The sequence below is a fragment of the Argopecten irradians genome, chromosome 2 (assembly GCF_041381155.1).
Source record: "Argopecten irradians isolate NY chromosome 2, Ai_NY, whole genome shotgun sequence".
Taxonomy (NCBI): Eukaryota; Metazoa; Mollusca; class Bivalvia; order Pectinida; family Pectinidae; genus Argopecten; species Argopecten irradians.
Genome location: NC_091135.1, coordinates 46,381,714 through 46,591,906, shown reverse-complemented (window position 1 = coordinate 46,591,906; position 210,193 = coordinate 46,381,714). Strand labels below are relative to the sequence as shown.

At 36.3% G+C, this 210,193-nt stretch overlaps 8 protein-coding genes across 9 annotated transcripts; 3 read left to right on the top strand and 5 right to left on the bottom strand.

Moving 5' to 3' along the window:
- Positions 1-1,501: 1,501 nt before the first annotated feature.
- Positions 1,502-19,344, bottom strand: LOC138315692 (transcription initiation factor TFIID subunit 4-like). Its single transcript, XM_069256909.1, has 14 exons — positions 18,037-19,344; positions 16,265-16,429; positions 15,484-15,721; positions 14,936-15,078; positions 14,552-14,641; positions 13,355-13,504; positions 12,587-12,816; positions 12,142-12,311; positions 11,390-11,520; positions 8,642-8,767; positions 7,359-7,415; positions 6,392-6,502; positions 5,788-5,844; positions 1,502-5,507 (listed from the first exon to the last, which is right to left on the bottom strand). Exons 1-14 carry the CDS (start codon positions 19,330-19,332, stop codon positions 5,397-5,399), a joined length of 3,075 nt encoding a protein of 1,024 aa, XP_069113010.1. The 5' UTR covers positions 19,333-19,344; the 3' UTR covers positions 1,502-5,396.
- A 61-nt stretch (positions 19,345-19,405) lies between these two features.
- Positions 19,406-42,388, top strand: LOC138315695 (protein LSM14 homolog B-like). The gene is given in 11 exon segments (XM_069256911.1): positions 19,406-19,651; positions 21,253-21,434; positions 22,690-22,855; positions 29,585-29,689; positions 32,179-32,454; positions 32,663-32,829; positions 32,831-32,879; positions 33,133-33,304; positions 33,458-33,624; positions 40,046-40,173; positions 40,339-42,388. Coding segments are annotated over 11 exon segments (1,554 nt in total). The 5' UTR covers positions 19,406-19,530; the 3' UTR covers positions 40,360-42,388.
- Positions 42,389-45,482: 3,094 nt separating this feature from the next.
- Positions 45,483-50,543, bottom strand: LOC138315698 (uncharacterized). Its single transcript, XM_069256917.1, has 5 exons — positions 50,105-50,543; positions 49,604-49,714; positions 48,748-48,897; positions 46,592-46,647; positions 45,483-45,964 (listed from the first exon to the last, which is right to left on the bottom strand). Exons 1-5 carry the CDS (start codon positions 50,250-50,252, stop codon positions 45,881-45,883), a joined length of 549 nt encoding a protein of 182 aa, XP_069113018.1. The 5' UTR covers positions 50,253-50,543; the 3' UTR covers positions 45,483-45,880.
- Positions 50,544-50,925: 382 nt separating this feature from the next.
- Positions 50,926-53,122, top strand: LOC138315697 (DNA replication complex GINS protein PSF3-like). The gene is made up of 3 exons (XM_069256916.1): positions 50,926-51,175; positions 51,927-52,201; positions 52,532-53,122. Exons 1-3 carry the CDS (start codon positions 51,079-51,081, stop codon positions 52,763-52,765), a joined length of 606 nt encoding a protein of 201 aa, XP_069113017.1. The 5' UTR covers positions 50,926-51,078; the 3' UTR covers positions 52,766-53,122.
- LOC138315699 (DNA replication complex GINS protein PSF3-like) lies at positions 53,116-57,372 on the top strand. The gene is made up of 2 exons (XM_069256918.1): positions 53,116-53,356; positions 53,687-57,372. The coding sequence occupies exons 1-2, from the start codon at positions 53,132-53,134 to the stop codon at positions 53,918-53,920; spliced, it is 459 nt and encodes a 152-aa protein (XP_069113019.1). The 5' UTR covers positions 53,116-53,131; the 3' UTR covers positions 53,921-57,372.
- A 7,815-nt stretch (positions 57,373-65,187) lies between these two features.
- On the bottom strand, positions 65,188-128,436 carry LOC138315691 (suppressor of tumorigenicity 14 protein homolog). 2 transcript variants are annotated; one of them, XM_069256908.1, is made up of 13 exons: positions 128,240-128,436; positions 81,077-81,142; positions 79,871-80,114; positions 78,922-79,106; positions 75,813-76,015; positions 73,362-73,530; positions 72,059-72,088; positions 71,640-71,804; positions 70,295-70,501; positions 68,921-69,052; positions 68,597-68,638; positions 68,161-68,286; positions 65,188-67,348 (listed from the first exon to the last, which is right to left on the bottom strand). In XM_069256908.1, the coding sequence occupies exons 1-13, from the start codon at positions 128,256-128,258 to the stop codon at positions 67,239-67,241; spliced, it is 1,698 nt and encodes a 565-aa protein (XP_069113009.1). In that variant the 5' UTR covers positions 128,259-128,436; the 3' UTR covers positions 65,188-67,238. The 2 variants fall into 2 exon arrangements, with proteins under 2 accessions (XP_069113009.1, XP_069113008.1); XM_069256907.1 differs by lacking the exon at positions 128,240-128,436 and adding an exon at positions 94,137-94,584.
- Positions 128,437-134,397: 5,961 nt separating this feature from the next.
- On the bottom strand, positions 134,398-162,597 carry LOC138315689 (protein-glutamine gamma-glutamyltransferase K-like). The gene is made up of 15 exons (XM_069256905.1): positions 162,257-162,597; positions 154,207-154,425; positions 153,365-153,640; positions 152,844-152,962; positions 152,366-152,473; positions 151,118-151,292; positions 150,281-150,419; positions 149,250-149,353; positions 148,353-148,515; positions 140,834-140,928; positions 139,102-139,193; positions 138,696-138,894; positions 136,752-136,912; positions 136,249-136,391; positions 134,398-134,806 (listed from the first exon to the last, which is right to left on the bottom strand). Exons 1-15 carry the CDS (start codon positions 162,360-162,362, stop codon positions 134,668-134,670), a joined length of 2,238 nt encoding a protein of 745 aa, XP_069113006.1. The 5' UTR covers positions 162,363-162,597; the 3' UTR covers positions 134,398-134,667.
- A 2,114-nt stretch (positions 162,598-164,711) lies between these two features.
- LOC138315690 (hemocyte protein-glutamine gamma-glutamyltransferase-like) lies at positions 164,712-199,728 on the bottom strand. The gene is made up of 14 exons (XM_069256906.1): positions 199,486-199,728; positions 185,296-185,553; positions 182,960-183,078; positions 181,491-181,616; positions 177,607-177,781; positions 176,296-176,434; positions 174,720-174,826; positions 173,301-173,463; positions 171,202-171,305; positions 170,453-170,541; positions 169,884-170,082; positions 169,359-169,519; positions 168,763-168,899; positions 164,712-168,074 (listed from the first exon to the last, which is right to left on the bottom strand). The coding sequence occupies exons 1-14, from the start codon at positions 199,580-199,582 to the stop codon at positions 167,930-167,932; spliced, it is 2,019 nt and encodes a 672-aa protein (XP_069113007.1). The 5' UTR covers positions 199,583-199,728; the 3' UTR covers positions 164,712-167,929.
- Positions 199,729-210,193: the final 10,465 nt, after the last annotated feature.

Genomic DNA, 210,193 nt, shown 5'->3' with positions numbered 1-210,193 from the left:
ATGTGTTCCATACCTATGTAGTAGCTCTGTTGCTTACTAAGTAACATGTGTTCCATACCTATGTAGTAGCTCTGTTGCTTACTAAGTAACAGGTGCCCCATACATGTGATCATGAACTGTAAACCAGGTCAAAAATTGGCCCAGGCATGGAAGATACTGCTACATCTCATTTAATGATATAGCATATTAATTTTGACTTCAGATATACACTGCTTTGATATTTAAATTAAAACTTTTGCCAGAGTAGCTAGCTAGAGAACACATTATTCTATCACAATTTAAAATTGTATACCCCCGCACCCTTTTGAATTAGGCCCATGGGCCTTAACGGTCACCCGATATTTGATAAAAATTAGTTATGTCATTTACTAGCCAACTGATGTCTTTTGTTCATGAAATAGGGACATAGATCTAATAGGTCTACATATAAAGTTTCATTAAGATTGGTGCATATTAACTCACATTATCGTGTTCACAAGGTTCAATTATTATTGCAAAGGGCAATAACTCTGCAAGTTACGATCGAATTAAGCTGATTTTCGAACTTGTCAGAGATCTTTCCAATGTTAGTCTACATACAAAGTTTCATTAAGCACGGTTTATATTTACTTAAGTTATTGTGTTGTCCAATAATAATTATTAGTGAAAAGGGCAATAACTCCTTAAATTACCTTCGAATCAAGCTGATTTTTCAAAGTTGTCAGAGATATTCCCAATGTTAGACTGCATACAAAGTTCCATTAAGCTCAGTTTGTATTTACTCAAGTTATCGAACTTACTCAAGTTATCGTGTTCACAATGTCTAATAATAATTATTAGAGTAAAGGGCAATAACTCTGTAAATTACTATCGAATCATGCTGATTTTCAAAGTCGTCCGAGATCTTTCCAATGTTAGTCTACATACAAAGTTTCTTTAAGCACAGTTTATATTTACTCAAGTTATCGCGTTCACAAGGAAATGTTAACGGTCAGGTGACCTAAAAACTATCAACTTACAACAAAGGTATTCTATAGCAATGTCTATTTGAATCTTCATTTGAATTCTCACATGATTACTATTATACAAATACATGTATGTGTACCCTATATAAAATTTTAAAGAAACGCTTACGTACTGGTTGTTTTCAAATGTGTTTGGATAAATATAGTACCTGAATTAAACACTGTTAGGTTAATAACACATAAACATGATTAAATCGAACCATACTTGTTAAGTATTTGAAATTTCATATACATATATATATGTATGAAAATAATATTTTCAAGAAGTTAAAAATTTGAACATAATATTTACCATACAAGAATACAAAATCTATGAAATGAAGCGGAAGATATTTGCATATGTACTACCTAAAAACTGAGGTAGTTATATACCAATATGTGAAGCCAAGGAATAGAGCCATGTACAGGCCAGATATACAGAGACTTGCTAGCAGTCTTATAAAAATATTCCAATTAAAGCACTGATGAGATTCAAAGTCAAGTGCTAAACACTGACAACAGCTGATGGGATTAAAGACAACCCATTTCATGAGGATGAATGTTTGGCGTTCGATGGACTGCACGGTTTTGTGGCATTTGAACAATACAGCTATATAAAAGAAATAACACATTTGTTAAGTTAGAATGATTCAACATGTGATAGTTGTGGGAGAGATTTGAACACAATTACATAATTTCATAGGATACTTACAGAAGGAAATCAATTTCTCAATAATTAAAAAATACAAGTTTTCATTAACTGAACATCACTACAAGAACAAATTAAGTTTTCTCTTGGAACTTTTACTTAAAGTTTTGTACCTTTATGATTCCCTGATACTAACCATAATCTCCATCTCACACATTAGGCATAATAATAAGATTTTCACATTAATCATGTCAATGATTACATAGAAGTTTTGAGATCATTGTGGAAATTCCTTTCAAATATATATACATATGCACTATGGTTGTTATATTAATCATCTCTGCAAATTATCTTTAGACCAAATTCTAATGTTGAAATAACTTATATATTAAAACTTTTTTGCAAAAATACCGTAGTTGGATTTAAAATCCTATTCAGGAAAATACTATAAATGGGTAATCATTGGCTGAGATGGGAGATTTACAGGTGGAAAAAGAGAAAAAAAAGAGGAAAAACACTTACAAATTGATACAAAAACCCATAATGAAAGATACAGTGTTTCATTTTCAAAGAGATCAGTTGTAATTTATGTTTTGATAGTTTGCAACAAAGACAACAAAATGTAGTATGAAGGGAAAACTTCTGAATTCACTTGACATACAAAAATTTGTATGTCTGTTTGCAGATGCATCAATTAACCACATATTCATAAGAGTCAGAAAACTTAATTTTTTTTATGAAAAATAAAGCCTTCAGCATAGATGCACATGTATCTAAATTAACAGAAGCAGTGTTATGAGGCTAACATTGCAGGTTCCTATGATCAAACATATTTGTAGATATTTCTCTATGACACCTGTACTCAGTGAGAACCTAGCTTCTGAACACAATCACATTGATGGCTATCAATCTCCGGGAAGTTACAATGAGAAACTCAAGAGTTCAAATGAGTAAGGTAATAAAAATGTCATGATGATTTTGGTTATATGGTAACAGCTAGTATGATAATTATGTAAAGCAAAGTCAGCAACAAATACTTAAATTTGTGATGACCAAGATGCATACCTCAGTCTAATATGATAAAACAATGTTAAACAAAAAAATGTTTGACATGATGTGTAGGTTTAAAGGTCAAACCAAGGCCATATGGTGTTAATTAGGTCACCAAAGGTCATGGTTGACTGCTGCCTTGCAGGGATTGGCACTGCCCTTTCCTGCTAATATTAGTCGACAAAATTGTGACACATATATATACTTTCACTATTATATCGCTGCTAGTGATATACATGATTTAACATTCAGCTTTCTTTTTGTAATTGTTGAGAGAGATTCAGATGAATCTCTTGTGTAACAATAAACTTCATTGCATTTCTGTTCCACTCGCACCAAATGAGGTATTTTTTCATTGCCCTAGATCTGCTTTTAAATATATGGGGTCAGAACTACACACATTTTCCCTTATCTGGCCAATTGAAATTTCACATTACATACCAAATGCATAAATTACAATATGATATATTGCTTCTGACGCTAGAATTGTTCTGCTTCTGAAAGTTCGAATTGGCACAAAATGGATTTTCTGTACAAATTTCAAAGCTCTGCTTATATTATCTGTTTAAAATACTTTTGCAAATTTCCAGAAATATAATTTTGGGAAATATGACCCCAACACAGAAAGCACTTTGACCTTGCTCTTTATATCAGTCTGGGTATTCAAGTCTATATATATATAGCAGACCATACATATATGTTTATACCTAGAAAACCGTACACTTATAACGCTTCTTTAATTCAGTCTGAAAAAATATTATTCACAAGATTAATAAATATCTCTTGAAAATAACAAAACTTATTGTTTTATTCTTTATACAAATATTTGTATTATTATTTACATGTTTGAGCAAGGTCTGAGTATATATTTATACTGAATAATTATATTACCTAATACAATTAAGTTTTTTCTTTGTTTCAGATAATGGAATGGTAGCTAGATATAGTTCTCACTCACACGCACACACATGATCATATGGCAATGAAGGATCACACCACACTAGCCACCAACAAAGCCATCACATATCAATAAATGACCAACAACCAACATATAGTAGCACTAACTGACCCCAATAATTAACTAGATCCGCTAACAAACCTTTAACCTTTTACAGTGAATCCTCAAGTCCATAACTCACTATTTCAATAATAGTCTTTCATTTTCCTGCAATAGCTTCTGCTTGCAGAATCAATTCCTGTATGTAAAATCTAGAATCTTTCAAAATTCAAAACACAAGCGTTTTGGAAACAAGATCTCTCGGAACTTCAGCATATTGCTCAATTGTCACAATCTTTATCACAACATTCAGTGTTCATTCTGTACTTCAAGCCAGATTTTCTTCAGTTCATTCCAGCAAAGAAGTTGTTTCATAACAGCAAGCTGTAGTACTGACGTTCTACCTCAGCAATGTTGTTCTGTGTAATTAGCCCATGTTAACATTTGGCAATTCCCTATGACATCAATATGTCACATTGTCTATAATTATATAAGTTTCTGTCCAGAGGAGATGGGTCATCCATACCATCCATCACAACAGCATGTGACCATCACCTTCTCTCCCTCATCACAGTCTTTGGTTAACAGAAAACCTGAAGCACTGCCTCCTATAATGCTGAATGCTTCTGACACGTACACCCGCTACACTTATCACAAGTTCAGCTTTTACTAGATAAATACAGTACATCACAGTTATCACACAAAGCTCCTTATCTGAGCCAGGTTCTTCATCCCTGAAGCTGTGCTACTCAAATCAGCCATCCATTTTCAATAGGATTCAACGTCCCTTTGCCTCATTCAATTTAATGTTAGTTCCAATGTACATGTGTAACAGTCCAGTTTACATCAGCAATCCATTAAAAGTATCAGCTCTGATTAGTACAAGTTCCTGTCTGTTTATGCCTCAGTATGAGTTCCTTCTAATACCATTGAAGTCATCTCAGTGATTTCACTCTATGCTCCATCAATCTTATCTGTTACAACAGTCTCATTCTTGGAGCTCTCCTTCATCACATAGTGGCACATATTAAAATATTTTCATATACCTTCCAATGTTGACTTCAATCTCTTGGTTGGAGCTGGTTGGCTACATCAACATTTCACTCTAGGTATTCTAATACCAATCATTCTTCCAGAAGAAATTAGAGGTTTCTTATTCTGTGTATGCAGCCTTCACATTTCTTTTTTTCCCTCTTTTTCCCAGAGAGGAAATCTACCCAATATATCTGACAAGAGTTGCCTCCTCCTTCCCATGTAACAGCTTAAAACTGGCTGGGACTACCCTGACGATCATTGATGCACTCAAGAATGCTTTTACTCAGCACAATGATGTAAAAACATCTGTGTTAAGTCATCTTGGCGACGACTGTTTTTGCGTCTTTGACAGACACATCAGATCTAGGAATACGAGTTCCTGATGCCAAATGGATCTTGTCCAATCAGAATATATTTCTGAGCAATCGACGAAGGAAACATGGCAGTGTTCCTTACTGTATCTCTTGTCCCGGCTGATGGCTGTAGAGGTGATACTGTGTAGAGACACAGTGTGGTGACATGGATGTACACCCTGTCTGAGACATCTCTGTAGCACTCTCGTGTAAGCAGCACATTATACCGTGTATAATATAGCACTTTATAAAGCTTCACACACTCCGCCTCACAGAGACGGATAAAACTATTCCATTGGTTATAACCAGGTCCTAACTACAGCATATCCTCATTTTAGGAATGTCTTATAGAGAACCTTTGACTTGCACAAAGATCGTTCTTGTTCCATAAAGAAGAGGACATCTCTTAAAGTAACCCTTTTAATCCGTGGTCGAGATGTCTGCAAAAACAAAAGTAAAGCTTTAGTTTTATAAACACATGTGTCATCTTTTTATAACTGTTGAATATTCCTTGTGATATTATTTTAATAGAATTATTTCCAAACAAAAATAAGCTAGAACAGATTTAACACATCATATGAGGAAGTAAGGTATTAACATTCAAAATCTCAACTTATTATATCAATTTTAACTTTTCAGTTATAAAATCGATGAAAAATTTACAAATACTAATTCTTTTAGAATTATTTTTCAGTACAGTGAAAGAGTTGATCTACTTACAGATCTTGATGATGATGATCCCAAACCATTGGACAGATTCAACCCTCCTGAGCTTCCCTGTGGACGGCAACATGAAAACATTAATATTTCATCCAACACTAGCACTCATGGAAGGAAACCAACCCATCATTGGAATGAATTGGTTTACTAAATCCTGGGCTATACAAATGTCAATATTTTAATAAAACAGTCATAATTCTGAACCTCAAATATGTGGTAATACATTTGTAAATTTCAGATGAAACATACTGAAATAGATTGGAGTATTGTAACAGAAATGAAAATGAATTATGGAGATCGGTCTTTTAATTTAGAGTCTTGGATTTAATTTTTTTAAACTAAAATAAGCTCTCAAGGAATTCCAATATTATGTGTAAAACTTATTATTTCAAACAGAACTGTGACCTTCAAATAATGTAAGATGGATATTGTTTGAATGTGTAATTAGTGATCATGCTTATTCTTTTCACATTGGTTCACAAAATACACTTTTTTATCTTAATTTCAGATAGATGTGCCAAGCCTTGTGATCAAGATGGAAGAAATCCAGGATTTCAGCTTTGATATGATGAAACGTGTACCAATAATTAAGTTTGCTGTTTACCTGACTGGACTCCCCGAAATCCGTTTTGCGTTTCTTCCGAGGTCCTATTGCTGCTAATGCTGTTAAGTTTGCCTCCTCTTGCCTCATTCGCTCTATCTCAGCTTGTTGTAACTATGTACAAGAACAAACAGTAAAGTAAATTATTTACAATCTTAAGGTTGCTAAAGTTTTAAAGATCACAAGAGGCCCATGGGCCTTAATGGTTATCTGACTACTAGCACAATACAACGTAGTCGTTTAAAGATTTTAGCATATTTGACCCCTGTGATCTTGAATGAAGATCAAGGTCATTCATTTGAACAAACTTGGTAACCCTTCATCCCAGCATGCTACAGGCCGAATATCAGGTCTCTAGGCCTCCTAGTTATTACCAAGAAGTCGTTTAAAGATCTTAACCTATTTGAGCCCATGTGACATTGAATGAAGGTCAAGGTCATTCATTTGTACAAACTTGGTAGCCCTTCATCCCAGCATGCTGCAGGCCCAAAATCAGTACCCTGGGCCTTCTGGTTCTTGAGAAGAAGTTGTTTAAAGATTTTAGCCTTTTTGACCCCTGTGACCTTGAATGAAGATCAAGGTCATTCATTTAAACAAACTTGATAGCCCTTCATCCATGCACGTTACAGGCCCAATATCAGGTCTCTAGGCCTCTTAGTTATTCACAAGAAGTTGGTTAAAGGATTTTTAGCCTATTTGACCCCTGTGACCTTAAATGAAGGTCAAGGTCATTCATTTGAACAAACTTGGTAGCCCTTCATCTCAGCATGCTACAAGCCAAATATCAGTACCCTGGGCCTTTCGGTTATTAAGAAGAAGTCATTTGAATGTAAAGTTATATAGGAAATGCTTTCTTCAAACCTAAACTGTAGCAATGGTTAGTTATAAAGTTTGTTGACATTATCCAAATGAACACAAAAAATCTGGTGATAGAACAATCAAACCAAAAAATATTCAAAGTAAGACTTACCTCTTTGGCCTTTTGTTTAATTTTTTGCTGTTCTGGGTCTTCATGTTTTGATCGGCTCTGCCAACAAATTAACTCATATAATTGTATGCATATATCAAAGATAATTAATGAATTCAACTTCAAACAATGTACAATATCAAAATGTACCCAATTAAAGGAATCTTGAACCAAGCCAAAGTTTCTACATATTTACAATGTAAGGAATATTTCTCAACATCTATACCTCAATCTTTGATGCTAATTGGCCTAGATAGAAGTACCCAAGGGGTTTAACTAAGAAGGGTACGTAGGCTAGCTTAAAGATGCTCCACCGCCGACAGAGCATAAATGATATTCATCATTTGAACAAGAATTGGTGTTTAATCGTGTGTATTTATGTCTAACTAACACAAAAATAATATAAAATAATCAAATTCACCTTTGGTGCATGCCCAATCAGTACTTCATTCCATATAGGATATAGTGCCACGGAATTTTTTCGGGATGCAATTAAATATTTTTCATACTTTTAACTCGAAGTAAAATTAGAATCTCAAACTTTTGAATGGTGGTAATGATGTAAAGTAAGTAACTTTTGTAACTGAAGAAAAATACTAAATCATCTGCTCCTGCTTTTGATAGTGCAAAAATTCTATTTGTCAGCGGTGGAGCATCTTTAAGAGCAATATAGGTTGTTAGACTGAAAACCTACTAAGCTTTCCATGTAAAAAACAAGAAATTTAACACCATGGGTGAAAAATAAATGTACATTTTTGTTTCACTACTAACCCATATACAAATTTTTGTTTCACTACTAACCCATATACAAATTTTTGTTTCACTACTAACCCATATACAAATTTTTGTTTCACTACTAACCCATATACAAATTTCTGTTTCACTACCAACCCATATACAAATTTTTGTTTCACTACTAACCCATATACAAATTTTTGTTTCACTACCAACCCATATACAAATTTTTGTTTCACTACTAACCCATATACAAATTTTTGTTTCACTACTAACCCATAAACAAATTTTTGTTTCACTACTTACCCATATACAAATTTTTGTTTCACTACCAACCCATATACAAATTTTTGTTTCAATACCAACCCATATACAAATTTTTGTTTAAATACCAACCCATATACAAATTTTTGTTTAAATACCAACCCATATACAAATAGCTTAGCTGTGTACATGCATCTGACAGTAACTCTACACAAATTACATGTGGATATCATTTATCACATATGTTGTACCCCGTATATGGATAAACTTTAGGACTATATTTATACCTTGGCTGCCTTCATTATTTTTTCCCACTCCTGTTCCTCGTGTCGTTTCTTTTCTAATTTGTCTAGTTCTTCTATAAATTTTAACTGAGACTTAACATCCTTTGTGACTTCAAACCTATCATTCATCTGAAAGAAATTAGGTACAGAGATTAAAATCAAACCTATCATTCATCTAAAAGAAATTAGGTACAGAGATTAAAATCAAACCTATCATTCATCTGAAAGAAATTAGGTACAGAGATTAAAATCAAACCTATCATTCATCTGAAAGAAATTAGGTACAGAGATTAAAATCAAACCTATCATTCATTTGAAAGAAATAAGGTACAGAGATTAAAATCAAACCTATCATTCATCTGAAAGAAATTAGGTACAGAGATTAAAATCAAACCTATCATTCATCTGAAAGAAATAAGGTACAGAGATTAAAATCAAACCTATCATTCATCTGAAAGAAATTAGGTACAGAGATTAAAATCAAACCTATCATTCATCTGAAAGAAATTAGGTACAGAGATTAAAATCAAACCTATCATTCATCTGAAAGAAATAAGGTACAGAGATTAAAATCAAACCTATCATTCATCTGAAAGAAATTAGGTACAGAGATTAAAATCAAACCTATCATTCATCTGAAAGAAATTAGGTACAGAGATTAAAATCAAACCTATCATTCATCTGAAAGAAATTAGGTACAGAGATTAAAATCAAACCTATCATTCATCTGAAAGAAATAAGGTACAGAGATTAAAATCAAACCTATCATTCATCTGAAAGAAATAAGGTACAGAGATTAAAATCAAACCTATCATTCATCTGAAAGAAATTAGGTACAGAGATTAAAATCAAACCTATCATTCATCTGAAAGAAATTAGGTACAGAGATTAAAATCAAACCTATCATTCATCTGAAAGAAATTAGGTACAGAGATTAAAATCAAACCTATCATTCATCTGAAAGAAATTAGGTACAGAGATTAAAATCAAACCTATCATTCATCTGAAAGAAATTAGGTACAGAGATTAAAATCAAACCTACCATTCATCTGAAAGAAATTAGGTACAGAGATTAAAATCAAACCTTTCATTCATCTAAAAGAAATTACGTACAGACACTAAATGATCAAAAAAAGAAAGTTTTAGCTACAACTTCTAAAGCTCCTAATGAAAACATTTTAGAATCATTATTAAAGTACATTCTCATTGACATTAAATTTGATTTCAGAATCTCTTGCTATATCCAGCTATTAGAAAGGTTTGTGACATTAAATATCAAACTATTCCATGTACCGTAAAAACTTGTATTATGTGCGCACCAGTGTAATTTGCGCAGGTACTTTTTAAAGCTGAAAATGCTGAAAAAAATCTACTATCAGTATATTTTGCGCATCAAATTTTTTTTGGGAAAAACAATGTCCAGGGAGTCCCAAAATCGATGTATGAAGGTGACAATTTCAATGCAAAATATTCCCTAGAAATGCTTGAAAACTTGCACAAAGAAGTGTTGTATTATGAAGAAATAACATATATTAAAACCACATTGTGTTTGTTTTCTTTTATTGGCCACCGTAACCTGAAACTAAAATATCTTGCAGATGTCCAAAACATCGGCGGTCCGGTTCGCCGTACGCCTTGCACATGTCAATGTTTTGAGATATTACACATGAATAGTAAACAGGAATATTCAAAAAGATTAGAATCTATTTGTTTAAAATTGTCACAATAAGTAATTAGTGTGTTTGAGATCATTAACAATCAACAGCAATCGGCTAGCAGATACGTTAGCTTGCAACAATCACATTGTGAGTAAACTCACTACCTGTACGGTACCAGATCCAAGCTGATGGCTAATTATATTTATCAATACGATTGAATATGTCACTAACCTTGTAGCTTGTTAATTCTGCAGTAATAAAATTGCAAACCACTTATTGAAAGTCCTAAATATAGGTCAGTTTAGGCATCTTATAAATCCCACGTGTGTTTTGACTTTTTGCACACGGCCTGCAGTCGGGCCCTACGGAGTTTCATGTGCAAAGCTAAAGGCTAATTATATACACCAAAACGGTTGAAAATGTCACTAATCTTGTAGCTTGTTAATTCTGCAGTAATGCAATTGCAAACCAATTATTGAAAGTCCTAAATATAGGTCAGTTTAGGCATCTTATAAATCCCACGTGTGTTTTGACTTTTTTGCACACGGCCTGCAGCCGGGGTAAACATGTTTGTGTATACACACACACACTCTCTACAGACTCTCTCTATAGCCTCTCTCCCCTAAAAAAATACAGGTAAACTACATTGACCCGGCCAAAGCCACTGATTGTGGCTGTCCCATTACACTACGAGGTGTACAGGGTATACATCTCTTGCTGTCAGTAGAAGCCATGCTCTCAGTCAGTCGCCATTGAAATTCTCGGGCAAATTATAAACAAGACATCGTGGTCATAACTTAACACTTTAATTAGCCATAGATAACCCACTATAATAGGTGAGGCATTGTTTTTACAATCATTGTTACCTTTTATTATATAAAATGGCTACTATACACAGAGCGGTACCGCAACATTCATAGATCGCCAGCCCCTCAGAATGGACAGATTTTTTCCCCGTAAATTTTTTAAAACTACTCTATCAATGTAATTTGCGCACCCCCAACTTCAAATTTTATTTTTGTACAGAAAAAAAGTTTTTACGGTAACACAATAACTCTACAAATCTGCTATATATTACATTGTTAATACTTACTTTATAAATTTCTATTCTATGTTCTGCTATTGTTGCTAACTTTTCTAAAACATCTCGCATCCGTTCCTGAGCAGCGTGAGATACTAGATTGATGACGTCTGAGGACACTTCATCTACACCATGTTTCTTGGCTATGAACACAAAAGAACACAATCATAACTGGTGATTTTCGTGGTTTCATGGAACATTTATTATTGTATAAATTTCATCAACAAAATATTGAGAAATGGTTGAATCATGTATATATAGCAAGCTCACAAAAATTTGAAGCTGTTCAAATCTAAATTTCTCATTTATTTTGACGTATTTGAATAACTGACTGTAAGGTAGATAATAATGTAACAACCTAAATAAACAGCGTCATGCATCAAAGATAGGAAGCCTACAGAAATATCCTATATAGTAAAATCATGTATCAAAGATAGGAAGCCTACAGAAATATCCTATATAGTAAAATCATGTATCAAAGATAGAAAGCCTACAGAAATATCCTATATAGTAAAATCATGTATCAAAGATAGAAAGCCTACAGAAATATCCTATATAGTAAAATCATGTATCAAAGATAGAAAGCCTACAGAAATATCCTATATAGTAAATAATAGAAAGTTTTGCGAAATTAGTGTATGGCTTGTAGGTATGCCGGAATTAAGCTTTTTTGTTTTTGCTGCAAAAGAATTTACCAGTCATTTTTCTAAATCTGCTGCAAAATATTGAACATTGTGTCCTAGCTATTGATGGTTTATGATTACCTATAGCACTGATCCGACTTTGTAAGGTTGAATGGTGGAGAAACGCTTCATCTTTACAAGATCGTATCTGTGTTCCAATGAAGTCTGCATTTGTGGCCAGGATATTTTTGGTTTCTTCTGATAGGTTCACACCACCCATAGTTGCCACATCATTGATGTCATCATCATCTCTATAAAAAAGAAAAGGACAGCATGCATTTAATACATTGAACCTTAAAACGATTGGTTGTCATACTTTTGAAAAAACATGAGATATATAATAATACACATATTCCCTTACAGGTAAATTTTTTGTAGTATTTTGGAGCATAGAAGATGGGCCCTAATTACTGCTTAATCAATTTCGAAAGAAATAAAAGTTAGCATCTAGGAATCAGGAAAGTTTCAAAAAGACTATATGAAAGAGCATTTAAATTTTTTTGTAAATCTAATTCAATATACTAACTTGAGGGAGTCATATTTGGGTTTTTCGCGGTGGCCCGCTGTGCTGCCATGTGATTTTGTTTGTCCTGGTACTGTACTGACTGTAGGAATGCCCTGTACCCCGTGGTGAGCCCCTGGGCCACGCCCTGCCACGGTCACCGTCTTTGGTATGCTGCCCCTATGGTGAGCTACACTTTTTTGTATCTGCTGCACCTGTATCATCCCTTGTTGACTTTTGGCTGTATTCAAAAGCTAAAGAATACATACAATAATGTTTTCAAAAAAACTACAAGACTTCCTTTTAAATACAAAATTTATCAATTTATTTCAAAACGCATTTTCTACTTTCACCACAGATTTTTTTTTACAGTTTTTGATTATTTGTCCAAGAATACAAGGCTCCTGATCCTTCTTGTAAAATGAAATATTTTAATGTTCAAAAGCATACATCTATTATATCTCATATAGTGGTGGAATATGCATGTCTTATAAATGCTTTCTAGAACTGTATATAATTTCAGCTTATTAAAAGTTGTGACAGCCATATCGGATGTTTTATGTATGCAAATTTAATACCTTTTCCATTCAAAGGTATTAAAATTTATAAAGTAAAATGAACAAAAATCAATGGTTGAGGCATAAAATGAACAAAGAAACTCATTTACTTATAATTTTCAGGAAAGCATTGCAGAAGTTAAGGAACTTACTATAACTTCTCTAATGTTTCTCAAATGTCTATGGGGAATTTTTTTTAAAGTTAAGAAATGTTTGTTAAACTGGAAGGACTTACATGAGGGATCTGGTTTGGTATTTGTCCCATCGATGTTGCTGCTGTAGGAATTATCACATTTTGCTGCAGGACAGACAATGGAGGTGCCCTTACTCCTTCTATAGACATCTTGTTCTGTATTAGCGACTTCCGCAACAGAGGCAGACTTTTCTGAAATCACATAACATGTATACCTATACTAACAGTAATGCTTTATCACAAACAAGGTAATTTGAAATACTCCATAGCTATGTAGAACTTTCAATTGACATTTAGTTAGACTTATACATACAGTTCAGGGGAATGGTATCAATGGCATAATAATTAGATAAAAAATAAAAGAATCCCAAAATAATTAGCATTCAGGGATGAGATTACCTTAAAGGAAGGATAAGGATATAAGCATTCTGGGATTTGGGACAAGGTATGGCTGTTAGCATTCAGGGATGGGGACTAGGTATGGCTGTTAAAATAATTTTACATTCACGGATGGGGACTATGTATGGCTGTTAGCATTCAGGGATGGGGACTAGGTATGGTTGTTTACATATTATAATTTACATTCAGGGATGGGGACTATGTATGGCTGTTAGTGTTCGGGGATGGGGACTAGGAATGGTTGTTAACATATTATAATTTATATTCAGGGATGGGGACTATGTATGGCTGTTAGTGTTCAGGGATGGGGACTAGGTATGGTTGTTAACATTATGGGATAAGGATTAGGTATGGCTGTTAGCATTCAGGGATGGGGACAATGTATGGCTGTTAACTTTCAGGGGTGGGGACTATGTATAACTGTAAGTGTTCAGGGATGGGGACTAGGTATGGTTATTAACATTATGGGATAAGGATTAGGTATGGCTGTTAGCATTCGGGGATGGGGACAAGGTATGGCTGTTAACATTCAGGGATGGGGACTTTGTATGACTATACGTGTTCAGGGATGGGGACTAGGTATGGCTGTTAGCATTCAGGGATGGGGACTTTGTATGACTATACGTGTTCAGGGATGGGGACTAGGTATGGCTGTTAGCATTCAGAGATGGGTGACAAGGTATGGTTGTTAGTGTTCAGGGATGGGGACAAGGTATGGATGTTTGCTTTCAGGAATGGGGACAGGTATGGATACTAGCATTCAGAGATGGGGACATTCGGGGAAGGGAACAAGGTATCGCTGTTGATATTATTTAAGCTAGCACTTTGGGATGAAGTTACCTTTAAGAAGGGGACTAGGTATGGCTGCGGTGATGATTTAAGTTCTGCCTGTAGTCTTTCCGTGAAAGCCTCAGGCTCTACTTTTCCATCCTGTTAAAGTACAAAATATTCAAAGTTATTCCTGTTCATTTAATGACATACATTTTTTTAAAACCATGAATGTATATCTTATAATAATAGAATCTGTAATCTCATTTCAGGAATAGTACATAATGTAAACAAAGTTCAAGGATTGTATAATATAAGCTTGAAATTTAAATATTTCCTATTCTATTGCTCAAGATGTACCCAACTGTTCTTTGATAAATGTAATAATTCAATAAATGCAGTTATACTATAGAAATTGCATTTCAAATAAAAAGGCAATTTTCAAAATGATCTTACAATAAGACCCTGGATGAGCTCTCGGACATTCTTTACGGTTTCTTTGGGCTGTCCGGATGCCAGCTTCAGCAGTGTTGAGAGGAAGTTTTTACATTTTTTCACATTATCTAAAGGCTGTTGATGGCCTTGACCAGAACTTTGGTCTGAAAACAAAAACAAAAAAACACCCAAAAAATGAGAAATTACATCAAATTCATCTTTACTGCATTATGTCATCAATATGAAAAACCTTTAACTGTAATCAAACTAATTTTTGAGGCGATTAAATTAAGCATTATCATCTCCAACAACATTTTCTCACTATTAATTTATCTCTTTGAGAAGGAGTCATAATCAAATGGTAATATAAATAACATAGTCTATGGTAACGATCACTCCTATTTCAATCCAGGGGGTTCAGTAAATTTGATGGTTTGGTAAAGTCTCTAAACTGTTTCAGTCAAGTAAAAGTTCAAACATAGTTCAAACATCAGTACTAAAACTCATAATGATATGACAGGTTTATGCCTTCATAAACAAAATAAATAAAGATATTCTACCCCACTTACTTGTACCAGGGCCTGTTGAGGTGTTTGGTGCCATTGTCGGGGTGGTAGTCCGGACAACAGTTTGCACAACCTGACTTGAGGCTGTAGTCACGAGTGCAGGGGCTCCAGAGGACGGGATGGTCTGACGAAGTACTGTCTGAGGTTGGCCTGCTATTGAGGTACCAGATGGATGTTGGATGGTGACTATTTGGCTGTGGGTGGTGGGAGGCCGTGCATGTGTCTGGACTGTGGTCGGGGGCTACAATGTGAATGTTAACATAGTCATATTAAAATACAGAAATACAGCAATCAAATTTGGAAATATGATGTATTCTGTTTTGAGCAGTAGAAACTCAAACGACAAGAAAATAAAAGCGAGAAAGTAACATCAGACAAACCTTTTTAATAAATCTAGTAGATATCAATCTTTTAATACAAGGAATTGCTTACATCATGGAAATTGCCAATCTGAGTGTCTGAATCTTCCTGCTCTTATCTTATTGTTCAAATTGAGAAACTGATTATCACAACATTAGAAGAATTCATCAACTAATTAATAAAGGTGTATGATATTAAATAGCATTAAAGTGGCAGCTTGAAATTTCTTTAAAGGATTTCATTTGTTAATTCAATGGAATATAAAAATAATTTTGAATCTCCAAAATGATATTGCACTTTGATATTTAAGCAAATGTTTTACATACACATACCACTTTGACTCATCTTTGGCCGTCACGATTTCTGATAAATAATATTTTTATTTCTAAAGTTGCTGAAGCTGGTAGGCCTGCATTATACATACCCTGACATACTGTATGCGATGCCCTGTTGTAGAACTGACCATTGTCGTGGACACAGCCTGCTGTACACCTCCCTGGTTTGCGGTGACAATGACAAACTGGCCTTGTTCATTCTTCACCAACATCCCACCAGGCGGCAGCATCCCCGTAGGCAGGGTAATAGTTCCCTGTAATTATAATACAATATCATTACCATGGTAGATACAGTTAGGTATCTTTTAAACTAACTCCTAGTCTCTTACCAATTTCATTATAATTATGATCCAGGATTTCATGTGCACCTCCAGTTTAATTTTACTTAAGATCTAAACTGGGGATGGATTCTTTCAAATTTAAATACATTTTTTTAATTCTATGTGACTAAATGTCATTTTATAATTTGACACTCGATTGATTTGAGAAATTTCCTTTCATAAGTTATGATGTCAATAATAAAAACTTTTTGTCACTTTCAGTCTGAGATGCAGAAAACCTACATCAGGGTATATTCATGTATATATATATATTGACCAGCTGCAGGCAGGCTACATAAATAGCTATAGTCAGTTTAACATCATTTATATTGTATAACTGTTGCGAAATGTACTATACCTGTACACTCTAAATCTGGTCATGACAAAAATATGGCGATAAATAGGATCTTATATCTGTGGCAAAATAGCTAATATGACACATCATTGGACACCACTATGACAGTTTAATACTAATAACTAATATGGGTCTCCGGCATCAACAATGAATATGATAAAGCTTCATATATCCTAAATGGAATATTGGTTAAACGTGCAAACCATCACAGCTCTTCAAAATAATTTACTGGTTTCACACGATATACTCTGTGATTCCTTTTAGTATTCATCTTCACTTGTCCTCATTTGACCCCATGACCTAGTTAGTTTGAGGTCAATGGACAACATTTGAAATCTGCAAAAGTATTTCATATATTCTTGACAGATGCAATTTATAATTCAAATAATAACTGCAGCCTAATAACTGTACCATTTCAAGCTTACCATTATATCCATGGTGACTGGAAACTATGACCTATTTATGATAAATCCCAACTATTGCCACAGATAACTGATATTGGATACAAAATCTGTTTTCTCAAAATATCTCTAATTTAGAGCTGTCATTGATATAAACTTTATGTATCAATATATCGAAAAGAAAATATAACAATTTGGAGTATATAGGGAAACAATAGTGTTGTTGAGAAAAAGATGAAATCTGGAATGGTTATTTTGTGTATTACACATTGGGTTTATGAACGAAAACAATGCATGTCATTCGGAACTATTGCTGAGTATTTGATATATATTTCATGGTAAATGTGAAAAATTCACTGAGTTAAAATGATCAGGAACCTTACAAAATATATACAGTTGGTTAACTGTAAAAAAAAAATTACATTATTTGTCGGCATTTGAATTCCAACATTACTAGTTCATAGGTAGTCAAAAAGTACAATTTCGGTTTGTATCGATTTTGGAAAATAGGATTCTATATCTATATCTATATCGTATCGAAGATGAAAATCGTTAATACATCGATATCATTTGTAACGATCTAATTACATATGTTTAAAGTCAAAACTATAAAGATCAAACTATAACTATAAAACATAAGATTAAATATATCATAAATATTGACAATCCAAATGTAAAATTTAGCTACCAATTAAATGAATTCATTTTTCATAGACAGTATTGCAACCTTAAAAGAAAAATTGTCACAAGTTGCAACATGATTGTTACTTTCATAGTTTTCTTACCGCTGTCGTTCCTGGTCGGGGTGCAATGTTGATTTGCTGCTGCCGTACAGGAGAAGCTGTTGTTGCGACCCGTGCTACTGCTCCCTTACTGTTCGTGAATCTTGGCACCACATTTGAACCACTGACACTAACCACGTGCATAGGCACGCCACTTGATTGTGGCGTTTGTTGACGCATCACTACTTGACCAGACTGTGATTGTCCAGGAGTTCTAACTGTAATAACACTTGGGTTCCCTGCTACACCACCTTTAATTGGTGCATTTACTATATGAACATTAGTTGCCTGTGTTATTTGACTCCCAGCCACAGTAGGTGCAGATCCCGTTTGTATATGTTGTGCTCCATGAACTGTCTGTATAGTCTGAATTGTTGGTGTGCCTTCATGTTTCACATTTGAAATTGGACTTCTCGTCGTTTGTTGTTCGTTTTTTATTAAAAACTGGTTATGCTGTTGCGAGCTCATAGAGCCTTCTTGTTTGATAGTTGTTATACGTTCTTGTTTTAGAGCATTTATATTCCCAGCATTAGCTTGGTCATGTTTCAAAATAATTTGTCCTGGTTTTAACACTACATCCTGCTGACTAGAAAATTGTTGTGGAATCGTGATCCCTCCAGCACTTGATGTAACATGCGGTATTATCACAGATTTCTGATCAACTACTGTTTCACCTGGTTTTGAAATAACAATTCTTGCATTCACATTGGGAGAATGGGTAGTCCTATTTAGATCTATTTGTGGTGAATTTGCACTCTGAACGTGGTTTGTAGTAACTAAACTATTGGAATTGACAACTGCTTGTGGCAATGGGGAACTTCTTGAATTCACCAGTGGTTGAGAGTTCGGCACTATTCTTACAGCATGCTGGTTGTTTACAACTCTGCTCGAGTTTGGAACAGGGGATTCCCTATTATTTTGAGTATTGTTATTGGATGCTGCAACATTGTTTGAGTTTATTATAGAATTAATGCCAATGATCTGGGGGTCTGATTGGGTCAGTTTCACCAATGGACTCGTGACAGAGTTCACAGTCACACTATTTGGTAAAGACAAACCTTTTAGTCCCTGTGTTACATTGGTGGTCTGTACAATGTTGAAAGATGATGCAGTGCAAGCTACCGGAGTGCTTGCTGTAGTGATATGATTATTATTTATAGAAGATTCTGATATCGACTGTGAGTTATCCTTGTGTGTAGGGGAAGCCAACTGTCCTTCTAATGCACCAACTAAGGCACTAACGGCACTTTCATCAATCTCAGAGGTAATCAAGTCGTCGATAAAATTGGCGGTCGCCATTTCCCCGCACAACACATTTCAGACTGAAGTCCGCATGCGCAGAACCGAGGTGTATGGGTATGAATTTTGAACTTTAGCGCCCTCTGTCGGACTACAGATGATTTCGCCATCTTGATCAGTTCGTACCAGTCTTGAGTTGGCAACTAACTCAATCCATCGTCATCTTCCACAATTTGATTCCCTGTGGCACACGCAGCCATGAGTGGGGGAATACCATACTTAGGGAGTAAAATAAGCCTCATTTCGAAGGCTGGCATTCGATATGAAGGCATATTATATACAATCGATCCTAATGAATCGACTGTTGCATTGGCCAAAGGTATGTTTACAATATAAAAGCACCGGTTTCTTGAACTAACATAGCGTCATATTCACAAGTTACCCTCACATAACTTAACAATATGTCTGAAAATTACCTTTATTGATATATGCACTTACAACTATGTCCAATGTCAATGTGAAAGTAGCGACTCCAGTGGTCGAACTTGACATTCCGTCTAAATGCATTGTCATTATAATGGTCATGTATGCAATGATAATCGATGTTCAAATAGAACACAGGACCCCAAACAAACCATAGAGGTGACTTGTGCGACTAAATGCTTGCTGTTGACCCGTAACCTGTGCCACTGTTGTATCTTTGTCATTTCTATGTCTGGTTGTGTTTTGTAAAGAATTAATAATCGCTGATGTCCAGTATTTTCAGCTGACAAAGCTAAATTCAATTGGATATCGAGATTATATAACTATATTTGACTGTAGTTACTTGTTCATGAAGTATCAGAATCAACACACATGACATTTTTTTTACCACGAAGACTGACAACTTAAATTACAAGACCTGATGCAATTTTGTATAAAATGTCTGGTATAATAATAAGCATAAAGCATCCGGACTTTAGATACTATTGAGACCTAATCACACTTTCTGCCTTCATTGACAGCATTACAAATTTAAAAAATTTGCCTCCTAACCGAACCATATTATCAAAAGTGCACTTTGTAAATATTTTATGTCATAACTTATCTCAAATTATCTCCCTTGACAGTTGCCACAGACTGCTTATGAGTTTACTGGTGTTTGGTAAATAAGGCTCTTGTAATTTAAAAACTTTAAAACCCTAGAAAATTTAAGAAACTTACTGCAGAGTAGATGTTTGTCTTTTCTTATTTCTGACTTGCATAAAATTTGGCAATATGCATTAAAGGGCACCTTGCATATAAACAAGGCTGCAGAAATTTTAATTTCAAGCACACTTGCATGCCTGTAGAGTACAAATATTGTACAATAGTCATGACCTAGTCATGCTATCTAACGTCTATTTCTAAATTGGTTTTCATTTTTTGTGTCCATGGTAACTTGACAACCAAGAATTCACTTTTTGCATTGTTCATGGAAATTCCCAGCATGTAATGTAGAAATAGAATTATAAATAAAGCAGTGGCCGAGTCTTAGAGTGGTTGAGATGTTCCTATATAATATGTTACCACACTGCAAGCCCTCCACATTTGGATTTCAAGCTTGGATCTTATGTGGGGTAGTTGCCAGGTACTGATTGCTGGTCAGTGGTTTTTCTGTGGTATTTTCTTCAGTATTTCAAAAGACATAACAATTTTGTACCAACAATCTATTTGATTTGTTAAATTGACTAACGGCAGGTGACCAATTCTCACCAAGTACCCATTCTTGCCATCACATATGTATTTAGATGGTTACATGCTAATTTTCTTCAATAAATTCATCTTCTGATAGAAGACACTACCAAATCTGAATGTAATCATACAAATACACAATGGCGAGAATGGGTACTTGGCGAGAATTTGTGGGACCAGTAAAAAACAATATTAAAATGGACAATAAGTAGGTAATCTGTTGTGTGTTGTGCCATTTTGATCATTTAAACCATGAATTTCTTCCAGTAAGGTCATTTGGTACAGAGGACAGACCGACTGACAGGCCTGTGGCTCCACGAGATGAGATCTTCGAGTATATCATATTTAGAGGAAGCGACATCAAGGATTTGCATGTGTGCGAACCTCCAAAAGCAGCTCAACAGCAGCAGCAGCAACACCAACCACCACAAGACCCTGCCATAGTCAAGGTATAGTGTTGATATTCTAGTTCTGAAAACTTGTACTGAGACAAGTCCTACTGCATATAAATATCAGTTTCTTTATATTTCAAATACAGAGGATTCTGCTTATTTGAATAGGGTATTTCCCCCCCCCCCATTTTCCCCCCCCCCCCCCCCCACACACACACACACACACACACACACACACACACATACACACACACATGCATATGAACAGGCAAACAGATATTGTTTCCTTCACTTGATAAATATGTAAATTATTTATACTTAAAACGAACAACAAGTTATTATTTTCAAAGTTATAAATCGATTTTAATTGTTTGATACTTTGATAGCATAAAAATGTCCAATGTGAGCTTGTTTACATTAGATCAACATGTCAATCTGAGAAAAATCTAGACGATTGATACCAAATGCAATAACTAAACATGATTGTGTGCAAATTGAGCTTATGATAATGATTAAAATTCAGAGGGCAACTTGCACTGTTGTTTTGACACATGTGTATGAATTAGAAAATGGCGGCAGGTGATGAAGCCATCTGTTCACTAGGCCTAAGTGTGTTCTTCCGATATTGTTGATCAATGCAGCGAACTAGTTTGATAATATTTCAGAAATTAATGCATATTCAAGCAGCAATTTTATCAACACAGCAAGTATTTTTTGTATCCATATTACATATGAAACTTACGGTAGTCATTGCATCCCGACTTTACATGCTTCTATATCTTGTTCAACAAGACGCTTGATACCCACATGTCTGGCATAGACAACAAGAGTCTGGTTGAACGAGACTACCCATGAATGCTGATGCAAATTGTATCAGCGTCGAATACCTTTGCAGATTCATGGATAAAATAAAAAGCCATGCGATAAGTAAATCTGTCACCATGCAGATTTCAAGTAAAAGCGAAGTATCTTGAAACATATATTGGCGAATTTCGCTGAATATACATTGCAAAATTGAAAAATATTCTATTTTATTTTTAGAATTTCCCATAAATTTTATTTGAATAACCGGAGGTCATGTAAAAAGTTGATGCAAATACACAGAGTTGAAAAGATAAAGAAGGAAAAAAATTGGGACCGCAGAATTTTAAACAAATAACGGAAATATTCAATTAAGTAGAGTCCTCTGTAGATAAAAATATAACTTTACAAAAGTGATCATTGCGAAAAGAGACTTAAGTGCAATTTTCATGGAATAAGAATAGGTAGTTTATCTGGAACTTGTCTGTTCATTGTGTGCTCTTTTGTTCAGTCCTCTCAGCCTGTGGCTCCTCCCTCCTTTCAACAGCAACCAGCAGTAGCCCCAGGTTTTGCAGGACCCTCTTACCAGCCATTTGGAGGCCCTCCACTTTACAGTCAATATGGTCAGGCACCAGGAAATGCTCCCCAGCCCTTCTCCACACAACATCATGGACATGGTTCGTTTATTATATTTGTTAATACTGTTTACATTTTACCTCATTATTGACTTGCAACTTATATAGTTCAATGTTAGATGTAATAACAGTTAGAGCTGAAACGATTCATCGCGATACACATATAATTGCAATATATGTATGTCGATACAATTGTACAATACAACCTTGCAGTTTCGGTTCGATACGATGCAGTCACGAATCGATGTGTATTTAGTCACTCACACTTGAAGCAATAAATCTAAGCCATATATATAGATTATCCAACTCTGGGATCAGACCCTAAAGAGGTGTAAACACTCTCTGACAATCAGAGTTAGCAGTCTGGGCCTATCAGGCCTCAAAGTTGAGAGAAATTTACTCGCATATGCGAGTAAATATTCCCAAAGGCGAGTTAAAATTAACAATGTATCGCCAAACGGCGAGTAAAAAATTCCTTAATATTTCCGGATTTATTTTATGTGTTCGGTTCTTTTAATAGTTACACATATCTAATCTGTGTAAGAAAAGCGCTTAAAAGCATAATCACTGCCTGCTGTAAAGCGTCTTGATGACCCTACCTCATGTATCAGTAGCAATATGGCGGCAAAAAGGCCGGGGCAAATCCCCCTGACTTGTTTTGGCTTTAAAAAGTCAAAACAAACAGAGAACAATGGCAGTTTTGACTCTGGATTCATGTGAAAAAAGGGACGAGTACTGAAGCCAATACATCAACAGGAAGCAAACGCTTCGACATGGCTGAACGAATGTTGTGGCCAAGACATGACGAAGGTACGATGTTCTGAAAGATGTGTAAACAGGTTATTAATTGACCAATGGCCGGCAAAACAGACTTTGTGTCCAACTACTGATTGTTACGAAAGAGACAGACGCTTGTGTGACACAGAAAGACAGTAAGACATTCATGATATTGTTATCGCTTCAAGTTCAAACGAAAGTACAGTCGGACACAACTTTCAAACAACGCAAACAATGTGTTGCAAAAACATTGCAAGATATGCACATAAAGTTCGTCAATGCATACATTTATAGAATCGCCAAGCCACAACTAAATTCCAAGCCGCTGGTAGACATATGCAACGAAAAACGGACTCTTGGAAGCTTGTACATTACTGCCTGAGATTTTAGGCCCAATTTATTCAATTTTAAATAAAATATAATAACCCTAATCGGCGCGATATGAATTAGTAACTGAATAAATTTGAGATATATTGATAATTACTATACATTTATATATAAATTACTTATATTACCGTATATAAAATTTAAACAGATTGAAAAATGGTTTAAAACAAAAAGGAAGCTAAAGTACAGAGGCTGTTTAGTGGGACATTGCAGTTGTTGAATAAAAAGAGTTTTGACCAACACAAAATTATGTTTTTCATGTTTTTAATACTTGTACATGTGTATCTGCTTGCTCAATAGTGTAAGGTGTCTCAATAAAGCTCTTAACACATCAAATCAATATATGAATCTTATAAATTTCTCTTGACAACATTTGGCGAGTAAAGTTTAGAGGTCACTCGCCAATTGGCTAGTCATTCCCAAGTGCTACTTTGAGGCCTGCCTATTAAGCCTGTTAGAGAGGTGGTGTCACTGTTCACTTGTGTCGGTCGAATACTGGCATACTGGCACTGCTATGACTACAGCTAGTAAGCATTACATCAAAAGCAAACACTTTTTACAGTGAATTGTTAATGGTTTACTCACATTTTCAGGGTTATTTTGTACAGAAATGATTTTAACATACACATTAAAAAATATATTTTTAATTTTTAGCTCACCTGGTCCAATCAACAATCGACTTCTTCTCCATAACCGCTGGCCGGAATTTAACAAAATTTGACTGGTAGCACCCTTATGGGCTGCTAACTGAAAATTGTACAAATGGTCAGGCTGAAGGGCGGGGCCAAAAGGGGTCAAATTAGCTATTTTCATGTAAACGACTTATCTGAAACTAAGCATGGGATAGCACTCATAATGCAATGGTAGCATCCTTGTAGGGTGGGGATTCAAATTGTGCAAATGGTCGGGCTGACATCCCGGGGGCCAGAGGGGCAGGGCCTAAAGGGTCAATTTGACTATTTTAATATAAACAACTTCTTCTCGGAAATTTAGCACTGACTAACACTAAGTCATATAATATTGATAGCACCATTAATATATGGTTGGGATTCAAAATTAAACTAATCATCTGGTCAATTTGGCTATTTTTAATTGTAAGAGTTTTTGTGATAATTAAAATATCCAGGTGAGCAGGGCCTCTCGGTTTTTTATGGCCTACAGTAGTTGTCATGAGAATAAGTCCATTATATGATTATAATTATTTACAATTTTGAACACTGTTCAATTAATTTAAATTAAATAAGTTCATTATTGCTTTAATATACAAATATGAATTCTAGTTATATATATTTTTTGTTACTTATTTGCAATTTAAGTTATTGATGATTTTGTGGCCATCAAACAAACAAAAAATGCTCACCTTTTTAATTTGCCTCTTTTAATTATGGTTTAATTGCATTAGTTGTATATTTTAAAATCTAGATATAATAAAAAAAACTCTTGGAAAAGCAAGATGACAGAAAACAAAAGTATCATATCGAAAATTGAATCGAGAGGCATGTATCAAGAATTCATGATATGTATTGTATCAGAGTACTGGTGTATCGTTGCAGCCCTAATAACAGTATATTCATTTATATAATAGTTCAATTTGTAAATCTTTCTCAAATTGCTTTGTTTAAAACATGGTTCATACAGGCATGAAATTCTTCAACATCATTCCATAAATGGCAAGATTTATATTAAAAGTATTTTGTTTTGATCAGACTCTAGAGAGAGAAAAATATGAAATTATGTGTTACTGCATACAGATGAAATTGCTTTGTATTTTAACTCTTTTGAAATGTGAAATTATCTGCAACTTTACCAAGAAATATTTGATCCCTGAATGTTGAAATTGAATATCAGAATCTGGCTGAACCATGAAGAATTGAACCATTAAGTCTCAATATCATTGTCTGGTTAAAGGACCAATTTTATTGTTTCTGTTCAATGTTTATTGACTATCAGACATGTAAAACACATTTTATTTGAAGGTTTCACAATAATACAATTAAATTATGTTTTGATATTCTGAAAAAGGTATAATAAAAATAAATGCACGAAAACTAAACTAGTATGCAATACTTTCCTCACTTTTTGTTCTATTATACCATATTCACCGTAATTTGTGTCCTTCATCCCCTTTTCTTGAGAAAGAGTTGAATTCCGGTATTACAAGAAATTTATATTATGGCATGTATAAACTTTAAAAAGAGTCTTTTACATATGTGAATCACAAGACCACATCGTACAGTCAAACCTGGTCTTAAAAGTGTCTTAAAGAAATAATATCAACTGGATTAAAGGTGAATATAATTACGTACCAGAAGCATGATCAAAATGCTTTAATTCACAGAAAATCGGCCAACTGAAGCATAAATGTATACGATGGCAACAAATGCCAGACTATTTGGCTTCAGATTTCTGCGGGTTTGTTAAAGTGAACAGTCGGGCAAGGATGGCTAAAGTCGGTAAAAATGGTGTGAATGTATCCAGTATAATTTCTTATGAAATAGAAAAATAAAAATCTCTCACCAAAATCTGTCTGCGTACGAAGAAATTAATTTAAAGTATAGTAATCCTAAAACGTCCTCCCGGCTGACTATGTCCGTGGTTACATTTCCATGCAGCCTCGCTTTCAATGCTTTCAATTTTCCTTTACTTAATGGTCAGAACTGGGAAACGTAAGCAGAACTTGGCCGTGGTATTAAAATGTGAGAACTTTTGGAAGGCCAATGAACGCATTTAGACTGGTTTTCTTTGCCCGACTATTCACTTTAACAAGAAAAAAGTTATCAAACCATCAAAAATGACAAAATATCAATACAGTTTATTTTTTTATTATTTAGATATCATGTCTATTTAATAAATGTCTGCAGGCAGTGAAAAAACAATATGAATGTTTATGAATGTTGGCAAACAGGTTATTTCCTGGATTCTATCAAATAATTTTGCTGTTTTTCTCAATGAAATAATTGACGTATGAATTATGTGTTACTGCATACAGATGAAATTGCTTTGTATTTTAACTCTTTTGAAATGTGAAATTATCTGCAACTTTACCAAGAAATATTTGATCCCTGAATGTTGAAATTGAATATCAGAATCTGGCTGAACCATGAAGAATTGAACCATTAAGTCTCAATATCATTGTCTGGTTAAAGGACCAATTTTATTGTTTCTGTTCAATGTTTATTGACTATCAGACATGTAAAACACATTTTATTTGAAGGTTTCACAATAATACAATTAAATTATGTTTTGATATTCTGAAAAAGGTATAATAAAAATAAATGCACGAAAACTAAACTAGTATATCGCAATACTTTCCTCACTTTTTGTTCTATTATACCATATTCACCGTAATTTGTGTCCTTCATCCCCTTTTCTTGAGAAAGAGTTGAATTCCGGTATTACAAGAAATTTATATTATGGCATGTATAAACTTTAAAAAGAGTCTTTTACATATGTGAATCACAAGACCACATCGTACAGTCAAACCTGGTCTTAAAAGTGTCTTAAAGAAATAATATCAACTGGATTAAAGGTGAATATAATTACGTACCAGAAGCATGATCAAAATGCTTTAATTCACAGAAAATCAGCCAACTGAAGCATAAATGTATACGATGGCAACAAATGCCAGACTATTTGGCTTCAGATTTCTGCGGGTTTGTTAAAGTGAACAGTCGGGCAAGGATGGCTAAAGTCGGTAAAAATGGTGTGAATGTATCCAGTATAATTTCTTATGAAATAGAAAAATAAAAATCTCTCACCAAAATCTGTCTGCGTACGAAGAAATTAATTTAAAGTATAGTAATCCTAAAACGTCCTCCCGGCTGACTATGTCCGTGGTTACATTTCCATGCAGCCTCGCTTTCAATGCTTTCAATTTTCCTTTACTTAATGGTCAGAACTGGGAAACGTAAGCAGAACTTGGCCGTGGTATTAAAATGTGAGAACTTTTGGAAGGCCAATGAACGCATTTAGACTGGTTTTCTTTGCCCGACTATTCACTTTAACAAGAAAAAAGTTATCAAACCATCAAAAATGACAAAATATCAATACAGTTTATTTTTTTATTATTTAGATATCATGTCTATTTAATAAATGTCTGCAGGCAGTGAAAAAAACAATATGAATGTTTATGAATGTTGGCAAACAGGTTATTTCCTGGATTCTATTAAATAATTTTGCTGTTTTTCTCAATGAAATAATTGACTATCAAGTTTATACACATACATTTCAGGTAATAAAGGATACAATAGCGATGATATATCATCACTCTGTCGTTAAACATTGCCTAATCGATCTCTGCAGAGGTACATTTGCTCAGTGCAGTCAAATACTTGTCGAATACGCTTGGCGCAATGCATTCAAGTGTTTGATTGACTAAAACAACTAAAACAATGTTCACATTGTTCATTCCAAAACATCCGATTTCAGTTTCATAATAGTTTCTTGAGACCAGTTATGAACACATTATGATGTGAATTTTTATGGTCGTTAGTGGTGTTAGGCAGATGATCGTTGAATATTGGTCATTTATATAGTAAATATCAATGTGAGGAATAATTAAGGTTGCATATACGTAAGACAGGAAGTCGCTGAATGCAAGGGGTGTTAAGACAGGTTTGACTGTGGATAATTCGTCTTAAAGGAAAGAAGGCATATGCATGTTTACTATGACAGAATAATGTGCCATGAATATGAAAGAGCTAAAGATGGCTGAATTTTTAAAGGAGTTTTTCGTCCACAACTTCAGTTTTGTTCCCTATTAAATTAGTACCCATCTTTGTAATATATTTCTAAGCGTTATTAGCGCTAATTACGGCAAATATGGTATATGTTTTGCAAACCATTGTCAATTCAAAATGGAAAATAGAATTTGATAGAGTATGTTTTAAATGTCTGATTATGTTCATTTGTTCGTTTGCTTGATGTATAATCACCCATAGAATGTCATTTTGAAAACTGCATGTTGTATATCTAAATTTAATGTCAACCACATTTCCTGTTCCTGATGTTGAATATTGGTGACACTTCATGATCTTTTCAGCAGATATTTGCATTGAAATGAATTCTCATAGTAGAAATCCCATCTATTTACTGTATTCTGATGGTGTGCTCTTTTTAATTCTCTCTAAAGTAAAGATGGTTTTATTGCTGAAAATGACTATTTTAAAAAGGTAATATTAAATAATGATGATATTTTTTGGTTTAATTTCTTAAGATAATATCTGTCCATATAAGTTTGACTGGAAAAGGTGGTAAAGTTTCCTCTCAACGGCTGTCGTTTCCAAAGAACAGATTCAGCTAATACTTTGTATAAACCTATATTTCCCCTGGTACTATGTAGAACATGAAGAACACACTGTCCAAAACAAAAGTGAAAATATTAGTGATAGTCCTCCTGGTAGCACTGTTAGTATCAATATAACATCTGAAATAATACAGTAAGCTTACGGAAACTTAGAAGGTAAAATGTTGGGGTTTTACACACTTTATCTGCATACTAATCTGGATTGCTAAAGAGTTTGTACTTTCACATGAAGATCTGATATTATATTAGGTATTTTGGAACATTCACAGAACTTTCCTCAATATTCTTGATCTTGCTACTAGGTTCTCGGGGTCCATCTCCCACTCTTAATCGGGTATCTCCTACCATGGACCAAGGTATACAGGTTGGTTCCCAGGCAGCTGCTATAGGCGCTATCAGGAGACCTGGTGGGTAGTACTCAAATATCAATGCTTCACTTATTTACCTCTTTGGCTGCTGCTTTTGGTATCCCTGAAGAAATATTTTGCTGAAAACTTGCGAAATGCAAAAAGCATGTTTGAACCAACAGTAACCCGTCCTTAAGCTACATGTCTGGACTAGCATCATATGCCTACCGCTTTTATACCAGTATGCACATGTGCACTGTTGACAAGTTTGTGGTGGTGGTATTTCTTAGTTTATCTAATAAATTTCTGTATTTGTCATTTGCAGCAACTTTAATGTGGGGGTTTTGAGTTCCCAAAACAAAGTAGGTGAAGTACAATATACTGTCGCTTAGTCCCACCATGCGGTGATTTTGACGTCATTATTTGACATTAGTTTCGTGACGTCATAATCACCAGAATGTGGGACTATCTACAGTAAATTGTACTTTACCCACATTGTTTTGGGATCTCGGAACCCCTTTATTTATATGCTCATAGCAACTTTATTTTAAAATGAACAGTCAGACAAAGAAGGGCAAAAATAGAGCTGATATATCCAATAAAAAAAAAAATCTTCTGAAATTGAGAGAAAAAATCTTTCCATCAAAATTTGCTCTGCCTGCAAAGAAATTAATTTATACTGTAGGAATCCTTAAAGATGCTCCACCGCTGACAAATGGTATTTTTTCACTATCAAAAACAGGAGCAGACGATTTAGTATTTTTCATCAATTACAAAAGTTACTTACTTTACACCATTACCACCATTGAAAAGTTTGAGCTTATAATTTTACTTCAAGTTAAAAATATGAAAAATATTTAATTGCATCCCGAAAAAATTCCGTGTCACTATATCCTATATGGAAGGAAGTACTGATTGTGCATGTAGCAAAGGCGAAATAAATTATTTTATATTATTTTTTGTGTTAATTAGACATATATATACATGATCAAACACCAATTATTGTTCAACTGATGAATATCATTTATGCTTTGTCGGCGGTGGAGCATCTTTAAAGTTGTCCTGGCTGGCTATGTCCGTGTTGACATTCCCACACAAGCCTCGCTTTCAAAATTTATTTTCAGAACTGCAAAATTTACACAGAGTTCTCTATTCCGAATTTGCATATTAGAGAGTAATCTGCACTTGCCGCAAGTTGCGGGTAGGTATTGATTGCGACATCATTTGGTTGGGAGCGTAATGTCATGTTTCAGAGAAAACGAAGTGAATTGCACTCACAAAATAATGACGATCGAGACCTACCGGAAGGGAGCTAACTCTGTAATATGCAAAGACGGAATAGTTTCAATGGTGAAAGCTGGACAATGTAAGCAGAACTTGATCGTCATTTTGATATATAAGGACTTTTGGAAGGTCAACAAATTTATTTAGATAGACTGATTCCATTGCCCGACTATTCACTTTAAAGATACTGTGGTGTAAACCCTTAGCAGATGTTACTTATTGTTGATGTGTTAAAGTTACAAGGCTGTGTGGAATCCTTACAAAACTTCAAATTCTATAAAGTTTAAATTTGTATTGTCAGCTTGGTAAAATAGCTAACATTACTTTTACATAAGTAATGTACTAGTGGTCATATATAGTCCCATTAATAGTTTTGACTGCAAATATACTAACATCACCTCATTGTTATTAATGATAATTATATCCAAATAGAACTGATCAATATGTTTGCCTAAAATACCCATGAACAAAGTAGATAATCTTTCAGGATGCATGTTTTGGATATCACTAAAACTAGCATTTACTAACTCATTGTTTTTGGCAATATAAATGTAAGGACCCATAAAAATTTCTGCATTTTGATATGATTAGTGATGCAAATCTGCAATATGCTTTTTATGAGCATCAAAGTACCTAACTTTTATTTTTAAAAGTTATTTGTTTTACGAACACTTCTCAAGCATGCTTGAATTATTTGAAATGGAAGTTTTATTCTTAATGTTCAATTTATTTACAATGTAGACTAATTTTCTCCGATTATTTTCATAATCACATTGAATGATATTTTCAGAATTACAATAAATTATGTTAAGGATGAACCTTGAAACAACCATTCCACTCCAGGATTATTCAAAAGACATTAAATATAAAGCACCTTGAAAATTATTCCTGCTCTATTCCTAGTCCTTGACTTTTCATTGAGACTTAAAGCACAAATATTGATTTTCCGAAATATATGCAAGCTATTTTTATTTAAAGTATTTTCTATATTTTTCCAAAAAGAAAAAAGAAATAGTAATATTGTGTCTGTATTGAATACTGTATATTAACACGAAACATTTGTGGATATTTGACAAAAAATATTTCGTGTAATTCCAATAAATTAAATTTCAAATTCTGTTTATTAAAATTTATGGTATAACAAGAACAATGAAAGCAACAGTATGGTTTTCTACACTATACATAGCAATTATTTAATTAGTGTTATTTAATGTGAATGAAGCTTTAAACAAGAAGCATCATAGTGAGTGTAAAATTATGTACAGGGTCCCGAGGTCCAACCCCTCCACTGCCAAACAGGAAGTCTCCAACACTAGACCAAAGTACCCAGCATCCAAGTTCTAGTCCAGATAAGTCTGAAAGGCAACAGCAGCAATCGCATCAGCATCAACAACAGCAAGGCTTTAATCAGGGAATACCAGAACGGCGAGAACAACGAAGAGGTGCACCAAATCAGAGGCCTCCATCAGCGTCTTACTCGCGGGGAAGGGGACAGAGCCGTGGCAAAAGTGTGCCTGGGGGAGCTGCTGCTGCAGAAAGAGGTACAACATTCCTGTCTTAATGAACACTTCAATCTATAGAAAAAGTATTTTGTCAGAGTTGGTATCGATATTTTTTTTGGGAGTTGTATCCCTTGGTTCAAGAATCTGCCTTTTGTTACAATGTAAAATGGATATATTGTAATTTGTTTAGTTGTACTTTTTGCCATGTTTGATAAATCTGTGGTTTGTCATTCCCATTTCATTACAGGTGGTTTCACTGATCGGGGTGGACGGGAACCAAGAGGAGTTGGCCCAAGAGGACCAAGAGGAGGCAGTAGGCCTCCACGAGGTGGTGGTAGACCTCAATCAGGACGCCCAACAGAATCTCCACTCAAGTTTGAAGGAGAATTTGATTTTGAAAGTTCAAATGCTCAGTTTTGATAAAGAAGAAATTGAACGAGAACTAAAACAAAAATTAACAATTTGTGAGTAAAAAAAAATACTGTTTTGTATAATATAGATTCTTCTGTGAATACTTAGCAGAGATAACAGTTAACAGATGAATAAACATAAGTTGTTAAGCTAAAATACATGTTTATCTCGGGGTCTGTTTATTTTGACCTTTGATCAACATTTAAGTAAAATATTGTTGACTTTTTATCCTCAGCATAAATATTTTGAAGACTTTCCTGGATAATGTCATGATCTTAGCCTAATGTTACTAAACTTGTTTTTCAGCTGATAAAGTACCTACCACAAATGGGGAAAAAGAAGGAAGCATAGAGAATGGTGGCGACAACTCAACAAGTACTAACAACCCTCCAGAGGAGGAGGAAGATGATTTGTTTTACGACAAAGCAAAATCTTTCTTCGATAATATTAGTTGTGAAGCAACTGAAAGAGCAAAAGGGTATGTTAACCAATGTTATGTTTGTCTGGTAAATAAAGAGGGACCAGAGCTTCGTTTAGCACATCTATGTTGAATTTTACCTGCTTATCACAATAGATTGTTATTAATTGGTTGTTGTATCTAGAAAATCAATGGTTGTTTGTCAATTTACAGGTCAACAAGGACAAGTTGGCGAGAAGAGAGGAAACTTAATGTTGAAACCTTTGGTGTGTCTGATTTTCCAAGGAGGAACTTCAGGGGTGGCCGAGGGTATGGAAACCGTGGATACCGTGGAGGTCGTGGCGGTTATTACAGGGGTCCACCAAGAGGAGGTCCAAGAGGTAATTGGTTAATGAACAAAAAGTTTTATTTTCTTTTTAGCCCACCATCATCAGATGGTGGGCTATTCAAATCGCCTTTCGTCCGTGGTCCGTCGTCCGTCCGTCCTTCCGTCCGTCCGTCCGTTAACAATTCTTGTTACCGCTATTTCTCTAAAAGTACTGAAGGGATCTTTCTCAAATTTCATATGTAGGTTCCCCTAGGACCCTAGTTGTGCATATTGTATTTTGGGACTGATCGGTCAACAAGATGGCCGCCAGGCAGCCATCTTGGATTTTGATAGTTAAAGTTTGTTACCGCTATTTCTCAGAAAGTACTGAAGGGATCTTTCTCAAATTTCATATGTAGGTTCCCCTAGGACCCTAGTTGTGCATATTGCATTTTGGGACTGATCGGTCAACAAGATGGCCGACCAGCCGCCATCTTGGATTTTGATAGTTAAAGTTTGTTACGGCTAATTCTCAGAAAGTACTGAAGGGATCTTTCTCAAATTTCATATGTAGGTTCCCCTAGGACCCTAGTAGTGCATATTGCATTTTGGGACTGATCGGTCAACAAGATGGCCGCCAGGTAGCCATCTTGGATTTTGATAGTTAAAGTTTGTTACCGCTATTTCTCAGAAAGCACTGAAGGGATCTTTCTCAAATTTCATATGTAGGTTCCCCTAGGACCCTAGTTGTGCATATTGCATTTTGGGACTGATCGGTCAACAAGATGGCCGACCAGCCGCCATCTTGGATTTTGATAGTTAAAGTTTGTTACGGCTAATTCTCAGAAAGTACTGAAGGGATCTTTCTCAAATTTCATATGTAGGTTCCCCTAGGACCCTAGTAGTGCATATTGCATTTTGGGACTGATCGGTCAACAAGATGGCCGCCAGGTAGCCATCTTGGATTTTGATAGTTAAAGTTTGTTACCGCTATTTCTCAGAAAGCACTGAAGGGATCTTTCTCAAATTTCATATGTAGGTTCCCCTAGGACCCTAGTTGTGCATATTGTATTTTGGGACTGATCGGTCAACAAGATGGCCACCAGGCAGCCATCTTGGATATTGATAGTTAAAGTTTGTTACCGCTATTTCTCATAAAGTATTGAAGGGATCTTTCTCAAATTTCATATGTAGGTTCCCCTAGGACCCTAGTTGTGCATATTGCATTTTGGGACTGATCGGTCAACAAGATGGCCGACCAGCCGCCATCTTGGATTTTGATAGTTAAAGTTTGTTACCGCTAATTCTCAGAAAGTACTGAAGGGATCTTTCTCAAATTTCATATGTAGGTTCCCCTAGGACCCCAGTTGTGCATATTGCATTTTGGGACTGATCGGTCAACAAGATGGCCGACCGGTGGCCATCTTGGATTTTGATAGTTAAAGTTTGTTACGGCTAATTCTCAGAAAGTACTGAAGGGATCTTTCTCAAATTTCATATGTAGGTTCCCCTAGGACCCTAGTAGTGCATATTGCATTTTGGGACTGATCGGTCAACAAGATGGCCGCCAGGTAGCCATCTTGGATTTTGATAGTTAAAGTTTGTTACCGCTATTTCTCAGAAAGCACTGAAGGGATCTTTCTCAAATTTCATATGTAGGTTCCCCTAGGACCCTAGTTGTGCATATTGCATTTTGGGACTGATCGGTCAACAAGATGGCCGACCAGCCGCCATCTTGGATTTTGATAGTTAAAGTTTGTTACGGCTAATTCTCAGAAAGTACTGAAGGGATCTTTCTCAAATTTCATATGTAGGTTCCCCTAGGACCCTAGTAGTGCATATTGCATTTTGGGACTGATCGGTCAACAAGATGGCCGCCAGGTAGCCATCTTGGATTTTGATAGTTAAAGTTTGTTACCGCTATTTCTCAGAAAGCACTGAAGGGATCTTTCTCAAATTTCATATGTAGGTTCCCCTAGGACCCTAGTTGTGCATATTGTATTTTGGGACTGATCGGTCAACAAGATGGCCACCAGGCAGCCATCTTGGATTTTGATAGTTAAAGTTTGTTACCGCTATTTCTCATAAAGTATTGAAGGGATCTTTCTCAAATTTCATATGTAGGTTCCCGTAGGACCCTAGTTGTGCATATTGCATTTTGGGACTGATCGGTCAACAAGATGGCCGACCAGCCGCCATCTTGGATTTTGATAGTTAAAGTTTGTTACCGCTAATTCTCAGAAAGTACTGAAGGGATCTTTCTCAAATTTCATATGTAGGTTCCCCTAGGACCCCAGTTGTGCATATTGCATTTTGGGACTGATCGGTCAACAAGATGGCCGACCGGTGGCCATCTTGGATTTTGATAGTTAAAGTTTGTTACCGCTATTTCTCAGAAAGTATTGAAGGGATTGTTCTCAAATTTCATATGTAGGTTCCTCTTGGACCCTAGTTCTGCATATTACATTTTGGGACTGATCGGTCAACAAGATGGCCGACAAGCAGCCATCTTGGATTTTGATAGTTAAAGTTTGTTACGGCTATTTCTCAGAAATTATTGAAGGGATTGTTCTCAAATTTCATATGTAGGTTCCCCTAGGACCCTAGTAGTGCATAATGCATTTTGGGACTGATCAGTCAACAAGATGGCCGCCAGGTAGCCATCTTGGATTTTGATAGTTAAAGTTTGTTACCGCTATTTCTCAAAAAGCACTAAAGGGATCTTTCTCAAATTTCATATGTAGGTTCCCCTAGGACCCCAGTTGTGCATATTGCATTTTGGGACTGATCGGTCAACAAGATGGCCGCCAGGTAGCCACCTTGGATTTTGATAGTTAAAGTTTGTTACCGCTATTTCTCAGAAAGCACTGAAGGGATCTTTCTCAAATTTCATATGTAGGTTCCCCTAGGACCCCAGTTGTGCATATTGCATTTTGGGACTGATCGGTCAACAAGATGGCCGACCGGTGGCCATCTTGGATTTTGATAGTTAAAGTTTGTTACCGCTATTTCTCAGAAAGTATTGAAGGGATTGTTCTCAAATATCATATGTAGGTTCCTCTAGGACCCTAGTTCTGCCTATTGCATTTTGCGACCACCATCTTGGATTTTGATAGTTTAAAGTTTGAAAAGCAGAGAAAAGATCCCTCTTTCATTTGTCAGACATAGATCAATCTTTGGTGGGCGCCAAGATCCCTCTGGGATCTCTTGTTCACCTCATTTAGGCCATTCCAGTTTGATTTCTTGTTCTTCGGATTTTGGGATTTTAAAATAGGAGCGAGCAAGCGAAATTTTTTTAATTCTAAAAATATTTTGAAGGCGGGGGAAATCGGAGCGAGCGAATATTTTCACAATATTTTTTTATTAGACTTTAATGTTTATTTCTTGAAATAACAGTTACTAGTAATAACCGAGTTTTTATGTTAAAATTTGAGTTTTGCTGTTTTCTTCAGTGTTTTCAACATTCATAACTGTATCAAAGATGTTAAAACAAGGAAGTCTAATGTTAAGGTATTTGTGCAGCTATTGAACATATGCTATTACACAAAATGCTTTTAATGCATGATATACATGTATTTCAATTTTAACCCTTAGACTGCTACGCGCGACTATATACGCGTTGGTTTAAATGGCCCTCAGTGCTACACGCGTAAAAAGACGTTTTTTGACTCCGAGTTTTCAACCGGCGGTCCGATCGTCAAATCTCCCTCCTGTTGCTAAAATTATGACTGAAAATGAAAGTAGAATGCTTCCGATTGGTTCTAGTGTAATTACATTCGATATTCTCGGGATTATACTCTAAAAATAAGCACAGGTGTGGAGGAATTCGAATGGTATACTGACTCGTCAAAATGGCCGCTCCGATAGATCGAAGTGATGAAGAACGTGTACAACAGTTCTTTGCTAGCGATGTGTCAGAAGTTGAAAGTAAATTTGAAGGGTCAGATACTTTAGATTGGGATCCAATAGAAGGCAAAATTAGTTTAATTTCTCCTATAAATAAGTGTGTGCCCGATGCCAACACAGAACATGAGGCAGCCCCCCACGCGGCCGGCTGCCGTGTTGACAGACGACAAGATTGACTTTCACAGGCGAGTTGAAATTAGTGCATAACATGAATAAATGTAAGCTAGTTGTTTTTAAAAGCATTTTTGGATGATTACAGTATAGATATTATAGTTGTTCACACAAATTTGTTTATATTATCTACACGAAGTTTACCGTCAATGACCGGCACGTTGAAAGAAAACATGAACGAAAAATGACACTGGGATTACGTTTTATGAGATGCAGGTGTTTCTTTTACGTTGATAACGGCTATGGGTTTTATCCAGATTAAGTGATTTACACCACTGTTGGTCAAGTCATGATGCATTTGAAAAACAATTTTTCAGAAATTGTTTAGGATCGTTTTCTAGTTATATTGTCTAATTAACTTTCACCTGACTGAAAATGACTTACCTGGACTCACCTGAGCTATAACAATACTTTTAACGGTAACTTGGTCTAAGATAGAGATAATATGTGGTGCATAATGCAAATGCATACACTATGTGATGATAGACCAGAAATTAAACAGGAAACTAGCTTCTTTCCTTCATGAACAATTATCAAGATTTTGTTTGTGAATATTAATTAGTTTTAGAAGTTTTTACCTGGATTTTTTCAAAGACTTAATAACCAAATGAAGTCATATGCTTCTTAATACTAAGGTTGCTCTATTAAATTGGTTTTATTTCATAATTTTAATTGAGTTTTCTTATTATTATTTGATACAACCTAATATTTTTACCTTTAGTCACCTGTATTGTTACCTGTATGCTTAACGAGAAGTATATTTGCGGAATAAACAACATCAATATAAACTACAGGCAATAACAAACAATTTTCATATAACTTTTATTCACATAATGCAAATAGTTTTCAAGATATAATCATTTATAATTAAGTTATCATTTCCCTGGATTTTACAAAATTAATGCAGCACTGAGAGCCATTACTATACAAACCATTGCAGCAGCCTAAGGGTTAAGACAAATTTTGACAATTTTAACATTGAATAGCAATGTTTAATACTTAAAAGGAAATAGTCAAGAAAGTTTAACTTCTTGTCAATAATTTCAATAATTAATTTGCTGTTGACAGAGCTATCAGCAAAAACCAGCAAACTAATAGAAACAATCAGGGATTAGCATTAATGGAAAATATTTAAACCAATATAACCTCACCTGACATGTACATTCTTTCTTAGTTGTCACATAATATTGTATGGAACTGATTTTTTTTGTTTAGCAAGTTTCTAACTTAGCTGCTCATACTTTGAATGAGATTATGCATATGTTTATAAAATTAAATGTATAACTACAACAGTATAAACAACAACATAATTCATTTTAATCACATTAATTCATTGTCTCTAAAAAGTATATTTTTAAAAAAAAATATGGACAGTATGGCTCAAAAGTTTTACATGTATATCAGCATTCATATCATATAAGAAATATTTTAAATTGATTATTTATGATTTTCTCATGAAACGCTTTGAGTAAATCAAACGCAAATATTCATTTAACCTATCAACACAAAAATGAAGGCAAATGTATGTTATATTGTCGTAGAAAGTAACACTAAAGTAACAATAGGTTTGGATCTCAGTAAAATGTGTAATTTACTACCGATGTTAATATGACCAAATAGCAGACGAATCGTCACCTAGCTAGTTGTTACTAAGTCATGCAATCAAAACATGTTTGCAAATGCAAACTATGTTGGCCACGTGTCAAAATTCACATTGACCAGGTCTTAAGATATAAGGTAACTGAGGTGTTAATTAATTAGCGATTGCCTTCAAATAATGGACATGCTTGATTACCATTATTCGTTCGTACGTCGGCCAGTCAAATCACCTGTCATGGTCACCATTTTTAAAGTGAGATCGAACACAAAGTCTTTTAAAAGAGTTGCAGACATCGGCAAAAACAGACTGAAATCGGGACACGTCCTATTAAAAAGTATGCGTCCCTCAGTCTCTACCTCGCAGTACCACTCTGTCTGCACATGGTGGCGGAAAAACTTGACATTTCTGTTATAAAGGTTTGCAAGACGCTTGCGGGTTTGAAGACACAATGTACGAATAATTCAAACATCTGAGTGACCAGAAAATGGTGACTAGTAAAAATGAACCCTATGAAAATTTGCCTGGGTTCGTCAGATTCCCAGACAAAAAAATAAGGAGTGGTAAAAAAAATATTTTATTTTTATTTCATTTTCGGAAAATAGGAGCAAGAAATCCGACGAACTAGAAATCAAATTGGAATGGCCTTAGTGAAAATACCAATTTGAAGACTAGAACACCATATAAATAAAGGATGTGATTGGAATGCTATACGTGAATCACTTGTTAATAAAAAGAAAATCATAATTAAAAAATAAAAAACAGACAAACAGACTGTATATGTTCTTAAGATGATTAATCCTTGATTTCCTGTGTTCAGGAGGAGGACGATGGAATAATGGCCCACAAAGGGGAGGAGGAAGAAATAGAAGCCAGGGCTGGGTGGATTATAACTACGATTTTGAGGCAGCTGGTGTCAACCGGCCAAGAGATGGATCAGCAAAACAGGTAACTGTTCTTCCTCTGATATATGTTTTTCCAGTTAACCATTGTCTAGGACAAGCTTGAGTGTTTGATATGATGATTATCCTTGTCAGATTGTAACTTCATGAACAATTAATCAGTTACCCTTGTATTGATTGATGGGTAAATTGAAATATTTTATCATTTCAGAAAGTGCCAGCTCAGGCGTAGATTAATGAACTGGTCAAGTGTTACAAACGCCAAACACGCAATCCTGCCAAGTAAGTGAGTGATATCAGTCAGATGAGACAATTCCACACTGATGTGCCACCTAACTACAGACGTGGACCTCTTAAAATCATAGTGCTTGTTGAAGTGATGGCAGCTTTGTTGAACGGCAGTAAAAATGGAAGAAGATGCGAACAAATATTTCTTGGTTTACTAGTCTGAATCACACAGCACTATGTGTTGAAAGCATCTGTAGATTCGTCCCAATCTTATTTTGTTTGTCCAGTTTGTCCTTAATTTATAATTTTGCCACCTGAATAAGGTTTTAGTAAGTGTGGCGAAGTTGCCAAAGTGATGCGTGTTATTAGGTGGACATAGCAATGGTGATTGCAGATTAGTGAACCTCGTTGAATCGGGTTCTTTGGATAATGTCTAGAAAGAAACTTTGTGATCAGTAACCAGTCACAGGACAGAAAGGTCTGTGGTCAGGGTCTTGTCTAGCTGTGTATTTAAAATGTGTTCATCATCAATTTGAGTTGTACGTCATTGTGATATCATTTATTAATTCACCTGTCCAAAGGGCAAGTGAGCTTGTGCCATGGTTCGCCGTCCGTCAAACATAAGCTCTTCCCTGTGTTAACAACTTGCTATCAAGTTTGTTCCAATTAATGACCTTGACCTTCGTTCAAAGTCACACGAGTCCAAAAGGCTAAAATCTTCTTCTTCTTTTTTTTTTTTTTTTTATTTCTTGTCAATAACTAAGTGGTCTAGGGACTTGATATTAGGCCTGTAGCATGCTTGAATAAAGAGTTACCAAGTTTGTTTAATCGAGTGAGATGGACCACTTATATTTGGAAACTTGTCAAGCATGAAAAAATCCCATACCAGGTAGCAGATTGGGCCCATGTCAGAATTTCACCCCAGAATAATAATGGCCACGTACAATTTCTGCAGTTGAAGAGGTTATGTATGTCCCAGTGTTCTGTAGAATGAGGTGAGGATGATGTCACTTGTCTGTTTAATAGACTTTTATTGTGTACATGTAAAAAGTCGACATTGACTTCTCTATGTTAATCAAGTTGAACTTGACATTGACAGGGAGTTTGTTTGCGCTCTTGTTTCTATATGTTTACATGGATAAAAGAAACTTTCAATAATATGATCATTTGAAGAAGAAAAAGATTTCTATTGAGATAAGCTTAAAAATTCAGAAGATACTATTTCTGTTTTATTTGGGTATTAAACTTTCCTATTAGTTGACCATTTTCAGAAAAACAGTTCAGACTTGTACATTTGTTAAATTTTACATTTAATCCATCAATTTGGAGATAACCATTTCAAGGTTGAATTTAAAAATAAAAAATTGTTTACATTCAATATAATCTATCTGGTGTCATTCACATTTACTCTCATGTATTTTTCTGTTGTGTTTATATTGTGTCAAATCACTTTCCTAATTGAAACCATACCCAAGTAAGTCACAGTGCTTGACCATCAATCTCAAAATTAGTTTGTGAAATAATGCAATCTTGTTTAGTCCCTACAACGTATTTTAGTCATTAATGTCCTGTGGAAGTTTATATGTATATATTGGACAAAGTGATATTATGACATCTCAGCTTGTCTATATAAATAATCAATTGGAGGAGTGATCACTTTACACAGAAATTCTCATTGATTCAGACACTATATCATTTAACATTTAGCTTTCACTAATTTTGACATTAAACCATGACAAATTAAGAAACAAAATAACTTTGTCTTAGATGAGAAGTGGTTTCATTTGATCAAAACTGATCCTCAATTTCATGTGCTATCATACTTTAATAAAATCCATTTGTCAAGATGGAGTATCAAATCTTTACAACCACACACTAGTATTTGAAATTACGTAAAAAGTGCTATTGTCTTGTGACTGGTACCAGTTAAGGTCTACAGCCAGTTCTTTGCTTTCTATGGCTGTTATGCAATATTAGATTCTAACCACAAAAGGTACATCAGTGATCAATAGTAATAAAAAGATGCAAAACAACTACTGCGTTATGTTATATTTATGCATTGGATGATATATGACATTGATATACTAAGAAAATATCTTTATAATATAAGGCTCATGCCCGCCGTTATTATGCAGTATACTTAATTATCCCCCGCCCAACGAAGTTGGCTGGGGATATACAAATGGGTTCCAGAGCATAACTCTAAAACCAGTAGAGATATTTCCACGAAACTTCATACACACATTGGTCTTATGGTCTAGTAGTGCCTTTGGTCCTATTCATTGCCTTATAATTCATGTGTGTATGATAATACAGTAAATAGACTGTTGATAGCGAAATTATGTGGGGTCCCTGTGTACCAGCTGTCTCCAAATTCCAATTTTACATTTTTTTATGTTTGTGTCATACATGTATTCTTATTTTGCATAGATTTTAAACTTTAACAATACAATTGTAATGCAATATGACTTCTTTTCTGGCTTCATGGTGTATCTTATACCACTGTTTGTGATATATCAATCAAAGATCATTATCCCCCGTTCAACGAAGTTGGCATTCTTTTTATGGTCTAGTAGTACCTTTTGCTATTTTTAGGTTTTCATTTTTTGCACTCTTTCCGTTACCATGGAAACATTGCTGAAAATATCATGGTAAATTGTAATTTTTTGTACCAGGTTCGTTTCCGCAGCATAACTGGAAAACCGGTTGAGATATATGCACGGAACTCCATAGGCACATTAGTCTTATGGTCTAGTAGTGCCTTTTGCTATTTTAAGGTTTTCACTTTTTGTACTTTTTTCTGTAACCATGGAAACATTGCTGAAAATGGCAGATTTTTGTGTAAGAATCGTTTCCGGAGCACAACTCTAAAACCAGCAGAGATATTTCCATGAAACTTCATAGACACATTGTTCTTATGGTCTAGTAGTACCTTTTGCTATTTTTAGGTTTTCATTTTTTGCACTTTTTCCGTTACCATGGAAACATTGCTGAAAATATCATGGTAAATGGAAAATGTTACTTTGCAAAACTCCACCCATCTTTGTGTATATAGTCTAATATAAATGTCAAGGCTGTATACCTGATTCAACAATTGCAGCCCCGCTCTACTTGATTATAGTACTCCATCTTTCTTTAGCTCAATTTCCTTTTTCCTATTTTTTTTCATACACATAAGTCTCCACAATCAAACTTACTTCAGCTTTGATATCTCCATTGGTGGGGGATCTGAATGACTATGTCCTTGTTGTTTACTATTTATTTATCTTCGCAGCATAATGTTTGTTTGTACATCTAGTGTGTTGCTCCCTGCTTGGAATGTGAACTTTTGATGATAGATTCATATAGATCTACTATAAATCTATCAATTTCCTCCATGATTACATTAAATTAATTGGCACAGGCAAGCATACATATCAATATCAAAATTATAGCAGACACAAGGAGCCGAGAATGGGACTATCAACCTTGATATTAATAGACGTAACGCGCGATGTTGGTGACATATTTCGTAACACATAAATGACGTCGTTTTGACGGTGCTTTTCTGATGTGTTATCATTATAATTCATGTATTACCGTTATCCAAAATGATACACTATTATAAATAACGAACATGTACAGGCTAGGCTATGCATATACATGTAGTAGTGAATTTCAATTTCCTCATGACTATGTTCACTATTTTTATTGAGGCTTACTGGAACTAACGCAGCCACGATGACCGAGTGGTTAAGGTGTACCGATCGGGACATACCTGTAATATCATCGCGTCGTCGTCGCGGATTTGACTATAAATATTAAAGCACTTATGACCGATATTGATAATTTTCTTTCAATTTTATTGCAGATCGATTTCTAATCACGCTTTTTAAATGGCGTGCCTGAAGTTATGAATCGCAGGGGTCTGAGAAACAGTACAGTGTACAATGTATATCAATTTGGACCTAACAGAGTGTCCATATATCATTTATCTAGATAAAAATCGGTAAAATTCGTATTCTACATGTACACTGTACTCGTATAATACACCACGAAGAGAATGAAATTTCCTGATTTTTATCTATACTCCTACACATCTAAAAAGGGAGTGTGGACACTCTGGTGTGTCTAAATATATGTATGTAATAACTGTAACTATATCTCAGATCCCTGTGTTATGCATTGGACGCTAAAATATACTCTTTTTGTTCGCAGTCTTTCTCTAGAGTTTAACACATTTCTAGTTTTCAACTCCAGACTCTCAGGTTTATCTTCTTCTTCAAGGCCACTTACATTCGGATAATCAAAAATAATTTTTACGTTAAATTGAATAAATGTTCACTGGCAAACTACACCGTTAGGTCGCACCAGATAATATTATGCAGTCACAAGGACGTTTTCCAACATGCATCACGCGCGTGGCAATTTTGTATACATTCTAGATCTCTTTACAAGTGAAATGATTGTGTATAGAAGAAACATGTACCTGTATAACAACGCATATTTTTTCTATAAATCTAATAGTAGAAGTGAGTTTTCAAATGTTGAGTAATTGTTTTTATGAAATCCGATTTTAGCTAGACCTAGATGTAATTTGACATGTTTCAAACTGACGTTACGTAACGCGTCGTCGTGACGTTTGGTCTTACGTCGTTTTATAAGTGGACAATTTACGGAATTTTTAAAATACGCAATTATTTTTTATTATTGATCGCACAATCAAACTAAAAAGTGTTATACAATTTTCAGTTGGGACACATTGCGAATTTGATTTTATATCTATATTCAATATTTCCTAATATGCTGATAAATGCCCCTAAAATCGCTATATTTGCAAAAAGTAATAGAAAATCACTTGGTGGACAAATTACGGAATTTTTCATTTTCTCTGTTTTAAGTGAAAGCGTCATTATAGCTGAGCTATATCATATGTGTGATAAATTCAATAAAAACACATATAGTATATTATTTCAAATACTTGAAATTACTTACAGTTTTCTCTCAATATTACTATGAAATTGAATATCGTTTTCTCTGGGTTAAGCGTTACATTTCCGTAAAGGCGAATAATGACGGTTTTACCACATCGTAATTATCTAGTCAACACTTGATTAAAAAAAAAAAACTTAAAAAAAAATGAACAAGTTTTGCACAGAAATCGTTTTAATCATTTCCCAATACTGCTTCATTAGGTCCTTTAACTTCGAAGTATCTCTAGAAATCTATAGATGTATCGTGTATGAACAACCACAAAAATGACACCTGTATTCTTTATTTCGAAGTGGATTCTACTCGTGATGTATCGGAGTTGCAACATGGGTCCCGATTATGATGTTACACGGTCATAATTCTATAATGAAGCATACTAATGACTACACACTAATGACCCATGTACAATGAGAGTTGAACTTTCTGTCGAGTAGGGTATGCCGGTATACATTTCTCTTAATTTTCAGTCAAATCTAACATTTCGAATAGGTGGATCCGAAAAACAGACATGTTGAATTTCCATATGCAAGTTTTCCCGGTTTCTTGCTTCCATGTCATCCTAGAATGGAGATAAATGTCGTACAGCACACTCCTTCCCCGTCTATATTCTTCAATCTTATCTCGACTTCATAGTCCCCCTACAACATGTTGAAAATTGAATTTCAAAAAAATAATCTATTCTAAATGCTTTATGGTATATTGGGAATAAGGAAATTTCCAAGACCCCATTAACCTGCGAGTTATGACATTAATCATGTGAACGACAACTTACTATGAGCCTGACCTTGGAACTACTACCATACATGGACTGACTATAGGCCGTTGTTTCAAATGTTGCGATACTGCTAAATGATTTGTTGAAAATTCACTCTGTATAACTACCTATCAAAAGCTGCGCCCTCCCTTTGCTATAACGCACAGGCAAATAGGAGGTTATAGTGATATACCTAGTTCCGAACTAGACTTTTGCAGACTCAAAGATAATATGACAGCATGTCTTGGTAATGATATAATATCAGAGAATATTACTAAGACATCTTTAATAAAATCTTTATTAAAACAAAAAATGTGTGCGCCTGTGTACAAACATTATTCTAAATCGACATATATATTTTAAAATGATACATGTACATGTTTGAAATCATACTAGTGATACCAAATTCTCTTAACAATATTTTCTGATGTTGGTATTATCTGGCATTTTGCAGATTATTTTTGGACTGAAAAGTATGAACACTCTTACTCAGTATTCCCATAATACTTACCGGATATGCTTTCAACCCAAGGATATCAGTGAATGTGTACACAAATTCTATGTTAGCTGGAAAAGAATAAATGAGTCGGTTACACTGTAAACGCAAAATATACTTCACCTCTAATCCCGCTTAGTTAAAATAACTGAACAATTTCTTGGCGGGCTAATAATGTTGTAATATATAATTATACGTGGTGTATATATATTTGCGATGGGGGAATAATCATTGTAATTTTACAAAACTCCTGCAAGTGATTTAAAGGACGAAAATGAGTGGCTATGTATGCATCATTAAACGTATCGAAGTAAATATGAAATAGTAGATGTGTCTTTAGGTGCTGATCTCTTACTTTAACCGTCACCGCCATGTTCGTTTGTTCTTCGGAACGCTTCTCGAGTTTACTCACATGCACGACACTACATAATTTGCATAATGTAGTCACTATATGTAAAGTCGAGAAGCGTTCCGAGAGAAAAATGAACATGGCGTGACGGTTAAGGTTCATGTAAAGGCTTTAACCAGTGATATTATGCACGCCTATAACTCATTACTGTGCTGCAATTGAACAAAACTAACTTCATTAATTGTTAGTATGTACCCTGGCTAACTGTCAGTCTTACTGTGGATATGTAATTTGTGAAGCTGCTTGTAAATTTCTGTAAAATAAGAGAAAAAATGTATATTTCTGGAGAAGAAATAGAACTCGTGTGAATAATGCATTGATGGCACCAAATAAGCATGCTATCGTGTTCAGTAGTGACTATGCCAGGTACTCCAACGGTTTGTTTGGCAAAATCGGACCAGCGAATAGCGCAGGAGCCTATTGTTGTAAAGATCACAAATATAGCATATAAGAAGACATTTTAATTTAAGGTACTCTGAACATGACAAGAAGACTATTTACGAAAAAATAGTTAAAATGTGGACTTTGGGGCTCTTTCCGGAAATTTGCATTTTTCGCCCCAAACAGATCGGTTGAACTATTTTTTTCGTGAAGAGTCTTCTTGTCATTTTCAGAGTACCTTATGGTGAATATAAGAACATTTGTATCAATTGAGATCGCTTCTTATATGCGATATTTGTGATCTGCCATTTATAGCAGCCATTTGCATTTACTACAATAGGCTCCTGTGCTATTTGCTGATCCGATTTTGCCAAACAAACTGTTGGAGTACCTGGCATATTCACAACTGAACACGATGGCATAATTATTTGGTTCCATCAATGCAATGCACACGAGTTCTATGTCTTCTCCAGAAATATACATTTTTCTCATATTTTACTGAATTTAACAAGCAGCTTCACAATTACACATCAACAGTAAGACTGACAGTTAGCCAGGGTATATACCAACAATTAATGAAATTAGTTCTGTTCAATTGCAGCACAGTAATGAGTTTTAGGCTTGCAAAATATCACTGTTTAAAGCCTTTACATGAACCTTAAAGTAAGTGAGCTACACGATGTTTAAATAGAGTTTCTACAAAGTACGGGTCATGACACCTCCAAAGGAGATTGTGGATGAACACAGTTGTGTGTACTGTTTACCACCACAAGCGCAGATTTTGTGATTTTGGCTTGGTTTTTGAGGTACCCATTAGAGCCGAGACGACATTTCGACCGGACAGGGAAATGTCTACCGAGCATATTTGTCGTAAATTTCCCGATTCATCAAGCCATAACTTCGTCAATACTTGGCCAATTTTGTTCATCAAGCACTCAATGGAAAGATAAATTATTTCTCTTTAAGTTGAGATATCCGTCAATGTTGTATAGAACCCATTTATTAAAATAATAACGGTTTTAAAAAAAATTGGTCCGTTTTTCTCGACCGCTGAGTTCATACCCTTGATACTGTAATATATATACTATTGGTTAAAAATTTTCGTGCCAGGTCCCTGTGGTGCTGATGTACATCTTTTTAGAGTTAAATAAAATCAGTCATAAAAATACAAATGAGGTACAAATAAAAAATCAAATAATGGTATCCTGAGTATTGGAAAAGATATCCGTCAAAGTAAAACTACTGTGACAAACATATTTTCTAATACTCTTCAAAAGTACTCTATGTAAACGACTGTGCACTGTGTTTTAAAGTGTTCATACAAAAGAGTACTGTTCACATAAAGTAAATTAAGAATTTGAAGGGGGAATAGAACACCTACTGTTCAAAAGAATTGGGCACTGACTTAGTACAGGCACATAGTCGTTGGCTGCGATCAGCATATCGCACGTGAAATCCAGGCGATCCTCATAGATGGGCTGCCCTTCGACCTTCAGAACTACCATGGCACTTCCCATGTCAAGATCAAAAGCTATCAACACAACAAATGTGAAACTGGCAGAATTAGCAATAGCAGTCAAAATGGCATTATTAACATAATTTTTTAAAAATCTGAAATTTCATCACCGGACGCAATTTTTTTTCTATCAGATTATGATAACAGTCAGATTGTGTACTTCATGACAAAACATAAATTTGTGAAATATTCAATATACATGTAGTTTTAACATTTAAAAGTTTTCAGTATGTAAAAGTTACATCATACATCACATCAGCACACAAGTCATTCATCATCATACATGTACATATATCCACCCAATATACAACGTCATTCAGTAATCATCATATCCAACAGTAGCAAATTATATATCATCACCATCATCACTATAGCTACAGTTATGCACATCATCATCATCATCGATGTTATAATATCATCTGGACTATGTAGAGTATGATTTTTACCGATTTTCTTATCTAGACCTCTAAAACGTCTAAAAATGGTCTTAGGGCACTCTGGTGGGTCCATAATTATATAATCTTACTAAATTTCACATTCCCGCGTTTTAAATCACTGCCTCGGTAATTAGATACTGCACCCGAAACTGTTCAAACTTCTTTGGTGTTAAGTTCAAATGATCGAATTAGATGTTCCCGTATGTAAATGTGTTTATATCATGATTTGTTCAGTCACTTAGATTTTAAAAAAAACTCCTTGTAAATTTAATTACTAAACTCACGCATACTGAAATGGGCTCCAAGTCGGATCTCCTTCCTGGGGTCAATTTGTGTCCCCGGGCTCCAGTAGATGTTGGGACACACATGAGAAAACTCGTATTCAATTAGGTCATCTGTCAATTAAATGCTTTAATATATACCTCAGAGGGAGAGAGGGAGGTGCACGCGAATTAGAATTATTTCGAAATTTCATATAAACATATTTTCAATTTATGAAAAAATCATTTCTTTCAAGTTACCATTTCCTATCCATACGTACTATAGATATTTATTTATTAAAGATACATACGAAAGATAAAAATTGTGTCTTAAACATTTAAATTTCAAATTATATCCAGTATTTGGCTTTGTTAGCACGATCATGTAGTGACACTTTCAGATTCAACGGTGTTATTTTTTTTACATAATTAAATGTAAAAATATTTATCAAATTTTATCATCGGCAATACAGCAGTAATCGTTCATTTTTGCCCCTCCTCTACATACATGTACCTAACACTTACCAGGACATGGCTGTAACACCCCCATATCTACACGGGAAGGAATCTCGAATCCCTTTCTCTGTGCGGAGGATCCCTTTCCCAGTGTGTCGTTTGTGTAACCGTGGATAGCAGCCATTACCGTGGCCATGTAAATAAATATGCTCTTCATGACATGCAGGTTATGTGTTAATGTCAAGAATGATCTGCCGACATTAACGCACCTATAAAGTATAGGATCCCAACATTATCACAAAAAAGCAGTTTCTATTATTGTTATTCGTAATGATTGCAAATTACACCAGCTGCAGTTCCCTACCGTTTGGTTCCTGTGTATTGTATACATTCAGACTTCAATTACAGCTCAAACTTGAATCACATGGCACATTTTATCTTCCGTCTTCGACCATTATTTACGAAATAGTGTACAATGTATTACCAAACCAGGAAGAAGAATGTTCTTTGAAATCTTAGGTGTATTTAAAAATAAGACTTATATTGCATTGTTAGCTTAAAATAATGTGATGTCTGTCATGATAATAGAGTATGCATATATTCTGAACCCGGCGGATTTGCATTAGTTCGCCGATATCGATACATTTGTTTTTTCGCCGTTAATTGTATTGTTTATTAATGGAAGATTTATTTCGCCTGAAATTTATCGATTATGTGCTGTTATCAATTTCAAGTTGACCTACAGGCGATAATCCCGTCTTAGGGAACACCTGGCTTACTTATATTACTTCCTTGTTCATTTAATTCATATAACATATAGTTTAGTTATTGAATTCCGTCTGTATTATGACAACAGTGCTTGTAGAATTAAAATATATAATGTGAAAATACGTTTTGAGCGGCCATTGTTTAACGCATGACAATTGTAATTAACACACGTTGTTTCTGCAGAGAAAACGAAAGTAGAATGTAAACAGGAAGTGACGATCAAATTAGAATTTCTGCAACATCCGGTTTGGCGGGTTGTTCAACAAGAGAGAACGATGTCGGAGGGTACAGAAAATTATTTCAGTATTGACGACATTCTTTCAACACAAGAACGTTTACCATGTACCGTAGAAATGACAATATACCGAATGGGTAAGAAACAGACAAAACACTTAATGGTATCCATAGAAGTGTAGGCGATTTATGATGGATGCGATTTTCATGAACGGGGAAAATTATTTCTTTAGGGGAAATTTACGGATAAACGGTAAAAAAACAAAGCTGGATTAGACCATGAACTCTCCTAAATATTTTGAACTGATTAGAATATCATGGTATATTTTGTTAATTGTGATCAGGAACAGTATGCAGTATGTTTCTGACGTAGATCTAGTTTCATTAATTGCCCAAATTCTGAATGATATTGGCCTAACTGATCTATGTTCTTACCATCCGCGATACTCTATTGGGTACCAACAGTTATATGACTGTTGTTTTGGCACCCTGGCTTAGAATATGTCATAGCAAAACTGAAGGTGGTTCAGGCGGGAAAAAAAATGACAAATCACTCATAATCACTGGCCTGCAGATACATTCTTTGGAGTCATACTATGTACTGTTATTCATTTATTTTTGATGCACATCAAAGGACCAAACTACCTGCAGCTACTCATCTGTTGTCAAACTTAAAGCCTTCAGTTTTCTGAAGACATATTCCAGAGCTGGATATTATGACAGTGATAGTCACTACTTGAGTACCAAGGATATGTCCTCACATGAAATGGATGAGGATACAATACATTGTCGTTGTATACTCTGCTCATACATGCTTATTATGTATATATTTGAGCTGAGGCATTGATATCTTAGACATTTCTAATTAACCACAAATTTGTGCCTTCAGGTTATATGGATTCAAGCTCTGAAAGTGAAGATCTTCTCCCCGGTACAAAGATGGAAATGCCGTTCTGGATGGCTCGAGCATTGTGTAGTCGCAAGCGCCACATTGTCAGTGTTGAGATCCCAAAACAATACAAGGAGAGTTATCGTGAGATATTGACTGCAGATGCTACTGTTGTAGACCTCCATAAATTAGGTCCATTCTACTACAACTATGGATGTCAGCTTCTAAGATTTGAACTTCCTGATAGTGGAGACATTTCAAAATGTCTTCTAAAGGTATTATTCATTATTAGCTAAGTCTCCCATAATTATTTGATCTACATAGTAATGTTGTCATAAATGAGCCATTTAAAATAAAACCACAAATATTTACTTCAAAAACATTTTATCAGACTGTGTAGTTAACCGCTTTCTTATGTAACTTATTACAAAAATTACTGAAGCTTATTATAGTCATCATTACTTATATAATCATTGTATAGTGAGTGTAATGGGTGAAGTATGACTGCATAGATAAACATCTAAACAGTTTTCACAAACAAGTTAATACTTATGAAAATAAATTCAAATTATAGAAACATTTTAGAGGATATGGATTTTTTCCAGACTTTCCAGACACGTTTAAGGAGAATCATGGACTCCTCACAGAATGCTTTAAATGAAGACACAACAAGACTAACAGAAAAGTTAGATGAATCCGAGAGACTGCTATTTAAAGCTGGACAACAGGGTCTAAATGACTTCTATAAATGGGAAACAAGGCAAATAGAGAAACTCACAACATCAGAAATGGTGAGACATCATAGGAAACGAAAACGAGGAGCATTAGAGGATGCTTGAACACACTACAGTCATAGTTAATATATAACAAAATGAAATCTTGTCTCTACAGTATATGTTAGCTTGATCAGTGAAGGCACCTTTAATGAATCTTTAATTTTACTTACGATCAGGTCGCTCTTAAGTTCTTGCTCTCTTTGTCTTAGAGATTTAAGTAAATAAACTCTTTGTTTATCTATGAAGATGCAGCTAGGCAGCTATCAATTTAGAATTAGTGATTTTATAAATCACTGGAGGAAGCTGTAAATACCTTTACAAATTTTAGAAAAGCTTTATCTTCATATTACCCAACAGGTAGCTACAGATTCATCAGTACTAATTACTGATTCAGCATGGAAAAACTATGATGTTAAGTCCGGTACAAAGATGGAAATGCCGTTCTGGATGGCTCGAGCATTGTGTAGTCGCAAGCGCCACATTGTCAGTGTTGAGATCCCAAAACAATACAAGGAGAGTTATCGTGAGATATTGACTGCAGATGCTACTGTTGTAGACCTCCATAAATTAGGTCCATTCTACTACAACTATGGATGTCAGCTTCTAAGATTTGAACTTCCTGATAGTGGAGACATTTCAAAATGTCTTCTAAAGGTATTATTCATTATTAGCTAAGTCTCCCATAATTATTTGATCTACATAGTAATGTTGTCATAAATGAGCCATTTAAAATAAAACCACAAATATTTACTTCAAAAACATTTTATCAGACTGTGTAGTTAACCGCTTTCTTATGTAACTTATTACAAAAATTACTGAAGCTTATTATAGTCATCATTACTTATATAATCATTGTATAGTGAGTGTAATGGGTGAAGTATGACTGCATAGATAAACATCTAAACAGTTTTCACAAACAAGTTAATACTTATGAAAATAAATTCAAATTATAGAAACATTTTAGAGGATATGGATTTTTTCCAGACTTTCCAGACACGTTTAAGGAGAATCATGGACTCCTCACAGAATGCTTTAAATGAAGACACAACAAGACTAACAGAAAAGTTAGATGAATCCGAGAGACTGCTATTTAAAGCTGGACAACAGGGTCTAAATGACTTCTATAAATGGGAAACAAGGCAAATAGAGAAACTCACAACATCAGAAATGGTGAGACATCATAGGAAACGAAAACGAGGAGCATTAGAGGATGCTTGAACACACTACAGTCATAGTTAATATATAACAAAATGAAATCTTGTCTCTACAGTATATGTTAGCTTGATCAGTGAAGGCACCTTTAATGAATCTTTAATTTTACTTACGATCAGGTCGCTCTTAAGTTCTTGCTCTCTTTGTCTTAGAGATTTAAGTAAATAAACTCTTTGTTTATCTATGAAGATGCAGCTAGGCAGCTATCAATTTAGAATTAGTGATTTTATAAATCACTGGAGGAAGCTGTAAATACCTTTACAAATTTTAGAAAAGCTTTATCTTCATATTACCCAACAGGTAGCTACAGATTCATCAGTACTAATTACTGATTCAGCATGGAAAAACTATGATGTTAAGTTCAGCACTATTCCTGGTATACCATATCATATTATCATTTGTTTTTATACATGAGTAAGTTTTCATAATTTACGCTAATATTGCCACAGATTTAAATTGTATTTAAAATATTATGTATAGCAATATTTTTAATATGAATTTATTACAAGAGTTTGATGATATCTTTTGCAAGAGTTGCTGCCCTTTGTCTATTCAAAATTTTGTTTATATTGTGCTAAGGTCTAACGTTTGAATTGAATCCTTAAAAAATCACTAGAACAGCATTTGATTTGACTCTTCAAATACAAATGTAGTATACAAATGTGTAACTTGCATTTAAAGTCCTAGCATTTGATTTGACTCTTCAAATACAAATGTAGTATACAAAATGTGTAACTAGCATATAAAGTCCTTTCTCTCAGTGCCTATTTTTCACTTTGAGGACAGTTATGGTATGAACTGATATGGCATTTTGATTACACCCTTGATATTTCATTTCTATTTATGCATTCACTTAGAAATGTACATGGGTTTTCATTATGAAATGCCCTCCTCCTTTGTGGTATTTTGGTTAAATGTTATGTAACCCTTGTATATTGTGGCTAGTATTGACATTTCATAAAACAGAGTACATGTATGTTTAATATGAAATGACTGTAAATAAGAATATATGCTATGACACAAGGAAAAAGCATTTGCATGTATTTGAGATATCAATTGAATTTATTTGGAATTTTTCCTCCTTTCAAAGTAATAGCTTTGAAAGAATTACAGTACTTGCCAACTTGGGTTGATAAACTGATGGAGAGAGCACTGTATTCCACATAGTGCTGTACACAATGTTTATTTATTTGTTGTTATTTCTGTGGCGTGTATTATTCTTCCTGAATCTTATTGTACAGTATATCATTTTGAAACAGTCACTGTTTTGAAAATAACAAAGAAAGTGAAAATAAACTATAATCTGAAAATCAGAATTATCCTGTTTCAGAATTTATTTTGGAAATATGTAAACAGCTTATTCAAATGTAACATTTTGTTAAATGCATTTTGTATTAACTTTATGAGTTGGCTCCCCTTAGATGTAAATGGTTGAAGATAACAGCGCTCTGGCCTAAATATTCTTCATTTGTGTAAATCAGATAAACAATTAAAATGTCCTAATCCATAATCAAAGTATAACCGTGTACCAGACTCCTGAAAGGTACAAAGAGAATAGAAATAATGAAACCATTTCCAATGCTTGGCCCATTACAATCCGTGCATGAAGGCCAAGAAGTTCTGGGTAATTCTGACCGTCTATCATTACAGGTATAAAGATGTTTTGATGATAATATATTGCCTATATAACTTACCTCAGTCTGTCTCTCCTGCTGTTGACTGTTTCCATGGACCCTCATTTGTACATCAGTCATGAACTCAAACAGTATAGTTAGCAAATATCTCTAGTTAAGTCTTTCATTTTCTCAAAGAAAAGAAAGATCCTACCAATGGTAAACGAAAGCATTCCTTAAGTTCTGGAATGAAAATACATTGAGTTGAAAATCATGCTTTTTGATGGAAGAAGATATAGTGCAGATACTCAGAATTATCATAATCCATTGAAGTAAACTACATCCACAAAGGGTGGCTTCCCTGACTTAATGAATGGAGAGCTTTTTTGACCAGTAAACCAATAAAACATGACGGATTCGCATTTTTTCACTGTCGTGGTTTCTACACGCTTCTAACACCCAGAGGGATATAATAGGATCTTGTTGAATACCATGTCCTGATTGCCAAACAAATTTATAGCAATTCCGTTAAACGAGAGGAAGTTGATACTGAACGGTAGATGCTCTTTTGCGCCAATAGTCCAGACCTCTACTAGGGTCTATCCTAGACTGTGGTCAAGGAGCAAAACATTAAAAACTGACAATACCATGAGAAGAGAGGCGTTCGCAAGCAAAGAAAAGAAAGCGTACGAAGACGTGTTGGTAGGGTGTCGAGAACTGGGATGAAAGTCCTAGAACTTAATTTCTTGCTTTATTTGTTTTGGAGATTGTTCGACAGACTTGGGACCACTTGTAGGTTTAGGGAATAGACGAACAGTACATATGCTTCTCAGGAACGTAACTGCAACTAGTCGTGATATAGAGAGAGGACGGTAATTGTAAGCCAACCAATGATTAAAGTCTATCAACACTGTGGACTTCGCATCATTAGTGTTCCCAGCTAAGGGTTAAACCATAGGGGTTTAGCACGTTGGTAAGTCAAAAACCCACTATAGACTTATATATATATATATATTTACACTTGCTATGCTTGGTCACTATACGCTAATAGGCCTACTAGCCGATTTTGTTTACCATAACTGCATGGTAACATTGAACTTTGAACTTGCGTAAGAAAATGTTCTATGCAACGTAAAAGGACTACTTTTTTTAAACAAACACATGGCTTTGTTTACATTTTGATGCAACATTACGTGTATATTGTTGTTTTTCATAGAATTTTGGAAAAATGTAAACAATTAATACATGTTTTATATTTATATATGATTCAAACAATTTTTAAATTAACAATTGTATAAAGAAACGGAAAAATATCCCGACCGGGGCGACGTGCTTTCATTTTTGTTAAAAATGTAAACATTACCTCTGTGTCTGTGTTCGTCATACGATCGAGTCTTTTGGGTGGACGGGCGTGAGGACCTTCTGATAGAGGTCAGTTATAAACATATCCTCTTATCTTTGTTCTTTGAGAATTTAATCATGTGTATTATAAAACATGCACCGCTAGTAATCCACGTGTTGACAGTTACGCGTCACCACAAATACATTGTATCCATCGAACACAAGTGAAGTTGTTCCATCTATAGCCTAGATGGCGATGGATATAAGCGTAGATTATATAATCACATGGCTCCGAAGGATGTAATATCGTCAAGTCAGACGACAATCTCAAACAAATTTAGCTACTTGAACACTGGTGTTTTGACAACTTCGGAAAACTCCACTGTGTAAGCGTGCGTCAGCCTCGCCTCGCTGCACAATAACGGTCACCGAGTTCACACATGTGGCCGAGAACAAATACTTTATGTTATTACGCTATATATGAACTTTTTGCAAAATTTAATACCTACTTAAAGTTTCATGCGGAAAACATTGTAGACTGTACGAGAAAAAAAAATTCGGGATTTCGTTTTGGTTGTCAGCCGAGCACGCGCTGAACATGCGCAATGAGTGATTTTACGGACTTTGATTTTATTTGTAAACACAAGTACACGTGTAGTTTTACGATGGTGACGATTCGAATGAAGGATATATGACAGAAATAATGAAAACGTGGCAATATCCATCCACTGGCTTATTGAAATTGGATCATTATTCAGTTTGTCAGGTAAATATTGCTCAACAGAGGAAAATTTTTGGCATGGAAAAGACAGCGAATCGGTGTTCACATGTGCTGGCCATGGTCCAAACATTATCGAAGATCACATTGAGGCCAAAGTTCCTTTCAAACGTCCTAGAATTGTTTTTTAAATATTTAAAATGCTACAAAAACAGTTAAGATGAGTTCAAGATGTAAAATTGAGTTGGGTTTTTTTTCTTTCTTAGACTGGGTTTCACCCCCGAACCCCCGTCAAAGGGTGATTCAAAATGGCGACAAAACATGATCCGTTAGCAAACTATGCGCACGTGATTATTATGTTTCTAAACTTCCGGGGTCCGCTATACTAGACAAAGCTCCTCCCACTTTTGACCGACTGAGAAGAGAGGCGTTCGCAAGCAAAGAAAAAAAACGAAAAAAGAGAGAAGAGAGAGAAAAGGTAAGGCATTCCTCTGGGATGAAGTCCTAGAACTTATTTCTTGCTTTATTTGTTTTGGAGATTGTTCGACAGACTTGGGACCACTTGTAAAGGGAATAGACGAACAGTACATATGCTTCTCAGGAACGTAACTGCAACTTCGTGATATAGAGAGAGGACGGTAATTGTAAGCCAACCAATGATTAAAGGTATCAACACTTTCGCATCCTTATTTCCCAGCTAAGGGTAAACCATAAGCACGTTGGTAAGTCAAAAACCCACTATAGACTTATATTATAAATATATAAGAGAGAGAAAGGTAAGGCATGAAGCAAAATTGGGTAATTTTGTTCGAAGTGCCGTAAAAAATATGCAGACCAGATATCTCAACAACTTTGGTCTTAATTAAAAGTTTTACATGTTCAACTTCAATATGATAACAAGAAGTCATACTGTACTGGTCTACTTTTTTCACAAACAGCCTCGAAACTTGAAAAAATGACGAATTTCCCTTAGTCGGACACGATCGAGAACATTTTTTTTTGTAAACCAGAAAGTCTATTCGCTACACTGAAAATACAATAACAGACTTCATCAAATGTAGTAAAATTTTGTTAAGTGCATTTTGTATTAACTTTGAGTTGCCTCCCCTTTTATGTAAATGGTTGAAATAACAGCGCACTAGCCTAAATATCATTTATTTATGTAAATCATATACAATTAAAATGTCCTAATCCATAATCAAAGTATAACCGTGTACCAGACTCCTGAAAGGTACAAAGAGAATAGAAATAATGATACCATTTCCAATGCTTGGCCCATTACACTCTATGCATGTAGGCCAAGAAGTTCTGGGTAATTCTGACCGTCTATCATTACAGGTACAATGATGTTTTGATGATAATATATGGCCTATATAACTAACCTCAGTCTGTCTCTCCTGCTGCTGACTGTTTCCATGCACCGTTTCCAATGGAGGATGACGGTATTAAGGAAAGCTTTCATATCTAGTAGACATGTATTTGATGTAAGCTTAGTCAAAGAACTAAGATTAACAACATTGATAACATTTGTTTCAGAATCGCCTGAAGAATCTGCTCTGGTGAAAAGTGAAACTTTTCCGATGACTAACTTTTTTTCTTATATAGATTTTTGGAAATAAAAATTAATGTAACGAAAACTATGATGGTTTGCTTGATTTTGAGCTTTTATGAATCAAAGATTTGACATTAATTGTGATTTTAGCGGAATTTCATACATACTCACGAAAAATAAAGCAATAGTTTGCAAATTAGTTGTCTCATAAGTATGAATATTTTGAGACTTCACAGAAAATAATAACATCACACAGTCAACCCATTATTTATGCCAGAACGGCTGTATATGTTACCCCTACCCCCTAAGTTTTGAAGATGAAAACAACATGGTTTTTTTTACCTTTTTTTGGCAGATTCAACGCTTCACAGAAAAAAGTTCTGATCACTAACTTTTTCTTAAATTTTGTAATTCAAAAGAAAAAAAGTTACTGTTTTTTAAAACCATTATAAAAATAGGGGGTCAGTGAGCTTAATTTTTTGCCCCAATATATAAAATTGGTTTTGGTTATTTTTTAACTTGTTAAATTCAAATAACTTTATCACTATATTAAATAAATGTAAAAATTAAAAACCAATAGGTCAGGATTCTAACCTTAAATGCTTATCATTTTCATCTCAGTGAACCTAAAAAAGAGTAACAGCAATAACTAACTTGATATTGCTAAACATGTTGCACGGGCGAGTTAGTAAAAATATTGAAGCAAAAAAGGGTAAAATTTCACCTTTCTACAAGGTGTTAAAATGCAGCTTTCCAAAATGGCCGCAAATGATAATTTCTTAAAATTTGTGTTTAAAAAAATTCTACAAGTAATAGAAGTCTATTTTTTTTAACATTTTCTATATGGCAACTTTCTACAAATTGGGACAATTACTTTTTGAAAATCTCAATAACTCTTCAATAAATGTTGAAACGGGACTTCAACGAGACTGAAACCTCACAGGCTTGATTTTTTTTATCGCAATCAACCTTTTAAAATTATATCTAAAATCCATTTCATTCCGTGCTTAATTAACGATAATTTTTAATCACCGGGAGACACTCAATGTCTATTATTTTTAACTGATGATAATAACTTGTTTCCAGCTTTCATATCTAGTAGACATGTATTTGATGTAAGCTTAGTCAAAGAATTAAGATTAACAACATTGATAACATTTGTTTCAGAATCGCCTGAAGAATCTGCTCTGGTGAAAAGTGAAACTTTTCCGATGACTAACTTTTTTTCTTATATAGCTTTTTGGAAATAAAAATTAATGTAACGAAAACTATGATGGTTTGCTTGATTTTGAGCTTTTATGAATCAAAGATTTGACATTAATTGTGATTTTAGCGGAATTTCATACATACTCACGAAAAATAAAGCAATAGTTTGCAAATTAGTTGTCTCATAAGTATGAATATTTTGAGACTTCACAGAAAATAATAACATCACACAGTCAACCCATTATTTATGCCCAGAACGGCTGTATATGTTACCCCTACCCCCTAAATTTTGAAGATGAAAACATGCGTTTTTTACTTTTTTTTTGGCAGATTCAACGCTTCACATAAAAAAGTTCTGATCACTAACTTTTTCTTAAATTTTGTAATTCAAAAGAAAAAAGTTACTGTTTTTAAACCATCATAAAAATAGGGGGTCAGTGAGCTTGATTTTTTGCCCCAATATAAAATTGGTTTTGGTTATTTTTTAGCATTTCTTGTTACAAATTCAAATAACTTTATCACTATATTAAATAAATGTAAAAATTAAAAACCAATAGGTCAGGATTCTAACCTTAAATGCTTATCATTTTCATCTCAGTGAACCTAAAAAAGAGTAACAGCAATAACTAACTTGATATTGCTAAACATGTTGCACGGGCGAGTTAGTAAAAATATTGAAGCAAAAAAGTGTAAAATTTCACCTCTCTACAAGGTGTTAAAATGCAGCTTTCCAAAATGGCCGCAAAATTGGTAATTTCTTAAAATTTGTGTTTAAAAAAATTCTACAAGTAATAGATTTTCTATATGGCAACTTTCTACAAATTGGGAAATTAGAAGCTGTTTTCAATGGTGTTAATGTTGTAAAGTAAGTAACTTTTGTAACTGAAGAAAAATACTAAATCGTCTGCTCCTGTTTTTGATGGTGAAAAAATACCATTTGTCAGCGATGGAGCATCTTTAACTTCAGCTAATTCTTCACAATATTTTCAACTGTAAATAACTATTTCTTAAGCTGTGCAGGGACACATCCACTTATGTGGAATTCTTGTTTGTTGCAGTATTATTCTACTAATCTATACTCTACAAAGCAAATTGTACCTTCTGTCCCTATTGCATGATCGTAAAAGGCGACTAAAGTTAGGATCTTATCTTTTCTCTTCTTCCTAACTGACTTTATCTTTCCTAATGCCTCCCTTGGCACGGCCTCATTTTTGGCCTTGAATTGAGCGTTCGCCCCTGTGAGGAAGGCTCTGGGTTCTGTCCCCTGGCCGAGACACACCAAAGTCTATGAAAGTGGTAGTTTCTGCTCCTGCTTAGCGCTCAGCATACAGGGAGTGGGACGACTGGTTCGCCCGTTGTCAGTATAAAGTGACCAGATGGGGTGTGTTGCTTGGTGTCTTCGGCGGCAAGCTTCAGTGGTACAGCACTATAACAAGGACAACAGTTCCACTATACACTGTATGACATAATACGAATATACCACAGTCTCCCAAAACACGCACCTCGCACAACATACACGCAACACATCGCATACAGGAAAGGTCGTCCTTACATGACCATAGCTGTTAATAGGACGTTTATTAATCAAACAAACAAACAAGACTCAGGAAATGCAACCACTAGTTACATGTATTACAATAATGGTTACTGTTGTCATTTTCCGAAGGATATAATGCCAATTCAATACGATAGTAGATATATTAAAAATGATGTGATCTGGTGGGATGTCCTTCGAGGTTTCATTATTGTTATATAATTCATGCTTTTTCTGGTTTATTCTTTATTGTTCAATACCGGTATTCCTTAGATATTTAATTTTACATATTATCTGAATTTGTCACTTCTGTGTGCGTACTGCCGTCTGTTTCCATGTTTCCTGGAAAGTGAAGTCCCCGTGGTTAGTCGATTTTTGGTCACCTTTAAGATACCGTCATATTGTCAACGAAATGAACCACGCCAGGGACTCATTTTCAGTCGATTTAATTTGTTTTTGCTCTTCACTTTGCAGCTGTAAAGTTCCTTTTCATTTCACGACTGTATGAACACTTCCTACCTCAGTTGTTTTATGTATTCATGTGTTTTTATTAAAGTTTACAATTTTAAAGACTTAAATTCGTGGAGATCTTTCAGTCTTTAACTCGGAAAATACGTAAAAATAATATTGAAAAAACAATATTTGAAAACGAGCTAAGTCATACTACAAAAAGGGACTGAGATTAAGAGTCGGGATTTAGTTATATTTATTCATTAGAGAACAATGTAACTATGCCTATGATGGGAGGTATGTGACCCTATAACTTCTACCTGCATCAGGCCTTGATACATACAGTTTATATAGATACAATGTAATGTTATATGTAACACAAATTAATATGCCATGATTAGAATGGCGAGCGGTAGGGGATCGCCCAATCACTCTTGCACTCGCCCATAATTTTTTATTGGATGCTTTTCTTAACTCCGTAATCATATCTTATTAGCCAAATAAGACCAGATCTATCATTGGCCACATTGTATAAAATGTGACATAAAAATGAAATAAAAGAACGACGAAAAGCACTATTATGAAAAGAGATAAAAGACAGAAAAGCAAACATATTTCTGTATAGCGTTACTAAGTTGTTTTTAAGCATGGACATGGAAGTATGTTTAAGTAATAGTAGGTAATTTGTGTTACCAATTATACATACATTGCAAGAATTGGATATGAAGGAGAGAGAGAAAACGTGAGTGAAAGTGAAAAAAGAGAATATTAAAAAGAAGAATATTTGTATGACGTAATTGCTGACGAATGGGATGAAGTGGAAAGAAAAACAATATTAGTGAAAGGAAGAATATTTGATTTATGTAGTTGCTGATACCAACAAGAGGCCCATGGGCCCTAACAGTCACCTGATATTTGATACAAATAAGTTATGTATTTACTAGCCAACAGATGTCTTGTTCACGAATTAGGAACATAGATCTAATAGGTCTACAGACAAAGTTTCATTAAGCTCAGTTTACATTTACTCAAGTTATCGTGTTCACAAGGTGCGATAATTATTATTGCAAATGGCAATAACTCCGTAAATTACTGTCGAATCAAGCTGATTTTCGAACTCGTTCGAGATCTTTCCAATGTTAGTCTACAAACAAAGATTCATTAAGCTCGGTTCATATTTATTCCAGTTGTCGTGTTCACAAGGTACAATAATAATTATCAGTGCAAAGGGCCATAACTCCGTAAATTACTGTCGAATCAAGCTGATGTTCGAACTCGTCCGAGATCTTTCCAATGTAACTCTCAATGTTACTTTACATAGACAGTTTTATTAAGCTCGGTTTATATTTACTCAAGTTATCGCGTTCACAAGGAAATGTTAACCCACGACGCACGACGACGGACAAAAGACTATCGCAATAGGTCGCCATGATCAAAACAATGTTAAAAAATAACTTCAAAATAATATTAGAAAAAAATATTTCAATTCCAATGTACTGTACTTGTTACTAATTTCAAGTTTTGTCCTGTACAGCCGCCATACTAACCAATCCCGTTCCCACTTATCACAGTGTCGGTGAATTGTGCGGGATAGAGTTTTAGAGTATTCTTCCCAAACCATATTATCAGTAGTGTCACTAATCTGCAATCAATTGGTTGAAATGACCTTCCTTTACTTATTTAATGCTATTTACCCTAAGCATAAGAAAGGTGCAGCTTTCAAAGATGCCCGGATGTACATTAATTTATGTATCGTAGAGAAATCAGAACGCCTCTTCATCTGTGGTTATAAAGGAAAGACGTCTGTCCTAGATCAACTGGTCTTGGTCACCTTTTAGGATAGAGCCAATACATGCATCTCGAAAATAATTTAGTTATAAATGTCTGCAAATCCATTCCAGATATATTCACCTGATGTATATATTAGTGAAGATAGTTGTTCTTGTGCTTACATTTTTTTCTATTGAGGCACTGTCATTCACAAAACGCTGTAATGCATGCCAGTCTTATATTAATTTAAATTGTGTTACGGATTATTTCATTGTAGTGACCATTTTTGTTTCTTAAAATTGTGATACTATTGACCTGTCTATCCTTTAGATAATATAAAATGTTTGTGGGTACATTCTTAATGTTTCGTTAACATATGTGTTAGTGATTGATGATCACGATTACTCTATTATGTAAAACACTATCCATAAGTAACATTGAACACATCCCATTAAGTAAGTAACCTTGAACACATCCCATTAAATAAGTAACCTTGAACACATCCCATTAAGTAAGTAACCTTGAACACATCCCATTAAGTAAGTAACCTTGAACACATCCCATTAAGTAAGTAACCTTGAACACATCCCATTAAGTAAGTAACCTTGAACACATCCCATTAAGTAAGTAACCTTGAACACATCCCATTAAATAAGTAACCTTGAACACATCCCATTAAAGAAGTAACCTTGAACACATCCCATTAAATAAGTAACCTTGAACACATCCCATTAAATAAGTAACCTTGAACACATCCCATTAAATAAGTAACCTTGAACACATCCCATTAAATAAGTAACCTTGAACACATCCCATTAAGTAAGTAACCTTGAACACATCCCATTAAGTAAGTAACCTTGAACACATCCCATTACAGTTTCTATGCAATGAACATGTTATGTTATACTGTAGAAAACATTTTAAATGCCGGTGATTTTAGTGTCCTAAAATAAACTAGATTTCAAACTAGGGATGTGTTATAATGCATATAGATTGCAAAATTATGTTTTGATAGTTAAGATGTTATCATATATAATGTTTGTGCATTTATCAAGTGCAGCAGTGTAATATAAAACGCAGACACGTCTGTTTATTTATTTATTTTTTTAATTTTTATTCTCAGTGAGAGGCATGATGCACTCCTGCAAAGTCGTATTGGAATGAAAACAAATTTAATAGAAAAATAAAGACCAAATGTTGTAATATACTTTTTTTTTAAAACAACACCAATAATTTAAAACAATTTCTATATAGACAACGATAAAAGACAAGGCACCACTAGTTATATACAAATTAACACAATGATAAAACTCTCAACCCCTATAAACTCTATATCACATGGCTCCCTATTAAAGGTGCTAATGAAAGGCCGTAACAACAGTGTTATCTCCCTTTAATAGCTGTATGACTGTACTGTTTGTACTGTTATATGTGTGAGACTGAGTTCGCCAAACCTTTTTTTTAACCTGTAACTGCCCCACGTACTGACGGATAACTTCTGTCGTATAAACTTGTGATTTATCCGTCAATGCGAAATGCTTTATCCGTCAATACAATCACATAACGTGACGGAACTTTTTTCTGACTTGACCGAAAACTTAAACCTTCCGGTTCATGACACATCATTCAGTCCCGCTAAAAAGTAACGTTACATTCACCGGAATGACACCATTTTTACGATATGGAAAATCTCGTATGGCGGTGTCGTCTTTTCCTCGGCATCAAAGAAGCGTCTCGCTTCGAGCGAAACTAAGCAAATTAGTGGCAATTTACTTTCGTTTTGAATGTCATAATGGTTGCAGGATGAACAGAATACACGGTTAGTATCTTACAATAAAAGTTTTATGTTGGTGCTCGACACGGAAAGCCGATATGACTCGGACTAAAATTAACCATGTATTGTAAGATACTAACAGTGTTTTCTCGATATTTTCTCAATTATGTATAACAGAAATACTGAATCTATTTTAATGATTTTCCTATTGTAACCACATCTACTGTAAGAATAGATACGTAGTGTACTAGCAACCGTCTAGAATGACAACCTGTCTATAAAGGACACTTGTCTACAAAGGAAAGAGTGAGGAGACTTAAGACCACTGGGACTGGGTTCGTGCCATAAATAAGAAAACATTACAAGATCCTTTCCTAGAGCATGCAGTAATTGTCTTCTTTTCTAGGATATTACGATTCATAAGACACATATATGCAATGTATGAACAGACAAAGTTTTCCATTACTAGCAAATTCAGTGCTTTTAATCACAAACAAAAATAGTAATAGGTATTCATGAAATCTCTTGCATAGATAATTTCTTACAAAAATCTTAGAAAGACAAACACTTTAAAATGACATTCTTAATCTTATACAGGAGATATTGTATGAAAAAACAAAGGAGTTAAATGAACAATATCTTCAAAAGCTTGAATGAAAATATCTAAGCTGGAATTTGCTGATAAATACAAAACCAAGCAGGCGACGTAGACGTGGAACCTTTACAATCACCATTCTAAATAGTATCAGGATTGATCTTTAAAATATTTCGACAGAATAAGTATAAATAATTATCGCCAAAATTACATTGCTCACATCTTGTTCGTGTTTCAATAACCATCTCGATGAAAATAAGTCATGTCTGATAGCTATTTTAAGCTAGGAAAATTCCTGATAAGTATAAAAATCAATTTAAGTTTTGCGAAATAAAAAATAAAAAAAAGTCTTTACACGTCACGAAATACACAATAGCTTAATTTAAACACTAGATTGCAGCAGCAAAAGTAATTCTATAACTGACATCTACATGTATGTTTTCAAAGGCTCTAGTCCTGTTAAATCTAGTAATATTTTGAAAACCTATGAATAAATCACTTCCTTGGAGTACAGCCAAGTTGATAAAAATATTAAAAAAATAGTTTATTATCAAATAAAATAGAATCAAAATAATACTGCTGTTAAGGTTGTAAAAATAGGGCTTTTTGTTCTATAAATGTGGAGTTTTGAGAAGCTTGAATTGTACGTACTAAACTTTAGCTCCATAAACTATCCAAGATCAGAAAAATAACGACATTGCATTAAATAAACATGAAACATAATCACAATAGAAATAGGGCACAATAAAATTATTACAAGTAAGCTTTGTATCATAATAGTTTCGTGTAAATAATTTGTAACATTAGTATTAACATAACTAAACTATTTGTATACATTTGAACTTGTACTCCGTTCTGTGCCTGTGCTTCCTTATAGTATGCTGAAATATATGAAAAAAATACACTTTAAAGATTAATGTTTAGAATGACTGATATGAAAATAATGACTAACAAATACTTATGTTTTTCTATGTTAACGTAAATAAAATGTATCATTCACCTATGATAAAGTGGGTTGATTTTTGTCTAAATGTACTTTTACTTCACGCTGGGCTAGGTCTGTTCTGTTTCATAGCCATCACGTGACCCACAATTTTACGGGATATCAGATACATTTATCAGATAAATGGTAAATCTTATAAAACCGTATATAAATGTGACAAGACGTCACTGGGGGATCGGGCACGTGCTTAACATGTGGAATATCATGCAGTTTTATTTGTTTATTCAATTATATCATTTATCTATTGATAAGATCATTATAGAAAAAATATAATAAAATGGAGATAACTTCAACTTTTGCATCAAGCATTGTCGTACTTTAGCAGTGGCATACCAATGCAGTACACACGATAACGTTATCCAAGCAAAACTTTAAATATTTATAAATATTGTACACTAAATAGTGCACATGTATGTTTTTAAAACTTGATCCCCTACATCTGCAGCTATCCTCTTGGGTGGGACGTAAGTATTGTTCATTTTATCTCAATTGTATGAACTATTAAAATTAAATTTGGACATTCTTTCCTGCATCTTCTTTCCCAGTTGTTTTCTCACTTAAATAATGAGGATCTGAATTAAACAAAGTCTGTAAGTTGCTATTGTGAAGATAATCGTTGTTAATTTAAATCTACCTCGCTATACTTCTACTTAATGTAATGAGTGACTACAGTTTAGTTTTAAAACTTACCACAGTAAATTTCATCCGAGCGATCATCACAGTCGTACACCCCATCACAAATATTAGATATCGGGATACACAGGTAGTTATTCCGGCAATGAAAGCCACCGCTACACGGGTCTAATGTTGTGGATGCTGAAATGGGGGAAACAAATGAAGAAAGAGATAAGTAGTGTTAAGTACATAAAGAGTTTTTTTTTAAAAGATAGTCAAATTCACATAGCTCTTACTTGTTAAAGTTCTTTAAGCTGAAGTTTGATTACGCTTTTTCACTAAGTAAATTTTTCGCGTAATTTCGCTAGATAGCTTGAACGCGAATTAAAATGTCAGGAAAAATGGTATTAAACGATATGTCTGATATAAAATTAAAGTATACTGGTATTGAAAGTATATTGAATTATGGTACATGTATATGGTACATATTGAGCATATATTGTATACTTACGTTGTGGTGGCAAGGACCAGCCTAACTCTATTTTCCACAATTCTGTTTATAAAGAAATAAAAACATAAGTTAGCGGAATGCAACAAAAGACATTTCAGATTAAACTCCCGAGTGACTGATCAGCCAGATTTTAGATGTTTGTTGATACATTACACTGCTGGATCCAAGCAAGCTATCATTATAATAAATATAAATTTATAAGCATTTAATTTGCAATTGGCATTTTACATACAGTAAACGTGGGTTAATGAAATACATATACGCCGAAACCACAGGGGTTACTAAGAAAGACCGAAAAAAACTTATATAAAATCTAGTACATACTTGATATAGAACACATAGGCTCTGGACTCTCGTCCGAATTATCTCCACAGTGATCAACGCCATCACAGGTGAGGTGGCGATCTATACACCACAGGTTACTACACAGGTAGTCAGCTTTCTTAGGACAACCGTCTGTAACAAATAATATTAGGTCTGTAACAAATGATATTAGGTCTGTAACAAATAATATTAACAAATAATATCAGGTCTGTAACAAATAATATTAGGTCTGTAACAAATAATATTAGGTCTGTAACAAATAATAATATTAGGTCTGTAACAAATAATATTAGGTCTGTAACAAATAATAATATCAGGTCTGTAACAAATAATATTAGGCCTGTAACAAATAATATTAGGTCTGTAACAAATAATATTAGGTCTGTAACAAATAATAATATTAGGTCTGTAACAAATAATATTAGGTCTGTAACAAATAATATTAGGTCTGTAACAAATAATAATATTAGGTCTGTAACAAATAATATTAGGTCTGTAACAAATAATAATATTAGGTCTGTAACACATAACATTAGGTATGTAACAAACAACATTACGTCTGTAACAAATAATATTAAGACAATTGTCTGTATAGAATGATATAAGGACAACCGCCTATAACAAATAATATTACGACAAACGTATGTATCAAATATTATGACAACATTCTGTAGCAAATAATATTACGACAACCGCCTATAACAAATATTATTACGACAACCTTCTGTAGCAAATATTATGACAACCGCCAGTAGCAAATAATATGACGACAACCGTCAAGACATAATGTTAGGACAACTGTCTGTGACAAATGATAGATCATCTCGTTAAATATTGAAAATAAATCATATACCTAATGACGTCATAATAAATATGACGTAGTTATGAGCAAACCAAAGCCCGTATTTTTTTTTTAATTTAGCTAAGTCTAGTCTAGTTTTATTCGCTGTTGTGGTTTTATGCGGATTTCATAGTAAGCTTTAATTATTTACATTTTTATATCTTCCTTTTCAAATTAGTCTTTATCACAGAAGTAAAGTTAAAGAATATTCTTATATTAATGTAGGTAATTGCAAATGTATGTCCGCTTTCCACATCTGATAGACTTAACGACCATTACTCTATAGGGATTGCCAGTGAGACAATTCAGACGCTAAGTTAACTGAATTACTTATTCAGGTTCGTTTCATTACGAACTGTTACAACATTAGCACAAGAGAAAACCCAAAAAATAGGTGTGAATCATTCAAGGTTATTTTAAAACAAAAACATAGTTAAGTGCTTGCGTATTACCAACTGTCACTAGTTAAATTGATTTACTAAAACGATTGTAAGTATGCTACTATAAATATTGATGAAAAATAAATTAATTACCATCAGTGACATTATCCACAGCTGTGTAAACGAAAGTGAGACCATCTTCCGGGTAAAACGTTCCTCTGATCCGGATGTAGAATCCTTCCTTATTTGACAACCATGACCCCATTGTCAGGTTCGTGGACACAAATCGCGAGATTCGATGATCGACTGATGTCAGCCCATCATGGATATCCAAAGTGTTGCTTCCAACGTCCAACCAACCTGGGTTACAAAAAAGATGATAATAAGGTATTAGGAAAATCTTACTAAATAACAACCCAAATCCATGCTAATTAGCAAACTAATTAAAGACTTTGTTTCAAACAAGCATTGGAATGGCGGCGAGTTGATAAGTAAAGTCTAACTGATAATAATAAGACTTCGTTTTGCTATGTATCTATGGAAGTGCCTGGTATTTGTGGTGAAAAACGTTGATCTAACATCAGCTGAAGAACATTGCCTCAAATGGGATTATAGAAGACAGTCTGTCTCTGTAGACAGCGACTAAACCCACGAAAGATCTAAGGAGGGAAAATTTGACAAAACTCAATATTAGTGTAGTTTATACGTTGCATACAGATGCAGAGAATAATCCATACATCAGCTACTATATTCATCATGTTATCGAACAGAGATTAAGGTATGTGCACATTTGATAATGAGCTTATTTAAGACCGTATCATTAGGATAAATCTTGTATGTTTTATCATTATAAACTGGGATTGGCGTCTTTATCGTCCACTTCCCACAGGTGCTTAGTAAATGTTAATAATGACAAGTACAATGTAAGGGATTCCAAGGTCAATTTGAACTGAAATGTAAAGTCGTCAAGTTTATTTTGAATAAGCTTCCCACAACAGCAGCTGTGCGACAGACGAAGAGGATTACAACCAGACAAGCTGACACATAACAAACTAAGTACATATTGCATTTGTACAACAATACCAGAAACATGTTCTACCACCCAGGCAAAAATGTCGGAACGTGTCATGTCCGACTGACACAGGAATTCACATTGATACTGTCCATAACATCATTCTCTGTATTTGTAAACATAAACATTTCAACAATGCATCTTACTCATCCTCATCACAATTACAAATGAATTTTATCTCCTTTCAGTGTAACTGTATACGGGATACAATTATTATGTATGTTCTGACATAAACACAAACGTCTTAATACGTCTTAATACTGACTAGGGCATATTACGTATCTCTGAATTAGCCTAGCTAACTATGAGAATATGCCAACATTGCTGGACCGGAAATGGAAATACGCTTGCTTTCCTGTTGATCCCAGAAACACGGGTCATATTTTAGAAAAGAATATGTAAGTGGGTGTAAGATAACATAGTTACCATTTCCAAGAGAGTAGTCCGTCAGTCTCAGTAACAGCCCCTGCATGTGCTTACTGGTCGGTCTCCGTATGATCCAAATACAATCGTACACCCCCGGGAGGGAGGGGAAGGCGTGGCCAATCTCTAATTTACCCCCGGTCTTGGCAGGAATAAAGGAACTGCAATCTGGAAGGAATTAAAACGTTGATAAACGTATTTACCCATTTATGTTATTTTAATACTGTTAGAATTTAGAAAATATATAAAGTCAAAAGTGTCATATTTATGTATCTATTTATATTGTTGCTGAATCAAATACTTATAGCAAATGTAATTTACAACCTAAATCCACTTAACAGGCATTTATCGTAACTACAAGACTAGCTGATACACACATACGAGTTATAAAAAATATTATAGAATACTAGTATTTTACTTACTGGTACTTGGCATTTTGTCCCATCGTTTTTCTGTAAACAACAATATCAAGTATAAGTTGCATAAAAACAAATTATCATGATACATTTTAATATAAGAACAATTCATTCTTTATTGACTCTTTGGTTGCGCGCTACATAAAATTGGAAACAATGCTGCACCACTACAAACTAATCAACTCATCTTTCATAGTGTTGTATTGATACACCTTTGTCTAGTGTAGAAAACAAGGTCGGGCAATAACCTGTATAGGAATTTTATGACTAAGTTAGCACAGGGGTACATGTACTCAGGAAAAAAAATGGCGAACACTTCCTCTATGGATTATGGCGGAGAGAACATTTCGACTACATTTTATGTTACAGTGTTTTAAACACGCTGAAACCAAATGCCAACCAGTACTTCAGGAAAACTTCACAATAGAAAACCAACCAAAACCATGGTAACAGAGACAAAACTGACATAAATTATGCACTTTTGATAGACAAGTGAAAAGTACAATTGGACAGTGCCTATCAGAGAAATTCTGAGTTTCTGACGTTCTACAACAACATGACAGGTTTATCATTTTACAACACTTATTACGTCTGTTTGCATTTCAGATATCTCCTGATATTTTGGACACGCTGATTGCCAGTAGCTAAAGAGTTTGAAAAGCTGACCTAAGACCAATACGTGCACCTAAATCAACATCTTTTGAAATATACACTTTTTACCGGGAGATATCAAAACGTTAACCGGAATCATATCCAAAGGATTAGTCATTGTCACAAATGACAAAATATCAGACCAAGACCTGTTACAATATCAAAAAGCAAACAGCCCTGATAATCAAGAGCAAAGAACTTGACTAGTGAAAAACATAACGAGTCACCCCGACCCAACGAAAACTAAGCGAAATTGTACAAAATGACACTCTCGAGAGCAGTAAAATTTATATTCAAACGATCATTGTATGATTCAACCGATAATTTATTCTCTCAAAGGATAATTTATGCGTATTTATATGGCTTGCTAAAAGTTTTTAATCCTTCAATACTTATTGAACAGTTTTTAATCATTTCCCTTTATATTATTGCCTGAAGATCATAACTAGAGTTTCTCATTCCGTAAATACAAATTATGGAACGTACGAAACACATTTTACTTCTATATTTACATTATTTCCTTGTATGCTTTTATAATTTTGAAATTTGGATGAGAGAGCTCGTGGACACACTAATGAATGTGAGAAGCAATGTAGATCCTCCTGTAGATGACTCGGTCAAAGACTGTCTGGTATCAAGATCTTGACTGGTATTTTACCTGAGACAAACTGGTACGTGGCTTTGAAGCCAATATGCTGACAACACCGATGTGTAGATTTGCCAGTGTTAAACACGATTATAACGGTGTTGGACTCTGACACCAGAAGGGGGCGCTGTTGCTTGCCGAACACCATGGATGGTGATGACGTATGCAGGCCATCGTATATCTAAAACACAAAAGCTAAGTATGGAATTCGGTCGTGACATGATTCTGACACAGATAGGTAAATAGAAAGAGTACTATGATATTTTTTTAGGGAGGCAAATGAAAAAGTACCATGCAAAGAGTTTAGGAAGGGCAATGAGTATCATGCTAAGAGTCTAGGGAGGCATATGCAATGCAAGTGATGCTGAAGTTGAATGAAATGGACAGAAAAGTCAATAGAATGACAGCGTGAAATTATTTAAAAATGTGTATATTACAACAATAAGGTAGTTCTGTTACAGTTAAATATCAGATTTTGCACACGAAATTGCTAATATATTCGTCAGTATTATAATAGGAGTAAATATATTTTTGGACACACTTAATATTCAAATGTAACCAGATTCACGGAAAAGACAAGACAAGATCTAAACGATGTAAAAAAGGGGATCTTAATAATATGTATTTACACAACGAATAAAGCTTAAGGTATGTTTATTGACATTAAATTGATTTGAAACAAAAAAAGATTAGACAATTTCAACAGCAAGCAACTGGCAACCTCGATGTATCTGTGTACGAATACTAAACAACTGCCAACCTCTATGTACGAATACTAAACAACTGCCAACCTCTATGTACGAATACTAAACAACTGCCAACCTCTATGTACGAATACTAAACAACTGCCAACCTCTATGTACGAATACTAAACAACTGCCAACCTCTATGTACGAATACTAAACAACTGCCAACCTCTATGTACGAATACTAAACAACTGCCAACCTCTATGTACGAATACTAAACAACTGTCAAACTCTATATACGAATACTAAACAACTGCCAACCTCTATATATACGAATACTAAACAACTGCCAACCTCTATATACGAATACTAAACAACTGCCAACCTCTTTGTACTAATACTAAACAATTCGAATAGTTTTACAAAGTCCATGCTGTAATTCCACCGCCTATTCTACCTAAAACCCTTCTATAATGGTTATATATTAGTTTAAGTGCTGTAATTCCACCGCCTATTCTAAAACCCTTCTATAATGAATTGTTTATGCTACGTACGAAAGTTCGAAATTCAATTCCCTTGACCACCCAAAGACATTCCAGAGTGTGACTCATATTTGTGTATGAGGAAACTCGGCCGACCACCAAACGGGGGTTGCAGCACCCATAAAACGAGAAATGTGGAGTTTTTATAGGAATTTCAATTCAAATATCATTTCAGTTTGATGTAGGATAAACTTTAAATGTCTGTTCTTCACTGATAAATGCTGCACTTAGTCAGAAACACTGACAGGTGTTTCAAACGAAATATTAATTAAATGGGGAAAACTTTGCACAACAGTCCTATCTGCGGTGCAGCCGTCTCTATATAATAACTCTCAGTAATGGCCATGCTCATTGTCTAATAGGCTCCCCTTTCACAAAAAGTCGGACAATTTCAAACGAAGATGGACAGTGATAGGTTGGGGTTTTATTTCCCTTTGATTAAGATATATTTGATGGTTTATAGAGAAATTACCCCGAAACTCCATACATTACTGGAACCTCCCGATCCTTCGTACTCGTAACAGAATCAAAGCCAGAAAGGCGAGGTAGTCGTATCTTTTGCTTGGGAACATATCTCTGGTATGTCAAAACACTTGTGATTCCACGCCGATATAGGCAGTAGAGCCTCTCACCGAAATTACGGGATAACTTTTCACTGATATAAAGCTACAGAACATCACAGCCAAATTATGGCGTAATTTCAACATTACAGATAAGACTGCGGAGACAGGTCGGATTCACACGAGGAAACAGAAGTGGAACATGTATTAACAGACTGGGGAGTACAATTAAACTGTAATCGTTCCATGGAGAATTCGCTTGTAAAAAGACAGCATGTAGGAGGGCAATATGTGCACTTATAACGAAGGGAAACGTGATATTTCTAACCATATAATCAATGATTTAATGATATTGCTAAAGAAAACAAGCGATAACAGATTTGTATTTAGAAAAATATATTGTGTATGGAAAGGGTTTAGTATTCTAAATTAGTATCTTACAGAATTATCTTCTCTTTCAGGTAGGAAGTATTGATGTTCGTCCTGTGTTTAAGAGTATTGCATAATCGGGAGCAAATAACTATGCAGATATGCAAAGACGGAATAAGGCAAAATTGATAAGGTTATAAAATGGGATATTGTTAAAGCAATGGGGGTTTAAAACCACGGATCAAAGTCATTGATCTTTTAATGGTCAAATTTAAAGCATATATGACAGCTTTTGTTTGTCCTACCTGTATCTGACTAACGCTTGCAATATGCCAATCATCAAACGTGAGCCGGATGTGACCGTAAGGGTCTAGGTTGTGTATGGTATAGGTGAAGGTCTCTTCGTTTAGAGCATAGCCATTGGGAAAATTTGGTGACGTAATGTGTCCTCCGTCAACCGGATCTGACGACACTGATGACACAGAGCCGGTCCTCATCTCCCGCTTCTCTGTAAGCAGACGACAAATTAAAACAATTAAATGATGCCCGTGTATTCAAAAAGGAAGGCGAAAATAGCTTGCTAATAAAAATTTTAACATGTTAAAATCTTGGCTCTCAAATTACCTGCGTTTTAATAATAGGCAGCAGATATTCCTTTGTTCGTTTAGCACCGAGTTCCTACCTCGACCTGTATGTAACCCCGTGTACGACATTAATCCCACCTTATGATAGACTCTCTAATAACCATAACTATGAATATTTGTGTACGTCAACATCAGGATGTGTTTCTAATAACGGCAACCATCCTCATAATGCTCTGGTATAAACTGTCATTGTCTGTAATATGAATATATTATACCGATTTGTCAATCGATCTCAGAGCTAATAAGATCCTATTCGTCAGGGTTGAATCAGATGAGTTTATCCGTATATTGAACCCTGTCGTAATTATCGGAGAGTAATTTGCAGTTAGTACGTTTAGGTTGTGGCTTATTTGCTGGATATGAACAGTGAATAGTGACTTGTCTCTGTATGGAGCTTTTCTATAACAAAATGTCAATGGGAAGCACACTATCGTAATGTGGTGTAATGCGTCGCATATGGGTTATATATATATATAGAGAGAGAGAGGTTCCCCAATAAGGGATTGTTGCTAATATCTAGTAAGTAATTTTTCAAGTTTTGAAAAGACGTGAGCTTAAGCGATTGTTTATTTTAAAATTTCAAAATTAACTAACGTGAATTTAGATAGGTATGAAAATTAACATACCTAACTTCAACTCTATATTTATACCACGGTGAGCAGTTGTTAATCGTCCAATTCAGAGAAGCTTACCGCATCAAAATATCTCAGTATATCCCAAAAATCTTCCTTGTACAAGACGATTAAAGGCGACTAGACCGCTGAGGCTACATCCATACAGACAGTGATAATACAACGTTCATTAAGTTTTAAATACTTTCAAGTGTATAGGTTATTTATATGTCAACAGCTTTTTATTCTACATAAAATGCCGTTACTTATTTAAAGAAAAAACCAATGCCCTCATTTACACGACTATGAATAGATTGTTCTTGTGAAGGTCTTCCGATATTTAAAAGATTTGGGAAGGTTCCTGCGAACTTTGAGAACTTTCAATGATAAAAGGAGTTTAGACCATGGGATGAAGGAATATCCTGGCAATGGTTTCCCTATCCTGGCATCGTGGCTTCCCCATCTCATCACATCTCCATAACTTCAATTCCAGGCGAAATTGAAAGTTGGGGTGATTAAGACGGAACGATATTTATTACTTCAATTAAACTGATAAGAGAAAGAAATAGAATTAAATTTACACGTGAAGTAAGCACGTGGTACATATAGTTAATGGACAATGTCATGTTTTGAAGTGATTTTTATAATAAACATTTTGTGATCTGGCAAGAAGAAGGTGTTGATGAAGCATTGATCTGTACAAACGACTGTGAGCCATTACCGAAATATACCACAGCCACGTCAATAGCGAGACGTTATCGACAAGGGTATTAGTCAGCGAATACCGACACAATTCAAAATTGGCCAATTCCACACACTTTCCAGGTGGGTGTTTGAATTGTTTGTTGATAAAAGATTTTGTTTTTCGTTTGATGTCAATCTACGGAACGAGAAAATAAAATGAATGTCTGGCCAGCACTAAAGTGATGTTTCGTTAATGACTTGAGCGCCATCTACCGAAGACTTAAACGGTCTCTGGCTCCTTGCTGATTAAATACGTTTTGGTTTCAAAGGCAGACTGTTAGTAGTGTATGGTAGCTATGGACGGGTAGGGAGAGTCGGGTCTAGGGCTGTTCCATGTCTGTTTATATCTGAATTGTCATGTCCTTTATAAATTAATTACATCTTCTTAGATAATACTTGACGAACACAACCGATAGTGTCATCTGTGTAGAAAACATGTCGTTAACGTCCAACATCAACGGCTCAATGCAGGCATTAGAAACAGAAACATGGACACTCCGTGTACTCCCGACAAATTACACATGACTCGAACAGTAAACTCACTAAACTTATATAATTTAATCTTTACACACAAGGTTGCGCTCCCTATCGTAACCTAGGCTTGAGTAGATTGCACGTGAAAACCTTATATTGTAGGATCTCTGTTCCCTGTCACGTCCTACAAGCACAGTGAAGGGGTTGAACATCCCGTCAAGAGTGTGATTTTATACGTGTGAGTGATCGAAATAGCATCTGAAGTATGCAAAGCCATGCTAAATTAAACCTGATCATGTTATTGGCATGAAATAACGCGTAGTTTAAGCAATTAGCCATTTATAACATTCATTTAATGCGATGTTCAAGACACACTTAGAATTGCTTGATATATAAACGAACTGAATTCTTTCTTATCTTTTTATTCGCATTTGAACCCCTTTTCCTAGAGTTGACAAACATATATAACACTATGACGATGTCAACAGTAATATCCAATTGCCAAAGCCTTCCGCTCCCATTAAACTCAGACAATTGAGTTATCATTGTGGAATCCGATATTGGGAACGATGGTACCTAGTTTAGGTGCGGGTACCATATGTATACTTTGGTAGGAATGGTAACATTATGTCACATTTGAATTATCAAACTACTTCAGATCTATGTGTATCACAGCATCATATTGTTATGATATCTTTGCCATTACAACATTTAAAGCAGGGTAATCCTCACATTTCTAGACAGATTCGGTAGCAAAACATTTGGACATCACCAGAAACCTGAGAAGCTACTTTGTTAGACTACCATGGTAGTAATTTTGGCTTAAGCTTTTCCAATATGTACTTGGAGATGTATATTCATGTTTACAATGTGATGACTTTGGTATCGATGACACGACCAAATTATGTATAAAACTAGGGAATGATATTGTATACACGTACCAATTACCTGGTATTTGATCCGGAACCTCTTGCCCGTCTCCCCTGTTCCATTAGACATGCAATGCCGTATCCGGACACTAGAGGATATTGACTCATAGGTGGCGTTCGTATCGTCACTGTGGTAGTTCCGCCGATAGAGGCCGTTGTAGGGTTTGTCGACCTCGTGTATCTGTACATGGTCACAGCTGAAAGCATAGAAAGCAAATTAACAAAAATTAATTTAAATACTGAATCGTTCAAATAGGTTCATACATATGGTAATATAATAATTTCTGATATATCAGGGTTTTTTTTTAATTCATATCAAGTAACAGTAAATACGAAGAAAGCAAAATACAAATAAACAGTACAGCAAAAGATGCGAAAATATCACAATGGAAAAGTTCAATGAGGCAACTATTTTACGTCATAGAACAAAAGTTCAGATCATCGAAGGAAGAGTAAAGTGTAATCAACAGAGAGGATAAAAATAAATGGAAGATAATGGAGACTTATACTATTATAGGATCGTTTAAGTTAGTGTAGGAAGACAAAATGAGATTAAAGCACCTGGATGTTTGTAACAATAGCCAACGCATCTTATGTACATTAAATTGCTTCTAATGAAAAACCAGCAGTTTGAAATGTAGTCGGTGAATTAAATGAAAATAGAGGCAAGTAGTCTTACAAATTTGGTAATACGCCACTGCGTTTCAAACTAACAAAATCATCTGAAAGATGTCGGTCAATTTTTTTTATTATTGTTTTTTTTTTAACTGGAAAAAAAGAGGACAATTCTAAACTTTTTATTATAAATATCTTTTTTTTTTTAATTTCAGACACTCTTTTGATTTAGTTTAATTTTTATTTCATGCATTTTGATATTGAAAAAAAAATCAAATTATATTCCATTTATTAAAATAACAAGATTGATCCTTAATTGTGAAAAATATTACGTATTCGAACTCACCCAGGTAAACACAGATTCCGGTGCCGTGTCTTCCTGTGTGAAGGGCACTCTGGGAAGTGGACGTCGACGAGTTCGAGGCGGAGTCTACACGTAGAACACGCCCTGATTTCTACGTTACAGTTGTGTCCATGGTAATGATTGACAGTATAGTTATCAGGGTAGTCAAAGGATGAAATGTAACCGAAGTCTCCCTTCTCCACCGCTATCTTCACACTGTCGTGTATTTTAAAACATGATGTCGTCCCTTTAGAAAAAAAAATGAATGTGTATTACAAAACATATGACAATCTATGGCTATCAGTAACGTCATCGTGTAACGTTATCCGATATTTGAAATGGCGCCAGGGCTTGAACGTCAAGGTTGGAGGTCTGCTTTCTATACGCGAAAAAAATCGACAATATGAATTGCAAATAAAGGGTGACAGTAACCTCACCCAAACAATCCAAGTACACAAAAAAGTAGAACTAGATTAACTGTCAATTTGAATTCTTTCTTTATTTCCTGATAAGGCTACCAAAGTCATGGATTTCGAAATCGTGCTCTGACCAATGACTTTGAAGGACTGCTTCAATATACTGAACCCAAACCCTATTAGTCTAAACTATGTTTCGAGCGTTTACATAAATGTAGATACATGCTATGTGAATTTTTCCTGTAGTACTTACTAACATTGCACAATGGTAAGTGAATAGAGTTTTTGATGTAATGAAACGATTTTCTTACCAAGTAATTAGAATTGCTTCCCCATTAGGCTATTTTGCATGATCGTAAAAGTCGACTTATCTTTTTTCGATTACTTCTAACAGAAAATTCCTTCATACACATTTTGTAAACAAATGATTTGAACATAATTATGTAGTTCTTAACTTATTGTCGTTCGACTTAATCAAATCCCTGATCAGACTTACATTCCGCCTCGACAATAGATACAACGCAACAGAACAAATAAACAGCTAATAAAGACTTGAATGTTTGCTATTCCATAGGCACTTTCAGGATATAAAGAGGTAAACGACCGAATCACTAGTAAACATCAATGTATAATGTGACTGGGTTGTGAGCCTACGGTATATTTCAGCCAGAAAGCATTATACAAGTAGGCATTTTATCATACCACAGAATTGCAACACCCTGACACCGCGGCAGTCAATGACACTTTTTTTTCTTTTCCAGGAAGCTATGTAATATTGATACGGATGACCTACCTCTGTCTATACCTGTGACCAGGGCCGTCGCTGATCCAATCTCCCATAACCACATAGACATTACACCTGTAAGTACAGTAGAAACAATTGTTAGGAGTTTTAGATTAAACGCAGCGTTGTCGAACAGTATAAAAGGCGAAGCTCGTGATGTTTTATATCGGTTTTATAGTCTCCATCTTGAAACATACGCTTTTATGGGTTCGGCCTCAACACAACTCGAAGTCATCATGGATTTATTGCATATCAAAATATCTCTTGTACATTGCTCATATTGCTGTTTAATCAAAGTACAATGTATTGATATCATATTAAAGTATCCTTTATTGGAAACACGTCTGGATCTGTGTCAAGTACAATGACAGTATATTGTGTCTGTTTTAATATCTAAAGCAGAATAAAACATGCCAATGTTTGTCAGTCTACACAACATTTATATGCGTCTCCGTGTTTATAACCCTATCAGTTATACCTCAAGCATTCATACGGATTATGTTCCAGGCGGCAAAGCTAGCTAATTAAATTGAAATGGAGCCAAGCTTATTTTGTTGTCTTCGTGCTCTGTTTACAACTAATCCAATAAACATATCATATTCTTACAGTGGTTGAAACTGTAAAGTCTCGGCTCAATAACAATGCAAGTTCCTATAACTTTTCATATGAAGGTCATTATGCCCCTCCAGTGCTCTATATATGGTACCGAAGGGTAGTCAGTGTTACAGGTGTCTGATGGTCAGTTTTTACACGGACAGGACATGGTTTATTATGTCCTCAGACATCACAACAATTCACGCCGTGATTGATCACAATCTCTGACCAATAACACACACAAACGACTTAAACGGACATCCAACTCCGCGCTGACCTTTTGATATATTTGTTTATTAAGGTATGACCCGTGCTTGGTATCCTTAACCTTATCGAACCTTTTATCGTCTAGATACTAGTCCACTATATCACAACAAAATAGCTCACAACTCAGACTGAATGATGATTATTAAAGACAGTAGAAATCGATCATCGTTACTTAGAAAGCAATTGATAAGCGCGATGTAAAGGCCGATAACACTAATATATAGGCATATATGATAGGTATGCGTATTTTCAAGATTGAACTTACTGGTTCTAGTTGGAAGTTTTGGTACACTTTTATATTTAACGTACAAGCTGCAGCATTTAGAGAGAACATCTAAAAATTCCTTTACGTATATATTTGGAAGGTAGAAAGATGATATCAATTACATTGCCCTCGCTATCAGAAATTACTTGACTAGATACGTCATAAACCTGATCTACTGTCACAAACTTTTTTGTCTGAAATTAAAAGTAGTTAAGGATAAAGTAGTTCCTGAGAGAAAAGAGTTTCTGCACTTTTGCGGATATTTCTCCGTCTAAAACTCCGGGGGTTATAATCACTTCATCTACTTCCGGAAGGCGCTTACGTTTTTAACGATTATATATCTGCACCTTTCCAATATGGCGGCTGATTATTGGAAGAAGTAGCTATAATTCTGTTCCAATGTATCGTTGTAATTTGTAATTTCACAATCTTAACAGCAATTTTACTGCCAAATTCCCTTGGTACGATATGTTTGATTAGATAGTGTCTTTGGTAGTCCTATAATATGTATTTTGCCCATTGTATCGCCACATGTTTAACCTTGCCAAGACTGATAAAAAACGGCAATTCAGGATTAAAATCCTGATTAGACCTACTAAACTAAATCTTTCTTTCGATACTGACTTAAAAACTGCATTTCAAATGCCATAATATCAAGGTGTATTGCATGATAATGGACAAGACATCAAATAATCTATATTTAGGTCGTTTTAGGAGTAAACACACAAATATACCGTATAAGAATAATGTTTTTTCAATGCTTCTTTTCGTTAAACTAACTTATCTAAAACCAATTAAACGACGTTAAATAACGAAAACAATCGCGCCAGCAACTTTTATTGTGTATAGAAACATGTCAATGACCTCTTCGGTAATAACAACCTACATTGTAGATCAGTGAATAAAAAGGGTGCACGTTTGACGGCGATCAGTCTGCAGGTAGATGGAGATATCAATTAGTGGTATACTATAGCTATCATCCATCTCTCAGTATATACGGTAAGGAGCCAGTATGTATCTATCGACATGAATCCATCCTGCTACAGAGAGCCTTGTTATCGGACCTCCGATCGCCTCGTTATCCGTCAGTAAGACTAACATCCAGGCAGCTCCCTGGACTCCACAATCTACCCGTGATGGCACTTTTATAGACATGTCAACCAGGATTTCTATACATTATAACTGATTTCATCAAATCTCCACCCATCTTGAAGAGTTAACTAAAAGATATGTTAATAACATAAAAATTAGTTTTTATGTATTTTAAAATGTAGACCGATGATAAACCATATGAGTAAATGGTGGAGTTTGAGAGATAGAGTGAGTGTTTGATAATACGAGTCTATATACCAGATACACATCCTAATGCATTAATGAGATGGTAATGTCTCCCTTTAGATAGAAAACAAGCATCCATGTCTGACACGGGCCTAGATCTACAGATAGTGACGTCAGTCACGGCTGGTGGGTGTACAAGCGAGGGCGGATTTCGTTGACCAACACATCTTACTTCGGGCCTTATTTACCTGTTTGTGTAACTAATTTTGGATAAACGTTGTAGGGGCGAACGCTAGGATTGTATGACAGATATGATACGACTGTACGCATTCCATATCTAGTTACTTTATATATAGGTCTAAATCCCGGTAGAATTATTTTGGAATTTTATCTTGATCAGCAAGATCGCATGATCAGCCTCTAGTTTCAAAATAAAACAAATCAGGCGCAAACCTGCAGCGACATGGGGTGGGAGGAAGGCAGATGGTGTAGAATGAGGGCGTATCAAGCGGATGGTATACACTCTGACGGGAACAAGGAGGGTACTGGTGAAAATCATAATACAACTATTGTTATTATTGTTATTGAAGGGTCCTCCTAGAACACTCGTTAAGGACCTGCCTGAATGATTAAACAATGATTACACAAGCTCATTATATACTCATAATAACTACATTAATATTATCGTCTGATTATACAGACTCATTATATATACATTGGTATTAACCTGTTACATGCGCGACATGTCGCCATAATTGGTTGAAGCCGTTCCTTACGACCGCGCTCTCTCCTTAACAACACGAAGGCTTGTAAACGACGTACGTTAAGGTAACGACGTCGGCGCGTGCAGCGTCTCCGGGGGTCCTACAAAGGTTAACGATGCTGTGTAAAAACAGACAGTTTCCCACTTAGGGACGAGAGGCCTATTAAACAAAAATACGCAGCTAATTATCTCAGCGATGAGACTTGATTAGACAGAGCTACTCACAATAGTACGTCCCTAAAGTGCAAGACGCAACAACATCGATAAGCTTAAATATTTCACGCGGCGAGTACTTCACCAATACCCCAATTTCGCGAATATCTATTAAAAATTGATGATGACAAAAAGAAACGCTGGTTAGAGATATTATACGTTGTTACTAAAGCGACGCATGATTTGCGTTTACGCCGTCTTCATACACTTTGATGTGCGTAAATAAAAGCTTCCCGCGCTGTTACATGTTAGCTCACCAGTTATCATGAAGTTTAAAAGGCTTTCATAATAAATGAGCATTTTCAAAATACTTCAATTGACTGATACGATGTTCAATAACCCCACCACCCCTCCAGACCACCAGAGGAGAAACAACCAAGGTCATTCAAAGCTATTTTCGTAAAAGACCAATAAAAGTCTGCCAGATGGTAACCAATGGCATGTTGCAATCGACAGATATAGAGAACGGTCCGGTTATTTTATTAGAATGGGTCTGCTGAGCGTATTATGGGTATTGGGTTGTAAGTTGATTGCCGTATCTCTGTGTACAGTCGTTCTCTCGTGATAGATGTCGATATATCGGGGGAGGAATAAGAACAGGGACAGATTACCCCCGGGATCTTCTGACACTAGTTTATGACTGGTTATATCCCGTTGATGTAACAGAGATAACTATGACTGTATGAGTTAATGCATTTCGTGGCTGTTATTTAAATAAATGTTTCAAATGTATCCCGTAATGCGTTCATCACGGGGTATATATCGGATAGCTGCGTCTATCCGACAAATCACAATCGCTTAAGGCATGTCGACCTCTGAATTATCTCAAACAAAGACCTCTTCGTTCTGAAATGTAGAATAGCATTCATATGTAATCGTGATTTATCTTGCTTCATGGCTGTCGGTTATTGCATCCCTTGACGCGTGCAATCTTTTATCAGCTTCCGTTTTAACATACGTCACTTCCTGTCAGTACACCATTGCCGATTCCATTTCTTCACGTAGTTGATCAGAACGATATCGTAAAATCAATTAATGCATTTCCAGCGCGTATTGCGTAGATGCACTGGGCCCGAAAGAGAACACCAAGGCTGCACTTGAAATTTCCCCCTGGTACTCCAATCGTTTAATGCGTTGGTGAAGACTTCGTGACATCGGTTGCTTTACAACACGTGTACTGTTTCAGTTAAATGAAGAACACTTCACACTTGAAAATGTGAATGTCATCATAAGTTTTATTTTAACCAAACACTTGTAATGTTTAGGAAGATGTACTTGGACATCCATTTAATTTTTGAAGGTTCCGTTTTTATCTAAATTGATCCCATACTCGGTCCAGAATCATAACCATAATTCCTAGCTCACATCTCGGCATCAAATACATTCCATCTTTCGTCTGCGGCTAGAATTTATCAATGTGATGACTTCATTGTGTTTTAAGTCGCTTTGCCCGCGATAAACCAGTCCGTTAATCGCCATGGACGTGTAAATGTTGACGTTTATTTGGAGAAGGTTTTATGGCAGGACAAGTGGCTTTCGTTGTGAGATCGTGGCACACGCCGAGCAGACGAGTATTACACGCGCGCGCGTGGTAGGATGGAATGATGGACGTTGTGGTTACATGATCCGAAGAGAAAAGTTTTGAAAGTCTATTTTAGAGGAAATTCACTTGTATTTTACTGACAGCTCCTCATCAGTTGTTGGTCAGCTGAAGTGTTATTGTTGCGTGCCTCCTCGACTGTAATACACAACTCATTTCGTCTATATACCAATATAGGTTACATGTGCTGCTCTCAGAGAGCAATTGCACCTTGTAAAACGACCTATTAAACTATTTTTACATAAACACATCTACCACAAAGAATATGACATCGTTATTGAGGCTTAGGTTGTTCTGTCTTTCTTGTTTAGTCATTGTACGATGATCTTATTTTCCCGTGTTGATTTACATTCTAGACAGTGGTCATGGCAGACGACGTATAATGAACGGGTAATGAACAGTAAATAACGAGCAATGATGCGACGATCAATTGTAGATATGCAGTATACATACTATTTGATACAGTCTCCATACTTACGGATGTCATGTTTTGGATAAATTTAAAAAGTGATAATATCAATTAATTTGCTGATAATTAGAAATCACACAGATAACTTATCTTTTAATCGCAAATCCAGGACCGTTTTCGTTTATTCGGGACAACTGGTTGTTTAAGTCATTATTTCAAGTATAAATCCTGGCGGACCTGTAGTTTTTTTCTACAGGCCTGTGAGGGCTTCGTCATGGCTCGTCTGGAAACAATATAAAATCACCAGGTCCGTGTATAATTTATAAACGAATATCTACATCGTAGGTCCAACCAGTCAAACCGTATAATCGAAAACGGCCCAGTTCTGTAAATCACTTTTATTTCCGTGTAACCAATATTTTGCGTCATTGTTATTTTCATAATACTCGCGGGTTCTTATTGACAATCGTGTACGTGAAATATTTCAATTCGCGTTTGAGCTGCCACGCGATATAACGTGAAAGTTTGAATCTCGTGAAGAACAAAGTGGTTGGTGGTATTCTGTTGTAAACATACGATATAGATTAATTTTCCGGACAACGATAAGAAAGTTTACAATTTTTGCTAAAAGTTTCGACTGGAATGACCATTGATTTGCGGACCAGAGAGCTCCTTATAACCTGAGATAGGACTAGATACTGTTGGTCTACGTTTGTAGATAAATCTGATACGGTAATTATCTCCCCTTCCTTCTCACAATAACAAACATGGCGTACATACGATACTAACACAGAGGTTAACAGTCTGTATAAACACCATAGTTGTATTAGAGATGGTTTCCAGTCGTGTTACACTAATACTGAAACTTCTTTGAACTCGAGTTGATTAGTCCAAGAAAGGCATCGCCAAAAGTTTGGACAAAAGCTAAGACGGAACATATCTTTCTGCATTCCTGATATTTATGGGAGTTTCATTTTTATCATTATTTTCGGATAGTTATGAATTATCGGCGATTGCGTCTGCACGTATATCAGGTATACTATCACCATTATTACAACACCGGGTCTGTTACATTCTAATAGACTTTGCCTGATGTCAAGATAATTTATTTAAGCAATTAAATATGTTGAAATAAAACCAACAATAATATCAACATATTTTACGAATAAAAGAAATCTGCCAATAGGCTGATTTGCTATTTAACCATTGTGTCTGATGCACAGGGATACAGTAACGTGGGCGGCTTACAGGGGATAAGGATATACTAACAACTCATATAGGACGGTGATTTATGTTAACAACATCTGTGTATATTGGCCATGCATTTCTATTGAGATTTCGCCTCCGACATCTATCTTCCCCTGAAGGACGTGTAGAACATCTATAGATCTCGTCAGTATGACAGACACGGCTAATGTACGAGAGTTCCGTACCTGCCCGTCTGCCTTTTCGGGGCATACCCGGTCGGACCGTGATCTATGGAATCAGCTGTCCCGTCCCTCCCCGATCCTAAGATCCCTACTCCGTCACAGTCAGCCTGGGATGCCGCCCAGGCGGGAGGAGAATGGGAGACAGACACCACAGTTGCTGTAATTGGCATGCAATCTTTAAAACGTTAATTGCCCGCCATAGCGTTCCTAATTGGCTTTTTGTATGTAGCACGTGTAAGTACGTTACCAAGTATACAATTGGTAGCCCGCTGGTCACGAGCTCACTTTTAAAAGGCTACAAGTGGTGCTAAGTCTTCTGACATATTGGAGCGACACCAGGCGGCAAAAAAACAAGTCGGAAAACTATTGGTAATCGAATATATCTCTGTCAGACAGAGGCTCAATTTACTTTCCTTTGTCACAAAGACAAAAACACTCACACGATCTTGATTAAACCATGTAATTTTTTGAAATTTTACCGGCGTTAGGAAATGTTTAGGAGATAAAAACAGCTGTACCCTGCCGGCATCGCTGTCCTGTTATCGATCTCAGGGACTGATGTATGTGTCTGTACGTAATATGGCGTCGTGCGGCAGAAATTGTTTCCACTTATCAGTTAATGACACATCTAAAGAAGTTACCGTAAAAACGCGAAACCTCAACTCAGCAAAATCGACAGTTAACTGTACAGTTAAACAATTCTGAGCATATATCTGTAGACATAAAAGTTACGTTTACACAAACAAAACACGCCAACCTGACACAAATGACGGAACACAGACCCGACCGTTACCGTGCCAAGACGTACGAACGCGATCCCTATGCGTAGCGTGTAAATGCCCGTCCATGGCCCAATCTCGCCGAACAGTAGTGAAAATTAGCAATTGATGAGCAGGAAATTACGAGCGGACCAAAAGCAAAGTAAGGAATATGTCGTCTGGGTAAAGAACTGGATCCTCTGCGAAATTATCACAAAACAATTACAGGGACTACACCCCTTTATCTACTGGTAATCAAGACAGGGCGAGGATTTGGTCATATTTCACGATAGAATAATTGTGCAGAGGTTTCGGCTGATTGATTACATGTCTACCGATTTGTATTTTATGACGTCATAAGCGGAAGATGATATACACAGAGTAATTACGAAGAGTACTCGGAAATGAACAAGCACTCGCGAAGTGCCTGACATGCTCCTAACAGAGATTTAAGTAAGGAAACGTCGACTCTAGTTAGAAATTTAGGAAATTGCCGCGATTCCGAAAGTCAGTGTTCAATAACCACATTATGACAAATGTTTTATCCAGCCTTAAAAGTCACATTTATAGCAAAGTATAAATCTCGCATTATATAATATACTATTTCGTAATGAAGATGTTTAAGTACGCGACATGGGGCGTGGTAATCACCAGACGCGTGCACAGGACAGCTATCATTCTTGACTTTTTCTAGGTCGCTGAACTATTTCAATACATGAACTAAACGACATACACTCGTGAAGATCAAAAAGCGATTAACTTTACGGATTCTGACAAGCTTTTGGTCACTTAATGGTCAGCTGAGATCCCACAGTAATCCAGACTCTGGCCACAAGGCGCCACCGCGGATTAGCCTCAGAGGACGGTAATTTTAGGCGGTACAGGAAGTGATTAAAACGTGAGATAGCACTGAGGCGAGGAAAAGTCATGGCACCTGTTGATGCTAATGAGCACGGGCTGCTGGACAGGTAACTATTGGTCATTGTGTTCCCAAGCGGGGTGGAATTCCACCGGTCAATTACCCTAACAATGGCCACAGAGCCTTGCGGTGATGATGAGCAGTGTAGAGGTCTAGGGGACAGAAGTCCAACATGCAACAGCTTGTCATCGTGAACTTCGACTGTCTTTATGCTGCGGGACGGAAAAATGTGCTTGTCTCTCATTTTCACATCCTTTACTTTCAATTACTTTATAGTGGAACTTCGAAAAAACACCAAACAAAACACAGATGACAACAACGAGACAAGGAAGTAGCCACACTGTATTAATTAGATATAGCTGGTATAAAGCAATCTTTTCCCCAAAGATTTTAAGATCATATAATCAATATGAAGGAAAAGTACTCATTTGTCTAGCAGATGAAAGCGACCCTGATGACGCGCATTTCTAAAAATGCACGAGAGAACATGGAAATTTGTTTTTCTCATAAAATTTGGGACTAACCCTGTTTTGAACTGCACCACAATTACGGATAATTGGGCTTGTGTTTTAGACTGCTTATGATGCGTTTGCCATCCCCTTGTAAATTAGAATAACCGAGGCCTTACTTTTTTGTTTGGCTGTGTATAAACATGTATGTCTATTTGAAGGGGCCCTTTAGGGAAGGACAAGGTGACACTCAGAAGGGGCCATATACAAGGTCAAAGGCGAGGACAGCCATCAAGGGTCAAGGTCGGGATTCCATAGACTTGACAACTGACCACAAACAGAGAGCTCAATCGTATCTGTCAATGCGAGTCAAAAGCAATTTCTTACTGATCCTGTACATACACGTGTTGTCAGCTGGCTTCCGTGTTCCTTTTATGTTTTTTCTCCGCGTGCGGTTATTTGGTTTTTCTGTCTGATTTTTATTATTCTGTCACTCAGATCAGCTGTGAACGGTTAAAGTGTTTACAGAATACGTCAGTAACTGTCACCGTCGACTGGTACAGTTCTGTCTGCAAGAGGGAGCACTTCCGCCGCTCAGCGGGTGGACACACGTGCGAAATGATGTACGCGCATTCTTAAAGGCTTTTAAAAGGAAGAGGATGCATTGTTTTAGCGATCTAGATTAGAAGAAAATGTTCTTTTAAAACATAATTGAGCAGATAACAGTAGGAACGAAACATTAAGAAAACTTGACAGATTGTAAAATTTCGTAACAGAAGAAAATGTTACACACCTGGAACCAAGCAGGCGTTACGTGTTCACGCTTATTGCGGAAGTTGTTAACATTTTTTTCCAAATACTTGCCACGGAACAAATTGCAAATGCGAAAGTCAAAAAATGTAAATCAAAATTATTTACACAATGATTTCATTTTCTGATGGTTAGCAATTATTTTCAGATTGATAATATTATGCCGAGATTGGTATTGGTTTTATCAAACAATCTCTCTACTATAATAAAGCATATCACAAAGAGACATTTCTGTATTAGTATAATAAGGCCGGTTTTGTGTGTTCGGTGTCTTTGGGGACATACACCAGTGAGATAGCGCTATAAAAAGGAGCAAGAATCACACTATTATAAAGAGACAGAACACGATATACCACAGCCTCCCACATCATTAAACACAGGGAAGGTTAAATGACAAGTTACACCTAGAAACCAAAGCCTTAGCGTTCCATCTATGTAATGTTTGTTTTGTTTCTAGAGCAATCCTACTAATATCAGACTAATCTAGACAAAGTAAGAGATATGCAGATTATGAAATATATTTTAAATCATCCAAAGATCAAAGTCAGACTTTATTCCATATCTCGGTTTATTAAATTTGTTTTACATTGTTTAACATAATCATTATCATTTCAGGATTGCGTGTATTGGAGAATACCCATTTGATATCCACTATTTCGCTTTATTTCGAAATTACTGTTAATTTTATTTTTGATATTACAGCTGATATACTGTATTTTTTCCAGTTATAATGATGAAACAGTGTAATCTATCCGACAGTTTATGATTTATTTTTCTTGAGATGTTTTACTCCTTGTGCGTAAAATGACCAACGATGAAATTGATTGAATTGTTAGTTTAATTACTTTTCAAATGTTTAATTAATAATTTCACATAAATATTAACTGAAATATTTGCAAAAATTCCGTCATTTTGTGTAGTATGACTATCTTATACTAAATTTTAAACCGGTTTGATTAAATCTAAAACTATCGACCAGAAATATCCCGCGTCCCTTTACATTTCTAAATCTATCTACACCCATACATCAGAGATACCATACAGAAAATGAAATATGACAAGTACCCGTGAAATATTTCTGGTGACTGTCTGTGATAATTTCCATCGAAAACACTTTTTTTCTTAATGTTAACATATATCATATCTCACTATTTATCAAAGTCACATTCAATAAGTTGGTCAGATGTCATAAATGTGTAGTTCCCGGGGGGTGATGACACAAGGCCTTGTCGCATCGCCTATTAAAGCGTGACAACCCATTATTTACCTATCTGTGACATGCTGATAAGATCACCTGCCCGTGAGAAACATGGTCAATGGTTGTTCAACATTTTTATTGTTACACAATAAGGTAAATATTATCAGCGACATGATCATACATTAAAACTGACATATTGGGAACAGACCAGTTTTCTATGATAGAAAAGGTTTACGAATGTTTTTCGGAGGAAAGCTCCCTGGTTCTGTAGAAAGCAGAGATGGGTATCAATTACCATAATCATTAACTACCATCGCCCCTTACTAGTGAGGGTATGACTTAACACATAAGTCAGGGCGTTATCACGTCGAGTGTTGGGATAGACCGATAACGCAGTCTAAAGAAATATGAAAATATATATTGGCTGTACCAGTGATAGACACAATTTGTCCAGAGTGGCCAGGAACGTTTATTTAGCTGTCAATAACAGTGACGCGCTGCACGTACTCTTGGACACGACTGTCCAGACAGACATTGTAATTGATCGTGGTTGGACGCTAGCTGTACCATTTCTTTCCCCAACACAAATATATACATATATATGTATGTATGAATATGAAAATATTCCAGAACAACTATTGTGACTGGACTTGGTGTACATAATCAGGACCAAGGTTATAGATAACCGACTATTTATGGAAAGGTGGTAATTATTGAGGTATTTTCTTAGATCTGTCACGACTGATCTACTGATAAGATGACAAATCCATCCCAGACTAATCTCACATGTTGTTATTAGTGGATTATCTATAAATATTTTCTGTTCATATTTACAGAAAAATAAATATATTTTTATACTTATAAAAACAAAAGATGCGTATATCTGTACTATATGAGTCAAAGTAAATGAAATTTACATGGCAGCCACACATGTCGAAAACGAATTTGCAATGAAAATGTTATACAGAAAAAAATAAATATAGGTTCAGTAAATCGATTATGAGGTTAATCAGAAATAAAGATGGATTTAGTAATTCGGTCATAAGGACCGAATTTTACGTAAATATGGCATACAAGTTCAAATCAATTCTTTATGAAAGGATTACTCAGAACAATAAATATAGAGATATGAATTTTATGATATGCAAATAAGCATCGATATCCATCCTTTCCGATGAAAGTAATCCGTAACATCTCAGTAAATAGTTTTCTGACCCTGAGATTTTTAAAACAAACTTTAAAAAAAATATTTTACGCAAAGAGATCATACACGTAATTAAAAAAAATTCTCAATATTGGTCTAACATCAAACAATGAGTTCAGTAAGTTTTTCTTGCACGATAAAAACCATGACAATTCCGTGAGTACATATAGGTCCTGCGTACATGTATTTTCAATTGTTTCTCCGAAAACTGAGTAACATTTTATCGTTTATCAAGTGTTTAAAAAACTGACATCTTATCTTTTTAAAAGACGTTTAATTCAGGAACGTCCAAGTGGGTCGCACAGACATAAAGTAAGAACCATTGGAGAGTTTAGTGTTCCTTTTGAGTTCGGAGGGCCAGAGTTTGAATCGATTTACTGTCTGAACCTCGTCGCCCTCGTGTAATTAGTCTAACTTAACGCCAATTACAAACAGAGTCTCTATATACGGTCACTAACCAGTATCTTAGGGATAAATTATTAATAAAACGCTTTATACAGAAACTTGTATCTCCCGGCGTTACCTTAACTTTCCAGAAAAAACCCATATATTTGAACTTTAAATTCTGTAATAATAAATATAGTTCTGCACATTTTACGTACGACTTAGCGTGATGAAGTTTGCGTAGTGTATAATAGTTGGCCTATATGCTGCAGCACGTTCCGGTTAGGTCAGGTGTAAATAGTTCCCCAGGTGTATTTTAATCATCAATTATTTAAAACTTAATCGAAAAGTGCTGGAGGATGCAGCGCTAGTTTGACAAACACGTACATTGAATATCAATTCGATTTCTGTCTCAGTGGGTTTAAAGATGTAGTAATTGCTGTGTTATTCAAATTGTGTACGTTAATTAGATAAAGGAATCGTTAGTTTTTGTCAGAATTAATTTGACATAAATATAAGTGTACGTACCGAGTGCCAGATAGACATACTGTCCCTCCATATCGGTGTTGTAAAATATCCACGGTGTGCACTGTTCAGCCGACCCAGACCAAATCAGCGTATCCCACTCTGGGGCTGGCTCTATAGTAGGGTGGCAGTCACCACTGCGTTAACGAGACATAGTAACACTTCATCATATTGGAATCATGTCAATACGCTCGTATTTAGAATAATAGACGTTATCATAGAGCTTTATCTTAATTGCAGATTTATCTTTAGGCTGTATTTATCGGTCAGCCTAGTGGTCAGTATGTTCCGCCCCGGGTCCAACTTCACGCTCCGATTAACGGTTCCACACTCATCATTATTTCCCATTGGTGTATAATTTTCCGAAACTCAAAATCGTGGAAACTTTGGCATTTTCCAGATTTCCTTATTGAGTATCTGTATCCCGAAGTGAACACCTGTGTACCTATGGTTAACTGTGACACCGATCCATGCGATTTAGATAGACTTGTGTTTGGTGACAGCAGGCAGACTGCCTAGGTTTACAGATACACTGACAGGGAGGAATATCAATAGGCTATCCCCCATTATATAACACGACAGGAGCGGTTATTTAGCTCGGCGAGATACCAGTGGCAGCTATAGGGGCAACTTATCCCCAAGGTCGGTCCCAATAGGCCTTAAATCATACTGTTTATTGTTACTTTAACAAACATAATTGATGATCATAACCCTCCAACATAAGCATATAAACTTGTATGTAACCAACAAGCTACAGGGAAATGCTATCCTAAACATTAAATGACTAGCACACTCAGATACCCCACTGCTAGATAGCATGTATATATGTACGGACACAGAACGGAACATTGGGAATCTTGGTTTTATTTGAATCAAGTAGAACTGACAACCTTGATACACATGAAATGAAAATAATGGAATAACATAATAAAACTGTTTAATGAATAGTTTGTAATGCGCGCTTATAAGATAATCTCTATAATGACGCGCCGTCAACACATATTAACTACAAAAACCGTCTTGAATTAACATTAAACATTTCAATAAAAAAAGGATAATGTCAAATAATTAAAAATCAAAGTGAAAACATATGAAACACCGCGCCCACAACTTTAAAAGTGTAATCAGATATGTATAGCTAGTAAACTAATAGAGAAGTGAAAGCGTCAAGCCATATTTGCTGAAACTATTTTTAATTATGACTAAACATCCTTTCGAATGGTGCATAATCATCTTAAAAAAACCCACAAAAACTAACAAACAAACAAAAAATAAAAACATAACAAACAAAACAAAACAAAATAAAACCAAACAACCAAACCCCGAACGAATACAGGTTTGTAAGATGTTGAGGGACTTAAAGTTCCTGTTACTTCATTGATGTTAGATGCGATAACGTAGCTCTATACGACGGACGGCCAAGACAGGGTATGATAATGCACAATGAACCCGACAGCTCAAATAAGATATTTAAAGATGCTCCACCGCCGACAGAGCATAAATGATTTTCATCATTTGAACAATAATTGGAGTTCAATTGTGTATATATATGTCTAATTTACACAAAAATAATATAAAATAATATATTTTGCCTCTGGTGCATGCGCAATCAGTTCTTCATTCCATATCGGACATAGTGTTACGGAATTTATTCGGGATGTAATTAATAATTTTTTATATCTTTAACTTGAAGTAAAATTAGAAGCTCAAACTTTTCTATGGTGGTAATGGTGTAAAGTAAGTAACTTTTGTAACCGAAGAAAAATACCTAATCGCCTGTTGCTGTTTTTGATAATGAAACAAACCATTTGTCAGCGGTGGGGCATTTTTAAATGGAACAAAATAAAGGATATGTTTTCTCGTTCTTCAATTCAATTCATTTTATTCCGTGGACCTTACGGTCCATAAGTACAAATTACATCATGTAAAATATACAATTGATATAACAAATGAGATGGAGAGTGATTTATATAATAGATAATAAATTTCCAGCCAAATGTCTCAACTTTTTAACTTTTCGGACCTTTTCTTAATAGCAAAATGAATAAATTTACCAGTATTTTGTAATTCTTTAACGTTGTTAACGCTTAATAATTTAACTAATTTAAAAACACTTGGTCTTCTGTAATAATATTTCTTAATATACTTTTGGCGTAAATCAACATAAAATGGACATTGTAATAGAAAGTGATATTCATCTTCAAGTTCATTTAAATCACAACATGTACACAATCTATTCTCTCGTGGGATATTTTGTTTTCTACCCTTTTCAATATTCAGATTGTGTGCCGAAATTCTTATTTTGGTTAAACATTTTTTATATACAGTGTCAATAGGCTTTCTTAAATAAAATTGTAAACAAAAATTATCATATAAATGTTTATACAGTATACCTCGTGATGTATTACTTATATTGTTGATAACCTCTTGTCTATATACCTCATTAATTCTATTTTCAATAATATTAAATGTATAACAGTCAACGTATCTATCATTCCAGAGGTATGCTAATCCAATTTTTGCTAGTTCATTTTTAATGTTAATTGACCATTCATCATTAGTTTCAATTCTAGTATCTAAACATTCTTTTAAAATACAGTTGGAAGTACCTTTTATGTTTTCTCGTTCTTAATACATTTCCTTTATGTTCAGTTTTAGTTATCGACGTCTTCAAAGACCACAGTAATGGTATGACACACAGCACATCCTGTAATACTAGGCAATTCACATGTCATTTATTACCATATTCAATTTTCATAGACACGGAAAAGCGCAATAACCGAGTGTTTAAGTGATAAAGGAAGCTAACGGATTTATCTATAAAACAAACAGGAATATATATATATCAGTGTTACCTCAATTTAATTGTGGATCCAAAAAATAAAGGAATCAAATTATAATAGACGGACCTGTGGGAATGATATCTTTCCCTCTGAAAGTTGATTTTCTGGATCTCTGGTTCTGTTGAGTAATGGACAGAATGCCATATTCTAAAATGATTGTCAGTACACTTCCACAGTTTCGCCTTGGATAAAGAGATAGCTATCTTAATGTCTATTTAAATGACATTATTCCACCCTTGGCTAACTGTCAGAACCCCTCGGTACAATCAGACAGCTGCCTAGGGCGATATATATTACAAGGATGGAATGACAGAGTGTTATCACACACAATGTAGACTAAAAACTTTGGTATTAACTGAGCAACCTCCGTAACATAGAGATTTACAGTACTTAACTCTCTTAGACTCAGTATCAGTCGCTAGAATAGGACCACTGTACCATTATCTGAAGAATTGGAATTTATGTTTTTGTTCTTTACGAGATGTCCAATTTTAAGCTTCAAAATGTAGGGAAATATTCTAATATAATAAAAAAATGACCGGTTCCTAGTCGAGACATAAATCGGATGTGCAGTGTCACTAAGAAGCAGGCAAGACCTTTAAGATCAAATGTCAACCAACTGTATTTTTCCAATGATTCTATCTGGCCTGTTACTGCTGAAACTTTTTGATATGCACAGTAACAACCTTGGACATACATAAACGACGTGTAGTAAACTCTAATAAGGTTATTTAAGACATGGCCGAAAAAATGGGGTCAATAACAAGAGGTTTACGCCAAGGTGACGACATTGGTCCCGTACTTTTAACCCTTTAAAGGCGAGTCATTAAACATGTTGTTTAGATTCACAGCTTGCCAAATTGTCATTTCACTATATATAGACTGGACACTAGATGTTTTTTTTCCTTCAAGAATTGTCAACTAAATTATGATAACATACGAGGAGATTTAAAGGTCGAATAAGCTATTTCACGGAGACCATGTTCTATTCTATTAGTAGTTCTAATATTCTAGAGCCTGAAGGTCAGTATAATCGATATTAACATCATCTAATTATCTGATATATGTTCTTAAAATAGTAACAGCTTAAGGCTCTGTATCTCGAAGACTAAATAATTCGCAGTGAACTGTTTTTGTCGTGAAATGGTTTTCGAAGCAATTTAAATAGATTCTTTTATCACAGACTCCTTATCATTGTGCACGTGTTAATATTTTTGTTGAGGTGTAAACTTGAGAATAGATTATACTAATCCAATCAGGTACCATCGTACGTGATCATGTGATTAGGGAGAGGTTGTCGTAATCCAATCGGGTAACAATGGATCGATCGCGGAGTGTTCGATAATATTCGCAGATCTCCGTGTGAACGTTATATTCTCGCCTGAGATGATTTTATAGTGATAGTATATGTTGTTTCTGGTATATCTGTGATTATTCCCCATACATATGTTGATATTTTATGGTAAATATTTACTTATCTGAAATGCTGACTCATTTATTTATTTTTACGAGTTGTGTCTTTCGTCTGAGCGGAGTTTTATCAATTTTTCAGTTTGATGTTTATTTATGTATCTCGGAAAATTCTTTAGAATTGCTCAAAACCTGTCCATAATTACGTTTCGTTCATCGGTTGATAAACAAAACGTAGGGTGATGAAACACATTTTGCTAATTTTCGCCGCGACCAGCCAATCAAGTGTCTGTATAATATGCGGGCCGATGACGGAAAGCCGCTTAGTCCGTCATCACTTCGCGAATATAGCCATCCACACCGTAAACTAACACGTACTCAGCGTGCGGACAGAAACGCTATATCTTCTTTAAACAGTTCACGCCGCACCAGAATATCCAGCATTTTGATGAAATATATGACAACACGCGCTACTGCATGTGTAGTAAGTTAAAGGTAGGTTTCGTCCAATGAAATATAATGACAACGAAATCAAATTTTATCACTATAAGCGAGATGTGATTTCGTTTCGTAATAAACTAAAGGATGTTTGACTTACAAGTCTTTCCTATTTATTGAAATGCGTATTTTATACAATTGTACATAAGCCATAACTATACAAACATACAGTAGTTATGTGTAAAATGTGTGTGATCACTTGGAATGCTTATGAACCATGTTGGGCTAAACCGTCTTACCAACTTTGAGTAACTTGAATATGATAAACGCCATCTTCGGTAGACCAGAGGTTACTATGTATTACCCCACATACTCACAATAGCGAAAGTAATAGTAATCCATGAAATATCAAGGTAAGATCAACGAATCGGCTGTTGGGAAATGATTTAATTTCAATTGTTACATTCATTATCATTGGTTAAAAGTTTGAGGTTATTTTCGCATAGTCTGAAAGACATGGACGTCGATCATTATAAAGACTTTGTCGCCGTTCAGCTGCACAACCGATATTTAGATAAACCCACCTCCACAGTTAGATCATGTAAACGTATGCATTTAACAAGTCCACCCAGACACATTTAAGAGACTTCAGTCGAACGGCTTAGATTCATTTCCGGTCAGCGACTGTCACGTTGACAGAACAGCGGAAGTAGCTGTTTGCTGTATGACGTGTGCAATTGGCCTAGGATATAGCCAATGACAGGCGGTTATTATACGTGGCGACTCACATCCGGTGTGTAGGATTCGTTGAAGACTATTTATATTTACCTTTTAATCATAATAGAATATCCGAACATGATAAAACATACCATCGAAGGAATAAAATGTAAATTCGTAAGTGAGTCATTTTGCTGAACAAGCCCACTTTGTACGGGTTCGATTACGAAAGTATCATACTGGCAAAGCCACTTGTTATACATGTACCAAATTCGAAAGAATTGACCTTGAAGAAGAGGGTCTGATTTAACTTGGCTAAAAAGTTTCAGTTTTGCCCCGTTTGTTGTAAGGTACTAGAAACATATGTTTGATTACAAGTGCATGGTTAAAAACTCCATTCGGAAGAATGCTACTAGGTACACTCGGTGCACCTCTAATGGAGTAAAAACTCGCAATATCAAAGCGAGTCTGTCTTTGGTGACGACGAGCCGTGACGCAGAGTAGTGAGGCACTTCAGGAATAGCCTCCAAAGGCGGTCACGGAATAGCACCGTGTTTTTGTTGTAAATAGTGGAGTTTTCGGTAACACAACTAATAATCAGACATGTACACATCGTGTCCGCCATCATCGACGGCTTCTCATCCTTTAAATAGGAGAAATTTCCGTCAGACGAACTGATAGCCTTAACATATGATAGAGGGTAAAAACGCTGGCGAGTGATGCGCGTGTTTATCACACGACGACCTACAGCGGCACGACCCCTTAATTGACTGGCAAATTGTTAGAGTGCCACAATGTTGTCAGTAATGTTTTAAAGAGGAAAGAGGTAATAGAACGGCCCGTGTTTATAATGAAGGAGCGAGGCATGTTTAAAACTCAATAAGTAGGTTATGTGTTTTGGGGATGTTTGTGGCTCATTGTGGGTTATTAATATAACGGCGAGTTATGCCTTGATCCTGCTGATACTATCGGTTTAACAACATGTTTGTAGCTGTGACGGACACAAATCAGGCAATATACATTCGTTTTTATTTATCTTATGACAGGAGGTCTCGCGTACAACGATACACAGGTATAAAATGCTCGCCACAAATACCTCTTCCGGTACAGCTGATGCGTCCCTTATAATCTTTGACATTGAACTGTGTTGCGATATGGTTACCGTAAGTTTAGCAGATCACTTAAACATTAAGATTCTCTGCAATATTTCGGTAATAAGAAATTAAACACATTGACTTTAAATGTCCTTTAATACGTCTTCTTACTTGCAAACTAAACAATTATTACATGTAGCTTCTAAAATGCCAAAGCTTTCTTTTAAAAGATGACTAAGAACAGCGATTGGATTTCAACTTTTTAGCAGATGAACTAGAAATAAAACGTAAACATTTAATTCAGTTCATTGATAGTAAAACTGTGATACCAGCAAATTAATGACGACTGTTACTGACAGTTAACACCAACAGACACTGAAAACATGGCCAGCACGTTAGACTCCTATTCATTTCAATATCATTCATTTGCTTGATGGCTAAACAACGACAAATAAGCTACAAATAATATAAAAAAGTCAACTCCGGTCTCTTTTTAAAGGCATTTTTCTGAGTTTGTGTCATTATTTTAAGCGACCTGGCGTGTAAACAGACGAGCAAAGCATCAGACACAGAACTCATCGAGTCGTTTTAATACAAGATACCAAATTAAATGTTTGGCACTGATTCACCCACAACGATCTACGGGTAAAACTGTAACAGGAATAATGACGCACTGATTCGGCTGAATAAGATTATCTATGGTGAAGGGCTTTGATACAGTTTCGTGATGTCTGATAGCTACAATGTTTAAATAACGATGCAATATGAACACTTTTATGTTTTTTCTTTGCAATAAAATGATAAAAAATGAAGTTTTTGCCAATTCTGATGCCAACAACGATCGTGTAACATTACCTGTATACCTTTGTGTACGTAAGTGCACGGCTTGGCGATGACACCATCAAGACAAAAAAAAACAACGAATGCGTCTTTCCGGAGATATTTGGACACCATGACGATGGACATGGTAAACATGACCAACAACAATCTATACAGACGTTTGTGTGTATCAGAAAACAAGGGCAGCAATGGGAAATGACGTTTAACAGAGTTAGCATGTTTACAGAATGACTTAAGGAGCCATGAGAGAAACGTCCCTACAAAGTGATACTTTCTGACAAACTAAACACTGAGACAGACCAGCACTTAGATCCGGATAATGACAGATCTCGGCCAGATGAGGAGTTTCGATTTAACGGAAATGCATATATCATCAACTGACTTTTCTTCATAAGAAATTTTAAGCATACTTCGCAATATACATGTACAAAATTACTGGTTAAGTACATCATAAACAAACAAGTTGACGTAAAGACTTCCAGATACAATGTATAACCGAACATCTTTACTTTTTAACAACGTAATATACGTAGAAAGGTAGACTAGCCACCAGTCTCTAGAATACTGGAAAACAAAACTAAAATCAATTTGATTATTTTTGTCCCACTATATGTCTGATTCTATATTCCTAAGTTTCAGACTAAAGGAAGATAATCTAATAAAGAACTCTGCTGTGAAACTTTATCAACAACTTAGGGTCTTGCGATGTCTTTTCATTTCTGTGTATTAGCCTCTCTTTGGCAAATTCGGGAAGTTAAACATGTCGAGCCTATTACGTAATCGGTGACAAAAACATCGGAAAAAACAAATTTTGATAATCAACGGAAATAGAATCAGGAAATCTCACTTCCGGTACTTCACATGTGTATCCAGGGAACCATTACACTGTACTAACCACCACAACAACCAGTGGTTCCTGTTTTTTAAACTTAATAATGGCAATGCAGAACTTTTATTGAGGCGTTCAATCTATAATTAAATTGAGTAATTAAACAAATGATAAACTGAAGAAAAAGTAAAACATACGTAATACAGCTATCGATATATGGATTTTACCACATGTGTTGAGTTCTCGTTATGAAAACGTGTCCTGTTTTTACAGGTGTTCGTTACCACATTTTTTGTTTCTAAGGAAAAAAACTCCAAACAAATGACTTAATTCTCATAAATAGATGACGTAGCAATCAACGTCTACTTCTAAGAGGAGATAAACCTACAGAAAGATACCACACGAGGAAGACCGATGGCGATAATCCTGTTGATATAGTATCAGAGAGCTGTCAGATTGTATTGAGATTTTGGCGACCTTATACATAACAGTTACACTGGCCTTATCATTGTCCAGACATAATACATACCTATACACACAGTGATGGTTTGTGTATGATATTTATATAGCTAGTCTGGCCGGACCCTTGGCCAGAATCTGATCGTTCGTCATTGGCAATCAACAATGGGATACCTATTGGTGTGTTAGATGGCTTTACAAAGTGAACAACGGTTACAAGACAAGAATAGTACAATGATTATGTACAAGGTTCAGATGATAGTTTCGAATACAATAGTCAGCGAGAAGATAGATCATTCATACCGCGTGTCGGTTACGTGCCAGTTTTGCATAATGTCATTGTATAGTATTTTCATCGTCGCTCATCATACGGTATTTGTAATACATTTGCCTTCAGAAAGGGCATTGCGTTATAGGGGAAGAATGTTAGCAATGCGCTTTAAGCAAATCACCAATGTTACAAAGCAATTGCGGCATGCGCAGACATGATGATTTTCACGAAGAATTACTTGTATATATATATATATATTCTGTCCCTTTGTGACTTATTTCGATATACTTTTTCTCCTTCTAAATGAGTTTCATTTTCCTTGACTTCGGCACACTATTTGCCTCGGGTTCAGCGTTCTACTCTTTGAAGTCTATGAGTTCTATTATCTAGTCGAAACGGTCTAAAAATGGCAGTTTCTACTTCTGCTTAGCACTCAGCATAACATGAAGTGGGACGCTCAACTATTCCTATTTCTGTTCATGGGGTTATATTAGGTGTCTTTTCGCTGCACATTTCAGAGAAACAATACCACGGAATTTCCGGTATATGGAAACCTGAACACAACGACAGTTCATTGACATTACAATTATGTCTATTTTTTTAAAACTCATTTTCTTCGTATGGTGTACTCGACATTTGACGACCATGAAGAGATTTCCGTATAATCTTATAGTTTTAGCGTTAGAAACCGGACACATTTTGTATGTCCGCTTTCATAAAACAATTATGGTAAATGTGAAAATAAATCATGGACCTAACCTCCTTCAGTAAGCGTTAAAATTTTATGGTGCCAAAATAAGAACGTTTTATACTTTGTCAAACCCATTCGGTATTTGTTAATGTGACGGGTGTTTTATGTGTTATTGGACAATGTAATAACAAATTTAAAGCTAAAAGTTACAAGCATTTTTATTACGTAGCATTGTGTAAAATATGTTTTCTCGCTGGGGCCGTCTGCTACTTCTCTGGTAGTAACTGTGATTGGTCAAGTCGTTTACTGCCATTCCAACCGATAACTTCCTCCCCAATTTAGGTCCGCTTTTTACAGACACTTATCTGGAATTGGCTGGTTCTGTTTATTGTAATGTGGGTGCTCCGCATTGATCGTCGGGACATGATGGGCCTCCCCCGACCCCTGGACTGTTTGTAACCTTGTCTGACATTTATGGGATGGGTTAGAGGTTATATAGTGAGTAAAGCGGGAACACCCATGTGTCGATACATAGGATGAAGACTTGACTAGCAAGGACAACTTAACGTTACTACCGTTTCATAATAAAATGTTGCATTTGCTGCTGATTTTGATTGAATTATGCATTCGTCGGGACTTTTTGAATAGCGTATATACATTAAATAGTTGTCAAGATAGAGGGTAATGTTCAGCTTCTTCGTCTTGGGCCTATATCACCCCAATTAAAAGCTTCAACGCTGAAACAGATTAAATCAATAGCAACGCCATAAAGCAATCTATGTTTGAAAAGTTACAATTTACACAGAAAATAATTACTTATTAAAGTCGCAAATCTTAGAAACAATTTAATGTTGATGCCGGTATAATTTTTGTCCAAAATTACTCCGTAACTTTTATACGATGTAAACCCTAAAGTAGACATACGTGATTTCTTTCCTGAAAAAAAGAAATCGAGACAATTCCGCTTGTAAAATGTCCTGTTTTAGTGCTTCTAGTGACTAGAGGACTCAAATGACGTTGAAGGCATGTCATTTGGGACTGAGTTTTGCCTTAGGGTTGGCAGAAAGTTCTTTTTAAATGGCGTAGTGGCTGTGAGAATTTTGTTTTTGGAAGAACTTCCTGTGAAAAATATAGCAACGATGCTTGCCAGACACTTCCGGTTAGATGATGTAGTGCTAGCAGGGTTTGTATATACTTCATGTAAAGTGGCGCAAGGATATGGTGTTTAGACATCAGAAACACTTCCGGTGAGAGGGTATAGCAGAAGTGGACTCGGTAGGAACATCCGGTAAGAGGGCGTAGCTGTTATAGGGTTTGGAGGCACTTCCGGCATAATGACCGAGACATGTCGTGGGACAGGGTGTTAATTTCTGTGGTTGAAATAAGATATAATTTACTGAGTGATTGATTATTCGTCTGAGTCGACAGACGCGCGACAGTATCGTCCGGGACAGTCTCGTCCAGACGATAATGAAAGGTAGACTTGTAAAAAAAACCCACATCAATGCAGTCTAGGTGATACCACTTTTAACCGACATTGCGGTATTCCACATGTAAATTCTAAGTTTTTCTGTAATCAAACTATCTTTACCTTTATCGTCGAGTCCCCCGCCGTATTTATAGCAGTAAAGTTGCCTTAATGACCCCACAGGGACGATAACACCGCCTTCATAGTGCTGCAGTACTAATGGAACCTTTCTAAACGTTTTGCAGTAATTGCCTTGAAATAAGGAAAAAATGGTTACACAATTTGTTCACACGTTATCCCTATCATCGACACGTTTTTCACGTGTTAAACACGACTTTCAAAGGCATTCTCGTGTCCGCGTTCCATGTAGCCCTATCTGATGGCCATGATTCGCTGATCAAAGTTCCTCGTGCTTTTGAATATCAGAAAAAGCGCCTAAAAGATTCCTTCGGTAACTAAAAACTATGACTGAAGTTACTTTATTTACTGGAGTGCACTTAGCATACGAATATTCCAGAGGGAGTCCGAGATCCCTGTCGTGACGGGTAAATTACAAGTAACGACGCTCACTCTCTCTTGATTTACCGTATTACACTGGCGTCACGAAACATGGTAGTTATAGTGTCATGTTCGATGAGTTCTAAAGTGTTGAGACACAATCAAGTGTCGTGTTAGCGATCAAGGCGTTAATCAAACCTTTTTATTGCTATTGTGATCAATTTTAAATCATTATTTGTATCAATTGTTGGCCAATATAATGTCAAATTAAAGGAAATGTTAACAGTTCCACAATATGTTCCTTTGGGCTTTTAGGTGAAAAGACCTATTGTTTTGGTTCTGTTGTTTTGATTCTTTTTCTGCATTCAAAGTTTTATACAAAGGATCTGGTTAGAGAAACACCGTATAGCATGAGTTGAAGGTGTGGCAGCAACGTTTTTATGTTGGTCAAAAATCCATTAGTCATCACCACCATGACCTCCACTTCCGGTTTTAAACTTATGTCAATATATCATTAAGGTTGTTTGATGAATTTCTTTCATTTTTAGTTATGTTATTTAGACTAAAAATGAAACAAACAAAAAAAATAGAAACATTTCCGTAAAACGTTAACTTCCGAATGGAAATAAGTGTCAAAGTTCAATAGTTCCAAATAAATCAAGAAAAAAATGTTCTTCTCAAATTCTGGAAGGCCTCAAGACCTGTTATTGGACATGTAGCATGTTGAGATAAGTGAATAGCAAGTTTGTTAATGTAAATGACCTTGACTGAAGGTCACTTGGGACAAAAAACTAAAATCTCCAAACGACTTCTTGCGACGTTTTGAAAGATCCAGAGACATATATAATGTAATATTGGATAATGATATGCTGAGACAAGTTTTAGTTTTTTTTAATATGGATGACCATGACCTTTATTCAAGGTCACAGGGGTCAAAAACCTAAATCTTTATACAACTTCTCCTCATACATGTTCTGGAAAGTCTAAGAGACCAATTATTGGGTTTGTAACATGCTGAGACAAAGAGATACCAAGTTTATTAACATGAATAACCTTGACCTTCATTTAAGGTCATATTAGGCAAAATATCATCTAACATCTTTAAACGATTTCATATAAAGTTTTTGAAGACTCATAGACCTGATATTGGACCTGTAGCATGCTGAGATAAAGGACTATTAATTTTGTTAATATGAATGACATTGATCATAATTCCATGTCGGTGAAAAGCCTGTCAAAATTTCCAATGATAATTTCTTTTTGCTATCTTCGTTGGCCAAACGAATGCTGGCAAGTCAAGATTTACCACTGTAGTGTCATAAATGAAAACTCGCCAATGCTACAGAGTACACATATTGTAATGATACTGAAGTAAGCAGTATTCGAGTAGGGTTTCAAACTCTAAGTTGGTCACTGGTAATAGATCAGTTGTCCGTTGCGTGTTTATAAGACGAGAAGACAAGATCTGGCTCCATTATAAGTTAACCTATGGGGGAATGGGTCTATATGGATGTCCGGTGTATATTTTGGCTTGTTCCCTGGAGCAATTCAAAAATGGCAAAAACATTCCCAAAATATGGTAATAATTATCGACGTCCATTATAGTCCTTTTTTTATGGTAAACAACATTATCGAGCAAAATCAGAGTAGGGAAGTATCTTAAGAATCTGTTCAGTATCATAAAGCATTGGTAGTATTGAAACCATTAATATTTGACCCCAGTCATTGTGTCCATCACTTGTTTTGTAACTATAGTACACATTCTTTGGTCTAAAACTATAATGAAATTTATATCTGTCGTGTAGTAACTATGGTATCCAATCCGTCTGTTTTTAGCTCTAGCTCCTAAGCTTTGTAATAATTCCATAGTGACCACATCCCTGCTAATGACCATTGCTGTGCTATGTAGATTGTATCTACCATACATTGTAGTTACCATCGCCTTATACTAAGTCTGTTTGTGTGTACTATTGTTCTATAGCCATAGTGACCTGCACAAACATGCCTTGCTCTGGCTTTATAGTTATAATTTTTCCTATTTGGTAACCAAAGCCGTAACACGAATATTCCGTAGCCACCCTAGTGGCCATTCCACAATTCTGTAACCATGGCGACCACAAGACTGCTATAAGTAAGGTTTGATGACCTTAAAAACGGTAGTCTTTGAACAACAAGGCATAAGTTGTGCAGTAGTTGCCTTCGTACAAATGTTGCAGTAAATATGATTGGTAAAACATTTTAATGACCGTACGTTTTTAGCAGTTAGTGCCGGAAGTAAGACGTTTCAAAACATATACAGTAAGTGCTGGGTTCATATGGTTGTCATTAAAGTCACGTTGGTCACGTGATAGTTCAGCCGTCCGGGGGCCTAGGCTAACATTTTCATCAATTTTGTTTATTCGACTTTGTAAAGATAAAATCGTTGAAATGGATACGTTCATTACTATTCCTTGTAGAGAAATTTTAAATTCAATGGTCTGCCAATGTGTTTGGTCAGACAAGAGTCTGTGTACTGATTCAACATCTTTGGAAAAAAGTTCCGGGCAAATATCGAGGTAAGGTGTGAGCCAATCTGTTTGCTTGATGCAACCACGCAATTGCATGCAAAAGTGTCATTTCGAAACGGAAGAACCGGATGTTGAAGCAGAAGTGAATGTAAATTACATACATGTCGATGTAAGAGTGGGCAGGATCTGTATCGGGTCACCACATTGGCTACTATATTAGCCATCACCTGTCATCTTAGACACCTTCCAAAGATAAGTACATAGTTCACTCTCTAACGAGCGCGTATTAGCGTTCACGGCTCGCCTCCCGCGATAAGGCTGCGAAACAGGCATGGAGTTACTGAAGATATCTGTCCGTATTGACTCTTGAAATGTAATTAGTTTTCTTGTATTGCCGTGTATCTTGGACACCTGGCGCTCTGTCTGCCGAGGACGCGATAACCGCTGTATATGGCTAATATGTCAACGTGTTAATAACGCACAAAAACGCCACTACACGGACATAAACAATCGCTAAAATTTTACACACGAGACCTGATCCGAGGAAGGATGCGTGTTTGTACAACTCTTGGCGAGATAACAGTAGTCTTGTTGTCAGCGTAATCTAACAACTTGACGTCTTACGCGTATTTACAAACTATATCGGGGGTAATTTTAAATGCTCGTTTAATTGGCACAGAACACGGAACTGCAGTCGTAACTCAGTGTATCGACACAGTCGTAATTATAGAGCGATTCAGACAGACAGTTTGAAGTTGGATGCAGAGAAGTGCTGAGAGGCCGATTACAACAGATGTACGGCGTCCGTTTTGACTAGCGGTATGGGAAGGATCAAATTGTCATAATACAACCACTACATAAATATAACCATTCAAATAAGCCAGTTAGTGTCATACTGACGTTATCAGAAAGTTTAATTCTAAACTAATCATTTTAACAAGTTGGTCCTTACGCATGAGTCGAAAGTCTAGATACAGCACAATGTCATTTTATTTCACACGCTGTCTCATTGGCAGCAAGGAATTCATAAATTGAATTAGGCAAATCAAACAACATGCCAAAATATTTTTTTTGTTTTTGATAAAAATATAATCACTTCCAAACACCAATCTATCTGATTGTATCATAGAGCTTTGTGTCACACAAACATGTGTATGTTGTCGAGTTTTAGTGCTGGTATCAAGTAATAAAACAGATAATGATGTATTCTACACCACTTTATATACAGTTAGCAAAACATACAAACATTTCTACCGGTAACAACATACACATGGAAACTGCTTACATATATCTTTGTTGTATAATTAGGTTAATTGGCCCACATTGACCCACAAGGACATGGCACGATTTTTTTAAACTAACAGTATACATATATGTATACTATTGGTTAAAAATTTTCGTGCCAGGTCCCTGTGCATTGACCATTATTATTCTCTTTATTTCCTCCAATTTGAAGATTACATAAATAGAATAATATACATGCAATATCATATTCAACATGGCTTAATTTGTACAAAGAATAATGTAAGTGATGTGACAACTAGTTGAGTAAATGTACATACATACACAATGAACCCAATCAATTTACTACATATACAAGTAGTAAAAATAGTCATAATTAGACGTGATAACTATATGAAAAAAATATTTTGCATTTTTGAAACATATCTGATAGAAACGTGGCGAAATTCTATTATATCTATACTGTTCAAAACATTCATAATTTTACCACCTATAAGTATATGAAATAATTGGAAGTCTGAATGGGAATGTAAATATACGTTGAAACCGATTCCATCTGTACTTAAAAGCTCAAACCATAACCGATCTCGCACCTCTTCCGTAAATCCACACTGTAAAATAATATGGGCATATATAGCATTATACATTTTCCCACACCTATGACATAAATCTAATTATCCGCCTCTGGACTTTTTAAATCAACAACTAATGACACCATATTGTAGACTGATGTTCTAATTTGCGGATGTTTTATCAATAATCTCCAAAATGTATGAGGAAACAAATTATCATGGACCAAAATAAATCTATTAAAATCACAATCACTACGCATCCTTTCTCTCCATGCTCTTTCTTCATATAAATGTAGATTATACTTTACTTTCGCTTTCTACGAACTCTTCACTGGAAACACCATTTGATAAATAATCTTGTAAGAACTTGTATAAATTGTATTTCTTAAGAATAATTAATAGATCACTTGTAAAACCATAACTGTACATATCTGATCCCATGTCTGACATAAAAATACGAGTGGAACATATGTGATATGACATACAGTTTTTATCGAGGTTACATAATCTACCAAAAAACATCAGTCTCTTCATGTCTATATATGCCTCTATACTGAACCATCCAAGAGTCCCGTACACATATCCTTACGAGTTCTTGTATGAAACCCTTGAATTGATTTTAAGATAAACCTCGGAGCTCTTTCTAGCAATACAAGTTCACATTTTGGAAGGCACCACAATTCACAGCCATACAGGGCAGAAGCATATATACTTTTGATATATATACTTTTAAGGCACACGGATGAGCACCGCTTCTTATTAAACTCATGACACCACTTTTAAGCTTATTACAAGCACGCACTGTGCGTTCCATACTGTTACAATTATTGTTTAATATCACACCAACGTGTGTGATGTCCTTAACTACAGGAAGAATTTGCTCATATAGATACAGATTTCTAACAACACAGTTTCGCTTCTTTGTTCTTGTGAAACGCATTATTTTACTTTTAATTGCAGAAAAAGTGAAGCGCCACCTTCTACTGTATAAATCACATATATCAAGCATATTTTGTAAACTTTTACGTTTTGTACTAACTAGACATATATCATCAGCTTGTGTTGGTACGTTGATTCTTAAATCCACAACAAGCGCACCATACTTTTCAATCTTGTATAATAAATCATTTATAAACACTAAGTACATTTTGGCAGACAACGCACTCCTTTGTAAAATCCCTATCTCCATCCGTATCCATCTTGAATTCAAACCATTCAACATAACAGAACTTGTTATATCCGTATATATTGATTTTAAAATATGCCATGATTTTGACGTTATACCTATCTCATTTAGTTTATATAGTAACTAATCGTGCCATACCGTATCAAATGCCTTATTGCTATCTATGAAGGCTACATAAACATCTTCCTCTCTTTCCAGGTTATAATTAATACATTCCTGTAAGTTAAATGAAGTTATCAGATTACATATGCCTTTTTGATATGCTGATTGATGTCTATCCGGAAAATTATTAGAATTAAGAGCTGGTTCCAATCTCTTGGCTAGAATAATTTTAAAAACTTTAAAAATGACCGGTAAAAGAGTATATCCCCTATAACTATTAGGATCATCTTTAGGTTTACCGCTTCCCTTATACAATGTTATTATTGTGCCCATTTTCCATTTTGCTGGTTTGTAACGACACTAAACTACAGCATCAAATAAATTTGATACATGAGTATACAACACCACATTCCCAAATTTCAGATGTTCATAAACAAGACTATCTTGAACCCCTGACTTATTGATCTGTAACTTATTACAAATGTTCCTCACCTCAGATATAGAAATGGGTTCCTCTAAAAACGTGTCAGCTTCACAAGGTTTACTTTCAATTTCCCTTACTTTACCTGATATATTATCTTTAAAACTGTCATCAAAAGGATTAGTGTAATCATTCTTAAACATATTTTCAAAATGTGATGCCCATTTATCAACAATGATTTTAGGGTCTCTAAATGTTTCCCCATTACATGTAAACTCTGTTTGACAATTTCGTCGTTTTTTGTTTGTTTATTCCTAAAAAGATACCAAAACAATTTGTGATTATTTCATTTGATTTATCAATCTGTGATAACTGATTAGACATATAGGTTTCAAACGCTTTCTTCAGCGCTTTCCTGAATTCTTTCTTCATAAATTTGTACTTTTCGAGTTCATATCTCTCGGTTTTCCCTCATTTATCCATATTTGCCTAGTACATTTCATATTCTGATGAAAAACAGATAACTGGTCATTCCAGTATGGTTTTAAATAAGATTTATACATTTTAATTGGAATACTTTCTTCAGAAGATTTAAATATTGCATATACTATCTTATCATAATATTTCTCTATGCATTCGTAACTCGAACAACACCCTGGTTCGATATCGTCAATATCTATACTACTAACACACGACAAATTCTTATGTAAAACTGCTTTGTAAACTCTATGGTCGACCGTCTTCCAATTGAATGGTCAATAAGTGTTGAATTTCCAGTCTGAGGGAAGAAAGTACTATTTGGTCCTATACACTTAGCTTGTACATTCACTGGTAGTAGATTACATCTGTTTAAAAAATCTTGAAAAATGTTGGACCTTTCATTTTCAACAAAATTACACTTAGGACCCTGGATTTTAACATTCATATCTCCCATAAAAATAACCTTGCCTCTTTCAGAGTATACTGAATATAAACATTCTAGAAGCTCAACGTGTTCAATGAACAACTCATTACTTCTCGAAGAAGCTGGCATATAAGCAACAAAACAATAAAATCATCAGATATAGTTATCTCAGCCCCTACTATCCGTGGACTATCCACCTCAATGGCTTGAACAACAAAAGAGGATTCTTCATACAAAAGAGCAACACCCCCTCTGATATTACATTTGTACTTAAAATGATCTAAATCAAAAACAGGTTTGGCAATAACTCCATACCCAATAGATTTGAAAGTATCCATAAAGGACATGTGAAAATCACGTAACCAATGTTCAGATATACCACATAAATTAATTTCATATTTCTGAAGGCAATCTATAAGATATGGTGTTCCTGACATAATACCTTCAATGTTCCAACATAATGCATTAATGTGCTCACCCATATCTGTGTTCATTTAAGAAAACCTCACGCGGCTGCCATTCCCTCATTCCGATTTCCTCAGGCCAGAATGATTCGTCACATATAATGTTCGCGTCCTCAGCGACTACATTCAACAATTCAATTTGTTTATTTCCGTTAGCCTTGCGGCTTATAAGACACAAAGTACAATTTTAATACATATTGAATAATTTAAACATATACAGGAGAGTGATTGTATACAATAAAACACAAACATTAGCACACAATTATTATACATCAGATACTATACAGTTACGGTGTGTTAAGAGACTGAGAACGTTTCTGGAATGCAAGTTTTAAGAAATTTCCGAGATTATTTAAAACTTTAACATTATTTACACTGATTAATTGAACAAGTTTGAACACACTTGGATGATAAAAATAATAAGGTTTCAGATATCTAACTCGTAGTTGGGTAGAAAAAGGACATTTAAGGATGAAGTGAAACTCATCTTCTATATCATTTGTATTACAAACTGTACAGATTCTATTAGGTCGTGCTACAACTACCACTCTCTATATTTAACTAATGACTACTTAATCGTATACTTGTAATACTGTTTTTATACTTTTGATCAATGAGCTTCTTTAAATAATATTGTAAACCAAAATTGTCTACTAGATGTTGATATAAAATTCCTTTTGAGGAATTCTGTATAGAATTTCTTGAGTACATACATCATAAATTTTTTGTTCAATTAGTTTATATACAATATTACTCTCATACGTACTATTCCACAAATACCCCAATCCTAGCTTATTCAGTTCGGCTTGTACATTCATGATCCAATCATCATTATCTAATATTCTTTGCTCATAACATGCTTTTACGGTAATATCTAATTATTGCTTTCTTTCAGTTTTACCCAGTATTTCAATATTTTCATTTTCCGGATAATATGCATAGGTAATCTACCTAACTCATAGTATACAAGATCGTTACAAGTGTTTTTACCGACGCCTAATAGTCTTTTAAAAAACTAACATGTACTTTTTCAACCTCTAGTGCTCTATGAAAACCCCATACTTCACAAGCATATACGTAATACACTAATTACGTAAGTGTCAAATACTGAACATAATGTTTCGGTGTTAAAACTATGACTTTTCAATTTATTTGATAATGCAGAATATGCTTCTCTGCCCTTTTCAGCTACATGTTGTTAAGTTTTGTTAAATTTACCATTATAATAAAAAAACAAACCTAGATAGTTAAAATCATCTACCACGTCTACTTCTTTATGGTCGTAAAACCATTTTTCTTCTTGTCTTACCATACCACCATTTCTAAAAACTTCAATTTAGGTTTTTTTCTACATTAACTGTAAGCGTCCATTCATTCTTGTACAAAAGCATTGCATCCAACATAGTTTGTAAAGCATGCGGACTTTCTGCAATAAGCACTGTATCGTCCGCGTACATAAGTAAAACAGGGATATCATACCAATTTCAACCGGTTGACAACTTTCTTTTATAAAATTCATTTCACAATCATTCACAAAAAGACTGTATAAAATTGGTGAGAGAACTTCGCCTTGGAAGAGACCGATTTTTGTCTGATATATGACCATTGTATTTCACACATGATTTTACATTTTCATATAGAGACTTAATAATTTTTAAAAAATTTCCTTGAACTCCGTGTTTTATAAGTTTACACCAAAGTTTCCCTCTACCAATAAGATCACATGCCTTTTCATAATCAATGAAACATCAGTACAAACGTTTTTTTATTAAGAGTTCTATTAATAACTGATTGAAGGACAAATATTGCATCTACTGTTGAGTGACCAGCTTTAAAACCAAATTGAGCATCAGTTATAACAGAATTTTCCTTCTTATATCCCACTTAATCAGCCTTCTGTTTAACACTGCGGTAAATAGCTTTCCCATACAACTGACTAAAGTTATACCTCTATAATTATTGACATTATTTATATCACCTTTTTATGTACTGGGACAATGGAGCCACGTGACCACACTTCTAGAAAGAACCCGAATTCAAAAATTCTACTAAAGAGTTTTGATATACAAGGTATCAAGATATCTTCACAATCTAAGAATAATTCGTTTAAAATTAGATCTTCACTACAACTTTTATCTCTTTTCAGATTACGAATTACAAAATGTATCTCCTCTTCAGAAAATGGTTCATCTAATTCATGAAATATTGTTGAATCTATATCGTTGGTTGGGATACATGATTTTAACGCTTAATTCTTTAAAATATTTTTTAGAATTTCTTGGGGTTATTCTTTCTGAGAAACTCGACCATATCGCCTTCTTGTCGTTTGTATTGCCGCTTAAGTCTATATTCCAACTTTTTGTAAGTTTGTTTTTTATTTATAAGAACCGCAAGATTATCATGTGTCCTGTTAACATTAACATTAAATAATGCACGTTTATACTCATTATATCCGTTTTTACATTCATCAGTAAACCATGGTTTGTCCTCTTTATCACCTTTATACTGTTGAGTGTATTGATTCTTATTACTTGTATTTTTAACATTACAGTTTGGTAAAACAACATGATTTATATCACCACAAAATTTGGTTACACATTCATCATTTTTTCTTAAGAATTTAACGACATATCACATATATTAAGAAGGTCATAAACTATTCCTTGAAGGTCATTGCATATTCTATCGACATTGTCTTTGTACCATCTAAGAGTGGTCAGATATAGTATTGAACTCGCACGTGCCAAATTTTAAAACATTAGAAATATAATCACAATCAACTAATAGATAATCAATTAGGCTCATTCCGTTATTATTACAAAAGGTATAATTTCCATTTTCATCGCCTGTATGAGTACCATTAACTATTCGCATACTTGTAGATTTACACAATGTAAGCAATTTTCTACCATATGTATTTACATGTTTATCCATATTACTACGAGGACAACTAGTTGAATCGTTATTATAAAACATATCGTCAAACAATTCATCGTCAAGCCCATCATTTACAATATAATCTGGCCTAGTTCCTGTTCGAGTATTTAAGTCACCGGCTACATACACATTTCCATTTGTTTTGTAACGGCTTATTGACTCCTCTAGACTCATGAATATATCAATATCACAACTATTATAAAAAGATACTATTTTCCGGAAGAAAAATAACAAAAACACAAAAAATTAACTTATTACCAGAGTAAATCCTTACCCAAAATATACATTCAACGATATTTTCAACTATAGAAAACATCTTTTTAAATGGTTTTTATGCATCCTCTTTTCCAGTATGTCTGGGGAAAACATATGTACAAAATCCTTTCAACTCAACTACGTCATTACTCGTTATCCAACATTCAGTCAGACATATGACATCATATTTATATAATATTTCTAAAAAATCTCCGTCGGTGAGCCCTTTACCATTGCTTCTCGAAGTATCTTAACAAGGTAACACGCACATTTGCCTCCTCAAGATAGCACCGCATCGCAGCTTCTGAGGATATTTGACGGTTTATCCCATGCACATAAAATCGCTTGATTTTCTTCCTATGGTGCTGCTGAAATCCAACGAATCTTTTTGCTATCGAATTACAGACAGACGACGGGAAATGGACGTTTCATTAGAAGAGTAGGTGCCAATAGGACGCTTCTCCTTCGGGGATTTCGATCTTACAGTGTCGCTCCAAGCGATGCGATGAGTATCGTAAGCAGGATAACACTCATCATTGTTACGATCTCTTCCAGGTTTTTGAGAATATGTGGCGTGTTCCTGGATCGGTACACTCTCGGTGATACTTCCAAGTTTTTCAACACTAAGCACATCAAACCTATTGGAAGTCTTTACTGTTGGTTCAGTGATATTATCAGTTAATTTGTCGCATGTAGGCGTAGTGTCTTGTCTTGTCACACTGCGCTGATTCTTCTTCTGTATGTCTTTCTTCAGTTTGTCTATATGTTTCTTTAGCCCAACTACAGAAACCGAACACGACTTTATTGAATCCCTTGTTTCACTGAGATCGTATTCATAGCATTTCGTACAGTTAGTCATACGATCTGACATCAGTTTCATCGTCTTTTTCACTCTTTCCACGCCATCAAATTTCTGTTCTTGATATCTGTTGTAGCCTCTGTCATTTCTTTAACGTCAACTTTTACTTTCGTCACATGTTTCTTTATATGTTCTATTTCTCTATTAGTCTTTTGCTGTTCGTCCTCAATATACTTAATCGTTGTAGAACCTTCCTTTCGAATCTTTTTATTATCAGTTTTCACTGAGTTTATTTCCGTTCGATCTTCATTTTGCTTTAGTTCTAATTCAGTGACTTTTGCAGCGTTTCATAAACAGTTTTACAATCTGTTACGTAAGATTGTAGCTGCTTTAAGTCTTCTTTATACTTGAGAGCTCTAGTTTTAGCACTTTCCTTCTCTTTCAGAAGACCTTCAAGTTTCAATGATAGTGCTTCTATTTTCTGTTCGTATGTACTCTTAATAAGATGGATGTCACGCTTTAAGACATCAAGTGATTCTTGTAGCACTCCGATCCTTACGGTTCCGTTGGTATCACGATTTCTAACTGACGCGGACAAAGATTGATCTCGTCTCTGCTTTGTAGGTATTACTTCGGATAAGTCTTCAACTAATTCGCATTCGCAAGCTCGAATTAACACGAAACAGTCTCGGGACAACTTTGCCTGCAACGTTGGGGGAATTTGGTGTCCTCGTCTCTTTGCGTTTCCTGAGGTACCCTTCCTTATACGGAAGCGTGTATATTATATCGCGTGTTCTTGCCTTGGCAAATGACGCATCGCGTAAAATTTCAATGTCCGTGATACTATCATGCGTTAACTGCCGAATTTCCTCCACAAGTATTGTTTTTGGGCGATCCTTTACCTGCTTCAGGTGCTCCATATGTGATCCCAGATCTGAAGAGTACGTGGCGTGACCCTCCATCGATAACTGGTATTCATCGCAAGTATCCATTACTATTTGGTTACGCACAGATACAGATTAAAGTATAAAACTCTCATTATGCTCAACGTGGCTATCATGAAAGTTTACTTGTCCGTTTTGTCATGGGGATTGCATGTATTCTTGATCAACTGGTAAGAGATCCGTTTATGACGGCGTCTGATCCATGCAATCAACGTTCTCGTTATTATCACTCATGATTCAGTTACATATATAGACACTGACGTGGATGAATATCACACACGCGCACTAATAACGTACATTCTGATAAGCCCCATGCGTTGTCTTTCATGATAAACGGAACACAAAATATTCCTGTAAAGTTTATTTCAACACTTCCGTATTCAGAACCATACACTCATACAATGCAATCGTCCGTTTGTTTACAAGTCATTAGCGCGTCAGTAGAGCGTGACAGACAATCGGCAATACGTGTGTACAGGTAAAGCGTGTAGTGAAAACACACGTACATAAGCACATGGGATATGTTGTGTCATTATTCATATGTACAAATCACTAGCAAAGATGAATAGTCAGATGTTGAGATATTTACATCAATTGTTGTTCTGGGATATCTGAGATACGGCTACATTGATAGTTTGTTTTACAAATGCACATGTCCTTAGCATTCCTTCCCACCGTACGTGCTCAATACAGGTGAGCGTAGGGTCAAAGTTCAATACAGGTGAATTCTATACCAATGCCTTAGACCACTTCAAACGTTCATAACCATATAATTATACAACTATTGGGTCAAACTGCTAGACAATGGCTTCATCGCAGCTTGACCCCATCTGTCTGCGAAATCCCAACACGAAAAGAACACTGAAAATTCACTCAATCGTCAATTAATTTCAGAGCTCACCGCAACCGATCCGCATAGGCGCAGCTATCTTGAAATCCCCGTGAAGACTTACCATTCGTAATTGTCCAAATACGGCCTTTGCTTTTATATATTCAAGGATGAAGCCTGGCTAGCATTGGCAGTGAGTATGTCAACGATTCAAATGCGAAACTTGGTTAGCATTAATAATTAGCACTCACAGTATGTTAACCTTCAAAGGCGAAACTTGAATAATTAATCAATCAAAACAATAATTTAGCCACTCAGATGCGAAACTTGGTGAATTTGACAAAAATTCAACCATTGAACGGATAAAATTGGCAAGCATTGACAATAATTTAACCATTCAAAGGTTAAAATTGGTAAGCATTGACAATAATTTAACCATTCAAAGGTGAAACTTGGTGAACTTGACAATAATTTAACAATTCAAAGGTGAAACTTGGTAAGCATTGACAATAATTAAACCATTCAAAGGTGAAACTTGGTGAACTTGACAATAATTTAACCATTCAAAGGTGAAACTTGGTAAGCATTGACAATAATTTAACAATAATTAACCATTCAAAGGTGAAACTTGGTAAGCATTGACAATAATTTAACATTCAAAGGTAAAACTTGGTAAGCATTGACAATAATTAACCATTCAAAGGTGAAACTTGGTAGCATTGACAATAATTTAACCATTCAAAGGTGAAACTTGGTAAGCATTGAGACAATAATTTAACCATTCAAAGGTGAAACTTGGTAAGCATTGACAATAATTTAACCATTCAAAGGTTAAACTTGGTAAGCATTGACAATAATTTAACCATTCAAAGGTGAAACTTGGTAAGCATTGACAATAATTTAACCATTCAAAGGTAAACTAAGCATTGACAATAATTTAACCATTCAAAGGTAAATTGGTAGCATTGACAATAATTTAACCATTCAAAGGTGAAATTGAAGCATTGACAATAATTTAACCATTCAAAGTGAAACTTGGTAAGCATTGACAATAATTTACCATTCAAAGGTTAAAAATTGGCAAGCATTGACAATAATTTAACCATTCAAAGGTTAAAATTGGTAAGCATTGACAATAATTTAACCATTCAAAGGTTAAAATTGGTAAGCATTGACAATAATTTAACCATTCAAAGGTATTGGAAGCATTGACAATAATTTAACCATTCAAAGGTAGAAACTTGGAAGCATTGACAATAATTTAACCATTCAAATGTGAAACTTGTAGCATTGACAATAATTAACCATTCAAAGGTAAATTGGTAAGCATTGACAATAATTTAACCATTCAAAGGTGAAACTTGGTAGCATTGACAATAATTTAACCATTCAAAGGTGAAACTTGGTAAGCATTGACAATAATTTAACCATTCAAAGTGTTGAAACTTGGTAAGCATTGACAATAATTTAACCATTCAAAGGTAAAATTGAAACATTGACAATAATTTTAACCATTCAAAGGTGAAAACTTGGTTAGCATTGACAATAATTTAACCATTCAAAGGTGAAAATTGGTAAGCATTGACAATAATTTTAACCATTCAAAGGTGAAACTTGGTAAGCATTGACAATAATTTAACCATTTAACCATTCAAGGTGAAAATTGGTAAGCATTGACAATAATTTAACCATTCAAAGGTGAAACTTGGTAAGCATTGACAATAATTTAACCATTCAAAGGTGAAAATTGGTAAGCATTGACAATAATTTAACCATTCAAAGGTGAAACTTGGTAAGCATTGACAATAATTTAACCATTCAAAGGTGAAATTGGTAAGCATTGACAATAATTTAACCATTCAAAGGTGAAACTTGGTAAGCATTGACAATAATTTAACCATTCAAAGGTGAAACTTGGTAAGCATTGACAATAATTTAACCATTCAAAGGTGAAACTTGGTAAGCATTGACAATAATTTAACCATTCAAAGGTGAAACTTGGTTAGCATTGACAATAATTTAACCATTCAAAGGTGAAACTTGGCAAGCATTGACAATAATTTAACCATTCAAAGGTGAAACTTGGTAAGCATTGACAATAATTTAACCATTCAAAGGCTAAAATTGGCAAGCATTGACAATAATTTAACCATTCAAAGGTGAAACTTGGTAAGCATTGACAATAATTTAACCATTCAAAGGTGAAACTTGGTAAGCATTGACAATAATTTAACCATTCAAAGGTGAAACTTGGTAAGCATTGACAATAATTTAACCATTCAAAGGTGAAACTTGGTAAGCATTGACAATAATTTAACCATTCAAAGGTGAAACTTGGTAAGCATTGACAATAATTTAACCATTCAAAGGTGAAACTTGGTAAGCATTGACAATAATTTAACCATTCAAAGGTGAAACTTGGTAAGCATTGACAATAATTTAACCATTCAAAGGTGAAACTTGGTAAGCATTGACAATAATTTAACCATTCAAAGGTGAAAACTTGGTTAGCATTGACAATAATTTAACCATTCAAAGGTGAAAATTGGTTAGCATTGACAATAATTTAACCATTCAAAGGTGAAACTTGGTAAGCATTGACAATAATTTAACCATTCAAAGGTGAAACTTGGTAAGCATTGACAATAATTTAACCATTCAAAGGTGAAACTTGGTTAGCATTGACAATAATTTAACCATTCAAAGGTGAAATTGGCAAGCATTGACAATAATTTAACCATTCAAAGGTGAAACTTGGTAAGCATTGACAATAATTTAACCATTCAAAGGTGAAACTTGGTTAGCATTGACAATAATTTAACCATTCAAAGGTGAAACTTGGTAAGCATTGACAATAATTTAACCATTCAAAGGTGAAACTTGGTTAAGCATTGACAATAATTTAACCATTCAAAGGTGAAACTTGGTTAGCATTGACAATAATTTAACCATTCAAAGGTGAAACTTGGTTAGCATTGACAATAATTTAACCATTCAAAGGTGAAAATTGGTAAGCATTGACAATAATTTAACCATTCAAAGGTTAAAATTGGTAAGCATTGACAATAATTTAACCATTCAAAGGTTAAAATTGGTAAGCATTGACAATAATTTAACCATTCAAAGGTGAAACTTGGTTAGCATTGACAATAATTTAACCATTCAAAGGTGAAACTTGGTAAGCATTGACAATAATTTAACCATTCAAAGGTGAAACTTGGTGAAACTTGGTGAGCATTGACAATAATTTAACCATTCAAAGGTGAAACTTGGTTAGCATTGACAATAATTTAACCATTCAAAGGTGAAACTTGGTTAGCATTGACAATAATTTAACCATTCAAAGGTGAAACTTGGTTAGCATTGACAATAATTTAACCATTCAAAGGTGAAACTTGGTAGCATTGACAATAATTTAACCATTCAAGGTGAAACTTGGTAAGCATTGACAATAATTTAACCATTCAAAGGTGAAAATTGGTAAGCATTGACAATAATTTAACCATTCAAAGGTGAAACTTGGTAAGCATTGACAATAATTTAACCATTCAAAGGTGAAACTTGGTAAGCATTGACAATAATTTAACCATTCAAAGGTGAAACTTGGTAAGCATTGACAATAATTTAACCATTCAAAGGTGAAAATTGGTAAGCATTGACAATAATTTAACCATTCAAAGGTGAAACTTGGTAAGCATTGACAATAATTTAACCATTCAAAGGTGAAACTTGGTAAGCATTGACAATAATTTAACCATTCAAAGGTGAAACTTGGTTAACTTGACAATAATTTAACCATTCAAAGGTGAAACTTGGTAAGCATTGACAATAATTTTAACCATTCAAAGGTGAAACTTGGTAAGCATTGACAATAATTTAACCATTCAAAGGTAAATTGAAAGCATTGACAATAATTTAACCATTCAAAGGTGAAACTTGGTTAGCATTGACAATAATTTAACCATTCAAAGGTGAAACTTGGTAAGCATTGACAATAATTTTAACCATTCAAAGGTGAAACTTGGTTAGCATTGACAATAATTTAACCATTCAAAGGTGAAACTTGGTAAGCATTGACAATAATTTAACCATTCAAAGGTGAAACTTGGTAAGCATTGACAATAATTTAACCATTCAAAGGTGAAACTTGGTTAGCATTGGCAATAATTTAACCATTCAAAGGTTAAACTTGGTAAGCATTGACAATAATTTAACCATTCAAAGGTTAAAATTGGTTAGCATTGACAATAATTTAACCATTCAAAGGTGAAACTTGGTAAGCATTGACAATAATTTAACCATTCAAAGGCTAAAATTGGCAAGCATTGACAATAATTTAACCATTCAAAGGTGAAACTTGGTAAGCATTGACAATAATTTAACCATTCAAAGGTGAAACTTGGTAAGCATTGACAATAATTTAACCATTCAAAGGTGAAACTTGGACAAGCATTGACAATAATTTTAACCATTCAAAGGTAAAATGGTAAGCATTGACAATAATTTAACCATTCAAAGGTGAAACTTGGTAAGCATTGACAATAATTTAACCATTCAAAGGTGAAACTTGGTAAGCATTGACAATAATTTAACCATTCAAAGGTGAAAAAATTGGTAAGCATTGACAATAATTTAACCATTCAAAGAGTGAAACTTGGTTAGCATTGACATAATTAAACCATTCAAAGGTGAAACTTGGTAAGCATTGACAATAATTTTAACCATTCAAAGGTGAAACTTGGTAAGCATTGACAATAATTTAACCATTCAAAGGTGAAACTTGGTTAGCATTGACAATAATTTAACCATTCAAAGGTTAAACTTGGTAAGCATTGACAATAATTTTAACCATTCAAAGGTGAAACTTGGTTGGCATTGACAATAATTTACCATTCAAAAGGTGAAAATTGGTTAAGCATTGACAATAATTTAACCATTCAAAGGTGAAACTTGGTAAGCATTGACAATAATTTAACCATTCAAAGGTGAAACTTGGTAAGCATTGACAATAATTTAACCATTCAAAGGTGAAACTTGGTAAGCATTGACAATAATTTAACCATTCAAAGGTGAAACTTGGTTAGCATTGACAATAATTTAACCATTCAAAGGTGAAACTTGGTAAGCATTGACAATAATTTAACCATTCAAAGGTTGAAAATTGGTGAAGCATTGACAATAATATTTAAACCATTCAATAGGTGAAAACTTGGTAAAGCATTGACAATAATTTAACCATTCAAAGGTGAAACTTGGTAAGCATTGACAATAATTTAACCATTCAAAGGTTAAAATTGGTTAGCATTGACAATAATTTAACCATTCAAAGGTGAAACTTGGTAAGCATTGACAATAATTTAACCATTCAAAGGTGAAACTTGGTAAGCATTGACAATAAATTAACCATTCAAAGGTGAAAATTGGTTAGCATTGACAATAATTTAACCATTCAAAGGTTAAAACTTTGCAAGCATTGACAATAATTTAACCATTCAAAGGTGAAACTTGGTAAGCATTGACAATAATTTAACCATTCAAAGGTTAAATTGGTAAGCATTGACAATAATTTAACCATTCAAAGGTGAAACTTGGTAAGCATTGACAATAATTTAACCATTCAAAAGGTGAAACTTGGTGAAGCATTGACAATAATTTAACCATTCAAAGGTGAAACTTGGTTAGCATTGACAATAATTTAACCATTCAAAGGTGAAAATTGGTAAGCATTGACAATAATTTAACCATTCAAAGGTGAAACTTGGTAAGCATTGACAATAATTTAACCATTCAAAGGTGAAAATTGGTAAGCATTGACAATAATTTAACCATTCAAAGGTGAAAAACTTGGAAAGCATTGACAATAATTTAAACCATTCAAAGGTTAAAATTGGTAAGCATTGACAATAATTTAACCATTCAAAGGTGAAACTTGGTAAGCATTGACAATAATTTAACCATTCAAAGGTGAAACTTGGCAAGCATTGACAATAATTTAACCATTCAAAGGTGAAACTTGGTTAGCATTGACAATAATTTAACCATTCAAAGGTGAAACTTGGTAAGCATTGACAATAATTTAACCATTCAAAGGTGAAACTTGGTAAGCATTGACAATAATTTAACCATTCAAAGGTGAAACTTGGTTAGCATTGACAATAATTTAACCATTCAAAGGTGAAACTTGGTTAGCATTGACAATAATTTAACCATTCAAATGTGAAACTTGGTTAGCATTGACAATAATTTAACCATTCAAAGGTTAAAATTGGTAAGCATTGACAATAATTTAACCATTCAAAGGTGAAACTTGGTTAGCATTGACAATAATTTAACCATTCAAAGGTTAAAATTGGTAAGCATTGACAATAATTTAACCATTCAAAGGTTAAACTTGGTAAGCATTGACAATAATTTAACCATTCAAAGGTGAAACTTGGTGAACTTGACAATAATTTAACCATTCAAAGGTTAAAATTGGTTAGCATTGACAATAATTTAACCATTCAAAGGTTAAAATTGGTAAGCATTGACAATAATTTAACCATTCAAAGGTGAAACTTGGTAAGCATTGACAATAATTTAACCATTCAAAGGTGAAACTTGGTAAGCATTGACAATAATTTAACCATTCAAAGGCTAAAATTGGTAAGCATTGACAATAATTTAACCATTCAAAGGTGAAAACTTGGTAAGCATTGACAATAATTTAACCATTCAAAGGTGAAACTTGGTAAGCATTGACAATAATTTAACCATTCAAAGGTGAAACTTGGTAAGCATTGACAATAATTTAACCATTCAAAGGTTAAAATTGGTTAGCATTGACAATAATTTAACCATTCAAAGGTGAAACTTGGTTAGCATTGACAATAATTTAACCATTCAAAGGTTAAAATTGGTAAGCATTGACAATAATTTAACCATTCAAAGGTGAAACTTGGTAAGCATTGACAATAATTTAACCATTCAAAGGTGAAACTTGGTAAGCATTGACAATAATTTAACCATTCAAAGGTGAAACTTGGTAAGCATTGACAATAATTTAACCATTCAAAGGTGAAACTTGGTAAGCATTGACAATAATTTAACCATTCAAAGGTAAACTGGGTTTTAACCATTCAAAGGTGAAATGGTAACAATTGCAATTTAACCATTCAAAGGTGAAACTTGGTTAGCATTGACAATAATTTAACCATTCAAAGGTGAAACTTGGTAAGCATTGACAATAATTTAACCATTCAAAGGTTAAACTTGGTTAGCATTGACAATAATTTAACCATTCAAAGGTGAAACTTGGTAAGCATTGACAATAATTTAACCATTCAAAGGTGAAAATTGGTTAGCATTGACAATAATTTAACCATTCAAAGGTGAAACTTGGTTAAGCATTGACAATAATTTAACCATTCAAAGGTGAAACTTGGTTAGCATTGACAATAATTTAACCATTCAAAGGTGAAACTTGGTAAGCATTGACAATAATTTAACCATTCAAAGGTGAAACTTGGTAAGCATTGACAATAATTTAACCATTCAAAGGTGAAACTTGGTAAGCATTGACAATAATTTAACCATTCAAAGGTGAAACTTGGTTAGCATTGACAATAATTTAACCATTCAAAGGTGAAACTTGGTAAGCATTGACAATAATTTAACCATTCAAAGGTGAAACTTGGTGAGCATTGACAATAATTTAACAATTCAAAGGTGAAACTTGGTAAGCATTGACAATAATTTAACCATTCAAAGGTGAAACTTGGTAAGCATTGACAATAATCATTAACCATTCAAAGGTGAAATTGGTAAGCATTGACAATAATTTAACCATTCAAAGGTGAAACTTGGTAAGCATTGACAATAATTTAACCATTCAAAGGTTAAAATTGGTAAGCATTGACAATAATTTAACCATTCAAAGGTGAAACTTGGTAAGCATTGACAATAATTTAACCATTCAAAGGTGAAACTTGGTAAGCATTGACAATAATTTAACCATTCAAAGGTGAAACTTGGTTAGCATTGACAATAATTTAACCATTCAAAGGTGAAACTTGGTTAGCATTGACAATGATTTAACCATTCAAAGGTGAAACTTGGTTAGCATTGACAATAATTTAACCATTGAAAGGTGAAACTTGGTTAGCATTGACAATAATTTAACCATTCAAATGTGAAACTTGGTTAGCATTGACAATAATCTAACCATTCAAAGGTTACAATTGGTAAGCATTGACAATAATTTAACCTTTCAAAGGTGAAACTTGGTAAGCATTGACAATAATTTAACCATTCAAAGGTTAAAATTGGCAAGCATTGCCAATAATTTAACCACTCAAAGACTAGCATTATTGATGCGTTTCTGACGCTTCGAAGAACATTGACCGCATCGACAATTCGGCTCGATTTGACAATAAATTTGTCACGCGCAGGTAACAACGCCGTCTACATGAAATCTACTCACATTGACGGCATTGTTTTCATGATTCAGTGGAGACTCGACAGCAGTATTCAAATTACGGAGGTTTTTTTTCCTTTTTAGTTTTCTTATCCAATTATGTAATTAGTGAAGTCTGGAAATAAAACTAGATTCAGCAGAAATAAACGCGATGTAAAAAGTTTTAAATTCCAACTTCATACATAACTAAGACTTGGCTGTGAGCCCTGATTGGGTTTTTGCGTGCAGATTCTTGTCTTGTTTACAACGAGTAAGATATAGGTTTAAATAAATGATGCATTTACTTACCGATTGGTACGTATTCTGCACGCTCTCACGTGGGAACAGACGATTCATTGATCGGGAGATAAAGTACAACTAGGGACGTACTGTTAGGCCTAACTCTTGCTTATGGACATTAATTAATTAATTAATTTTGCACTGGAGACACAACTCCATTTGTCTTACATAGTCAACTTGTGGTTATATGAAAATTACCCTTAATTTCGTGATCCGGACTTCAGAATTATATATTGAACAATAATTTATACGAAAACATTACTTTATAGTATATATGAAGTTATAAATGCATTTAAGTATAATGAAGTGACATGGGGATGAACTATACAGATATGCGTTAGAGAACCTTCAGTTACAGTCGACATATGTAATGTTACTGTAAACATGGATATTTTCGCGAGTGCTTTATTCCGCGATTCGCAAACAAAAAACTTTCACGATCTTGTTATTTTCACGATCGCTACACACACACACATTACATAATAGTCCGCGTTGGGTGAATTTTCGCGATCAAACGACATTTGCGTAATTAGCGGAAATCTCCCGTCGTTTACAGTACACCCGCGGTACTTTATATCAGGATAAATCAAAATACTATATATAATAATAATATCAGAACAATATATCACATCATAAAGGAAAAATAACTTACCTGTGAAGATGGTAATCATGCTGTCCTATATTCCACCCACACAACACCTCGGCCACATGCTACATCAACCACCATACCTGTCAGAGACAGCATGTTCCGCATGTGTCTGTGTAGGTGTACTCTTAGCCTCTGTAGCCGCCAGTGGTAGCGGTCACACAATCCCTGTTATTCGCCGATGGACAATGGTGAATTGGTGATAACAACGCTAAACGAGGAAGTACAAAGAGCTGGATTGAACATATCCATTACATATTCAAGTATATATATATATAGATGTTTTCATCCAATATATGGACATACAGAATAACCGGATCAGATTAGCATCATAGTAGTTGCATCCTTGGTTAATAAAGAGACATGTGGGGCGCGTAAATAAGTCAATGATGGGGTATGGAAGAGAGAGAAGGGATGGCGAAAGAGATAAGAAAGTGGAAGAGAGGGAAATGGTAGTGAGAGCTCGACAGGAATAAATTGAAAGGGGGGAGGGGGCGATAGAGAAAGGGAAAATAATGGGAGGGGATCGAGAGACGGGGTTACAATAGGGATATGAAAGAAATGAACTAGGGAAGAAAGAAAAGAGATGGTGATCATGGTATTACAGTCTAGGGTAGGACAGAGGAAGAATCGGGACGGAACAGGGGAGGGGGAGCAGTGGAGGGATGGGGAGGAGAGAGGAGGGAGGATGACAAAAATAGGACAGTGATGGGGTGGGGAGGGAAGATAACAAAGATAGGTAGTAAAATGATGGGGTGGTAAGGGATTAGAACAGTGGTGTGACGCTTGGAAGATAGAAACTGGGCAAGAAAGAAAGACCAGAGAGTGACAACTTTAGGATTGTATCGGAGTGGGAAGGAGAGTGAAAAGGACGACATTTTATTATATGGGATATAGAAGTTAAGGACTAATGAAGGCGAGGAAAATTGAGTGTGGGAATCTGGGGCACAGAAGGGAAAATAGAAGGTGTTACTGGAAAGATAAAATTATAAATACAATCGGATACCGAACTGTGTGTATTTATATACTAAACCCACATTTTACACTATGGGTGGAGTTACTTATTTGCGAGTGGATTTGAGAAATAGACCAAATTGAAGTGTACGAGACGTTACGGAATGCATTACTAAAGTAAAGCCCTCCACATCATCAAAAAGATGAAACGATGGAAATAAAATAAAGGAGATAAACCATCAACTGGAAAGGGGGGGTTGAATAGGCGATGACACCAGAGATAGCGACAGGGATCCATGCACGTGTAACTCAGGGCACGTGCGTAACTGAGGGCACATGCATGCTGTGGAAGATAGTATCCAAGGATATTCCGGGTACGCTGAATTTCTGTCGTTAGTAAAGTGTTTCTTTTATAATGTCGCACCCCCTTTCTAATATAACGCGAACCGGTCCTTGCTAATATACAGACCCCATTTGGCGGGGCTACCTTGGGAATCACCCATGGTGTCAAGTAAGGTATATTGGTTTAAAGCAGACAGCATTCTGATTGAAAGTCGTATACAACATTTTAAAATATCGAATTCGTCTGAACTGTAATAACGTGTAGGTTTAATAGAGAAGTCTGTGTAATGTAACACGTAGCGGTTACAGATCGGTATGTAAGTGTCTGTGGTATTGTCATGTATCCTACAGACGGAGGTCACCATTCGTAACCCTACAGATCTACACAGGTCTAAATTACAGGAAGGAAGGATGAAAGAGCTATTTACTACAGAAACGGATACATGTTCGCCATATTTGTTTACATTCTGCTCGCTTGATCATATTCGCCGGTTTCCTACCATTCCGAAAAGGTCTCCGCCTCCAAAAGTAGAGTTAACCTCCGGGCTGTGTTCTGTTCACGTCACAAAACATGGTTATCATGCTCCAATTATTACTTCCTTTTGTTTCATTCCATACTTAGCGTTCAGCTAAAATGAAGTGGGACGACTGATGTGTCCGTCTTCTGAACAATAGCACTATGAAAGGGACAAAAGTTCCATCATTACAAGCAACACCCAGCAACGAATGCTGCTAATTTACCAATATACTGGTTAGTGGTACACGGTTGGTGGCATGTGTTCAATGGTAAACGCTTGGGATTGTGCCGTGGTTGTTGGTATGTGTGTTCAATGGTAGACGTTTGCGATTGTGCCGTGGTTGTTGGTATGTGTGTTCAATGGTAGACGTTTGCGATTGTGCCGTGGTTGTTGGTATATGTGTTCAATGGTAGACGTTTGCGGTTGTGCCGTGGTTGTTGGTATGCGTGTTCAATGATAGACGTTTGCTATTGTGCCGTGGTTGTTGGTATATGTGTTCAATGGTAAACGCTTGCGATTGTGCCGTGGTTGTTGGTATGCGTGTTCAATGGTAGACGTTTGCGATTGTGCCGTGGTTGTTGGTATATGTGTCAATGGTAAACGCTTGCGATTGTGCTGGTGTTGGTTTGTGGTAAGTACGTTTGCGATTGTGCCGTGGTTGTTGGTATTGTGTTCAATGGTAACGTTGGGATTGTGCCGTGGTTGTTGGTATGGTGTTCAATGGTAGACGTTTGCGATTGTGCCGTGGTTGTTGGTATATAGTTTGCAATGGTTCAGAAACGTTTGCGATTGTGCCGTGGTTGTTGGTATGCGTGTTCAATGGTAGACGTTTGCGATTGTGCCGTGGTTGTTGGTATATGTGTCAATGTAGTGCGATGGTCAATGGTAACGTTGGATTGTGCCGTGGTTGTTGGTATGTGTGTTCAATGTAGACGTTTGCGATTGTGCCGTGGTTGTTGGTATGTGTGTTCAATGGTAGACGTTTGCGATTGTGCCGTGGTTGTTGGTATATGTGTTCAATGGTAACGTTTGCGATTGTGCCGTGGTTGTTGGTATTGTTCAATGGTAGACGTTGCGATTGTGCCGTGGTTGTTGGTATATGTGTTCAATGGTAGACGTTTGCGATTGTGCCGTGGTTGTTGGTATATGCGTGTTCAATGGTAAACGCTTGCGATTGTGCCGTGGTTGTTGGTATATGTGTTCAATGGTAACGTTGCGTTTGCCGTTTGCGATTGTGCCGTGGTTGTTGGTATATGTGTTCAATGGTAACTTGCGATGTGCCGTGGTTGTTGGTATGTGTTCAATGGTAGACGTTGCGATTGTGCCGTGGTTGTTGGTATATGTGTTCAATGGTAGACGTTTGCGATTGTGCCGTGGTTGTTGGTATAGTGTTCAATGGTAGACGTTGCGATTGTGCAATGGTAACGTGTTGTGCGTGTTGTTGGTATATGGTAACGTTGCGATTGTGCCGTGGTTGTTGGTATGTGTTCAATGGTAGACGTTTGCGATTGTGGTTCGTTGCGTTGTGCCGTGGTTGTTGGTATATGTGTTCAATGGTAAACGCTTGCGATTGTGCCGTGGTTGTTGGTATATGTGTTCAATGGTAGACGTTTGCGATTGTGCCGTGGTTGTTGGTATATGTGTTCAATGGTAAACGCTTGCGATTGTGCCGTGGTTGTTGGTATGCGTGTTCAATGGTAGACGTTTGCGATTGTGCCGTGGTTGTTGGTATATGTGTTCAATGGTAGACGTTTGCGATTGTGCCGTGGTTGTTGGTATATGTGTTCAATGGTAGACGTTTGCGATTGTGCCGTGGTTGTATTTAAAAACTCACTCAAATTTGGCTTGATCATTTTTGTCTCTACTAAATGCCCAAGTTTTAAACTAGGGGGAGATACATTGTACTTAGGTTCTGGTGGCGAGTCTATTGGTATATTTAGACATTTGCGATTGTGTCGTGGTTGTTGGTATATGTGTTCAACTGTTGCGTTAGTGCTGTAGCTTTTGTTTAAGATACGTTTAACCACATAAACTATTTCTGTACATCCTTTACCAGTCGTTTAGTATACAAAAGATTAGTTGCCGGGAGTTCTTATCACTAAATTAGATTCCTATTAATTATGCCATCTTTTTTCAGTTAATAGTTTTTTATGTCTGTTACCATTTCAAAAGAATTCCTTCCCCACCAAAGGTGGACGTCTAAATTACCGGCTACCATCCGTATAACTCATATTAATGAAGCAAGTGTGTCCCTATGTTGCTTGGTGGTGGAGTGACCTATGTCTCTATGGCAGCCATCTGTAACCCATGACCCGTATGTTGATGGGTGCTGTTCGTTATTGGACTTGTCGTATTTACGTTTTCTATCAGTTTTTCTATCTCTTTGATCGGTGATAATGTACTGGCCAAACCACAAAGGCATTCGTGTCATACAATCAATACAACTTCTGCGAAATATTAAATAAATACATGTACATAGATATATAATCAAGTTGTTTAAATTTGATTTGTTTAGTCAACAGCAGTAAGAGTTTAAACCAAACAAGAGATCTCAGAGAGATCTGTGTCTGACAATGGAAAGAGTGGTATTTTCTCTGCTTTTCAAATTTTTACTATCAAAATCCAAGATGGCTGCCTGTCGGCCCAAAAATGTCATATGCACAATTCGGACCTTTATGTGGAGCCTTTACATATGAAATGTGAGAAAGTTCTGAGAAATAGCGGTAACAAACATAAGCTATCACTGCAAATTCAAGATGACGGGCTGCCGGCCATATTGTTGACCGAACGGTCACAAAGTGCAATGTGCATTAAACTAGAGCCTCAGGACAACCTACATATGCAATTGAGACAGATCCATACTTCCTGAGAAATAGCGTTAACAAACTGAAACTATCAAAATCTAAGATGGGGCCTATTGGAAATCTTGTTGACCGATCGGTCCCAAAATGCAATATGCACAACTAGAACCTATGTGGAGCTAATAATATGATATTTGAAATAAATCTCTTCAGTACTTTCTGAATAGCGGTAACAAACTTCAAGTACCAAAATCAAAGGTGGCTGCCAGCCAGCCAGCCATCTTGTTTGACGATAGGTCCGAATATGCAATATGCAAAAGTAGGGTCCTAGGGGAACATACATATGAAACCTTCAGTACTTTCTGAGAAATAGCGAATTGTTAACGGACGGACGACGGACGAAAGGCGATTTGAAATGGCTAAAAACATATACATGTATAAGAGAGATTGGCAATGCCCATGTTTGTGCCGAAGGCTTTTCAAAAACATGAGAGTAATTTTGATATGTTATAAAAGTGTAGTAATTTTAAGACAGTGTTGGCACATTTTTGAGAGAAAAAAACGCGTTTTGGCGCGCTTTGACGATGTATTACCAGTTATCGGGCTCGAACTTCTTTCAGTTCTTTGCTACTTTGAACAAGTAAACAGGAAACACTATTGAGAGTGGCGATGTGTTCCTTTTTAAAGATCCCATGTGTTGCTTATTAAATTTTTCTTTTTTCAAAAAGATCAGACATTCTAGCAGCTCTGGATATGAGATATTTTGTCCAAACCTTAAATACTAAATATTGTTTCAAGTTAGAAAGTATCGTTTATGTAATGATGTTTGTCTGATAAATGTGGCAGCTACACTTACTACTAGTCGCCAAAATTGGTTGTGTAACAATAGAAATGAATAAGAGAACAATTTGTTTGTTTTTTATTGAGTATATTTTATTGTACAATGTGATCAAGTATTACCAGCATACTGTTATAATTTGCATAATTTATTACCATAGCGTGCTGTACTCCTTACAGTTGTGGTAAAATAATGCCATATTTAAAATAAAAAAAACCCGTTATCACATACAATTGAGTATATTAGTATAATATCAAAGCAGTGGAGATCGAGATTAATCAGTAAACAAAATACTGAAACAACAATATAAAAAAGATGTACAATATATGGCACTAAGTATTGCAATAAGACAAATCAAACCTTTTTTGTCGTATTCCAGTTCACAATCTGATTCACGTTATACAACCCAGCACTCAAGGCATTAAGGGGTCAAATACCGTAACTGGTTCAGTAGTGAACAGCAGTATTGGATTGAAACAGTTTCACACGAGTTGTCCCCCTTGCATCTTTAACAGATTTATGATGTTTCAAGAATTATCTCTCTTGCTATGCAATACTGTTTTACTCTAAAACTGATATTGGACGGATGATTATACATAAAATTGGTTAATATCACAGATAAACATGTCAAAAATATGTTAAAATGTTTTAAAACATAGAAGTAAGTTGTAAATATAAAGTAAGCTTTCCATTGTTTGAAATTATTATACCAAAAAAAAAAAAAAAAAAAAATTAAATGGATTGACTTTTGACACAGAAACCACTCTGTCAACACTACCTCAAAAACAGTTGAAATGTGGTTGACAGTTCTTATATGTAGTGCAAAGATGATCAATCAAATGGGATAAAAGTATATGTTCCGAGTACAATAATTAATGTAATCCTCTATAGTAACAACATATAGTAAGTACATCACAGAATCAGTGTATAAGTGTGTGGTCTAGTGTCAAGGCCAAGATAGATCTGAAAGTCACAAGGTCATCAAGCTTTGACTTCAATCTCAACAGATCCACTGATGTTTTCTAAATCCTTGGAGTTGAAGACGACATTGACAGTACGTGTGCCAACCTTGGTCGGAGTTACATCAAAGGACTTTTTAAACAGCTCTGAGGCTCCCACACTGAAATAGAACACAGAACCTAGATTAGTGAGTGGGGATACCCTAATCCTCCATGATAACTCTAGTATCCAAGTTCCTCTTTCTGTGTCATAATGCTTTCCTAGGTGCATATCATACCTTCCATAGTGATTTCTCCTGCTAACTAAATATATCCTCACATTTCTGCAGTAGTTATCTCCCCTTCCAAGGAAGTTATTTCACCTTCTGTTGGAATTGACTCCCCTTCCGAGGTTTCACCTTCTGATGCGATTGTCTTCCCTTTCAAGGTCACAACTTCACTTGTCTTTAAGATAACCTCCCCTTTTCCAGTGACTTTCCTAAAAGGTTTTGTTTTGTAATTCCTTAAATATCATCCCTCCGTTGTTAGTTATCTCCCCTCACTTTGTATATATTGCTGCCATTTGCAATGCCATAAACTCTCCTTTCACATAAATGAATTTGTCTTCTTAGTAAATTATTGCTACTTTCTCTGAATAACATCTATTAAAGTCATAAGATCCTTTTCCATAGGTAACTTACACCTTCCCCGGTAATTACCTCCCCTTCCCAGGTGATATTTCTTCAGTTAGAAGTTCTACTACCATATATTGTGGAAGAAATATTTGCTGCAATCTTCTCGCAAACAGACCTGTTTGCAAGAGAGTTGCAGCTAGCCGCTACACAGTTTATTGCCAGAAAATACTAAGTTGGATGTTCTTGCAAACTTGCTGCAACTTTTCTCTGAAAGACATAATTGCTGCAATCTTCTCGCAAACAGATCTGTTTGCAAGAAAGCTGCAAGAAAGTTGCAAGAAAGTTGCAGCTAGCTGTGAACTGCTGCAAACTTTTCTTGCAAATGGATTTGATTGCGGCAAGTTTACTGCAAGCTTGCGGCAGGCTTGCCGCAAACATTTCATTTCTGTAAGGGATGTAACTCTGCCATTTTGTTCCTGTACTTTAGTTATTTTCTCTCTTCCTAGATAACCACTTCCTCTCTTTCCAAGGTGGGTTCAGATATGATACATGGTTGTTTTTTATTATAAATCTACCATATTAAAGGCTTACTATCTCTTGAAACATCTTTTGATTTTTAAAATGAGAATGTAAAAAAAGATTGATGATTTTGTAGAATCAAAAAAGTTATTAGCTTAACATTATTACTATACTTTTCATCACCTTCTGAACAATTTAATTGAAATTGAATATTGTAATTAATATTATGTTTCCTGCTATTGCCCTAATTACCATGCGTTAGTCGACTTTCACTGTGCCAGACAGCAAAACAGCGAAATGAATTTTCACTGTTAAATAGATTACGCAGGGGAACTTTCATTTGTTTGATGGTAGTACATCATCTTAGGCAATTGATATTAATTTTTTTTTATTGTTTTTTAGAAACTTAGACTTTTTTGTTTCGGAAAGGAAGTGGGCCTTTAATGATCTAACAAAGACTAGGTACTTACCTTTCAGTGAGTGTAATGGTGCGTGGTTTCTGTATCTTGCCACCCTCTATATCCAGTGTACAGTTAGTCAGTGTAATGGGTAGTGAGTTGGTGAAGGACACCTCTATGGTCACTGATTCACCTACTCCACAGGATTTAGGCCCCTAGAGACAAAACATAATATTTATTAATGTTATTTTTGAAATAGTGCTGCAGTGGCTGAGGGGTCAAGGTGATCCGACATATTAACACTAGCCCACCACGTCTGGGTTATGGGTTTGACGTTAACGTGAGCAGAGCTTCCAGGCACTTATGAGGAAATCATATCCTGCTTTTATTTTCCTTTACTGTTGATACAATCAGTCAAAATAATAGCTCTATACACATTCTGTTGTTTAGGTGGGTTTTTTTTCTCAATCTGTCAAGAACTTGTTGAATGGATTTGAATTCCTATGATTTGTCTCAAGTTCTTCAAAAATCTACATGTATGTAAAAATGAGGGAAGATTTTAGATATAGTTTTACCTTGACATCCAAGTCAGGCTTGTCCATAATGAAGCTGTCCTCGTCTACGAATAAATGATTCGTCTCCTTCACCTTACAGCTACACTCAACCTTAAAGTTACAGAACTGTAGAGTGTCCTTCTGATAGACATCAAATGGCACGGTCATCTTACAGCGATTCTCTGTAACATGAAGCAATACAAGAGGCCAATGGGCCTTAACAGTCATCTGACTATTGGCACAATACAACACTCAAGGAATATAGTAGTGGCAAACAAATTAAGGCAATTCAAAGAACTCTTTTAATAGAAGAAGTTCAGGTTCTGATATATTTGATGAATTAGACCGTGAATGAAGGTCCTTTGATCCCCACCATGCTACAAGTCCAATATCCAGTCTCAAGGCCTCTTATTATTCACAACAGGTTGTTTAAAGATTTTAGCCTATTTGACCTCTGTGACCTTGAATGAAAATCAAGGTGATTCATTTGAACAAACTCGGTAGCCCTTCATCCCAGCATGTCACAGGCCTAATATCAGGTCTCTACCCCTCTTAGTTATTCAAAAGAAGTCGTTTAAAGATTTAAGCCTATTTGACCCCTGTGACCTTGAATGAAAATCAAGGTCGTTCATTTAAACAAACTTAGTAGCCCTTTATCCGAGCATGCTACATGCCCAATGTCAGTACCCTGGGCCTTCTGGTTCTTCAGAAGAAGTTGTTTAAAGATTTTAGCCTTTTTGACCCCTGTGACCTTGAATGAAAGTCAAAGTCATTCATTTGAATGCACTTGGCAGCCCTTCATTCAAAAATTCATCAGGCTCGATATCAGGTCACCAGAGCTCTTAGTAATTCACAAGAAGTTGATTAAAGATTTTAGCCTATTTTTCCCCTGTGACCTTTAATGAAGGTCAAGGTTATTTATTTAAACAGACTTGGTAGGCCTTCATCCAAATACGCTAGAGACCTAATATCAGTACCCTGGGCCTTCTGGTTCTTGAGAAGAAGTCATTTTAAAGATTTTAGCCTATTTGACACCTGTGACCTTTAATGAAGATCAAGGTCATTTATTTGAACCAATTGGTAGCCCTTTATCGAAGCATGCTACAGACCCAATATCAGTCCCCTGGGCTTTCTAGTTTTTGAGAAGAAGTCATTTAAAGATTTTAACCTATTTTACCACTGTGAACTTGAATGAAGATCAAGGTCATTCATTTGAACAAACTTGATAGCCCTTCATCCTAGCATACTACAGGCCCAATATCATGTATCTAGGCCTCTTAGTTATTCAAAAGAAGTTGTTTAAAGGATTTTAGCCTATATTGGACCCTTGTGACCTTGAATGAAGGTCAAGGTCCAATCGATTGAACAAACTTGGTAGCTCTTCACCCCAGCATGCTGCAGGCCCAATATCGGTTCCCTGAGCCTTTTTGTTCTTGAGAAGAAAGATTTTGACCCCTGTGACCTTGAATGAAAATCAAAGTCATTCATTTGAATAAGCTTGGTAGCCCTTCATCCCAGCATGCTACAGGCGAAATATCAGTACCCTGGGCCTTTCGGTTATTGAGAAGAAGTCATTTGAATGAAAAGTTAACGCACAGCGCATGACGATGGGTGGTGCATGATGACAATTTTGTCATCTGTCTGTCCCCACAACTTTTCACAAATAGCGATTTATTAAACAGATACCTAGACATGACATCTGTTAAGCTTGACCTATGATCAAAAATGGTAAATATTTGATTGTAAGTGAGTACCATGTATTTATTTTTCTCTGTTCCATTATAAAGTCTCATAATTGTCTTAAAAACAACAATTCAAAAACATTTCTGCCTAGCACAGTCAATGAAAACTGCTTCAAATCATATAACAGTTTAGCCATTTCCAAAAAATACCACATTGGTAAAGAACAAGCAGAGTATATTTAAGAAAGGTTTTACATATATATATAGGTAAAACTATACATACTGTCTCCTCCTTGAAGTACAATGCTTTCTGTCTGTTTTTTAATTGTGCTCCCTTCATGACTATCTGGGGTCAAACTTGTCAACATGATGGTGACCAGTACATTTCGAGTATCACCAGACTTGTTTTCCATACCAACTTCTACATTATAGGCCTGTCCATATGGTATATCATCCTGCTGCTTCAACTCAAATTGTACATCCTTAAAAACACAAGTCAGCAACAAACATGTTATTCCATCTTGGCATATTAATGAGTTATCTCCCTTGCGGGTAGCTATCCATTGTAGTCATTACTTTTTGAATTCACATCATTTTTCTCTTGTAGCTTTTCTGATACTAACAAAACAAACCTAAATCAAGTTAATTATAAGCTTAGACTCAAGCCAGACAAAGTTTCTGTGACAGACCTGTGAATGATTGTCAGTGTGGCCGTAGATCTTCCCTGGAAGGGTGCTGGCTCTGTTGGCATTGTTCAGGGCAGCCTTCTCCTCACTTGAACCTCAAACCATCAAGCAACAAAAAATGTAAAAACATAAATACATTTTCCAGAATGAGTAAAGCCTCAAAGATGTAGCCATTTATGCTCCCCTTGTAAAATATGTCACAGTAATATGTTACAGTTATGTATCTTTGTTTCCAAATGCATCTGCTTGGTAAGTAGGAAGAGTGTTGTATGGCAATTAAGCAATTACTATCAACTATCATTGATTTTGTACAAATACCCTAAAGAGATGCTACCGATGCAATATGACTGGTTTCTAATGCTTACAGTTTCAAAATGTTTATATAATTAGTTTGACCCCTTTTGATCCCATCCCTCGGGCGTATATTGAGTCACCATTTATACAAAACCTGTTTCCCTTATTCTCCCAAAGATGTTTCTGACCAAATATGATGATCACTGAGTACCATTTGACTAGTTGCATTTTAATAAAGGAGAAGGTACGTTAAGACTCAAATATGGCCGCAAAATTAATTCTCCAGTAAAGAACAACATATTTTGCCATATAACAGTTGAATACATTTGCTAACACATTACATCCCGAAAATATCCAGCATGTGCCAATTATGTTCACTATGATGTCATCAACATGTAGTTTCCCGCCATTTTTTTACAAAAATCCTTGAAAAATCATACTTTTTGAGTGGTTTTCTCTAATAATGAATGTGGCCGCCTTCATGGAGCAGAAAGAGATTTTCACATGTTGTATATCGCGTATTTACGCATATCCATGCAAAATATAAACTTGCTCCAAGGTAGCGGCCAAATCCATTTCAAGCCTTTTCTAACGTAAAGATGATGAATTTCGCGCAAAATTTGGTGAGAAGAGGAAAATCATCAATTTGATGACGTCATAGGTGGAGCACATCGTGTACATGGTTATAAAAAGTTATGTTTTGATGAATGGCAAGTATGAGAGTATTTATTGATGTGAAATTGATGTGGATCAGAGTTAATATTTTTCGGCCTGAAAAATTAAAGTGAACAGTCGGGCAAGGATGGCTAAAATCGGTAAAAATGGTGTGAATGTATCCAGTATAATTTCTTATGAAATAGAAATAGAATATCTCTCGTCAAAATCTGTCTGCGTACGAAGATATTAATTTTAAGTATAGGAATCCTAAAACGTCCTCCCGGCTGACTATATCAGTGGTTACATTTCCACGCAGCCTCGCTTTCAATGCTTCAACTTTTATTTATTTCAATGGTCAGAACTTGGAAATGTAAGCAGAACTTGACCGTCGTATTAATATGTGAGAACTTTTGGAAAGCCAATGAACGCATTTAGACTGATTTTCTTTGCCCGACTATTCACTTTAAGGCCAAATACTGGCCCAATCATATCTACTCCTTTTTAAAACCGAACATTGAACATCGCACCATGACATAGGCTCACTGGCCTTTAGGCTTTCTGGTAGTCAAGTGAAAATATTCCTGAATGAATGATCAAATTCTGCTCAATGGGGAATGAGTAAGATAATTACTTTTCATTAAAAACGTCTTAAAATCATTTGATTTATTTTCAAAATTGAGATTACAGACTGTAAGCCAACGTTCTATGCGTATGATTTACTTTGCGAATTTCACGAATAATTAACTTGGAGAAAGTTTATCTCCTATTAAATGATTGTATCCACCTTCTGAATGTTTGTATTCTGACGTCACATCTTCTCGTTGCTGACTTGCACTCCCTTTACACTTCGGTAGGTGTGTACTTATGGCAAAGCCAATACTACAAGAGATTAATAACATACATTACTCATTATTTAAAACAAAGCAAAAGTGTCTTCAAATGTTTTTTTCTTGTCAAATGCTATTTCACAAAATAAGATAAAAGCCTTATGTGTAGTGTCATTCAATTATTGTTAAGTTTCCAATAAGCTTTAAAAGTATACCTGTGTTATCAGTTAACTATAGACCTACTGTTGTAGTATTTAACTTACCATATTTGACCCAATTAGCACCCAGGGTGCATAAAAAATGGAAAAATAAGGGGGTACTTGATAGATCCAAATTTGGACTAGCCTTTGATAAAAATATTACACAAAATGTACTATAAAATAATATGCAAAAGAAATCAAATTAAGAAACCACATGGTTTTCATATTTTCACTCTGCATTTAAAGGGACGAATTAATGAGGTTTATTCTGTTACATAACCATAACTGTAAGAGCAATTTGAGTAGTTCTAGACAAAAATTCTTTACTACACTGGCAAGGGCCAGGGTTCCGCATACAAGACGTCCCACCACAATGTGTAATGGTGGACAGCAAGCAAGTTTGAATATTTATCTTACATTTCACTACAGTGGGCTTTTCTGGCATATCACTGTGACAGTAAAACCAGCTAAACCAATTCCATTACAACTGCTTTGTTTACAATTATATACAAATTTAAATGTACCCTTAAACTGTGTTGTTGGGGTGTGTACTGGGTCAAATAGAAAGGTCACTTAGAGGGATGGGGTGTGTACTGGGTCAAAAAGAAAGGTCACTTAGAGGGATGGGATGTGTATTGGGTCAAAAAGAAAAGTCACTTAGTGGGATGGTGTGTGTACTGGGTCAATTAGAAAGGTCACTTAGAGGGATGGGGTGCATACTGGGTCAAATAGAAAGGTCACTTAGAGGGATGGGGTGTGTATTGGGTCAAATAGAAAGGTCACTTAGAGGGATGGGGTGTGTACTGGGTCAAATAGAAAGGTCACTTAGAGGGATGGGGTGTGTATTGGGTAAAAAAGAAAGGTCACTTAGAGGGATGGGGTGTGTACTGGGTCAAAAATAGAAAGGTCACTTAGAGGGATGGGGTGTGTACTGGGTCAAAAAGAAAGGTCACTTAGAGGGATGGGGTGTGTACTGGGTCAAATAGAAAGGTCACTTAGAGGGATGGGGTGTGTACTGGGTCAAATAGAAAGGTCACTTAGAGGGATGGGGTGTGTACTGGGTCAAATAGAAAGGTCACTTAGAGGGATGGATGTGTACTGGGTCAAATAGAAAGGTCACTTAGAGGGATGGGGTGTGTACTGGGTCAAATAGAAAGGTCACTTAGAGGGATGGGGTGTGTACTGGGTCAAATAGAAAGGTCACTTAGAGGGATGGGGTGTGTACTGGGTCAAATAGAAAGGTCACTTAGAGGGATGGGGTGTGTACTGGGTCAAATAGAAAGGTCACTTAGAGGGATGGTGTGTATGGGTGGGTCACTTAGGGGGGTGAAAAATAGAAAGGTCACTTAGAGGGATGGGTACTGGGTCAAATAGAAAGGTCACTTAGAGGGATGGGGTGTGTACTTGGTCAAATAGAAAGGTCACTTAGAGGGATGGGGTGTGTACTGGGTCAAATAGAAAGGTCACTTAGAGGGATGGGGTGTGTACTGGGTCAAATAGAAAGGTCACTTAGAGGGATGGGGTGTGTACTGGGTCAAATAGAAAGGTCACTTAGAGGGATAGAAGGTCACTTAGAGGATGGGTGTGTACTGGGTCAAATAGAAAGGTCACTTAGAGGGATGGGGTGTGTACTGGGTAAAAAATAGAAAGGTCACTTAGAGGGATGGGGTGTGTACTGGGTCAAATAGAAAGGTCACTTAGAGGGATGGGGTGTGTACTGGGTCAAATAGAAAGGTCACTTAGAGGGATGGGGTGCGTACTGGGTCAAATAGAAAGGTCACTTAGAGGGATGGGGTGTGTACTGGGTCAAATAGAAAGGTCACTTAGAGGGATGGGGTGGTACTGGGTCCATGGGTAATAGAAAGGTCACTTAGAGGGATGGGGTGTGTACTTGGTCAAATAGAAAGGTCACTTAGAGGGATGGGGTGTGTACTTGGTCAAATAGAAAGGTCACTTAGAGGGATGGGGTGTGTACTTGGTCAAATAGAAAGGTCACTTAGAGGGATGGGGTGTGTACTGGGTCAAATAGAAAGGTCACTTAGAGGGATGGGTGTGTACTGGGTCAAATAGAAAGGTCACTTAGAGGGATGGGTATGTGTACTGGGTCAAATAGAAAGGTCACTTAGAGGGATGGGGTGTGTACTGGGTCAAATAGAAAGGTCACTTAGAGGGATGGGGTGTGTACTGGGTCAAATAGAAAGGTCACTTAGAGGGATGGGGTGTGTACTGGGTCAAATAGAAAGGTCACTTAGAGGGATGGGGTGTGTACTGGGTCAAATAGAAAGGTCACTTAGAGGGATGGGGTGTGTACTGGGTCAAATAGAAAGGTCACTTAGAGGGATGGGTGTGTACTGGGTCAAATAGAAAGGTCACTTAGAGGGATGGGGTGTGTACTGGGTCAAATAGAAAGGTCACTTAGAGGGATTGGATGTGTACTGGGTCAAATAGAAAGGTCACTTAGAGGGATGGGGTGTGTACTGGGTCAAATAGAAAGGTCACTTAGAGGGATGGGGTGTGTACTGGGTCAAATAGAAAGGTCACTTAGAGGGATGGGGTGTGTACTGGGTCAAATAGAAAGGTCACTTAGAGGGATGGGGTGTGTACTGGGTCAAAAATAGAAAGGTCACTTAGAGGGATGGGGTGTGTACTGGGTAAAAATAGAAAGGTCACTTAGAGGGATGGGGTGTGTACTGGGTCAAATAGAAAGGTCACTTAGAGGGATGGGGTGCATACTGGGTCAAATAGAAAGGTCACTTAGAGGGATGGGGTGTGTACTGGGTCAAATAGAAAGGTCACTTAGAGGGATTGGGTGTGTACTGGGTCAAATAGAAAGGTCACTTAGAGGGATGGGGTGTGTACTGGGTCAAATAGAAAGGTCACTTAGAGGGATGGGGTGTGTACTGGGTCAAATAGAAAGGTCACTTAGAGGGATGGGGTGTGTACTGGGTCAAAAAGAAAGGTCACTTAGAGGGATGGGGTGTGTACTGGGTCAAATAGAAAGGTCACTTAGAGGGATGGGGTGTGTACTGGGTCAAATAGAAAGGTCACTTAGAGGGATGGGGTGTGTACTGGGTCAAATAGAAAGGTCACTTAGAGGGATGGGGTGTGTACTGGGTCAAATAGAAAGGTCACTTAGAGGGATGGGGTGTGTACTGGGTCAAATAGAAAGGTCACTTAGAGGGATGGTGTGTACTGGGTCAAATAGAAAGGTCACTTAGAGGGATGGGTGTGTACTGGGTCAAATAGAAAGGTCACTTAGAGGGGGTGTTACTGGGTCAAATAGAAAGGTCACTTAGAGGGATGGGGTGTGTACTGGGTCAAATAGAAAGGTCACTTAGAGGGATGGGGTGTGTACTGGGTCAAATAGAAAGGTCACTTAGAGGGATGGGGTGTGTACTGGGTCAAATAGAAAGGTCACTTAGAGGGATGGGGTGTGTACTGGGTCAAATAGAAAGGTCACTTAGAGGGATGGGGTGTGTACTGGGTCAAATAGAAAGGTCACTTAGAGGGATGGGGTGCTTACTGGGTCAAATAGAAAGGTCACTTAGAGGGATGGGGTGTGTACTGGGTCAAATAGAAAGGTCACTTAGAGGGATGGGGTGTGTACTGGGTCAAATAGAAAGGTCACTTAGAGGGATGGGGTGTGTACTGGGTCAAATAGAAAGGTCACTTAGAGGGATGGGGTGATACTGGGTCAAATAGAAAGGTCACTTAGAGGATGGGGTGTACTGGGTCAAATAGAAAGGTCACTTAGAGGGATGGGGTGTGTACTGGGTCAAATAGAAAGGTCACTTAGAGGGATGGGGTGTGTACTGGGTCAAATAGAAAGGTCACTTAGAGGGATGGGGTGTGTACTGGGTCAAATAGAAAGGTCACTTAGAGGGATGGGGTGTGTACTGGGTCAAATAGAAAGGTCACTTAGAGGGATGGGGTGTGTACTGGGTCAAATAGAAAGGTCACTTAGAGGGATGGGGTGTGTACTGGGTCAAATAGAAAGGTCACTTAGAGGGATGGGGTGTGTACTGGGTCAAATAGAAAGGTCACTTAGAGGGATGGGGTGTGTACTGGGTCAAATAGAAAGGTCACTTAGAGGGATGGGGTGTGTACTGGGTCAAATAGAAAGGTCACTTAGAGGGATGGGGTGTGTACTGGGTCAAATAGAAAGGTCACTTAGAGGGATGGGGTGTGTACTGGGTCAAATAGAAAGGTCACTTAGAGGGATGGGTGTGTACTGGGTCAAATAGAAAGGTCCCTTAGAGGGATGGGGTGCGTACTGGGTCAAATAGAAAGGTCACTTAGAGGGATGGGGTGCATACTGGGTCAAAAAGAAAGGTCACTTAGAGGGATGGGGTGTGTACTGGGTCAAATAGAAAGGTCACTTAGAGGGATGGGGTGTGTACTGGTCAAATAGAAAGGTCACTTAGAGGGATGGGGTGCTATTGGGTCAAATAGAAAGGTCACTTAGAGGGATGGGTGTGTACTGGGTCAAATAGAAAGGTCACTTAGAGGGATGGGTGTGTACTGGGTCAAATAGAAAGGTCACTTAGAGGGATGGGGTGTGTACTGGGTCAAATAGAAAGGTCACTTATGAGAGGGATGGGGTGTGTACTGGGTCAAATAGAAAGGTCACTTAGAGGGATGGGGTGTGTATGGGGTGTGTACTGGGTCAAATAGAAAGGTCACTTAGAGGGATGGGGTGCGTATTGGGTCAAATAGAAAGGTCACTTAGAGGGATGGGGTGTGTACTGGGTCAAATAGAAAGGTCACTTAGAGGGATGGGGTGTCTGGGTCAAATAGAAAGGTACTTGGGTCAATGTGTACTGGGTCAAATAGAAGGTCACTATAGGGATGGGGTGTGTACTGGGTCAAATAGAAAGGTCACAAGAGGGATAGAGTGTCATGGTCAAATAGCCAAGGTCACTTCGTACTGGGGGTGTATGGGATTCAACAGAAGTCAACATGTCAGGATCCTTTCATGCAAGTTTCAGCCAAATCGCACTGGTAGACTTGAGAAGAAGTTCAAAATGTGTTTTCAAGATGGCGGCTGTGGCGGCCATCTTTGATTTCGGATCGACCCGAAAAATAACAACACTTTGTCGGACCATGTCAGGATCATTTCATGCAAGTCTCAGCCAAATCGCACTGGTAGAACTTGAGAAGAAGTTCAAAATGTGTTTTCAAGATGGCGGCTGTGGCGGCCATCTTTGATTTCGGATCGACCCGAAAAATAACAACACTTTGTCGGAACCATGTCAGGATCATTTCATGCAAGTTTCAGCCAAATCGCACTGGTAGAACTTGAGAAGAAGTTCAAAATGTGTTTTCAAGATGGCGGCTGTGGCGGCCATCTTTGATTTCGGATCGACCCGAAAAATAACAACACTTTGTCGGGACCATGTCAGGATCATTTCATGCAAGTTTCAGCCAAATCGCACTGGTAGCACTTGAGAAGAAGTTCAAAATGTGTTTTCAAGATGGCGGCTGTGGCGGCCATCTTGGATTTCGGATCGACCCGAAAAATAACAACACTTTGTCGGGACCATGTCAGGATCATTTCATGCAAGTCTCAGCCAAATCGCACTGGTAGAACTTGAGAAGAAGTTCAAAATGTGTTTTCAAGATGGCGGCTGTGGCAGCCATCTTTGATTTCGTATCGACCCGACAAATAACAACACTTTGTCGGAACCATGTCAGGATCATTTCATGCAAGTCTCAGCCAAATCACACCGGTAGAACTTGAGAAGAAGTTCAAAATGTGTTTTCAAGATGGCGGCTGTGGCGGCCATCTTTGATTTCGGATCGACCCGAAAAATAACAACACTTTGTCGGAACCATGTCAGGATCATTTCATGCAAGTTTCAGCCAAATCGCACTGGTAGAACTTGAGAAGAAGTTCAAAATGTGTTTTCAAGATGGCGGCTGTGGCGGCCATCTTTGATTTCGGATCGACCCGAAAAATAACAACACTTTGTCGGGACCATGTCAGGATCATTTCATGCAAGTTTCAGCCAAATCGCACCGGTAGCACTTGAGAAGAAGCTCAAAATGTGTTTTCAAGATGGCGGCTGTGGCGGCCATCTTGGATTTCGGATCGACCCGAAAAATAACAACACTTTGTCGGGACCATGTCAGGATCATTTCATGCAAGTCTCAGCCAAATCGCACTGGTAGAACTTGAGAAGAAGTTCAAAATGTGTTTTCAAGATGGCGGCTGTGGCGGCCATCTTGGATTTCGGATCGACCCGAAAAATAACAACACTTTGTCGGAACCATGTCAGGATCATTTCATGCAAGTTTCAGCCAAATTGCACTGGTAGAACTTGAGAAGAAGTTCAAAATGGGTTTTCAAAATGGCGGCTGTGGCGGCCATCTTGGATTTCGGATCGACCCGAAAAATAACAACACTTTGTCGGAACCATGTCATGATCATTTCATGCAAGTCTCAGCCAAATTGCACTGGTCAAACTTGAGAAGAAGATTGAAATGTGAAAAGTTTACGGACGGCGGACGGCGCACGGCGGACGGCGGACGGCGCACGACGACGGACGAAGCATGATGACTATAGGTCATCCTGACCCTTCAGGTCAAATGACCTAAAAAGGTCACTTAGAGGGATGGGGTGTGTACTGGGTCAAAAAGAAAGGTCACTTAGAGGGATGTGATGTGTGATTTGGTCAAATAGAAAGGTCACTTAGAGGGATGTGGTGTGTACTGGGTCAAATAGAAAGGTCACTTAGAGGGATGCGGTGAGTACTGGGTCCATTAGAAAGGTCACTTAGAGGGATGGGGTGCGTACTTGGTCAAATAGAAAGGTCACTTAGAGGGATGGGATGTGTACTGGGTCAAATAGAAAGGTCACTTAGAGGGATGGGGTGTGTACTGGGTCAAATAGAAAGGTCACTTAGAGGGATGGGGTGGGTATTGGGTAAAAATAGAAAGGTCACTTAGAGGGATGGGGTGTGTACTTGGTCAAAGAGAAAGGTCACTTAGAGGGATCAGGTGTGTACTTGGTCAAATAAAAAGGTCACTTAGAGGGATTGGGTGTGTACTTGGTCAAATAGAAAGGTCACTTAGAGGGATGGGATGTGTACTGGGTCAAATAAAAAGGTCACTTAGAGGGATGGGGTGTGTACTGGGTCCAATAGAAAGGTCACTTAGAGGGATGGTGTGTGTACTGGGTCAAATAGAGAGAATAAAATTGGGTCATGTTCATTTCTCAAGATACTGGCAAAAGTTTTCTTTAGAAGCTAACCAGTGGTACAGGAGATTTTCTAACCTGTTTGGGGTCACTTTGTTGACTTCAAACTCGCCATCTTCATTCCGTATCCATTCAACTCTATCAGCGTTCATCTCGGCAAAGATAAACTGGCCGTCATATGGTAAACTGACATCACCTGCCTTTAGAGCTTTCAGAGGACAAGGTCCACAGCAAAACACACCTGAGAATTGATTTAACATTCTGTATTTGTACATTACAGAGTTATCTGCCCTTGTGGGTTGATACTGTTTGTTATTATGTCTTTTCTTTTAATAAAAAACAACATAATAAATTCTTATAAAGTCACAATTTCTATCTATCTTCAAGTACGGCAACTCTGTAATATTTAAAGATGGAATACAGTAAGTACAGGATCATGCAGTATTCTATGTTAACATTTAACAAATTCCTACAATGTAGAAGCTCTACTATCACCATATAGCCTTTATAAACTGGTTATATTGATCAGAAAATATATTTATTGATAAGAGGTTGTTAACAACAATGGTTTTACTTAATTAATGCTTGGCTACAAGTCCCACATGTACCATCAAACCCCTATGACATTTTATCTTGATATCAGGGTTTCAAATAATGTGGTAAATTGGTTTAAAATCAATATAACAAGAAGACCAAAAAAAAAGTGTAAATGTATACTCTGTGTCTGTATTTAATGTAGCAAAGGGGCAATGATTAGAGAAAGCATGGTATTGTATACTGTCATATGTACCACACACCGACTTTCCAGGGAAAAAGTAGCGGCTTATAATCTGGAAAATATGGTAGATTTTGTTGGATATAAAGTCTGAGATAGCTATACAGTTCCTTTTTTGTCCGAGTCTGAGATTAGATACCAATGTCCATATTCTGGGATGTTGTGCCTCTATCCCTACTGATCAAGTGAGAGATAGTTACCATCACTCTTTTCCTGAGGTGTGGCATCACAAGCCTGCCAACCTCCATAGTCTCCCTTTATGTCTGGCCGAGTCATCCAAACGTCATTCCAAACATGGAAGTTCCTGAAACCCAGAGATCATTATCAGAGTTTAATTCTTTCATCGTGAAGAAATATGATGATTATATCTTAAAAGTACTTGGACCGTAGTAGGCCACTCCCATATAAACAATTGTTGAGTTTATATGATAAATGTTTTACGTTCGATTGAACATTAACTGATCATCAGGTGTAATATAACCACGCCTCAACGCACATGTTTCTATTTAATATCGGAGCAATCATCGTAGCATACACAATACAAAATGCAAAGTCACGTGCGGTTTGATTGACTGCTTGCAATCCCTCAATTGTGAATTAGAACATAATATAAACTGTTTGATTCTTTCATCATGAAGAGATATGGTAATTATCTCTCTTATGAACAACTATTGACTGTTTATGAATTTAGAGTTATATAATTGTTAACTGGAAAATAATGTCATAATCAATTTCTAAAAGAATTAACTACTTCAAGGGACAATACTAAAAAAATACATATAACTATCAGAGCAATTTAAATATGACAACTTAGTGAAATTATTTTTAAAGATGCTCCACCGCTGACAAATGATATTTTTTTCACTATTAAAAATAGGAATAGACGATTAAGTATTTTTCTTCAGTTACAAAAGTTACTAACTTTACACCATTACCACCATTGAAAAATTTGAGTTTCTAATTTTACTTCAAGTTAATAATATGAAAAATAATTAATTACATCCCAAAAAAAATCTGTGTCACTATATCCTATATGGAAGGAAGTACTGATTGCGCATGCACCCAAGGCGAAATAAATTATTTTATATTATTTTTGTTTGTAAATTAGACATATATACATGTATATACACGATTAAATTCCAATTATTGTTCAAATGATGAGTATCATTTATGCTCTGTCGACAGTGGAGCATCTTTAAAACAACAAAGTTAATAAAGATATCATATTTACCAAACGGAGTCATCATTTAAAAATTTTAAGGCGTTGCCGTCCTGATCAACATGTTTGTCGATTGTGATACTACCATCCGTATCATGGGCAGATGCAAAGTTTGTCACGCTCCTAGCAGGTATACCCAATGTACGGCAACCTAACATCATAGAACAATGAAAAAAACATGTCAACAGAAGTACACGGTAGACATTATCATCAAACAAAAAATAATGTACAGCACACAAACTAACACAGTATAACTTGTCTAAACTAGACCAGTGTATTTGTTCGGTTTATGCTGGTATCCAGTTTATAGTGCATAGAACATTACCGTGGCATGTGCACAAGAAGAGAAAGGTCTTTTTACAGCACAAACATTTATTTTCATTATTTAAAAAGGTGGAAAATCAATGAATTGATAACAATACAAGTCTATTTAACATTGATGAAGCATGCAGAATAATACTTTGTTTTTCTAGGGTTTTTTTTGAGCATGAGTAGATTGTTCTTTAACTAAAATTTAAAATCTTAATGTGTTCTACAAGAGCAAAAGAAGAATGCTCGGCTTCAGCTGAAAGACAGAGATTGTATTTAATACGATATTTTTCAGAGTAGTCAGGTTCCTCATTATAAGGTTTTAGGAACTATAATTTCGTAAGACCACACAATTTAATCGGTATGGACAAGTTTCCAGGTTGTACAGGGTCAAGTTTAGACAAGTTATACAATACACGTACATCCAAAAATTAAAAAAAACAAAAACAAAAAAACAATAAATGAATGGCCATTCAGGTGAGGTGAAAACATTTGATACATTACTCAGGATATTTCTATTCCAAAGGTTATTATACTTACAGGTGGTCAACACAGCAGAGAAAACCCAGCACTGGCCGTACTTGACCGGTTGCTTTGTCTGGTAGTATTGCTCTAGAATGGCAACACTCCCGGACCATACGGTAGGCGACTTTCCATCACCATACTTTCCTGACCAGTTTCCAACCAGGATGCCACCATCACCAATGTTATTGACCTGCATGTAAAGATTTACTGATTGTACATGTCTTACAACAATAGACCTGCATATTTCTGAGCTTTTTCTTATTTCTTCAGACTGGAAAGTATGATATATACAGAGGGTCTTAAGTATGATATATACAGAGGGTCTTACACTCGTGATAATGTGATATGCCACGACCTTTAGGCGAGTGGCATGTCAAAATATTTAACAAGTTTGCTAAATTTCATATTACATAGTCATGATTATAAGATTCTGTTTATCAAATAACTTTTATTAATAGAAATATAAGCAAAACTTTCGTCTCAATATAAAAACAGTGGAAATCCGGCTTGGATGTGATGTTTCCGTCTACTGAAACAATCATACAACTTCATACAGATATTATGACGTCAAATCTATATGTGACGTCACAATAGTGTTATTACACATGTGTCTTACGATACTTATGACATGGCCGTATGACATGGCTGGACAGGCCAGTAATGTGATAAAAACCTGTATGAATATATTTTATATGGCTTAAAACTATTGATTGAGTATAAATATTGTCTATGGTTTACAACAGTCGTGTAAGGTGGTTTATACAATGTATTCTCTTATACCTACATGTATAATACTGGCTGGTCTAGGGCAATACAATATATCATGTCGTCACAGCGTTAACAAAGTCACTATTTTTTGGGTAGAATTTTAACAATTACTTTGAGAAACTAGGCTGGATCTGGATACAAACAACGGGAATTGAGTTGAACATATCACGCAATTTTCATGTATGGAGAATTGAGCCTCGGGTTTAACAACATTTTGTGAACCTGCTTGAGTGATGATAATAAACAATAATAAGCATTTTCACCATTAGATTTACAAATGGCCCCATAGGAATTTGGGTTCCTTAATCAGAATGATTTGAAAACAGTTAATCTGCACCAGTATTTCTAAACAATAACAAATACCACAGTCAAGAGGGATTTGGGTGATAATGGAACCTTCTATATGTGCATGTACATTTGCTTGGATTATAAGAAAAGTCTTTCATGATGGGCTGAACTTACTAAAAGTATCTAGATTGTAAGGATGTGACTTACCAAAGCAGTTAGCTTGCGTACCACAAATATTGAGCTCGCTCTGGCCTGAATTTCCATGTTGTTCTCCCCCAAAAGGTCAAGGACACAGTCAAGAACGATGCCATCAAACTACAGAGTAGTTAAAACAAAATTACAGTTCATATACTATTTCTTTATTGATGTTGAAGATGATGTGATACAATTTTAGCCAAATGTTTTATTATTTTATTTGAAATTAATCTTCAACAAAATGACATGAATGCATGAATTGCTGTCACACTGATTATACTCAAAATCTATTAATAAATGTGGAATTGTTTCCACTTTGTTAATACTCCGATATAAAATATACCAACATCTTGACTTTTTTTTATTCTAAAGTTGGAACATCATGTATTAATATTTCAGAAATTACTCTTTGTTAGTATGTAGTCATAAGTGTTACATTGCTTGGCCAGACATTTGTATTGAAACTAAAGCCATGTTTTAGCCTAATTACCTGTCCAAAGTTCCAAGGGCGACCCGATATTCTCCGTTTACTGCCATAGTAGACTTTGCCAGATTCATTGATTATGTACTCATTCTTAAGCCCTTCATCATCTAGGAACACTGTGTCTTCTACAATAAATTTAACTCAATTAATCATTCTACTCTTTATTCTCCCACCATTTACTGATTTGTTACCAAGTTTTGACAAGCAGTTGACAGAACCATGTCCATGTTGAGATGAAAATGTTTTTTAATGGCTATTATTTCATCTTTTTCATTTGTATATGAGAGAAAAAGAATCATTCCCTACCTATGAGGGTTTGACAACAAAATTACAAGTCTCTGAATTCATGACTGTCCAACCATCGACAAGCCTCATGTTGCAATGGGATGTTAATGAATGACCCCCTCGGATTGTTTTTTCGTTGTCATATCCTCTGGTAGAGAAAGATTCTATTAATTAATTGGCTTTAATGAAATTAAGGCTCTCATTTATAAATACATTGGAGATTAAGAAGATGAAGAACCAACCTTTACACCACGGGTTAAACAGGATGTAGATCTTGTGTTCCTGTGTGTAGATTTTGTAAGCATATTCTGCTCCCTTTTCTCTGCTGTTTAAGTTGGATACCCTGATATGAACGCCCCAGCGTCCAATGATACAAGTAGCAGAAGGCGTGACACTAATTATCAGCTTGGCGGTCTTCTCTGAATTCTCAATTATGCTAGCGTTCCAGTTGTTTTTTTCTTTATTTCCATCCAAATCCACCTTGATAAGAGTTTGTTTTGTTTGTGATGGTCTACTCCCTGTGAAAGAAATAACATTCAATATGAATGTTTGAAGCTCAGTCAAAAGCAGTGGTGATTTGTGTATGGCATCCCCTGTCTTGTTTATGGAATAGGTGTAGTAAAATAGGTTTTCCTTTGTGTCCATGTGTTAACATAGAAATTCCAAACTCACCATAGCATACCTCACTGAAGCAATGGACACACAACACAAGAGTCATGATGACATTTCAATTTGAGAACAGTCTGAGCTTATAAACATGAAACAGGTTAAAATCCTTTATAGTGTTTTTAATATGATCCAGGACCTTTTACAAATAGACAAAAACCTGACCTTATGCTAAACTTATTACTTTGAATTCAGCAAAGTACCCCAAAAATATTCCAGGAAATAATTGCATCATATTAATAATTTTCTTCTAAAAATGAAGTAAAAGAGAATCCTTCCAAATTAAGAGAGAAAAATCTTGGTATTTCAAGAGAGAGTCAAACCTTGGTATGTAGTTAACGGTGCAGTACCAATGGAACAGAGCCACAATAGTTTATCAGGCAAAATTTTTAGATGTACACTCTATTGTCCAACTTACCTATATCGAATTCAAGCGAAATTTTGTCCTTGGCCGGGTTGTAGGAGCGGTCAAGTTCCACCTGCATCCTGAATGACTGACCACGCCGGACGACCAATTTTGGTGAAGTTGCATGTTCAGTGATGTCATACTCGTCTGTGTGATGATCAAAACAATTCTCCAGGATGAGGAAACTAACACTCTTCACCTGGATAAGGGATGCTTTCTCTGCCTCAGAACCTGTGTAACACACAAAACAGTTTACACAAATCATTCCTCTTCTCCTAGATAAGGGACCCTCTCTCTGCCTCAGGACCTGTGTAACACAAAACAATATACACAAATCATTCCTCTTCACCTAGATAAGGGACCCTCTCTCTGCCTCAGGACCTGTGTAACACACAAAACAATATACACAAATCATTCCTATTCACCTGGATAAGGGACCCTCTCTCTGCCTCAGGACCTGTGTAACACACACAAAACAATATACACAAATCATTCCTATTCACCTGATAAGGGACCCTCTCTCTGCCTCAGGACCTGTGTAACACACAAAACAATATACACAAATCATTCCTATTCACCTGGATAAGGGACCCTCTCTCTGCCTCAGGACCTGTGTGTAACACACAAAACAATATACACAAATCATTCCTCTTCACCTTGATAAGGGACCCTCTCTCTGCCTCAGGACCTGTGTAACACACAAAACAATATACACAAATCATTCCTCTTCACCTAGATAAGGGACCCTCTCTCTGCCTCAGGACCTGTGTAACACACAAAACAATATACACAAATCATTCCTCTTCACCTAGATAAGGGACCCTCTCTCTGCCTCAGGACCTGTGTAACACACAAAACATGTGTAAGGGACCCTCTCTCTGCCTCAGGACCTGTGTAACACACAAAACAATATACACAAATCATTCCTCTTCACCTAGATAAGGGACCCTCTCTCTGCCTCAGGACCTGTGTAACACACAAAACAATATACACAAATCATTCCTCTTCACCTAGATAAGGGACCCTCTCTCTGCCTCAGGACCTGTGTAACACACAAAACAATATACACAAATCATTCCTCTTCACCTTGATAAGGGACCCTCTCTCTGCCTCAGGACCTGTGTAACACACAAAACAATATACACAAATCATTCCTCTTCACTTAGATAAGGGACCCTCTCTCTGCCTCAGGACCTGTGTAACACACAAAACAATATACACAAATCATTCCTCTTCACTTGGATAAGGGACCCTCTCTCTGCCTCAGGACCTGTGTAACACACAAAACAATATACACAAATCATTCCTCTTCACCTGGATAAGGGACCCTCTCTCTGCCTCAGGACCTGTGTAACTAACACAAAACAGTATACACAAATCATTCCCCTTAATGGTCTTTGTAAGTCAAAAAATAGAATGTTCTCATTTCTCCTTTTGCTCTTTCCCTTGAATTACACGTACTTGATGAAAATTGAAAACTAAAGTGTCACAGGGTATGCCAGAAGTACCAACTCAATGAAGTGGTCAGACAGTAAGTACTGCAGGTAGAAACTAAAACCATCGTCAAGGAGGCCAATTTAAACCTTGATCCCCATTCCCACCCCAACCCCCATTTTGTAACAATGGTACATAACTGAAAGTTGGAGGTAACATGTTAAGTATAGACTGTGCACATCTATACTTTATAAGGATCATTGCACCAATTTTCATTGAAATCCTTCCAGTACTTTAGGTGAGAAGGAGTTGGATGTGGGCCATCCTCGATACTCCAGGGCTCCAATTACTTACAATCTCTACACCCCTGGACTATCTCATAGTAAAACTGGAGGCAACACAACAGAACAGGTAATTCAGTCCTTTGATGTACATCAAAAGAGCCGTATAAGGTACACTGTAGTTGACTGTGTGGCTTTGAAGTTGGGTGTCCTCTGGCTATAGTCTTCAAAGGAATTTTTGCTGGCCTCTGATTGGTTCAAATTTTTTCCTCTAAGCTGACTTCAATTTTACTATGAGATAATCCAGGGGTGTAGAGATCGTAAGTGATCGGAAAACCTAGAGTTTCGAGGATGATTGTGGGGATATGGGGAGCTGGGGTGTCCTATAAATATATAGTGAATACATATTTATAGTTTCTTTAAGAAAGATGATAAAAATTTTTAAAAACCAAATAGATCATGTTGGGTCATTTCATTCAATACCAATGCATATTTTTCCTATGGAGAGAACAATTTAGTGACTTTAAGTGGTTAATGTGTTCTAACATACCACTTCTAGCCCTCCATCTCTGACATTAAGGTGTCCTAACATACCACTTCTAGCCTCCATCTCTGATCTCTGGACATTAGGTGTTCTACATACCACTTCTAGCCTTCCATCTCTGGACATTAAGGTGTCCTAACATACCACTTCTAGCCTTCCATCTCTGACATTAAGGTGTTCTAACATACCACTTCTAGCCTTCCATCTCTGGACATTGAGGTGTTCTAACATACCACTTCTAGCCTTCCATCTCTGGACATTAAGGTGTTCTAACATACCACTTCTAGCCTTCCATCTCTGACATTAAGGTGTTCTAACATACCACTTCTAGCCTTCCATCTCTGACATTAAGGTGTTCTAACATACCACTTCTAGCCTTCCATCTCTGGACATTAAGGTGTTCTAACATACCACTTCTAGCCCTTCCATCTCTGGACATTAAGGTGTTCTAACATACCACTTCTAGCCCTCCATCTCTGGACATTAAGGTGTTCTAACATACCACTTCTAGCCTTCCATCTCTGGACATTAAGGTGTTCTAACATACCACTTCTAGCCCTCCATCTCTGGACATTAAGGTGTTCTAACATACCACCATTCTAGCCCTCCATCTCTGGACATTAAGGTGTTCTAACATACCACTTCTAGCCTTCCATCTCTGGACATTAAGGTGTTCTAACATACCACTTCTAGCCTTCCATCTCTGGACATTAAGGTGTTCTAACATACCACTTCTAGCCTTCCATCTCTGGACATTAAGGTGTTCTAACATACCACTTCTAGCCTTCCATCTCTGGACATTAAGGTGTTCTAACATACCACTTCTAGCCTTCCATCTCTGGACATTAAGGTGTTCTAACATACCACTTCTAGCCCTCCATCTCTGGACATTGAGGTGTTCTAACATACCACTTCTAGCCTTCCATCTCTGGACATTAAGGTGTTCTCACATACCACTTCTAGCCTTCCATCTCTGGACATTAAGGTGTTCTAACATACCACTTCTAGCCCTCCATCTCTGGACATTAAGGTGTTCTAACATACCACTTCTAGCCTTCCATCTCTGGACATTAAGGTGTTCTAACATACCACTTCTAGCCTTCATCTCTCTGGACATTAAGGTGTTCTAACATACCACTTCTAGCCTCAATCATCTCTGGACATTAAGGTGTTCTAACATACCACTTCTAGCCTTCCATCTCTGGACATTGAAGGTGTTCTAACATACCACTTCTAGCCTTCAATCTCTGGACATTAAGGTGTTCTAACATACCACTTCTAGCCTTCCATCTCTGGACATTAAGGTGTTCTAACATACCACTTCTAGCCCTCCATCTCTGGACATTAAGGTGTTCTAACATACCACTTCTAGCCTTCCATCTCTGGACATTAAGGTGTTCTAACATACCACTTCTAGCTTCCATCTCTGGACATTAAGGTGTTCTAACATACACTTTAGCCTTCATTCTGGACATTAAGGTGTTCTAACATACCACTTCTAGCCTTCCATCTCTGGACATTAAGGTGTTCTAACATACCACTTCTAGCCCTCCATCTCTGGACATTAAGGTGTTCTAACATACCACTTCTAGCCTTCCATCTCTGGACATTAAGGTGTTCTAACATACCACTTCTAGCCTTCCATCTCTGGACATTAAGGTGTTCTAACATACCACTTCTAGCCTTCCATCTCTGGACATTAAGGTGTTCTAACATACCACTTCTAGCCTTCCATCTCTGGACATTAAGGTGTTCTAACATACCACTTCTAGCCTATCCACTCTGGACATTAAGGTGTTCTAACATACCACTTCTAGCCTTCCATCTCTGGACATTAAGGTGTTCTAACATACCACTTCTAGCCTTCCATCTCTGGACATTAAGGTGTTCTAACATACCACTTCTAGCCTTCCATCTCTGGACATTAAGGTGTTCTAACATACCACTTCTAGCCTTCCATCTCTGGACATTAAGGTGTTCTAACATACCACTTCTAGCCCTCCATCTCTGGACATTAAGGTGTTCTAACATACCACTTCTAGCCTTCCATCTCTGGACATTAAGGTGTTCTAACATACCACTTCTAGCCCTCCATCTCTGGACATTAAGGTGTTCTAACATACCACTTCTAGCCCTCCATCTCTGGACATTGAGGTGTTCTCACATACCACTTCTAGCCCTCCATCTCTGGACATTAAGGTGTTCTAACATACCACTTCTAGCCCTCCATCTCTGGACATTAAGGTGTTCTAACATACCACTTCTAGCCTTCCATCTCTAGACATTAAGGTGTTCTAACATACCACTTCTAGCCTTCCATCTCTGGACATTGAGGTGTTCTCACATACCACTTCTAGCCCTCCATCTCTGGACATTAAGGTGTTCTAACATACCACTTCTAGCCCTCCATCTCTGGACATTAAGGTGTTCTAACATACCACTTCTAGCCTTCCATCTCTGGACATTAAGGTGTTCTCACATACCACTTCTAGCCTCTCCATCCATCTCTGGACATTAAGGTGTTCTAACATACCACTTCTAGCCCTCCATCTCTGGACATTAAGGTGTTCTAACATACCACTTCTAGCCTCCATCTCTGGACATTAAGGTGTTCTAACATACCACTTCTACCTTCCATCTCTGGACATTAAGGTGTTCTAACATACCACTTCTAGCCTTCAATCTCTGGACATTAAGGTGTTCTAACATACCACTTCTAGCCTTCCATCTCTGGACATTAAGGTGTTCTAACATACCACTTCTAGCCTTCCATCTCTGGACATTAAGGTGTTCTAACATACCACTTCTAGCCTTCAATCTCTGGACATTAAGGTGTTCTAACATACCACTTCTAGCCTTCCATCTCTGGACATTAAGGTGTTCTAACATACCACTTCTAGCCTTCCATCTCTGGACATTAAGGTGTTCTAACATACCACTTCTAGCCTTCCATCTCTGGACATTGAGGTGTTCTAACATACCACTTCTAGCCTTCCATCTCTGGACATTAAGGTGTTCTAACATACCACTTCTAGCCATTAAGGTGTTCTAACATACCACTTCTAGCCTTCAATCTCTGGACATTAAGGTGTTCTAACATACCACTTCTAGCCTTCAATCTCTGGACATTAAGGTGTTCTAACATACCACTTCTAGCCTTCCATCTCTGGACATTAAGGTGTTCTAACATACCACTTCTAGCCTTCCATCTCTGGACATTAAGGTGTTCTAACATACCACTTCTAGCCTTCAATCTCTGGACATTAAGGTGTTCTAACATACCACTTCTAGCCTTCCATCTCTGGACATTAAGGTGTTCTAACATACCACTTCTAGCCTTCCATCTCTGGACATTAAGGTGTTCTAACATACCACTTCTAGCCTTCAATCTCTGGACATTAAGGTGTTCTAACATACCACTTCTAGCCCTCCATCTCTGGACATTAGGTGTTCTAACATACCACTTCTAGCCCTCCATCTCTGGACATTAAGGTGTTCTAACATACCACTTCTAGCCTTCCATCTCTGGACATTAAGGTGTTCTAACATACCACTTCTAGCCCTCCATCTCTGGACATTAAGGTGTTCTAACATACCACTTCTAGTGTTCCATCTCTGGACATTAAGGTGTTCTAACATACCACTTCTAGCCTTCAATCTCTGGACATTAAGGTGTTCTAACATACCACTTCTAGCCTTCCATCTCTGGACATTAAGGTGTTCTAACATACCACTTCTAGTGTTCCATCTCTGGACATTAAGGTGTTCTAACATACCACTTCTAGCCCTCCATCTCTGGACATTAAGGTGTTCTAACATACCACTTCTAGTGTTCCATCTCTGGACATTGAGGTGTTCTAACATACCTGACATGTTATGACCATTGATAAAACTTTTAGCAATGACAAGATAAATAAACTTATTTACATTAAATTTTCTATCTTACAACATTTCAATAAAAAAATTAATGGAGAGAATCAAACTCAGATTTGGTATTAAGTTTCAGGAGCAGAGTAATTTGTATATATATACATGCAGTATAAATTATATTCTCTGTCACATAGGTAGAGTCAGCAGTTCCTTCAATGCTTATTATTCAGACTTAAATTAGAATTTAAAGGTGAAGACCTCTATAGAATATCTGGCTTCACCTGATCCACCTTCCTTCAGATTTAACAGACCAGCTATTTTTTACCTGTTAGTTACCTGGCGTAACAGTAAGTCAATCCTTGATTACAACCTTGGCATATATTTCCCCGCCCTCTTAAAGTTAACAATGCCACAGTTTTAAAAAATATACTGTGTAAATATAGACTGTTGATAAGGTCTAATTAGTCTGACCTCGATACCTGAACAATAACGTTTTTATAGATTTATTTGACTTCTATATGTTCACGCAATTGATGCATGAAAGGTTCAGTTATACATACTAACATAATAAAAAGCTCAAACTGCATAGAATGTAGGCCTACTGGTCAACTTGTTTAACGCAAATCAAAACTATAAAGCTAAATAGTAAATACATTGCAGTACAGTGATAAAAAAGACAATCCATAATTAAGATATTATAATCTAATTATATATATAGTCATTAAATTGACCTAAATATCAATGTCTATGGTATTATTGATAGATAAAACCAAGGTCGTACATACATATGTATATTTGGTTTGGTTTGTTTACTTTTACATCCTATTAATAGCCAGGGTCATGTAATGATGTGCCAGGGATGATGGTGGAGGAAAAAAACCGGAGTACACAGAAAAAAACACTGAGTAGTGATTAGTTCCTGGCAACTGCCCCCCCTACATGGGATTTGAACTTGCAACTGAAAGATGGCGAGCTTGTGGTTCTTAACCACTTGGCCACCACGTACGGCCCCTCATACATATCTCTCTTTAGATACAAAAATAAGAAGCTCAATCAAATAATGGAATTTGATTTTTTTTTTTTAATTGGTGGACATATGAAAACCTTAGGTGATGTTGGGTGACAATACGATGACTGGTAACATATTCCAATGTTAGCAGAGAATGCCATGGAAAGGGAAACTACTGTAAAGGTCACTTAATTAGAATGGCCTCATAGTCATTAATTCATAAAGCCACAAAATGTTTAAAAGGTGACCTTGAAAGGCCACAACAAGTTGATTTTTAATGATAGCCTTAGGTAGATGGACACTTGATGCATTTGTGACCTTGAGGGTGACTTTTGATGCTCAAGAGGCCTTGAACCTAGAAATCTTTTGAAGAAACTTTAGGAAGAAGGTCTACCATATGAAGGTAATCAAATTCCATTGCTATATATATATGTAGTCAAGAAAATAAATCAGACAGATCTTAATGTACTGGTATGTAAATGTAAAACAGTAAAGTATATAGCTTTCTATGTATTGAAATGAAAAATGAAAATAAATGTCAATCATGGCTAAAAAAGAAATAAAGTTTTGATTACAAGTATGCTATTCATATACTTTAATAATATATCATAAGGTACATAATTTGAAGATTATGACAACAAAGAATCAACTGAATAACTGATATCTTTACAGAATGATCCTGTGGTATCCTGTCTATTAATCCTGATAATAAATAGCAGCGGTTTAAAATACCCACAACTCCTTGAGGATTTTCTTTCCTGTTTGTGTACACTATATATCAAGGAGAATCCCTAAACGACTGTGTACCACATAATATTACATGTATTCACCCGTATAGAAAACCTATACGTGCTATCATACTCATTATAATTACAAATTTTCACCTGTGACCTGTGTATTGAAAACTAATATAGCTACATATACCTCCTTGCTTTTCCTGGTTGACCTCAAAAGTGACCGGTGGTTTTGTCCGTTTTGGCCTTGTCCTGGCTGGAGGAGAATAGCCAGAGGACGAACTGCCACATCCCATTGTTGTGAGTGTTGTATATGTATTCAGGTGCTACTGGCGGTAGATACAAGCCATGTTTATAAAGATAAACTTCACCGTTACTAAGGAGCAGGGTTGAGCAGCTGCAGCCAACCGTGGTGACTTGCACTAAAATCAGGGTTTTGACAGACACACTACACTCAGTAGTTTTTCGGGTGTATCCTTATCAACCGTGTGCCTACACCAATAACTACTTGATCATAACAAAAACAGGCATTTAAATAACTCACAGGCATATTGAATGTGGAAAAACGGTCCACTGAACTCTACAGTAATTTATTTCAAGGATAATTTGTACAGCCCAGTGCTTTTACATTAAATAATAAAGGAACTTCAATTATTTTGGTTCAAGCATGCTGTCCAACAAAATAATTATTTATTGTCATGATGGTAACAGGTATTAGCCCGTCTGACAATATTACATAATCACATTTATTAATGATACAAAGCCATTTCAGTATACAATGCTATGTTTCAACGTGTTAAAACATTTCAAGGACTATGTGGAAAGAGAGCCCTTTAGCTATACAGAGTAATGCGACTATATATACACACATGGATATATTGTAGAGATGTTTAAATCTACATAAGGGCGTGAATATCATGTGGTCTTGATCTCTACAATCAATACCAGTACATGTAGATGTAAACATGTCAAAAGTTAGGTAAGGATTTGTTTTATCCTTGAACTTGTCCCAGCTGTGACCTTCACCTTTCCTACATATATATAAACCAAACTGTAATCTATCTCAGCTAAGACCTTGACCTATACAGATGTTGTTTGTAGATCTATGCCTTCTCCTCAACCTGGATTTGTTTCACAGGAAAACATATTGCATATGACCCAATAATGACCTTGACTTTAACTTCATGTAGCAGGTGCAGTGCCGTTTGTACCAGGTGTGACCTTGACCTATTTGTCAATGCTATACACATGTAGTTATTAATTATGCTGTTGTTACTTTGACCTTTAAATATATTGTACAGATTTTGTCTGTCCTTGACCTCAACATACTTGGTACAGCAATAGCCTGTGTCCACTTTTGACCTTAGCCTTCAAAATATTTGGTAAAACAATAGACTTTTCCTGTTGTAACCTTGAAGTTAAAAACATGGTACAAACTAACCCTTGAAAAATGTCTTAATAGAAAGATTATGTGGCATAAAAGTGACCCTATGGGCCTATATTGCTCACCTGGATATCGCAATTTTTATGATCAAAAACTACCTTTCAAACAGGAAAGAGATTTTAAATAATTTGTTTTATTGATTATTTCTCACAAAAGGATACCATTCATCAGGAGGTAAAATAAAATTTCATCAAACTTAGAGACACAAGTAGTCCCCTTTATTCATGGATAGTGATTTAAATGATCTGATTTCATTTCCCCAAGGATGTTTCTGACCAAACTTGGTTCACTATTAAATCCATGGAATATGTTATGACTAGTAGAGATTAACGACAATGTTGCCAGATGAGCTAACAAGGTATGTTTTGCATATTCAATAAAGGCAAACAACTGTACCAAAACTAATGTTCATTTGGCCTTGCATAGGTCAATAATTTCATAGATCAATAATTTTATAGATCAATAATTTCATAGATCAATTATTTTATAGATCAATAATTTTATAGATCAATAATTTTATAGATCAATAATTTTATAGATCAATAATTCTAATTTATGATATTACTATGTTGAACCCTTGAGTCAGTCAGGTAATAGTCAATGTACTACAGTGTATTGAATATTTTGAAACGTTGAAATCTGTGATTTTTAATAGATTTATCATCACTGTTGTGTTGTTAATGCTACCATGGAGTTGGTCACATGTGCCTGCATCTGGATATTTTTGTTTCTCCCTTGGATAAAACTAGATATATACATCTGTGGTTTGATGCAAAATTAATAATTGATCAATTTTTTTCGTTAATTGTAATCAATTAAGCTGTATTATGACAACAGAAATTTAATTTATTTGCTGTGCAATAAGAAGATGTAACTATTTGGACCTGTAACCAGACTGTATGGATGCCTTATTCAGATGTTTCAGGATCGGCCGTTCTCTAGATCAAAGTAAAACAAAACACACTGTAATACAAACTGCACTAATAACACAAACTTATATCCTTTGTTTCATATTTTCATCTTTTTTTGGGATGGACATCATCTTTATAATATTCCCAGAAGACTGATAAGTGTCTTTTGCAACATTTCCTGTTGATTACCACAATGGAAACCCAATATAGGTTTACCCCATATATAAAGTATGACTGTACAGACCCCTTCATGTCCCTATGTGGTAAAAGTACATGTACATCAAAAGCAATGCAATGTCATATATTTTATTTCAATACTAGAAGAATTTCAACAATAAAATCAGACAATCTTTACAATTTAAGGAACAAGACATGTGAATATACAAGGCTAACCTTTACAAGTCCATTTCAAAAATCTCTTTTTTAAGACAATATCATACAGTACATGTATACATAGAAGCTGAAGCAAATTTAAAAATCAAATAAAAAGAACATAGAAATATCAAGTTCAGGCTGGATATAACAAACAAGAGATCTGAGAGAGATCTTGGTGCCCACCATTGGGTGATCTAAGGCTGGATATAACAAACAAGAGATCTGAGAGAGATCTTGGTGCCCACCATTGGGTGATCTAAGGCTGGATATAACAAACAAGAGATCTGAGAGAGATCTTGGTGCCCACCATTGGGTGATCTAAGGCTGGATATAACAAACAAGAGATCTGAGAGAGATCTTGGCGCCCACCATTGGGTGATCTATATGTTAGTAGTAGAGGGAGTCTTCTCTTCTCGCCTCTTCCTTTGGAAGCATTTGATACACACAGGAAAACCTACATATGAAGCCAATTTAGAAACAAAATAGGTCAATTATCAAAATCCATATTGTGTTCTTCTAATTAGTCCCGGATGGTACAGGATATACATACCGTATTCACCGTTATTAGTGCCCAGGGCGGTTAATTAATTGTAAAAAAAGGGGGATACTAAAATTATGAACCAAAATGCAAGTTCATGTAATATGGGATACAGTGTTGATGTTAGATAGCATTACATGTTGTAAAACATTGTTAAATCCATGGCATGGGGGCATTATACAACCTCAACTCATCTCATCAAGACCACATTTTCCTTGTCCTCTGGATGGATCTTTATAGCCATGCAGGTTTGACTGTATATTGAACATAAAAGCTTGCATTTAAAATTAATGTTAAGAAAGGACCCTCAGTATATTCTAAGAAGTATTGATATGAAATTCATAAAAATCCCTCTTTGTATCTGTCCCAAAATGCAATATGCATAACTAGGCACAGAGGAGAACTTACAGGTGAAATTTGGGAGAGATCACTCAGCTTTCTATATAATTAAGAAATTATGGATCCTCAACATCCATTCTTTTTCCTTTATCTTGGTCAGGATAATGATGTGGTCCGCGATAACAAGAATTGTTTACAGATGAATGGATGGATGGACCGACAGACCATGGACAAAAGGCGATTTGAATAGCCCAACATCTGATGTGGGCCAAAAATATCGGGACAATTCAAATATATAACATTATAGGTACATGTATTAAGGTAATTACTCACATAACACTATTAGACTAATTAAAATTCAATGATTTGTTTTTGATGTAAAGCAATATTTAATTGGCTAAATTATTTGTTTATTACTCAATAAACTTGAAAATCAGACACACAATTTTATAAGATACAATACACAATTTCTTACATATAAAACACTCCCTACTAATCTGACAGACAAAACAATTTTTCATTTCCTTCTGGTTGATGAGTAAAAACAAATTGATAATGGAATGGAAAGTCATTTTTCTATAGTAAAACTGCATGTGTAAATTCTGAAAGGGATATTAAATTCATATATATGTTGCCATAGAATGTAGATGATGTTTTCCACATATTATTTTCTCTGATTATAAATATCTAAAATTAATAAAAAAAAAAAGAATATAGTATGGTCTACGGCTAGATCCCAGATGAAGTGCATACTAAAATGACACTTAGTTTAAAAGTGATTAAGTTTTATCTCCTATAATCCTTGATAAGAAATTATAAAACACCAAATTACCTTGATCTCAGACAGGTATTTTAGACATATAATTTCTGCTCCTCAGCTTTAAATCTGTCACTTCAAATGTGTATATATATACTGGTATAACCACTTCTGATCATTCTGAGCTACCAGAGTTACTTCCCTTAGTGTCCTCTGTCATAATACTGATGGAGTGAAATGAAGGGAAGTAACTCTGATAGCTCAGAATGCTTCTTGTTAGCTTTACCTCTAAATAACATTTTACAAATACATATCACACTCATCCCTTTTACACATCAACACTAACTTTTTGTCAGTTAAGCATCTATTCAACTTCCTTAACACCTTCTAGTGAACACATCAGACCTTGTTCTCTATATTGTATTTTACAATTAACTGGTATAATCACTTCTTCACAACACCTTCTTAACCTCTCAAAATAAATTGTTGTCATTTTGAATATCCTTGAACTCGGTTATGATAGTAACCTCTATTTCACAGCTGTTTAAAGTACCAATATCCGTATCTGTTATATTTTTTCATAATTTAGAAGAATATTGAACAAAAATCCAGTTGTAAATAAATCAGAGACTGGACTAAAACGAAATCAAGATCAGCAAAAAAGATTTGGAAACTTTTGATTAAAATCAAATACATATTGAACATCACTACTTGGGTCCCATTAAGTCAAACAAGCTGAAGTTAGCTGACATTGTAACATCATAGACTGGATTTCCTGCCGTAGTTTTTCTACTTTCCACTAGCCTATGCTCCGAAAAAACATTTTTATTAGTGCAGCCCAGTGGAGAGCATTGGAACTTAGGCAGGTAATCCAGTCTATGTAATGTCGTTGCCGAGAATGCCATGTGACTACCGTTACTAACTCTTCAGAAAACGGGTAATGAATTTCCCACTTCCGTTCGGCAATAAATGTCTTTGACCTCTATTTCACCGCTATTTAAATGACCTTGATCTCTATTTCACAGCTGTTTAATATCCTTGACCTCTTTTTCACAGCTGTTAAATGTCCTTGACCTCTATTTCACAGCTGTTTAAATGTCCTTGATCTCTATTTCACAGCTGTTTAATGCCTTTGACCTCTATTTCACAGCTATTTAAATGACCTTGACCTATTTTACACAGCTGTTAAATGTCCTTGACCTCTATTTCACAGCTGTTTAAATGTCCTTGATCTCTATTTCACAGCTGTTCAATGCCTTTGACCTCTTTTTCACAGCTATTTAAATGACCTTGACCTATATTTCAAAGCTGTTAAATATCCTTGACCTCTTTTCACAGCTGTTAAATGTCCTTGACCTCTATTTCACAGCTGTTTAAATGTCCTTGGTCTCTATTTCACAGCTGTTCAATGCCTTCGACCTCTATTTCACAGCTATTTAAATGACCATGACCTATATTTCAAAGCTGTTAAATGTCCTTGACCTCTATTTCACAGCTGTTTAAATGCCCTTGACCTCTATTTCACAGCTGCCATCTATAGCCACTAATTCTTTAGAATCAAAGCTTGCAATAATTGTCCTGGTTCCAGGCTTCATGGCTGTCATTTCCACTTCAGTTGTAAATGTATCTTTGGGTCCCACAGAACTGAAAGAATACATATGTATATAACAATGATTTACAGTAACCAAATGGGTTTCTATAGCCTTGAACTTTAAAGTACAAAGTCATAAGACACCTATGTATAATGATATGTGACCTCTTTGATTTAAGACCATGTTTCTGAAAAAGATTATCTCTTTTAAAACAATAAGCCTTTTACAGTCCATGCCCAAAAAATGTCTGCTTTGTCATACTCACCTGTGTGTAATTGTCCTTGACCTCCATAAACCAAAGTCATGTGACACTCACCTGTGTGTTGTTGTCCTTGACCTCTATTTTTCAAGGTTATGTTACACTTTCTATATTCTAAGGTCATGTCACATTCAGTGGTATGTAATAGTCCTTGACCTCTATATTCAAAGGTCACATAACACTCACCTATGTATGTTGTTGTCCTCCACCTCTGTTATTCAAGGTCACGTCACACTCACCTATGTATAATTATCCTTGACCTCTATATTACAAGGTCATGTGACACTCATCTGTATATGTTACGGCTCTTCATCTCTTTATTCCAAAGTCAAATGATACAAACTTTGTTAAATTTTCTTAATTCATAGGTTATGTAACACCACTTGTAACTTTGTGTAACATGGCTCCTGACCTAAACAAACTAAAACCATGTCCAGTTAACGATGCATTATGAAAGGATCAAAGGTCATTTAACACTTACTCTTGTGTAATTCTCCTTGGTCTTTGTAGTCCTGGTCCCTCCACTTCCAGACTACAGCTTGTCAGTCGCATTGGAAGAGGATTAGTAAATGAAACCAAAACTTTGAAAGTTGATCCCACCTTGACCTCCTCAGAAACCTGTAGGTCAATGTTTTCATATTACTCTGTAGCACATTATTTTGATAGTAAGGTAAAATCTGAAAATGAAGTAGCTTTATAATCTTAACCAAAAGAAGTGATGATGTTTTACTTGGGTTATTTGTCATGATTTTTTATGATATCACAGCTGATTTCATATTACAGTAAAACATGTTTTTTTTACATGGACAGGGAATATAGCAGATTTCAAATTTAAGTAAAGTATGGTTTTAATACTGACGAACAGGGATGATTTCAAATTACATATACACAGTAAAACATGCTTATAACAAACTTCTTAGGACCAACAAAATTGTTTCATTATAAGTATAATTTGTTATAATTAAATTCTAAGAAGTTGAAATAATGTTAACAGGAAATAAAAATTACTACGTTATATCCATGAATTCATAGTATGTGTGACAGTTATAAAAATTAAAAGAGTTTCACTGTATTTACCTTAAGAGCGAGGTCAGGTTTGATAAGTCTGAAGTCGTCCTCACCTAAGGCCGTTTGATTAGTCTCCATCACCTTACATACAATATTGGTCTTAAAGAAGCAGCCCTCTATGGTCTTGGGGTTGTAGTTTCTAAATGAGATCTCCATTTTCTCTGTTACCTCTGATGAAAATGAAACAGAAGTTTAAAAAAAAAAAAAAAAAACCAAAAAAAAACAGAAATAAAACTTTTATTTATTTTACATTGATTGCGATACAACTTTACATCTACTTCTTTAATCACAGGAACACAAGTAGATCTGTCTCTATTTAGATACGAGAAGAAAAAATAGGTAACAGGCAGACAATAGCCTTTTTTTGGGTAATTAAACTCAACATTCTTGATGGGACAAAATTTAGAGTACAAAATAAGCTGCTGCCCTATCAGGATCTATTTTGTTTGTAGCAAATAGAGGTATAACTTATTTTCCACAAAAAAGAGAAAGATGTGTTATAATGAAGTGTGGTGACCTGACTATGGTACCTACTCTGTTCAGGGCTGAGTTTAACATTTAACCGCTGTTTGTGGATCTGATGAGCTGATACCCCAGTCGAGTAGAAACTTCGTAACATCCATGTTCCACTCACGGTACGGTCCTCTTTTGATTTGTTCTCCAATTCAACCTCCACTATAATGTTGTCTCCATAGTTTGCCTGTTCCTTATCTACTACCTTCACAGTGACATCCTACAGGTAAACAAGGGAAATAACAATGAAACAAGGGAGATAATAAAGTAAGGGAAGAGGTGATATCATAATAACAAAATAAGGGAGGTAATAAAGAAAACAAGGCAGGTAACAATAGAGTGGGGAAGATAAGTAAAGATAGTCATAACAAAAAGGAGGAGAATAACAAAAATAAAGGGAGACAATAAGAAAACGCAGGAGGTAATCGTCATACAAGGGAGGTAATTGTGATTGTTGAATAAAAGGGTTTATATACAGACTCAAATAGTAAACCAGCTTCTATTAGATGTATTTTTCTAGTAGTTTAATATGAACGTCATAACGGCTATAACTTCTAAATTCGAACAAAATCCTGCATATTGTATACTACCTTGCTCTCCTCGTCTGGTTGATTGTACATGTTTGCCCTTGTCCCACTCATATTTGCCATCATTACAGCTGCTCTCTCAGTTTCCCATCCTGTAAGGTATTTAGATGGCATCCTATAGTACGTACTAACAATAAACATAGTATAATGAAGTTTTACCTTACATAAAGGAGTAGATCCAAGGGTAGAAAGGAAAACATGTATTCCAAAGATCACTACATTAAAAACATTTTCAACTCTTTATCGAGGTGAATCAACATCTGTGCATTAAATCGGCTGTCTTGCCTTCTGATTATCTTGTCATTAGTAGTAGGGGTAATATTCATTTTCTGAATTTAGTCTTAAAGTTTTTCATATTTAAACAACTGATGTATAGTCCATTGACCTTCTACGTGTTTAGAGCTTGGTCTTTGTAATGCAACTTCTGAATTCTGTAGTCATGCATGCAGATGCAACTCCCCTTTGATGGATTTGAATAAACTGATAATATGATTTAATGATTTTATTAGGAATAATTGCAACCTTAAACTTGGAAGGTAGTTACTGTTATACATCCTTAATAATCCAGAAGTTGCTATCACTGTCCCTATATCCCCATATGGATTATCTCATAGTAACGCTGAACTCATTTCCAGAGATAAAAAGGCCAGTCACAAGCCTACAAAGACTTTCTTTGAAGATTACAGAGAGGAACACATAACTTTATACAGTGTACATATAAATTTTCAGGGATGGATTAGTAATGAACTCACCTTCAGTGTGTTTATATTGGTTGGTGATAACCTCCTTGCTTCCACCCCATGATGAAGTATCTACCCGACACTGCGGTCTATTGGTACTGATGCACTTACCAACTCTAAAACCAAAAATATGAAGGGTACTATAGGAATGGGTAGAGAACATTTATTTCTACTCAAACATTTAATTCATTCACCCCTAAAATTTTATAATGGACTCGACTAATTTTGATTAAGATGATTCTAATTATGTCGCCAGGGGCTAATGAGTTTAGCTACCTACATTTACAATATGTAATTTAAGTTTTTCCTCAGAGATCAAAAGTTTTTGTACATGATTCTAATTCAAATTTTTCATATGCATATACATTTGTAATTATTCTTCTTTGATTTTAACGGACTCAATTGTGGTAAAATTTATGTATAGAATAAAACTTACCTTATGACTTCATACCACAATTATAAATTACAAAAGGCATATGGGCCTTAACAGTCATCTTACTATTGACATAAAACAACAAAGTCACAGTATATAGTAATGGCTGACAATGTTGGCAATACAAGAAACTTATCAATTAAAGCTGTTGAAATTTTCAAAATACTTAGTTCAATATAGTACTCTTGGCCATTTTGTTAAATTGACAAGAAATTGTTTTATGACTTTGGACTGTTTGACCCCTGTGACCTTTAATGAAGATCATGGTCATTCATATGAATGCATGGTAGCCCTTCATCCCAGCATGCTACAGACCCAACATGCTGCCTATAAATAACAGGTCTCTAGATCTGATAATTACTGACAAGAAGTTGATTAGCCTATTTGACTCTTGTGGCCTTGTATGATAGTCAAGGTAATCAAATTGAAAAAAAATACTTGGTAGACTTGTCCTTAATCTCAGCATGCTACAGGCCTAATATCAGGTCTCTATAGGCTATTAGCTATTGACAAGAAGTCATTTAAAGAATCTAGTCTATTTGGCCCATGTGACCTTGAAGGAAGAACAAGGTCATTCATTTAAACAAACTTGGTAGCCCTTTATCCCAGCATACAACAGAACCAATATTGATTTATAGCCCTTCTGAGCAGATATTTATGTAGAATATATGAAGGGTTACCTAATTACTTTCCTATAATCAGAGGTAATCTATCTTTTATTATTATTTTTTTTTAATTTTCTGTTTCTTGTTTTATCTTTGTCTTTGGAAAGAAGCTACTTATATGACTTTCTGTTCTGTACAATGATGTCTATTGTGAAACACACTCTTCAGGTTGCTAAGGAATGTTATATAAATGGTTATTTGACACCGTGACCAACAGAATTATTACTCGTGACGTTTTGATAACCACACTGTTATCTTCATCAGACTTATTTTAATACCTGGTTGTAGGGATGAGGGGGCCCAAAGACTTTCGCATATCTACGACCAGGTATTAAAGTAAGCAGAGCAGTGTTGATAGTCCATTTAAAAAAGATAACAAGAGGCACAAGGGCCTTAATGGTCATCTGACTTCCTTAACTTAAGTCATATAAACATTGATTAGATATGGTGTCTTGGTAGCCGTTTTCGATTTGGATCAACCAGAGATGTAACAAAACTTTGTCAAGATCATATCAGGATCATTTCAGGCAATATTCAGCCAAATTGCAGTGGTATAAGTTTAGAAGAAGTTCAAAATGAGTTTTCAACATGACGGCTGTGGCGGCATTCTTTGATTTCAGATCAACCAGAAAAATAACAACACTTGGTCAGGATCATGTAAGGATCGTTTCATGCAAGTTTCAGCTAAATGGCACCGGTAGAACTTGAGAAGAAGTTCAAAATATGTTTAAAAGATGACGGCTGTGGTGGCCATCTTGGATTTCGGATCAACCAAAAAAATAACAACACTTGGTCAGGACCATGTAAGGATCATTCTATGCAAGTTTCAGCTAAATCGCAGTGGAAGAACTTGAGAAGAAGTTCAAAATGTGAAAAGTTAATGCACAATAGATGGAGCGTGGCGTGATGACGAACAAAACATGATGACTATAGGTCATCCTGACCCTCAGATGACCTAAACACATTAATAGTTGAAATAAAGTACATGGTTAGTGTATTATCTTTTATCTCACCCGGTCCTATCCACTCTTAATTTTTTGTTGAAGTACCCATATTCTCTCTGCCATGACACAATATCTGCATTTACTTCAGCGAAAATGAAACGACCGTCGTATGGTACAGTCACATCACCATTTTTAATGGCCCAGAGTGGACAGGGCCCACAGCAATACAGACCTAAAATTAGGAAAATGAATTAGAGGTATGCAATTGTAACTAGTGTTATTAGTGTACAGCGAAAATATGTCCCCCCTTTTAGGCAGTTACCCATCTGATAAACTCTTGTGTAGTTAATAATGTAAACTCGTTCACTCCTGAAGACACATTAGAAACTGTCTGATTCAAAGCCTAGAAAAGTTCATTATTAATTTTCAGGGTTGAAACTTTAACTGTTTATAAACACTTGTCTGTTTTTATTGATTTAAGTTTACAAGATTAGTAGGAAATGTAAAAAAACTAAATATTCATACAAATATATAAAGTCAATACCGTACTTCTTGCTGATTGATTATTGGCATGTACAAAACAAGAGGCCCAGAGGGCCTGTATTGCTCACCGTTTTTTTTTTAATTATTATTACAAAAACTCTTACAATTAGAAATCCATGCAGAACTCTAGGACAAGTAGCGATTTATAGGATTTACCTCTATTTCCCCTATTGGGCCCAGCCCCTCCTGCCCCGTAGGGGTCAGAGCCAAAATTTATACAAGTTCCGTTCCCCTTCCCCCAAGGATGTTTGTGGCCAAATTTGGTTACAATCCATGCAGAACTCTAGGACAAGTAGCAATTTATAGGATTTACCTCTATTTCACCTATTGGGCCCCACCCCTCCTGCACTCGGGGGGTCAGAGCCAAAATTTATACAAGTCTGTTCCTCTTCCCCCAAGGATGTTTGTGGCCAAATTTGGTTACAATCCATGCAGAACTCTATGACTAGTAGCGATTTAAAGGAAATGTTGACGGACGGACGCCGGACGCCGGACAACGGACGCCGCGCCATGACATAAGCTCACCCAGGTGAGCTAAAAACTCAATTAAACTTGTAATTGAAACATATTCTCTGCAATTTATTTTGGTCCATTCATTATCATATTATATTTCTAGTCTGTTTACTGTTGCTTGTCTCCTACGGAGTCGTGTCACATTCATTATCATATTATATTTCTAGTCTGTTTACCGTTGCTTGTCTCCTAAGGAGTCGCGTCACATTCATTATCATATTATATTTCTAGTCAGTTTACCATTGCTTGTCTCCTAAGGAGTCGCGTCACATTCATTATCATATTATATTTCTAGTCTGTTTACCGTTGCTTGTCTCCTAAGGAGTCGCGTCACATTCATTATCATATTATATTTCTAGTCTGTTTACCGTTGCTTGTCTCCTAAGGAGTCACGTCACATTCATTATCATATTATATTTCTAGTCTGTTTACCGTTGCTTGTCTCCTGAGGAGTCGCGTCACAAGCTTGCCAGCCTCCATAATCCTTATTAGTGAGGTCAGGCCTTGCCATCCACACATCGTTCCATACATGAAAATTCCTGTCAAAGCATAGACCTTGAGATGTAAATATGGTACAAACAAAACAATCTTCATGTTGAGCCACTATTTCAAGACATCTTTCCTCAAACAATAGATCACAATATGTTTTAATTTTAATTGCAGGTATAAACAATAATAATTTGTCCCAGTTTTGTAGATTTCATCCATTTGAAGACAAAAGTTGTCTCTCTTCGAAGACATTGGACGCAAGAGTTGTCTCTTACACGCATCTAGTTGCAAAATGCAGATTTCAGTTGCAAAAAATTCTGCCAAATACAGATTTCAGTGGTACCATTGACTTCCAATTGGTAAACAATTTGACCAATCACAATCATTGATTGCCAATGGCAGATGCTGATTGTACCTATAAGTTGTCTTGCTTTTGAAGCAAGAGAACTTACCATATATTGATTGTCTCCCCATGGTAGAGTTTTTTTTTCATTTTATAGATGTTTGCCACATTTTAAGCTTGCTCTTTTTGTAGACATCAAATTTTACATGTTACATTGATTGTTTATGCCTTATGTGGACAGAAACATGTCCTTTTGTAACCAGATGGTCGACATATAAATTGTCTCCCTTTTGGTTGCAAAGGAACACATTACTTGGGTTTTTTCTAGATACAGAGATTAAGTTAGAGTTGTCTCCCTTCTATAGATGGAGAGTAAAACATTAACGTTTCATTGATCTAAGTAGAAATGGACAACAACAGTTGTCATTTCACTTTGTTTAGATAGGTCACATTTCTGTATACAGCTGGTTTCCGGCTATAGGCTTCTGATTACCAACTTATGGTTGGCTACCCATTTACACCTGACTTACGGCCACTGCTATGGCCACGGCTATTGGCTACTTAGCGGCTACCAGCTACACATGGTTATATAAAGGGAAGCACACAAGTAAACAAAACTGGACAGGTCTTTTACACATAATAAACTATTATATCCAGTAACTTGCAGCTTACCCAAGTGACAACAGACTGCAGCCCAACCAGTCACTCAAATCCAATATAAAGATTCTTGTCTGAGCTGGGATATGTATAGGATCTTATTGAGTGTTTATTTCATACGATATTTAATGAAACCAGTCTAAGTAGGTTTTATTTGTTCAAGCCTTGACAAGCAAAAATTAAAATTTGAAGATGAGTTTAATAAAATTTCATATGAAATGAACATAAATTTACAAATACCTAAAATTCAAAGAATCATATGTTAAAGAGTATTGCGAAATCCAGCGAAGGGCACCATTTTTTCTTGCTGTCCTCAAAATCCTGACAACATGTCATTTTTTATGACGTCGTTTTATTGTTGGTCTTGACGTCACAATGAATTTTCAGCCATAGTAATTTTGTTGATGCTGTGACGTCACAAGGCTTTATTGCATGGGTAGCCATGCAGTACAGCCTCAGGTGACATGAGTGAATTGCCCGAGACCAGCCAGCCTGTAGGTATGAGAGAAACATATTTACCATATGGAATCTGAATCCATGTGTTCTAAAGGTTGTCCTTCCTCATCAAAGTGGTAGTCAATAGACAGAGATACATCTGTATCGTGGGCTGAAGCGAAGTTTGTGACACTTCGGGCAGGTATTCCTAAGGCTCTGCAACCTAAAATTAAAATGTTGTCAAAACTTCAAAACAAATGACAATAATGCTTACTTCAAATGGTGATTAATTCCCCTTAAAATCACATAAAAATGTAATATTTTTACTAATTTTTAGGAATTAAGTTATTCATAGTTTATAATTTTGTAGTTGCGAGTCTGTTTAGCAGTACTCGGTCACTTGCTCAGACAAATGAAACAATGGATAGTGGATGCTTTTTGCCAATTTTATTTATTCTATACATTTTTGTTGTAATCTTAAGTTATAAAAGGCGTTGTGGATAGCAATTTGAAACACAGTGACTTAGTAAATGTGGAGGGTTATCCGGTGTAGTGTAACCGTATTTGCTCTGAAAAGCTAGCTTGTCATACAGCAGCCAACAGAAGTCTATGTATAATTTATAAATTATGCAAAAACATGGCGGTTAATCATAGCCTTTGTCTTGATAATTTTCTATGTGAAGACAACAGATTGCAGTACCAGGTATTTAACAAAAATTTTATGGAAATATGTAGACATTTGTTATATATCCTGGAGAAATAAAATGTTTGTTCAAGAGTCAGACTCTGTGATGACTAGATGAAAACAATGAGGGTTTATAAGAATGGGAAAAATTGACAAAAATGTTCACATTGCATAATCAAACCATATTTAGGATTGTTGTCACAACAATAAAATCTGTATAATCAAATCTTAATCCTACAAATTCGATCAGCAATGTCGTCGAAAGGCAACATTTTAATCATATTTTTAATGAGGGATTTTTTTTAAACATTTTGAGTCAAAAGCATTATGTAGCGTAGTAGTGTTTTTATGTAGTCAATTACACTTCTATTTCAAGGTACTGCAAAAGCATATAAGTGTGCATTTATATAAGTTATGGTCAGGAAGTTGACCAAATCATCATTGCTGCAAGAAGGTCTTACCAGTAAAATTGAGATAATACATCAAACTGTAATAACTATTTATTTTTCTGTCTCTCACTTATAGATATTACTTCTCTATCATTATATACTGGCTATGTTTGTGCTAAAATGTCCTGTGTGACGTTATCTCAGTCCTTAAGAGCGGTAACTACAACAGGTCTGAATCTGGACATGGTCAGTAATAAATGTGAAGATTTGCTTAATTAACTCATTAGATAAAAGAGTAGGAGAGAATACTGAGAAACTTACATGTGGTCAGTACTCCAGAGAAGACCCAGCACTGGCCAAACTTGACTGGTGACTTAGTCTCATAGTACTTTTCCAAGATTTCCAGACTTCCAGTCCAGAAGGTAGGTTTCGTCCCTCCCTCGTAATCACCTGACCAGTTCCCTATCAGGATGCCATTGTCATCAGCATGATTCACCTGTAAAAACCCAAACATCATCAGTTACAAATCAAGTGTCAGATCAACATACCTATGAAACACCTCTATAGATTTTAGTGTACCTGATGTTAATAACACACATGTACAAAGTGTACAAATGTCGGTGAACCACCTGTACAAAGTGTATAAATGTCAGTGACACACCTGTACAAAGTGTACCTGATTTCAATAACACACCTGTACAAAGTGTACCTGATGTTAATAACACACATGTACAAAGTGTACAAATGTCGGTGAACCACCTGTACAAAGTGTATAAATGTCAGTGACACACCTGTACAAAGTGTACCTGATTTCAATAACACACCTGTACAAAGTTTAACTGATGTCAGTACCACACCTGTACAAAGTGTATTAATGTCAGTAACACATGTGTACAAATATACCAATGTCAGTAACACACCTGTACAAATTGTACCTGATGTCAGTACAACACCCGTACAAAGTGTAAATGTCAGTGACATACCTGTACAAAGTGTACCTGATGTCAGTAACACACCTGTACATAGTGTACCTGATGTCAGTAACACACCTGTACAAAGTGTACCTGATGTCAGTAACACACCTGTAAAAAGTGTATAAATGTCAGTGACATACCTGTACAAAGTGTACCTGGTGTCAGTAACACACCTGTACATAGTGTACCTGATGTCAGTAACACACCTGTACAAAGTGTACCTGATGTCAGTAACACACCTGTACAAAGTCTATAAATGTCAGTGACATACCTGTACAAAGTGTACCTGATGTCAGTAACACACCTGTACAAAGTGTACCTGATGTCAGTAACACACCTGTACAAAGTGTACCTGGTGTCAGTAACACACCTGTACAAAGTGTACCTGGTGTCAGTGACACACCTGTACAAAGTGTACCTGTTGTCAGTACCACACCTGTACAAAGTGTATAAATGTCAGTGACATACCTGTACAAAGTGTACCTGATGTCAGTACCACACCTGTACAAAGTGTATAAATGTCAGTGACATACCTGTACAAAGTGTACCTGATGTCAGTACCACACCTGTACAAAGTGTATAAATGTCAGTGACATACCTGTACGAAGTGTACCTGATGTCAATAACACACCTGTACAAAGTGTACCAAGTGTCAGTAACACACCTGTACATGATGTCAGTAAAACAACTGTACAAATTGTGCCTGGTATCAGTAACACACCTGTAAAAAGTGTACCTGTTGTCACTAAAACACCTGTACAAAGTGTACCTGATGTCAGTAACACACCTGAACAAAGTGTACCTGGTGTCAGTAACACACCTGTTCAAAGTGTACCTGATGTCAGAAACACACCTGTACAAAGTGTACCTAATGTCAGTAACACACATGTACAAAGTGTACCTGATGTCAGTAACACATTTGTACAAAGTGTACCTGGTGTCCGTAACACACCTGTACAAAGTGTACCAGGTGTCAGTAACAGGCCTGAATAAAGTGTACCTGATGTCAGTAACACACCTGAACAAAGTGTACCTGGTGTCAGTAACACACCTGTTCAAAGTGTACCTGATGTCAGTAACACACCTGAACAAAGTGTACCTGATGTCAGTAACACACCTGTACAAAGTGTACCTAATGTCAGTAACACACCTGTACAAAGTGTACCTGATGTCAGTAACACATTTGTACAAAGTGTACCTGGTGTCGGTAACACACCTGTACAAAGTGTACCAGGTGTCAGTAACAGGTTTGAATAAAGTGTACCTGATGTCAGTAACACACCTGTACAAAGTGTACCTTGTGTCAGTAACACACCTGTACAAAGTGTCAGTAACACAACTGTACAAAGTGTACCTTGTGTCAGTACCACACCTGTACAAAGTGTATAAATGTCAGTGACATACCTGTACGAAGTGTACCTGATGTCAATAACACACCTGTACAAAGTGTACCAAGTGTCAGTAACACACCTGTACATGATGTCAGTAAAACAACTGTACAAATTGTGCCTGGTATCAGTAACACACCTGTACAAAGTGTACCTGTTGTCACTAAAACACCTGTACAAAGTGTACCTGATGTCAGTAACACACCTGAACAAAGTGTACCTGGTGTCAGTAACACACCTGTTCAAAGTGTACCAGATGTCAGTAACACACCTGTACAAAGTGTACCTGGTGTCAGTAACACACCTGAACAAAGTGTACCTGGTGTAAGTAACACACCTGTACAAAGTGTACCAGATGTCAGTAACACACCTGTACAAAGTGTACCTGGTGTCAGTAACACACCTATTCAAAGTGTACCTGTTGTCAGTAACACACCTGTACAAAGTGTATCTGGTGTCAGTAACACACCTATACAAAGTGTCAGTAACACACCTGTACAAAGTGTACCTGTTGTCAGTAACACACCTGTACAAAGTGTACCAGATGTCAGTAACACACCTATACAAAGTGTCAGTAACACACCTGTACAAAGTGTACCTGGTGTCAGTAACACACCTGTACAAAGTGTACCTGGCATTAGTAACACACCTTTACAAATTGTAACGGTGTTAGTAACACACCTGTACAAAGTGTACCTGATGTCAGTAACACACCTGTACAAAGTGTACCTGGTGTCAGTAACACACCTGTACAAAGTGTACCTGGTGTCAGTAACACACCTGTACAAAGTGTACCTGGTGTCAGTAACACACTTGTACAAAGTGTACCAGGTGTCAGTAACACACCTGTACCTGATGTAAGTAACACACCTGTACAAAGTGTACCTGGTGTCAGTAACATACCTGTATAAAATGTGCCTGTTGTCAGTAACACAGCTGTACAAAGTGTACCTGGTGTCAGTAACACACCTGTACAAAGTGTACCTGGTGTCAGTAACATACCTGTACAAAATGTACCTGGTGTCAGTAACACACATGTACAAAGTGTGCCTGGTGTCAGTAACATACCTGTACAAAGTGTACCTGGTGTCAGTAACACACATGTACAAAGTGTGCCTGGTGTCAGTAACACACCTGTACAAAGTGTACCTGGTGTCAGTAACACACACCTGTACAAAGTGTACCTGGTGTCAGTTACACACATGTACAAAGTGTACCTGGTGTCAGTAACACACATGTACAAAGTGTGCCTGGTGTCAGTAACACACCTGTACAAAGTGTACCTGGTGTCAGTAACACACATGTACAAAGTGTACCTGGTGTCAGTAACACACATGTACAAAGTGTGCCTGGTGTCAGTAACACACCTGTACAAAGTGTACCTGGTGTCAGTAACACACATGTACAAAGTGTACCTGGTGTCAGTAACACACATGTACAAAGTGTACCTGGTGTCAGTAACACACATGTACAAAGTGTGCCTGGTGTCAGTAACACACCTGTACAAAGTGTACCTGGTGTCAGTAACACACATGTACAAAGTGTACCTGGTGTCAGTAACACACATGTACAAAGTGTACCTGGTGTCAGTAACACACCTGTACAAAGTGTACCTGGTGTCAGTAACACACATGTACAAAGTGTACCAGGTGTCAGTAACACACCTGTACAAAGTGTACCTGGTGTCAGTAATACACCTGTACAAAGTGTACCTGGTGTCAGTAACACACCTGTAGCTGATGTCAGTAACACATTTGTAAGAAGGATACCTGGTATTCTGAAAATTATTATACATACCTGTATTGATATTCTAGTATGCAATCTGGCAGTATGCTGATCTTACCAAATCAGTGAGTCTTCGTACAATCAATACAGGGTCACTTCTGCTTGCGGCTGGAAACTCCTCCCTTAACCTATAGTCAACCCTATTTAGGAGACTCAGAACACAGTCCAGCACTGGGTCATCAAACTACAATGAAAATAACAATAGGCCAAACAGCCTTAACGGTCATCTCACTTCCATGGCAAAAGTCATATAGGAAATTAATTAGATAGGGTGTCATGGTAGCCATCTTAGATTTGGGATCAACCAGAGATGTAACAACATATTGCCAAATCATATCAGGACCATTTTGAGGCAAGTTTCAGTCAAATTGCACCAGCATAACTTTAGAAAAGTTCAAAATGTGTTTTCAAGATGACGGCATCTTGGAATTCTGATTGACCCAAAAAATAACAACACTTGGTCCGGACCATGTCAGGATCATTTCATGTAAGTTTCAGCTAAATTGAACTGGTAGTGCTTGAAAAGAAGTTCAAAATGTGTTTTCAAGATGACGGCAGTGGTGGCCATCTTGGATTTCGGATCGATCCGAAAAATAACAACACTTGGTCGGAACCATCTCAGTGTCATTTCATGCAAGTTTCAGCTAAACAGCTCTTGTAGAACTTGAGAAGAAGTTCAAAACATGTTTTCAAGATGGCAGCTGTGGCAGCCATCTTGGATTTATGATCGACCAAAAAAATAACAGCACTTGGTCGGGACCATCTCAGTATCATTTCATGCAAGTTTCAGCTAAATAGCTCTTGTAGAACTTGAGAAGAAGTTCAAAATATGTTTTCAAGATGGCAGCTGTGGCAACCATCTTGGATTTATGATCGACCAAAAAAATAACAACACTTGGTCGGGACAATCTCAGTATCATTTCATGCAAGTTTCAGCTAAATAGCTCTTGTAGAACTTGAGAAGTTCAAAATGTGTTTTCAAGATGGCAGCTGTGGCAGCCATCTTTGATTTATGATCGACCAAAAAATTAACAACACTTGGTTGGGACCATGCAGGGTCATTTCATGCAAGTTTCAGCTAAATCACACAGGTAGACCTTGAGAAGAAGATCAAAATGTGAAAAGTTAACGCACGGCAGATGAAACGTGACAACTATAGGTCATCTTGACCCTTTAGGTCAAATGACCTAAAAACTTCATATATAATAATCTGAAGTTTCAGGACTTGATAATAAGCTAAAAGTCTAGAATAGTAATGCCTGTTAGCACTTTCTTCAATAAAAAGTGTTCGTGGCTCAGTTTCATGAACATTCCGTAAATTTAAGAAATCCCTTTACTTAGAATTCTTCATAGGAAAGCATTACAGAAGTTAAGAAAAAAATCAAAGTTAAGGAGCGCTTCCTTAAAATATGTAATGCTTTCCTATTGACAATTTTAAGTTAGGGGATCCATTTAAGTTAAGGAATGTTCATGCAACCGGGCCCAGATGTACCAGCTAAGATCAATTCTAAACTAAACTCTACACACCTGTCCAAAAGCCCAAGGTTTGGCTGAATTGTATTTATAGTTTCCAACAAATATATTGCCAGTATCATTTAATACATATTCCTTTAACAGGCCATCGTCATGCAGATACACCTGGTCATCTGAAACAAAACGTCAAGAGACGGAAACGTCTAAATAACACAACAAAGCCAGGTAAATAAAACACCTATAAGAAACAGTATACTATACATTTACAGTCAAACCTGTCTATAAAGACCACAGAAGAGAATAAGTAAAAATATCTTTACAGCCAAGTGGTGTTTTTTTTAAAATGACCATTTGTGACCATGAGAAAATAGATCAAGCAGATGGGCTTCTATATAGAGGTGGTCACTAAGGCAGGTTTGACCAATATATTATAGAAATAAACCAGATAGTCTGGTCTGTCATTACAATATAGAAGGAGACTTGAAAAGAATTCTGTCCAATTCCAGGGACCTTTACAAAATAGGTAATTTACAATATATTAAGAGGGGGGATATAAAAAAAATAGACACAATCTCAGCAATTATATAAATGAGCAACAAATTCTAAATCTAATAAAGCAATAAATCTTGGTGTAACCTTGGGTTGCCTTTTCATTTCGAGAACGGAGAACAGTAGAATAATTTGGATTACTTTTGAAAATTATAATAGAGTCCATGTCTAGGGTTTAGTACAGACTGAATGTTGGAGAGAAAGGAATGAAAGGAACAAATGAGGCTTTGTGTATAGTCTACTATACTACATGTATTGCATTCTGATCTATCCAGTTACTTCCCTTTGCTTGATTATGTCTGTACTGATAGAGTGAAGCAACGGGAGGTAACTCAGATACATCAAAATGTTTTTGACATGAAAACATTGTGTAGATTCTTTCTGTTGGACCACGAATATAAAAACAATCAACTTGAGGAAGATGGGGTGGGCCAGAAGGGAGATTGGGTGGGGGAGGAGAAATATGGGGTCAGGGGGAGAAAGGAGATGGGGTGGGAGAGAAGGGCGATGGGGTAGGGAGGAGAGAGATGAAGTGGGAGAGAAGGGGATGGGGTGGGAGAGGAGAGAGATGGGGTGGGAGAGGAGAGAGATGCGGTGGGGGAGGAGAGATATGGGGTGGGAGAGGAGGGAGATGGGGTGGGGGAGGAGAGATATGGGGTCAGAGGGAGAAAAGGAGATGGTGTGGGAGATGGTGTGGGAAAGAAGGGAGATTGGGTGGGGGAGGAAAGATATGAGGTAGGGGGAGAAAGGAGATGGGGTGGGGGATTGGGTGGGAGAGAATGGAGATGGGTTGGGGAGGAGATACATGGGGTGGAAGAGAAGGGAGATGGGGTAGGGAGGAAAGAGATGGGGCAATCGGGAGAAAGGAGATGGAGTGGGAGAGAAGGGAGATTGGGATGGGCAGGAGAGATATGGGATCAGGGGGAGAAAGGAGATGGGGTGGGAGATGGGGTGGGAGATGGGGTGGGAGAGAAGGGAGATGGGGTAGGTAGGAGAGAGATAGGGTAGGGAGGAGAGAGATGGGGTGGGGGAGGAAAGAGATGGGGTGGGAGAGAAGGGAGATGAAGTAGGGGAGGAGAGAGATGGGGTGGGTGAGGAGAGATATGGGATCAGGGGGAGAAAGGAGATTGGGTGGGAGATGGGTTGGAAGAGAAGGGAGATGGAGTCACAGGGAATGAAGGGAGATGGGGTGGGGAAGGAGAGAGATGGGGTGGGAGAGGAGAGAGATGGGGTGGGAATGAAGGGAGATGGGGTGGGGGAAGAGAGAGGTGGGGTGGAAGAGGAGGGAGATGGGGTCAGGGTGAGGGAGGGGCCAAGCAGGATGTTATACATACCTGGTAATACAGGCTTAGGGAAGACTATATGGAGGGTGAGGGCAGAACGAGGGACAGGAGCAAATAATTAGTATATTATACCATACAGTGATTGAAAAAGATGTGTACACAGGCTGGAGGAAGAAGGCATTGGGGTGATGGGAGGGCAAGAGAGACTGGAGGAGGCATTCTGTGCCATACCTTTACACCAGGGCTTCTTTACACAAGATGTAAAAAGGCTGCGGAAAAGGGATGGAGGGTTGGAGGTGGCCCAAGGGGTGAAGAAAAAGGGATGGAGGGATGTAGGGGCCCAAGGGGGTGAAGGAAAAGGGATGGAGGAATATAGAGGGCCAAAGGGGGTTAGGGGAAAAGGGATGGAGGGATGTAGGGTTCCCAAGGGGGCTAAAAGAAAAGGGATGTAGGGGGGCCCAAGAGGGTGAAGGAAAAGGGATGGAGGGTTGGAAGGCGCCAAGAGGGTGAAAGAGGGTGAGTAGAGACAGATGAGGCCTTTTATGAATTCTACCATACCTTTACACCAGGGATTGAACAGGACATATAAAGGCTTTGGGTGACTGTAGACCTTCTTTGCAGGCTGCATGGTTGCCTTCCTAAGTGTCCTGATTTTGATTCGCCATTGACCGATGATACAGGAAGGTGGAGAAGTAATCTCTAAGTTCAAAGTCGTGTCCTTTTGTTCCTTAAGTGTTGCTCCCCACTGACCCTGCTGGTCTGGCTTGGATAGGAATAGCTCAACTCTTGTTCCCTTGGAAACCAGTGGTTTAATACCTACAAAACAAATATGATATCTTACTTTGGACTTTCAAATAGAATTTCTATACTAATCAAATTTGTTTTCATGTGAAATTTATCAAAAGAATTAAGAATCTGTAACCCTATAGAGGTAGGCAGGCTGGTAGCCTTGCTTAAGCCCAAATGATATTATTGGTGATAGACGATTATAACCCTATAGAGATAGACAGGCTAGTAGCCCTGCTTAAGTCCCCATGAATATCATTAATAGATATGATATTTGAATATTCCCGCTAGGTAAACAGGAAGTGGGGTACCTGTTGAACCTTGACAGAAGTTGTTATGTTAGCCGTGTATAATTGTGGATCGCGGGGCTGAGTTAAATTATAGTGTATTTTATATAAGAGTACAAGTATTAGTTGTTTAATAACAACCATGTATATATTTATTAGGCTGTGTTTAATTTCATAGTGCATTATTGTGGTGTACATAGTGTTGCTTAGACCTAGTATTGATGTGTAGTATATTTAAAGGTCAGTAACGCGGGATTGTTTACTCATGTTTGCAGCCAGAGTTAGGTTGTTGTTTTAAGGCATGACCAAACTAGGTGACCGAAATATCAGTAAATTGTTACGGTACCTACTTAGTAGCGACTACGTGGGATGTTCTGGAAAGCATGACAGGACGTCGCACGGTCTATGCACGTGTTAAACTAGGTGACCAACTTATTAATTAATTGTTACCGAATAGGTATTGGTATGGTAGGGACTACGTGGAATGTTCTGGAAGGAATGACAGGACATCGCGTAGTCCACACACCTGTTTAACTGCGCAGTATAGTTTGTTCAAAATGTGCATATTACAGGCGGTTCTGTCCAGCCTCAACCAAGTCCAGTCAGAAAATCAAAACATTTCTATTTTGTTAAGCCTGCATCAGGCGCCGGTAAGGCTGTATTCTGAATTAAAATTAGTAAATTTTGACAGTTTATGATGAGCTGGGTAACCTTTGGGGCAAGCATTGTCCCAACGGCACGTGTACCAGTCACGTACCCAATCATTATAAATAGAGGGCCGCAATAGGCCCCAGTGAGACTGAAGACGGAAACTAGACTGAAGACTGAAACTAGACTGAAATTAGACGGACATCAGACGGGAATAAGACTGAGACTGGGTACTTCCGCCTCACATACACCTACGTCACCGCCTCCTCTAGGGCCACTTTTGAGAGAGAGAGAAAGTGAGAACTCTTGTCTACACTTTGAATAAAAGCCGTCAACAAGCTTCTACCCTACTCCTTGTCGTCATTTCGACCAACACAGCCATCCATAGGACGACAAGGTGGGGTAAGGGGTTATGTTATTTGGTGCTGCATGACCAGGCTCTTCAATATAAAGAAGAAAAGAAAGAACCTGAAGACGAAGAAACAGACGGCTAAAGGTAAGCGAAATTTCTCTACTTTGATTAGTACCTCTAGTAGCTGACCATTTTTAATGTTGTATAGGTATTTAGTGGTATAGTTTGGTTAGTTAGAAACCAGGTACTGTCAGTATACATATTTTTGGCAATATCCTAAAGAGAAATATGTCTCTCAATTTAGATGTAGACATGGCCCAATTAACTGAGCGTATGGCAGGTCTAACACAGACAGAACAAAATCAAAGTATGCCCACAGATCAGAATATTGCTCAGGACGATAGTGAGGTAGTGTTCAGAAACATGGCACAACATTTTAAGAACTTCTCTGCAGCTATGACAGCACAGGGAGTTTTCCAGGTCGTTAGGTCATTTGAGGGTGACCCCACTAAATTCAAGACCTGGATAAAAGAAATAGAAAAATACGCGAAATTAGTAGGGCTAGATGACAAGGAAATCCCTAAAATAGCGTATCAAACAAGTGTAGGTTCAGTAGGGGATTTTATCAATCGATATTTAGACGATTTAGAGGGAGATCTGTCTTGGGAGGACCTTAAGAAACTCCTCAAACAAAGATTCGCTGACATAACAGATTCGCATCAAGCTATGGCCTTATTACGTAAAACGATACAGAAACGGGACGAAAGCGTCCAGATATACGCTGAACGACTCCTGCAAGTAGCAGAAGACGCGTATCCTGATGCCCAGGAATGTGAAAAGGGCATTGTTCAAAGACAATTAGTTAACGCCTTTTGTGATGGGTTGCATTTCGACTATGTTAAGATGAAGGTTATGCGCGAGGACCCAGACACATTAGAGAGGGCGGTACATATAGCTATGCGCGAACAGAACCTTAGGAAAAGGTTCAATCTAAGACAAGACATGAATGATGACAATGACATGGTCTTAAGGCCAAGACAGGAACATGTATATGACCCTCAGGTAGCCCCTACGCAAGACACCTACTTTAACCTTAGACATAACGAAACTAACACGAGGCGAGAAGTACCAATGGACATTGACCACACCAGACAGAGACAGTGTTATAAATGTAAACAAAACAATATCATAAGATATAGACCACGCACAGTACAAGACAGAAATAGTTTTAGGGAAACACAGAGACAGACACCCCTTAATAGAGCCCCTAGAAATAGGTATTCAGACAATAGCAGATATCAGAACCAAACCCAAAATAGGTCGTATAGTACAGGTAACAGAGTGCAAACTCAGAACCCCCCACAAGTGCAGTCATTAGGTCGAAATAAACAAAGATCACAATTAAGATGTTTTCAATGTAATGAAGAAGGTCACATAAGAAAGAACTGTCCCCAATTAAATAGAAAAGGTAGGCCGTTAAACTAAAGACCTCGCTTCATAAGGAAACCGATGGGGCGAGGTTGAAAAGAAATAAGAAGCATGTGTCTAAGAAAATAGAAATATCGGGTAACCCAAGTACAACTGTGATAAAAATAGGTAAACAAAAATTAAGAGCTCTCTTAGACACAGGTGCTGAGGTTTCCATAATCAGCAATAGAATTTTTAAGATGTTACCGAATAAACCACGACTAAGAAAAGAAGGCATGACTCTCCAATCCGTCAGCAGTACACCGCTCAAGGTAATAGGTTCAGCAGACATTTCATTTCAAATAAGACATTTGACCTTAAGACATAAATTTTATGTTGTTGATGGCATGAACAGAAACTGCATCCTTGGTTTAGATTTTCTTAAACAAAATGGCGTTAGAATGTATTTTGACCTTGCATGTATGCGTATAGGTAAGACCTATGTTCAATTAGAGGAAGACATACATATTGCCTCAATAATAAGGACCACCCACAAGACATTGTTAAGACCGCAAACGGCAACGATATGTCAGGTAAGACTCCCAAGAACTTTTAAGATACCAGGATCAAAGCTCTTAGAGATATCACCAAATGACATTTGTATATATGATGAACCTGGTTTGACCTTACAAAACGGTGTAACAAAGGTCACGAACCCTCGCAAGATACCTATCTTGATACTTAACCAAACAAACAGGACGATTAACCTAAAACGAGGAAGTGTAGTAGGCAAAGCACAGGCCTTACAAGACAAAGACATTTCAAGTATAACTGCGACAAAAGACGATGACAAAGACGAAGAAAACTTCAAGGAGGTAGATGTACCAGACGAGTACAGTGCTGAGACACTTAAGATATTAAGAAGAAACAAGGATCTATTCGCCAAAAAAGATTCTCAACTTGGACATACAAAAACAGTTAAGATGCATATAGAAACAGGAGATCACAAACCAATTAAGAACCGACCTTACAGGACACCCCTGAAGAAACGTCAAGTAGTGGACGAAGCCATTGACGAGATGTTAAAGGCAAAGGTCATAGATAGGTCTAGAAGTCCCTGGAGTTTTGGCTTAGTGGTAGTTGATAAGAAAGATGGAAGTAAGAGAATGTGTGTAGATTTTAGGAGTTTAAATAAGATCGTTACCCCGATGTCAGTACCTCTTCCTTTGATAGATGACATTTTGACCCTCCTAGGACACTCAAAACATTTCACTACATTAGATTTGAAAAGTGGATATTGGCAAGTAGAACTCGACGAGGAAAGTAAACAAAAGACAGCTTTTGCCTGTCACAAAGGACTATTCCAGTTCAACAGAATGCCTTTCGGACTAAGTAACGCCCCTGCTGTCTTCCAAGAACTGATGAATATTGTCTTACAAGGATGCGAACAATTCGCCACGGCTTACCTTGATGATGTCATAATTTACAGTAGGACAGCCGAAGAACACCTGAAACACTTACAGATAGTCTTCAACAAATTAAGACAACATGGACTCAAACTAAAGCTTAAGAAATGCACTTTCTTCAAGAAAGAGACGGAATATCTTGGCTTTATGATTACGGACAAAGGTGTAAAGCCGGACCAAAAGAAAGTTGAATCTATTAGGGCCTTACCAACCCCTACTTGCGTAAGAGATGTAAGAGCATTCATTGGAATGTGCGGTTACTATAGGAAGCACATCCCCAACTTCTCAAAAATAGCGGAATGTCTTACAGAACTAACCAAGAAGTATGCTAGGTTCAAATGGACTGAAGAATGTCAGAAGTCATTTGACTATCTTAAAGAAAGTCTTACAGTAGTACCTCTACTAGCATACCCAGACCCAAACCTACCATATGTGCTTTATACAGATGCATCAGACACATGCATAGGAGCTTGTCTTACACAGAAGACAAAGGAAGGTGAAGAAATGCCACTTTATTACTTGTCACATAAGCTTAGCCCAACACAGCGTAGGTGGTCTGTGATAGAGAAGGAAGCTTTTGCTGTGGTATATGCTCTTCAGAAGCTTGATAACTACTTACACACAACAGTTCCTTTGTAATAAGAACAGACCATCGCCCACTTTCTTACATATTCTCAGACAAGAAGACATTGAATAAGAAACTCTCCTTATGGTCCCTTACTGTAGCGTCCTATAATTGTAAGGTAGAATATATTGAAGGTAGATTTAATTGTTGCGCGGACTTACTATCGCGACTACCAACAGATACAGCGGAAGAAGCTGAGGATAAGCAAGGAGAAACACAGGAAACTACAGACATTCATGATGTCTTGGACGTAGATGACAGAGCCTTAGAGATTGTAGCTCTCAACTCTAACAAATTTAAGCCAAGAGACTTTGTCAGTAGTACAGTTGATACTCCAGACGATATTGTTAAACCTCATATGGATCTCCCTAAAGACATAGACATAAGAAAAACGCAAGACAATGACGAAGACATATCAAAGCTGAGACTTAGACTTTGTAATGGACAAGCAACCAAGAGTGAGGAGGAGCGCTTCTTGGTTGTAGATAACTTAGTGTATTATTTGTCAAACGCGGAATCAGATGACCCGGTCTTGAGACTTTACATTCCGAAGGAACTTGAAGGAATGGTGATAAGACAGTATCATGATTTCCTAGGTCATATGGCAGTTGACAAAACATATGACGTAATAAGAAAGAAGTATTATTTTCCTTCGTTATACAAGAAGGTTCACCAACACATTGAAAAGTGTGTGACTTGTCAGACAAGAAGTCACAGTAACCCTCATCCTCCTCTTCAAGACAGCCAGATACCCCCATACCCTTTTGCTAAGGTAGCAATGGATTTGTCAGGCCCTTACCCCCAGACATTATCAGGAAACAAATACATCGTGTCGTTCATAGATGTTTACTCTGGCTTTCCGGAAGCATTTCCAGTCCCTGACAAATCAGCAGCAAACATTGTACATCTTATCTTGGAAGAACTATTCCCAAGATATGGTAGCGTATTAGAACTGGTTACAGATAACGGTTCAGAGAATATCGCTAGATCAGTAAAGGAGACACTAGAAGCATTGAATATCCACCATGTTACCACTTCCTATTATTGCCCCCAGTCAAATGGAAAGGTGGAGAGATTTCATAGAACGATGGTAGACATTTTGGCCAAGAAGATCAAAGAAAACGTTAACACGTGGGATCTTTTCTTGAACCAAGTATTGGCCGCAGTAAGATTTCATACCAGTGAGGTAACAAAGGCTTCGCCTTTCTTCCTGCTTTATAACCGCGATGTAGTACTCCCCTTGGACACAATCTTAAAGCCAAGACGGCGGTATGCCGGTGAAGAGTTACACAAGATCGCCTTAGAGCAGCAACATAAGTCCTTTGTTCTAGTGCATAGACACATGAAGCAAGCGAAGAAGAAACAGACGAAACTCGCTGATAGGAACTGTAAAGACGAGAATCTTAAGGCAGGAGATCCGGTTTACATAAGAAACCATAAGCGTACCTCAAAACTGGACAATAAATGGACACCTTACTATAGGATTATTGAGCAAACTGGACCAGTAAGTTTTAAGGTAAGAAACCAGCTTACAGGTGAAGTCACGAAGACACACGCGAGGCATTTACGATTAGCAAATGTTGATGAATGGGAGTTGCCCAAAGATAATATAGGTCGACCTTTAAGGAAATCGACATATGTAGTTCCTCCTGAGAGCAGTTCAGAGGAGTCTGAGGAGGAAACATCCTTAAAAAGAGTCATAAGATATAGAAGACAAGAAAGGTCAGATTCGGACTCTGAGGATGATATTCCGTTAATGGAGCTAAGACAAAGGCTCCGGACTCGAGAATTGGACAAAGCTAGTCCTATTGATTCAGATGATGAACTTATACCTTTATCACAATTGAAAGGTAAGTTAAATGAAAACAATAACGCTGACACTCAGACAGATGACGACGACGATGATGATGATTTTGTAGATGCGTCTGAGACTGGTGGTACTGCTGATGACATGGAGATTGATGCGATAAATAAATTAGCAGATGAAGTTACGACCCAAATCTCCACCGCAGTAGATAAAACATGTCAAGATGATAGGCTCAACAATAGAAAAGATGTAGATTCTTAGAACCAGACAAAGAAAGTTAAGAGAAATATATCAAGAGACTCTGAGGACAATTCAGAGCTATTTAAAAAATGTCTGAAATATTTTCTTCGAGATCAATAACGAGATTCATTAGTGAATCGTTTCTTATCGTTTCAGAAAACGAAATATAAGCTTTTGTTCTTAATCTAAGATATTGATGAATATTTAGGTACATACACTAAGATCGACAGGGCCCTTAGTGAAGCAAAGGAATTAGTTGGATTAGCTAGAGATTATCTTAATCATTTGAAACTTCAGATCAATATGCTATCTCTAGGACATTTAAGCCCTTCAGTCATTTCACCCCCAGACTTGTACGAACTCCTTATAGAAGTAGAAAGCAAACTTGACCCAGGTGTTAGAGTACCTTTTGACCCGGAAACTGACCTTTGGGAATTTTATAAGACAGTGACCTGTACGACACTTATTAGTACTGATAGCCTCATTGTAGTTATTTCCATTCCATTAATAGACATGATTGGCAAGTTTGCTGTGTACCGAGCACATAACCTTCCTCTTCCGTACCTTGGATCGAATCAAACAAATATTTTGGCGACTTATAAATTAGAAGCAGAAGCTCTTGCAATCAATGAAGCGAAAACACAATTGGTTACAATGACAATTGAGGAGATGAATCAATGTGTAAATAGCGTTAAAAACTACTGCAGGTTTCGTAGTCCAATGTATACTATAATGGGAAATAAGAAATGTATTGTTAATCTTTTTATGAATTGGACCAATAATTTAGTTAAATATTGTACTACAGTAGTACAAAATACAAACACTTCCCCTATGGCCCAGTATTTGACCAATGGCCAATGGATAGTTGTCCACGATAGATCTTTGACCTTTACACTGAAATGCCCCTATAGAACCCAATCTGGTACTGTGGTGACCAGATACCCTATTGACACCTTATCCCTTACGGAAGGTTGTTCTGCATCAAATGAATATATGACCTTGCCCTCATATTATCATTCAGAGAGTAAATATAACCTAACAGATCATTTTCAACAGGTGATTTCAAATTATTATGTAGGCTCTATTGAACTCTGGAAACCAATGACCCAAAGACTATCAAATGTAAAAAACATTAAGATACCCCATAAACTTAAGCCTATAAAGGAAATCCCCATTGATGAGTTGATAAATGAACTTGACAATTCATTTGATCTTGAACCTATGGAATCTGATTTGCCCCTCTCGACCTACTTGTCGATAGTAGGTGTGGTAGTAGTTGTTGTTATAGTGATATATTTATGTCGTAGGAGAATTAGGGATAAATGTCAGAAATGTAGGTTAGGTAAAGGGTCAGTGAAAAGGGGAAAGTCAGAGACGAGTGTCTCGCAAGCCTCAAGACCCATGCAAAGACACAAAAGTAACCAATCCACAGAAGACATGACAGCCTTAGAAGAATTGATGACAACATACATCAAGGAACTCATCCACCAGGAACAAGAAAACAAAGAAAAACCTACACTGATGTCAGGAAATTACCCTGAAGGCGTTGACCTCGCCGAGGCAGATGTAACTGCCCCATCAGGAAGTGGAGGAATTGAATCGGGTAAACAAGACTGCCTTACAACCCGAGTACGAAGTGTAATATACCCAGACTTGAGAAAAGAGCTCAGTCTTCCATAGACAGATATAAAGTAACGTCTTGGTCGTAACAAGACTAAGTCTAAATGTGAAGAAGGAAATGATAATGACCCGGTGAAACATTATGTCGTGATATTTAACATCTTGATGATTAAAGAGACTTACGAGACAAAGATATACATATAATGTCTCGGTTATTACAAGACAATAAGGAAACGTCTTGGTGTTAACAAGACCAACTCTTGTCTGGATATTAACGTTAATCAATTAAAAAAAAAAAATCACAATGTCTTAATGTGGATAAGACAAAATGAGACCTCTTCAAGAACCGTGGTGGATGACGGACCTAAGAACATAAAGAAGCTCTGGATATAATTAAATAAGCAGCAACTGTGGAGATAAACTGTGGATTTTTATATATGAGCAGCCATATTATTACGAATGATTTTTTTAACGATGAAGTGACCATGGAACTGTGTGACTGTTAAATAGGTTCAAACTAAAATGGACGTGACTGTGAAATAATATTACTGATTTTCAACGATGTAGTTACCATGGAACTGTGTGACTGTTAAATACATTGTATGTTCGAACTACAATGGAAGTGAATGTGAAATATGTTTGAACTACAATGGACGAACTGTGAAATATGTTTGAACTACAATGGACGAACTGTGAAATATAATTACTCGCCAACTTTATGATGTTGTGACCATAGAACTGTGACTGTAAATAAGACTTTATATTGCATGAATATATTAAAGAGATGTTTATAGTATAACGTCCAAGATAATTACAATATGTGTATGTACATGTACATATTGTGCATTAAGGTAAAAGAGTTTAATAGTTTAACGTTTAATAGGATAACTTCGCGATAATTAAAGATATACTGCATGACGCATGCGAATGAAAGAAGGTTGAAAGGAGAAATGAATGGAATGGCCACTAGTTACTATTTAGGGAATTTTTTTTTTAAAAGGAGGCGGTGGTAAATTGAAATATTAATAATACTTGATACTTTGCGTTAAGAAATATGTAAGCCATTCTGAGAAATGCCTTACATATCAGGGGCGGATTTAGGTTTTGAGGTTAGAGGGGGCGTGGGACAAAGCAAATCAGGCGAGGGGTCTGGGGGCCGCCTAGGCCCCCAGAAGCTCTCGAATAAATGGTGCAAAATCCTGCATTCTGAGGATTTCATGAACACATTTTCCAGAAAATAATTGAAGCCATTTAAGGATGTTAATTTATGGTTTTCGTGTCAAGTGTCATATTTTTTATTTGAAGTTTTTTTTTTACTTACAGAATTGCAATATCAAAATCTTAATATTTATATGGACATAAAGCGAAGAAGGGCGGGGGTCTGGGTAGGGGCCGCCTAGGCCCCCAGAAGCCCTCGAATAAATGTACACTTTTTCCAAAAAAAATTGAAGCCATGTAAAAATGTTCGTTTATTATTTTTGACGTCTAATGTCACATTTTGAATATAAAGTTACAGAATTGCACTGCCTAAAATCTGAATATCTATTCATAGAGGCACGAAGCAAAGAAAAAGATGGGGGTCTGGGGGCCGCCTAGAACGAATATACGTACCCGGCCTACTATGCCTTTAGGCCGGGTACGAATTGGTCCCTATGTATCGTAGTGGAGCACTGCCTCCGAAAATCACTCGATCACAGTTTTTCATACTTTTTTGAAGATTTTGAAGTAATAGGGAACAATTGTAGCTCTAAAGTAGACACCATTTTCAGTCTAAAAGTCTTTTGAGCTACAATATTGCAGCTAGGGGTCGCCTATTGAAGGTCTTTATAGGACTAATGAAAGTGTATGTGAACGTTTTTAAAGGGACAATTCATTCTACGAGAACATTAAAATTTGTATATATATCAGAAAACCCCCAGTTCTAATGCAAATTAGATCAGTCGGTTTTACTGTGATATGTCAGAAAATCCCATGGTGGTGAAATGCGTGTGAAATGTTCAAACTCACTCGCTGTCCGCCATTCCACATTGTGGTCGAATATATTGTATGCCGAACCCAGTCCCTTGCTCCTAGAGTAATGCTACTTTTGTCTAGAACAGCTCAAATCGCTCTGACAGAAGTGTGTTTACCTTATTAGGTGAATTGTCTTGCCTAAAAAATCATTATATCACCTCCACAGTGGTTATGTAGTTCATTTGTTTAACGTGCGTGACTTTGGCTCGGATATTGGTACAGCGTACATATTGTACCTGCTTAATCGTATTGATCAACGATTTGTAATTACAACGGTATCAATTAAAATACTAAACAATGACGTGGAATTTGTCAATATCTTATGTTATATGTTTCATAAGAAATGTAGAACAATACATTTATGCCATATTTTGCTTCTTGGTTATGTAAAAGAATTAGTGTGAGTGAATTGTCCCTTTAACTTTTATTAAGCTTTTACTTTTATACATTATCTGTCAGATTAGATAATTCATTTTCCCTAACTTACACAATCTTCATAATTCGTGTATTGGACAACGAAAGAAAAGAAGGCTAGTGGTCTTGTCTATGGCCATACGGTGCCAGGAACCATTGCTATCATCCTGCTTTCTAATAGGGAGCCTTTTGTCATGTGCATTAATTTTTTTAACATCGTTTGCCTATCTTATAACATTATCGTTAAGATATGTTTTTATTGAAACAAAAAAGGAAGGCATCTGGCCATGGGGTGCACCCAGACCCTAGAAGCTCTCATTTTCTGTCGCATTCCACTTTTTTCTTTACACACATTTTCTTAGGACAAATAAAAGGCTTCTAGAAGCATTCGGCGTCAGTAGTGATCTTGTAACTGGCGTTTTGAAAGTACTCACACATTTGTGAATTGATAGGTCGGATTTAATACAGGACTTTAATGCTGATTCAAAAATGTGTAATATATCATTTACAACCTGGAAAACGAAGGGCATGACATATAGTCAACCAGCGAAGACTCATGGCCAGCTACAATTCCTTCCACCCACCCCCTCCCCCTTTTCTTTTATTGCTAAGGATATCGAGATATAACCTGTCAATATTGAATATTAATGACAATAAATTATCTAATATATTGGGATTTTATCGGGGTTTTTTTTTGGAAAAAGTAAATACTTGAAGGGATTTACATTGTACCTTTTAAGCGATGGAGATAAAACCTTAACTTACACGGAAAAAATATAATTATTCCATTGTGCCTGGATACAAGTATATACATGCATGTATGTACTACAAATTAAAAGTCGAATACATTTAGATTTTAAAATAACATCAAACGGTAAAGGTAGGAAATGGAGCTTTCTGTCTAATTCTCACTCTTTATCTAATTCCTTAATTTTTTCCCTTTCTCCCTCTTTTTTTTCTTTCTTCCTTCTTTTCCTTCCTTCCCCTCTTTCTTTTTCCCTTCTTTTTCCTTTTTCTTTTTTTTCTCTCTCCTATTTTAGGGGGGGCGTGCGCCGGTTCCGCCCCCCCTTGGATCCGCGCCTGCATATTGTCTTGTTTGAAGAAAGGGGCGATTGTAACCCTATAGAGGTAGGCAGGCTGGTAGCCTTGCTTAAGCCCAAATGATATTATTGGTGATAGACGATTATAACCCTATAGAGATAGACAGGCTAGTAGCCCTGCTTAAGTCCCCATGAATATCATTAATAGATATGATATTTGAATATTCCCGCTAGGTAAACAGGAAGTGGGGTACCTGTTGAACCTTGACAGAAGTTGTTATGTTAGCCGTGTATAATTGTGGATCGCGGGGCTGAGTTAAATTATAGTGTATTTTATATAAGAGTACAAGTATTAGTTGTTTAATAACAACCATGTATATATTTATTAGGCTGTGTTTAATTTCATAGTGCATTATTGTGGTGTACATAGTGTTGCTTAGACCTAGTATTGATGTGTAGTATATTTAAAGGTCAGTAACGCGGGATTGTTTACTCATGTTTGCAGCCAGAGTTAGGTTGTTGTTTTAAGGCATGACCAAACTAGGTGACCGAAATATCAGTAAATTGTTACGGTACCTACTTAGTAGCGACTACGTGGGATGTTCTGGAAAGCATGACAGGACGTCGCACGGTCTATGCACGTGTTAAACTAGGTGACCAACTTATTAATTAATTGTTACCGAATAGGTATTGGTATGGTAGGGACTACGTGGAATGTTCTGGAAGGAATGACAGGACATCGTGTAGTCCACACACCTGTTTAACTGCGCAGTATAGTTTGTTCAAAATGTGCATATTACAGGCGGTTCTGTCCAGCCTCAACCAAGTCCAGTCAGAAAATCAAAACATTTCTATTTTGTTAAGCCTGCATCAGGCGCCGGTAAGGCTGTATTCTGAATTAAAATTAGTAAATTTTGACAGTTTATGATGAGCTGGGTAACCTTTGGGGCAAGCATTGTCCCAACGGCACGTGTACCAGTCACGTACCCAATCATTATAAATAGAGGGCCGCAATAGGCCCCAGTCAGACTGAAGACGGAAACTAGACTGAAGACTGAAACTAGACTGAAATTAGACGGACATCAGACGGGAATAAGACTGAGACTGGGTACTTCCGCCTCACATACACCTACGTCACCGCCTCCTCTAGGGCCACTTTTGAGAGAGAGAGAAAGTGAGAACTCTTGTCTACACTTTGAATAAAAGCCGTCAACAAGCTTCTACCCTACTCCTTGTCGTCATTTTGACCAACACAGCCATCCATAGGACGACAAATCTTGATTAATCCATTTGATTAGATTTGATTGATTTTTCAATAATGGTGTCTTAGTAGTACTAGGAATGAAATAACAGGCCACCTAAAGTTAATTATACTCTAAACAGACTAAAAGTAAACCTGTGTTTAGCTGGTAAAGTACAAGTATTTTAATTTAAAACGTTGACATTCCCAATTATATAGCAAAACCATTCAGCAGGTCTAATATGTAAGCTGTACTCGTATCCGAGCCAATGTCATGAAAGTTAAACAAATGCAATACATAACCACAGAGGAGTTAATGAAAATGTTTTTTAGACATGTGCATGAACATAATACGGTAAAACACACTACTGTAAAAGCGATTAGAGAAGTTCTAGGTGAAAGTTGCTTTACTCCCTTAGCAAGGGTCAGAGCTCTGCATACAAGACGTCCGACCACAATGTGTAATGGCGGACAGTGAACGAGTTTGAACATTTCACACACATTTCACCACAGTGGACTTTTCTGGCATATCATAGTAAAACCAACTGATCTAATTTCTATTAGAACTGGATTGTTTCCGAAATATGTGCAAATCTTCATGTACTCTTAGATTGAGTTGTCCCTTAAAACTAGTATGAAGACTTTACCAAAAGTAAACAACAGAAGTATATATTCGTAATGTAATTTTATGACAAATTTCTATGTAATGACATCAGAAGATATCTTTATGTCTAATTTCATTAAAATCCTTCGATGCAATATTAATCTAAAACAATGTGTACAAAAGTAACTCTGAATTGTACCTGTCTCCAAAATCAGTTGCAGTTCATGTTGGTTTTGGTTATAACTCTCATCAAAGGTCAAGGTCATCTGGAAAGGTTGACCTCTGCGGACGACCATGGACCTTTCCTTGCCTGGTTGTTCCTCAGTAAGGCTGTAACTGTCTGTACGGTGGGCCTTGCAGTCTTCATAGTTAAACTCAACTCCTGTCACTGTTACAAGTTCTTTAATGTCTTCTTTATTAGGGTCTGAAAATGATGTGTTTATACAGGTTGATTGGAGGGTCTGAAACTGATGTGTTTATACAGGTAAATGATCTGGAGGGTTGAAACTGATGTGTTTATACAGGTAAATGATCTGGAGGGTCTGAAACTGATGTGTTTATACAGGTAAATGATCTGGAGGGTCTGAAACTGATGTGTTTATACAGGTACATGATCTGGAGGGTCTGAAACTGATGTGTTTATACAGGTAAATGATCTGGAGGGTCTGAAACTGATGTGTTTATACAGGTAAATGATCTGGAGGGTCTGAAACTGATGTGTTTATACAGGTAAATGATCTGGAGGGTCTGAAACTGATGTGTTTATACAGGTAAATGATCTGGAGGGTCTGAAACTGATGTGTTTATACAGGTAAATGATCTGGAGGGTCTGAAACTGATGTGTTTATACAGATAAATGATCTGGAGGGTTTGAAACTGATGTGTTTATACAGGTAAATGATCTGGAGGGTCTAAAACTGATGTGTTTATACAGGTAAATGATCTGGAGGGTCTGAAACTGATGTGTTTATACAGGTAAATGATCTGGAGGGTCTGAAACTGATGTGTTTATACAGGTAAATGATCTGGAGGGTCTGAAACTGATGTGTTTATACAGGTAAATGATCTGGAGGGTCTGAAACTGATGTGTTTATACAGGTAAATGATCTGGAGGGTCTGAAACTGATGTGTTTATACAGGTAAATGATCTGGAGGGTCTGAAAACTGATGTGTGTATAAAGGTAAATGTCTGGAGGGTTGAACACTGATGGTGTATTTACAGGTAAATGATCTGGAGGGTTTGGAAACTGATGTGTTTTATACAGGTAAATGATCTGGAGGGTCTGAAACTGATGTGTTTATACAGGTAAATGATCTGGAGGGTCTGAAACTGATGTGTTTATACAGGTAAATGATCTGGAGGGTCTGAAACTGATGTGTTTATACAGGTAAATGATCTGGAGGGTCTGAAACTGATGTGTTTATACAGGTAAATGATCTGGAGGGTCTGAAACTGATGTGTTTATACAGGTAAATGATCTGGAGGGTCTGAAACTGATGTGTTTATACAGGTAAATGATCTGGAGGGTCTGAAACTGATGTGTTTATACAGGTAAATGATCTGGAGGGTCTGAAACTGATGTGTTTATACAGGTAAATGATCTGGAGGGTCTGAACTGATGTGTTTATACAGGTAAATGATCTGGAGGGTCTGAAATGATGTGTTTATACAGGTAAATGATCTGGAGGGTCTGAAATGTGTTTATACAGGTAAATGTTGGGGGTTGAAACTGATGTGTATACAGGTAAATGATCTGGGGGTTGACAGGTACGGTAAATGATCTGGAGGGTCTGAAACAGGTGATCTGGAGGGTGTGATGTGTTTATACAGGTAAATGATCTGGAGGGTCTGAAACTGATGTGTTTTACAGTGTATATCTGGAGGGTCTGAAACTGAATACAGGTAAATGATCTGGAGGGTCTGAAACTGATGTGTTTATACAGGTAAATGATCTGGAGGGTCTGAAACTGATGTGTTTATACAGGTAAATGATCTGGAGGGTCTGAAACTGATGTGTTTATACAGGTAAATGATCTGGAGGGTCTGAAACTGATGTGTTTATACAGGTAAATGATCTGGAGGGTCTGAAACTGATGTGTTTATACAGGTAAATGATCTGGAGGGTCTGAAACTGATGTGTTTATACAGATAAATGATCTGGAGGGTCTGAAACTGATGTGTTTATACAGGTAAATGATCTGGAGGGTCTGAAACTGATGTGTTTATACAGGTAAATGATCTGGAGGGTCTGAAACTGATGTGTTTATACAGGTAAATGATCTGGAGGGTCTGAAACTGATGTGTTTATACAGGTAAATGATCTGGAGGGTCTGAAACTGATGTGTTTATACAGGTACATGATCTGGAGGGTCTGAAACTGATGATGTGTTTATACAGGTAAATGATCTGGAGGGTCTGAAACTGATGTGTTTATACAGGTAAATGATCTGGAGGGGTCTGAAACTGATGTGTGTTTATACAGGTAAATGATCTGGAGGGTCTGAAACTGATGATGTGTTTATACAGGTAAATGATCTGGAGGGTCTGAAACTGATGTGTTTATACAGGTAAATGATCTGGAGGGTCTGAAACTGATGTGTTTATACAGGTAAATGATCTGGAGGGTCTGAAACTGATGTGTTTATACACGTAAATGATCTGGAGGGTTTGAAACTGATGTGTTTATACAGGTAAATGATCTGGAGGGTCTGAAACTGATGTGTTTATACAGGTAAATGATCTGGAGGGTCTGAAACTGATGTGTTTATACAGGTAAATGATCTGGAGGGTCTGAAACTGATGTGTTTATACAGGTAAATGATCTGGAGGGTCTGAAAAACTGATGTGTTTATACAGGTAAATGATCTGGAGGGTCTGAAACTGATGTGTTTATACAGGTAAATGATCTGGAGGGTCTGAAACTGATGTGTTTATACAGGTAAATGATCTGGAGGGTCTGAAACTGATGTGTTTATACAGGTAAATGATCTGGAGGGTCTGAAACTGATGTGTTTATACAGGTACATGATCTGGAGGGTCTGAAACTGATGTGTTTATACAGGTAAATGATCTGGAGGGTCTGAAACTGATGTGTTTATACAGGTAAATGATCTGGAGGGTCTGAAACTGAGTTTTATACAGGTAAATGATCTGGAGGGTCTGAAACTGATGTGTTTATACAGGTAAATGATCTGGAGGGTCTGAAACTGATGTGTTTATACAGGTAAATGATCTGGAGGGTCTGAAACTGATGTGTTTATACAGGTAAATGATCTGGAGGGTCTGAAACTGATGTGTTTATACAGGTAAATGATCTGGAGGGTCTGAAACTGATGTGTTTATACAGGTAAATGATCTGGAGGGTCTGAAACTGATGTGTTTATACAGGTAAATGATCTGGAGGGTCTGAAACTGATGTGTTTATACAGGTAAATGATCTGGAGGGTCTGAAAACTGATGTGTTTATACAGGTAAATGATCTGGAGGGTCTGAAACTGATGTGTTTATACAGGTAAATGATCTGGAGGGTCTGAAACTGATGTGTTTATACAGGTAAATGATCTGGAGGGTCTGAAACTGATGTGTTTATACAGGTAAATGATCTGGAGGGTCTGAAACTGATGTGTTTATACAGGTAAATGATCTGGAGGGTCTGAAACTGATGTGTTTATACAGGTAAATGATCTGGAGGGTCTGAAACTGAAAGGTGTTTTGTTGTTATACAGGTAAATGATCTGGAGGGTCTGAAACTGATGTGTTTATACAGGTAAATGATCTGGAGGGTCTGAAACTGATGTGTTTATACAGGTAAATGATCTGGAGGGTCTGAAACTGATGTGTTTATACAGGTAAATGATCTGGAGGGTCTGAAACTGATGTGTTTATACAGGTAAATGATCTGGAGGGTCTGAAACTGATGTGTTTATACAGGTAAATGATCTGGAGGGTCTGAAACTGATGTGTTTATACAGGTAAATGATCTGGAGGGTCTGAAACTGATGTGTTTTATACAGTAAATGATCTGGAGGGTCTGAAACTGATGTGTTTATACAGGTAAATGATCTGGAGGGTCTGAAACTGATGTGTTTATACAGGTAAATGATCTGGAGGGTCTGAAACTGATGTGTTTATACAGGTAAATGATCTGGAGGGTCTGAAACTGATGTGTTTTATACAGGTAAATGATCTGGAGGGTCTGAAACTGATGTGTTTATACAGGTAAATGATCTGGAGGGTCTGAAACTGATGTGTTTATACAGGTAAATGATCTGGAGGGTCTGAAACTGATGTGTTTATACAGGTAAATGATCTGGAGGGTCTGAAACTGATGTGTTTATACAGGTAAATGATCTGGAGGGTCTGAAACTGATGTGTTTATACAGGTAAATGATCTGGAGGGTCTGAAACTGATGTGTTTATACAGGTAAATGATCTGGAGGGTCTGAAACTGATGTGTTTATACAGGTAAATGATCTGGAGGGTCTGAAACTGATGTGTTTATACAGGTAAATGATCTGGAGGGTCTGAAACTGATGTGTTTATACAGGTAAATGATCTGGAGGGTTTGAAACTGATGTGTTTATACAGGTAAATGATCTGGAGGGTCTGAAACTGATGTGTTTATACAGGTAAATGATCTGGAGGGTCTGAAACTGATGTGTTTATACAGGTAAATGATCTGGAGGGTCTGAAACTGATGTGTTTATACAGGTAAATGATCTGGAGGGTCTGAAACTGATGTGTTTATACAGGTAAATGATCTGGAGGGTCTGAAACTGATGTGTTTATACAGGTAAATGATCTGGAGGGTCTGAAACTGATGTGTTTATACAGGTAAATGATCTGGAGGGTCTGAAACTGATGTGTTTATACAGGTAAATGATCTGGAGGGTCTGAAACTGATGTGTTTATACAGGTAAATGATCTGGAGGGTCTGAAACTGATGTGTTTATACAGGTAAATGATCTGGAGGGTCTGAAACTGATGTGTTTATACAGGTACATGATCTGGAGGGTTTGAAACTGATGTGTTTATACAGGTAAATGATCTGGAGGGTCTGAAACTGATGTGTTTATACAGGTAAATGATCTGGAGGGTCTGAAACTGATGTGTTTATACAGGTAAATGATCTGGAGGGTCTGAAACTGATGTGTTTATACAGGTAAATGATCTGGAGGGTCTGAAACTGATGTGTTTATACAGGTAAATGATCTGAGGGTCTGGAGGTGTCTGAAAACTGATGTGTTTATACAGGTAAATGATCTGGAGGGTCTGAAAACTGATGTGTTTATACAGGTAAATGATCTGGAGGGTCTGAAACTGATGTGTTTATACAGGTACATGATCTGAGGGTCTGAAACTGATGTGTTTATACAGGTAAATGATCTGGAGGGTCTGAAACTGATGTGTTTGATACAGGTAAATGATCTGGAGGGTCTGAAACTGATGTGTTTATACAGGTAAATGATCTGGAGGGTTTCTGAAACTGATGTGTTTATACAGGTAAATGATCTGGAGGGTCTGAAACTGATGTGTTTATACAGGTAAATGATCTGGAGGGTCTGAAACTGATGTGTTTATACAGGTAAAAGATCTGGAGGGTTGAAACTGATGTGTTTATACAGGTTTCATTTTTCATATGGTAAATGATCTGGAGGGTCTGAAACTGATGTGTGTTTATACAGGTAAATGATCTGGAGGGTCTGAAACTGATGTGTTTATACAGGTAAATGATCTGGAGGGTCTGAAACTGATGTGTTTATACAGGTAAATGATCTGGAGGGTCTGAAACTGATGTGTTTATACAGGTAAATGATCTGGAGGGTCTGAAACTGATGTGTTTATACAGGTAAATGATCTGGAGGGTCTGAAACTGATGTGTTTATACAGGTAAATGATCTGGAGGGTCTGAAACTGATGTGTTTATACAGGTAAATGATCTGGAGGGTCTGAAACTGATGTGTTTATACAGGTAAATGATCTGGAGGGTCTGAAACTGATGTGTTTATACAGGTAAATGATCTGGAGGGTCTGAAACTGATGTGTTTATACAGGTAAATGATCTGGAGGGTCTGAAACTGATGTGTTTATACAGGTAAATGATCTGGAGGGTCTGAAACTGATGTGTTTATACAGGTAAATGATCTGGAGGGTCTGAAACTGATGTGTTTATACAGGTAAATGATCTGGAGGGTCTGAAACTGATGTGTTTATACAGGTAAATGATCTGGAGGGTCTGAAACTGATGTGTTTATACAGGTAAATGATCTGGAGGGTCTGAAACTGATGTGTTTATACAGGTACATGATCTGGAGGGTCTGAAACTGATGTGTTTATACAGGTAAATGATCTGGAGGGTCTGAAACTGATGTGTTTATACAGGAAAATGATCTGGAGGGTCTGAAACTGGATGTGTTTCGTATACAGGTACATGATCTGGAGGGTCTGAAAATTGATGTGTTTATACAGGTAAATGATCTGGAGGGTCTGAAACTGATGTGTTTATACAGGTAAATGATCTGGAGGGTCTGAAACTGATGTGTTTATACAGGTAAATGATCTGGAGGGTCTGAAACTGATGTGTTTATACAGGTAAATGATCTGGAGGGTCTGAATGATGTGTTTCTGGTAAATGATCTGGAGGGTCTAAAACTGACGTGTTTATACAGGTAAATGATCTGGAGGGTCTGAAACTGATGTGTTTATACAGGTAAATGATCAGGAGGGTCTGAAACTGATGTGTTTACATATGTTGTTCAAAAGTACTATAGTACCGTAATGCATTGGAAAATGATGCATTTGCAGACATTGTATGTGGAGGCCAAGGCTGCAACTGATGTTATATTATATGCAGGTGATTTATCTGAAGGTGATGAAACTAATATGAATAAATGATCTAGAGGACTGATAATTTATCTGATTAAAAGTGAGTGTAGAATCTGTAGGATATAGGAAATTTCTGTTCATAAATTAACCATCTACAGTTACATATTAATATATACCTGTTTCCTCCAGAGCTGAACTGCGGGGCTGGGTGAACCTGCCCTCTGTAGAGACTGGTGCTAAGTCCTTTGGGGGTTGTAAAAAAGAGAAAACACCGCCCATGTTGTGTTCTAACAGTAAGTACTGTGAGTCTGTGAGATACTCTCAATTATACACCACCGAAGTCAGTGGCGGGTGGATCAATCTGCTGCATTAAATCACAATACACCCAACACTTAAAATAAACTGCTTAAAACTTGTTTTGCTGCTGTCAGACTAAAATACTTTATTTTAAATTTGATTCACAATATGTCTCCACAGCTGACTGTCCATGAACTAGGCCAAGCTAAAAAAAAGCCTGGTTTACCATGTGTTTGACTGTATACCGCTGCGAAATATCAACAGCTGTAAACAGCATAATGATCCAATCTCTATATGTTGCATGCATCACTGCACAAATATGATCATATATCTATTTCATAAGCCACATTATGGCGACTGTACATGTTCGGAACCATTGATATTTGTCGAACCTTTCCAACACTAAGTGACTCTATGGTGTCACCCGAGCCATTTAACTGTAACAATGCCTTACCTGTGTATACTTGTGTGTTTATGATATTTAAGCACTGTAATCTTTGCCTTAAGTCATGTAGATCTTACATTATATCAATTACTATGAAGAGTAAGGCCAAGAAGACCTGTATCAGCTTGTTCAAAGATTAAACATTAACACTTATTTGATGTATTATCGACTCTCTCAATAGCAGGCCAAAAGGGCCTGTATTAGCTCATTTAAAAAATTTTATATACTTTTTTGATGTACTTTCAACAGCTATTATCGGCAGTCCTTGTGCTCTATATCCCATGCTCTATAACCAGGTAACATTAAAAGGATAGCTTCTTGTATACTAAATTTTCTTTCACGGCTACTAAATTTCGCAATGTCAGTCTCAGGAAAAATTTGTGAAGATTAATTTTTGCAGAATGCAAATTTATTGGAATTTCCTTAATCAATATGTATTTGATAATTATTCATTTTCCAGAATGCACTGGGGTTGCAAATTTTGCTAAAGTAGATTGCAGTAGCAACCTCACTCAAGCATATAAAATACTGTTAAAAATACTCAATAAAATCAACAAACAGGATCAATGTTATTCTGACAACTGGTGGCATCCTTCCACTGACCCTTGGTCACTACAATTACGATGCTGTAAGAGATATTTGGTTCTCTGTAAACTTATGAGTTCACAGCTTTGTAAACTCTGTAAACTAAATTTCTAGTGTTGATATAGTTTTATTTGAGCTACAGCTGTATCGTACACCCATCAGTTCATGTAATGTGTATTGGTGATCTATAGTATTACACATGTTTTCAATTGTCACAATATCCTTTATAGATGGAGTACGTACTCTATACATCCATATGTTACCTATAAAAGTATGGTTTATAGTGTATTAAGGCTTCAATCAGCTGATCAGGGAAATGAACGTCAACATATCAATGAAATCCAACAAGATGCCACTATGCATGGCAATATCCCTGCATCTTGCAGTGGTATGTAGTTTGATGTTAGAACCTAAGTGTTGACGTTTTAAATAGAGGTTGGTATTGTCCTAGATCAGATTTGAATATGTTGAATATATAAAGGGAGGTCCACAATAGTAAATTGCACAACTAGAGCACTAGCTTGATACATACAAAAAGTCTCATGAAGCTAGGTTAAAAAATAAAAGGTTTTGGAGTTATAGCTTGAAAAGTATTTCAAATGGACACACATACGCACAGAGGTCAAAACAATATCACCTACATGTCATTGGGTATAATAAAATGATGATGTAGATGTTTGTGCCTTTCTCAGTATCTAAATTCTGATTCACTAAGTAACATAATAATATCCGTGGTTTCTTCATACCAGTAAGTCTTTATCTATCAAGAGTTTAGGTTTTCTGACCATTGACACAATACAGCACAGTCAAAGTATACCCTAGTGGCACAACAACTTTTGAATCAATACAAAAGAATCAAATAGACTGAAAATGATCACTATATATCAGTATATCAAAATCCCAATATCAGGTCTCTAGGCCTCTAAATAATCCATAAGTAGTTGTTTAAACATTTTTACCATTTTGACCTGTGTGACCTTGAATGAAGGTCAAGGTCATTCATTTGAACACACAGGGTAGCCCTTCATCAATGTATATCACCAGCCCGATTGAAATGTATGCAAGTGCAAATTCTTAATACATCTGTTATTAGGTAAGAGAGAAGAGTGAGGTAAATTTGATCTAAATTATAACAAATATGGAAATTGAATGAGAGCCCTAGATATGCGAATGGGAAATGTATTGTTATTTACTGAATAAAATAACATTTTTGAAAAAAAAAAAAAAAAAAAAAAATTCATGTAAAGATTTTAGCCATTTTGACCCCTGCGACCTTGAATGAAGATCAAGGTCATTCATTTGAACAAACTTGGCAGCCCTCCATTCCAGCATGACATAGCTCTTATATAATGTCACTAGGCCTCTTAGTTAATGACAATTAGTTGATTAAATATTTTAGCGTATTTGACCCCTGTGACCCTGAACGAAGGTCAAGGTCATTCATTGGAACAAACTTGGCAGCCTTTCAACCCAGCATGCTGCAGCTCCAATATCAGGTCTATAGGCCTATTAGGTACTCACAAGAGGTTGTTGTAAGATTTTAGACTGACAATTAGTTGATTAAATATTTTAGCGTATTTGACCCCTGTGACCCTGAACGAAGGTCAAGGTCATTCATTGGAACAAACTTGGCAGCCTTTCAACCCAGCATGCTGCAGCTCCAATATCAGGTCTATAGGCCTATTAGGTATTCACAAGAGGTTGTTGTAAGATTTTAGACTGAATTTGACCCTGCGACCTTGAATGAAGATCAAGGTTACTCCTTTGTAAAAACTACAAACCCAATATCAGCAAGCTACAGACAAAATATCAGCAAGCTATAGACCAAATATCAGCAAGCTATAGACCAAATATCAGTACCCTAGGCCTTTTGTTTACAGAGAGTCATTTGAATAAAAGTTTACACATAGCGCACAACACACAGCGCATAGCGGACAAGAGACAAAACACAATGACTATAGGTCATCCTGACCAATCGGATCAGATGACCGAAAAACAAAATAATTTCTTTACACATAAGTCTTGTAAATTTCTTAACTTCACCAATCCATCTCTTTCCCTGCGAAATTTAATTTTACATAAATTGGAAAACAGTGAATCATATTCTATACCTAAATCTAATATTCATTATCATCAAATCAAAATAAAGAAAAAATGAATTGTTAAACAACAGCTGTATATCAGCAATGTAACATCACTATTTTAGCATCAAACCAGTTATAATATGCATGGCTGCTTATCAGACTTCATAGTCCAAAATAAAATTCACTTAATGTACTGTTCTAATTTTGAAATAACAAATTTAGGCTTCTAAAGCTTTATTAGAAAAGTTGATGTATTTATATAGTTATCAAACTCAATTAGTTTCTAATCTGAATGGACTTTGGAATTTCTCCATCTGTACAGAATTTAAGCATGTTTTTTATGGCTATATTTTGTCTCCTTCATATACATGCCATTTTACATATATTCTAACACAAAGCAAGGTGGCAGAGTGGTTAAGGTGTCCAACTTTCTACAACAAAAACCTTCACTTCTAGATCTGAGCAAAGTGGCAGAGTGGTTTATAAGGTGGGTGACTTTCTACCGCAATGACCTCCATTTCTAGATCTCAGTGAGGTGGCTGAGTGGTAAAGGTGTCCAACTTTATACAACAAACACCTTCACATCTAGATCTCAGTGAGGTGGCTGAGTGGTAAAGGTGTCCAACTTTATACAACAAACACCTTCACATCTAGATCTCAGTGAGGTGGC

Excerpts from the sequence above, each read along its gene's own strand:
- LOC138315692 (XM_069256909.1), bottom strand. The coding sequence starts at position 19,332 with ATGGCGACCGCCAATTTTATCGACGACTTGATTACCTCTGAGATTGAT. Across the intron at positions 7,416-8,641 it reads AAATAATGAAGGCAGCCAAG|AGCCGATCAAAACATGAAGA; the intron begins GTATAAATATAG and ends ATTTGTTGGCAG. Across the intron at positions 6,503-7,358 it reads TTAAACAAAAGGCCAAAGAG|TTACAACAAGCTGAGATAGA; the intron begins GTAAGTCTTACT and ends TCTTGTACATAG.
- LOC138315698 (XM_069256917.1), bottom strand. The coding sequence starts at position 50,252 with ATGAAGAGCATATTTATTTACATGGCCACGGTAATGGCTGCTATCCAC. Across the intron at positions 49,715-50,104 it reads GGTGTTACAGCCATGTCCTG|ATGACCTAATTGAATACGAG; the intron begins GTAAGTGTTAGG and ends TTTAATTGACAG. Across the intron at positions 46,648-48,747 it reads GTGCCCAATTCTTTTGAACA|CTAACATAGAATTTGTGTAC; the intron begins GTAGGTGTTCTA and ends ATTCTTTTCCAG.
- LOC138315697 (XM_069256916.1), top strand. The coding sequence starts at position 51,079 with ATGTCGGAGGGTACAGAAAATTATTTCAGTATTGACGACATTCTTTCA. Across the intron at positions 51,176-51,926 it reads AATGACAATATACCGAATGG|GTTATATGGATTCAAGCTCT; the intron begins GTAAGAAACAGA and ends TTGTGCCTTCAG. Across the intron at positions 52,202-52,531 it reads TTTCAAAATGTCTTCTAAAG|ACTTTCCAGACACGTTTAAG; the intron begins GTATTATTCATT and ends GATTTTTTCCAG.
- LOC138315699 (XM_069256918.1), top strand. The coding sequence starts at position 53,132 with ATGGAAATGCCGTTCTGGATGGCTCGAGCATTGTGTAGTCGCAAGCGC. Across the intron at positions 53,357-53,686 it reads TTTCAAAATGTCTTCTAAAG|ACTTTCCAGACACGTTTAAG; the intron begins GTATTATTCATT and ends GATTTTTTCCAG.
- LOC138315691 (XM_069256907.1), bottom strand. The coding sequence starts at position 94,167 with ATGGAGGGACAGTATGTCTATCTGGCACTCG. Across the intron at positions 68,287-68,596 it reads CTGGTCCTTGCCACCACAAC|CATCCACAACATTAGACCCG; the intron begins GTAAGTATACAA and ends CCCCCATTTCAG. Across the intron at positions 67,349-68,160 it reads CTCGGATGAAATTTACTGTG|CATACTATAAGGAAGCACAG; the intron begins GTAAGTTTTAAA and ends CATATATTTCAG.
- LOC138315689 (XM_069256905.1), bottom strand. The coding sequence starts at position 162,362 with ATGGGATGTGGCAGTTCGTCCTCTGGCTATTCTCCTCCAGCCAGGACA. Across the intron at positions 151,293-152,365 it reads TACGCAAGCTAACTGCTTTG|GTCAATAACATTGGTGATGG; the intron begins GTAAGTCACATC and ends CTTTACATGCAG. Across the intron at positions 150,420-151,117 it reads CTCTGCTGTGTTGACCACCT|GTTGCCGTACATTGGGTATA; the intron begins GTAAGTATAATA and ends CTATGATGTTAG.
- LOC138315690 (XM_069256906.1), bottom strand. The coding sequence starts at position 199,582 with ATGGTCGTCCGCAGAGGTCAACCTTTCCAGATGACCTTGACCTTTGAT. Across the intron at positions 185,554-199,485 it reads GCAACTGATTTTGGAGACAG|GTATTAAACCACTGGTTTCC; the intron begins GTACAATTCAGA and ends TTTGTTTTGTAG. Across the intron at positions 176,435-177,606 it reads CTCTGGAGTACTGACCACAT|GTTGCAGAGCCTTAGGAATA; the intron begins GTAAGTTTCTCA and ends TTTTAATTTTAG.